General features: G+C 41.3%; 6 protein-coding genes and 1 long non-coding RNA gene across 20 annotated transcripts in view; 5 read left to right on the top strand and 2 right to left on the bottom strand.

The window, feature by feature from the left end:
• The first annotated feature begins 12,952 nt into the window (after positions 1-12,952).
• Fmo2 (flavin containing dimethylaniline monoxygenase 2) lies at positions 12,953-35,976 on the top strand. 2 transcript variants are annotated; one of them, XM_029478833.2, is made up of 9 exons: positions 12,953-13,041; positions 13,402-13,539; positions 22,533-22,721; positions 23,848-24,010; positions 25,118-25,260; positions 29,246-29,445; positions 30,692-31,047; positions 33,263-33,335; positions 34,273-35,976. In XM_029478833.2, the coding sequence occupies exons 2-9, from the start codon at positions 13,408-13,410 to the stop codon at positions 34,622-34,624; spliced, it is 1,608 nt and encodes a 535-aa protein (XP_029334693.1). In that variant the 5' UTR covers positions 12,953-13,041; positions 13,402-13,407; the 3' UTR covers positions 34,625-35,976. The 2 variants fall into 2 exon arrangements, with proteins under 2 accessions (XP_029334693.1, XP_021017080.1); XM_021161421.3 differs by lacking the exon at positions 12,953-13,041 and adding an exon at positions 13,087-13,319.
• Positions 35,977-44,085: 8,109 nt separating this feature from the next.
• Positions 44,086-77,395, top strand: Fmo1 (flavin containing dimethylaniline monoxygenase 1). Of its 2 annotated transcripts, none has more exons than XM_021157252.3 (9): positions 44,086-44,445; positions 51,430-51,567; positions 62,473-62,661; positions 63,795-63,957; positions 67,457-67,599; positions 70,982-71,181; positions 73,430-73,785; positions 74,279-74,351; positions 76,643-77,395. In XM_021157252.3, exons 2-9 carry the CDS (start codon positions 51,436-51,438, stop codon positions 76,983-76,985), a joined length of 1,599 nt encoding a protein of 532 aa, XP_021012911.1. In that variant the 5' UTR covers positions 44,086-44,445; positions 51,430-51,435; the 3' UTR covers positions 76,986-77,395. The 2 variants fall into 2 exon arrangements, with proteins under 2 accessions (XP_021012911.1, XP_029332747.1); XM_029476887.2 differs by lacking the exon at positions 44,086-44,445 and adding an exon at positions 51,003-51,192.
• On the bottom strand, positions 56,866-139,847 carry LOC147006183 (uncharacterized). The gene is made up of 3 exons (XR_015048078.1): positions 139,785-139,847; positions 139,592-139,662; positions 56,866-56,900 (listed from the first exon to the last, which is right to left on the bottom strand). It is a non-coding gene; the product is annotated as an uncharacterized LOC147006183 (long non-coding RNA).
• Positions 94,534-113,721, top strand: Fmo4 (flavin containing dimethylaniline monoxygenase 4). 2 transcript variants are annotated; one of them, XM_021160954.3, is made up of 10 exons: positions 94,534-94,772; positions 95,856-95,980; positions 98,097-98,236; positions 99,596-99,784; positions 100,687-100,849; positions 103,578-103,720; positions 105,097-105,293; positions 107,577-107,929; positions 111,784-111,853; positions 112,508-113,721. In XM_021160954.3, exons 3-10 carry the CDS (start codon positions 98,105-98,107, stop codon positions 112,941-112,943), a joined length of 1,683 nt encoding a protein of 560 aa, XP_021016613.1. In that variant the 5' UTR covers positions 94,534-94,772; positions 95,856-95,980; positions 98,097-98,104; the 3' UTR covers positions 112,944-113,721. The 2 variants fall into 2 exon arrangements, with proteins under 2 accessions (XP_021016613.1, XP_021016621.1); XM_021160962.3 differs by lacking the exon at positions 94,534-94,772 and adding an exon at positions 94,794-94,904.
• A 19,180-nt stretch (positions 139,848-159,027) lies between the features above and the next one.
• On the top strand, positions 159,028-228,658 carry Prrc2c (proline rich coiled-coil 2C). Of its 11 annotated transcripts, XM_021176165.3 has the most exons (36): positions 159,028-159,245; positions 175,281-175,446; positions 176,854-177,031; positions 178,784-178,893; positions 179,721-179,846; positions 181,487-181,707; positions 184,028-184,110; positions 184,697-184,830; positions 184,933-185,020; positions 185,991-186,135; positions 187,001-187,054; positions 189,556-190,114; positions 190,731-190,888; positions 191,298-191,553; positions 192,425-192,632; positions 193,770-196,034; positions 197,961-198,169; positions 201,454-201,608; positions 202,188-203,016; positions 204,093-204,178; positions 207,911-208,099; positions 208,211-208,462; positions 209,631-209,723; positions 212,657-212,758; positions 216,605-216,806; positions 218,346-218,549; positions 219,568-219,680; positions 219,989-220,125; positions 220,841-221,072; positions 221,291-221,413; positions 222,689-222,907; positions 223,478-223,581; positions 224,127-224,253; positions 225,069-225,305; positions 226,741-226,793; positions 227,253-228,658. In XM_021176165.3, exons 2-36 carry the CDS (start codon positions 175,335-175,337, stop codon positions 227,323-227,325), a joined length of 8,436 nt encoding a protein of 2,811 aa, XP_021031824.1. In that variant the 5' UTR covers positions 159,028-159,245; positions 175,281-175,334; the 3' UTR covers positions 227,326-228,658. The 11 variants fall into 11 exon arrangements, with proteins under 11 accessions (XP_021031824.1, XP_021031794.1, XP_029339248.1 ...); XM_021176135.3 differs by lacking the exon at positions 226,741-226,793 and having other exon boundaries at positions 176,860-177,031; XM_029483388.2 differs by lacking the exon at positions 226,741-226,793 and having other exon boundaries at positions 178,784-178,878.
• A 13,753-nt stretch (positions 228,659-242,411) lies between these two features.
• On the top strand, positions 242,412-246,103 carry Myocos (myocilin opposite strand). Its single transcript, XM_029475680.1, has 3 exons — positions 242,412-242,481; positions 243,378-243,510; positions 245,839-246,103. The coding sequence occupies exons 1-3, from the start codon at positions 242,412-242,414 to the stop codon at positions 246,101-246,103; spliced, it is 468 nt and encodes a 155-aa protein (XP_029331540.1).
• A 5,191-nt stretch (positions 246,104-251,294) lies between these two features.
• Myoc (myocilin) overlaps positions 251,295-256,005 on the bottom strand; it is a 10,115-nt gene continuing 5,404 nt past the window's right edge. The window contains exons 2-3 of the mRNA XM_021172857.2: positions 252,856-252,981; positions 251,295-252,080 (exon numbers count right to left, since the gene is read on the bottom strand). Coding sequence (XP_021028516.1) covers positions 251,296-252,080; positions 252,856-252,981 — 911 coding nt within the window. The 3' untranslated portion in view covers position 251,295. The remainder of the gene's footprint in view (positions 252,081-252,855; positions 252,982-256,005) is intronic.

Raw genomic sequence — 256,005 nt, 5'->3', positions numbered from 1 at the left:
CCAGGGCACCCCAACACACCGGAAAAGCTAGACACGGATTTAAAAGCATACCTCCTGATGATGATAGAGGACTTCAAGAAGGACGTTAATAACACACTTAAAGAAATGCAGGAGAACACTGCTAAAAAGGAAGAAGACAATAAAGAGGAAGCACAAAAATCCCTTAAAGAATTGCAGGAGAACACTGCTAAAGAGTTACAAATCCTTAAAGAAAAACATGATAACATAATCAAACAGGTAGAAGTCCTTACAGAAAAGCAGGAAAACACATCCAAACAGATGATGGAAATGAACAAAACCATACTAGACCTAAAAAGGGAAGTAGACACAATAAAGAAAACCCAAAATGAGGCAACACTGGAGATAGAAACCCTAGGAAAGAAATCTGGAACCATAGATGCAAGCATCAGCAACAGAATACAAGAGATGGAAGAGAGAATCTCAGGTGCAGAAGATTCCATAGAGAACATCGGCACAACAATCAAGGAAAATGGAAAATGCAAAAAGATCCTAACTCAAAACATCCAAGAAATACAGGACATAATGAGAAGACCAAACCTACGGATAATAGGAGTGGATGAGAATGAAGATTCTCAACTCAAAGGACCAGCAAACATCTTCAACAAAATTATAGAAGAAAACTTCCCAAATCTAAAGAAAGAGATGCCCATGAACATACAAGAAGCCTACAGAACTCCAAATAGACTGGATCAGAAAAGAAATACCTCCCGACACATAATAATCAGAGCAACAAATGCTCTAAATAAAGATAGAATACTAAAAGCAGTAAGAGAAAAAGGCCAAGTAACATATAAAGGCAAGCCTATCAGAATTACACCAGATTTTTCACCAGAGACTATGAAAGCCAGAAGATCCTGGACAGATGTTATACAGACACTAAAAGAACACAAATTCCAGCCCAGGCTACTATACCCAGCCAAACTCTCAATTAACATAGATGGAGAAACCAAAGTATTCCACGACAAAACCAAATTCACACATTATCTCTCCACGAATCCAGCCCTTCAAAGGATAATAACAGAAAAAAACCAATACAAGGACAGGAACCACGCCCTAGAAACAACAAGAAGGTAATCCCTCAACAAACCTAAAAGAAGACAGCCACAAGAACAAAATGCCAACTTTATCATCAAAAATAACAGGAAACACCAATTTCTTTTCCTTAATATCTCTTAATATCAATGGACTCAACTCCCCGATAAAAAGACATAGACTAACAAACTGGCTACACAAACAAGACCCAACATTTTGCTGCTTACAGGAAACTCATCTCAGAGAAAAGGATAGACACTACCTCAGAATGAAAGGCTGGAAAACAATTCTCCAAGCAAATGGCATGAAGAAACAAGCTGGAGTAGCCATTCTAATATCTGATAAGATTGACTTCCAACCCAAAGTCATTAAAAAAGACAGGGAGGGACACTTCATACTCATCAAAGGTAAAATCCTCCAAGAGGAACTATCAATCCTGAATATCTATGCTCCAAATACAAAGGCAGCCACATTCATTAAAGAAACTTTAGTAAATCTCAAAGCACACATTGCACCTCATACAATAATAGTGGGAGACTTCAACACACCACTTTCACCAATGGACAGATCATGGAAACAGAAACTAAACAGGGACACAGTGAAACTAAGAGAAATTATGAATCAAATGGATCTGGCAGATATCTACAGAACATTCTATCCTAAAACAAAAGGATATACCTTCTTCTCAGCACCTCATGGTACCTTCTCCAAAATTGACCACATAATTGGTCACAAAACAGGCCTCAACAGATATAAAAATATTGAAATTGTCCCATGCATCCTATCAGATCACCATGGACTAAGGCTGATCTTCAATAACAAAATAAATAATAGAAAGCCAACCTTCACGTGGAAACTGAACAACACTCTTCTCAATGATACCTTGGTCAAGGAAGGAATAAAGAAAGAAATTAAGGACTTTTTAGAGTTCAATGAAAATGAAGTCACAACATACCCAAACTTATGGGACGCAATGAAAGCATTTTTAAGAGGAAAACTCATAGCTCTGAGTGCCTCCAAAAGGAAACTAGAGAGAGCACACATTAGCAGCTTGACAACACACCTAAAAGCACTAGAACAAAAGGAAGCAAATTCACCCAAGAGGAGTAGACGGCAGGAAATAATCAAACTCAGGGGTGAAATCAACCAAGTAGAAACAAGAAAAACTATTCAAAGAATCAACCAATCAAGGAGCTGGTTCTTTGAGAAAATCAACAAGATAGATAAACCCTTAGCCAGACTCACTAGAGGGCACAGGGAAAGCATCCTAATTAACAAAATCAGAAATGAAAAAGGAGACATAACAACAGATCCTGAAGACATCCAAAACACCATCAGATCCTTCTACCAAAGGCTATACTCAACAAAACTGGAGAACCTGGATGAAATGGACAAGTTCCTAGACAGATACCAGGTACCAAAGTTGAATCAAGATCAGGTTAATGACCTAAACAGCCCTATATCCCCCAAAGAAATAGAAGCAGTCATTAATAGTCTCCCAACTAAAAAAAGCCCAGGACCAGATGGGTTTAGTGCAGAGTTCTATCAGACCTTCAAAGAAGATCTAATCCCAGTTCTTCACAAACTATTCCACAAAATAGAAACAGAAGGTACTCTACCCAACTCATTCTATGAAGCCACAATTACTCTGATACCTAAACCACAAAAAGACCCAACAAAGATAGAAAACTTCAGACCAATATCCCTTATGAATATTGATGCAAAAATCCTCAATAAAGTTCTTGCTAACCGAATCCAAGAACACATCAAAACAATCATCCATCCTGACCAAGTAGGTTTCATCCCAGGGATGCAGGGATGGTTCAATATACGGAAATCCATCAACGTAATCCAGTATATAAACAAACTCAAAGATAAAAACCACATGGTCATCTCCTTAGATGCGGAAAAAGCATTTGACAAGATCCAACACCCATTCATGATAAAAGTCTTGGAAAGATCAGGAATTCAAGGCCCATACCTAAACATGATAAAAGCAATCTACAGCAAACCAGTAGCCAACATCAAAGTAAATGGTGAGAAGCTTGAAGCAATCCCTCTAAAATCAGGGACTAGACAAGGCTGTCCACTTTCTCCATACCTATTCAACATTGTACTTGAAGTCCTAGCCAGAGCAATTCGACAACAAAAGGAGATCAAAGGGATACAAATTGGAAAAGAGGAAGTCAAAATATCACTTTTTGCAGATGATATGATAGTATATATAAGTGACCCTAAAAATTCCACCAGAGAACTCCTAAGCCTGATAAACAGCTTCGGTGAAGTAGCTGGATATAAAATTAACTCAAACAAATCAATGGCCTTTCTCTACACAAAGAATAAACAGGCTGAGAAAGAAATTAGGGAAACAACACCCTTCTCAATAGTCACAAATAATATAAAATATCTTGGCGTGACTCTAACTAAGGAAGTGAAAGATCTGTATAATAAAAACTTCAAGTCTCTGAAGAAAGAAATTATAGAAGATCTCAGAAGATGGAAAGATCTCCCATGCTCATGGATTGGCAGGATCAACATTGTAAAAATGGCTATCTTGCCAAAAGCAATCTACAGATTCAATGCAATCCCCATCAAAATTCCAAATCAATTCTTCAACGAATTAGAAAGTGCAATCTGCAAATTCATCTGGAATAACAAAAAACCTAGGATAGCAAAAACTCTTCTCAAGGATAAAAGAACCTCTGGTGGAATCACCATGCCGGACCTAAAGCTCTACTACAGAGCAATTGTGATAAAAACTGCATGGTACTGGTATAGTGACAGACAAATAGACCAATGGAATAGAATTGAAGACCCAGAAATGAACCCACACACCTATGGTCACTTGATCTTCGACAAGGGAGCTAAAAACATCCAGTGGAAGAAAGACAGCATTTTCAACAAATGGTGCTGGCACAACTGGTTGTTAACATGTAGAAGAATGCGAATCGATCCATTCCTATCTCCTTGTACTAAGGTCAAGTCTAAGTGGATCAAGGAACTTCACATAAAACCAGAGACACTGAAACTTATAGAGGAGAAAGTGGGGAAAAGCCTTGAAGATATGGGCACAGGGGAAAAATTCCTGAATAGAACAGTAATGGCTTGTGCTGTAAGATCGAGAATTGACAAGTGGGACCTCATGAAACTACAAAGCTTCTGCAAGGCTAAAGACACCATCAATAAGACAAAAAAACCACCAACAGATTGGGAAAGGATCTTCACCTATCCTAAATCAGATAAGGGACTAATATCCAATATATATAAAGAACTCAAGAAGGTGGACTCCAGAAAGTCAAATAACCCCATTAAAAAATGGGGCTCAGAACTGAACAAAGAATTCTCACCTGAGGAATACCGAATGGCAGAGAAGCACCTGAAAAAATGTTCAACATCCTTAATCATCAGGGAAATGCAAATCAAAACAACCCTGAGATTCCACCTCACACCAGTCAGAATGGCTAAGATCAAAAATTCAGGTGACAGCAGATGCTGGCGAGGATGTGGAGAAAGAGGAACACTCCTCCATTGTTGGTGGGATTGCAAGCTTGTACAACCACTCTGGAAATCAGTCTGGCGGTTCCTCAGAAAATTGGACATAGTACTACCGGAGGATCCAGCAATACCTCTCCTGGGCATATATCCAGAAGATGTCCCAACCGGTAAGAAGGACACATGCTCCACTATGTTCATAGCAGCCCTATTTATAATAGCCAGAAGCTGGAAAGAACCCAGATGTCCCTCAACAGAGGAATGGATACAGAAATTATGGTACATTTACACAATGGAGTACTACTCAGCTATTAAAAAGAATGAATTTATGAAATTCCTAGCCAAATGGATGGACCTGGAGGGCATCATCTTGAGTGAAGTAACACAATCACAAAAGAACTCACACAATATGTATTCATTGATAAGTGGATATTAGCCCAAAACTTAGGATACCCAAGATATAAGATACAATTTGCTAAACGCATGAAACTCAAGAAGAATGAAGACCAAAGTGTGGACACTGTGCACCTTCTTAGAATTGGGAACAAAACACCCAGGGAAGGAGCTACAGAGACAAAGTTTGTAGCTGTGATGAAAGGATGGTCCATTTAGAGACTGCTGTATCCAGGGATCCGTCCCATAATCAGCTTCTAAACGCTGACACCATTGCATACACTAGCAAGATCTTGCTGAAAGGACCCAAATATAGCTGTCTCTTGTGAGACGATGCCGGGGCCTAGCAAACACAGGAGTGGATGTTCACAGTCAGCTATTGGATGTATCACAGGGCTCCCAATGGAGAAGCTAGAGAAAGTACCCAAGGAGCTAAAGGGATCTGCAACCCTATTGTTGGAACAACATGATGTACTAACCGGAACCCTGGAGCTCTTGTCTCTAGCTGCATATGTATCGAAAGATGGCCTAGTCGGCCATCAATGGAAAGAGAGGCCCATTGGACTTGCAAACTTTATATGCCCCAATATAGGGGAATGCCAGGGCCAAAAGAATGGGAATGGGTGGGTAGGGAAGTGGGGGGCGCTATGGGGGACTTTTGGGATAGTATTGGAAATGTAATTGAGGAAATTATGTAATAAAAATATTTAAAAAAAAAAAAAAAAAAAAAAAAAAAAGAAAACTCCATTTAAAGTGGCTGAAAAATCATTGAAATCTTCTAGCTATGACTGGCTAGCATATATTAGACCAGCATCTCCACCAGAGAACTACAATGGCAGCTGGGGAAAACTCTACGAAGGAAAATTCCCTAAGGATGGGTCAGATATTGTCTCACTGTCTGCTTGTGACAAATGTCAGCCAGAGAGCAGCGACCAGTGAGAAGCTGGGTTATGCAGAAAATCTTCCTGAACCCCAAAAGACCACCAAGGAGCCAATTCCCATGCAATCACATTAGGGTCTCTTTAGTCAAGTTCAAGTGTGGGCTTCCCGCCAACCCTGGCACAGCAGGAAAGTGCAGCCCTGAGCCTTGTTTTAGGCAAACATTTATAAATTTCGGAGCCACTATGGCCTTTAACACTATTGGGTGGTTCTGTGAACCAAATCATAAACTTAACTTCTGCTTTCCTTCTCACTGGTGGTTGTTAGGAAGTGAAGTGTCAGGGTTGGGCTTAGAACCTGAAGGTGCAATTTTGTTGGGGAATAACCTGGAAACTGGTGCTAGACACAAGTTTTGTTGGGGGATAACCTGGAAAATGGTGTTAGACACAGGTCTTGTTGCGGGGTAACCTAGAAACTGGTGCTAAGTACCAGCCTGTTAGTTAACTTCAGTTCAATCTTAAGTCAGGTACTCTAAGATAGAGTCTGAATCCAAAAGATTTGGTCTCTTGTCTGGACTCTGGAAATTGTAAGGGGCCATGAAGAAAAGAATACCTCAAAAGAGTAAAACAAAACAAAACAAAACAAAAAGGCATCAGGCTTTTGATTGTGTCTCATAGTGGATTTCAAGCACCTTCCAAAAAAGATAACTTACTTCCTTTTCAGTAAAATAGACTAAAACTAAGATAAATGGAGTGTTTAAGATGTGAGCTGTGGGGGTAGAGGGAAGTGTTTCTTATGGTCAAAAGAAAACAAAGATTAACAGACAAATTTGCAACTAAAATTATGGAAGCCAGAAAGCAATTAAATACTATTCTCTAACTGCTGTCTTTAAAAATGTACTGCCAGTCTAAAGTTCTATATGAGCCTTCAAAAGCAACAGTAAAACAGTTCATATTTTAAAATAAAAACAAAAAAAAAAGAAACAAAAACAAAAAAACAAGTCACCAAAAGAGCCCCACAAATGAAAGAGATGCTAGGGTGAAATGTAAAATTCTATGGTGTAAATAGAAAAATATCGGTATCACTTTGCGTGAGCATTAATTGTACAAGACTAAAACATCTGGCACAATGTTAAACACAAGAATAACAAAACATATGATAACAGTGCTTAAGATGGTGTAGGGGTAGAAAGCATTGAGTGTTAGAAACACCTACTGTTGTCTTTAAAAAAAAAAAAAAACAAACATCTTGCCCTTTAAAAGGAAAAGGATGTATATATTAGTCCTTAAGAACATATTTAAATGTGTGGTAGGAAAAAAGCTAGTTATATAATAAACAAGGAATTGAAAAATGTTATTAATCCCATTTGGCATAAAAGTACAAAGTGGAACACATAATACAAATGCAATATAAATAATAAAGCAATGTGCAACATATTCATATTTCAATTAAAGAAAAATATCAAGTTGCATTTTTCAAAAAGCTTTAGCTGTGGAACTTGTTGTAAATGGATAAACCTGGAAAAAATATTGACACAGTTTTATATGGAAACTGAGTGTAGAAAAATGTGAGCATATGATGACCTATGCAAATGAGTAGGTTTTCTATGGACTTTGACTATTCTCTGTTAATTATAAGTAATCCTACTCAAAGCTACCATTCCCAATGTACCTGCTGAGAAGACCTGGGTATTAGGATAAAAATCCAGCCTAGCTCTTCCACAGACTCTCATTAAATTAATTATCTTCATTAATGCTTACCGACCACACCTATCACCACACCTGCCGCTTCTGGGTTGGAGGAAGTGTTTAAGAACCTATCTCAAAACCTTAGATGCCAGAATTCAGAGCCCTCTTGTATGAATTTCAACATTTTACCTAACTCGTCTATACTCAGGTTTTATCACTCAAAAACTACTGCTAACAATATTTAGCCTTTCTTGGGATTGTAAAAACAATCAAGAAAATTGTTGTAGGCAAAATTTAGACCATCTCTGGTACACTGAAAATACTTCATAAAGGATGGATACTCTCGAACTTCTGCCTCCTCTGGTAAAGCTACTTCCCCTCTTTGCTCCCAGAATCTGCCACCATTTCTAGACCATAACTTCTACCCGGTTTTATCAATACAACAACCACCAAAAAAAAAAATCTGCTTTTCAGAACTTTTGTCAAGATATAATCATTAGGTATTCAAGGTCTTCTTAGATATTATATCAACTACACAAACAAAGAAAAGGGAAACACACATATATTGCACTCTATCAAACATAAAATGTTGATGATTCAAAGAATCAATGAAGTGAAGAGATAACTCCACGGAATGAAAGATGGGTGAACATCATGCATTTTATAAGGGATTCATCTAGGATACAGAAGGAAGCTATTTATGTAACAAAGTTCATTTAAATATTGTCAACATTATTTTCCATAAGGAAAATGTAGGTCAAATAGCAATGAGATTTCACTTCACATCCACTAGGAAGATTATAAATGGAAAATGTGCACAATGAATGACAGGTGTTAGGAAGTCTATAAAGAAACTGGAACCCTCATGCATTGCTGACAAGGATGTGAACTGGCGAGGCTGTTCTGGAAACATCCTGCAAGTTTCTCAAGTGCCAACCATAGAGTTACAACATGTGCTAGCAAAATGGCTTTAAGAGTCAGCCCAGGCCATCTGACCACGTGGATCTGTAAAAAGGGCCTTCCAGTACACACAATAAGCAGAGCACTTTACAATCTATGGCCTCCTCTGTATCTTTAAATTTAGAGCATTGACTGGTAACAGCAAGATTTCTGATCCCAGCCCTAGCTTTAGTCACAAGCATCCCACCCACACACCTGCATCCCCATGTGACCTGTGAACACTTGGTTGGCTGATCTGCTAGAGTATGCACAGCACTAGAGAGTTCCACTCTTACAGGACACCTCTCTATATTTGTACAGCATAAGCTAGAATATTCTTCTTTAGAGCAAAGCAAACTCAGTTGCTCTGCAGCATTCGTATCTGTGGTCCTCAGTAGACTGTTTAACTAAAACTGGCTCCAGTGAGCTGGTCCATCAGTCAGTCTTCTTGACTGGGGAATTTCCTCTTGGCTAAACACAACGTTTCTTGGGAGCTCCTAATATAAAGATATGTTGTAAGACACATACTGCTCTCTTAGCTATCCTTAAACTCTCTAGTAATATGGAATACATTTCCACTTCTATAGAGGTGGGTGGCAGAGCCTATAGACATGGTCTAGTAAAAATGAATTAATGAATGGGAAAGTGTTTTTACAGTGCAGAACACTTTGTAACTATAAAACGCCATTAAAATATATCCGTCTCCTGGTAGGCAACTTGACTAAAGGCATTAGAAAGACACAACTCAAAATGTGGTCTAAGGACACATCTGGAGTCACAGGGAACCTTGTTAGAAATGATCTGGGCCCACCTCATAGCTGTTAAAAATCCACATGTGTGTTACAAGATCTCCAAGTGTTTCCTACGTGCATTAGACTTGGAGGAATGCCTTAGCCTCAAAAGTGCAAACGCTTCCACTCAGCAATTCCTACCTCAAATATCCAGAGAAAGCAATTAGCTAAGTGTGGAAGAGATGTAGAAAATGTGCACAGTGCTTTTGTAACAGCAGAAACTTGAAACAATTAAAGGTCTACTAATTGAAAATTGCCCAGAGGCTCACTGAACCACTCCGGTGTACATGTGCTCTCCCAGGGAGCTTGTCTGTACAGCTACCATTTGCCTGCCAGGACCAGCTCCGTAAAGCAAGCCTGCCAGCTGGCACGAGGGCTGAGAAGGTGCGGGTGCTTTGGCTTTGGAGAAAGGCATCAATTTAGCTTGACACAAAATGCCATTAGTGTTCCCACCTGAGAACCATACCATCTGTCCCATCCTCTCCCAAGGCTTCAGTCCATTAAAACCTGTGCTAGCCATATGTAGCAGATGTGCAACTTGGTCTTCATGTGGGTCGTGAACAGCTGGAGTGGGAGCTATCCCAAAAGCTGCTGCCACTATGTGGGATTTGTTCCTCTAGCTGTGCTGCTTTGTCTGGCCTCAGTGGGAAAGGATACCCCTAGCCTTGCGAACTTGATGGACCCAGAGGGACACCTGACCTCTCAGAGAAGAAGGGGAGGAGAAAGGGGAAAGATTGTGAGAGGGGTGACCAGGAGCGGGGCAATGAGCAGATTGTAAAGTGAATAGTATAAATACATACATACATACATACATCTGTGCTAGCATATCTAGTTGTTTCTCCTTCTGTGTATAATGGTCACATGCAGTTATTAGCAACAGGCTTCTACAGTATTAGAATCAATTCAAGGAAGATGACGAATATACAACTGAGGGACCATCTTCATTATTAGTTGTGGGTTCTTCGTAAAATCTGTGACCTTGACTGCTTTTTTCTTTGTGGCGAGAAATGTGTCCAGTTCCTTCATATCTTAGTTGCTGATTGTACCCTTTGTGAGTCTCTTTCTCATGTCACACAGTCACTCAGTTTATTCAAGAGAAGCCTGCCATCATTCAGTTTAGTACATTTTAGAGAAAATGATGACGTCCCCTAACACTTATAGAGAAGATGACATTCCCTAACAGTTAACATTATAAAGCTACCCCGTTTTTGGCATGCTACAGTTCTCTTCTCTGCTTTACTTTTCTCCACAGATCTCAACCCCAACTCCTGCTCATTTCATTTTACTAATTGGCAGTCTAGACCCCCACCCCCCAACAACCGAGGGCTACAAGTCCCTATAGTTTTGCTGTCTGTTCACTACAGTATCTGCAGCATTTGACAGTGTCTGGCACCTGGGAAACATTTGAAATCTAGTTAGTTAATTTGTGTGAAGAATCACAGAGGTCCTCAGAACAACTGGTCTTCCAGAATCAAAAAGTAGAGGCCTTACCTTCACTGTTTTGACTACATCCAAAATACACAGAGCCTTTCAGCTTTCTGAGTTAGCACTCTCTCGTGTGCACACACACACAAGGTTTACCCTGTTCTACCTGTTCCAGGTCAAGGAGGGCAGCGGAGGGAAAGATCTTAAAAGTCACAGTAGGTCCACATGCAAGCCAGCAAACAGATGAGCAGAGAAATCAATTGAGTCATGAATCTAGGCTAGGAAATGCGTCAGCACAGAGTGCTAAGACCCAGAAGTCACGAAGCCTAAGAGAACTAGAGCAGGACTAGAAGGATTCCATGATGTCAGAGACAGTCTGTTCCTCCAGGCACAGTGCTACACGAGAAAGAATGCCCACCACCCAAAACGAAGTAACTGTTAGATGAACAGCTAGCACCACTAGCCAAGGGAATCCATGCAGCCATCAGAAAAAAAAAAAAAAATTCCCTTGTATAAACTTGCTGGTAGAGTGAAAATGTTAAGTTGGAAATTACACTTGGAGTGTGATTACATTTTTGCCTTTATAAATGTGTTACATACAACTCAGTGAAAGTGAATCGAAGAGGACTCATTGAACAAAGTGTTTACCACACAAGCATAAAAACCTAAGTCCAGATCCCCTACACCTGCATAAAATCCAGTCTCAGTGGTATGCATCTGAAACCAAGCACCAGGGAACTGAGGATAGGAGAATGCCTGGGGCTCATTGTCTACAATGTCATGATGAGTTGGTGAGCTCCCAGGCTAGTGAGAGAGCCTGTCTCAAAGAATAAGGAAAATAGTAACTGAAAAACTAACCAGTACCCTCAGAGCTCCCAGGGACTAAACCACCAGTCAAAGAGTACACATGGAGTGACCCATGGCTCCTGCCCCATATGTAGCAGAGGATTGCCTATTGGACATCAATGCAAGGAGAGGCCCCTGGTCCTGAGAAGGCTCAATGCCCCAGTGTAGGGGAATGGCAGGACAGAGAAGTGGGAGTGGGTGGGTTGGTAAGCAGGAGGAGAGGAGATGGGATAGGGGATTTCCGGGGGGGGGGGGGGCGCGCAGGGAAGGGGATAACATTTGAAATGTAAGTAAAGAAAATATCTAATAAAAAATTTTAAAAAGAGATTTTTATATATATTTTCTTAATTAGGAATTTTCATTTACATTTCAAGTCCCCCATACCCTCTCCCCCCAACTCCCCTACCCACCCACTCCCACTTCTTGGCCCTGGCATTCCCCTGTACAGAGCAGAGGCATACAAAGTTTGCACGACCAATGGGCCTCTCTTTCCACTGATGGCCAACTAGACCATCTTCTGATACATATGCAGCTAGAGACATGAGCTCCGGGGGGTACTGGTTAGTTCATATTGTTGTTCCACCTATAGGGTTGCAGATCCCTTTAGCTCCTTGGGTACTTTCTCTAGCTTCTCTATTGGGGGCCCTGTGATCCATCCAATAGCTGACTGTGAGCATCCACTTCTGTGTTTGCTAGGCCCCAGCATAGTCTCACAAGAGAGAGCTATATCAGAGTCCTTTCAGCAAAATCTTGCTAGTGTATGCAATGGTGTCAGCGTTTGGAGGCTGAATATGGGATGGATCCCCGGATATGGCAGTCTCTAGGTGGTCCATCCTTTTGTCTCAGCTCCAAACTTTGTCTCTGTAACTCCTTCCATGGGTGTTTTGTTCCCAAGAGGTTTTAATGTGTCAGTGAGGTAGCTTAGTGGGTAAAGACCCTTTCAGTCAGCCTGGTTTGAGTTGATCCCAGGGACCCACAGGTAAAAGGAGAAAATCCATTCCTCCATATTGTCCTCTGACCTCCAAATGTGCACTGTAGCAATGCCCTCCAAAATAAATGAAACTGTAATCAAATGTAGAAAAAAAAAAAAAAAAAGCTCATGTTTTCTGGCCTCCACCTCCGTGCAGAAGTGGGTGCATGGGCATATATACACATATATAATAGATGGAATAAGTTGCCAAATGTCAATGGTGTTTGCTGTAGGTATCTCTGAATGGTGATGGTAGGGGTGGATTTAATTTCTTTTTATTTATCTACTCTTTTCAATTTGCTAATGCACATTTTCTACACCGATGATAAACGTAATTATTTAGGCCATCCGAAGGCTGTGTGGTCAGTGTTCCCGACCTTAAGAAGCGCATCTCTTGCTTAATTTCAATACTGATGAAGTCCTTAGAGGTTTAGCTGGCTGAGCGCACAAGCTCCTCCCACTTCTCACAGCCTCCTCCATCTCTTAAAAACTCCCATCTCTCCGCACACAACCCTCAGGGGAAACTCTTCTGCCAAGGGGACAGTGCTAAGAAGCACAAATAAAGGTAAGGATGAGGGCTGGGGACAGAAGCTGAGGAGGAAGTTCTCGGGATGCCAGAGAACACAACCAGCTTTGGCTCCCAACCCCAGGACTGCTTTGTTGAATAACTTGGCTTGCTCAACGGGATTCCTTTTTAATATTAAGCCAGGACTTTGTAAACACGTTTACAATGAAGGTCATATGACCAGACAAGTTTCTCTGAAGGGGAAGAAGGGTCCAGATTTGGTTAGTGAGGCATTTTATTCAATTAGTGCTGCGTATTAAACTACCACCCATCCTGTGGTAAGTCGGCTACCTGACCACAGGGCAGGATCCTCTTACCTTTGTCCTTGCTAAGCAATAATGCCTGATCAACTATTGACAGGAGACAATGGCAAAGAAGGTGGTGGTGATTGGAGCAGGGGTCAGTGGCCTAATCTCTCTGAAGTGCTGCGTGGACGAGGGTCTGGAGCCCACCTGCTTCGAAAGGACTGAAGATATAGGGGGACTGTGGAGATTCAAAGTAAGTGAGACCTTTCTTACCTCAGAATAGGTCACGCTGAGATTGCGAAGAAGGCTGTTGGACCTTATTGAAAGATATCTTAAGCAGCTCTGATCCAATTTTATTTTTATTTATTTATGCAGCTAACCAGGAAATGAACTCAGGCTGGCATCTCTCCCAGGTCAATGCTGTGCCAACCCGTGTGATCAATTCAGGGGTGTAGGGAAACTTCTCTTTAAAATGCAGCTAAAGCAAAACAGCCCGTGTTTTTATCATTGTCCGACAAGCCAGCTAGATAATATGCTAATATTAGAGAGCACTTTATAAAATAGAAGTAAATAGAATTATATTTATGGCATCACCTTTAATCATTGAACAAAGTGCTTCTTCAGAGAATGGACCCCTATCACTGCTGACTTTATTTTTCTCTGAAAATTAAGCCATGTTTGTGTCCTGAGCTTTTGTGGTTATATATATTCTAGCAAAACTGCTGTGAACCTCTTTGTTGTGTATTTTCTATTAAACAAAGTCATCCTATTTACTAGCTGTCATTCAAATTTTTATTAACAGATTCACAGACAACTATAAAGACTTACAGTCTGTGAATGAAACTATTCACATTCCCACCTCAGAGTGGAAGGGGGCACATGCCTAGAGCCCCACCACGAAAGAGAGTGAAGCAGGAGGATTAGAAACGTGAAAAGACAAGACATTTTCACACACATACACACATATGAACATTATGTATATATATATACATATATATACATACATATACATATATATACATATACATACATATACATATACATATACATATACATATACATATACATATACATATACATATACATATACATATACATATACATATACATATACATATACATATACATATACATATACATATATATAGTTTGGCAAATGGTACACAAGTACCAAATGAAAATGTATTGATCCGACTGTGTAAACGCAGAGTTCATGGTGGAGAAATTGACCTTTATATTATATGAATAGCTTCATAGAAAGAAATCACGTTAATAATAATCATTGATTGCTGAAATCACAACTTTTCCCAAGAAAGTCAAATAATAAGTGGTCATTCCTGTCTTAATTGATAACATTTTATCTTCTCCACTGTCAGCTCATACACATAATTTTCTTTTGCTTCTAAATAGGTTTAAATGTAACAAGTTTAGCTTTTATTTATTGTTATTGCGTATGTGTACATAGATGTATGCATGTGTGCACATGCATGATTGTGCATGTGTATGTATGTCTCCGTGCACGTGTGTGTGTGTGTGTGTGTGTGTGTGTGTGTGTGAGAGAGAGAGAGAGAGAGAGAGAGAGAGAGAGAGAGAGAGAGAGAGAGGAGCTTGGAGAGTCCAGTGCCACAGCATGAATGTAAAAATCAGAGGACAACTTTCTAGAATTGGTTCTTTTTCCTTTCCACCTTTACATGGGGTGTAAGGATTGAACTCACATCATTGGCTTTCTGCTTTGAGAGTTTTACCCAATGAGTCATTTCAATGGCCTTTAACAGACGTAATGTGTAACGCTTAATATCTAAGCAAAAAGCGTTCTGTATTTGCTACTAATTTGTTAGCCAAAGACGTAAATGTTACTTTGAATGGTCTGCCAACAATACGGTTCCAGGCAGGTGTTTCCTACCCCAGGACATTTCCATGACCCTATTCCAGTGCATCACCTTTCAGAATCAGAGGCAGTTTCTTATGTCTTTTTGGGAAAAAAAAAAAAAAAGATCAAATAGGAATTAATTAAATCCTTACTGTATAAAGTTAAATACATAATTATTCCCTAGCACCTATAACAATGTCACACGACAACCCTCTCTTAAGATCACATCCAATAGAGAAAGATAAATAATTTTCTCCTTTCAAAGATATCCTTACTTCAGAGAAAAATGCTAAGCAAAATTGTACAGGCCTTCACTGAGGCCCCACGAGCGTTGCTGACACCAGGAGACGAGACTTCCAAGAGAAAAGATCCTGGAAAGGATGCTTGGGCTTCCATGCTAACCCTGGCTCTAAGGGAAATTATTTACTGAGTCCCTCGTTGACACAGAGCCCTTTGAGGTCACATGTAGAGCTAACAACTTAGAAACAAAAGCAGGGGAAAAAATGTAAATCTCTGTCCCTTGCCTGCAGGCTTAGAGGGTACTGAATTCTCCCAGAAGGGTCTCCAGCGCCCCCTGGTGTCACCTTGGGATACAGCCAGGGTTATTAAATATTTTTAGCACTTCTTCCAGCAAAGAAGCATTTAGCCCCCATTATTTTTCTTGGTGTCTTTAGGGGTAGATCTTACTTACAGTTTTCCTCACTGACGGCTGGGTAGGAAGCTAAGTTTCGTAATAAACAGCTTGCCCAGAGGGAACATAGTTGAAAGGAAAGAGCAAAAATGAAGGTCTGTGTGATTCCTTGTGGCCACACTTACTGAACAATTCCCAGAAAGAAAAAAACAAACAAACAAAAACAAACAAAAATTATCTTCCTGCAGTCATTAATTTATTCTGCTTCTGATACCCTGTCACAGGGAAATTACTAATATATACTGTTTTCTGATGGGAATTTTTATATATAGATCTCTCTGCTAGCAGTACCTTCGTGTAATTGTCTACATGACTATTTCTTTGCATCTTAGTCTCTTTTTTGTCTACAATCAGCCTGAACTATTACCATCGATTGGCATGTGACTCTCCTGAGATCTAATATTCCAAATTGATAGATTCCTTTACACATATCTATTTCAAGATCAGAGAGATACCAAACACTGCCATAGATGTTAAACAATGAAGCAGACACACTCAATGATCTGACCTCCCCACTATGACTTACACTGAACTTCACCTGGATTCCACAACCCCACTAAAACATTTGAATGCTGCAACTTCATCATTTACAAAACAATATCTGTTTGCACAGTTATTTTCATGTAGGTTACTTAATTTTTATGTTTGCAGTAGCCTCCCACATTATTTATTCTTAAGCCCACTTTAACTATAAAGCCAAGGTACACAGCTTACCCTTTGCGGCTGGCTGGTAAGGGATAGAAGGCTTCCAGTCAGCGGCAGCACTGAGAGCAAACATAAGCAGACACACCAGCACATCACTCTTCCTCTTGCATTGGCAGAAGGAAGTATTCTACACGTTGATGAGACCCCTTGAGTTTGGAATCAAATAAAACCCTGGGGTCTTTCTCATTTGAGCAACTGACAGCCCAAGCCATTGTTTTCCTGTCCTTGTGAAATGGGTTTCTAACCCTGTTTTTTACAAATAAAAGTTCATATCTATAAATATTAAACATTATATAGTTTGCCTGGCCTTGGACAAGAAATCTTACTTGAAATTTCAATCACCTGTCATCTTTGCTACACCACCCTCATTTGGGTATATACACAAATATTAATCACCTGCATTTATCTTTGTCAAATTTATTGACTGAAATATTGATGGCAAGGCCAGGCATGGTAAGCCACATCTGTACTCCCTACACTTAGGAGGCTAAGGCACAAGGATATCCAGTTCAAGGCTACCCTGGACTATATAAAAAGGTTGAGTCCAGCCTAGGGTACATAGTGATTCCCTGTCTCAAAGGAAACAAACAGAATATTGATCATAAAAAGATAAAAACATAAAGTGGGCAGCTGGAGTATGTCCCAAATGAGGTTTCCAACTTGGTGTGACCCAAGCACAGCCTCTCTCCATCTATTGCTTGTGTCCATCGAAGTCTTCCTTCTGTTTTAGGCATACACCCATTTAACAGCCCATTCTGTTCACATAGGACATAACTAGTCAGACTCTTCGTGTCCCTTCTGGAAGAGATGACAGACAGCCTTACCCTTGTTGAACTTGCAATTCTTAAATAAGCTTATCACAGCACAATGCAATAGAGTAGGCATTGGCATCCTAATGACTATTTATAGAATCCTGTTTAACATAATCTATGTGTACCTCTCCAGGCAATCAAATGTGCAGCACTAGCAGGCCTAGTCATTAACTGTCTGAAAGATACTTTGACTCTCTGTAACAGTTTTGAAGAAGTGATGTCTGCATGCATAGACCAGAAGAAAGTTATAGCATACAGTGAGGGAGGGGATGGAAACAAAAACAAATAACATGTGGGGTTTTTTTTTTGGTTTTTTTTTTTTTGGTTTTTTTTTTTTTTTTGGTTTTTTTTTTTTTGGTTTTTTCGAGGCAGGGTTTCTCTGTGTAGCCCTGGCTGTCCTGGCACTCACTTTGTAGACCAGGCTGGCCTCGAACTCAGAAATCCGCCTGCCTCTGCCTCCCCAGTGCTGGGATTAAAGGCGTGCGCCACCACGCCCGGCACAACATGTGTTTTTAAGTTTAGGTATAAGCCTATAATCTCAGCAACCCCAAAGACTGGCTGACATAAAGTCTGCCTGGGCAACTTAGTGAGACCCTGTTTCAAAATAAAGATCTTAAAAACAGACTAGGACTATATACTAGTATATATATTCCTGGTGAAGCACATGTATGTGCTTAGAGGTATAAGTACCTGAGCTTAATCCCCAGGTCCTCAAAGAAGACAAAACCAAAAATAACAGCTTAGTGCATAAAATACAATGACATTTGTAGTATGTTATTGGAAAGTCTATCTTTTTTATCCATTATGCTACTTGGTGGTTACTCAATACAATCAAGCTCCTATTGTAAAGAGGCAGGAAGGCTAGTGATTGACACCACTCATTCTTTTAGTCTTTCAACAAACGTACTCACTGAGTGCTTGATGCATTCTAGACCTAGCAGAGAGGAAAGTCCTCCTCTCTCCATTGTCACTTTTACAGCTCCACGAGCCAGATGCACTTGAATTCAATATAGTAATAAGCTCTACAAAGACAGAAAGTATTCTTGTATTGTTTACTTCCTGTCCCCAACCCCCAGCTCCAGTCTGGCCAAGATAAGCATTTGATAAGTGCCTGTTTATTAAGTCAGTATTAATCAGCGTCCCTTCATGACTATGAAAATTGTGCCAATTTTACCAAAAAAAAAAAAAAATTACCCGAACACATAGACTTTTACTTCAGTCAACAAAATGTGTGAAGACATTGCTTTTGTCAAAAAAAAAAAAAAAAAAAACCTGCTTCTAGCAGTCAAGGCTACAGGAAAGATAATTGCTTTCTCCTCAGAACACTGGGCTGCCATTGCTGTTTGGTGGTAATCTATACAACTGAACCTTCCAAAGACCATTTCAGCCTGGCCTTAAAATCTGTGTTAGAACCCAAAAGTCACCCTCGAACCCTCCTTTAAAACTGTAGCCGACAGAGATTCTGATCAAAGTTCTATGCAATGTGTCGATTCTTAGAAAAGTCCTAATGTTTTGGCTACTATGCAACAAACACTCTCAGTTTGGATGAGTAATGTATTTCTGCCTTGGCAAGGTTCCCTCTCGTGGTCTGTTAACAATTGTGAGAGAGGCAAACATTGACTGGCCACATAATTTGGAGGCAGACATTGGGCACTTTATCTAATCTCTGTAAACCTCGAAACAACTGTTTAATGTTTGCACTATTGACCAGTCCCACTTTATGTGGAAACGTGAAGAAACTGGATTGTGTAACTGGTCTGTCTCTGCAGAGGCATAATGAGAGGCAGTGGGATCAGCCCCAATGGTGTCTTCACAGGATCCTTACTGTTTACTCCGCACTACTCAAAATTATGTCGTCTTGAGAGGTGAAGGAGGAGCAGGAGAGAAACACATTTCTTTGCTTAATGAAATATTTCCTGTTTTAAGACTGTGGTGGCTAAGAAGCCCCAAGTATTCAGCCTTGCCAAGAACATTGTGTTCCATTACCAAACAACCAGGAAAAAAAAGGGTTTATATAATTATATGAGTGTAGTATTATGCAATTTGAAGCTGATGTTTGAAAATAAAGTTCAAATCACTGTATCCCTTTGTGTAAGTCAGACAACACTTCATTCTACTATAACACATTTCTGAATTCCATACACGTACAGGTAGTTCACAATGGGATCACTATAAATGCTGCCTAGAGACCATCTATAAGCTTCATAGTCTGCCCTGGATATCTTAGTCCACGCCACCAGCAACTGGGACAGGGTTTCTAACCAAGTTAAGATTCTAGTCCAGGAAAAATAAAAGCACAGCTCATGGAGAAAGTCCTATTATAGGTGTACGAGAATAGAAAATGAACAAATAAATGAGAAAGAAGAAAGAGGACGAGAGGGTAAGGAAGGGGGATATTTATAAAGTAATCTACGTTTAGCAAGAATTCTGAATACTTCTCTTGAATAACCTACCCTGACAGTGAGTAGACATTGAAGAGAACCCTGATACTAAGGCCCTCACTGGCCCCTTATGTTGAGAACTTTTACTCAGTGAACAATGAGTGACATAAGCTTGCCCTTTTTTTTTTTTTTAACTCACCTAGATCAAGTACAACCTCTCTGGCAGAACATCTATGTGTAGTAGTGAGTTGCTGTACCAGTTCTTTTTCTATCAGCAGAGTAACTGCTCTATCCTAATAACCTTCAATGCCACAGTGAGCTCTGACAGTATCAAAGTTGAGGATTAACGGCATCCTTCAGAAAAATGGACCCTACTGTGGAACACCTCTCACATCATTGTCTCACAGGTGAGAGGCACAGACTGCTCTAGATTTTTCTCTTTAAAGAGAAACAGATGTGTCGGTGCCCTCCTCTAACACCAAAGACTGAGCTTATCTGCTTCTAGTCCGGGTTACCTCTTTCATCTCTTGCTTTATCTCTTTATGTATACAGTTTTTGAGATGGAGTCTTGCTCTCTGCCTATGGCTGGCTTAACGGTCATCCTGTAGTTCACACCTGGTGCCACACCCATCTCAGATGACCACTTTCAATGGTGCCAAAAACTAAGGAACTGGACAGCTTAGAAGGCAAGGAATAATTTTCTATTAACAAAAAAATTACAAGAAAGAAACGTACACACTTGATTTAAAATGCTGGCTGGACTGCAAGTGAGTGTTTCACTTTTCTTTTTAAACTTCTCTGCATAAGAGATGATGGTGCCATACAAGCAAGACTACGTAATCTCTCTTTCAGTTAAGGAGTTTCTACAAACCACCATCTTTATAGCCACCTTAGTGCATCGTCAAATAGCAATTACTATTTCTCTGGATTAATAGCTTAGTCTTTGGGAACACAGAAGCATCCGCTGAAGAGTTCTTGGGTACCATTATTTAAATTTTCTAATAAAAACCTCTCTGGTCATAAGTTGATTTATAAGCTCTGATCTTCAGTCTTTGCTACTTACATGAATTTACATTTATTATTAAGAATATTGTACAGAGCAGGACTTTAGAAGAAAATATTAACTCAGTCATAACATGTGCTCTACAGGACTTTTTCCAAGGCACAATTGCAAACATTGAAAATCAGGTTTAAGGATCAGTTGGTGTTTTGGTTTGTTTCCTGTTTCTGTGATAAAACACGAACACCGACTAAAACCTTCTTGGGGAGGAGAGAATTCATTTCTACCTATAGGTTACTGTCCATCATCAAGGGAAGCCAGTCAGAAGCTCAAATCAGGATCCTGGAGTCAGAAACTGATGCAGAAACCATAGAAAAATTCTGTTTACTGGCTTGCTCAACTTGCTCTCTTATGACATCATCCATAGTGGGCTGAGTCCCCATTCATCAATCAGCAATCAAGAAAAGGCCCTACAGATATGCCCAAATGCCAATTCCTCTGTGAAAGTTCTTTCTTTCCAGGTGTCTGAGTGCATGTCAAGTTGACAAAAAAAAAAAAAAAACTATGACATTTGATCATATGATCATCTTTATCGCTTGGGGGAAGACTGATTTGAATAGAGCACAAAATAAGGACCCATGGGGTCAAATCAAGATGTAAAGCCTTCCTACTACTGAAAGCAATCATTTAATTTTAATTTTTGTATCTAATGTCCCAGGATTTATTAGTCCTTAAAAGGTAGAAAGTCAATAAAGCCTCCCTAAGGTTTTGGGAAGACAGCTGGTTCACAAAGACTGGTGTTAAATAGATAGGGATGCTAAATATCCTTCAGTGTGCTAAGGGGAACAGATGCCACATGGGCCAAACACTAAGGCTCAACTTGCTCTCTTGTACAGCTCGGGCCCCCCTGCCCAGACATGACACCATCCACAGTGGGCTCCTATAGCCCACAGCCAACACTATGCAGAGCCAGGGGAACCCCAAAGAAGAAGAGGGACGATAATAGGAGCCAGAGGTGTGGAGAACACCAGGAAAACATCCCTACAGTATCAGCTAAGCAAGGCTCATAGGGGCTCACAGAGACTGAAGCAGTAAACAAGGGCTCAGTATAGGTCTGAGCTAGGTCCTCTGGTCGCACAGCTTAGTGGTCTTGTGAGACTCTCAACAATGGAAGTGGAGGTGTCTCTAACTCTTTCCCCTATGATTAGGACCCGTTTTCTCCTACTGGGTTGCCTCGTTCAGTCTTGATATGACGGTTTGTGCCCAGTATTATTATATCTTGTGAAGCGATGTTTGGTTTGGTGGATATCCCTGAGAGGCCTGGTTGATTGGTTGGTTCAACGTTGGTTGGTTGGTTGGTTGGTTGGTTGGTTGGTTGGTTGGAAGAGGAACAGAGGGGGAGGGTATGGATGGAGTGGAGGGAGAGTGAATGTATGAGAGAATAAAAGTTTAAAAAAAAAATTTTTTTGAAATGTTCCAGAAGACAATTATCTCTACCTCAAGCCCCACCAGCGCCAATAACACATCAACTGCGCAGCACTAGTTGGCAACAAACAGGTTCATGACCCAGCGTGTGTAGCTACGGGGCTGCACACGCTGCCCCTCAGCACGCTGGTGCTTTAGTCGAGATACAGCAGGGAAAGCAATTCACCGCACTGACGACTTAAGATTCCGGAAGAAGATTCTTAATACAAGACTTGTGTCGAATCATTACCACTGATTGTTTTTTTTGTTTGTTTGTTTGTTTTTTTGTTTTTTTGTTTTTTTTTTCCTTTTTGCTACGTTAGGAAAACGTGGAAGATGGCCGCGCTAGCATCTACCGCTCTGTCATTACCAACACTAGCAAAGAAATGTCCTGTTTCAGTGACTTCCCGATGCCGGAGGACTTCCCCAACTTCCTGCACAACTCTAAACTCCTGGAATATTTCAGGATCTTTGCCAAGAAATTTGATCTCCTAAAATATATTCAGTTTCAGGTACTGAACGTGGTGGGAAGTGGATTTCTCTGCCTCTACTCAGTCCATGGTCGAGTAGAAAAGGTACTCGGGCAATGAAAGAAGTTAAACTACCCCACTTTGGTGGACTTGTTAAAGCCAAAAGCACGGTATTGCACCCAAAAAGCAGTCTCATGCCTCCAGATATTTTTGATGGTACATATAAACAGGAGTGGAAAGCCATCCATTAAAATTGAAAGTTTATGGTGGTGCATGCCTTTAATCCCAGCACTTGGGAAGCAGAGACAGGCGGATTTCTTAGTTCGAGGCTAGCCTGGTCTACAAAGTGAGTTCCAGGACAGAGCCAGGGCTACACAGAGAAGCCCTGTCTCAAAAAACCAAAAAAAATAAATAAATAAATAATAAAATAATAATAATAATAATGTTAAAATTGTAATTTAACCTCTGCTACCACTGACGTCTGTCTCCAAACCTCGTATCTCTTGAAAAGATAATATGGAAGTGTGTCAAACTGTATTCTTTTCGATGCTAAGTTCTTCATAGAAATGGGTTAAACAGACTTTCTACTTTCCATTTTTGTCAGGAGCATGTGGTAACTATTTTTCCTAACTTTTTTTTCGCCATGTTATCTACACCAACAGATAGATAATCAGATCATTTTGAATTATACTTGGAATTACCATTTCCTGTACTTTCTAAAAAACGGGAACAATGGCAAAGAAGCACATGTTATCGTTAGTGTGTTGCATTGTTAAATTGGAAATTGTTCTGAATAAATACCTTAGTGGGGCTTATTTTTAATATGTTGCAAGTTCTTACCAATTTAATTTTATAATTACTGGGCTTGTGTTATATTAATTTATAACAGCTGATTTTCATGGAATCTATAATTTGTAATTAGCTTTGAAATGTCCAGTCTTACTTCCTACGGTTCCCCTCCAATTCCTGGTAGATCCGTCCTATGATAACAGTCTTCTAAGGATATCCTGTGTTTGCCTGCCAAAGAGTAAGAAGGGCCCACTCGCAAGGTTGGCCTTTAGAGACTAGCAATGAAGAAAACCAAATGGGTTACACATTACATCCCCACATCCCTCCTTGCATGGCCCTGCCAGAGTAACTAACGCTGTCTCCTCTGTGTCTGTTCAAGACAACTGTCATTAGTGTGAAAAAACGCCCGGATTTCGCATCTTCTGGGCAATGGGAAGTTTATACTCAGAGCAACGGAAAGGAGCAACGCACTGTCTTTGACGCTGTTATGGTTTGCAGCGGCCATCACATCCAGCCTCACCTGCCACTCAAGTCATTCCCAGGTGAGGCTGCAGGGCTTCTCAGCCTGGAGCAGTAGGACTTCCAGGAATCTCACGAATCTCACGTGTGTTTCTTACGGACAGGTGGGATGTGCTGCTATGAACAAGAATGAGAGTGAATGAGAATAAGGTTGGGTGGGATATAGCTGGGGAGCTGAAAAATGCCGACTGCCATCTTTGTTTCTGTTGGTTTCTCTGAATAGCTCAGCTAACTTCCACCAGCACCGTTTATGTTTTTTTCCTAGAAATGCAAAGAAGTCTCACAAAAATTCATTGTCTGTGAGAGGCCCTTTAAACCAGATGCCTACCCTGATTGCTCTGCCCTGACAAACCCATGTAAATTTGCTCCATCCTTGGAGCCTTTTCTACCGCTCAAGGGTTACTAGAAAGAAGTCCTAGAAATATACACTGAAGTAGAGCAGAGATGGAGGGAGGAACATAAACATAGGACCCTGAAGCCAGCTGTCCTGATGTCTCAGCCTCCCCTCAGAGAGAACTTCCTTCCCAGAGTCCTCCAGGAAAATACCTGACACAGTGGACCAGAACCAGGCTCCATATGAGAACTGCCCACACTAAAATCGAAGAACACTTTAATATAGCCGTATATTCCTGGAAAGTATGAAAGTAGCTAGTTGGGAAGACACACAGTTAACAGTCAAATGCTTATTGCATTGCTCAGTGAGCAACTTCTGTAGGCCTAGTTTTAGAGTCTTTTCATTTTGATTTGCTTTCTGCAAAATGATAAATACTATTCTAATTATTGCACAGTTACAATAGCACTATTTCAAAAGTTTTTAAATGTATCTACTATGTGAAACTCGAGTGTCACTAGACTGTCCAAAATAGAAGAGTTAATGAGATACCAGCATTAGGCTGTGCTCTGTACAGGGAAGCCATTTGTTTGCCACTGATGAACACACACACTACAGCCTCTCACATGGACTTTGTGTTTCTTATGGAATTTACACTTAAGAGTTTAATAATTAACTGTTGTAACTTCCATATGAGAGGAAGTCAGAAAGAGAAAGCTAACCATGCAGTTTCATTAAAATGAACTTGTTGTATTGTTTCCTTGGTAGCTCAGTCTCCCTCTTCTTCTTCCTCCTGAAGGTATCGAGAGGTTCCGAGGCCAGTATTTCCATAGCCGCGACTACAAGCACCCAGTGGGGTTTGAGGGGAAGCGCATCCTGGTGGTTGGGATAGGAAACTCAGCTGCAGATATTGCCTCTGAACTGAGTAAGACGGCCGCGCAGGTGCGATGCTTTTGCTTATCTTGTACGGTGTGGAAGGGATGGGAAGAGATGCCTGGAGCATCCAGATGTACACCAACGTCCATTACTACGTAGGTGGCTGCCAGCCGTAATAGCATAGGGAATCTGGAAGGCAAGAATAGAGAGTCTAACTCCCAGCTATGCAACTAACCAGCCATGTATCCTAGAACTTGCTGTTCCACTTCTCTGAGCTGTGGTGCCTCCATTTTTTTAATGCAAAGTTTCAACTGGATATTCCTGGTACAGAAGGCTAGTTCTGTGTGTGTGTGTGTGTGTGTGTATGTGTGTTTCTTTTCTCCATTATTTAGTTATTCACTCTACACCCCAATTGCTGTCCCCTTCCCATCTCACACAGTTCCTCCCCCTCTTCCCTTTCTCATCTAAAAGGGTGGAGTTCCCCCCTGGCCATCCCCTCACCTTGGCAATCAAGTATCCATGGGGCTAGATACATCTTCTCCCACTGAGGCCCCCAAGACAGTCCAGTTAGGGGAACAGAATCCACAGACAGGTAACAGCTTTTGGGACAGCCCCTGCTCCAGTTGTTGGGGGACCCACATGAAGACAGAGATTCACATCTGCTACATATGTGTGGGAAGGCCTAGATCCAGCCTTTGTATGCTCTTTGGATGGTGGCTAAGTCTCTGAGAGCCCCCAACAGTCCAGGCTAGTTGACCCTGACGGTCTTCCTGTAGAAGGCTAGTTTTACCCAAGACACCTAGTGAAAAAGTGGCCTGTAATTGATAGAAGGTTTTTCTCTGTGCAGCATTTGGCTGTTCTGGACCTTGCTCTATAGACCAGGCTGGCCTCAAACTCAGAGATGTGCCTGCCTCTGAGTGCTAGAATTGAAGGCATACACTTACATGCATGGCCTCATCCGTTAATATTTTTAAATACTGACTTTTAGAAATGTAGTGCAAGGACCAAAGGTGTTTGTTACACAACCATGAGGACCTGAGTTTGATCCCTAGAACCTATATTTTTTAAAAACCATGCGTGATAGCACACAGTGTTGGGGAGGTAGACACAGATAGATACCTCAGGATTGTTAGCCAGGACTCTGTCTACTTGGCAAGCTCTAATCCAATGAGATACCTTGTCTCAGAAAATAGATAGATAGATAGATAGATAGATAGATAGATAGATAGATAGATAGAGATAAACGATAGGTGAAAGATGGTAGATAGATAGGCGATAGATGATTAATAGATAAATAGATGCTAGATTGATAAATAAATAGATGGGAGAGATAGAAAGATGAGAGATAGATAAATTTTTAGATAAATGATATATCACTGTCCCCTTTAGCTTTTCAATGCCTTCAGCCCTTGCCATACAGAACAAGTAAAGAAATAATAACCAGCCAGGCAGTGGTGGCGCACGCCTTTAATCCTAGCATCTGGTAGGCAGAGGCAGGCAGATTTCTGAGTTCAAGGCCAGCCTGGTCTACAGAGTGAGTTCCAGGACAGCCAGGGCTACACAGAGAAACCCTGTCTGTAAAAAAGAAAAGAAGAGAAAAGAAAAGAAATAATAACCAAAATGTGAAGCACAGCAGAAAGGGGTGGGAACCATCAGTCCCCAGCTCCTCCATGCTAGAAACAGCTCTAAAGGTTGGGAGGAAGAGAATAGAATAGGACAGGAATAAAGGAACTGAGCTGTGTTTGCTGTTAGCCAAGTAAAGAGTCATCCAGAGGCACTCACTCCATGTACTCAGTGATTTACATGTCAGAGATTTGGCCTTTGAACAGATATCCCAGAGATTCAAATACAAAATTTTAAAACCACTTTTATGTTTGATTTTTTGATGCCATGAAGCTATTTTTGCTATATACCTGTGCCTTATAATTCATTAATCTTTTACATAGAGCCCCTCTTCAGTAGTTATTAATTATATAAATCTATAATTAAAATAGAATAGTAAGTTCTCAGGTCTTGACATCTGGGGCTGAAAGTATGCAACTGAGAGATGGCAGCCTGAATGAACCTTGACCTTCATATAGATTCCAGTCTTCACCTAGGGGTTAGACATCTCTGCATCAAAGCCAGTCACAATAGAAGGAGAATAAATAAAATAGAACATGCCATGTTGACCCTACAGAAGGAGAAACGGGAAATAATAGAAAGAGACAATGACGGAGGGTTTAAATAGAATGTCCAAGACCTAGTTCAATGTTGTCAAGTCTGCATCAGAGCAACAACAGGAACAGATTGAGGTCAAAAGCAAATGTCCGCACACAGACCAGGAGCACAGCAATGCTCTAGGAGATGATTCTCTGCAAGTGTAGGTGGGATTGAGGTCCTTTCTCAAAAAAGAAAAATTTGTAATCCCTGCTCCGAGGCCAACCTACAAAACAATGAAAGTTTGTGTGTGCTTGTACTTCACATCAATCTATAACTTCTTTTAGCCTGCACAATAAAGTCATAAGAAAGATGCTGTGCTGCCTCCATTCTGGAAAAAACAAAAAACAAAAAACCTAGGGCATAGAGCAATCCAAATAACTCATACGAGGCAAGTCAGCTAATAGGGAGTAAGGCTGAGATTCAAACCTAGGAAGCCTGGACCCAGAGTCCATGGTCTAAACCTCTTAAGAAAATTGGATGCCTTGCAAATGAGTCTTATTTATTTATTGAAGACAACCTTAACAGAACTAATAAAAATGAAACAAAAATTTGGGAAGTTAAAATGATGCATTTGGACCATAGAAGGGTAACAATAAACCAAAAATAAAAATCTTTGACAAGACTTTTAAATGTATATTTTGAAAACAAGAGAAAATTTAATGTTCAATGCAAAAATATACACAATAATGACAACTAATGAGGAAGAGGCCATGAATTTGAAAGAAAGAGGGATCAGAGAGTACACGGGAGGAACTGGAGAGAGGAAATGGAAGTGGGGAATGATATAATCTCAAAACATAAAACGATTTAAAAGAAAATGATGGGTACTTGGAGAGGAATAGAGCCACAGGCAATGGTTTTGATTTTTAAAATGCATAATGTTCTTTTTAGCTCGTGAAAGAGGCGATTGCTGTTGTTATTCCCCACCCAGAGTAGTGGGATCCAGGCATGCCTGACTACAGCCATTACGAAGTAGGCTAGGCACACGTTTGCAAGACCTGTGATTATTCTCCACAGATCTTCTTGGGTAGGCTGGGTGAGAAGAAAGAAGGAACAACAGACCACACTGTAAACACAGGAGAAGTAGACTGACCAAGAGAATTAGTGCAAGGATTTTTGTCATGCCTCCAGAACATTATCCGGGCTTTGGGCCACTCCTCTATCCACACATGTTACCAGATCACCCTCATCAGGACACAGCTGCTGAAGAGAAGAGAAAGAACTAGGAGGACCTCACTTTGAAGTTAAATACTTTTAAAATGGAACCTGGGGGCTGGTGCTGTAGCTCAGTAGATACGGTGGTTTCTTCACAAGCAGGGGACCTGGGCTTAACCCCCAGAACCAGAGAAGAAAATGGGGGAAGGAAATGACTAAAAGTTATTATTATATAAATGTATGAGACTATTAAACAATGAAAAGGAGTTAAGAGGAAGGAAAGGAGGGAAGGAGGAAAGAAAGGAGGGAGGGAGGGGAGGAGGGAGGGAGACACATAAACTAGTATTGGTGGTGCATGCTTCCTGTGCTGGGGAGGCAAATGGAAGCAGATTCCTGGACACTGGACAACCAGCCTAGCCTATTGAGAATCCTCTCAAGACAAACTAAAGAAAACCCAAGATGGATAACAATGAAAATGATACTCAAGGTTGACCTCTGACGTGCTTACACACACACACACACACACACACACACACATACATACACACACACAGGTGCACATACTCACACACATCTTCACACATACACTACACACAAATTAACACAGTAAATAGAATTCAGCCAACTGTACCACCAAACACCTTTCATAGCAACTGGTCAAATTTCACCTGCTGTTGAAATTTCTGTTCACCAGGTGTTTGTCAGCACCAGACATGGATCCTGGGTCATGAGTCGAATCTCTGAAGATGGCTACCCTTGGGACATGGTGTTCCACACTAGATTTAGCTCCATGCTCCGAAATGTCCTGCCCCGCACGGTCGTCAAGTGGATGATGGAACAACAGATGAATCGATGGTTCAACCATGAAAATTATGGTCTGGTGCCTCAGAACAAGTACTGTTATTCTGTTTTTGTGGTATACTCATCACAGCCAAGGTTGCCTGATGTGGTCTTTCTTTGCAAAGGTCCTATTTGCTATGATAGTTTAGTAAGCCAACAGTATGTATAATTGTATTGATCCTGGAGTTCTAATTCCAAATTTGTACTGTGTGTTGAAAACAAACACACAAAACACACACACACACATACACACACACATACACACACACAGAGGGAGAGAGAGAGTTAAGAAGTTGGGATAGAGGCTTAGACACCGTTCCATAACTCAGGGTTGGGGTTGATTGGAAGAGCTTTCTAACACTCAGACTGTCCAAGGCTCCTCAAGAGTTGGTGATCCTCTCAGAGCAAGGTGATGGGAAAAGACAGCTCTCCATCTAATAGGTCAACCCTTGCCACGCCCATGTACCCTGAAGGCTGTTCCCAAGGGAATATGTAGCCAGAAGGCAAATATTTACTAATATAAAAGTAAACATTGTTGATGTTTACCTTTTTAAAATAATAGCAGTCTCCTTCTACTGAGGATAGGAAGACATTGAGAGTCTTGTAATAGATGCCCCCATTAGGCTGAATGGTGGATGAATCCAGTATCTATGCCATGTATTGCCTTGTTTGGAAGAGAGAGAGAGACAGAGACAGAGACAGAGACAGAGACAGAGACAGAGACAGAGAGAGACAGAGAGACAGAGAGAGACAGAGAGAGAGATATTGAGAATAAAATAGCTTATAGACCAAGAATTCCAGAAATCCAATCAGACTTTGCTCCACCACCCACCACAAACAGGATTCCTATGGATATTGGGATCAGTAAATATCAGCAAGTTTCATTTTATCCATTGGTTTTCACACTGACCCCACAGTAGGTCTCATTGCTAATGTAGTCTATTTTCCCTTATTTACTATCAGGTAGAGATTAAATGAAGCTACAAATAATGAAAACTACATTGCATAAAAAGAGAGAGAGGCACCAGAAGGGCAGTAATTACCAGCAAATTCAAAGATTAACAGTAGGTGCTGGGATCATATCTAAGCCCCTGGAGTGACTTCCACCTCTGGGTTGATTTTTGCTTTTATCTTCTACTTGAGATTGTCAAGATTCGAATGAGTTCAATAAAACAGTTTGGGGCAGGCAAATTAGTTGAGTTGAGAGTTTTCTGGCTATTTGAAAAACCCCTGAATTTTCAACACTACCCCTAAAACTGTCAGTGACCCCTCTAAATGCATTCTTTCCTGTGTGTCTCAGATACCTTATGAAAGAACCTGTGCTAAACGACGATCTCCCCAGCCGCCTGCTGTACGGAGCCATCAAAGTAAAAACACGGGTGAAGGAGCTCACGGAGACAGCTGTGGTCTTCGAGGATGGCACGGTGGAGGAAGACGTGGATATCATTGTCTTTGCCACGGGGTATACGTTCTCTTTTTCTTTCCTGGAAGACTCACTTGTTAAAGTCGAGGATAATAGGGTTTCCCTGTACAAAGCCATGTTTCCCCCTCACCTGGAGAAGCCAACCCTTGCGTGCATAGGTCTCATCCAGCCTCTGGGCTCCATCTTCCCAACCGTAGAGCTTCAGGCGCGCTGGGCGACAAGAGTTTTCAAAGGTGAGTGAGATGCTCAACTCAGCGGAAGTTTTACATTTCTTTTTTAATTTTTCAAATTTTATTCGTGTGTGTGTGTGTGTGTGTGTGTGTGTGTGTGTGTGTGTGTGTGTGTGTCAAAGACAGGAGTAGTTGGGGAGACCAAAGGACAGCTACCCTATGAGGGAGTTGTCTCTCTGCTGCCACCTTGTGGGGCACGAAGGTAAATCTCAGTTTGCCTGCACTCTAGCATGGCTCTACCCACTGAGCCATCTCACTGGGACAAGGTTTTAAATGTTTTCAAAGGGTTGCCCGTGCAGCAGGTCACTTTCCTCGAAAGGCTAATTTTTCTCCTGTTTTGGGGGGTTCAATTCTGTTCAACAAAAGTCTCATTTGACACCTAGCCTGTGCTGAGATCTAGTGAGCCAGAAAGAAATTTAAACAAGTCATTTTAATAACATGACAAGTGCTTTACTGGCAGAATACATACTGTGGAAATGGGAGCTTGGTCCTGTCAGAACATGCATGGTCCGGGAACGCTTCCTAGTGTCTGAGTTTCACAGATCTCAAAAAGGGATTTCCTGAACAAAAGACAACAGAGACAGGATGCCTGCGGAGAACTGGGAGCCTCCCATCGCTGGAGGTGGGAGGGGAAGAAAGATGAATCTTAGAGAAGAACCAGTGGACACAAAAGCTTTGTTAAAGATTTGGGGTTCTAAAACCTATATGTATAGACACCTGTGAGGAGGTTTGGTTTGTGTGTGTGTGTGTGTGTGTGTGTGTGTGTGTGTGTGTGTGTGTGTACATAGTTTCTGTTTGTTTGTTTTGGTTTTAGTTTTGTTTCTGTTTTGCAGAAGGGGAGTGAGAAGGAATCTATTATAACCAAGGCTGTCCTCAAACTCTCTATATAGCCTAGCCTTGAGTTCCAGATCACGGGCTTCTACCTCTAAAGTGGTTCCAGGCCTGTAATCTCTTTCAGCAGTCCAGAGGCAGGAGGATGGATAAGAGTTCAAGGGCAGCCTGGGCTGCATAGCAAGCCAGCTAGAAGCCAGCTAAGGCTTCTAGAAAGACTTTCTTGAAAGTAAAGAAGAAATGGGGTAAAAAGGGAGGGACGGAGGAAAGAGAAAGAGAAGAAAAATATAAATAGGTTCTTCCCAAATCATGTGCACCTAAGAACTATGACCCTTTAGGGAGCCATCCAGATTAAGTTTGGCCTGAAAACCTGGACTCTGCATCTTAGAAAGCTCTTAAGTCAGAGACACCAGAGAGCGGATTATACTGAAAGAATAAGATTTGTCTCCTTTGCATTTAAGGTAATCCCATCAGTAGTTGGGAACACAGATTTAAAAATCAGGGACAGAACTCAAAGACCACTGGGAAAGCGCCAGCACTCACCTGTGCTAAAATACAATGCAGCCCAGACCAGAGCTGAGAGACAAAGTGGAAACAAGAACAAATGTGTTAGAGGTGTCAAGGATAAAGACAAAAGAGCATGCTTTGTGATTCAACATAGGAAAGGAGAAGAATCATGAGCCCAGTACTGGAGACTGGCTGTGGCTGAGAATAGAGGCAGGAGGGTCTCAATGGCAGCCTCAGCTTTGGATGACTAATGTCTGAGATGCTAGATGTCTGACCACATGCAAGAATATGGACATCTTTCCCATCTGAAGCCCACAGGACACTTGAGCGTGGGAGATGGGCAGAGAGAGAGAGAGAGAGAGAGAGAGAGAGAGAGAGAGAGAGAGAGAGAGAGAGAGATCACCACACTATTTTATCTAGCCAAACTGCCCTCAGCAGTAGGAGCCACTCTCCCCTCTCACCAGATTTCCTTCAACAGCCTTTTACCTAGTTTCCCTAATAGTAAGCTCACCTCCCATGAGCCCTCTTTTTTTAAATCAAGGAGCCAGATGGATCTTTCCAAAGGGCAAATCTAAGCTGTTACATCATCCAGGAAACTCTTCTACAGTGTCCTGTCACTACCAGAATAGAGCCCACCCCACCAGCACACTTCCCTTCTCCAGCCCCTTCCATTTCCAGAAATGGCTGCTCCAGGTCATAGTCTATGCCATTGGCCATGCTCAGCCATGGAGGTCTCACTCCTGCCATCCAGGACCCCTGAGGTCCTGCCTGGTGTGACAACTAAATGGCCCAAACTTAATTTTAGAAAACAACTACTACACAAGTCAATGACATGAAACCAAACTCACTATTCAAACCAAATTTTGTTTTTGTTTTCTAGGCTTGTGCAGCTTGCCTTCGGAGACGACTATGATGGCAGACATTGTGGAAAGAAATGAAAAAAGAATTGACCTGTAAGCACTTTCCTTCTAGCACATGGTCTACATGGAGGAGTAGTGTTTCACAGAACACCAGGACCTGACTGCCTGTGAGAGTCAGATAGCTGTTAAAGGTGCAGTCCTAGAGCATAGCCCAGGCCAAACCGACGAGTCAAAGGCCCTATATAGATGAGACTGGAACTTTGTAAACTGATGCTGTTTCATTTGGCTCTTAGACATCCTAGTGTAAGAACCCATTACTCAAGAAAACAAAATAGTGCCAAGTCAGAACACCTTTCCTTGGGCTCAATTCTGTTTTCTTTGATGCCCATGTGAAATTCTATATCTTTAAGGCCACCCACACTCAGGGAAGGTCATAGGGCGGTGGTGGAACTGGAAGTAACGGTAGCCTGAGGCTCTCTCAAAACGTACTTGGGTTTGTCAGTTTTGTTGAGTTGGGCCAGAGCTTGACTGTAATCAGGTGCTCTCGGAAAGCTGACTTGCCTTACAGATATAAGGTGTTATCTCATGTTCACATTCTAATTCATCCAACATACATTGAGCATCTACTAGATGTCAGTCATACTACAGGGTACTTTAGTAGCTTAACAAGGGAATATTATGCATCCCTTTGCTAGAAGACACTAACTCTCTACCATCTCATGAGCATTTGCATCAATCCTGAGCCATACATTCTTACTTGGACACTTACAGCAGCTTAATAAGTAACAAATAACGGTCACCATTTCAATATCATGACATTTCCAGAGTCTCCATAAATTTGTCTAATAATTTTGTAGGCTACTCATCAATCTGAGATACAAACCTCCTGATGAAACCTCCCAGAGATTCATTCAAAACTCACCTCTTCATTCATTCATTCTTTTATTATTTAAACCACTACTGAGTGCCTCATATTAAGACCCAACTTAGAGCATTTTATGAATGAGCTCTTTTTATTTGCTTCATTAAGGTTTGGGAAAAGCCAGAGCCAGATACTGCAGACCAACTACGTTGACTACCTGGATGAACTCGCCTTGGAGATAGGTGCAAAGCCAGATTTCGTCTCTCTCCTTTTCAAAGACCCTAAACTGGCTGTGAAACTCTACTTCGGACCCTGTAATTCCTACCAGTACCGCCTGGTTGGACCTGGGCAGTGGGAAGGAGCCAGGAACGCCATCCTCACCCAAAAGCAGAGGATCCTGAAACCCTTAAAGACCCGTACTCTCCAGTCCTCTGATAGTGCCCCGGTGTCTTTCCTGCTCAAGATCCTGGGGCTGCTCGCCATTGTTCTGGCCTTCTTTTTCCAACTTCAGGGGTTCTAGTCAGTCACATGACAGTTTTCTCCATCACTGCCTCTTTGAAAGGGAAACTGAAGAAATTCCATCCTCATTATAATTTTACTTTAGGGGAACAAGTAGGGGGACTAATTGTAGGGAGATCAGAAAACTTAGGTCTAGATATAAAACTAAATTAAGGTTACGGGATGTTCTTATCATTGTTTCCTCAAATTCATCAGTCTCCACATGGTATTCGATAATAACACCAGCACAGGTGGATAGTACTATCAGCCATGGCAGGTTTTGAGTTACCAGATTAAAAAAAAAAAATCAATAAAACTATGTAGAATGAAAAGTAGGTCATAGTTGAGCATGTTAGGACATGCCTTTAATCTTAGCACTTGGGAGGCAGATGGATCTCTGAGAGTTCAAAGAAAAAAAAGGCAAGACACTGAAGAACTGAAATTGTAGTAGACATTTCACATCTTATACACTATGATGCTCAGTGCTGTTCCTATGCATACTCTGGTCACAGTTCCCACTTATTAGGGTCTGCTCTCTTGTCTTGATGAGAGATCACTCAGAAATACTGGTGGACAAAAAATGAGAGGAGAGATCAAAAGCAACAACAATGCTCAAAAATACTTTAAAAGTTCTTCATATTGTAAGCTAAGCAAGTAGACACGGCTCCTGTATATTGCTAGAAGTTCTGATGCAAAAATGAAAATAATATTCCCTAGCTACAACATATAGATAGATACTGTTTCTCATAGACTAGACATTGTGCTGTGTGTACATTATGTATTTTATTGGATTTAATTCTCACAGCAACTGTGAGATGGGTGGAGCTATATATAATACCCATTCTCCAGATGGCACTGAGGAGGGGACATTATAGAGCATGTCCTAAACAGCTGGTCTTGAGATGAGGCTTCAATTGAAGCACAATTTGTTTAACTCTGGAACTTATGGTCATGACCTCACCATGCAATATGCTTATTAATGAATATTCCACTCTTGATGAAGTACTTCCTAATCACTTATTTTAGTCATTATAAGATCACATAACAGCTCTATTCATTAGCATAAAGTTTTCTAAGACTATTGTAGAAAATGGCACTTTCTTTGCAAATAGAATCTGTCTAGGTTCATTTACAATGTTAGGTCTGTATGTCCAATGGAATTTAAAAAGCACTTGGGCTAAGCACAGTGGTACAGACCTTTAATCCCAGCACTAAGGAGTCAAGGCAAGCGGATTACTACCAGTTTGAGGCTGGGCTGCTCTACCTAGCAAAATCTGGGCCAGCCAGGGCTACATGGTGACACCCTGTCTCAAAAGAAAAATAATTTCAAAGAGATTTAGTATTAAAAATAGCTATGCAGTGATATTTAATCATCACCATTTGGAAGAATAAGAAACGAAGTGAAGTGTATCTCCCGAGCAGATGAAACTGCTACAGTGACTGAGCCAGTGTATAGGGTTAACATGATCGGTAAGAAAGGCAAACCTCAGCAATGTCTTTGCCATCTGATAAGGGGCAGGGGGAGGTTGTCACTTATGAGAGACATTTTCTTGGAACAGAAAACTAAAGGAGACACAAGCAGTTTAGTGTCAACAAACATTGAGTAACATAGCAAACACCAGGCTACAAACACTCCTGATAGCATCTCTTTCCATGAACCGCACTGGGAAAGATAAGCTATGCCCAGAGACCAGACCAGAGCCTCTGCAGAGGGGACAAAGGCCAGGATACTGAAGGTTTAAATAAATCGCTCTTCTTTAGCCCTCCAAGCAGTGGTTCTCAGTTTTCCTAATGCTACACCCCTTTAAAACAATCCCTCATGTTGTGGTGACCCTCAACCATAAAAGTATCTCATTGCTGCTTCATAACTGTAATTTTGCTACTCTTATGAATCGTTATGCAAATATCTGATATGTGACCCCTGGGGGGGCCTTGACCCACTGGTTGAGAACCACTGCTACAAAGCTTTGAGAACACTATCTTTAAACCAGCCCCTCTCTCCGTTCTCTCCTCCCCCTTTCCAGTGTGATGGCAATCTCTTCCAATAGAAACTTCTTTCTTCTAAGCCCACTGAATTGGGCTGCAGAATTGCCCCGTTGGCAAAGCCTTATAAGCTTAAGAATCTGAATTTGAGCTTCAGGACCTATATTTTACAAGCCCAGTGTGGCTGCACACACTTCTAATCCCAGCATTGGGGAGGGAAATGAAAACAGTATCCTGGGTATCCCTGGCCAGCCTCCTCTGTTTTAATGAGTTCCAGGTCAGTCAGAGACCCTGTCTCAGAAAACAAAAGTGGACGATTCCTGAGGAACAATACCAGAGTCTCACCTCTGACCTATGTACTCATGCTTGTATATGTTTCCACGCACCCCTGCACACACACACATGCAACTGCACGCACTTGAACACACACAAACATATGCATACACATATATACATATGAAAGTTCACTGATATTATTACATTTGCATTTAAGACTCTTGACTGTACTTATAAGCAAATTCCTTTCAAAAGTTACAAATGAAAATGTATTGTGTGCATCTATGAAATTCTCAAATTTTTTTAAAAATAAAAATTACAAATGAAATGTATAAATTCTTAGTTCTTGATGATATGCTGATTACTCATGTCAGACAAGGTGGCCCAGCAGATAGAGGAACTTGCCGCCAGGCTTGGTGACCTGAGTGCAATTCACAGGAGGAGAGAACCAATTCTTACAAGATGTCCTCTGACCTCTGTATGGGCACCCGTACCTCCACACACACACAGTAGATAGATAGATAGATAGATAGATAGATAGATAGATAGATAGATAGATTAAAGCAGGTTACTGTTTTTGCCAACTATTAAAAATTCTTTTCAAATCATTATGTTAAATTACCAAGCCTGGAAAAGCATTGTATGGGTTCCAGAACCCGAGTTTTTATGCTGGTTTCATGAGGACCCAGACACACCCACTCATCTATTGCCCTGCTTTTGTGCTCCCGTGGCAGAGTGGAGTATTTGCAACAGGACCCCGTGTGTGGGCCTCAAACCCTAAGATCTTTAGTGTCTGACTCTTTGCAAAAAGCATGCCAACCTGCTTCCCATGTGCCAGGCAATGCTCACATGGTTCCTCAGACCTCAGCTTACTCTATCATTGTGACTGTCCACTGAAACAGCTTTGCCTACCATCCTGCCCCTACAGAAGAAGAGATGGAAAACACCTGTTAGATTGATGCTAAATCAGATGTTCTATTGGAAGATTGATTCTAAGACAACATTACTGTTAAATTAACAGCACTAAAAGTTTTACAAACCTCTTCATTTATTCCCACATCTTCTGATAATCATTTTTTTAACCAAAATGCCTCTGAGAAGTCATTCAGTCTCCCTTTGCCTCTGTGCATCTTAAACATGAAGCTACCCCAGACCAACTTTCTAGGTTTTTTTTTTTTTTCTCCAAACCACAATCCACAGACCACCTACTTCAGAGAACCTCACAGTTCTTACAAGTTTTTCATCATAGATATAGCAATAGCCTGCTCAGTCAGCATCTCTACTGTTTCCAAAGCTGTGCACAGGAAACTTAGGAGCCGGGGAGTTTGGAAAGAAAGACAGTCTTGTGTGTGTGCGCTCACTTGCTCGCTCACTCACGCACGCGCACGAGAGAGAGAGAGAGAGAGAGAGAGAGAGAGAGAGAGAGAGAGAGAGAGAGAGAGAGAGAGGCAGGCTATCTGATTTCAACCAGGTGTGGAAACACACACAGGTGTCCTAAGACTCAAAAGGCTGAGAGAGGGAGACATGTTTGAGGCCAGCCTGGGCAACACAGAAAGCCCTGATTCAAAATAAGGAAGGAAGAAAGAAAGAGAAAGGGAGAAAGAGACAGACACACAGACACACACACACAGACACACACACACAGAGATACACAGACAGATGTGGAAAGGGGACAGAGGGAAAGAGATGTGAGGATTGTTCCTTTCAAGGACGAGTCCCCGGTCTGGCCTCTCCTGGAGCCAAATTCCTCCTGCACTCGGGTACTTCCTGCTGCAGTCAGCAATGTTCACTCTTCTGAACAGACTGCGAGCCTGTTCCCACCCTCCTCCAAATCTCTCCCCATGAAGATCCTCCTTGCTAATCTTTCATATAACCACATGGGAGCTCCTTGGTTTCCTCTATAAAAACCAGATGTGTCACATTTGTTCTGTAGAGAAAAGCAAAGACATTGTTAGAGGGAACTACCCAGGCCATGACTATAAAAGAATTTCAAACAACCATTCCAAAACATGAAGGCTTTGAAAGCTTAACCCAGAGGAAGGGGCTTCTTTGAAGCCAGTCTTCCTCCCTGGACACCACTCCTGACCTGGAACAACTTTGGCCTGCTTCCACGAGTTGCAATGTGCTGACAACAAGCAAAACCGACTTGGCCATCCTGCCCTGTGACCTAGGAACAGATCAAAGCAGCTAAGGCAAAGCCTCTCAGCATTGGACTCCACTTGATCCAGGTCAGATGCCAAAGTGAGATGGAACATGCAAGGTGTAATTAAGGAAGATACCTGTGTCGGTGAATAAGGGGGGAGCCTGGGAAAGCTGCAAAAGTCATCATCTGCCCACAGTGCAAGCCCCAGCCTCTGTGATGGAGAGACAAGAAAGATCGGCTGTAAACAGCACACACTGATGTACAGTGGAAGTAAGAGAACTCGGGGCCACAGGGCTGTCGATGTCAGAGAGGCCCAGAGAAGCCTGCATTTCTGCCCTGCGAATCTTAACAAACCATCATAAGGACTGACCATTCTACCATGTGGGTGACAAGTGTTCTTCTGAGGCTTGTAGCATGTGACTGTACTTAGTCTCTTGACTGTAAACACTACGGATTCTGGGGCAGGATTCTGCTCGCATGTCATGAGGAGGTTTGCTGCTAAATAGCTCTATACTTTAAGCAAGTGGCCAGTAGACAGTGGATGATTGTGTAAAGGCATCAGCTCCCCGTAGGTATAGCTCTTCCTGAGCTATGAAGGTTCAGCAACCTTTGTGACCTGCATAAACTACTCAGAGCCATTGTATGTCATGAACAATTCGATTTTACTTCCTTATACTTAGTGATAGCAGCCCTGTCTCAAGATTGGCATCAAAGGAAATCAGGTAGCCCAAATCTTATGACTTGTAAGTGAGATCCTTGGCTTTCAGAGCCAGGGCGACCCACTTTCAAGCCTTCACTGTATGAAGGTACACAGGATATTGTAGCCATGATATGTTTGTATTTTCTATTAATTGCCTAGAATCCAAAAATGACATATCACATCAATTGGCATATTCCATCTCTATTCATCAAAGATGAGAATTATTCTAGCAATGCTATGAAGTGCAGGTTGTCAAAGAAAACATTTTAAATGTTTGTGTCTGACATCATAGAATAAAACTGTGTTGATGTACATAGCAATAAATATTACATTAAATTAACTGTTATAGTATCTAAATAAGAATGGGAACTGCATTGTTATGCAATAGCTTCACAAGTGCTAGAGAAAATAAAAGCAAGACTTTGAGAAAACAAGTTTGTTTGTTTTTTAAGAAGAAAGGAATCGAAATAAGAAAACCATAAAGTTGGTAGGATGGGAGAATGCTGTGTAGGGTCAGTGACACCTCACCTTTAGAGTATTCACTAAAATGATGAACATATGCAGTTAAAGAAAGGAGAGTTTTCAAAAACCAGAAAAGCTGAGCTCCAAACACAGGCTGATGGGAGCAGACAGCAGCAGCACAGTTAGAGATCAGGGAGCTGTTATTAATAAAAATACCACAGAGCAGTAAATAAATAAAGTCATGGGGGCAGCATCAAGTCAGGGACATATGTCCAGAAACAGGAGTATACCAGCTGCTATTCAGTTACATGTGTTTCAAATAAGTTCTCTGGTTGTCTAAACTTAGGCAGGTTTCTTAAAGGGGTCTATTTCTCACAGAGAGACCAACTTAAACTCATGACATCATAGAAAAGCCTACACACCCCCCACAAGCAAGAGCAATCCATTCATCCATTTGACATTCAGTAAACACTTCTATGTGTCAGGCACTATACTATATGTGGTGATACCTACACAGCCAAAGAAAACTCAGATGACAACATTTTAAGTTTAATGCATTATAAGGCAAGCTCTTGAATGCCGAGCTATACATCCAGCCTTCTTTTTTACTTAAGAAACAAACAACAGTGTATATCCAGGGTGGGGATATTGATCGTTCTTTAAGAGGACTTACTGCTCTATCAGAGGACCTGAGTTCAAATCCTAGAACACACACTGGGCAGCTCATAAATTTCTTTAACTCTAGCAGAGACACATTTAAACTGGCATTGAATAGCCTTGGGGCTCCCCCTCTATCTTCCTCCAGTGCCTTCTTTCAACAGACATGTTCTCACAGATAAAAAGAATAACATCAACGTGTAAGAGAATGTGCCTGGGAGAACTGGCTCCTATTAAAGATGTTTGCTTTCTTAATGAAACACAGCCAAGAAAAGTACTTTATGTAAAGGAATTGAGGACTGGAAATCTGCATACATTTTAACCTTTGGGGGTTGTTTTTGTTTGTTTGTTTGGTTGGTTTGGTTTGTTGTTTTTGTTGCTGGGTTTTTTGTTTTTTTGTTTTTGTTTTTGTTTTTTTGGCATGGCATGAAAGGAAAAGGGTATAATTTATAAGTAGGGCTAAAACTAACCCCATGTAGCTTTTCAGCTCTAAAATTATATGGCTTTAAGAACGAATCAAAGTGGGAGAAGAAAAGGAGATTTAAGACGATGGGACTGGAGAAATGGCTCAGCAGTCGAAAGCAAGTACTGACCTTGCAGCAGACCTGAATCCAGTTCCCAACACCCACATAAGATAACTCACAACCTCCTGTAACTCCAGCTCCAGGGACTGCATGTCCTCTTCCAGGTTCTGCAGGCACCTGCAATCACATGTGCACATTCACACATACTGATTAAAACTAAAAGTGAATTTTTAAATGGAGATGATTTTGAGATAGAATGAAAGATTCAGCAAACAGCCTTCTAGTTCTTTGCTTAGTGCTGGCTGGGCACAGAGCATTCATCACCAAATAGCAATACTTGGAACTAAAACAGAATTTTTCTTAGACACTGGGGACCTTTTGGCACTTCTTACTGGCCTATCCAAGGCAGAAGAACATCCTTCTTGAAAGTGGATGGTTGTTGGGCTGAAAATGAAGAGCTTGTTCTGTCTACTTATGATTCTGGCCCAGAAAGGACATGTTGCTTACTTTGGCTCTCAGTTATTTGAGCAGACTAACCATGTTTCCAACCAACCACTAGGGAGCCATATAGTGCAGATCTATACTATTTCCTAAAGTCCACACCCACTCCAGTGAAGTCTGAGTGGCAAGTCCAAAAGCTTAGCTGCAGTCCCGAGGCAAAAAGTTTCACAGAAACTTGTCTCCTGAAGAGTCTCTGGTGCCCCATAACCAGATTTGTCCCTGCGATAATGTGGAGGATCTTGCATGCTTTCTTCCAGTATTTTACTGGATAAGAACTAAAAATATCAGGGCTAGTTCAACAAAGTAAACTTAGAATTACAGCCGAGTCACTCCCATATGCAGGAATTTACAATGGTCTAGGAACAAGGAGGGTTATGGTTTAAGGAGGAACTAGAGTATTGTATTATTCATGAAAAGGTTAGCAAGAGTGGAAACACCCTGGTGCTGGATTATTCAATAAACCAGAATTGCACCTGGGCATATTAGCCCTTTCACCTGGATCCTATCAATAGCTGACTTTAGATAGGGCTGATAGTACCTCAGTTGTAAACTCTGCCTGGTTCCTGCCAGTCTTTATGTATGCATTTTTCTGTTTTGTGTCAGATAACTTCAATGTACGTTGGCTGATGTGTCACTTAACTTCTTTGTTTTCTTCTGTAATATAAGTCTGATGCTCACTTTGAGACATTACATTCAGATACAGCACTCTCTCTGTGCCAATGTTTGTTTATCACTTTTTGCCAACTTCTTGCTCACCTGTACTAGTATCCTGGTTCCCCATGGGTTGAAGAACCAACTGAGTCCAGTCCGAGGCACTAAAGAGAATTTATTGGCTACCAATGTGGCTCACTTGACTAACAGGCTAGAGGCCTTTTTTCATCCTGTATCCTTAACTATAGGTGACTAATATTGATCCCTAAAAGCAGCCAGAATGGAAACTACCAGTGAAGGTCAGATGCCTCATTCATTTAATAATTAATAAAAGTCTCTGGCCAAGTATGGAAATGAATATAGTAAAATGATCATGTTTATGATCACTCAGTAGCCTAATCTCCCTTATGTGCAGTTTGTCTCCACCTGGGCCAAGTGACACCTTCAGTGTTCTCCATGTACACACCAATGTAATTTGAATTTGAATACTAAACTTTGGACAATAACCTAGCCCTAACTCTTAAGATGCTTCTGACTGAAGGTCACATTCAAAGGGACATCTGAGCTAACAGTCGTCCTGAAGGCTTACCTTTTGGTCAAATTTAAGTTTTGAATCCTTCAATGACTACCATCCTCAGAGCTTCAGGAGGGTAACTTGAACTAAGAACTCACAGCTAGCAATGTTGTCGACTTGCCAAGTGCTTAATGAGTCAGCAAGATCAGAGCTGAGCTGAACAAATAAACGGAATGTTTGATGTTCTCTAGCATCCTCCAGAAGTGAAGTTACAGGCTGTGCTGAAATGGTTAAGAAAATATTTAGCCTGTCAAGAGCCTTTTACTGTCTCAGCCCACCGGTGTCTCTTGGAGTTTTCTTTTCAGGCCTGTAGGAACCCCTTCAATACTGAGGATCAATGATAAAATAATAGTTGAGCAATGCATAACACTATCAACCCCCTCACGCACCAGAGTTTCCTACGCACATGACCTTCTCACATAGACTACCTCATCTAACTCCACAATAACTATTTGAGGAAGCCATTGAATTACCTATTTTTAATTGAGGAAGCTAGAGTTGAGCAAAATCAAACATTTTTTTCAAAGATTATTTTGATAAAAAAAAAAAGCTAGTGAACACATTAGAAGCCAGGACTCGTGACTTCGAAGGCTGTGTACTTCTCACACATCTGTCTTGCATTTCCCGAGCACCTGGACAATCATCTACAGTTAAATGAGCTTTAAAATGTGTTTAATAACGTGAGTAATATATGTATTTTAAAATAGTAATTTTCTCTAAATGAGAAATGGACCAAAAGTCTTAAAATGCAAGTTTGATGTAGCATCTGTTAATATGATTGTGAATTTATGTAGCAGCTGTTAATTTTATCCTTAGCCCTGGGAAGAGTGAAATGAAAGATATCATTATGAGTACCCAATTTAATTTATAGTTTGCAAACAGAAGGATGAGTTTTAAGTACATATCACCAGGCAGTCTGTCTCTCAGCATACCACTGTTGCAAGTAATCAATTGAACATACAAACAACAGCTAACCTTGGGTTCCAATTTTTTTCGTAACATTTCTTATCTCTTAGACCAGGCTCATCCTGTGTGCAGGGAACTCCCAGACACTGGCTCACATAGACTATTTTGATTGTTTCTAGCTCTGGAATCCTAATTGTGTCAGGGCCACTGGAATGAGCAATTACAGCTACTTAGAGTCAGTAACCCCATAAAAATCTCCGATTCCTCTGGGTGAAGAAGGTGGAGCTGAGGTTTTCCTGTTTTTCTTATTGTACATCTGAGAGGAATCGTCTCAACAGAACACAGCTCCCTCCGAGAGTGACCCTGGAGGAATTTTTCAACCATCTCTTGCTCCAAAGTAAGGAACAGAACTCGAGACCTTGTCACGGGAACATAAAGTCAGATTACTAAACTTCTGTATTGACTGGTAAGTCCTCTGCTGGATGAGTTATTACGTGCTTTCCTCAGCAGCCTCTAGCACGATATGAGTTAATGGTTTGTAAGGTATATCTACCACATATCGGTATGTTACATTAACTGAAACAAAAAGCAAGCCTTTCTAAAAAGTTGACTAACTTAGGTTTGCACATCACCAATTTTCTGTTTCTGTGTTTCCTGCTCTATTCTGTGCCTATGAATCAAGTTTCTTGATTTTTGTACTATTTATAGATCTTATCTGCTAATCTTCAATCCACAAGTATCCAGATGAAGGCTTTGAGAGTCACTTCTACAGTTTAATTCCATATATTTTATGTAAGCATAGGAAATGTGGGTCTCAATGTCCAGTTGTTTTCTTAGAGTCTTTACTCTCTTAGGGAACTTGTTATAACCTTGTAAGAGGCAGCATGTGTAACGTGGTGGCTGGCTTAGGATTAGGCTTGAGAAAGTAAGTGTCTGCTGTTAAGAGGTTATGAATCTCAGAACATACTCTTGTTCCAGCCCAGGTCCCAATTGTCCATCTGAATCTACTACAAGTGCTAACACTTGAACTGACACAATTCATTTAGGGATATGCTCTTATAGGGCAGTCTATGCCTATCAGTATTCTGAGATATTGGCACTCACTAAAGAAGAATGTGGGGGTATCTGCCTGTGTGGATAAAGATGCCTTCCTAGTGAACGTGTAAGTGAGTCATACTGGTTAACCGATCCAATGCTGAGCTCAGTTAGAGGATAATCTCCTGAAAAAAAAACAAAAACAAAAACAAGAAGGTCTCCAAGTCAATTTAAAACACACTCAAAAGGTAAGCCTTGGATTAGAGGTTCCCAAACTTCCCAGGTTTAAAGTGATGATTTGCATGTCAGCAATTCCTTCACATTAACCCCAGACCAAAGTTCCTATTAAGTAGTCAAGCCCAAACAAATTTGTGCTTATGTTCTAACCATTGTAGGTGGTTGTACAGATTATAAAGAAATTGAAAGAAAAGTCATTTTTATTTCACTCATAATCACACTCAGTGTGGATTTATGGGGCGGCTGAGCGCTGTAGATTCTCAGATCTTAGGATCAGCTAAAGACAGGACCTCTTCGTGTGTTGTTCCTCATAGAACACTTTCCCACTTTTTATCATAGAAGCTGTTGAGCCCCTGCTTCATAAAACTGCATGGGGAGGACCTGGGGGGGGCGGTTATTGAATGGAACATAGCCCTTTCTCACGTTAAAACTATGACATGCTCCAGGCTCATGCCAGTATCCCAGCACTCTGAAGGTTGACTTGGGGGATTGGCAGAAGCTCAAGGCCAGCCTGGGTTACGTTGTAAGTCCAGACCAGTCTGAGATATAGTATGACACCCTGTCTAATGCTACGGAGGTGAGGTGGGAGTGGGTTGGTGGGGCGGGGGCACCCTCATAGAAGCAGAGGGGAGGAGGAGTGGATAGGGGGTTTGCAGAGGGGAAACTGGGAAGGGGGATAACATTTGAAATGTAAATAAAATAACCAATAAAAAAATACTTATATCTGAGCTACCATAAACTACGGTTCAAAACACTGAATATCACTGTGCTCTCTGACACTCTTAAATAACTCAAGGCCCCTCTGTCTTTGGAAATGAGATTCCCCCCCCTATGCCCACATAGTATCTCAATAATGGAGGGGCATGCTCAATCTGACCTTGTTTAATTATTTGTGTTTTCTGTCATTGATGTGGAGGAGACAGTACAAAATCCATAGGAAAACAGTCATTTATGACCCTGTCGTTAAACATTAGCAATTTTTGTGCAACCAAGCGTGATTTCCCAACTCATTTGGAAATCGGTGTGGTTTAATTGTTTTATTATTTTTGTTAAGTTCCTATTCCCTCTATAACACCAACCTTAGCAAGCTCGCTGTGGTTTCTTTTTTTTCCCCCATTCTTTACTTTTTTTTTAATTAGGTATTTATTTCATTTACATTTCCAATGCTATCCCAAAAGTTCCCCACATGCTCCCCCACCCACTCTCCCACCCACCCACTCCCACTTCTTGGCCCTGGTGTTCCCCTGTACTGAGGCATACAAAGTTTGCACAACCAATAGGTCTCTCATTCCACTGATGGCCAACTAGGCCATCTTCTGATACATATGCACCTAGAGACATGAGCTCCAGGGGGGTACTGGTTAGTTCATATTGTTGTTCCACCTATAGGGTTGCTCGCTGTGGTTTCTTAATGTATGACTTGATATCTTCCGTACTCTCTTAACCTTGACAATGCTTTCTTCATAATAATAATATTTTTTTCTTTTAAAACTTCCAAATAATAATTGGTCTTTTTTTGAAAGTTCTAAAAAGTAATAATACTTTAAATGCTAATTTTGCGTCAAGATGTAAAATAAAATAACTCCACAATAATTAGTAGCATTAGTAAGCTATTTCCATTTTTTTTAAAAAAAAATGTCTTGGTTACCCACCAGTGCTAGAATTACAGGCATATGACAACAGGTATATTTGACACAAATTACTTTCTCTCAGGGCCTGAGAGCTACTCTCAGTGCTGCTTGTACATTGACAGGGTGATTTATACAATACCTGAGGTCAGGTATACCTCTAGCTTCATATTAGGGAAGAGGAAATGGAGACAAAGACATAAATTATCTGCTCTACTGATAATTATTCAGCACTGAAATCCAAACCCACGTCACTAACTTGCAACACCATCAATACTGAAACAAAGCTCCCAAGGAAATGTGTTGCTCAGAAGTGTCCAAGTGAGTCTGGCTCACACTGGGTCACAGTGGCAGACTGGTGGAGGGAGGTGTTCCACATACTGCATAGTTGATAAAAGGCGGTTATGAGGCATCAGCATACGACTCAGGATATTAACCTCCAATACAAATTTGCTCTGTTATGGTTTTTTATTATTATTGAAAAGCATGCAAGATGATGGTTTCATTCTACCCAACAAGAAATCAACCCATTACCAAATATTTATTCAACACTATTATAACACAAACATCATACTAGGAACACACACACACATACATCAAAGAAAGTATCCTACTTTGGGAAAGCATGGCCTTGTGTAGGAAGAAGACCCACAGAAACGACCAACTTAATCAATAATAAAATGTAGTGTGCCCTTGGGTGCGTGCATACTGTAGCTTCCCTAGGAATAAAGAGAGAGTTGAGCTCACCATGTAGTTGGGCAGCTACATATGCCTCACAGAACCACTGCCACCCCAGAGCTATTCCCTGGCTCTGGGCCTGTTGCCTCTCCTCCTCTGACTGCTGATGTCCTAGTGACCCCTCAAAACCTAAAGCAACCTAAAACATTTCCCCTTTCCAGCTCTTACTCCAATTTAGAGATAAAATATCTTGGTGTGTAAACAAAAATAATTGAAATTCTTCCTTTTCAAGTTTGACTTTCCCACCCAACTCACTGCTCTAAACAAAGGTTCAATAGAAAGCAGCATACCAGGATTATCAACAAAGTCCCTCGGTGGGTGTTTGATGCCTGAATTAATTGGAGAATGATCTCCAAAATCTACCTCTAGGATTCTTAATGGCATCCGATGCACTCTCTGCATGAACTTTTCATCTACCCAGACTGTCTCCAAAACTTTGTGATCTAGACCTAGGTAAAGTGAGTCTCAGAGTTTGAAATATTGGTGAATGTTTATAGTGAACCTTTGCAATTGCACCACGAGTCCTGATCCTAATCCTTTTTCTCTGTGAGGGAAAAGCAGGTGTTCTCGTTACTGTATCAAACTCTCCAGGTAAGAGTCACTGTGATGTGCTCTTTTGCAATGTGAACCTGGGACACTTTAATCCCTTGTCTGAAGACTCCACTTGTTTCTCAGGCGAGCCTCTGTCTGAGCTTCTCCTCTACTTCTATTAACAATAGAATAGATACATTCTTCTTTCCTTCTGTCAGCAAGCCTGTGCCTGAAACAACACTCCAGGCCAGGAAGCTGACCAGCTGCTCTCTGCTGAATAAGCATTCTTTGGGTCACCGAGGAAGGACCAGCCCCTACTAACTAGCTTTCTCTGGGACAGCCACACTCACCCTGCTGACCTCCTCTCTAGTTTCAGTAAATCCACAGGGGAATTACCTCCCTCTCTGTCTTAATCCAGTTATTAGAAAAGGTTTCTCCCTTCCCAGACAGTAAAAGGTAGCATGCATTGCTTCTGGCTGCCCTGCTAACACTCTCCAGAGCCAGCAAGCTCACGGCTTTCAATGTCAACGTTTATATGCAATGCTCTCTTTTTTTCCCCTAGGGTCGGTTTTTGTTTTGTTTTGTTTTGTTTTGTTTTGTTTCAAAAAAAAAAAAAAACAAGAGGTTATTCTTCACCGAATGACTGGTAAGGTACCAACATTATACCCTGTGTCACAATGAGGAAACTGGGACCCAAAAGAGATGAACAATTTTTCCATGTCACCACACTGATTCCTAGTAGAACAGGGACCCAAAACAGATACTGACCAGGCACCTAAGCTCCAGCTCTGACTCTAAACATAAGGTCAAGGTACTCCTCTGGCATCCAGGAAGAGGGAAACTGTAAGTGTGCCATTCTATAGTGTTCATTGTGGTCTAACCCTTGCCTCTTCTGAAAGGAATCTTCTAGCCTTCCCTGGCAATGTCTAGCTAATTGCTATAGAAAGTGACCTATCTTACAGCACCTTTAAGACACCCGAAGAGGGGAACTTACGATTCAAGAAGACAGTTCTGTGTTATGGAATATAACTCAGTCAGGGGCTTCTACCCCACCTTTGGCTATTCAATTCCCAGATAAATTTTAAAAACCAAAGAACATACACAGGCTGGACCTAGGCCTCCCCACACATGTGTAACAGATGGGCAGCTTGGTCTTCACATGGGTCCCGAACAACTGGAGTGGGGATTATCCCAAAAGCTGTTACCTGTACACAGGTTATGTTCTCCTAGCTGGGTTGCCTTGTCTGGCCTAAGTGGGAGAGGAAGTGCTTAACCTTGCAGAGACTTGAAGTGCCAGGGAGTACCCAGGCGACCCTCACCAGCTCAGAAGAGAAGTGGATGGGGAGTGGGGGTTGGGGGTAAGGGAAGGATTGTGGAAGGGGGTGACCAGGAGGGGTCAGTGAGTGGGATGTAAAGTGAGTTAAAAACAAAATTAAATGTAAAATAAATAAACAAAATAATGTATAATAAAATGATAAATATATAATTAATATATAACATAAACAATTTATAAATGTCCATAATATATAAGTGTATTAATATATAGATGTATATAATATAGAAATATATAATACATAAATGTATTTAATATATAAACATATTTAAATATATAATAAAATACTAATAAATAATAAAAATAAAATAAAATAAAAACAATTCTGTATCCATTACATCATTTCCTCAGAGCTTCTCTAGGAAGAACACACTCTTTGTGTAGCAGAGAGTACAGCAGCCTGAGCCCCCATTTCTGAACTGCTTCTCTTGGGTTTCCAGTCCTAAAAATACAAATGAAACATACTCAACTCTGGGAACAGATCACGTGGGAAACAAGAAAATAGAAAATGTTCAGGAAGACATTGTCACTGGGTACGTCCTTGTAGTTGAGGGATAGGACGAGCTATGGCTCATGTGATATAGTGCATGCCTAGGACACATGAAGCCCAGGACCACAAAAACAGAGTATCATGGTAGATGCCTGCAATCCCAGCACTCCAGATGGTGAAGGGAGAAGGATGAGAAGTTCAAGGTCACCCTTGGCTACAGAGTGAGTTTGAAACCAACCTGGCTTTGGCTTTGTGAGACCCTGTCTCAAAAAAAAAAAAAAAAAAAAAAAAAAAAAAGAATTAAGAGAGAGAGAGTTTATGTCAGAAACATTGGCAAACAACATCTAATATTTAGTGTGTGCTGAATGTGTATGCTCTCAATCAGAAATTCAGAAAAGGAGAAACCAGCTTTGGAAAAAGCTTACATTATTGAGCATTTACTGTGCTACCAGGACCTATTCTCAGATACATGACACAGGTTAATTCATTTGATCCTCAGGAAACACTGGGAAGAAGCTACAAGATTTTCTCCATTTTCACAATGCCCTGAGAATTACATAATTCAGATCACACAGTTTTAACTGACAGAGATGGTCGTTTACCCAACTGTGCTATGTTGCTTGCACACAGGGTGTTCTTAAAAGTCCACGGTATTAATACATGGCCAGAAAACCCTCAAAGCTCTACACATGAGGACTGTGCCATGTGCTCACAAAGGTGAATCGCATCAGACTGAAGGAGGAGAAACATCTCCTCTGACCGCCCTTCAACTCTAATTCCTCCCTGGCAGCCACCTTGTCTCTTCCATCGGTGACTAGTTGTGAATTATATTCCAGTAGTGCTGTTGCGGCCTTGGCAGGATGCCAGGACAGAACCCAGGAGGCAGTGCTGTGGCACCTGTGGTGACCACAAGTGTCTTGGCTCATAGTCCTAACCCCACCCTACCAGCTGCTGTGTAGTTTTCTGGGACGTCCCAAACCAATCTGAGTGTCCTTAATGTGATTTCTTGGGGGTGGGGGGCGTGGAAGAGTGTGTGCATGTGTACGTGTGTGTGTTCCAAGGCCACCCTCTCCTGTTCTCCTGTCTGCTGCTCCAGACTGCTCCCGGGTTGGAGCCTGGAGGAGGATGGAGGCAAGCCAGTTCAGAATGCAAGACTCTGCCCACCGAAGGGTCTGGTTTCAGCCACTCTGCCAGAAGTTACAATTGCGTTAAAGACCACAAGTGAGTGAACGGAGAGAGCCAGCTCTGGCCAAGGGGTGGGGACATAACCCAGCTCAGGGGTTAACTCGATGACCTGAACGTTTTCTTTCTCACATTGACACACCACAGATAGTCTACAGAGGACGCAAACTGAGAAAATCCCTTAATCTCCCAAATTCTTTTCCTGGTTTGTTGAGTAGCCAAGGCTTGGGTGGGGCTTTTGTGAATAAAACGCTGCTCTCGGTTTTCCCTCCGCAGAGAAACATGGTGAAGCGAGTGGCAATTGTGGGAGCTGGGGTCAGCGGCCTGGCCTCCATCAAGTGCTGCCTGGAAGAGGGGCTGGAGCCCACCTGTTTCGAGAGGAGCAGTGACCTGGGCGGACTTTGGAGATTCACGGTAAGTAGGCGATTCCCATACTTTTATCTGTCTATTGGGAAGAGTCTAGAAAGACTGGAAAGGTCTGCTGAGTGGAGAGATAGTTAGGGGGACCCCAGAATTGTAAAAAGGCTTAAAGACCCTCCCAGAAAAGCAAAGAGAAACGGAGACTGAGCTCTAGGTGGGGTGCCCACTGCCTTATAACTGTCTTGGGAGAAGAAGTACACCCACCCATCCACCCCCCGCCCACACACACACACACACACACACACACACACACACACACGAGAAACCCACAAAGCGAAGAGGAAAAAAAAAAAAGCAATGCCTGGGACTGACCAGAAAAGCACAGGGTAACGATGCAGGACCAGAGCGGGGATCTGCATAGAACAGAGGCTGTAGTGAGAATTTCAGCCTCTATTCACAAAACCGAGCTGCCTCTAGTCACATAGTTTCCTGGCCCCGCTTCAGCTGGGACACCGTGACACGGGGGTTCGGTGAAGCAGCAGGAATTCTCACAACCCAAGATCCTGCTGTTTGAACAAAGGTCATCCACACCATGCACAAGCCGCAGTAGAGACTGCGAGCCTCCGGAATCTCAGTGGGGTCATGGTGTGAACTGGTCCAGGGTCTGGAAAGCCCACCCTTGGCTGGCCAGGAGCCCTGGTGGGGATCGCAGCAGTCCTGCTGCAGCTGTGCTGCGTGCCAATGAAACCGCAAAGCCAAAAGGGAAACTGTTCTTTGGGTTCCAGCACTCAGCCAGGAAAGAGGCTTTTTGGTTTTTTTGATTTTTGGTTGTTGTTCTCCCCCCGCCCTCTCTCTTCACCGTTTCAAGGAGAAAACATTTCCCACGAACTTTAGGCAAGCTGTCAGGAGCTGGGGAAAGGAGCAAGTGTCAGACAGCCAGGCCTCAGAGACCCTGGGAAACAATCCCCCTTTATAGAAGCCAGGAACTTGGAACTGAAATAAAGTAATTTTTTTTCTAAAGTAGAGAGCAAAACCTCAGAGAAGCTACTGTTGCCTGTTTAGGCAGAGTCCTCCAGTGCAGGCAGGCCTGGCTCACATAAAAATGAGTATCTTAAGGTGCTTGACTACCAGACTGTGATCTTTGATGTAGAGAAAATTTCCACGGGAGATCTTAGGAAGGAGCACGCAGGTCCTCGTGATTCAAACTGCATCTGTTCTGACAGGATGGCAGACCCCTTGCATGTGCTAAAACTCCTCTTCCACATTTCACTGCAGGCATTACTAATCAAACAGTTGGCTTTCTACAGTGAGCCTCAGTATAGGAATCCAGATGAGTGCATCTGATCCACAGACGTTAAGAACTGACACAGGAAAAGAAACAAAACAAACAAACAAAAAAGTTGCATTAAATTCCGTTATGTGCCTAAGGTAAATTTCAGTCAAAACAAAAAGTGAGTCCAAAGATCAAAAGCTGTACTTAGCTTCTCGAAACGCCAGACCAAAATGCTCACTGGAGTCACAGTCATGTAACTATTAACCCTAAAATTCATTCATGTCCAAATCCAGAGAAATCTGTCTCCATCCAGTTGTGCCCAGCTAATGTGAGCAGATCAAACAGGTACACAAAGAGCACTGTAGGAGACACAGAGATGAGAAGGCGTCCCTGCTTCTCTGGAGAGCTATTGGCAGAAGAAAGACTAATGATCTTACAAATTACAAACAGCCCTGTAGGTGAGGGCAGGGTTACAGCCACTGCTGGAAACCAGAAAGGTTATGTAGAATGGACAGCCCATGATGGGTGCTAGAAGAGTTCAATAAACAGAAGATAACATGCTCAGAAAATATAAAGGTTCTATATTGGTGCATGCAATGCATCTGAGAGGAGCGACAGACAGAAAGCAAGCAGGTGAATGCCTGCTTCAATGGCAAAGCAGGAGAGCAAAATTTAGAAAATTCTTGGTTGTTGTTCTGTTTGAACATACGCATGACAGGAAGGCCCAGAGATGACTGTGGCTGAAGACTGAAAGTCCATAGATTGATGGCAAGAAGTGATTGAATATGCAAGTCCAAGCTGAGACACCATCCTTACAAAAAAAGAAGGGAGTGCAATTGTGGGCACAAGGACATGGTTAGTCCTGGGAAGACAAAAAGATAAGGTATACTCTTCTCCAAAGACTGGAGGAAAGGGAGAGCACACAGAAGAAGACACAGAGGAGAGAGCACACAGGAGAGAGCACACAGAAGAGAGCACACAGGAGAGAGAGGACCGGAGAGGGAGCACACAGGAGAGAGCACACAGGAGGGAGAGCACACAGGAGAGAGAGCACACAGGAGAGAGAGCACACAGGAGAGAGAGCACACAGGAGAGGGAGCACACAGGAGAGAGCACACAGGAGAGAGAGCACACAGGAGAGAGAGCACACAGGAGAAGGCACACAGGAGAGAGAGCACACAGGAGAGGGAGCACACAGGAGAGAGCACACAGGAGAGGGAGCACACAGGAGAGAGCACACAGGAGGGAGCACAGGGGAGAGAGCACAGGAGAGAGAGCAAACAGGAGAGGGAGCACACAGGAGAGAGAGCACACAGGAGAGAGAGCACACAGGAGAGAGCACACAGGAGAGAGCACACAGGAGAGAGAGCACACAGGAGGGAGCACACAGGAGAGAGCACACAGGAGAGAGAGCACACAGGAGAGAGAGCACACAGGAGAGAGCACACAGGAGAGGGAGCACACAGGAGAGAGCACACAGGAGAGAGCACACAGGAGAGAGCACACAGGAGAGGGAGCACACAGGAGGGAGAGCACACAGGAGAGAGCACACAGGAGAGAGAGCACACAGGAGAGAGAGCACACAGGAGAGAGAGCACACAGGAGAGAGCACACAGGAGAGAGAGCACACAGGAGAGGGCACACAGGAGAGAGAGCACACAGGAGAGAGGGCACACAGGAGAGGGAGCACACAGGAGAGAGCACACAGGAGAGGGCACACAGGAGAGAGAGCACAAAGGAGAGAGGGCACACAGGAGAGAGCACACAGGAGAGAGAGCACACAGGAGAGGGCACACAGGAGAGAGAGCACACAGGAGAGAGCACACAGGAGAGAGCACACAGGAGAGGGAGCACACAGGAGAGAGCACACAGGAGAGAGCACACAGGAGAGAGCACACAGGAGAGGGAGCACACAGGAGGGAGAGCACACAGGAGAGAGCACACAGGAGAGAGAGCACACAGGAGAGAGAGCACACAGGAGAGAGAGCACACAGGAGAGAGCACACAGGAGAGAGAGCACACAGGAGAGGGCACACAGGAGAGAGAGCACACAGGAGAGAGGGCACACAGGAGAGGGAGCACACAGGAGAGAGCACACAGGAGAGGGCACACAGGAGAGAGAGCACAAAGGAGAGAGGGCACACAGGAGAGAGCACACAGGAGAGAGAGCACACAGGAGAGGGCACACAGGAGAGAGAGCACACAGGAGAGAGCACACAGGAGAGAGAGCACACAGGAGAGGGCACACAGGAGAGAGAGCACACAGGAGAGAGAGCACACAGGAGAGGGAGAGTACACAGGAGAGGGAGCACACAGGAGAGAGAGCACACAGGAGAGAGAGCACACAGGAGGGAGAGCACACAGGAGAGAGAGCACACAGGAGAGAGAGCACACAGGAGAGGGAGAGTACACAGGAGAGAGAGCACACAGGAGGGAGAGCACACAGGAGAGAGAGCACACAGGAGAGAGAGCACACAGGAGAGGGAGCACACAGGAGAGAGAGCACACAGGAGAGAGAGCACACAGGAGAGAGAGCACACAGGAGAGAGAGCACACAGGAGAGAGAGCACACAGGAGAGAGAGCACACAGGAGAGAGCACACAGGAGAGAGAGCACACAGGAGAGGGCACACAGGAGAGAGAGCACACAGGAGAGAGGGCACACAGGAGAGGGAGCACACAGGAGAGAGCACACAGGAGAGGGCACACAGGAGAGAGAGCACACAGGAGAGAGGGCACACAGGAGAGAGCACACAGGAGAGAGAGCACACAGGAGAGGGCACACAGGAGAGAGAGCACACAGGAGAGAGCACACAGGAGAGGGAGCACACAGGAGAGAGCACACAGGAGAGAGAGCACACAGGAGAGAGCACACAGGAGAGAGAGCACACAGGAGAGAGAGCACACAGGAGAGAGAGCACACAGGAGAGGGAACTCAAAGGAGAGAGAGCACACAGGAGAGAGCACACAGGAGAGAGAGCACACAGGAGAGAGCACACAGGAGAGGGCACACAGGAGAGAGAGCACACAGGAGAGAGCACACAGGAGAGAGAGCACACAGGAGAGAGCACACAGGAGAGAGAGCACACAGGAGAGAGAGCACACAGGAGAGAGAGCACACAGGAGAGGGAACTCAAAGGAGAGAGAGCACACAGGAGAGAGAGCACACAGGAGAGAGCACACAGGAGAGAGAGCACACAGGAGAGAGAGCACACAGGAGAGAGAGCACACAGGAGAGAGCACACAGGAGAGGGCACACAGGAGAGAGAGCACACAGGAGAGAGCACACAGGAGAGAGAGCACACAGGAGAGAGCACACAGGAGAGAGAGCACACAGGAGAGGGAGCACACAGGAGAGAGCACACAGGAGAGAGAGCACACAGGAGAGAGAGCACACAGGAGAGAGCACACAGGAGAGAGAGCACACAGGAGAGAGAGCACAGGAGAGAGAGCACACAGGAGAGAGAGCACACAGGAGAGAGAGCACACAGGAGAGAGAGCACACAGGAGAGAGAGCACACAGGAGAGAGAGCACACAGGAGAGAGTACACAGCAGAGAGAGCACACAGGAGAGGGAGCACACAGGAGGGAGCACACAGGAGAGAGCACACAGGAGAGAGAGCACACAGGAGAGAGCACACAGGAGAGAGCACACAGGAGAGAGAGCACACAGGAGAGGGAGCACACAGGAGAGGGAGCACACAGGAGAGGGAGCACACAGGAGAGGGAGCACACAGGAGGGAGCACAGTGAGCCAAACTGAAGCAAAGAGGCAAGAAGTTGAAAGAGTATTCACACCACCAGACCAGTAGCCTGGGTTCTTACTGGAAAATATAGCCGTCTCTTTAGGGTGGAAAGGGTGTGAGGTAGGAAAGAGAATTAGGGAATTAAAAAATAAAGACAGTCCTTTTAAAAGAGAACCATGTGCGAGAGGACTGGGAGGGAGCTCAGTGGGTAAAGTATTTGCTATACAATCATGAAACCCTGAGTTTAGAACCCCAGTACCCATGAGTAATGCTGGTTGTGGCGACTCAAGCTTGTATCCCCAGTGCCAGGAGGCAGAGACAGGAGAGGCTTGGTCCATTAGTGACCTCCATGTTCAGAGAGAGTCGGGGTCTAAAAAAAATAAGAAGGAGAGTAATAGACAACATAGAACTATGTACTCCACCTCTCTCTGTCTCTCTCTGTCTCTGTCTCTCTGTCTCTGTCTCTCTCTTTTTCTCTCATTCTTTGTCACACACACACACACACACACACACACATATATACACACAGGAAATGTGATAGAGCCAAGGGGGGCGGGGGGGGGGGGAACTAACAAGATTATCTAGCAGCTGTCATGTCAAAATGGTACCCAGACACCAAAACATTTCATCTCTATGACTTCATTTATAAAATGAAACCAACTTTGAAAACCAGGTTAATACTGAGTTTCCAAGGGTTTGGATTATGGAAATCTTCACCACCACCATCATCTATCAGCCTGGAGGCACCTCTGCAATACCTTGACAGTCCTTCAACTAGGCAACCTTGAAGGTGTCCTCCAGCAACAGCATGCTAGGACTCTCCCAAGATATTCATTTGCCCTCCTTCCCCAACATACACATAGACCACCACCACCACCATCATCACCACCATCAACACCACCATCATCACCAACAGCAAAGATCAGCTCAAAAATATCTTGGGATCTAAAGTAGGTAAGGTACCCCAATCAAAGCCAAAGAATTAAGGCAGCTTCTATTTTCAAATAGAAAGAGGGCATGAATATTATAGAGATTATGAGCTACTTTATTTAATTGACCACTAGCAGGACCATGACTCTAGTCTCCAAGCTAACACAGAAGACAAAGGTTTTGGTGAGAAAGTAAGGCCATCATTAACTGAGGCAAGGGAGAGGATGCAAATCACTAATAAACACACACACACACATACACACGCACACAGACACACACACACACACACACACATACACACACACACACATACATACACACGCACACACACACATACACACACACATGCACACACACACATACACACACACACACCACACTGGTAAAGCCTCCTGATTGACTGTCACTCAAGTGAACAGAGATCAAGCATATGAAACACCTTTGTCACAGTGAACCTTCTTAGCCAACCAAGAGGGTGGAAGGGCTCACCACAGTAGCACTATTGGTTAATGGACTCAGTTATAAAATGATAGTTGCGAGTTAGGGGTTGGAACTCAGTTGCTAGATAACAGAACGCATGAAGCCCTGGGTTGGATCCTCAGAACCCAGCACAGCACAGTAGTCCACTCCAGGGACTTCAACACTCAGGAAGTAGAGGTAGGAGGATGAGAAGAAAATTCAAGGTCGTCTTCAGCTACATAGCAAGTAGGAGGCCGGACTGGGCTACCTAGGACCCTGTCCCCCAAAACAATAAAATAGTTGAAGGAAAAGAATTTGAGGGTTTGCTTTGCCACTAACAGTGACTATTGCTTTTATAGAATTTGACTATACAAAGGGAACTTGGGAAGCAGTCTTTAAGTAAAATCACACCAGCATTGTCTAATGAGGATTAACAGTACTGACTAACACACATCCTGTTTCCTCCTTCATGCCCTATGACAGATTTCAGGGCTTACTCCAGCCAAAGGATAATGCCCTTCTGTAGGTATATCAAGATCTTCACATACATCCTTCCATTCAGCAAATGTTAATTGATAACCTACTATACAGTTTCCCCCCATTTTTGTTTTCAGTAAGGAGACTGGAATATAAAAAATAGATCATTCTTCAGCTGTCACTTCCTTCGACTGGGTTAACTTAACCTTTAAAAAAAACATTTTAATGCATTAGTGTATGTGCATGTGTGTGTCATGTATAAGCATGGGTGCATGCGTGCCCCTGCACATGTATGGAGGTCAGAGCATTTCTTTGTGGAATTGGTTCTCTCCTTTCACCTTTACTTGGGTTCTAGGGATCAGGCTTGGGTCGCCAAGCTTGTGTGCTGTCCTCTCTCTGGCCCCTACAGTCAAAAATCCATGGTCTTGGTGGGTTTCCTGTTATTCATGTACTCTAACAATATTTATTGAATTTCTGTTATCCATGGTGGAGTACACTAGGCAGACCCCTCTCACACATCAGAGATTCTTGACTACAAAAGATTTTCCTCAAAGGTGTCTACAGCTCTCCTCCACACACCCAAGAGTGTGTAGACACTGTCCTGTCCTTCAGGGAGAGCGCCTCTCACAAAGAAGCAGTGTGTGATACAGTGATGTCCGCCCCCTCCTACTTCCCCTCACCCCTGACTGATTTCCATAGTGTCTGCCCCAGTGTGCACTGCCACCAACAATCAGGGAGTGTTCCCCTTTCCCCACATCTATGCCTATATTTCTGTCACCTGCTTTACCTTTACGTTGAATCTTAGCCATTTTGGCTGAGATCAGATAGCATCTACAAATTTTTATTTTTATTTCCCTGATGCCTAAGGATGTTGACCATTTTGTTTTTTGTTTTGTTTTGTTTTGGTTTGGTTTGGTTTGGTTTGGTTTGGTTTGGTTTGGTTTTTCGAGACAGGGTTTCTCTGTGTAGCCCTGACTCTCCTGGAACTCACTTTGCAGACCAGGCTGGCCTCGAACTCAGAAATCCACCAGCCTCTGCCTCCCGAGTGCTGGGATTAAAGGCGTGCACCACCACGCCCCGCACTGTTGACCATTTTTTTAAATGTTCCTCCAATATTTGAATTTCCCGCTTTTGTGAATTCTCTGTTTAGTTCCATGCCCGATCCTCCTTTTTGCTTTTATTATTTTTTTGTTATTTGAAACAACTTTTATACTTAAATATATTTTGATTATATTCTTCTCCTTTCCCAGGTCCTTTCAGATTCTTTCTCCCTCCCTACCCACCCAACTTTTAAGTTCTTTCTCAGAATGAGATGAGAAAGACTTTTGACCCATAGCTCTTCTGCTGCCAGCAGCTGTCCTGAAGTGTCTCCCCGATATCATGGCTAATCATTAACGTTAACAAAAAGCTTAGCAAAGCTGTTGCAGGCACCTTTGACACTTTAACCAGGGGTATGAATACCACTGTCCCTCCATACAGATGGAAAAACTGAGACCAGGAGGATTGAAGAAAATTCCAAAGATTGCCCAATAAAAAGACCTCAAATATGGATCTAGACAGTCTGCCCCTATGCTGTGAAGACACACCACACACTTCTACTATTTCACAGTTCAAAAGTCAGGCAAACACTGAGTTGTACACAGTCCTACTAAGTGCCCCAATGGGTTGTGGTGGCAATCCCACTGTGCTGCCAAATCAAAGAGGACCAGAAACCCTAGACCCTCCATTCCTCTCTGTCCCTTTCTCCAAAGCCAATCTCCCCCTAATACCTTTCATTTGTTTTCTCACTTCATAAGAACTAAACCGTTTTCCTAAATGACCCCACCAATTCTCAGCAGGCATATACTGTGGGAGTCCACATCAAGTACCAGGGCACCGAAAAGAGGTACACAAGATTTGCTGACACTGCTTGGGACCAGGGGGTGCAGGTGGAGGTGGGGTTGTCTGGAGACAGGTCCAGAGGGTCTGGAAATTATTGGGAATGATTGGGAATCATTGAGGTAAATTCTGGGAGGAGTGGTCCAAGACCCACAAATAGCATTGAGAGATAACATGGACTCTTGCTCTTACACATGTGTTCAATACTCAAACCTTGGTGTTTATACAGGAGAAGCAATGGGTTGGAAGAAAGAGAGAAGGGAGCAGAGTCCACCTTGGATTCTGCCCTAAAGGCTAAGCTGTCTCTCTGTGGCTAACATCTGTGATCGATTATTTCACAAAAGGCTTTAGTGTTTCCTGGAAACTTCTCTTTCTGCCTTTACAAGCCTTTTCTAAGTTTTGCAAAATAAAGGACTTCTCCACCCCCACCCTTCTAGTTTTGTTTGTTCACTTGGAGTAAGAGTTCATGGAATACAGGGTAGCTTGGCTTATTTAGCTCCCTCGGGCCCTCATTACTCTCTGATGTGTAGACACACCATTATAATGCTGTAACTTTGGGGACTATTTCTATGAAAATCCTCACAAAATGTGTTATCTCTCCCCACTCTGTTAAAGAGTGTGAGTGATGTTCTCTCTGTCTCTCTGTCTCTCTCTCTCTCTGTCTCTCTGTCTCTGTGTGTGTGTGTGTGTGTGTGTGTGTGTGTGTGTGTCTCCCCTCTCTCTGTGTTTGTGTGTGTGTGCACTCAGGCATGCGTGAATTACCTTTTCTGAAACTTGTCTTTACTAGCAATAATGTAGTTGTGAAGTTAATGGAAGCCAGAGACACATGAGAGATTTTGCTTCTTACACAAATTGATCCCCAAATGTTTCCAATGTTTTTTCTGCTGACAATGCAGCTTCTCCACTCCTCAGGACTTTAGCTCTTTGTAGGACTGTTCTTATTCCTGTAGCTCACAGGGAAACTCATTGCTGTTTGGAGTAAATCAAACCAACTTTATATTTAGCACCCATGCTCACCATCAGCTTCAGGGATCTTCCTAAATGCGTGTGAATACAGACTGTTTCTAATCGTTTGGATGGCACAAAGGCATGCTAGTTAAAATGAGAGATTTTAAAGCCTTATTAGTTCAAAGTATTCTGTTTAAAAACTGCTATCCAACGTGAAACAAATAATGCTATATTTTTAAAATATAGTTCTCTCTCTCACTCACTCACTCACTCTTCCCATGTCATCCCTCACTCCCTCTCAAATTGGTATCCATTTTTATTATTGTTGCATACATAATATACATAGCTAAGTATAGAAATACAACCTGTTAAGCCCATTTAGTGTGGCTTTCCACTTTGTCTTGAGTAATCAGTTAAGGGTCTGGACCCTGGGCAGGGCTACCTCTCCCTCTCTCAGCAGCATCGATTGCTGTGGTTCTTCATCCACATGTGACACCCTGAGGTGTCCCTTCTGCATTAGCAGGTCCATTGACATTATCATTCAGGTCTTGTTTTAAGCAAAGTGAAGCTGTCAGGTGCAGGGTCACATACCAGGTTACAATCAGCGCGATATGGCCAGTAACATTGATTTTTTTAATCATATTTAATTTATTATGTATGACTGATATACATTTTGCCCATACTTAGAATCATATACTTTATGGGGACAGAGTGAGCCTACCCATATGAAAGGTTTATATTCATGTTCCCACTTATTTGTATAAAACAAAATAACTAGAAACTATATGTGTGTGTAGATAGATAGATAGATAGATAGATAGATAGATAGATAGATAGATAGTGTGTGTGTGTGTGTGTGTGTGTGTGTGTATAAGCAAGTCTTGTTTATCCAAGCCAGTGTCCAGGATTTGGCCCATTTGTTTTTATACTTTACTGTGATGCTGCATGCATGTGAGTTCATCCCAGACTTATTTGGTGCCATGTCATGACTAAAGTAGTGATTGTGGTCAAGCAGTTTACACTGGGCCCAGTGTTGATCATTTCCCAAATGTAAATCCTACTTTAAAAGTGATAAGTAGTCTATATTATATTGATTACCTAAAACTCAACCAATGTTTGAGACTTCAAAAATGTTAACATCCATTTTGTGTGTGTGGATATCTGTGTGTATCTATGTGTATCTGTGTGTGTGTGTGTGTGTGTGTGTGTGTGTGTGTGTGTACACTCATGAGTATGCACTGTTTTTACAGGAACATGTTGAAGAAGGGAGAGCCAGTCTTTACAACTCTGTGGTTTCTAACAGCAGCAAGGAGATGTCTTGCTACCCAGATTTCCCTTTTCCAGAAGACTATCCGAACTTTGTGCCAAATTCTCTATTCCTGGAATATCTCAAACTCTATGCAACCCAGTTCAACCTTCAGAGATGCATTTATTTCAATGTAAGTTATAAACATCAATTAGCAGTCAGGAAGTTTTCTTTTACTTGTCTCCTCTTTACCTCTCTCTAGCACAGCCCTGAGTTCTGTAGATGAACTATAGAACTGGTAAGAGTAATGAGGCCTTTGCACAAGACAGAATGGCTAATACAAATGTAGAAGCCCTAGAGGCATTTGGCATATTATATACCAAACAGTAAGGCCAGTCGGAAAGACCTAAGAAACCCAACTTCTCTGATTTTTTTTTCCTTAAGAAAGAGAGCAACACCTCCTGGTTAGTGGGAAATTTTTGCTTTTAAGTTTGACCTGTATAAGTTTATTTTTATAAACATCTTGAGGCTCAAGGTCAAGTGCTTAACTAACATGTCATATTTGAAGACATAGATTTGATTTATTGACACAATCAAGCAGTCAGAACTTAATGCTCATTTACATATATGTTCAATGAAAACAAAGAAATATATTATTTGAACCTTAGACTGTTCCCAAATAATTCCAGTTATAAGGTTAGCAGCCAGTCTCTAGAGGTAGGTATACTTCAACAATGCTTTATCTAAGACTTTTTATGAGCTTAGATACATATAATCACATTTTTGTTTTCAATGATATATAATCTTTGTCTCTATTTAAGTAACTATTGTTAAAGAATGTTCTCTATGAAAAACAAGGTTGCCCAACAGAAAGAATAATTTTCAGGCCTCATCAGAAGCCTGGGATATAATAATGAGATTTGGAGTATAGTGTTTACTTAACATGACACATATGAAGACCTGGATTTGATTCCCAGGACACAATCAGTAAATCAGAACTTAATTCTCATTTGCATATGTGCATTCAATAGAAACAAAAAAAAAATAGATTATTTGAACCTTGAACTACCCCCAAGGTTCTAGCACTTCCAGTGAGAATTCAAGCAAATTTCTCATACTCTTTGTTTTTTACTTTTCCAAACATAGAAGCCTTCTATCCAATGAATCTTGTTTGATTTGGTACCCTGATTAGGATTCTAGGGTTCTGTTCATTAAGTATAATTGTTCTCTCTATTCTAGATGCTTTAAAATGTCCACTAGTGTATCATCCAGCAAGCCCTGAAAAGGAACCTTGTGGCTGCTAATCCTGTCTGTGATTCTTTTCAGACCAAAGTGTGCAGTATAACAAAACGCCCGGATTTTGCTGTCTCTGGACAGTGGGAAGTGGTCACTGTCACAAAAGGGAAGCAAAACTCAGCCATCTTTGATGCTGTCATGGTCTGCACTGGTTTTCTAACTAACCCACATCTGCCCCTGGATTGCTTTCCAGGTACAGAATTTTCTACAGATTACTTTGAATTGTCTCAAGGGACCCATCCAGATACCTGGTTAGTCCCAGGATGAACTCTTGTGGATTGTCCATTAAACAGTTAAAATTGTGTCACAACAATTTTTTCTAAGCAGTACTTTTCCTAGCCAGTTTTGGGTTTTCAGGGAAATTATGAATGCAGATGAGAATAATGGATAAGCAGTTTTATGCTTCACTGAGATTTACTGTTCCTTAAGTGACAGGCAATACTTAGGCTTCTGAAATGTGGGGTGGTTACACAAGGTATTCACCTCAACAGCTGCTTCTCGTTGCTAAATTTGTGTTTAAAGAACACACAAAAAGAACAGTGTTGGAATAACAGAATGAGAGACATGATTTGTGCTTGCTTGCTTGCTTGCTTGCCTCCTTCAGAGTCGGCAAGTGAGAGCTTCCTGGCACTGGAACAACTGGGAAAAGAGTCCTAGGATGCAAGCTAAGACATTGTTAGGACTCAGTTCACTTACCTGGCTTTTGCAACCATAATTCATGTTACTCTATGCCAAATTTCAGCAGAGAAATAGAAAATTTGATGATTTGAAAGTTTATTTCACCTACAGTACGCTTTCAAAAGTTAGGACCAGGAATTTTTCTCTAGATCATTTAGACATGGCCTAAAGGGATTCTTCTATCTTACATTAAACTCATCTACTCTCACTCAGCCCAGGTCAGACTAGGGTAAGTCTAACTTGAAAACTTCCCTACAACAGAAAATCTAATTTAAACCTCTTCCCAACACAGGAAGCTTTGCTAAGCAATCCAAGCCTGGGCCACCAAGATGTCTCAGCAGAAAAATGTGCTTTCTGCAGAGCCTGATGATCTAAGTTCAATACCCAGGTCTCAGACAGAAGAAACTAGAACACAAGTTGTCCTCTGACATCTATACACATGTGATGTCACCCAAGTGTACACACACACACACACACACACACACACTAAAACAAGCAAAGACTCCAAACTTCTGCTTGAACACATTCAGTAGTGGACTCCCATCAGTCCTCTGGAGACAGAACACTTCCAGTTCTTGTCTAGAGATCAAAGCCTTGAAAAGCCAGCTAGCCACTCAAAACTCTCTAAAGGAACTCTTGGTATAAAATTGCCCCCAAGAACCCAGAAAGCTCCAAAAGATCAAAAAAAAACTCAGTACATTACAGTAAGTGCTGATAATACTGAAGTGAATACCACATGTACCTCTCATTAAAGGCACGAATGGGGTTTTATGGAGTTTAGTGGAGGACTCACAGTCTACATAAAAGACAAAATAATAGAAGTACTCAAAACTTGGAGATGCAGTCCTGGATCTGCCCCGGGAGCCACATCAGAAGTCATGCCAGGTTAAGATAGAACACACTGAAGGCATTCAAGTCGCTGTGTTTGGTTTGAACTTGATAAGCTGTCAATCTGAAAAGCACAATCTAAGCCATATGGCTCATCAGCTAATAGTCTTTGGCCTCTTCCCTCTCCTTTCTAAGCCTCTGGGAGTGGAGAGTTGCCAACAAATTGAAGAACTCAGTTTACTCTACCCAAATGTGTATGTTACACAATCAAGTGAAGAGGGCTGTCCAAAGCCTATAGCCCTTAATATCATTCTCACTGGGCACTAGCAATTTGAGAACCCTGGTTCCATGATTGTCAAAGAGGCTCTGAGCTCTAAGACTGATTCTGACTTTAAATGGGTACCTTATAACCATCTCCTCCCTGCTTTGGAATGGCCATGAACCATGACAAAAATTTAAGTTCAGTGAAGATATTCAAGTTATTTATTAGAGGTTCTGAATGCAATTCCAAAGGTAGAGTTCCCAAGAATCTTTGTAAAAATAATAATTATCACAATTGGATTGAGTATGCCATTTCCCCCCAAATAACTAGTTTTATTTCTTTAGTTACATAAATTGTGGCATTCTCCATGAGATCCAGCTGTAAGGCATTTTCTCAATTAGTGATCAAGGGTGGGAGGGCCCATTGTGGGCGGTAACATCCCTGGGCTTGTAGTCTTGGGTTCTATAAGAAAGCAAGCTGAGCAAGCCAGTAAGTAACATCCCTCCATGGCCTCTGCATCAGCTCCTGCTTCCGGACTTACTTGTGTTTGAGTCCTGACTTCCTTTAGTGATGAACAACAGTATGGAAAGTATAAGTTGAATAAACCCTTTTCTCCTCAAAAAAAAAAATAAATAAATAAAATAAAATAAATTGTGGCATTTAGTACCACAATCATATTCACCTACTGTAAATTCTTATTCTGACCTCCTGTAAGGTAAGAGAAGGTATTGATCCATAGGAGACTCACACACGTGGTCTCTCATTTTTGTCCATTTGTAACCCAAATATCCTGAGTCAGAGATATTGTAGGGTAGGTAACTTATGGATCTAGAGATAACTCTATGGTCTATTTTGAGTCTTTCCAGTTGTCCTTTCCTTGAAAGGTCTCTGAATTATATGGCATTCCTGAACTAAGAGTTAATACTTGAATTTGGTTTTTAAAAAAAAAAATCTGCACCAAATACGAAATGATCTTAGTTGTGATTAGGTTTTGACCAGGATTCCTGCTAAAGTGTGAATGATTCAGTGTGAACTACAGCGCCACCTGTTTGTAAGACAAGCACTTCCTGCAGTCACCCATACTTAAGAGCCTAGCTGCTTCTCCTCATTCTACAAAAGTCAGGGTCTCTGACTTCTGATTGTGAAATATACTTGAGAGGATTTTTCAAAATCTTTCTGTTTGCATTTGATGTCTCAATGGGATTCGGCAACAACTGCCTATCCAGTGAGCCCAGGAGATGTGACCCTGGTGTTGCACACACAACCCTTTTTCCTAGGAGCTAACTCTGACTCAGCAAACTCAGCCTGAGCTGTGGACTGTCAGCAAACACCTTCATTGTATAAGAATCTTTGTGAACAGGGGGTCCATGGCTTATTGATATCATTTCTCTATATCATCTAGCACAATGCCTGGCACGTTGCGAGGGTCCCCAGAAATTTTGTTGAATAAAATCAGCGATTCACTTCTCTGTTCTTGCTCCCATTTACCAAAAGTTCCACAGCATAAATAATCACCTCACAACCAGAACATTACCTCCCCATTGACATCCATCACCCTTGACTCCTCACACTTGTGTGCAGTATGCCTTATGTCACAGTATTTCAGCTTAGTAGTTAATCATTTAGTAAGTAAAACAAAACGGCCGTCTAATGAGATCCTTGATCCCCTTTACCCATAATTAGATTAAGTGATTAAGGAAATAATTGCTAGATAACATTTTGTAAAGTTGTGCATTTGTACTTTAGATTTTCTCAAACTAGAGCATCCTGGTATTATTAAATTACACATATATGCATATATGTGTACATATATTAACTAGATCATGTAAATAACAGCTAAATCATCACCATTATCAGCTGAAAAATATTTATGCTCCACCCACTGATTTTATAAGTTCTCTATGTGGCTTTGTTTTCTCTACAGGTATACTAACTTTTAAGGGGGAGTACTTCCACAGCCGACAGTATAAACATCCAGACATATTTAAGGACAAGCGAGTCCTTGTGGTTGGAATGGGGAATTCTGGCACAGATATTGCCGTGGAGGCCAGCCACTTAGCAAAAAAGGTACCATTCTCAATGTTGCCTAGTAAAACCTCCATCTTAACATGCATGCCTCTGCTAAACAGGGTTTGAAATTATGATAAATGTTAAAAGATTAAATATGCCCAGCAGAAAACACATTTTGGGGGGATGGGGTCTCGTAGCATCTCACTTTGTCAACCTAGCTGGCCTACTAGTCAATATGTAGATAATCCTGGCCTTAAAATTGTAAGAATCTCCTGTTTCTGCCTCCCAAGTGCTGGAGTGTTGTGGATAGCCCTGGTCTTGTATCTTGATGCTAATTCCTCTTTGGGCTATCCTCAACACTGGAGTTATGTCACCAGATCCAGCTAACAACAGATTTTTGAAGGACTTATGGGTTGATTTGAGCAAGGTCTCATAACATTCAGGCTAGCCTGGAACTTGCTGTCTTCGTGATGATGATTGTGAACTCCTAGTGCCCTTACTCCTTGAGTGCTACAATTACAGATGTGCATAATCGTGCCCAGATTCGTGTTTACTGTCACATGATCTACTATGAATTCCAGTTGTCACCTTTTCTCCAAGACTAGCTTCTCTAACATTTAATTTTGCCACGTGTCATCCAACCAGAGCTGCAGGTCACATGTTTTCTTCACTCAGTCCCATGGGTCCCTCAGGCCTGGCAACTCTTCCTTGCTAACATCTCTCATCTACCCTTCTCTTTCTTTAGTTACTATGCTCCCAGGTTCCTACCAACTAATGCTGAGCCTGCTTCCTTGTCTCCTAAAAAAAAAAACAAAAAAACAAAAACAAAAACAAAAAACTGTAGAAACAGTTAATATTTATATTACTTGCTCGTTGCCAAATACTGTACTAGATGATCCTTGATCCATTACTTCAGTCACCAAAACACACTGCTCATACCCCTCACTACAGACAGGAAACCAGGAATGACAGAAGTAAGAAGCCAAAAGCCAAGACTCAAAGTCTATGAGTTAGGAAACTCTGCCCTTCATCCCAACAGCCCCATTCACAGTCCACTCTCCCACTCTTAACAAACTATTCAACTCTAGCTGCATATGTATCAGAAGATGGCCTAGTCGGCCATCAGTGGAAAGAGAGGCCCATTGGTCGTGCAGACCTTATATGCCTCAGTACAGGGGAACGCCAGGGCCAAGAGGTAGGAGTGGGTGGGTGGGGGAGTGGGTGTGAGAGGGTGTGGGGGACTTTTGGGATAGCATTGGAAATGTAAATGAAATAAATACCTAATTTTAAAAAAGAAAAAGAAAAAAAAAGAATATTAAAGGGAAAAAAAAGCCTATTCAAACTATCAACAAACTCTTGGAAGAGCCACAGTGATAGTTTGCATTCTAATGCTATGATAAACACACAATCAAAAGCCATTTAGGGGAGGAAATGATTATTTGGCTTATGCTTCCAGGTCCATCAGTGATGGAAGTCAAGAAACAAACCATAGAGGAATGCTGCTTACTGCCTCTCTGGTTCATGCCCAGCCAGCTTTCTTACACAAGCCAGGCCCACCTGTCCATCCAAGGATAATGACATTGCCCACAATGGGCTGGGACCTCCCACATTCATCATCAGTCAGGACAGACATGGCCACAGGCCAATCCAATTTTGAGAGTTCGTTAGTTGAGGTTCCCTCTCACTGGATACCTTGGATTATATCAAGTTGATAATAAAAACTAACCTGCACACACACCTGACCTCACATGGCATCCTCAGTTTGAAACCCTAGTGGATTCCCATTGTTTGAAGGAAAATAATAAATTGAGAATGCACTAGCCCTGCATCCTAGAGCACTCCATAATCTGGGTCAAATCTGCCATTTGCATTCATACTTAAGAGCTGCTTTGGGCCTTTCCACTTCCTTATATTTAATCCCTTTTTTTTTTTTTTTTTTGGCTTTTCGAGACAGGGTTTCTCTGTGTAGCCCTGGCTGTCCCAGAACTCACTTTGTAGACCAGGCTGGCCTCGAACTCAGAAATCTGCCTGCCTCTGCCTCCCAAGTGCTGGGATTAAAGGCGTGCACCACCATGCCCGGCCCTTAATTCCTCTTTGCAGACCCACCCACAATGACCTTTCTCTTATATTGTAAAATACATGTACACTTGGTACATGGTGTCCCTTCCCTACTCAGAATGTGTCAAACGCTGTGCCAGGTCCGAAGATCCACTGTCATGGAACATGAGAACATAAGGGAATCGGATGCCAGACAAATAATTACGGAAAAAAGTATGAAGAAAGAGGATGGGGGTGTCATTTTGCAATCCCTTTCTATTACTTTAGAAAGATGAATTGATGAATGATCCATTCACTAAAACATTGGTTAATTGATTTGAAAATACATAGCAATTTGATGGCATTGTTCTGAATAAAAAGAAAGGCAGTCCTGAAATAAAACTTATAAGGGTCAGTCTTCACATGTAACATTGTTTCTTTCTCTGATTATCTAGAAATTCCTGTAATTAAAAAAAAGTTTATCTTATCATTTCTGAATTTAAAAAGAAATGTTTCCTTTGGTTTAAAGCAGAATTAGTGTCTACTATTCTAATCACAACACAGGCAGTCAATAGCTCACAAATCAGAGCCTCTTACCACCTTTCCCATGCTTTGTCCTCTGGTCTATGTGGTTACAAAGTTATGCAAAAATAACAACATTGGCTGCAGCCTTTCTGCCCCATTCTCATAGGAGAAAAAGCAATCTGTTAAGTCTGTTTGTATCAGCAAAATAACAGATTTGGTAGCCAAATGTTTTGCTTTCTGAACAGTTTTCCAGGAAATTACTTACTGTGTGGGTATCAAAACACTACTATCTTAGCTTAATCAGCTATCTGGTAAATGAGCATGGCCAAACAGCCAATGTGGCTGAGGGAAAAAGGCAGCTGGAGGGACGGAAGGAAGCAAGGGAGGGAGGGAGGGAGGGAGGGAGGAAAGAGGAGGATGGAGGGGGAGAGGGAGGAAGGAGGGAAGAGAAGGAGGGAAGGGAAGAGAAGGAGGGAGGGAGGGAAGGAGGGAAGGAGGGAGGAAGGAAGGAAATGCTGAAATTAATACTTTAACAAATTGTACTGCCAATCAAAGTAGTACCTGTATTGATATCACCTTCGTTGACAACTCCCAATTTCCACCATGCCCTGTTCTTGTTGCCTACACCTTCGGTGAGTGTATAAAATTACAACTGTCTGTTGCGATCTCACCTGAGACTTAAAGCTCCAGGTAAGTTGCTCTAGTATCCCCAGCCCAGTAAACAATGGGTATTATCTAATAATAAAGCCCACGGTGTTTTAATACTCTGTATACTCAAAACTATTAGAAGAATCAAGGTTATCATGCCAGGTGTATACTTTTCATAATAGTAGACATCATTAGTCTTAACTTCTTGAAACTCTTTGGTTGCTTCTAGGTGTTCCTCAGCACTACCGGAGGGGCATGGGTGATCAGCCGAGTCTTTGATTCAGGGTACCCATGGGACATGATATTCATGACACGATTTCAGAACATGGTCAGAAATCTTCTCCCAACTCCAATTGTGAGTTGGTTGATATCAAAAAAGATGAACAGCTGGTTCAACCACGTGAATTACGGTGTGGCTCCAGAAGACAGGTAAACCTAACCAATTTGATGAAGGGTCTTAGAAGAAGGAGTCTTAACCTTTCTGATAGCACCCGCAAACAAGACAATGGCTGTGATGAACATTGAAAAGACCTCATAAACAAGTTTACTCACTAATAGGAGATAACTAGCAAGTGCTCAGTTGACAGGTATTTCACTTTGCCAACAAATCATTAAGGTAGGTATTACTATATTCTATTAGTGCAGAAAAACTAAGACACAAAGTTACTTGGACTAATCATTTTCCCTAGCTCTTGATTTCTATCTAACCTTTAGCTAAAACCTACAACTCATCCCATTAGCAAGAAACAAATGTCAGTTTGTCATTCACTAAGTTTAAACAATTGTATTCGAATTTTCTAGAGGAACAAAACTGATGTTTTTAATTTACACATATATAAATATATGTATTATATATATACACATGTATGCACACACACAAATATATGGAGATGTGTTAGAGTAGCTTTAAGACTCTGGTCCACATAGTCTAACCATACTGTCTATTGGTGGAAAGGCCAAGAATCCAGAAGTTATCCAGTCCACACAGTTGTATGTCTCCACTAGTCTTCGGTATATGGAGGAATCCCAAAGAAGTAGGCTCTAATACCAGAGAAGGAATGAACATGCCAGACAGAACAAAGGCAAGCAGGCAAAAAGAAAGCTTCTTAATTCCTGTCTTAATATAAGCTGCCACAAGAAGGTGTGGCCTGGATTTAAGATGGGTCTTCTGACCTCAAGTGATTCAATTAACTAGAAATTCCCTCACAAGGGTCCCCAGCGACTTGAGTTTTTAGTTAATTCCAGACGTGGTCAAGTTGACAACCAAGAATAGCCATCACAACAATGCAATTCATTGCCAGGTACACTGCAAATCCTCTCTGGTCTCCTCCAAATTTTGTTCTAGACCAATGTGGATGTACCCAAGACCACAATGGTGGTCAACAATGTCAACAATGGTTAATGTGGTCAGTCCTTTTTTATCTCTAAAACTGCCACAGACATACTTTCTCGTATTCCTTTTTGTTCCTCTGAAGTGTCAGTATCTGCCTTCTTCAGGGGCACAGTCTCTCTGTGTTTGCTTTCCTCTTAACACTTTTCTCTCGTTACAATCTTCATGTCTTTATTTCCCTCTTCTACCTCTAGGTCTCTCTAGAGCTCTAGCTCTTTCCACCAAAGCCTTTTCTATAAGTTTTATCTAGCCTGGCTGGTGGCTGACAGGACTAAAGAAATACAATTCCTAATTCCTACTCTCTTTGATATAGTCAGTCTTTTTCCATTTCCAAAATTTCCACATACAACTTTTTCATATGCCCTTTCATTCTACCAAAATGTCAAGATATGTATTTTTCAAATGAACAAAAGAAAGCCCCTAAGAACCATTTGACTTTCCCAGGCTCTGTTACATATCAACAAGCTTACTGCCCCCTTCTCCCATGCTGTTTCTATTTTACTGGGCTATAATCTCTTTCTGTGAATTCACGACAATCCATACACATGTTCAACTCATACCAAAGCAACTCAGGAAAGTATTTTCTCTCTGCTGAGAAAAAGGCACACTATAAAAGGATAAGGATGATGCTGTCTGTTCCTTTGGAACACAATGATAATTATTCTCTAGGAAGGGGAACTAGTGGGTCAAACCTTCTTGCCAGATGTGGGCTTCCCAGTTTGGGCTTTATAGTCCTTCAGCAGTCTGCTGTCCCTAGAAGGACCACAGTAGCTGAAAGCTGAAAATCAAGAGAAAGAGAAGCTGCCATAGGCTCTAGTTGTGCCTCAGCTCTTTTTTGTTGTTGTTGTTTGGGGTTTTTGTTTTGTTCTTTTTTTTTTTTTGAGATGGTCAAATTACTTTAATTAGCACATTCCTGTAGATGTCACTAGACCTTAAGACACTTCTAATATTTTCCTTCTCATTCATCTGAATTTTGCTAACAATGTTCAATGTGATCAGTACCAACCAGATACTGACATAACCCAGTTAAAATCAATACTAATGATATTTTTGCCTTAGAACAATATCAATTTGAAATAAACATAGCCTATCAAGGTATATTCAAAATATTTTTTCTACTCAAATTGCTTAGTAACACTGTGCAGGAGATCTTTGATAAACACGTTTTATAACCTTTAGATAGTGCTCATTCCTTTCAAAGGCTCTAGTCCAGCCACGAGAAGCATGAAAGGGATTACTGGCGCCAATGTTGACTTGCACATCTCTCTCTGCTCCTGATTTGTTTAGGACTCAGCTGAGAGAGCCTGTGCTAAATGATGAGCTCCCAGGCCGCATCATCACTGGGAAAGTGTTTATCAAGCCCAGCATCAAGGAGGTAAAGGAAAACTCTGTCGTGTTCAACAACACACCAAAGGAGGAGCCTATTGACATCATCGTCTTTGCCACTGGATACACTTTTGCGTTCCCCTTCCTCGATGAATCCGTAGTGAAAGTTGAGGATGGCCAGGCATCATTGTACAAGTACATCTTCCCTGCGCATCTGCCAAAACCAACTCTGGCTGTGATTGGCCTCATCAAGCCCCTGGGCTCCATGCTACCCACAGGAGAGACACAAGCTCGATGGGTTGTTCAGGTCCTAAAAGGTAACTGTGTGAGAAATATCTGGGCACATGTATAAAGTGGCTGTTTGCCATGTGAATCATAATAGTGGAAGTTAAAACTGGAATCCATTCAATATGACTTATTCTGGCACAGGGACATAACATCAGAGCACAGATGATGTCAGGGATTTTAAAAACACGTGCCTCCCTATTATTTGACTGAATTGAGTAGTTCAATAAAAATTAAAGATTCAGTCAATTAAATGGTATCAGTCAGTCAAACCAGCTGTGAAGTTCTGTCACATTAAGTAGCTAGTGAGATAGGCAAATACTCATCTTGTCAGTCAGCAACATTAGCATTAATGCCAGGAACACACCACCAGTCAACTCGGGCAGCTGACACTTTTGCACCAGTACAGGTAGGTAGCTGGGTACCAGAAAGATGAAAGGCAAGCAATGAGAAAGCAGCCATACCCATCGGCCAAAGCCTAGAGCTGAACTTAGATCTCATGGTCATAATGCCATTGTTTTCTAGGTGCAACTACATTACCACCACCAAGTGTCATGATGGAGGAAGTTAATGAACGGAAGAAAAACAAGCATAGCGGGTAAGCGAATTAATGGTATCCTTTTATGAGTGATAGTGAAATTGATGAAACAGTAAAGTGAAGATGAGCTAGCTCTACACTGCAAAGAGACCTGGCTAAAAAGAGAGCCTGTGTAAGGAGAGGGGAGGCAGACAGTTAAATTGAGGCATTTTTAAGTTCCTAGAACCATCTAGAGTTTGGGTTCTAGTCCTAGTGTAAGGAACCCTCACAGAGCAGATACATTATCCCACACCTTATCCACAATCAGCAGGCAGACTGTGTGCTTGGGGGGTTGGGGGGGGGAGGGAGTGTCCATTTACTCAACAGGTCTCTGCTGGCTTTATTATTTCATCCAAGTTGTTACTCTGAAGCAAGAATCAGTCAATCTTGCTCTGTGGAAACTAGTTTTTCATTTTCAAATAGCTGTTGAAGGTACAGATCTCACAATTTTTGCTAATTAGATAAAATTTAAACCGGGGTGACTATACGTGGCTTTGTTGCTACGCAGCCATGTGCATTTCTCAATGGCTGCTTCTGTGTTACCATGGAGACGTAGAAACAGAAGCCCTGTAATGGCCCTGAAAGTCATTCCATTCCCAGTGGGCCTTCTCCGGAGCTGCTTGTGATTGTACTCTGCTTTTCATGCCCACTCAAGGGACAAAGGGAAGGGAAGGGACATGGGCAACAAAGAAGAGACTCCTGGCCATCATCCACTATGTCTCCCAAGCAGCAAAAGCACCTCTGACTTTATCTGCTTCACTGTCTGAGAAGCCGTCTTCACTTAAAAGTCTAAAGGATTCTAGGGGGCAATTTTTATTTTTTTTAAAGAGGAAAGCATTCCAAAGCAAGAGCTAGGGGAATAACTCCGTTTTTAAAGTGCTTGATTTCCACCATGAAGATCTGAGTTGAGTCCCCAGAAAGCCATCTGTGCTGGTACAGGCTTGTAACCCCAGGCCTGAGAAAGCAGACTCCTAGGGCTCACTGGCTGGCCAGCCTAATCTACTTGGCAATTACCAGGACAACGAAAGACTCTGTTTTGAAAAGAGGAGGGAGGATAAGAAACAATGCCTCAGGTTGTCCTCTTGCCTCTGCACACATGTGCACACCTGTAGATATGCACCTTCTTACACAAATGCAGCCACATATATATGAACACACAAACCGTGTAAACACACACTAACAAATTAGCCAAATTTATTGACTCATGCCTGTAATCCCAGTAATTGAGAGACTGCTTCAAGTCTGAGGATTGCTGCAAGTCTGAGGCCAGTCTGGGATACATAGTGGAACTCTGTCGAGTCTGGGATAAAGAAGAGGGCTCTTTTTTTTTTTTAATGCTCCATTTTAATAACGTCCTTGTCTTATTCATAGAGTCTCAAATTCCAAACGTTGTTCTAGCTTTGTCTAAGAGTTAAGGTCCAAAATAATAAAAGCATTATAGATGTTTCTTCTCTTAAAAGGGGGTTGGGGTATGTGTATATGTGTGTGCCTGCCCCTCCAGCCCTTCAGAGCCCACAAAAGAACATCAGATTCCCTGGGGAGTTATAGGCAGTTATGAGCTCCCATGTGGGTGCTGGGAACCAAACTTGGGTCCTCTACAAGAGCAGCAAGAACTCTTAGCTGCTGAGCCATCTCTCTAGCCCTGATGGGTTTTTTTTCCCTTCATCCTCAGAGTAGAATATGGTTGTGTCTCATCAGACTCTTATGTAATGGATTACATTAGAACATAATGGATTACATTAGAATGGATTACATTAGTAGAATGGATACATTAGAACTAGTGGATAAAGTATAATCTTCTTATCACAAAAGCCACCCAGTGATTCTTAGGACTAACAGTAGCAGTCAGTACTGGAACTCAAGCAGGAAGGTCAGGAAGCAGGAGCTGATGCAGAGGCTTGAGTTCCACTCCTGCTTTCCTTTGGTGATGAACAGCAATGTGGAGATGTAAGCTAAATAAAACCTTTCCTCCCCAACTTGCTTCTAGGTCATGATGTTTGTGCAGGAATAGAAACCCTGACTAAGACAGTGACTCATGACTATAATCTCAAAAGGAGGGAGGCTGAGCAGGAAGATTGCAGTGAGTGAGAGTCCACCCTGGGCTATAGTTTGACACCTTGTCCCAAAGAAGCAACAAAAGAAATAGAAAGAGAGCATTGTAGATGCCCGTGTACATAATGGAAAACACAGTAAGCCATTCCCAATCTGGTGTCGGTCAGGGTTTGCTTTGAACAAAGACTACATTAATGTTTTCCAGGATTATTGTCATTGTGACTGTTGTTCCTTCTCTTCCCATTCTTCCTATTGGAAAGGTTTGGCTTGTGCTACTGCAAGGCTTTGCAAACAGATTATATAACATACATAGATGACCTCCTGACCTCTATCAACGCAAAACCGGATCTGCGGGCCATGCTCCTGACTGACCCACGACTGGCTCTGAGCATCTTCTTTGGCCCATGTACCCCTTACCATTTCCGCCTGACTGGTCCAGGAAAATGGGAAGGAGCCAGAAATGCCATCTTGACCCAGTGGGACCGAACAGTGAAAGTCACCAAAACTCGAACCGTACAAGAATCCCCATCTTCCTTTGAAACTTTGCTTAAACTCTTTAGTTTTCTGGCTTTGCTCATAGCTGTCTTCTTGATTTTCCTGTAAGTGAAAGATCTAACTGGCTTTTCAGATGTATGGAGTATAACATTCCAACTCCTCTAATGCAACAACTCTGTCTTCATAATCATAAACCATATCCAAAGAATGAAACCCTACCCCACCCCTTCCCGGCTCACCTCACTGGCAGCTTGGTATTGCTGGGTCTCTTGCAGCTCCATTAGGTTTAATGCCAGAAGATAAGGTCCAGCACTTTTGTTCACTTAAAATGTTGGAAGGGTCCAGGCCCCTTCTCAGGAAGAAGCTGCCCCCAGAGAATACTCTGAGCTTCTTTCGCCCTAAAAAAGCAATTTTCCTAGATCTTAATGAAAAGCCCAACCTTGTGGAATATTGGTCTACACTAAAATAGTTCTCTGTGTATTAGTTGACTACAAATAAAATGGAAGAGACAGCATGTACCAAGTGGTCTTTTGTACTCATTTTATTTTATTTTATTTTATTTTATGGACTGGGAGAAAAGATGAAAGGATGTGGACAGCTATGAATAAAGACAGTAAGATGGGTGAGTCCCAAAGAGTTCTCAAAGGAGTGTAAGTAGGCCTCCTGCTTCAACTGTCCTTTACCATGTTGCTTTAGGAAGTAATGAGGGCTGTCTCTTCTTAAGAGTCAGTCCTATTTTTTAATAAGGTTGAAAATGGGGTATAGAGCTAAACAGAGAGTTCTCAACCAAGACATATCAAATGGCTGAGAAGCACCTAAAGAAATGTTCAACATCCTTAGTCATCAGAGAAATGCAAATCAAAACAACCCTGAGATTCCACCGCACACCAGTCAGAATGGCTAAGATAAAAAAGTCAGGTGAGACGGGACCTGAGACTGCATTAGTTAGGGAAGCAGAAACCGGCCTGAGTAGGGCCACAGGCCTCATCCGGCCAGATCAGCACCGGGGTAGCTAGAGCGCAGGGTCGGCTGACACCCGCCAGCTACCCACGACCCCCGCCACAGGATTTTGAGACTGCTGGTGAGTGGAACACAGCTTCTGCTCCAGTCCAATCACCCGGGACCTGAGACTGCTCTGGTTGGGGAGAGAGAAATCCGGCCTACATAGGGCCACAAGCCTCTTCTGGTCAGAAAAGCACCAGGGTAGCTAGGGCGCAGGGTCGGCTGACACTCGCCAGCTACCCACAACACCCGCCACAGGATCTTAAGACTTCTGGAGAGTGGAACACAGCTTCTGCTCCAATCCAATTACGCGCGGGACCAGAGACTGCATTAGTTAGGGAAGCAGAAAACCGGCCTGAGTAGGACCACAGGCCTCTTCCGGATGGACCAGCACCGGGGTACCACCAGCTAACCACGACCCCCGCCACAGGATTTTGAACTGCTGGTGAGTGGAACACAGCTTCTGCTCCAATCTTTAAACAGTGACAACGACAACAACTAACCCCAGAGATTACCAGATGGCCAAAGGTAAACGTAATAATCTTACTAACAGAAACCAAGACCACTCACCATCATCAGAACCCAGCACTCCCACTTTGCCCAGTCCAGGGCACCCCAACACACCGGAAAAGCTAGACACGGATCTAAAAGCATATCTCCTCATGATGGTAAAGGACTTCAAGAAGGACTTTAATAACACACTTAAAGAAATACAAAGGAACACTGCTAAACAGGCAGAAGACACTAAAGAGGAAGCACAAAAATCCCTTAAAGAATTGCAGGAGAACACTGCTAAAGAGTTACAAATCCTTAAAGAAAAACACGATAACATAATCAAACAGGTAGAAGTCCTTAATGAAAAACAGGAAAACACATCCAAACAGATGATGGAAATGAACAAAACCATACTAGACCTAAAAAGGGAAGTAGACACAATAAAGAAAACCCAAAATGAGGCAACACTGGAGATAGAAACCCTAGGAAAGAAATCTGGAACCATAGATACGAGCATCAGCAACAGAATACAAGAGATGGAAGAGAGAATCTCAGGTGCAGAAGATTCCATAGAGAACATCGGCACAACAATCAAGGAAAATGGAAAATGCAAAAAGATCCTAACTCAAAACATCCAAGAAATACAGGACACAATGAGAAGACCAAACCTACGGATAATAGGAGTGGATGAGAATGAAGATTTTCAACTCAAAGGACCAGCAAATATCTTCAACAAAATTATAGAAGAAAACTTCCCAAATCTAAAGAAAGAGATGCCCATGAACATACAAGAAGCCTACAGAACTCCAAATAGACTGGACCAGAAAAGAATTACCTCCCGACACATAATAATCAGAACAACAAATCCTCTAAATAAAGATAGAATACTAAAAGCAGTAAGAGAAAAAGGCCAAGTAACATATAAAGGCAAGCCTATCAGAATTACACCAGATTTTTCACCAGAGACTATGAAAGCCAGAAGATCCTGACGGATGTTATACAGACACTAAAAGAACACAAATTCCAGCCCAGGCTACTGTACCCAGCCAAACTCTCAATTAACATAGATGGAGAAACCAAAGTATTCCACAACAAAACCAAATTCACACATTATCTCTCCACGAATCCAGCCCTTCAAAGGATAATAACAGAAAAAAACCAATACAAGGACAGGAACCACGCCCTAGAAACAACAAGAAGGTAATCCCTCAACAAACCTAAAAGAAGACAGCCACAAGAACAGAATGCCAACTTTAACAACAAAAATAACAGGAAACAACAATTACTTTTCCTTAATATCTCTTAATATCAATGGACTCAACTCCCCGATAAAAAGACATAGACTAACAAACTGGCTACACAAACAAGACCCAACATTTTGCTGCTTCCAGGAAACTCATCTCAGAGAAAAAGATAGACACTACCTCAGAATGAAAGGCTGGAAAACAATTTTCCAAGCAAATGGTATGAAGAAACAAGCTGGAGTAGCCATTCTAATATCTGATAAGATTGACTTCCAACCCAAAGTCATTAAAAAAGACAGGGAGGGACACTTCATACTCATCAAAGGTAAAATCCTCCAAGAGGAACTATCAATCCTGAATATCTATGCTCCAAATACAAAGGCAGCCACATTCATTAAAGAAACTTTAGTAAATCTCAAAGCACACATTGCATCTAATACAATAATAGTGGGAGACTTCAACACACCACTTTCACCAATGGACAGATCATGGAAACAGAAACTAAACAGGGACACAGAGAAACTAAGAGAAATTATGAATCAAATGGATCTGGCAGATATCTACAGAACATTCTATCCTAAAACAAAAGGATATACCTTCTTCTCAGCACCTCATGGTACCTTCTCCAAAATTGACCACATAATTGGTCACAAAACAGGCATCAACAGATACAAAAATATTGAAATTGTCCCATGCATCCTATCAGATCACCATGGACTAAGGCTGATCTTCAATAACAAAATAAATAATAGAAAGCCAACCTTCACGTGGAAACTGAACAATACTCTTCTCAATGATACCTTGGTCAAGGAAGGAATAAAGAAAGAAATTAAGGACTTTTTAGAGTTCAATGAAAATGAAGCCACAACATACCCAAACTTATGGGACGCAATGAAAGCATTTCTAAGAGGAAAACTCATAGCTCTGAGTGCCTCCAAAAGGAAACTAGAGAGAACACACATTAGCAGCTTGACAACATACCTAAAAGAACTAGAACAAAAGGAAGGAAATTCACCCAAGAGGAATAGACGGCAGGAAATAATCAAACTCAGGGGCGAAATCAACCAAGTGGAAACAAGAAAAACTATTCAAAGAATCAACCAATCAAGGAGCTGGTTCTTTGAGAAAATCAACAAGATAGATAAACCCTTAGCCAGACTCACTAGAGGGCACAGGGAAAGCATCCTAATTAACAAAATCAGAAATGAAAAAGGAGACATAACAACAGATCCTGAAGACATCCAAAACACCATCAGATCCTTCTACCAAAGGCTATACTCAACAAAACTGGAGAACCTGGATGAAATGGAGAAGTTCCTAGACAGATACCAGGTACCAAAGTTGAATCAAGATCAGGTTAATGATCTAAACAGCCCTATATCCCCCAAAGAAATAGAAGCAGTCATTAATAGTCTCCCAACTAAAAAAAGCCCAGGACCAGATGGGTTTAGTGCAGAGTTCTATCAGACCTTCAAAGAAGATCTAATCCCAGTTCTTCACAAACTATTCCACAAAATAGAAACAGAAGGTACTCTACCCAACTCATTCTATGAAGCCACAATTACTCTGATACCTAAACCACAAAAAGACCCAACAAAGATAGAAAACTTCAGACCAATATCCCTTATGAATATTGATGAAAAATCCTCAATAAAGTTCTTGCTAACCAAATCCAAGAACACATCAAAACAATCATCCATCCTGACCAAGTAGGTTTCATCCCAGAGATGCAGGGATGGTTCAATATACGGAAATCCATCAACGTAATCCAGTATATAAACAAACTCAAAGACAAAAACCACATGGTCATCTCGTTAGATGCGGAAAAAGCATTTGACAAGATCCAACACCCATTCATGATAAAAGTCTTGGAAAGATCAGGAATTCAAGGCCCATACCTAAACATGATAAAAGCAATCTACAGCAAACCAGTAGCCAACATCAAAGTAAATGGTGAGAAGCTTGAAGCAATCCCTCTAAAATCAGGGACTAGACAAGGCTGTCCACTTTCTCCATACCTATTCAACATTGTACTTGAAGTCCTAGCCAGAGCAATTCGACAACAAAAGGAGATCAAAGGGATACAAATTGGAAAACATGAAGTCAAAATATCACTTTTTGCAGATGATATGATAGTATATATAAGTGACCCTAAAAATTCCACCAGAGAACTCCTAAGCCTGATAAACAGCTTCGGTAAGTAGCTGGATATAAAATTAACTCAAACAAATCAATGGCCTTTCTCTACACAAAGAATAAACAGGCTGAGAAAGAAATTAGGGAAACAACACCCTTCTCAATAGTCACAAATAATATTAAATATCTTGGCGTGACTCTAACTAAGGAAGTGAAAGATCTGTATAATAAAAACTTCAAGTCTCTGAAGAAAGAAATTATAGAAGATCTCAGAAGATGGAAAGATCTCCCATGCTCATGGATTGGCAGGATCAACATTGTAAAAATGGCTATCTTGCCAAAAGCAATCTACAGATTCAATGCAATCCCCATCAAAATTCCAAATCAATTCTTCAATGAATTAGAAAGTGCAATCTGCAAATTCATCTGGAATAACAAAAAACCTAGGATAGCAAAAACTCTTCTCAAGGATAAAAGAACCTCTGGTGGAATCACCATGCCGGACCTAAAGCTCTACTACAGAGCAATTGTGATAAAAACTGCATGGTACTGGTATAGTGACAGACAAATAGACCAATGGAATAGAATTGAAGACCCAGAAATGAACCCACACACCTACGATCACTTGATCTTCGACAAGGGAGCTAAAAACATCCAGTGGAAGAAAGACACCATTTTCAACAAATGGTGCTGGCACAACTGGTTGTTAACATGTAGAAGAATTCGAATCGATCCATTCCTATCTCCTTGTATTAAGGTCAAGTCTAAGTGGATCAAGGAACTTCACATAAAACCAGAGGCACTGAAACTTATAGAGGAGAAAGTGGGGAAAAGCCTTGAAGATATGGGCACAGGGGAAAAATTCCTGAATAGAACAGTAATGGCTTGTGCTGTAAGATCGAGAATTGACAAGTGGGACCTCATGAAACTACAAAGCTTCTGCAAGGCTAAAGACACCATCAATAAGACACAAAAACCACCAACAGATTGGGAAAGGATCTTCACCTATCCTAAATCAGATAAGGGACTAATATCCAATATATATAAAGAACTCAAGAAGGTGGACACCAGAAAGTCAAATAACCCCATTAAAAAATGGGGCTCAGAACTGAACAAAGAATTCTCACCTGAGGAATACCGAATGGCAGAGAAGCACCTGAAAAAATGTTCAACATCCTTAATCATCAGGGAAATGCAAATCAAAACAACCCTGAGAGTCCACCTCACACCAGTCAGAATGGCTAAGATCAAAAATTCAGGTGACAGCAGATGCTGGCGAGGATGTGGAGAAAGAGGAACACTCCTCCATTGTTGGTGGGATTGCAAGCTTGTACAACCACTCTGGAAATCAGTCTGGGGGTTCCTCAGAAAATTGGACATAGTACTACCGGAGGATCCAGCAATACCTCTCCTGGGCATATATCCAGAAGATGTCCCAACAGGTAAAAAGAACACATGCTCCACTATGTTCACAGCAGCCCTATTTATAATAGCCAGAAGCTGGAAAGAACCCAGATGTCCCTCAACAGAGGAATGGATACAGAAATTATGGTACATTTACACAATGGAGTACTACTCAGCTATTAAAAAGAATGAATTTATGAAATTCCTAGCCAAATGGATGGACCTGGAGGGCATCATCTTGAGTGAAGTAACACAATCACAAAAGAACTCACACAATATGTATTCACTGAAAAGTGGATATTAGCCCAAAACTTAGGAAACCCAAGATATAAGATACAATTTGCTAAACGAATGAAACTCAAGAAGAATGAAGACCAAAGTGTGGACACTGTGCACCTTCTTAGAATTGGGAACAAAACACCCAGGGAAGGAGTTACAGAGACAAAGTTCGTAGCTGTGATGAAAGGATGGACCATTTAGAGACTGCCGTATCCAGGGATCCATCCCATAATCAGCTTCTAAACGCTGACACCATTGCATACACTAGCAAGATTTTGCTGAAAGGACCAAATATAGCTGTCTCTTGTGAGACGATGCCGGGGCCTAGCAAACACAGGAGTGGATGTTCACAGTCAGCTATTGGATGTATCACAGGGCTCCCAATGGAGAAGCTAGAGAAAGTACCCAAGGAGCTAAAGGGATCTGCAGCCCTATTGTTGGAACAACATGATGTACTAACCAGAACCCCGGAGCTCTTGTCTCTAGCTGCATATGTATCGAAAGATGGCCTAGTCGGCCATCATTGGAAAGAGAGGCCCATTGGACTTGCAAACTTTATATGCCCCAATATAGGGGAATGCCAGGGCCAAAAGAATGGGAATGGGTGGGTAGGGAAGGGGGGGGCGCTATGGGGGACTTTTGGGATAGCATTGGAAATGTAATTGAGGAAAATATGTAATAAAAATATTAAAAATTAAAAAAAAAAAAAAAAGAATTGAAGACCCAGAAATGAACCCACACACCTACGGTCACTTGATCTTCAACAAGGGAGCTAAAAACATCCAGTGGAAGAAAGACACCATTTTCAACAAATGGTGCTGGCACAACTGGTTGTTAACATGTAGAAGAATGCGAATCGATCCATTCCTATCTCCTTGTACTAAGGTCAAGTCTAAGTGGATCAAGGAACTTCACATAAAACCAGAGGCACTGAAACTTATAGAGGAGAAAGTGGGGAAAAGCCTTGAAGATATGGGCACAGGGGAAAAATTCCTGAATAGAACAGTAATGGCTTGTGCTGTAAGATCGAGAATTGACAAGTGGGACCTCATGAAACTACAAAGCTTCTGCAAGGCTAAAGACACCATCAATAAGACACAAAAACCACCAACAGATTGGGAAAGGATCTTCACCTATCCTAAATCAGATAAGGGACTAATATCCAATATATATAAAGAACTCAAGAAGGTGGACACCAGAAAGTCAAATAACCCCATTAAAAAATGGGGCTCAGAACTGAACAAAGAATTCTCACCTGAGGAATACCGAATGGCAGAGAAGCACCTGAAAAAATGTTCAACATCCTTAATCATCAGGGAAATGCAAATCAAAACAACCCTGAGAGTCCACCTCACACCAGTCAGAATGGCTAAGATCAAAAATTCAGGTGACAGCAGATGCTGGCGAGGATGTGGAGAAAGAGGAACACTCCTCCATTGTTGGTGGGATTGCAAGCTTGTACAACCACTCTGGAAATCAGTCTGGGGGTTCCTCAGAAAATTGGACATAGTACTACCGGAGGATCCAGCAATACCTCTCCTGGGCATATATCCAGAAGATGTCCCAACAGGTAAAAAGAACACATGCTCCACTATGTTCACAGCAGCCCTATTTATAATAGCCAGAAGCTGGAAAGAACCCAGATGTCCCTCAACAGAGGAATGGATACAGAAATTATGGTACATTTACACAATGGAGTACTACTCAGCTATTAAAAAGAATGAATTTATGAAACTCCTAGCCAAATGGATGGACCTGGAGGGCATCATCTTGAGTGAGGTAACACAATCACAAAAGAACTCACACAATATGTATTCACTGATAAGTGGATATTAGCCCAAAACTTAGGATACCCAAAATATAAGATACAATTTACTAAACACATAAAACTCAAGAAGAATGAAGACCAAAGTGTGGACACTGTGCACCTTCTTAGAATTGGGAACAAAACACCCAGGGAAGGAGTTACAGAGACAAAGTTCGTAGCTGTGATGAAAGGATGGACCATTTAGAGACTGCCGTATCCAGGGATCCATCCCATAATCAGCTTCTAAACGCTGACACCATTGCATACACTAGCAAGATTTTGCTGAAAGGACCCAAATATAGCTGTCTCTTGTGAGACGATGCCGGGGCCTAGTAAACACAGGAGTGGATGTTCACAGTCAGCTATTGGATGTATCACAGGGCTCCCAATGGAGAAGCTAGAGAAAGTACCCAAGGAGCTAAAGGGATCTGCAACCCTATGGGTGGAACAACAATATGAACTAACCAGAACCCCGGAGCTCTTGTCTCTAGCTGCATATGTATCGAAAGATGGCCTAGTCGGCCATCACTGGAAAGAGAGGCCCATTGGACTTGCAAACTTTATATGCCCCAATATAGGGGAATGCCAGGTCCAAAAGAATGGGAATGGGTGGGTAGGGAAGTGGGGGACGCTATGGGGGACTTTTGGGATAGCATTGGAAATGTAACTGAGGAGAATATGTAATAAAATTATTAAAAATTAAAAAAATATATTAAAAATTAACAAAAAAAGTCAGGTGACAGCAGATGCTGGTGAGGTTGTGGAGAAAGAAGAATACTCCTCCATTGCTGGTGGGATTGCAAGCTTGTACAACCACTCTGGAAATCAGTCTGATGGTTTCTCAGAAATTTGGACCAGAGGACCCATCTATACCACTCCTGGGCATATATACCCAGAAGATGCTCCAACATGTAATAAGGACACATGCTCCACTATGTTCATAGCAGCCTCATTTATAGTAGTCAGGAGCTGGAAAGAACCCAGATGTCCTTCAACAGAGAAATGGATACAGAAAATGTGGTAATTTACATAATGGAGTACTACTCAGCTATTAAAAATGATGAATTCATGAAGTTCTTAGACAAATGGATGGAACTAGAAAATATCATCCTGAGTGAGGTAACCCAATCACAAAAGAACACACATGGTATGCAGTCACTGATAAGTGGATATTAGCCCAGAAGTTCAGAATACCCAAGAAACAATTCACAGACCACATGAAGCTCAAGAAGAAGGAAGACCACAGTGTGGATACTTCGGTCCTTTTTAGAAAGGGGATCAAAATAGCCATGGGAGGAGTTACAGAGACAAAGTTTGGGACAGAAACAGAAGGAAAGGCCTTCCAGTGACTGTTCTACCTGGGGATCCATCCCATCCACTGAGACACTATTGTGGACGCCAAGTGCTTATTGACAAGAGCCTGATGTAGCTATCTCTTGAGAGGCTCTGCCAGTGCCTGACAAATACAGAAGTGGATGCTCACAGCCATCCATTGGACGAAGCACAGGATCCCCAATGGAGAAGCTAGAGAAAGAGCTGACGGGGTGTGCATCCCCATAGGAAGAACAACAATATGAACCAACCAGTACCCCCAGAGCTCCCAAGGACTAAACCACCAACCAAAGAGTACACATGAAGGGACCCATGGCTCCAGCCATATATATGTAGCCTTGTGGGACAGCAGCGAGAGGCAAGGCCCTTGGTCTTGTGAAGGCTCAATGCCCCAGTGTAGGGGAATACCAGGACAGGGAAACGGGTGTGGGTGAGTTAGTGAGCAGGGGAAGGGGAGATGTGGTAGGAGGGTTTTGAAGGGGAAATGAGGAAAGGGGATAAAATTTGCAATGTAAATAAAGAAAACAGCTAATAAAAAAGAAAAGAAAAGAAAATCACACAATAGAGTACTATTTGACAATGAGAAGAGAAACAGGCCATACCATAATAAAAGAATGACTAATGAAAATGTACAAATAAAGAAAGTCAAAAATTGAGACCATTTATTGTATTATCTTATTAATAGAAATGTATAAGAAAAAAAAAAGTCAACCCAATTCACCAGAACTCATTATGGAAAGAACAGAGTCAAGACACCTTTAATAGAAAGAAAAGAAGAAGAGAAACCATTGAGGTTTGATCTTCTGATATGTATTGTAATGAATGATAAGTACTGGCTACCAAGGCCTGGTGGTTCTCAGGAATGAGAGAATCTGCACTTACAATGTGACCTTACTCATTGATTTTAAACTATTGGTTAAATAAAGATGCCAACAGTCAATAGTTGGGCAGGGTTTGGGGTTCCTGGGCTTGAGGTTGGAGGAGACCATGAGGAGAAGGAGGACAGAGGAGAAGGTGCCATGAGGTAGGAATCTTAAAACAATGGCCATGTGGAGTTAATAGCAACCCAGACAAAACATGGATTAAGATGAAATATTTTTCACAACAAGAAACCAAAGTAAATCATCTCAGAAGCAATAGTTTACCAAACTAGAGCCAGTTCCTCTGGAAGCCTCATAGAATGAAAGTGTGTGACCCTTGTCAAGGCATGCTTGGGCACCTGCACCTCATCAATAGGCTTAGATGTGGAGCCTTGCCTCATAAGAGAGGTTCAGAGATTGCAAGAAGAGAAAACTAAGGAACTCTGGAAGTAGGCAAGAGTGAGTGCTGGGGTTAAGCTAAATAGAGATCATCTCGTTTTAGTCTGCCTTGCTAGCTCCCAGGATGGCCCCTACTATTCCTCCTGACCTATTCCACTACTGTGAGTGTAGCAGACACTCATAGTAGAAACCTGTCCCCACTGAGAACATCCTGGATGGCTTCTGAGATGCCCTGTGGTGAAGCTGACATTTTAGCATCCAATAATCTAATGATCAGCAAAGAGGAGATGATTAGTGGCCAGTGTGAGACAGGGCCAGACAGACTCCCCAGATCACAGTGACAAAACATTGCTGTGAGGTGTTCAGTCTCTTGGGGTGATTTCATAGTTTCTGAACTTTTTATAATATACCCTCAGAGCAACCCCTGTTGGGTTAGTCTTAAAATGAGATGTCCATTTCCTGCACCAATGTCCTTGGTCCTTCCACATGCCTAACCTTAGAGGGATGCTTAGAGAAGCAAACCCAAACCTTATGATCATGGGCTCTCTCACCTACTACTAGCTATGTGATGTTGACCGAGTCGCTCACTAGCCCTAAGCCAGCATGACCTATACACTGAGTTTCAGGCCAGCTAGAGCCACATAGTAAGGCACTACCTACAAAAATCAATGAATAAATAAATAAATTCTGCTATATCTGACAAAGGTAGATGAACCTGTCGGACATTATGCTGCTAACTGAAATAAACCTGTCATAGAAAGACAAATGCTGTATGATTCTACTTCCATGAAGAAGTTATAATTTTCTAATTTCTAAAAGCAGAGGGCACAGTAGTAGGTGCTAGAAGGTGAACACAGGAGAGAACGGCTGTTATACGATGGGTATAAAGTTTCAATTATGTAAGAGGGGAAAACTGGGTAAATCTTCTGTAAATAAGACCTACAGTTACTGATCCTATACTGTTCATTGAGAAATTAAGATAATGAGTCTCATGTTGCACTTTTACCCTCTTCTGCACAAAGAGACTTGATAAACAAAGAGTGGGTGAGGAAACTGTTGGAAGCGATGGAAGTCATTGTCGTACTGTCTCCGTAGGGGTATTCAGATGTTCAGATCCAACCAACTGCCTACATTCAATATGTGCAGGTTTTTATCAGTCATGTTTCATTCAAGCTACTTTTAAAGCAGCTATATTCTGGTAAAGAACAACTGGCCCAGCGAAGGAAGCCAACTATACCGTCTGCCGCTCTCCTTAGTGTAAATATTCCATTGTACCCAACATCTTGTGATATTGGACTCAGCGGTGGAATAGATACACACACATTCTCTACATAAGCCAATTCCAACATACTGTTAAGACATTTTGGAGAAGTGTTGAAGTACACAACATACTGTTGGATGTATGTGGGCTTTCTTAAGGCAGTAACAGTGGTGTGGTAGGGGTGCCTGTTCTTAAGATACACACTGAAATTTCCTGGTGCCATCCTGGGGTTGGCAGATTGTTTTTAAGTGGTTCAGCAAATAGTTGTGTTGAGAGAGAGACAGAGAGTCCAGGGAAGAAAATGTAACCAGGTTTATAAAGTTGATCTTGAAGTCTCAAGTCGGTAAATAATAGCACTCTGAAGGGTGAGCAAAAAGGATGCAGTATGAGTTCAAGGTCAACCTGGACCTCCTGACAAGAACCTGTACTGGGGAGGGGATTTAATTATTTTAGTATTGAGAACATGGGTGCAGATACATTTGTATTTGTTAGTGAAAACTATTTATTTAATTTCTCTCAGTGTTTTTGAAAGAATCTGTTGCTCAGAAAGCATTCCATATTAAAATCTGGACTTGCCACTTCTACTGAGAAGAGAAGCCTAACTCAAAGTGACGGGGCATACTGCTTGTCCAGGCACTCTCACAGAAAGAGGATTCCAACCATTTCAAGCTAGCCTGGGCTACGCTGCAAGAACTAGCAGAGAATCGAGAGGAAGGAAGAGATGGAATGAGGGGAGGAGGAGAGAGGGGCAGTCTGAGACTAAAGTCTCAGCATACAGGGTTCCTGGTCCCAAATGGAAGCAATTTAGCTAAGCTGAGCAGACCACTGGGCTTCCCCATCAGGTCTCATCTGACTACCTTTATTCACGTTGCCTTCCAACTCCTCCAGGTGTTTGCATTTCTGACTTCCCATTCAGAAAACGGTCAATGAACCATGGTGGCAAATGTCCCTCAGCAACAACAAACCTACATGGGCTACCGTCACTGTGATGGCTTCCAAGCATTGAGAGGAAATACATACAAGCCCTGGCTCCTTGATATTAACTACTGCCACTACTTCCTAAGTTGCTCTTCCTGCCTCCAGAAGAATGTTTAGAGAAAAAACAATATACTTTTAAATGTTCTCAATTACAGATAACCAGCTCCCTCTGCTGACCCAAGCTGAGGGACACTACCACTTGAATTCCTTGTGAATCCTGAAAATCCAAATTACACTTCTGGGGATCGAAAAGACGGGAAGAATGCGATGGTCTGAACTATGTTCTCCCTGTCTGAGGGCTCTTAGAATGGACAGTTCCAGAGACTGGGTGGGGAACCAAGGTGTCTGTCACTAAGAAGCCTGTGAGTTTGGCTCCCTCTAAAGGTGACAAGGACAGTTTATCAGTGCTTTGCATGTGCCAGCCTGCCTCGGCTACCTGCTAAGTTCCAGGCTACTGAGAGACTCTGTCTTGGGAGAGCAGAGATGAGAGGTAGCTTACACTACAAAACTGGAGAACTTGGATAGGGACCATGAGTGACGAATGACACCCAAGGCTGTCCTCTGGCTTTCAAATGAACTTACTCATGTTAATACTCATGGAACACAACGTGTGCTAAGTGGAGAGGCACATACCTGTAATCCCAACCATTTAGGAAGTTGAAGCCAGAGGCCAGAATAAGTAGCACAGTAATACCATGTCTCTAAATAATTTTTAAGTGTATAGTTATGTATTGTCATGGCACAGCCCCCACCTAGTATGTCTGGGACCCTGGACATTCAGAATTACAAGAAGCAAAGCTTTTGGAGTGGTGAAGACCTGCCTATGAGAACATGACCCTCACAAAGGATCTCCTCATCTTCCTCCATAAAAGTCCCAGTGCCTGCTTCGTGAATGTGAAATGCCCAGGAGATTATACAACCCCCACAATCTTTGGTAGTGCACAAACGGCAGCTGTGGCGGTTTGAATATGAATGGCCAACATAGGCTCATATGATTGGATGCTCATTCATTGGGGAACGGCACTTCTTGGAAAGGATTGGGAGGTATGACCTTGTTAGAGAAAGTTGGTCCCTAAGTGTGAGCTTTGAGGTTTCAAAGGCCCAATAGAGACCCCGCTATCCCTCTCTCTTCCTACTGCCTGTGGACCCAGATGTAGAATTCTCAGCTACTTCACCAGCACCATGTCTGCCTGTTCATGTGTCCCCACCATGATGACAATGGACTAAATCTCTGAAACTATAAGCCAGCCCCAATTACATGTTTTATTTTATAAGAGTGGCCGCCACAGTCATGGTGTCTCTTCACTGGCTAAGACCGGAGCCTTGTGTTTTGATTGTTCTGCTGCCCTCTGCCAGTCTACAGGGGAAAAATCAAGACCTCTAAGAGACTGCTCCGTTAGGAGGAAGTGCACTGACAGCACTCTGACTCAAGATGAGCAGGACACTATTCCAACAAACAAACACATTTTGGATTAAAAAAATAAATAAATAAAAGACAAAGTATTTTTACCTAGACCCACTTATCCCACAATCCTTTAGACAGGGGCAAAGAGAGTGTGCCAGCATGCAGACCCAGGGAACACTGACTTTATAGGAGGACTTCCTCGTTATCAGTCTCAAGTCAGGCTCTCTCCATACAGCTTAAAAGCTGTTGCTTTGTCTCCAGATGTTACTGTTCTTGTAACCAAACAGGGTGGCTCCCATCGGGATGAATACAAAGCCAAAACAAGGGCAGTCAAAAAATAAAAGAATGGGGAAAGACTTTATTAGCTGTGGGAGGTAAAGAGAACATGGAAGTTATTTCAAAGCAATGTCCTCCTCCAATGAAGAAAACAAGGATTATATTCAAGGAGTCTAGGCAGATTCATGTAAGAAAGTATGTTAGTGGCCAGGCCATTCCCAGGCATGTTCCATTCAAACCGTACGCTTCTGGACATAGGAGACTGAGGCCATGCCTCAACAAGGGAAAGCGATGGATGGTAACACTTTGGGTCGTGATTAGCTTACGTCATGTAAGGGATAGTTTGGATGTGTATTCTTGCTTTTCTCAGAGAGGATTTAGTAGCAGCTGGGACCTGGAACTTGGTGAGGTAATACAGTTTGCCCCAAGGGTGTTGTTTCCCTTAGAAACTAATAGTGGGCTTTGTTTGCTTGCTTGCTTGCTTGTTTGCTTGCTTTGTTTTGTTTTTTGCCTCTGAGTCTCAGTCATCTCTGGACCCTCCCTCAGCTCAGTCTACAGGGCACAATAGTGGATAAATTCCTTTGCTCCCAGTGGATTCTACTCTACACTTTCCACATTACTGGTTTAACTAACAACCCCCTTGTGTCATTCCAAAGACAGAGCACAGCAGAAATCTGACCACTGAGACCTTCACTTAGTGGCCTAGCAATTCAAGTGTTCTTCTTGGTGACAGCCATTTGTTCCTGGTTAGAAGCCATCCGTGTCTCCTTCTCAACTCAAAGGACTCTACCCTTACCTTTGCCCACTTGCTTCCACACTCCCTGTTCAACATAACTCTGTGATGTACTGTTTTTAGAAAGAACCAAGGACAGGAGGGGACACGTGATTGAAGAAGGAACACCAAGAAAAGCCTTGCGCTCAGCCATTTGTCTAATACACAATCCTTTGATGTGAGTTTTTTTTTTCCTCTTATGCCTTTCTGCTTTTCTTTGTGCTTTAGGAGCCAGGGTCTTGCTATGTAGCTGTGTCTGGCTTGGTACTAGCCATGTAATCTAAACTGGTCTCAAATGCACTACAATTCTTTAACTTCGGACTACTGAGTACAGGCGTGCGGGTTAATGAACATAGGAATTTTTTTCTTATGCAAATCTTAGAGTGTTTTACTAGCCTTCTTAGGGTCCAAAGATGAGTCAGGATCAAAGTCCAAACCCTGCTTTGCTGCCCCTAAGGTTCAGTCTCCTCTCACCAGAGCTCACTCTAAACTAAGAAACTTGCGAATGAACTCAGCTGAAATGGAAGAGGTACAGGTTTGAAAATACACAGTGAGCAAGGTATGGAGACCCCCGACCTCACAGGAAGCTGAAGAGCAGTAGGTTTGGAACAGAAAGCCCTGAGATATCCATTACTGCCACCAGTGAAGTCTGGGAGGTCTAAGGACTTAGACCTCCTCCCTGCTCTGTTTTCTCAGCCATCCCACTTTGTTTCTGTTCCTGGTGCTTCTGAACTGATTGTGAGGCAAGTTGCAAAGCTACAGGGACAGAGTCCCTGAGCCCACCTAGTTAATGATACACCAGCAAACCTGAGCAGAAGGAGAGAGCCTTGGTGACAGGGTCACAGGACACCTCAATCCTTCAGCTCAGCACACGCCCACGGTGGCTCAAGCACCAGAAGTGCTTGCGACCGTGGGCAGACTCTGCCTCTCAGAGTGGTGCAGAATTCAGCAGTGAGGAAACTCCTGCTAGGCTCCTCTGACTGGGCCTGTGGGCACAATGCACACATGCTCTCCTAGTTCCCCAAGGCAAATAAATAACACTGTGGTAAGTGGTGCATACACACAGAAATCACACAGATAATTTTGCCTGCAACCCAGGGATAGTGGTATATGATAGTGTCTCAGCCCTGGGGAAGTTGACATAAAAGGATGGCAAATTTGAAAAGCACAAAAAGAGTCATAGAGCACATAGAAAATCCCTGTCTCAGAAAGAAGGAAGAAAAGGGCCTTTGAGAGATTAGGCTCTTTATCCTAAATGACAGCATTTAGCCAAGCTGAGCAGACCACTGGGCTTCCCCATCAGGTCTCATCTGACCACCTGTATTCATGTTGCCTTCCTGACTCCTCCAGGTGTTTGCATTTCTGACTTCTGGTTCAGAAAATGGTCAGTGGTGATGAACTTCCCTCAGCAACAACAAACCTACATGAGCCACCATCACTGTGGTGGCTTCCAAGCACTGAGAGAAAATACATACAAGCCCTGGCTTTTTGTTATTAACTACCACTACTGCTTCCTCAGTTGTTCTTCCTGTGACGAAGCATTAGAAAACACCAAGTACATATAGTAGGCTCTCTCTCTCTCTCTCTCTCTCTCTCTCTCCCTCTCTCTCCCCCACTCTCCCTCTCGCTTGCTCTTATGTTGGTATAAGAGGTGAATCATCAATCCAGTCATTAAAACCTATTATCATCCACATATGGGCAATAGTTCTTAGTCATCGAACTAAAACTGAAGCCATTATGTTGGAATGTGTAGGAGTGTGGGAGAAGTTGGCACAGAGTAGTGGATGGATATGATCATATTTGATTGGATACATATGAAAAAAATCTCCAAGAAAAAATAATATGACGGAGAATGAAATCAGGGTGTCACTAAGAAGGATGAAAGTTTGGCGCCCTCTAAAGGCGCCCAGCCTTCTGCTGCCTTTAGCTCTTGTCCATTGGAGGGTGTGGGAAAGGGGCAGGACTCCCGTTGTTTCCAATCTGAAAGCTGAATTCTAAGTCGTCACTCTGCCCTCCCCCGAGATTGTGGAATTCACATTAATACAACTCCCTGTTGTCCATAGCCTGGCAGAAGAAGCCACCGGCTTTTGTGTTAAACTGAAAGTTTGACCAAAGTCAGCAAAGTGAGCACTGTTTCCACTTCAGAACAAGGCTCTGAGACTGAAATTTCTTCCTTGTGTTCTATAAAAAAAACTCCACCTTTGACCTCTCACCTTTGGCTTCTCACCTGATCAGTGCTTGCAAGGTAAGTGCCCTGGATATTTTTTTTCCCTCCCTTCAAGAGGAAACTTCCCTAGAAACTGCTCTTGGGGAAGGTGAACAGAAAGTGTGCTTTTGCGGAAGGCATGTGATTAGCTTCTGAAGCCCGTTGACTAAGGTAAGCGCAATAGGGTTAAGGAGATAAAAAGCGGAACAAAGTTGGAGCAGACTATCCAAAGGAAAGATCCCCATGCCGGTCACACACAGGTGTCCAGCGGGTCCCACTCTGATCTTAGAATGATACAAAAACACAACTCCGTGGTGATAAGGTGGATTAATTAATTAGTACATCACCAAATGGCAATCTCCCAGAAATCCTAGCTATGTCATTTCATTTCATTTGTTGGAAGAGTTTACTGACTGATAAGGTTTGAGGTGGGGTTTGGTTGTTATACAAAGGTCCAAGTTCAGAAACTCTGATCTCCTTTCTAGCCAGAGGGCAATGCAGTATTTCTCACGTTTTAGCATTCCTTAGAATTGACAGAGGTAGCACACCGTGCATTTTCTTAGGCCTTCAAGTTTTAATTCAGAGCTGGATTTTGCTTGACTGTTTGTTGAATTGGGGGAGGGGGTTGGTTTCATTGTTGTCTGAGGGCTTTGCAGCTTTTTTCCCCCTTTCTTTTTTGTGGATTTGTTTTTATTTTATGAGTTATTTGGTCTCAGATGAAAAACTTTCAAACTTGAGAGTGGGGGGGAGGGGGGTAAAAAACACTTTAAGTGTATTTTCAGGAATTTGGGCCAAGGTGACATACCTGGCTAGAGGCAGAAACAGGAGTAGGTTCAGTTCTTTCTGTTTTCATCTTGCTTATAACCCTCTCTTACTAACATAAACCACATTTTCAAATTGCTATCACCATCAGAGGATCATGGTACTTAAAGACTAATATTGAAGTGTACAGATGTGTTTCTATTGCCAGCGTTACTAATCCTGAAACCAATGGTAGAGTCCAGTACCCCATAGTCTACTCTAGAATAGCCTCAATAGTGAATGAATTCCTTTGCTGTCGGTCTATCCCACTAACATACTTTCCACTTTATCAGTTTAACTAACTCCTGTGTCGTTTCAAAGACAGGGCATGACGGAGATCTGACAACTTCTGACCTTCACCCAGAAATTCAAGAGTTCTTCACGGTGAAGGCCATTTGTCCCTGGTTAAACGCTACCCCATATTCACAACTCAAGGGAACTCACAGGTATGTTTGCCATGTTGTCTACAAGAACTGTCTCTCTTAGGGACAGAGGGTGGAAGGATGAACAGTGAGTCTTTTGTTCTGGGTCCTTTAATGTAAGTATATTGTTTACACAGTCCATTAACACAGGTAGCTTTCATATTTTACCAGTGGTACACCTGAGAGTGTTTTGGTTGGGTGGTTGTTGTTATGTTGATGTTTTGTTGGGTATTTTGTGGTAGATCTAATAACTTCTCAATAACTGTCGTAGTCACTGTTGCTGTGAAGAGACAACATGACCAAGCTGACTCTTATGAGAAACATTTAGTTGTGGGCTTGCTAATGGTTTCAGAAGTTCATTATTCTTAATAAGTTCCATTATTATCATGATAGGAAGCATGGCAATAGACAGGCAGTAGATTGGAGCTACTTACTGATCCACAAACAGAGAGAGACTCTGGGCTTAGCATGAGCTTTTGAAACCTCAAAGCCCACCTCCAGTGACATTCTTCCTTCAATAAGGCCTTATCTTTCTAATCTTTTCAAATAGTTCCACTCCCTGGCAACTAAACAGATATGAACCTGTGGGCCCATTCTCATTCAGTAGGAAAGTTTAAAGTATCCTGCCTCTGAGATCCAGTCTCCTTATGTCCTAACTCACTCTAAACTAAGAGACCCCCAAATGAACTCAGCTGAAATGGAAGCGGTACAGATTTGGAAATACACAATGAGCCAGGTACAGAGACCCTCAACCTCACAAAGAGATGAACAGCAGTACGTTTGGAACAGGATGCCCTGAGAAGTCTCTCAAAACTGAGCAAAGGGACAAAGAGAGCCTCAATGACCGGGTCACAGGATGTCTGAAGCCCTCAGCTCAGCAGCACACACCCGTGCTGCCTCAAATGCCAGAAGTGCACCTACAGGCAGACTCCGCCTCTCGGAGCAGTGTGTTTATCTGCGGTGAGGACCCATGGCCCTCATACACACATGCCCTGCTGGTTCCCCAAGGCAAATATCACTATGATGAGTGGAGCATACATACAGTGTTGCTCTGCTGCAGCTCATATGTGACTTTACTGGACATAGCTCCATTCTCCACACTTCATATTTGAAAGCTAGAAATTACTACCTCAGGCTTTGTATTATTAATGAAATCATTATTAGTGAACTTGAACAGGTTTTCATATACTTCATGACTGAAGCTATCCTTTTCTCAGATAAATAGCCCATTCACATCAATTCGCTCAATTAGTATTTTTATTATTATTATTACTATTATTCCCTTTATTGAAAATAGATTATTTTCTCATACAAATTTCTTTTTATTATTAATTTATAAGCTTATTTTACATATTAAGCATAGTAGTATTTTGTGTTTTTCAAAATATTTTCTCTAGATTGTTCACTTTGTTTTTTAAAGGTTTGTTTGTTTTACCATTTTACATATCTGAGCATTTTGCCTGCGTATATGTATGTGAACTGTGTGTATGCTTGGTCACCAAGAAAATCAAAAGAGGCCATCAGATCCCCTGAGACTGGAATTATAGCCAGTTGTGAGGCACCGTGTGTGAGCTAGGAATTGAACCCAAGTCCTCTGGAATAGCCAGCATTCTTAGCCACTGAGCCATCTCTCTAGGAGAAGATTTAGAGAAGCAAGATGATAGTGAAAAGTCCCTTTAATACTAAGGGGTTATAGGCGTCCTGTGGAGCTAATGCACTAGCTACACTCAGTAATTAAAGCAGTCACAGTAACTAAGAGCTAGCTTTAATTGAGCACTTACTAGTACCTCGTGTACTTTTGAACCTTTCCAACACATACCAGTCACTTAGCCTTCACAGAAACTCTTCATCATCACCCCCATTTAACTGAAGAGAAAAAGCAAGTCACCTAGAAGAGTGGCACCTAGCTCAAGGTCACACAACTAACAAAAGGTAAGGCCACTACTTAAATCAAAACCATTGACTTCCAGAACCTGCAGCTTTAAATCAAGCTATGATTCAGCTCCCACCCAAAGAGTAAATAATAGGATTTAGTTAACATTAATAAACATTTAGCATTGTAACACTCCCTAGGCTGAGTCCTATGTCAAGGGTTCTCTTCCAATACTGCCATACAGAGCTTTTCTTGACCTTCACACAGAGTGCACCATGGCCAAGAAGGTGGCAGTGATTGGAGCTGGCGTGAGTGGCCTGTCCTCTATCAAGTGCTGCTTGGACGAGAACCTGGAGCCCACCTGCTTTGAGAGAAGTAGCGACTTCGGCGGACTGTGGAAGTTTGCTGTGCGTAGTTCATCTTCCTGCCTTAGCACCCATAACCCAGTCATGTGTTGCTCCTGCTCATTTGAGGTGGTATTAGCCTGCCTTGGTGGTCAAAACAGGAGTTCACTGCAGCAAGCTAAATATGTGTGTGGCACCATGATAAACGCTATGTGGGATGCGGTCTGATATGTACGGAGCCTTAGAAATAGGCAAGGCATAGTCACGGGCACGGAGAAGAGAACAGGAAAGGAGTGAAATCTGATAATGATATCAGCATAGTTTGGAGGTTTCTGGTGATCTGGGGACTTGGAAATTCTAAAGGTAGCAGAGCATCACATCCAGCAAGCTTGGTCTTGGTGAATGGAGAATGGATCACACACTAGGTAAGGATGAAGTTTGAGTTAAGCAGCAGTTAGTCAACTCCCAGACGTTCGGATGTTATGAAAAGACTCATCTGCTCAACATGTACTTAGCATGTCTTTCTGCCCGGATACGATGGTGCAGAAAACAGACAGGGACCCCACCACCCTCCATGTAGTTGAGAAAAGAACAGAAACAGTAAAGAGGTCCTTGCAGTGCAGTGTGAGAAGTTCTAAGATGCAGCTCACCAGTGCTATGGGGCCCCAGCAGTTACTTGCAACAAACCCTTGAGTCCTGGAAGGCCTGTAGGGGCACTGGACCCATTTGAGAGAGAGATGGAGACTGGTTTCAAACATCGAAGCTCATTGGTGCCTGGCATGCAGATGCCTTTGATGTTTTGGTTTGAATCATAGAGACCAAGACCAGAGAATGAGTTAAGAAATACAGGAGAAAAAAAGGTTACCAGGACATGATAAATCTTCCTTATGATTTGGGGGGGGGGAGGCTAATGAGGGGCCTGGATTTTGTTCCTAAATTTAATGTTTGATATTCTTAATGCTGGTGGAAAGAATGAAATCAGTAAAGAAGCATAGAATATAATGGGGGAAAACTATCAAGCAGTTCCCTGGAAAGAGGCAAGGTGAGAAGTGGCCAGAGTGGAGGGAGTCACTATGGCAGGTGAAGAAGGAACAGGCAGCCAGGATGAACCAGGAGCCCTGCATCTGTGGAACCATTTAAGAGTAATGGTGTGCCGTCATCAGCTTCTTTGTGATGGACAAAGAGACTGCATTGACTTGTTCCAGCTCCAATAAGGATGTCTTATCCTGGCAACATGGGCACCCAGTGCTGGGTTTTCTAGAACTCTTTAACATTACAAGTAGACTGTTAATTGCCCTGGACCCTTTCAGCTGGACACAATGAGCCACCAAGGCCACGTAAAGAACCTTCCTTTTTGCCTTGTCCCTTCTTTCCTTCTCACCGTATCTCCACCGTATCTCACCGTATCTATCTCCACTACAGGACACTTCCAAGGATGGGATGACCAGGGTTTACAGGTCACTAGTGACAAATGTCTGCAAAGAAATGTCATGTTACAGTGACTTCCCATTCCCAGAAGATTACCCCAACTTCATGAGCCATGAGAAATTTTGGGACTATCTCAGAGAATTTGCTGAGCACTTTGGCCTCCTGAGATATATTCGGTTTAAGGTAAGATAGGTTGGGTAATGGAAAGTTCGTGAACGGAGGCTGGCCTAGTCAGCAATCTTATGGAAATGAGATGATTAAGAAAGCTTCTCCTTGATTTCTCTCTTGATGTGAGTAAGATAGGTAATTCTTTCCTCACTATTCCTTACTTACAGCGTTAAAATACTGAATTTCCTGAGTCCTCCTCTAAATGTCAAAGTATCATTTAGGATGGAACTCAAGATTTTTTTTTCTTGAGAATAGAGTAAGAATAATTCTATTTATGAAACCTACTGAGAAGAAACAACTACAACTCTCAACATAGAAATTATGATAGAGGAAAGTTTGTTCTTTGGATTTCTCTCTTCGTCAGGAATTATAACTCATTTCCTTCTCATCAAGAGTACGTCCTGTACCCAAGGAGCTAAAGGGATCTGCAACTCTATAGGTAGAACAACATTATGAACTAACCAGTACCCCGGAGCTCTTGACTCTAGCTGCATATGTATCAAAAGATGGCCTAGTCGGCCATCACTGAAAAGAGAGGCCCATTGGACACGCAAACTTTATATGCCCCAGTACAGGGGAACGCCAGGGCCAAAAAAAAAAAAAAAAAAAATGGGAATGGGTGGGTAGGGAAGTGGGGGGAGGGTATGGAGGACTTTTGGGATAGCATTGGAAATGTATTGAGGAAAATACGTAATAAAAAAAATATTAAAAAAAAAAAGAGTACGTCCTGCTCCATCCTTCCAATAAGAGGATTCAGCTGTCCTAAGCCCCAGTCCACATAAAGCATCTATGAGAATACACAGGCTACTTAATTTCTCAAAGAATGAGCTAGCTGATATTTACAGACCTTACTTATCATCAGTTGGTCCATTTAAAATAGAAGACAGTTATTATACCAGTTTGTCTCTTGCCTACAGACAACTGTGCTCAGTGTAACAAAGCGCCCAGACTTCTCTGAAACTGGCCAGTGGGATGTTGTCACAGAGACAGAAGGCAAACAGGACAGGGCAGTATTTGACGCAGTTATGGTTTGCACTGGGCAATTCCTGAGCCCACATTTACCTCTGGAGTCCTTCCCTGGTGAGTCAATTCTACCTGAGACCATCACTACCCTTTTGGGATCTTCTAGAAGAGAAAAGACTTGCTCATAATTGAAAATACTTCCCTGGGCTTTTAGACAATGTTTCATTTGCTTTGAAATTACATGCGCAGAATTACTTTGAATGGTTAAAAAAAAAGTTTGGTTTTGGTGTGCGGTCTTACTATTTACGTATTAATATAAATGGTGTGGCTGAAGCCTTGCCCAACATGTCAACTTCAAGTACAGCAATCAAACAAGAAACAAGACTTAAAATATCATATCTGTCATTTTTAAAAAGCTGTTAATTTTGTTGGGGGTGAGTTATAGGTCCTTTGAAGCAGGGCTGGTCTATGATTCAAAAACTTAATGTAAGAGAATACAGAAGCTTGACTGGTGGGTTTTAAAGAAAACAAAACAGAATTTATATATTTAAACAAATACATTCACTCTTTTAAAATTGCCTATTATACCTCTCAGACCAGGGCATTTTGAAATCCCCCTTTGAAACCAACCAGTTTGGCACACTCTTTTTAATACATTCATGGCTGGCAAACCTTCATCTCTGAGGTCATAATCAGTTATTTAGAAACCTGATATCCATTCAAATTCAGGTGTGGCAAATAAAATTAGAGAAGTAAGGGATTACTAAAATGTGGTAAAACTGTTCCTATTCTGTCAGGATTTGGTGGCCCTGAAAGCAATTAGAAAGTATTGATTCTTTTATTTTTTTTATATGTGTATGTGACCATGATATTTACTGTGCACCATATACATATGTTGGGGAGGGGGGGGATGACAGGTGCCTGTGTGCAGACACACAGAGGTAAGAGGGGGATGCTGGGCATCCTGCTCTGTCATCTTCTGTGGGAAGCCACATGTGCCATTGCAGGGTGGCGCAGGCTACTGCTGGCCACCACGCATAAGTTTGGGCAAACAACCAGTGCGTACTCATGCAGTAAAGTTTTTTCACCAAAACACTGCCTGGCCCGGGCATGATAATGAGGCTCTGCAAAGTACTAAGAGAGTTAACCAATCAGATGTAAGACATGCAAATGAGATATGATAATGAGGTACTAAGAGAATAACCAATCAGATGTGAGACATGCAAATGAGGTATGTTAACGAGGTTCTGTGAGGTACTGAGAGTAACCAATCAGATGAGGAACATGCAAATGAGGTATAGTGCATAACCAATCCGGGTGTGAGACACACCTCTCCTAGGCCTATATAAGCAGCACCAGTTCTGGGCTTGGGGGTCTCTTCGCCTCTACAATCAAGCTTTCCCAATAAATGTGTGCAGAAGGATCCTGTTGCAGCGTAGTTCTTGCTGGTCGAGTCGGATGTGCGCAAGAATCTTCCACCTTATTTCTTTGAGACAGAGTCTCTCATTGACCCTTCTACTAGGCTGAAAGCCAGCAGGTCCCAGAAACATCCTGTCTCCACCTCCAACAACTCCTGGGTCCCAGGCATAAGTGAGGCACATCTAGCTTTTTACAAGGATGCTGGGATCCAAACTCAGATCTTCATGCTTGCATAGTAAACACACTTGCCCACTAAGCCATCTCTCCAGCCCTTTATATTATTGTTCTGTGAGTTTTATGTTTATTTGGGTTTTTTATTTGTTTGTTTGGTTGGTTTGGTTATTGTTTTTCGTTTTGAGCAACAGAAGAGATTATAAGAGTGTAATGGATAAAGTTATCCATTTGCAAGAGAAAAAATCAATATAAATCTTATAAAAAATCTATCACAAATAAATAGAATATCCTATTCAAAAATATGTTCAGAAATAGAGATCAAGTGAGAATTCAATCCATAATTTCTCAAGGAGTATTCTAAATGGTGTCTGGACTTGAACTTAGGGATTGAACTCAGATCATCTGGTTTGATAGCATGACCCTTAGCCCACTGTGCCATCTTCTGACCCCTCATCGATGTTTTTATATATTTCTCTTTTTGACTAAACCTATCCCCGGCTATTTTGTTGTAGCTGTTACATATGGAATTATTTTATTGATTTCTATATCAGACCTTTTCCCATCAATATACAGCAATAGTACTGTAGGTTGATTTAGTATCCTACAATTTTGCTTAATTAATTAATCTTATAGGGTTGTTTTTTTAGGGGGGAATCTATGGAGTTTTCTCTATATAAAGTCATCATATATGCAAACAATGGGAAATTAACTTCTTTTCTTTCCAAGTGAATGCTCTTATTCCTTCTTTATTGTCCTAGCTAGAATTTCCAGTAGTACAGTGGATGAAAGAAGTAAACATAGGTGCCCCTGCCCTGTCCCACATGGCAGAGGGATGCTTTCAAGGTTTTCCCACTTGCTACGACATTATCCATGAGCTTATTTGACATGAACTTTATTATATTCATGTATATTCACAGTGTGCAGACCACAATGCACACAGAGAAGTCAGACAACAATTTGCACAAGTCATTTCTCTCCTTCCACCATGTGGATTCTTGGAATTGAACCCAGGTTATCAGACTTGTCAGCAAGCACCTTTACCCACGGAGCTATCTCTCCAGCTCAGAACAGTATTTTTAACAAGGCAGGTTGTACAAGATCTGTGCTTGGGCTCACTCAATTCCAGGAAGAATTGTTCTTCCTGCTTCTATGTGCTGCAAGTGGTGATACAAGCAGCAAGTTTCTCTACCATTGCACACTGCAGAATTACAATGTAAGCATTTCAGGTCTGTTCATCCTGTTCTTCCCTCAGGAATCCATAAGTTTAAAGGACAGATCCTACATAGCCAAGAGTACAGGATTCCAGATGCCTTTCGGGGCAAGCGCATCCTGGTGATTGGTCTTGGAAACACTGGCGGGGACATCGCAGTAGAGCTCAGTCGAATAGCAGCTCAGGTATTTCTGACTATTTCTGACTCTGTCTCCATTCCCATCAGCATGGATAGTGGCTATAGAGAAGCTGCTAAAACTATAGATGCCTTCCCAATTGGCAAACTATGCTGGCAAGAGTTGGGGAACATCCCAAAGCTACTCTTGGTCTGCTTTCAGAAAACACACTTCACAGAACTTGACTATGTCTAAAAGACTACAGAAAAACTATGTGAACGCCTAATCACAGGCATTGTTCAAATGTGATCTTTAAGGGATGAGACCAGTTAGGCAACCTGCCTCACAGAAGGCAAGGCTCTCATTCATACCCTCTCTCCTTCTCCTCTCTTTCTCCCTTCCTCTCTGCCTCCTCATCTTCATCTCTCCAGCCTGCACACCTACTCTATTTTCCTCTCCCTGAAACCATTTCTTACTTTTCTCTACTAGATTATGATCTCACTACATAGCCTCAGCAGGCTTCAAACTCCCAAAATCTGGAAAGACAGGCATAATGCAACCAAACCCTAGCCATCTCTCTTTTACATTAAACCCTCTCTAATTCTGTCAAACCCCTGTGTTTAACTCAGTGGTAAGGTTGTTTGCCAAATGTCTCCAACTCTTCTACTAGAAATCAGTTTTGTTCTTTGTTTTAATATAAAAGTGATCTTTAAGTTATATAAGTATGTAAGCATGCTTGATGATTTTAGAAATTCAAAACAACTCACAAGTTAGAGATCTATTTCACGTACATCATATATAGGAAGTTATTAGATCTCAAAAGAATAGATTTATATTTAATCTGGTTACAATTGTTTTTCTAAACCTTTTAACTCTCTATTATTCATATGTTTAAAAACTACCAGACCAGAGCCTGAAGAGTTAGCTCAGTCATACAAATAAATGCTTGCCACAAAAGCATGAGGTTCAGAGTTCCATCCTCAGAGTCTATATAAAAAGCCAAAATGTATGTACTACTGGAAAAGCAGATCTCTGGGTTCACCTAACCTAATATATGAGCCCCAGGTCCAAGTGAGAGACTCTGCCTCAAAAAACCCAGGTAGATGGATCCTGAGAAATGACATCAGAGGCTGACCTCTGGCTTTTGCATGAACACACACGTTCACACATATCTGCACCCGTACATACCCCAAACACACATATAATTGCCAGACCAACATATTATAGCTACAAATATTACATTTCAATTTTCACAATTTTATAAATAATATGATGAAGACAACTAACATGTATAAATTAAATGATGTGTTTTTAGCATTATGGCAATAATAACATATGGTCACACATAAGTCTATGTTAGAAAACCAGAATATATTTTAAACACATCAAAGCAAAGTACTAGAAAGTGAAGGACATGTGTTTATCCTTTTCATTTTTCTTTGTAGGTGTTTCTCAGCACTAGAACTGGCACCTGGGTCCTAAGCCGCTCCTCACCTGGTGGCTACCCTTTCAATATGATGCAAACAAGATGGCTCAATTTTCTTGTACGAGTTCTGCCTTCACGTTTTATAAACTGGACTCTCGAGAGGAAAATGAATAAAATACTTAACCATGAGAATTATGGATTAAGCATTGCAAAAGGGTACTTGAGTTTTTTATTATTATTATTGTCTAGTACTGGAGTTTTTATTCCATGGAAAAGCTTCAGTTCATTTTCACTGTTTTTATTACTATGTATACATTTTAATTATCAGTGGAGTTCTATATGTGCATGTAGCATCTACTGTTCAAAGCCAACCTCCCTTTTTCCTTCCTTTCCCTGATAGTCATCCTTCTCCATCCTTAATCGTCACTATTCTGACCTTAGCTTCCACATACAGAAATGAATGTGCCACACTTACATTTTTTAGGTTAATGTACTTCATTTCAGGTTAACGTATTTAGGTTAATGTCTTTGAGTCTCTCCATTTTTCTGTAAATGGAAGACTCTATTCTTCTTTAGGCTGAAAATACTCTGGTGTGTGTGCATGTGTGTATGTGTGTGTGTCACACTTTTATTCATGCATTTGTTGATGGACATTGAAATTGACTCTACACCTAAGCTATTGTTAATAATAAAATGGGAATGCAGATATTTCTTTGGAATGCTGATTTTATTACTTTGGGATATATTCCCAAAAGTGAGTGACAGATTGTATGGTAGATCTAGTCTTAGTTTTTTGTTGTTCGGTTGTGTTGGGTTTTGTTGTTGCTGCTGCTGCTGCTATTGCTGCTAATGTTGCTGCTGTTGTTGTTTTTTTAGAACTTCGATGCTATATTCAATATTGGCTAAACCAGTTGTTCCTTTTTCCATACCTTCCCCCACATTTTTTAGTAAAACAATAGCCATTCTAACTGGAGTGAAATAGCATCTTGTTGTCATTTTGATTTGGGTTTCTCATGGGAAATTTTAAATCAATATCTCTCGTTCTGTATTATTCAGAACTCTACATGTTCAATAACTAAAACATTGTCTTAGCTTCTCCTCTTATAAACTTATTTTCTTAAGACATTGTCCATCAATTTCCACAGTAGTTCTTGAAACAGGCATATTTACTGCCTAGTATCCACAGTAGCAAATTCACAATGCTAGAATAAAAGAAAAGAAAAAGCTTTTGATTCCAGTTTGAAAGGAAATTTTAAATTGGCTTTGAAGCATCTTGAAACTGCTACCATCCAGAAATACAATGCTTATAGCATCTGTGTGTTGGCTCTCACTACCTGTAAAAAGAAATGCCCAGTCTGACTGTGATTAGAGACAGGAATTCCTAGTAAGAGTCCCTGATGCAATGTATCTTAATATACTATTATATAGCATTATATATTGGAAAGAAAAGGAAAAACTTTAAACTTCATGTCATGACATTAAATGTGATTTTAATATATACCTAACTCAAATACTCATTAGCAACATCTATTTTTGAAGTATAAAAAATACATCAAAGATGATGTGACCTGTCAATTTTATAGAGACCAGATTTCTGATGTGATTGTGTAATGACGAAAATAGCCATCTATGTAAATAGATGAATAGTTTTTAATTTAAATGAATAGTTACTTACTGACTTCCTCTTGACTTAATATGACTTCTGGGGACCTGGGTAATGTGGAACCCCAAATTGATCTTCAAATGGTTGGCAGTATATTCTATGCTCATACTTTAAGCATTGCTATGCTAGGGGTATGGCTCAGTGGTAAACTATTTGCCTGGTATGTGTGAGGCCCTTGGTTCAATCTCCACACTGGAAAAGAAAGAAAAAAAAAAAGGAGAAACCATAAACAGAAGCACTGTTTTAGAAATGAATTCTGATGGATAGAGTTATAAAGCAAGTGCTGGTGAGATTGTTCATAAAGGAGCCTGCTACCAAGCCTGAGAACCCAAGTCCAGTCCTCAGAACATGTGATAGAAAGAAAATAACCCCCTCCAAATTCCCCTCCTACTTCTACTCCTCTTCCTCCTCTTTCTCTCTTCTTCCTCCACCTCCTCCTTTTCCCTCTCCTCTTCCTCCTCTTCCTTCTTTTCCTCTTCCTCCTCCTCTTCTTCCTCTTCTTCCTCCTCCTTTTCCCTCTCCTCTCCCTCCTCCTCTTCCTCCTCCTCCTATCTATCTTGCTACCTATCTGTATCTCTATATCTATCTCAATGTAATTAAGGGAATTGTAAACCAAGTCAGTAAAGAGTCATTTTCTCCTTGCCGTTTACAGGGAACAAGGAGGCAGCATGTTATAAATACAGTGATTGTTTATCGGGTTCCCAACTTCAAATTAAATACTGGTCAGCTCACTTTCTTGGTTTGGCAGATAATCTAATTCAATGGACTGAAGAAAAATCACTTGCTAAGTCTCTTGTAAGTAACTATGGTGAATATTTTTTTTTCCTTTCTCCAAGGAAAAAACCAAAATTTATTGTAAATGATGAACTACCAGCCTGTATCCTTTGTGGGAAAGTCACCATGAAAACCAGCGTGAAGAATTTTACAGACTCTTCTGTCATCTTTGAAGATGGGACAACAGAAGCCAACATTGATGTAGTGATCTTCACTACAGGATATGAATTTTCTTTTCCCTTTTTTGAAGAACCTCTCAAAAGCTTTTGTACAAAGAAGATCACCCTATACAAGCGAGTCTTTCCCCCAAATTTGGAGAGAACAACTTTAGCCATTATTGGCCTGATCAGCCTTAATGGGTCGATCTTAGTGGGCACAGAGTTTCAAGCACGGTGGGCCACAAGAGTATTCAAAGGTATGTTTGCTTCATTTAAACACAAATGCCATCAATTGAATCTGAGTTGCTGCCATTTCCGTAAAGTCAGACAGACATGAGCTAAGGTAATATAAAATACTAGAAGCATACTTAATGAACAATCAATCATATATGTGTGTGGCATTATAAGAGATGTGCATATGTCATTTCCTCTGACTGAGGGCAAGCTATGCTGACTCTGTGGATGGGATAAGAATTGCTGTGAAAGTTGCCCATGTAGAGACAAGAGTCCTTTCATATAGAAAAGAAGGTTAAACTAACAACAAACCATGCTTTAAGACCTAAGCCTGTATTGCTTTGAAGCGAGGCATTACTCCTTTCCTAGACATTTGGAGAGATGCTTCAACCAGACCCACATCCTTATAATTTTCCCTGTCTCTCTATCTCACCCATAACTTCTCACACATGCCTATATAATATTTGACTCTGGGCATCACTTGATGTCAGTTATTATTTCCAGAAGCTAAAGGGTCTGGAGACAGTTTGTGGGGTCCAACCCCAGCATTGAAACTCATCAGCTTTGTAAAGACCTCTTAAGATCTCAGGTCCTCCATCTATATAAGATTTTTCTCAAGGGTTTTTGTTTTGGGGGACTTGAGGGGTTTGTTTGTTTTTGTTTGTTTTGGGGTTTTTGGGGGGCGGGATGAGACAGGGTTTCTCTGTGTAACAGCCCTGGCTGTCCTGGAACTCACTTTGTAGACCAGGCTGGCCTCAAACACTCAGAGATCTGCTTGCCTCTGCCCCATGAGTTCTGGAATCAACTGGCATTTTCCACCATGACTGGCCTTTTCTCAAGATTAATTCATTCAGATATATATATGCACATATATATATATATATATATATATATATATATATATATCATCTAGAGCATATATACCATCTAGAGCATTATATATATATATATATATATATATATCATCTAGAGCATATATATGTGTGTGTATATATATGTGTATATATATATATATATATATATATATGTAATCTAAAGCATATATGTATATATATGCTCTAGATTTATACAACCAGAAGAGGGCATCAGATATCAGATCACATTACAGATGGTTGTGAGCCACCATGTGGTTGCTGAGAATTGAATTCAGGACCTCTGGAAGAGCATCCAAGTGCTCTTAACCACTGAGTCATCCCTACAGCCCATCAAGGATTTCTTTAATGGGTACTTTCTACAAAGCAGACTGCTTGACCCACCGTGAAGCCTACTAAGTGATATGCTCTACTCTTACTGTTGGCATCCCAGCACACCAGTTAGGTCAGCAAGTGTTTTAAAGAACAGCAGCCACGTTGTTTTTAAATATAAATAGCTTTCACCTTTGGATCAAACCGGTTATACTTAATAAATAAAAACAACCACCAGTAATCTCACACTGTAATTGCAGCAGATATCAACCACACTTGAAAACCTATGACTGGGGCGGGGCTCACAGGCTAAGAGAACTTTATGTTCTTGCAGAGAACACAGGCTCAGTTCCTAACACCTATATAGTAGCTTACTACCAGTTTCAGTGCATACATGTAGGCAAAACACTCATACACAAAAAATAATACAAATTTATTTAAAGCAGACTGTTTTCTCCTAGGTTGATAAGTATTCTATTTATATGTATGTATTTGGTTATTCGCGTGGGATTATCTAATGTGTATTTTGTAGTGCTGGGGTTTGAGCACAGGGTCTTGTACACCAGGCCAACACTCTATCCCTGAGGTACATTCTCAGCCCTCTTTCTTTTCTTCTTTTTCTTTTTTTTTTTTTTTTTTTTTTTTTTTGGTTTTTCGAGACAGGGTTTCTCTGTGTAGCCTTGGCTGTCCTGGAACTCACTTTGTAGACCAGGCTGGCCTCGAACTCAGAAATCCGCCTGCCTCTGCCTCCCAAGTGCTGGGATTAAAGGCGTGCGCCACCACGCCCGGCTCTCTTCTTTTTCTTTATTCTTTCTTTCTTTCCTTTTTTTTGAGATAAGAATTTACTAAAATTTCCAAGCTGACCTTGAGCTTGTCACCCTCCTTCTTTTCTCTCCTGAGCACCTCAAATCATAGGCCTGCACCACAAGCCTGACTGCATGCATGCTATCTGAATGGAAGGAAGGAAGAAATAAGACACATGTAGAAGGTCCTTATATTGCAAGAAAAAGAATTGCAACCTTTCATTAAATTATCAAAAAAAAATGTATTTCTTTACAGCTGAATTAAAGTACTTTTAAAATATTATCCAATTACATTAAAACCACAGAAGACTCTTAAATACCTAGGGTTGTTTATGAATAATGAGCTGTAAAATGCTTATTAAAATGATACAGTTGGCAAGACACAGCTTGATTGGCTCACACAGCATAAGTAATCGTGTGGTCCATTGGAGAGCTTCCAAGATGCACTTCAGCAACCAGAATCTTGCCCATTTTTGACAAGATAACAAAACCCTGGCAGAAAACATAGCACAGAGTTGCTTAGACCTAACTCTGAGGGTAATGAATGCATCTAGAACTGCCATTTGGTACCCGGCAGAGCAAACTGACCAGAAGAGGATGGGAGACAGAGTGGATTATCAAGGTAACAAGTAGAGGCAAGTAAGAAAAGCTGGGGAAGTAGGTGAACAGGTTCACATAAAGTAGGCAAGGGTAAAGTTCCCGAAAACCAAAGGGACAGAATGAGATTTTAGAGGCTGGGGACCACTAGAGAGAAGGGTCAGAGCCATGGTGATAGGCTAAAATCTGGCTTAGAAGTAAAATGAACAGGAGCTGAGGTCAAGGTCTGAAGTTGTCCTAAGAGGTTTGTTGCTGCTCTAGAGGCTGTGGGACCTGGGAGAATGGAGCCGACCAATAAGGCAGACTGAAGTCTTATGCAATAACCAACTCTATTCAGAACTTCAGTTTATACTATGAGGGTTACAGAAGGTTGATCGAGCCAGGCGTGGTGGCACACGCCTTTAATCCCAGCACTCAGGAGGCAGAGGCAGGTGGATTTCTGAGTTCGAGGCCAGCCTGGTCTACAGAGTGAGTTCCAGGACAGCCAGGGCTATATAGTGAAATGCTGTCTCAGAAAAAAAAAAAAAATGTTGAACGAGTAAAGCTCTCATGAGCTCAAGCTGTATACAATCACAAGGATAAGCTCCACATGGCCAAAAACGTATTTTTCTCCAGAGGTATAGAAAGGATAGTTTAAACATTTAACTGAATACCAACGGCAAACAATAATGGGTAACCTGAAGTAAACTCCCTCCCATCTGATACACCTGGGAGGAGCACGAAAACCCATCCCAAGAACAGTTACACGCTTTGAAGAAACTGAGGTCCCAAGACTTGTTTTCTTGGAGTGTTCTCGAAAGTACTCAGTTTTCTCCTCTCTCTCAACTCCTTTCCTGGACTGAGTTCCGACAGAGGTGGTCCTCACAATATACACAGAACTCCTCTGAGGCTGAGACTGACCCACAGGAGACCTCGAAATAACAAAACAGAAGATGTGTCCAAAAATGGTCTCTCAGAGCATTTCCATTTAAACAAGTGCCTCTAAAACACACACATATAATATAGATTGTGTTGAAGGGGAAAGGGGGAACATAACAGTAGATGTGGAGGAACTACAGCAATTGTTAGACCAGATGTGATGTCTGGTGTGAGTGCCGAGGGGCTGAGGATTGAGCCATCTGGTACCCATCTGAGAATCTGGTGATGAAGTTCCCTGGTTAACTGGAAGTTTCCTGTGTACTGCGGTTACTAAGTTCCAAGGTTGGAGGAGAGGGAGGCCAGAAATGAGAGGATGCAGAACTTAAGAAAAAGAAAAGTTAACATCTTTACTGTTGCTTCTGATCTTCCTCACAGGACTTTGTAGCATACCTCCGTCTCAGAAACTGATGGCCGAAGCCACTAAAACGGAGCAGCTCATTAAAAGGTAAGAAGTACCCCCACCATAGGGGATTCTTACTAAATTCTACTCATCCACATGTGACTCGGAGCATCTGAGCCTGTCTTCCTGCCTTGCCTTCACATGGTCTCAGGAATTCCATTCTGAACGTAATTACTTCCCACCTCACAGGCTGGGCTTTGTCTATATTTGCCTTATGGCCTCTTCCTCCTTATTGTTGAGCCCCAAAATTAGATCTCACTCATAGATGACCTCATCCTGGCCTGTGGCTTTAAATACCATCATATGTTGATTACTCAAGAAATACTCCTGCCTCAGCCTCCCAGGTAGCCAGGATTATTCATTCCCCTGTCCACATATGAAATGCTTTCTGATTTAGTCTTTCATCAACATCTTATTTGGACAGACTAGGCTTTAGCCTCGTGTCATGCTCAAACACCAAAAGCCATGTCCTAAATGCTTCCCTCCGTACCTCCTATAACAAAGAACTTGCCCTCGCAGCTACACTTGCTAAATAAGCCCCCCTTGCTATTTCTTTCTAACTTAGAAAAGCATTCCCAAATGAAGTTTGATCCTAATACAGCAGTAACAAAGTACGGTAGGGAGTTGATCTTATAACTTGGGAGATGCAGAACAGGGGGTGGGTGGCTAATGACTATTATTCGACTTTTTTGCCGGTAGGGGTGTGATTAAAGATACCAGCCAAGACAAACTGGACTTCATTACCTACATGGACGAGCTCACTCAGTGCATAGGCGCAAAGCCCAGCATTCCACTTTTGTTCATTAAGGATCCAAGATTGGCTTGGGAAGTTTTCTTTGGACCATGTACCCCTTACCAATACCGCCTAGTGGGCCCTGGAAGATGGGATGGAGCCAGAAATGCCATCCTGACCCAGTGGGACAGGACCCTGAAACCATTAAAAACTCGAATTGTTCCTAAGTCCCCCGAGCCTACCTCCCTCTCACATTACTTAAAAACTTGGGGGGCACCTGTCCTGCTTGTCTCTCTTTTACTTATCTACAAATCTTCACATTTTCTTGAATTGGTACAAGGTAAGCTACTGAGAAGATTTCCCCCTTACCGATTACTGTGGTACATCCCCCAGAACTCATGAGTTGGTCTCCAGTTTGCCAATGGAGGAAGGTGTCTGGGACACCCTCTTTAAACAGATTGGTGCTGCTCTCAACACTGGATCACTCTCCGTAGGGCAGGTTGTCATAAAGCAAGGCTGCTTCTGATCTCATCACGTTTTTTGTGCATTTATTTGTGCCCTTTGAACTTTCTACCATGTAATGACATAGAACAAACCTCTCACCAGAAGCTGTCACTGTATCCTTGAGCCCTCCAGCCTCCAGAACCATAAACAAAATTTACCCATTTCATGCATTCTATTGTGATGATGGGAAATGGTCTGAGATGCCTCATTCCTGATTGCTAAAGATTAATATGATTGCTTGTGAGGGCTGCACTAAGCCATGAGAGTTCCCCCTCAAGTATCTTGGGCATGCCTACTCTCTTCCCATAGTGTCTTCCAAGGTCATGCCTCACTGGCATGCCCATAGGCCAACCTATCTAGGCAATTACCCACTGAGAATCTATCTCAAGATTATTTTAAGTTGTGTAAGGCTGACAATTATAAAATACCTAGCATGCGTAGAATCACATGACTTTTTGTTTGAGGGACTGTGGAGTTTTGTGGGGTTTGGTGTTTCAGGAGTATTTTGGCTTTGGTTTTGGTTTAAGATGAGGTCTCAGTATATGGCTTTGGCTGGCCTTGAACTCTTAAAGAGATCTTTTACCTCTACCTGACTGCTGTAAGGTAAAAAATGTGCCACCAAACCCAGCTGTCACTTGATGTTTTGTATCTCATAATAAATGATGGAGACTTCTCAGTTGTCATTATTTTATTCTAAACATTACTTAATAGAAAGCATAGCTAAGTAAATATTTGATTATTGGGTGAATAAGTAGTGACTTCATTGACTAACGTTTTTCATCTGACTTCATCTGTCCTTGTTCTCCTGCCAACATAATCCCTTATCCTCAATTAACTTAGCCTTGTAAAGAAACAAGGACACACTATTGAGGGTGACTGTTTAAGTAAAAGGCAATCCATGGGGCAATTAGAGGAACAATAACTGCTGGGTCACTGTGACACAAGTATGCTGCTAAGGATGACTAATCGGGAGGAACACAGACTAACCACAACTAATGAGAAGGAGACCTGGATTTTGATACCAGCTCCCTTGTGAGCTCTGGAGCCTTGGCCAAATTACTTAGCCTCTGTGACCTCATCTGGAAAATGGTGGCACTAACCACAGGCACCTTACAATGAGCACTGCCTGAGACATGCAGAGTATGTCATTCAGAGTAAACTAACTGCTGGTTGTTTCAAACATTCCATCCTCTGAATTAAAAGATTAGAAAACTACCACTATTTCCTGTTGCTATTCCTGTGGTATAACCAGGAGGTGTGGCCTTTGCTCCCCATAGTTCTCCATGGCAACCCTTTCCAGCTAGTATTGTCCGTGGATTCCCCCATCACCATTCCCTCCAACATGCAACAGCAAGAGAACATTAACCAGGGAGGAACTGATTTCAAGCTTTAGCAGCGTCCCTTCTTTAACAGCTGGTTAATGTGTCTAGGTTCTTACTGACAACTCCCCAGTACAAGGGGCACTTAATTTCTAACCTGCAAAACTAACTAAAGCTGACCACCATAGACAAAAGTCTTTGTCTATGCTATTGGTGTCTCTCACTGAGTCCTTTAGGAAGCAAGCAGACAAAGATGCATTTATTAGCTCACCATAACTTAGATATATAATATGCTGTATATTTTTCCTATATATAAATTTTCAAATAAGAAATCAAAGTGTCAGAGAAATAATTCTTCTTTGTTCACACAGAAAATAGGAGTGAACCCAGGAATCTGAACCCCTAAAGTCCAGGCTATCTTACTGGCTTCCTTGAGAGGCAATGCCTTTGCCTCCAGCCATCTCAGCTTACCTGTCACTGAAGCCCCACATGAGCACTATGTCATGGCCTCCTCCAGGGAGCCCTCCTTGCTTACTTTTCCTCCTTCTTGCTACTTCTACACTTTAAACAGATCTTTAAATATTGTGGGTACCACATGCCATGACTCCAGCACTCCAAGAAAAGACAGTAGCAGGAAATGGCTATCATAACTGAATGCATTTTAAATGATAATCAGAATTTCATAGTAAAATAAGAGGCTTCATCAACAACATTAGAAATTAAACTAAAAATTATGAAAATAAGTGTGCTTGTCTTTTATTTAACAACATAGTGATTATAATTGAGATTGCTGGACAACAAGTAGTGCCTGGTGACAATTTACATGACAGCAACTTAGAACAATCCTCAGTCTCGCACTACTTTGAAGACTAGAATATAAGATGAGTGATTTTTTTATAAAGCTTTTATTACATTTATGTATTAGGCGTGCACATGCATATGCAATGAGGCATGTGTGGGAGTCAAAGGACAACTTGTAGGAGCCTTGTGGGTCCCAGCATGTGGACCATGCTGGTTTTAGGGATCAAACATCAGGACTTGGAGGCAAGCTCTTTACCTGCTGAAACATCACTCTATCCCAAGATTAGTGATAATTTTAATAGTCAAAGTTTGATTTTTTTTTTTGCCAAGTGACTCAAACTTTAACTATCTCATATTTTTGTCAATGTCTTTTGAAATGTCTATCATGTTGGAATGTTTGCCAACTGACTCTATGCCATTTTTATTTGTTTTTTTTTTTCTATATGGAGTTTCATCCCAACTCTGTAGCAAGAAACTCACTGTAGTCTCCCTTTCCTATCTGACCCTGCCGAGCCCCCAAAATCACAGATCTTCTCCCCACAACTCATTCCATTATCCTAGCCTCTAACACCAGCAGACATTCACTAGGAACACAACAGTTAAGCAGAACAGAGAAACAGGTAAGCTGACTGAAGTCCCTCACCACTCCCTCCTCCCTTCCAAATCCAATCCCTGTCTTATCCCCAGCTCTGCAGCAGAACAACCAAGGAGCCTTCCCTGGACCCCTGCCCACATCTCCTATGGATTCCATAGCTCTTCCCTTTCTAACCTCCCTTCCCCCACCCCACCCCAAACTCACTGCTTTGTGCCAGACCCCAACCACAACAGGGATCCTCTGAGATCCAAGAAACAATCTTCAACAAGTAGGTTAAAGATGGACCCACCTCTCCCACTACTCCCAAAATCCAATCCTCCCAGTCCCATTCCCAGATCTCTAACCGGAAAACATCTGCTATCTCCCTTTTGTCTTTACCCTCATTCCCAACAGATCACGAAGACCTTCCTCCCCCAAGCTTCCTTTCCCCAACAGATGCCAACCCAGATTACTATATCCAGCAAAACTTTCAATCACCATAGAGTGAGAAAATAAGATATTCCATGATAAAATCAAAGTTAAACAATATTTATCTACAAATCTAGACTTCTTCTGGGCCTAGAAAGAAAACTGCAGCCTAAGGTGGTTAACCATATACATCAAAACACAGGAAATAAATAATTTCATAACATCAAAATTAAAAGAAGGGAAGCACACATGCACAAATACCACATACCAGTATCACCACCACCAATGACAACAACAAAATAACAGGAATCAACAATCATTGGTCATTGATATCTCTCAATAGTAATTTTCTCAGTTCCCCAACAAAAAGACACACACCCAACTTTGTAAAAGAAATATTCCTATAGTTTAAATGACACATTGACCTTCTTATGCTTATAGTGGGAGACTTCAATACTCCATTCTCACAAATGGACAGGTCATACCAAAAACCTAAACAGAAATACTGAACCTAACAAAGGTAGATCAATAGAATAGAATTGAAGACCCAGAAATGAACCCACACACCTGTGGTCACTTGATCTTTGACAAAGAAGCTAAAACCATTCAGTAGAAAAAAGACAGCATGTTCAACAAATGGTGCTGGTTCAACTGGTGGTGCGCATGTAGAAGAATGCAAAAAGGAAGAGCCTTGAATACTTGGACACGGGAAAACTTCCTGAATAAAACACCAATGGCTTATGCTTTAAGATCAACAATGGACAAATGGGAGCTCATAAAATTGTAAAGCTTCTGTAAGGCAAAGGACACTATCAATAGGACAAAACAGCAACCCACAGATTAGGAAAAGATCTTTACCAACCCCACATCCGATAAAAGGCTAATATCCAAAATATACAAAGAACTCAAGAAGTTAGACTCCAGAGAACCAAATAACACTACTAAAAAGGGGAGTACAGAGCTAAACAGAGAATTCTCAACTGAGGAATCATAAATGGCTGAGAAGCACTTAAAGAAATGTTCAACATCCTTAGTCATCAAGGAAATGTAAATCAAAATGACCCTGAAATTCCATCCACCTCACACCAATCAGAATGGCTAAGATAAAAAATTCAAGTGACAGCAGATGTTGTCAAGGATGTGGAGAAAGAAGAACACTCCTCCATTGCTGGTGGGACTTCAAGCTAGTAAAACTACTTTGGAAATCAATTTGGTGGTTTCTGAGAAATTTGGAAATAACTCTACCTGAAGACCCAGATATACCATAACTGGGCTATACCCAGCTACACTCAAAAAATGTTCTACCATATAACAAGGACACATGCTCCACTATGTTCATAGCAGCCTTATTTACAATAGCCAGAAGCTGGAAACAACCCAGATGTCCCTCAACAGAAGAATGGATACAGAAAATGTGATACATCTACACAATGGAAGTACTACTCCTCCATTAAAAACAATGACTTCACAAAATTTGCAGGCAAATGAATGAAACTAGAAAATATCATCCTGAGTGGTGTCAGGAGCCATAATGGGACAAGAAGGTAAAAGAACACACGTAGTACGTACTCACTGATAAGTGGGTATTAGCTCAAAAGCCCACAATGCCCGTGATTTAACCCACAGACCTATGGAGCTTAGGAGAAAGGAAGACCAGAGTGTGGATACTTCAGTTCAACTTTGAAGGGGGAACATGATCATCATGGGAGGTGGAGGAAGAGGGGGAACTGGGAGGGAAAGAGGAGAGAGAGGAAATAAGAGGGCAGAATCAGGGGATGGAAGAGAGGAACAGAGGGTCAGGAAATTGAATAAAAATATGTAGCTGGGAGTGGGGGAGATGAGGAAATGAGGATAGCCACTGGAGGGCCCCAGACACCAATTATATTAAAAATATAACCCTCCAAAGATAGAATTTTTTGAAAGAAAAGCTGTGGCTAAATTCTTTCAAAAAATATTCTTTGGTAAAGAAGCAAACATTAAAATGATCAGGAGTTTAAGAAAAGCCACCAGACATATTAAAAACCAAGGATTGACCATCTAGAGACTGCCATACCCAGGGATCTATCCCATAATCAGCCTCCAAATGCTGACACCATTGCATACACTAGCAAGATTTTGCTGAAAGGACCCTAATATAGCTGTCTCTTGTGAGGCTATGCCAAGGCCTAGCAAACACAGAAGTGGATGCTCACAGTCAGCTATTGGATGGATCACAGGGCCCCCAATGGAGGAGCTAGAGAAAGTACCCAAGGAGCTAAAGCGGTCTGCAACCCTATAGGTGGAACAAAAATATGAACTAACCAGTACCCCTCCCCACCCTGGAGCTCTTGTCTCTAGCTGCATATGTATCAAAGATGGCCTAGTCGGCCATCAGTGGAAAGAGAGGCCCATCAGTCTTGTAAACTTTATATGCCTCAGTACAGGGGAACGCCAGGGCCAAGAAGTGGGAGTGGGGAGGGGGGTATGGGGGGACTTTTGGGATAGCATTGGAAATGTAAATGAAGAAAATACCTAACTAAAAAAAAATTAAGTTAAAAAAAAAGGAAAAAAAGAATCTGTAGAGACCACCTCCAGCAGATAAACATGGCCCCCAGTGGAGGGATGGAGGCACCCACCCATCTCAACACTTTGAGCAAAGTGGCTAAATACAAAATTAAGTAAAAAAAAAAAAAAAAAAACAGTAGCCCTCCTTTATACAAATGACAAGTGAATTGAAAAAGAAATCGGGGAAACAACATCTTTCACAATAGTCTCAAATAATATAAAATATCTTGGAGATAACTCTAATGAAGCAAGTGAAAGGACTGTATGATAAAAACTTCAAGTCTTTGAAGAAATAACTTGAAGAAGATGTTAGAAGATGGAAAGAACTCACATGCTCATGAGCCAGCAGGATTAACAGAGTAAAAATGCTCATCCTACCAAGACCAATCTTCAGAGTCAATGCAATCCCATCAAAATCCCAACACAATTGGTTGCAGATCTTGAGAGGACAATTCTCAACATTATTTCCTGGGGTGTGGGGGGACAGAATAGCTAAAACAATCTTACACAATAAAAGAACTTCCAGAGGTGTCACCATCCCTGATCTCAAGCTACACTGTAGAGCTGTAGTAATTCAAACAGTATGGTATTGAGAGACAGAGAGAGAGAGAGAGAGAGAGGGGGAGAGGGGGAGGGAGAGGGGGAGGGGGAGGGGGGTGAGGGAGAGGGAGAGGGAGAGAGAGAGAGAGGACAGACACATTAATCCACTTTAATCAATGGATCAGATTGAGGATCCAGATTCACATACATATGAACACCTGATTTGTGATAAATATCAGAAAAGACACTGAAGAAAGACAGCATCTTCAACTGTGCTTCATTAGTGCTGATCAGGCTGGATGTCTACATGTAGAAGGGTGCAAATAGATCCATCCTTATCACCCTTCACAAAACTGAAGTTTAAGTGGATCAAAGACCTCAACATAAAACCAAATACTGAACAAGAAAGAAGAGAAAGTGAGGGATAGCCTTGAACACACTGGCACAGGAGACAACTTTCTGAACAGAACACACATAACACAGGCACTTGAAAGGGACCTCATGAAACTGAAAAGCATCTGTAAAGCAAAGGACTCCATCAGTCAAATAGCACGGCAGCCCACAAAATAAATAAATTTAAAAAAAAAAGATTTCACCACCTCCACTTCTGATAGAGGACTAATATCCAAAATATCTAAAGAATTCAAGAAACTAGTTATTAAAAACCAAACAATCTGATTCTAAATTGGGAAACAAATCTAAACAGAAGTTTCTATAGAAAAAACTCAACTAGCTGTGAAACACTTAAAGAAATGTATACCATCCTTACATTTACCACCAGGTAAATGTAAATCAAAACTACTTTAAGATTCCATCTTACATCTGTCCGAATGGCTAAGATCAATAACACAAGTTACTTATCATGATGATGAGGATGTGGGAGCAAGGGGAACACTCCTCTATTGCTGGTGAGAGTGCAAACTTGTACAGCCACTGTGGAAATCAATATGGTGGTTCCTTGGACAGTTGGGTATTGATCTACCTCAAGACCCAGCTATACCACTCTTGAGTATATACCCAAAGAATGCTCCATTCCACAACAGACACTTGTTCAACCATGTTCATTGCAGCTTTATTTATAAAGGCAAGAAACTGCAAACAACCTGGATGTCCCTCAACAAAAGAAGGGATAAAGAAAATGTGGTATATTTATGCAATAAAGTAACTCAGCTATTTAAAACATGACATCATAAGATTTTCAGGCAAATGGATGGGACTAGAAAAAGTCATCCTGAATGAGGGAACCCAGACCCAGAAAGATAAATATGCTATGTAGTCACCTATAAGTGGACATTAGCCTTTAAGTAAATGATAACCAATCTATAAATTGTATACCCAGAGAGGTCAGGTAAAGAGGAGGGGTCTAGAGGAGATACATCTATCTCCCTGGGAGGAGGAAATAGAATAGATTTTAACCAGTGGACTTGGGGCAGGTAGAGATAGGAGCAGCAGGGATTGGGCTGAAGGGGAGATGAGTTAGAGGGAGAGAGTGCAGGGCGAAGTGGCTATAAGTGGGGAGCATTTGGGAGGGAGGCTACAATGTGGAAACCCGATGCAGTGGAAACTTCCTGGGATGTATGAAAGTGATCCTAATGAGGACTCAGTAACCGGGGCGACAGAGTCTCACTCAGCCGGCATCTCTTGTAGCCAGGCAAGTCTTCCAGTGGAGGGACTAGATTGCAATCAGTTGAGTTGTTGCCCAAAAGGGTCCTATAGAAATCATCAAACAATCCAGACTGTTGCGAAGACAAAGGGTTGCCCTCAAAAAACTGACAGTGGAACCCCATTGCCGAAGACAACACCGATGTAATTCATTGAACCTGGAGAGGTCGAGCTGGTGCCTAGAGGGAGCCTTACCCCTACATTCTAGTCTCCTTGGTGCAGGAAGATACTGTATAGGCTACTAAAAGAGAAATATGATATCAACCTAGCCACAGAACATTTGACCTTCAATCTGTCCTGCCTGCAAAATATGCTAGGGCAATGTTGGAACAGAACTTTTGGGAGTAGCCAACCAAAGTCTGATTTAATTTAAGGCCCACTCCATGAGAGAAAACCCATGCCTGACATTGCTTGAGTAACAAAGAACGAGATAGACTAGATAGTCCAGAAACTTAAGGTGTCTTGGTTCAGCTTCTATTGCTGTGAAAAAAAAAAAAAAAACATTACTACTATACAAAGCTTGTTCTAAAACTCATTTAATTGGGACTGTCTTACAGTTTAGAGGTTTAGTCCATTGTCATCATGGTAGGAAGCATGACATCACACAAGCAAACGTAGTGCTGGAATAAAAGCTGAGAATTCTACATCTGGATCCACTAACAGCAGAAAGAGAAAGTGATATGGGTCTGGCTTGGGCATCCAAAGCCCAAATCCAGTGATACACTTCCTACAACAAGGCCATACCTATTCCGAAAAGGCCATGCCTACTCCAATGAGACCACACCTCCCAATAGTGCCACTGCCTCTGAGCTTATGGGGGCTATTTTCATTGAAACCATCACATATGGTAAAACTAAACACTACTACTCCAAAAAAAAGTATCAATAAAATTATTCCTAATAATATTCTGCTATTCTCATAGATCAGTGTCTTATTCAGTCATCAGGGAGGCATTCTCTGACAGCAGATGGCAAAAGATGCAGAGACCCACAGTCAAACATGACATGAGGAGAGTGTCTAAATGGAGGTTTCTATAAAATCCCTCCTCTCAGAGCTCAGGAGAATCCTGGGAAAGAGGAGGTGGATAGATTGTAAGAGTCGGGGGAGGAGGGTATAGAGAACACTGGGAGAACAAGGTCCTTGAATCAACTAAGCAAGGTACATATGAGCTCACAGAGACTGAAGTAGCAAGCAAGGACAGGTCCCACATTGGTCCACTGCAGGTCTCTGCATCTGTGATATAGCTATTGGCTTGGTATTTTAATGGAACTCCTTACTGTGAGACTGAGTGGGCCTCTGACTTCTTTGCCTTCTTAGGGATTCCTCTCCTCCTCTCCTCCACTGTGTCCAAGTTCAATATGATAGTTTTTGCTTCATCTTATTATGTTTTATTTTTGTCATGTTCAGTTGTTATCTCTTAGAAGGTTGTTCTTTCCTAATAAGAGACAAAATGGAGATGGCTCTAGAGGGGAGGGGGGTTGTGGAGGAACTGAGAGGAGGAAAGGGTCAGAAACAATGATCAGGATATATATACTGTATGCAAAAAGAATTCATTTTCAATAAAAACGGGAAAGTGTCTATGATTTAATTTTGCTAGATTCAAATTTACCAATGGCTTCACAGTTCTCCAATGTCACTATCATCAATTTTATAAACTCCTTCGGTTCTGCTGGCTGTTCTGTGACATTTTGTCACTGATTGGCATTGTCTTCATTGCCATACAATCATCAGACACAGGTGACTGGTGAGATACTGAGGACCCAGATCTGGGGCCGTATTAGTAGCTTACACAAAGTAAATGAACTCACTATATAGACAGGGATGGCCTTGAACTAAGAATTCACAGAGAGCACCGCCTTTGCCTCCCAAGTGCTCGTATTAAAAGCTTGCACCACCACACCTAGCTGCACTCAGTTCTGACCTCTCCCTTAAACTCTTAACAAAATCGGTCAAATCAGTATTTTGTAGAAATAACACATTTGCACTTTTCTGATGACTGAAAACTACACTGGGGGGTAGATTTCCTTGGTGGCAATCATCGATGAGCCAGATGTCCCAATGCTTGCTGCATTTCAGCTGAGTGACAGCTTGCTACTTATGCCTTGAGAGTCAGCCTCTGAAATGAAGACAGTTCTCCGGGGTTTACTTGGGAGCTTGGACCTGCATGCCAATTTTGTTTTCCTCTGCATATATTTCACATCACCGCTGGCACATACATAATACTTTCTGTCCAAGTTACAGAATAACTCAAATCAGTCTCCATGTGTTTGGCTGCAATGAAGCAAGGCTGCCTCTTGTTTCATTACTTTTTCACACATGTATTTGCCCTTCTACCTTTCTACCATGTAATGACAGCATTTACATGGCTTAACTCTTCATGGAACATCGTTTTCATTTGTAACTAGAAATAGTTTCTTGTAGTCAAAATTACCTTCATTATTTCTTCACATATATCTTTGCTGAGAGTGGATTTTAAAATATGAAATTAATCCAAATATGTGAGCTGTCTTCTTCTTATTCTTTAAGAAACTAAAACATCCCCCTTGTGATAGTTTGCATATGCTCAGCCCAGGGAGTGACACTGTTAGAAGGTGTGGCCTAGTTGGAGTAGGTGTGTCACTGTGGGTATGGGCTTTAAGACCCTCATCCTAGCTGCCTGGAAATCAATATTCTGCTAGCAGCCTTCAGATGAAGATGTAGAAATCTCAGCTCCTCCTGCACCATGCCTGCCTGAATAGTGCCATGTTCCCACCTTAAGAATACTGGACTGAACCTCTGAACCTGTAAGACAGCCCCAATTAACCGTTGTCCTTTATAAGACTTGCATTGGTCATGGTGTCTGTTCACAGCAATAAAACCCTAACTAAGACACCCCTAGTCATATCTCTTTATGTAATTGACTTTAACTTACACAAATCTGAGAGGGGGAGTTAAATAGGCTAAGGTTGTAGCTCTGTAACAGAATTTTTGCTTAGGTTCTGTCCTAAGCAAGACCTAAGACCCAGGGATCCAATACTGAAACACAAGAGAACCTTAAATAAAAATAATCAGTGTGAGGGAGTATCAGGGAGATGGCTCAGTGAGTAAAGTGCTTCCCTTGCAAGCATGAGGACCCGAGTCTGAGCCAGGAGTGGTGAGTGTTTGTAATGTGAACACTAGGGTGATGGAGACCGGGAGAGCCAGAGGTCTTCCTTGTAGGCCACCTCACCCACTTGGCAAGCTCCAAGCCGTTATGAGACTCTGTCTTAGAGAAGTACACAAAAGCTCAGAAACAACATTCAAGGTTGTCCTCAGACCCCTATAAACATATACACACCCATGTGTGTGCGCACACATGCACCTGTACTCACACACTAAATAATACAAAAATAATTGGTGTGCGAGGTCAATTAGATATGCACGGCCATCACCTGAGTGCAAAGAGGAGAGTGAAGTATGAGATTTGTAACTGTGCTGTCTGCCGGTGCAGAACTCTGCTGGCAGATTTTTCAATTCCAGACACTTAACCACAATGACAAGTGAAGTGTAGCCTGCAGCCCTATGCCGTCAACTTAAGCTTGGGGTGCAGCTTAGGATCCAATTTCTGGAATCCTTTAATCCTAATAACTGAGAAATACTCTCTTAAAGAAACTCAGCTCAGCTCCAGCTGACCTTTGCTGATCTAGTATTTCGGAACAGGCCTTGGAGACAGAAAAGTCAATCAGGCATGGATGCTGTATGTACGGTTCATTGGGAGAAGTTATTATCTAGTCTGAGAGTGAGCCTGATCTTGGATGTTTATAAAGGATTAGAGAAGCAATTGTGTTTCCATTTCCTAGTTGAAAATGAAGAGTCCCAAGATAATCCACAAGCCCACTACTTTATTAAAACCACTTTGTCTCCTGTCAGTGATCACAGAATTCATATAGTTCATTATAAGAGAATAGCTTAAATAAAATCATGTGATATCAAGAAGACTAGGAGCTGAACCAGACTTTGGAATATCACACTCAAGGAAATTAACATTAATCCAATGAGATAAAAAAAAAAAAAAACTCTTGCTCAATATCAAAATACATCCAAAGCTGAACCAAGAATGGTCCTTGCAGAGCTCTCTGGTGCCATTTCTGAAAAGTTATCTGCTCCAAAGGAAACCCTTCAAGTGAAGGGAAATTTTGTTTTTTTTTTAAATACTAAGCTTCAAATATTTCATTTTTACTTTAATAAAAATGAATTAATAAATAAATTCATCTTGAACACGTTTATTTTTATTTTTCTGGGACTACCCTTTTGCATACACATATGTGTTCTAACATCTCGATCTTCGAAACTGAGTTCACTGGATGTGTTCAAAGCAACTCCTGAATCTCTGTCATAATAGTAATCACATTAACTCTGCAGGAGAGACACAAAAATACACACATGTTGACACACGCATTCTCCTGGAGTCATCTTGTTTGCACCAGGCAAAGATGTCCCCTTCAGCAACCTCTAAGAATTTCACCTGGCATGTGACAAATAGTGCAAAAGAAAGATCAAATGGCCCACTGGTAGGAGCAAAAATACTAAAGAGACAAAAGCAGAGAAGAGGACCAACCAAGAGGAAAGACAAAGAGAAGCAAAGACCCCAACTTAAACAGTGGAGACCTCCTCGTCACACAGAAGAATTAAGCCACTCTCAGCAAAACTCAGAAACTCAGCAACAAAAGCAATGCCTGAGGCCAGGTGTGCTAGTGCACACCTGTGACTCTAGTGCCTCGGAGATGGGGCAATAAGACTAGAACTTCCAGGCCAACCTAGGCTACATAGTGAATATGAGAACATTCTAGATTATATGAAATTCTGTGTCAAAAAAAAATGAAAACAACCCATTGTTAACATCAAAAGAACTATGAGCTATGTTCTGAGGGGTAATGTATCACTGCACCCAAGAAACAAGAACAGAATGTTCCAAAAGAATAATAAAAAAGAAGCTTGAAGAAAATAAAAATGAGAATGAAAGAACAGTTCAGGAATCCTACAGAAAGTGAGACCAAAGATAAAATGATGAATCATGAGAAAACTAAGAACTGGGTACCATGTAGGAAGCATAGCATGGTTTTTAATTGTCTGTTTCATTTTGTCCTTGGTTTTGGCTGTGATGCGGGTCAAATCTAGAGCCTCACACACACTGGTCAACCTTTCATTAGATTCCTTTGGAAATCGGACAGCTGAATAAGAGAGCTTCCAGAACTAGATGGACAATCAGAATAAAATATCAAAGAAATAACACATCTTCCCCATCCCACCCCCCAAAACCTGAAAGCTTAGACAGCAAAGGCTCACTGAAAACCTTGCACAGTGAGTGAGAAAAGTCTCAAGCTAGGCTCCTTGGAGTTCTGTTTCAGACATGTGAAGCTTCTAAGTCCCATGACTAGTAGCAGTGAGCTGCCCAGATACAAGAGCCCAGCTCACAGACGCCAGGGTTAGAGGTGTGAACTGAGAGACATTTGCTTAGGAAAAGCATTTGAAGCCAAAGCACAGATGAAACAGCTGATGAGTTGTGCAGGTACAATGGTTCGTACCTGTCATCTCACATTTAGAAGACTGAGGCAGGAGGATGGCTTTCACAACACAGTAAGGCTGGGCCAGCCTTGGTTTTGCTTCCATATACTTCCTTCCTTCCACAATCCCAGCACAAAGACTTTGTTCAGTGCTCAGGGATACCCAGATTTAAACACACACACACTTGCATACAGAACAACATGTAGAACAGAAAACAAGAAAGGGTAAATAGGTGACAGGGAAAACCTGAATGCAGGTGATGACTACTCAAATCATAGGATAGGATATAAAGCTAATTATTTTTCCACTTTTAATTCTGCCCAGATTTTAATATTAACAAAATGCGCTATTGTGAAGAACAGCTGCAAATACCCCGCTCAGACAGGACACATGAACTCTAGCAAGCAGCTCCCCCTGCTGGCCTGGTTTTTAATGATACTCTTGAAAAGTCCTGAGACAAGGTTAGTGGACAAGCCAGAACAACCTCAGACGACTCCTCAAAGCAAAACAACTGTTCTAATCACAGACCATGCCTATCCCAAATATATGTCTACTACTAGAGACTGTGTTACTATTCATTCAATATTTAAAGGGAAAATCCACTCCGCTTTTTGAAGACCATTTGCCATGTGAAAGAGCTATATCAAGTCATGCTATATTGGCACATTGGTTGTTCCAAGATGAAATAGCCTGAGAAATTAAATTCAGAAAGACTAATTTGGCATCTTCTACTTCATGAGGCAAGACACAGATTCTTTGGGGAGAGATGCTCTCTATATACTAGGGATATTCAGCACCTACCTACAAATAGTTTGTTGCAGAAAAGTATACCCTGTTTAAAAAAAAAATTCTTAACACATCATTCCTACCAACTCTAATAGAAAGGGATTGCATGAGCGAATGCTGAAGGTAGCCATCCTACTTACTATCATCCCTAGTAATGCATCCAACTTCAGAGAGCCCATAGGTAGCTGGATATTTAAGTGTGGAGCCCTTGAGAGATACTGAATACTCATAAAGGAAGTAGGGGATAGTATACATCACTGGATAGCTACAATACATGTGTAACAGCAATATGCCTTACAATGTGGTTCTGTGTTTGGCTTATGGCATAAGTCATTAAAAGTGATTCTAGGAAGAACAGAATAGCCCTGTGTGCGTAGACAGGCATGTGATGGAAAGACTGCTGCAGTGCCCTTAGAAACCTTCCCTGAGGAGCTGGAGAGATGGCTTGAAGGTTATGAGAGCAAGCTGCTCTTGAAGAGAACTGGAGTTCAGTTCCCAACCCCCACCTGATGGCTCACACCTGCCTGAAACTCCAACTCCGGGGCATCCAACTCTCTCCTCTGGCCTTTGCTGGCTCCTGCATGTATGTGGTACACATAAACTCCTATAGGCACATAGATAAACACAAAAAGAAATGAGAAAGAGATCATCCTTGAAAGTTACTCTTCTTGGGTGAATTTTTGGACTGAGTTTGCTCCCTCCAGATAAGTGGTCTGGAGGATCTGTAACTATGTCAGTCATTTCTGCAGACACACACACAAGCATCAGGAGAGCCCTGAGAGTCCAAACTCTCTCCTCTATGCTTTCCTGAAATACCTTGAGGGTCTGAGCTCAAGATTTCAATTTGCTTAGCTACTAAGAACTAATGGAAGAAAAGGAAGAGGGCGGGGATCGGAAAGGGAGGAGAAGAGACAAGAACTTCTGTGGAGTGTTTTCATTTTTTGCATTAGCAGTAATGTGGGGAACCATTTGGAATTCTCTAGTTTGTGCCTGTGAAAAGCCCGAGTAAATAAACTAACCTGCTTATTTATTTTATATAAACCAATTCGGTAGGCAGCTGCACACTGAAGATGCATGTATGCAATAAGCTCTAGTCTCCTAGTGCTAATATTCAAGTGGAAAGATGGAAATTAAATACATCACCCTAACATAACTAATGACAGGTGTGAGATAGGCTTTGAAGGGACCATACAGTCGGGAAGCATCCGCTGAGCTAACTGAGGGAAGGGATATGCTGAGGAATATGTTTGGGGAAGTGAGCCTTTAAATAGACACAAAGGAGAGATAGCTGCTCCTCAGATGCCAGCTGGAGGAGTAAGGGTATTCCAAGCCAAGGACAGGAGGCAAGAAGTCCCTGAGCAAAAGATAGTGTGTCACATTGCTCAGGAGACAGGATAATGAAGAATGGAAGACCCAAGGTTAAAATCAAACAACAAGACTTTAGAGGCCATGGTCATTGCTTCTCACTACATCGAAGTGTAAAAAGAACATGATTTAATTCGTGTTTCTCAATTTTTAAATAGTACTTAGAGTATTTTTTTAAAAAAATCATACTTCATACTAAGGTATGCTTGATTTATGATGTAACTCACCCACTTAATGATACAGTTTGACAAATTTTATAAATTGACTTAGTTGTCATTCGTCAGTGCAGTCACCTCAAAATGTGCCTGGTGTCCTGGGCACCTTTCTTTTTCTACACCTCTCCCAGAGCAACCACTGATTTGATTTCTAACTCCATGGACAGGGCTCAGAAGTGGTTTACGTGGTTCCCAGTGTAGGAGGGTTGAAGTGTTGGAATGATTAAGAGGTTGGGCTAGTAGCTAGCAATAGGTCATGAGGTCTCAGGAATCTTACCAGAAATTGAGAAACACAAACAGGTAGGTGGATATGAGAAGAGTGTCTACACCCAGGAAGGTGACAACATAAGGGCACTCTGTCATTCCCTGCCCACACTCGGAACATCACCGCCTGTTCTAAGAAACATTCTAACAACAACGCTGATAAAGTAGAATGTAACAGTAGACAGTGACCAGGGATGGGAGGTAACAGGATATCGCTTGCTCTAAAGAACATGGGGAGGAGCCTGAAAAGTAGAAAGCCTTTGTTTAGAGCTCCTAGTGAAACTGTCCCTTCAAAAACTGAGTAACATTGTACAGACTGAGCAGGTTATATTTAGGAACATATTTGTTCATATATGCATGTGCCAACAATTAGTGAAAAACAGAAGCCATGGATAAGAAAGGAAGAAGGAAGGAGGAAGGGAGGGAGGGAGGGAGGGAGGGAGGGAGGGAGGGAGGGAAGGAAGGAAGGAAGGAAGGAAGGAAGGAAGGAAGGAAGGAAGGAAGGAAGGAAAAAGAAGGAACAAAGAAACAAAGGAAGGAAGGGAGGTATACATACATGAGAAGGAGGTAGAAAGAAAAAAGTCAATAGGAGAAATTATGTAATTATAATCAACAAAAAGAAAATTTGACTATCAAAAAGTTCCTAGGAGTTCAACCTAAAGAAGGAGCCACACAGGAAGTGATCATCCCTGCTCTCCCAGGAGCTCACAGGGTACCATGAGCCTCTCAAGACAAAACAAAATACATCCTTGGTCCTTTCTGCATTCACCTCCCCCATCTAGTTCAAGCTCTCCAGATTTGCTGATCTCCACACTCAGCTTCCACTTGAGCTAAGGCACCTTGCTTCTGCTCTTGCCTCCCTTCACCTGCCAAAAGCACACATTTCCCTGCTTAAAACATTGCATTAGCTTCCCCTCCCACATACAACAAATCTCAAACTCTAGCCATGGGACATTGGCCACAGGACTGCTCAGTCCACCTCTTCTAATACTAAAATCTGGGCCTGCTTGTCCCTTATACAAAAGGGTCACAGGGCTGGGGAGATGGATTAGTTGGTAAATCATTTGCCTTGCGAGCATGAGTACCTGAGTTCTATCCCCGGATCTGCCACCCTTTTGAAACAGACTCTCACAATGTAGCCCTGGCTGTTTGAAAACGTGTGATATAGACCAGGATAGCTTCAAACTCAGAGAGATTCACCTACCTCCGTTGCCTGCGTGCTGGGATTAATACCGTGCATGGCCATGCCCCACCCAGAACCCATAGTTGGTTTGGTTTGGTTTGGTTTGGTTTGGTTTGGTTTGGTTTGGTTTGGTTTGGTGTGTGTGTTGTTGCTTTTTAATTGCCTGAAGCAGTACAGTGCCCCTGTAATCCCAGGGCTGGAAACATAACACGGGAGAATACCTAGAGCTCATTGACCAGGTAGCCTGATGGGCAAGCTCTGGGCCAGGCTAACGACTTCTGAGGAACAATCCCCAAGGTTGACCTCTAGCCTTCACATATGCCTGCATACATATGCACATATATGCACAAATACCCAAACATACATGTGCATTTGCACATATATAAAAATTCAGAAAAATAAATGGCACACACACACACACACTGTCCATTCTCCCACATGATTGAGATCATCTCTATATTGACTTACAGTACAATATACAAGGATACAACTGAGTTGCAATAGGTGATGCACACAGTATATAACTGTTACACTATGTCTTCTAGCAATGATGACATGAAATAAGCATGTTCAATACAGGCTTCATTTCTAAAAAGTGGTTTTGGTCCATCTTAGGCTGTGGATGCCCATGGTACAGATGACCAAGTCATCTCAAGGTTCTTAAATAAATCCCTTGGAATTTCCTGAGGGGCAGTGGTAATAGGAGTATCTTTTATTATAATATTTGAGATCTGCACACAGCTACTAAAACCCTTGGAATTTTCTAAGCAATAGTAGTATCTCATTCCTCATAACAACCTGTGGTGGTTTGAATGAAAATAGCCCCCACAGACTCATAGGGCTAGGCACTATTAGGAGGTGTGACCTTGTTGGAGAGGAAATACATCATTTTGAGGTTGCTATGGTTCAAGCAAGGCCTAGTATGTCTGTCTGTCTGTCTGTCTGTCTGTCTCTCTCTCTCTCTCTCTCTCTCTCAACTTTCTCTCCAACACCATGTCTGCCTGCCTGCATCCATGCTTCCCGCCATGAGAATAATGTAGACTATTATAATCCTCTTCATTGTAAGCCAACCCCAATTAGATGTTTTCTTTATAAGACTTGCTGTGGTCACAGTGTCTTATCACAGCAACAAAACCCCTCACTAAGACTCTGGTCCATCTGATCTGAGTTTATGGGAACAGGACAGTTTCTGAGCCCTGGGTTCAAAGTGGCCTAAACAGCTAGTGGTTAGAGGATTCGGATGTTGGACTTCACTCGGCAATCTCCAGGGGTGAGAGAGGGGCCCAAAGGTCACACTGCAGGCAGAGACTTGACAAGCTTCTGCTTGCTGGACACTTGAAGGTACTAGGAAGGCTCAAAAGACATTGGCCTTCTCCCTGGTGCCTGTCCATCTGCCTATCTCACTCTTTATCTATCTTTTGTGATATACTTTATTATAAGCATTACAAAAACAATAAACAAAGTATTTCCCTGAGCTCTGTGAGCCACTCTTAGTAAATTGAACGAATAGAGGGAGGGGATCATAGGGAACCCCTACTTACAGCAATTCTCCTAGGCGAGCCCGGCCCATTGCAAGGTTTTCAGCTGGCACCTGAAGCTGAGAGGAGCTTGTGAAAGAGTTTTGCTTGGCGAGGGCCACCTGAGCTTACTCAGTCTCTGCTCCAAGATGGAAGAGGCACATTCTCAGAGGCGCCTATCCTGAGGAGCAAAGCTTGGTGACTGAAAGGCATTGTGGGAATGAGAATATAGCCAGCTTTCTCCACGTAGGCAGAGCCCACGCCAAGCCCACAGGAGCACCCCTGCCTGTTTGTGCACTTCTTTCTGCGTTCAGACTCTTCTGGTCTCTAAGTTGCCACATTTTGTTAATTTGCAATCTACCTCTGAAATCAGATAATCTTTTAGGTAGAAAGGCAAAACAGTCAGGGTGGATTATCACTAATCGCGCCTGGCCCTCGTCCAAACTTTGCAGGAAATGTTCCTGTTAGAATTGTCCTTTTTGTAAATTGTCTGAAGGTTTGTCTCTGCCCTACTTCACCTGCCTGAAGCACCTTCTGCTTTGGTTTCATAAAGAGCTGAGTAGCCAGTAGCTAGGCAGGGGAAGATAGCTTAGACAACGGAGCAGAGATAGGAACTCTGGGAAAGAAGCAGGTGCCGGGAATTCGCCAGCCAGACACAGAGGAAGAACCAGGTGACTGACTTAGAGGAAACAAGTGGGTCATGTGGCAGATGTGAACCACTATAAATGGGGTAATTAAGTTTCCCAGGCTTGGGAACAAGCATAAGCTAAGGCCTAAGTTTTCATTAATAAAAGGTCTTCACGTCATTATTCTGGACCAGTGGATCAAAACAGTGCTGTGATAATCCCCCCTAGTATTTCCACTGCTAACCAACACTGCAATAGTAAAAGCATGGTACTGTGTAGTTTTTTAAAATATGAGTGTTTGAATTTATATATTTTTCCTATCCAGTGAGGCCAGAAATTCAGTATATTGTATAGGCAGCAACCAAGATGCCATCTTTGCTTTTGCAAGAAATGACTTTTTAAAAGAAACAAAAAAGCAACATGTGATGGTCTGTATATGCTTGGCCCAGGAAGTGGAGCTATAGGAGGTGTGACCTTGTTGGAGTAGGTGTGTCACTCTGGATGCAGGCTTTAATACCCTAGTCCTAGCTGCCTGGAAGTAAGTGTTTTTCTAGCAGCCTTCAGGTGAAGATGTAGAACTCTCAGCTCCTCCTGCACCATGCTTGCCTGGATGTTGCCATGTTCCCACCTTGATGATAATGGACTGAACCACTGAACCTGTAAGCCAGCCCCAATTAAATGTCTTTTACAAGACTTGCATTGGTCATGGTGTCTGTTCACAGCAGGAAAACCCTAAGACACAACACTAAGATTGTGTCAAGTTTGAGCTACATTTAAAGTGCTAGTGGCAATGTTAGATGAAGAGAATCAGAGAAATCTTCCCAAAGCCAGGAGGAATCAGTTGCAGTTTTATAGGTGTCAAAGGAAGGGGGGGAAATTCCAAGTTAAAGACAGCCAGAGAAAACTAAAAATCAAGACTGAGATGACTGGGGTAGAGAAATACATAAAGTTAAAAAAAAAAAAAAAAGGTTGGCCTAAAAGCCAAATTCTGAATCTTCACATATCTTGTTAAGCCCTTTAGGAGCTAAGGTAATTTCATCTCCTCATATCTTTGGTAGCTCTGGTACAATACTCGGCAGACAGAAGCAGATGATTAAATATTTGTTACATGAGAAAGCAAATGTTCGAGGATATACTCACTCGTGCTTAGCTGAGTCAGGTGGCCTAAATAACTGTGAGGAACCCTGACAGATGGAGGAGGCTGCAAGTCAGAAGGAAATTTGCATATGACTTATGCATGCTGCTTGATGAGCCCATTAGATGACTCAGACACTGTTTTCTCAGTGTTCCTATACAGAGTCAGATGGTGATAAGGGCAAAATTGATTTCCTTTAAAGAAAAAAAAAAGGTAGTTATGAAAATAGAGTATGTTCACTTCAGAAAACTCTGGGCACACCTCAGTACCATTTTTCCCCTGTCTGAAAATATGACCGTAGTGATGAGGGGTTTCTACTGGCACATATACCAAGGTTCCTTCGTTAAGCTAGTCTTCTGTTGTTAGACATGCAGATACATGCCACATATTCATTTCACTTTTGTAAATATACTTTAAATGCATCCCTAAGGTATCCCATACTCAACGGTCCTAAGTACAGTCTTTCAAGTCCTATTAAAAACGTAAAGAAGAAGGCCAGAAAAGATACGCCACATTTATGTAAAATAGCTTACAAATAGAAATCTCTAGTTCTAAAACTAACACATATTCACCACATTCACAATGCATTTTCAGTCAAAATTCTAACTGAATTTTGAAGAGGTGTAAGAAACTGTTTCTAATGCATACAAAAAATAGTAAATATTTTGAGTGGCTTATTGTTGGGTTGGGGGGGGGGCACAGATATGAAGAAAGTTGAAAAAAGTCACTTCAAAGAAATAACTGAAAGCTGGCAGGACACAAACAGAACACCAGAACAAAGGGAGTCCCAATAAGGCCTCAAGCACATGGTCTTCACATATCATAGGGGGCTCTGGCCTATTGGAAGGGCAGCTATTTAGTAAGGGATGTTAGAACTGGAACACAAGACAGTTCTGCATCCTGTGTCCTACTACACCCTGCAGGCTGTGAGAAGAAAACCCTGTGGCTCAGGGACAAGTGAGAGGAGAGAGCACCATTGTGTACTTGGCAGAGACGAGGAGACAGGGAGGACAGCCTAAAAAGCACACAGTCAGTGCAGAAATGCATAGTTTAAAACATAAAAACAGAAGTTGTTTCTTTTAAAGGAGGGTATCACAAAGCCAGCCGACAAGAAACAGCTGAGAAGAATACATCCAGCCTGCCAGGCACTTTGGAAAGAGAGAAGGGAGGACCAGGAAGTCAAGGTTACCCTTGGCTACAAAGTAAGTTCTTAGGCCAGACTTGAGTTACATGAGAGCCTGGCTCAGAAGAAAAACAAAAGCCGCCAAATCTAAAATTCTACAGTTATATAGAAAGTACAGAGAAATTCTGTAAATAAATAAATAAAACAGAAAAGGCAATGAAAATACTACACTGAGAAACTCACCGAAGAATCTGATATATCATCTATGAAAACTTATTTTTAGACATGCTAGTAACTGAAAGCATACAAGCTAAAATAGCAATCAGAGAACTGGGCTGTGGTGGCACATACCTGTAAATCCCAGCATGTGGGGGCGGGGGGGGAGGGGAGGGGAATGGGGAATGGAGCAGAAAGATCAGGGATTCAGAAACATCCTTGGCTACATCATAAGTCCCAGACTAGCTTGGAAAAAATTAGCAATGAGATACCACCTCACAAACATTGGAAGCTTTCACACTACCAAGGATTGTCAAGAATTTAGAAAAAAAAAAATGGGTACTGCCAATACTGTACTTCTGAACCAGGTGTGGTGGCTCACACCTTTAATATCAGCACCCTGGAGGCAGAGGGAGGGGGATGTCTATAAGTCTGAGGCCAGCCGAGTCTACAGAGCAAGTTCCAGGACACCCAGAGCTACACAGAGAAACCCTGTCTCAAAAACAAAAGAGACAATTGTGGCTTGTCCCAGTGTGAGTGATGTTGCATTGGATATTTTGTAGATTTCGTTCACTAGTGTGTTTCCAAGCCTGAACGCCTGCTGACACACGTGCTCTTTAAAAGACTTTGTTAGAAAAGGAACCAAATGACTTCAATTCTGTGGTTTTATAAAAAGCAAATAGGAGGAGAGATGAAGTAAGACAGTAAGTAGAATACTAAGGTGATAAATTCTAAGTCCACACACTTCACATTTCAGACTCACAAATGTTATGCAGGTTGTGTCAACTGAGAATATCAACGCTGTGACTTTTCCAGACACATGACATGTTTTTTTTTTTTTTCCCCAGACAGTGTCCTATTGTGTGGCCCAGACTGACCTTAAACAATACTCCTTTCTTAGGCCTGCAAGTGCTTTTGCAAGAGTATACCACATCCCCACCTTCATTACACTCTTGCTAGCACACCGAGCATATCTCTTAATGTTCCTGTTAGGGAGATGATAACTCAGTTTAAAACCATCCCAGTTCCTTGCAGGGTGGTGGTAGTGCAGCCTGGTCTACAGAGCAAGGAAAAAACAGTCTCGCCGGGCAGTGGTGGCGCATGCCTTTAATCCCAGCACTTGGGAGGCAGAGGCAGGAGGATTTCTGAGATCGAGACCAGCCTGGTCTACAGAGTGAGTTTCAGGGCAGTCTTGGCTACACAGAGAAACCCTATCTCAAAAAAAAAAAAAAAAAAAAAAGATCTCAAGAAAGCAAACAAACAAATCAAAGATCCTTATTCCTAACAGGTTTTCCAAGTTTTTCAGGAGAAAATGCCCTACAAAATATTCTAGAGAAGCCACAAAAGTCTGTTTCTTAGAGTGTCAGCTTTCATTAATGTAAGGCTTGGTGAAAACTATCTCTTACATAAATATAATTACTCAAGAAATATATTATTCGATTAATAGTCTCATGTAGTTATAAAACAAACATTGTAAAACCATGGTATATTCAATTAATAAACTAAGAGAATAAAAAAGCATAAAAACATTACCCTAAAAATTGTTATGAATTAAAATGCAAATATCAATTTTGATTTGCATTAGTGCCCCATCAATCCTTACAATAAATGAAAAGTGACAATTGTGTTGGCTATTTAAGAATATACTTGAAAGCAATACTAGGAGTGAACATTGTTTCATTTTATATTAACTGTTTAACTGATGGCAGATTTTAACCCTTCTTTAAAAGGTTTCCCTTTTCCACATTGTAAACGTCTCATTGAGTGATTTAAATTATCTTAGCGGTAAGCACCTTTTCTCCCAGCTTTCTATAATGAAAAAAACAAAAGCCAAAAAAAACCAAGCCTGAGAGCAACAGTTTAAGAGCCCATTCTTGGTGTTTGGGTTGTGGGTCTTTAAGAGCTGATATATCTCTCCAGCCCAATACTTCTCTTTAAAATGAGTTTCTATGATGATTGCTTCAAGCTAACAAGAGTGGTCTTTCTCAAATTCCCCTTGGGATTTCCTTCCAGAAACAGAGAGAGGTGCACTCACTGGGCAGCAGTCGGCATGAGTCTGTGCTGGGTTTCCTCTTACATGTGAACTTCTATAGGGAAATACACTCACACACACACATGTACCCACACTTACATACACACATATTCACATGCACACACTCATGCATACACTCACAAACATATTCACAAATACACACACTCTTTTTTTATTTTATTTATTTTTTATTAGATATTTTCTTTATATACATTTCAAATGCTATCCCAAAAGTTCCCTATACCCTCCCTCCGCCCTCCTACCCTACCCACCCACTCCCACTTCTTGGCCCTGGCATTCCCCTGTACTGGGGCATATAAAGTTTGCAATACCAAGGGGCCTCTCTTCCCAGTGATGGCCAACTAGGCCATCTTCTGCTACATATGCAGCTAGAGACATGAGCTCTGGGGGTACTGGTTAGTTCATAATGTTGTTCCACCTATAGGGTTGCAGACCCCTTCAGCTCCTTGGGTACTTTCTCTAGCTCCTCCATTGGGGGCCCTGTGTTCCATCTTATAGATGACTGTGAGCATCCACTTCTGTGTTTGCCAGGCACTGGCATAGCCTCATACGAGACAGCTATAAACAGGGTCCCTTCAGCAAAATCTTTCTGGCATATGCAATAGTGTCTGGGTTTGGTGGCTGATTATGGGATGGATCCCTGGGTGGGGTAGTCTCTGGATGGTCCATCCTTTCGTCTTACCTCCAAACTTTGTCTCTGTAACTCCTTTCATGGGTATTTGTGCCCTGTTCTAAGGATGAATGAAGTATCCACCCATTGGTCTTCCCTATTCTTGATTTTCTTGATACACACACTCTCATACATGCACTCAGACACTCACAAAACACTCACATACACACACCTACACCCACACTCACATACACACATATTCACTTACACTCATGTACACACTCACATACACACATATTCACACATACACACATTCTCATACATACACTCAGAGACACTCACACAACATTCACATACACACACATTCACAAATACCCACAGTCACACTCTCACACACACACAAACTCATATACTCACACATACATATTCACACATACACACTCGCTCACACACAATCAGATGCTACCTTCAGTTTAGACACAAGCACCATCCTTGAACTCACACCATGCTATTTTTATACACAAACAGCCTACAGAACACACATAATAACCCCCTCCTCCCCCTCCCCCATCCTTTCCTCCTTTGTAAGGAATGAAACATTGAAAAGAATAAGCAAGTAGATAAACCAATTTAAGAAATTGCGGGTGAAGTTTGAAGTTGTTTAGGGATGCAAGATATCCAAACTATTAGACCCTCAAACTGGAAAACTGATTCTTGTGTGAGAGTCATGGCACTTGGCACTGATGCCATATTCTGTATGGATACTTGACAGTTCTGTATCCACATCAACATTCACATTCTCTCAGTGTTTAGGAAAGAAGTAATCTTTATCTTGAAAAGTAATTTAATTTCTACAGAGATGGAAATAGAAAGGAGCCTGAAGAAAAGAAGGTCCAGCGACAGGCCCAAAGTGGAGTTCAGCTCAAGGGGAGCTCACAAAAAAGGAACCTATCATGATTGCCCTCCAGAAGACCCAACAAACAGCTGAAAGAGTTAGATGCAGATATTTGCACCCAACCAATGGACATAAGCAGCTGACCTCTGTTGTTGAATTAGGGAAAGGCTGAAAGAAGCTGAGGAGAAGGGTGATCCTGAAGGAGGACCAGCAGTCTCAATTAATCAGGACTCCCGAGATCTCTCAACACTGGATCACCAAACAGACAGCAAACACCAGCTGATATGAGATCCCCAACACACATACAGTAGAGGACTTCCAAGTCTGTGTTCATTCAGAGATGATGCACCTAATCCTCAAGAGAATGGAAGCCCCAGGGAGTTTAGAGGTCAGGTGGGGTGGGGGTGGGGGGCATCTACATGGAGACAGGGGAGGAGGGAGGAGGTGTGGGATGTGGAGCAGTCAGAAGGTGGATGGGGGAGGTGGGTAATGGAAAATAGTGTAAAAAATAAATTAATTTAAGAAAAGTAATTGAATTTAAGGAAAGTTTTTTATAAATCATATTTTCATAGAGCATAATTGAAACTATTTTTCTCAGCATCTAACGGAGTCTTGTAAAGAATGTAGTCATAGTAAATACAGTCATCTCTCAGCGTCCATGGACCCTTGGGGATATCAAAATCTCTGAATGCCCAAGTCCCTAATGTAAAGTGACATAATGTTCACATATAACCTGTGCAATTCTCCCACACGTTCACAATCAACTCTAGATTTGATCATCTACTACCCAAAATAAATGTTATGGAAATCAGAGTTATGGTGTACAGTTTAAGGAATAATGGAAAGAGATGACATTCCTTCATGTTCGATACAAATGCAATCTTGCCTCCAATATTTTGACTACCTGATAGTTGAAGCCACAGTTGCAGAGCCCTCAGACACAAAGGGATAGCCCTGTGTATGTGGTGAGGTCTGCTTGGCACTTCATACACAGCCATCTCAAAATATCTTCCTACGCATTCACTTGTTTAGTATCTGCTTCCCACACAAGATGAAAGATCAGAAACCTTGGAACAATCTTGGGGTTTATTTTTTTTCCGTTTTATACTGTGTACCCAGAACATAATAAGGGTTAACAAATGCCAGCTGGGCAAGGTTGTGCGCACCTGTCATCTCAGCACTCCAGAGGCTGGAGGAAGAGTATCTGCAGAGTAACACTGTTCCGACTTGGCTCCTGCTGCAGAGAAAGACATTTGTTAAGCACCACCAACAAGCCACACAATTTTCTCTTTCTGCTTCCTCTAGAAGAGCATTACTGTTCACCACAAAGCTCCCTTCCCCAGCTCTCAGCCCCATTACCTTCTGGAGAAGAAGCTGTAGCTCCCTAATGAATTGCCTCAAAGGTAACGGCTGCAGTTTGTTTATGCCATCAAGGTTGTTCCTTGGAGGCCTCACTGTACTTCCTGGAAACACATCCAAGACCTTTGCAAGAGGTGAGTTCAGGTTAGCTGATGACTTCTGGAAATTTTACAAGTCAGTTTATGTTGAATCCTGGAGTCAATTTCGACTCTTGACACAGACTGAGTTTGCAACAGGAGCATCCGCAGATGCACAGAAGTGCTGAGCTGAGCTTGTGCTTCTCAAAAGAGAAGCCAGGCAGCAGCATCCTGAGATGCTCTGGAAAGAGAATTAGATTGTTTTGACACCCGCCTTTCATCCCCTCACTGCACAGCGATTCCCAGAAGCAGGAGCGGTTCTGACACATGGTGATTAAGGACAATGGTTCTTATTTACATCTAACCTGTCCATAAGCACCAAATTCTCCTTCTGACATTACGGAGTCCCATGCTTTAGTCTTGAACTTCTGGGTTTCTCTATGAGACCAGTGTTATTCTCACCTGACCTCACTCAGCCTCACTCAGATGCAGATGGTGAAAGTGTTTTCCAGACTTACCGTGTTATAAAAATCTGGTGAATTTCCACTTCCAACAAACTAACTCTCTCTCTCTCTCTCTCTCTCTCTCTCTCTCTCTCTCTCACACACACACACACACACACACACACACACACACACACACACACACGGCTTTTCCAGAGGACCTGAGTTCAATTCCCAGCATCTTCATCAAGTAGCTCAAAACTGCTTAAAACTCCAGCTCCAAGGGGACCCAACACCTCTGGCCTCGGCAGGGACCAACACTCACATGCACAAACGGCCACACAGATACACACACACATCCCTGTCAATGTAGTTAATAGAAGAATGGGGGCAGCCTTGCTGGAGGTGACTAAACAGGAAAGGAGGGCTGGTTTGTTTGTGTTTTGTTTTGTTTCTCATGAAAGTTTTGATTGTTTGCTGGCATGTCCCCAGTCACTGCCTGTCAATCAAGTCTGTGTCCTCCACTAGCAACATATCAGCAAAACCTGTCTCCCAGACATTGAGTTCACCATTGCATGTATTCAGACTAAGTACTGAATCTTCCTGAGCCCTCTTCATGTCTGAGCCACATCAGAAAGGTGATGCCATCTCCCCTCAGCTAATCATGGAAATGCTGTCCCAGACCGAGGAGAAGCTAAAAACTAGGAGGTGATCCTCCTGTGATGGTTCCACCATGGACTGTAAAGCTATGGTAGATATCCTCTTCTAGGCAAGACAGACGGAGATTACATTTGAGGAAAGATTCCTGCTATTGATATGCTTTTCCTGATATTGTTAAATATATATAACAATCAGTAGGTATTAGCTTACCCTTTTGAGCGGATTTCTGCAGAACAATGAAGATGTACTGTCTTGTAGTGATGCTATATAAACAAATAGATGGTTTCTTAATTCTTAATGATGATTTTATAAGAATTACTAAAATTATACTAGTGATTATTAAGCCTTTAACAATAGGACTGCTATTAAGTCCTGATATTAAAACTGCAATGAGAACTCTGTCAGTCTTCAAGTGTCACGAGTTAATTCCTTCTGAGATAGAAAGAGGCATTTCCAACTAAGAACACATTCCAAGAGGTTGTAAAGCTATTAATCAAAGATCATAGAAAGGTAACTAACAACTTACTGTAGGTGCAAGGACAGAAGATAAAATATTGACCGGGTTTATCTACACAAAACTTCAATGATAACTTAGTTATGGTCTTTAACTCTCCATGAACCTATAGAACTAGTGACAGATAATGAATGTCTAGTCTTAAGGGATACATATATAAACATTCTCTGTTATAAACTTCTTATTCAATTTATGATTTGAATTTATGTTTAAACCTTTAGTGAAATGTGATCTATGCCCCTAGAAGAGGTATAAGAAACCAGGAACAATGGCATTGCAAAGGCATCATCACCTCAGAGCAGAAATCAGAGAGCAAGATAGGAAGGAGAAGGGGAAATTCAAAGGGAACTTAGAAATTAAGAGAGCAATATGCAGAATGCAGAGAGATGCATTAATGATGATTTAAAACAGTGGTTCTCAACTTATGGGTCTTGACCCCTTTGTGGTTGTATATCAGATATTGTGTGTATCATACATTTATGTTAAAAGTCATAAAAGTAGCAAAATTACAGTTAAGAGATAACTGTTAAATAATTTTATGGTTGGGGTCACCACAACTCGAGGAACTGTACTATATAGGGTCACAGCATTAGGAAGACTGATAATTACTAATTTAAAGCTCTCCAAGAGCAACAAGATCTCTTAACCACAGAGCCATGTCCCCAGCCCCTAGAATTGCTCTTATACTTCCTACCCTCTGATTCTATGAGAAATACTGGTCTGTTGTTTAAGCTTCTGTCTTGGTTACAGTTTTATTGCTGTGAAGAGACACCATGATCAAATATTTATAAAAGAAAATATTTTATTGAGGCTAGCTTCCAGTTCAGAGGTTTAATACATTATCATGCCAGGAAACACGGCAGCATGCAGGCAGATATGGTGCTGGAGAAGGAGCTGAGAGTTCTACATGTTGATGCTCAGATAGCAGAAGGAGACTGTGTGCCGCACTGGGTGACACTTCAGTATATATGACCTCAAATCCTGCCTCCACAGTGACACGCTTCCTCAAACAAGGCCACACCTCCTACTAGTGCCACTTCCTGTGGGCCAAGCATTCAAACACATGAATCTATATGAGCCATTCCTACTCAAACCACCACACCCATCCAGACTGTGGTTTTTTGCTATGGCAGGCCAAGCTGACTAAGGCAGAAGGTTCATGAAAAGAAAAACTTCTAAAAGAAGGTCAAGGAAAAGAAAGTTGTCAAGTCACAAAGAAAAACATTTAAAATACTATATTATGGAATTTTTCTTTAATTCATGAAATGAAGGAATACAAGAAACTGGAAAGCATTCATAAGCCCACTTGGAACAATTATCAACATTCTACCATCTTATTTCATGTTTTCTTACTTAATTTTTTATTTTTATTTGTTTAGTGAAATTGAGTTTTTAGATTTATTTTATCTTTAATTATGCATTTTTGTGTGTTGAGGGAGGCATATTCACATGAATGTGGGTGTCTGGAGGAGGAATATGCACATGAATGTGTATGTCTGGGGGAGGCATATTCACATGAATGGGGGGGGCATATTCACATGAATGTGGGTGTCTGGGGAAAACAGAAGAGAACTGAATCCCCTGAGCTGGAGTCACACACAGGAAGATGTAAGCTACCTAGTGAATCATTGTTGGGAACCAAAAGAGTCTTCTACAAAAGCCAGAACTGCTCTTGACAGCTAAGCCATCATTTGGGCCAAATGGGTTATTTTTATAGCAAAATCAAGACACTTGCATTTTACCTAAAAACATTTCTATAATTACCTCTGAGAGACAAAGATATTTTTTTAAACAACACTCCCACATAAGCTTTGTCATACTTTGTAAAATTAAGGGCAAATCTTTACAATCTGTCAATGTCTAGACCTAGAGAAACATAAAATTATATATTCATTAATGAATCAAGTTTTCAAATTATAATCTTTCAGTAAAGCTAAGAATTCTAAAAAAAAAAAAAAAAGACAAAAAGAAGAGTATTTCAAAACTAAACTTTTCAACCTCCTTTTTTCTTCTGTTGTTCTGCAAATATAAATCTGGGTACTCAAAGTCCAGAGAATAAAAATAGGTTGTGAATCAAAACCATTAATCATGTCCTGTTATTTTTAGTTATTTGTCTCTTCCTGATATTTTAACTCTGCATCGGCTCAATATATTTCATCATATTTTTTTTTCTGGGGAAAAGTGTTTTTTGCATCAATCATGGAAAATTTTAACCAAAAAGAAAAGAAATTAATCTAAATCTGAAGCTGAATGAGTTGTCAGAGCCACATCCACTCTTTTGCTGGGGTGATTACTTCGTCATTGAAATTGCTATGTCAACTGTCCTAAAAGTCACTTGAGGTGGTGAATGCCTCTAATCCCAGCACTTACAAGGTGCAGGATTGAAGGTTAGAGATTCAGTGTTATCCTCTGGCACATAACAAGTTTGAGGCCAGTCTTAGTGAAATGGGATTATGCCTAAAACGAAAAAAAAAAAAAATCTGTCCCACATCAACTATGATTTAAGAATCTTCCATAGAGTTTGTATAAAATCCTGTCCAAACAAAACAAAACAAAAACAAAAACAAAAAACCCTACAACACCTAGAAATGTAAAACTCACAAAATATAAAACACCGAACAACAGATAGTGTCCCCCTCCTTGTGAAAACAAAAGACTAATGGGAAATGGAAAGAACTATTGGCCTTTGGATGAACTTAGGAAGGAAAGTATCGGTGTTTTTCTTTCCATTTGAATGTTTAGAAAGACTCCTCTATACTTAATAGGTGCACAATAATATTTGTTAACTAGGGAGGAGAGGGAAATGGTTCAGTGGATAAAGGACTTGCTGTGCAGGTGGTATGAGAACCAGAGGTCAGATCCTTAGCACCTACAAAAATGTTGGATGAGTATCATGGCCACTTTTAATCCCAGAATTCATGAAGTGGAGAAAAGGAGTTCCCCAAACAAGATGGCTTGCTGTATTGTTGAATTAGTGTAAGCTAGGTGAAGAAAGAAAAAAAAAGCCTCAAACTGGCCCCTCCTCTCACTGAATGCAGCACTCTGGAGAGCCAGCCCCATTTGCCACTGGCAGCACTTGAGAGAGTGGATAGCAGTCCTGAGCCTTGCCCAGGCAAGACAGTGGAGCTGTCCCTGATGGCAGGTGGGGTTGGGGTTAGCAATCCCCAAGGGTATGAGTGTGAGAGAATTAACCCTACAACTCATTTGCCGTGGGGTGACATAGGTGGAGAGGTGGTACCCCCAACCCTTTACCACCTCTGAGAGTCAGGAAAGCTGCCCACAGGGTCCTGAGCGCAGGAGAGCTAGTCCTGCCCCTCACTAGTGCAGCATTCACGAGAGAAAGCCCTGCCTCTCTCGTAGGCTTCCCAGTAGGGCTGGTCCTGGTTGAGGGGGCCACAGGTGAGCCAGCTCTGAAGATGAGAGCAAGGAAGAGCTGGTCCCACCACTCATCTGCCATGAGGTGGCATGGATACAAGGGTGAAGTCCTTCCTCTATCACCCTTCACCACCTGCGGCAGAAGGGAGAGCTGATAATGAGGTCGTAAGAGCAGGTAAGCTGGCCCTATCCCTCACTAACTGCAGCCCTTGGGAGAATGAGCTTTGCACCTCACCTGGGCAGCACACTGGAGCTGGCTCTGGAGGCTTGGGTGTGAGTAAGCAGGCCCTGAGGGCCTCGATGGAGCAGTGCTATATAGCCTGCCCTAGTGGTGCAGATAAGGAAGAGGTGGTGCGCTGACCAGCTCAGCTACCACCCAGACCCAGATCCAGGGTTCTAAGATGGCCCACCCCGAAATCTACATCATCTGCAAACAGTTGGGATGCATGAAGGGACCAGTCCTGCTGTTCCAAAGATGCAAGATCTCCATGACACAGAGCAACAATAGGATAACTAGGAAGAGTCCCAGTGATGGTCCAATATGGATGGTGTCACAGAAGGTCTTGAACCAGACCAATGACTCACTGCAATGAACACTTGCAAGTGAAGATGTGCGGACAGAGTGATAGACTGTGAGACACACTGTGACACACCACAGCTTCCACGATGAGATGTTTTCTAGCTTTGTTTTTCTCTATGCTCGCTCTCTCTCTCTCTCTCTCTCTCTCTCCTCCCCCCACCGCAACCCCCCCTCGTGTGTGTGTGTGTGTGTGTGTGTGTGTTTTATTTGGTGGGGAGGGAAGTTGCAAGGGCAAAGGGCAGATCTAAGGGGACAAGGAGATGAGTGGGACTGGGATGTATGAGGCGACACTTACAATCAGTAGAAAGTTTTTAAAAATCATGCCTCAACACATACGATAGAGAACAGCTGAAAAAGTTATCCAGCATTAGCCATGTGCACACAATTGCATGCACATGTGCCCCTGCACATTCACACATGTACACATTTGTAACATATACACATATTCATACAAAAAATAAATATACTTGTTGATTGGATTTAACATTGGAACTAAATTTTTCAACAGAAAAAAATAAGTTTTCAGTTATGCAAAATGCAATTAATATTTGCTATTCCACATTCTGGAACTCAGGAAGGAAGCAATTCTTATACAGTTTTTTGATCTGTATTTGTTCATTTCCTGCTGTTACAAATGTGTACGTTTGTGTTCTGAATTTCTTAGCCCACTTACTATCACTGTGACAAAATATCTGAAAGAAATGTCATAAGGAAAGAGAGGCTCACTTTGGGTCACAGTTTGAGCAAGTTCAGTTAGCAAACCACTCTTGGTTTTATGGTAAGACAGCATGCTATGACCAGAGCCACTTCAGAAAAGATGCTTACCTCTTGGTAACCAGAAAAAATGAAAAAGAACGGAAAAAAAGAAGAGGAGAAGGAGAAGGAGGAGAAAGAGCCGCACCCAAAATCTAAAGGCTTCTTTGAAGAGCATGTCCCCAATAACCTAACCCCTTTCCACTAGGTCCTGCCTCATAAAGGTTCTGTTACCTACCAATACCAACCACCACCTATTGGTAGATTTAACTAACACCTGTGCCTCTAGGAGACAGAGCCAGTTTATCACAGGATTCATGCTGCACTTATGATCTCATGAGCAAAGTCATCTTGTATCCTCCACCACAGCTGTCCTTTCAAGGAAGCCAGAGAACTGTTTACAAGGAAGTTTAAGAATTTTCTTTATAGAGAGGTATATGGTTTGTGTCAATGAGGTCTTGATTTTCTAGCCAGACAGACTATTTGGCACATCTCTCTAAACCAATTCTATTTCATCCTTTCTTGGCCAGAACCTCACTAGATCTAAGCAGGCTTTATGCCATCATGTATGCTTCCAATGGCAAACCAGCATACATACAAACACATTTTGTCAGCCCATATATTTTTCTATTGGTACAATTTTACTGCCATCGGCAGTAGTATGAATAAAAATCCCACTGGGACCTCCCTTTAGATAGCATTTTGCAGGAGGATGATGTGAACAGATATATTTATGTGTGTCATCATCAGAAGTTTTTTGATGCATTTCTCTCTATGGCGTCCCAACAAATGCAGCTTAACTACACAATGTAAGGTGGACCAATATATGTGTGTTGTTAGCAAAGAATCTTTTATCATGTGTTCTTTCATGTGTTTGCTTTAGCAGAGCATCCTTTCTCTTGTGTCTGCTTCAGCAAAATGTTCCCTCATGATTCTGCCTTAGTTTTTCACCTATGTCCACTTCAGGAAAACACTCCTTCATGGGTTTGCCCAGCAAAACATCATCCAACACAGCTGACTCTCCAAAGAACCCTTAAAGTTTCCACTTCAGTAATCCTATATAAATGTTTGATGAATGAGTACATAAACGTGTCAAAACCGGAAACTAACAACTCAATAAACACTGACCACACCCAAGATCTGACCCAGATGGAAGTTCACTCAACTCCATCTATGTAGCCTCACTCCAATGTCCCCCTGAACATTTCTCTGCTCAGAAATGGTGTGTGTGTGTGGGGGGGGGGGGGGGTTCTTGTAAAATGTTTTGCTTTATGCATTTCTTGGCTTATAAAGGAAGAAGACTACCATCATAAACCCTGGCCCCACAGAAATGCCTACTACAATTCAACATAATTCTATAAGTATTAAGTAAGAGGCTACTGGCCAAGAAGGCTACAGCACATTGAGTCCTTGGGGAGGGGGAGGGGATGGACACCAAGAACAACATGGATAACAAGAGGAGTAAATGGAAGCACGGACCTCATCAGTCAGGTGCTAACCAGAGACCTTACCCATAATCATCCGCCAACTAACCTCCTCCGCTTTAACCAATCAAGCAGTTTCTTTCTTTTACTTGTTCCAACAAACTTTATAAAGGATTTCCTGCTGTGCCTCCTCTGAGGCACGATGATCCACTGTGGTCAGGTGTTGCTTGGCTCATGAATCACTGAGCAGTCAATTAAGCTTGTTAAAAAAACGTCATGTGCCTGTTTGGGTTTGTTTTTGTTTTTTTTAACAAGTGTAAGTAAGGAAAAGCCCATTTACTCTGTGATTCATCTATCCCACTTCTTTTTGTTTGTTTGTTTGTTGTTTGTTTTTTGTTTTTTTGTTTTGGTTTTTTGGTTTGGGGGGGTTGTTTGTTTTTTCGAGACAGGGTTTCTCTGTATCGCCCTGGCTGTCCTAGAACTCACTCTGTAGACCAGGTTGGCCTTGAACTCAGAAATCCACCTGCCTCTGCCTCCCAAGTGCTGGGATTAAAGGCGTGTTCCACCACGCCCGGCTTCTATCCCACTTCTCTGTGCATATCAAAATCAAATGAAATCAAACCAAAGAGATCCTTGTGCTACCATGTATACTGAAGCACGTTCCCAACTGCTAAGACACGGAGCCAATCTTTCTGCCCATCAAGGGGCAGGTGGATAAAGAATAGGATGCACACATAATCATGAACATTTAATGTTATTCATCCATAAAGAAAGGTGAAACCCTGTCACCTGACACAAGATGATTGGAACTGATGTTAGGATGTGGAGTCAAATAGACCGGACATGAAAAGGCAAAAATTGCATGTTCTCTCTTGTGTGTGCAAGCTAAAAAATTATTGCCCCAGATGTAGGAAACTTATTACTGAAAGTTGGTAAAACATATATGCCTGAGGTGGTGTCACACTCCTATGATATGTAGGAGGTAGAGAAGGATTCTGAATTCTAGATCACTCTGAGTTACACAACAAGTCTCCTTCTTTAAAAGAAGAAGAAGAAATAATGGAAGGAGGTAAGAGATTACACTGAGTAAAAGGACCAGGTCTGGGTGTTGCACAACACAGACACATTGATTAGAGTTCAAAATAACCTGCTGTGTACTTGATGAAGAGCTACAAGAGAGCAAGGCACCACACAAGGAACTGACGGGGGGAGGGAAACACTAATTACCAGATCTGAGCAGGGAACACTCAATTGTGTTGAAATTCTACAGAGAGCCCAGTTAAAGTAAAATTAATACACGTTAATAAAATTATTATTTACAAAAATAATAATATACCACTGACAGAAACATTCGTCATCCTGAGTGTGGTGCCAGTTACACAGGTACACACACATGACAAGATCTATCAGTGGTAATCCTACTGGTCCAGAATAAGACCACTACCACAATTTAAAACCAAATTTGAAGCAAGCTTTAGTTAAATACTGGTCAGGTGGATGGACTCTAGTCAGGTCTGTACCAGGGTTCCCAGGAAAATGGCAGTTTGCAGGGCCTTAAAAAGGCAAACCCCACAATTCCATGTATTTCCCTTGAGGGACAATGAGGGTCAAGCATACATCCTGATGTATTTCCTACATATGTATTTCCTCCTGCCCACATGTGATCAAGCACATCCAATGGAGTTTGGGAAAACAAACATGTTTAGGGAAGTGAAAATAAGTGGCTTGTTATTTCATAAACAACAGCTTCCAGGATTTCAGGAAGCATCTGTCCTTGGGCAAGGAGCTTACAGGCCAGAATCATTTTTGTTTCATCATTCTCCTAGGCACAGTAATTAAAACTTAAAACATAACTTTGGCACTCACACTGGATGAAGACAGAGATTACAAGAGTCTTGCATCTATCTCAGGACCGAGGACATAGCTCATGAATATTATATACTTCTTGAGTGGATATTGAATGGGAATATGCTATATAGCATGTGCTTGTATAGTTTGAGTTTGAGGCCAGCATGGGCTACAGGAAACCACACCTAAAGAAAAATGATCTAATTATTTTCTTTTCCCTTTTCTCTTCTCTTTCTTCCTTTGACCCCACACATTCTACCATTGAGGTACATGCCAGCCCTTTAAATCACTCTGAGAGAGGATTTTGTTAAAGTTGCCCAAGCTAGCCTTAAACTTAGAATCCTCCTGTCTCCACCTTCTGGGTCTGTAGGATCACAGGTGTATATCACCAAACTGGGCTTACATAATTTTTTATTATGCATCTCAATTAATCCACAAAACTTAATAAAATTACAAGGAAAAGGCTCTTTCAAATAAAGGTAAAGATGGAAAGGCAAGCCCAGAGCCACCCTAGTTGCTTTAGGTGACAGGCCATGGTGACTTGGATCACAGTCACTGTGAGTGGAAGAGAAAAGCAAAGACCTATTAACTGCGTGTGGAGAATACTCCATATGGAGGAGAGAATGGAATCTGGGGGTTTTCCCAGATTTCTGGTAGGAACAAATTATGTAGATGGTGCTACTGCAGGTTGAGTTGCTAGGAAACAAAACTATGCACGTGGTGCTTTGGAGAACACCAGCCTAAGGAGAGAAAAAGCAGCAGACTTAGGCTGAGAAGCTGACCTGGCAGCCAATGGCAGCCCATGTGGGACTCTGGAATGTGGAACGAAGGCAGGCTGTGGGGATATCTGATGAGGTGACATGGCCAGACCTCTACAGCTCCACACCAACCAACAGGAAAATCAGCTCCGTTTAAACGATGCCATCCTTCAAACAGGGCTCAGAGCCCAGAGCCATCCTCAGCCTGCACTCCCAATAGCTAACAAAACAAAACATTTCTGCTCAGCAGAAGACCTCTCTGCAGCACACCCCACTGCTCCTGTGGCTGGCAGCTCTCTCATCCACACACAGAAAACTCCTTCCTCGGATCAATAACAATTGTATATTCTATAAACTCACAAGCATCAGCCAAGTAGTATAGGGGTTTGTTAGGAATGCCTGACCTGCAACAGAGTATTAGTTACTTCTCTCTGCTGTGACAAAAGCCGTTGGTAGGAACAACTAAAGGGAGGCTGCATTGGTTTAGGTTCAGAGTTGGGGCTTGCGGTCCCCTGGAGGCATAAATTTTCCAAAACTGATTTTAATAAGGATTGAACCTCTTCTCCAGCCCACCACCCAGGAAAGGTAGTGGAAGAGAAAAGTTATTAGGGCACAGGGGAAGTAGATCTGTTTAGAAATAGTTCTTTGGGGGAGCAAGTCCAACCTTCATTGTCAGGATATCAGCAGCTCAGTCCCATAGCAAACATCAAATACAAATCAGCAGCCGCAGTTCAGTCCTGAAGAAGCCACAAGGCTCTCCAACCAGCCCAGGGCTGAGGAAGTGGCAAGAAGCCACAGGAACCTCACAAGAAGTTCTTTGGTGAGTTTCTTCTCTCTGGCGTCACCACTTGTGGAGCTCGGCAAACACAATGTAAGGTAAACCAATATATGTGTGTCATTAGTAAAGAATATTGAGGTGGAGCAAAGCAAACCAGTGCTCAAGATCCCACTATCTGTGGGGTTTTATATATATATATATATATATATATATATATATATATATATATACACTCCTTCATCTCCCATCCTTTCACACGTCAGCTATAGCAAAACATCTTTCCACCTGTGTCTGCTTCAAGGAAATGTCAACTGACTTTCCAAAGAAACCAGGAGTTTCCTCTTCAGTCCATCATGGCAGAGAAGGACTGATGAAGATGCTCTAAATGATAAGGGAAATATAGAGCAGAGATTGATTATTCACGTGGTGGCCCAACCAGGAACCAGAGAGTACACAGGAAGGATCATGGAGCAACCTACTGTTCAGGACCTGCCATCAGTAACCTACTCAAAATTTCCAAACTGTCCTCCAAACATAGTGGGCCCCGCTGGAGACCAAGGGTTCAATTTTAGGAAGGGGACATTCCAATCTACAAAGGAATTGTATTGTATTATATTGTATTGTATTGAAATAGTTTTTTTTTCATACAATATATTCTGATTATGGTTAGCTCTCCTGTCCTGGCTAGTTGACATAAGCTAGAGGGAACCTCAATTGAGAAAATGCCTCCATAAGATCCAACTGTAAGGCATTTTCTTAATGGGGGAGGGCCCAGCCCATTGTAGGTGGATTCACCCCTGAGCTGGTAGTCTTGGGTTCTATAAGAAAGCAGGCTGAGTGGGTCATGGGAAGCAGGCCAGTAAGCAGCGCCCCTCCAAGACCACTGTATCAGCTCCTGCCTCCAGGTTCCTGCCCTGTTTGAGTCCTATCATGACTTCCTTCAGTGATGAATATAGGTATGAAAGTCTAAGCCAAATAAACCCAGTCTTCTCCCAGTTGCTTTGGTCATGGCGGTCATCAAAGCAATAGTAAGCCTAACTGAAACACCTTCCCCAACTCCTCCCAGATCCTCCTTACAGTTCCATCCACCCAAGCCCATATCCTTCCTTCCTCTCAGAAAATAAGCAAGAATCTGATAGCAGTAGTAATAAAAAAAATAAAAACATGCCGGGCAGTGGTGGTGCGCGCCTTTAATCCCAGCACTTGGGAGGCAGAGGCAGGTGGATTTCTGAGCTCGAGGCCAGCCTGGTCTACAGAGTGAGTTCCAGGACAGCCAGGGCTACACAGAGAAACCCTGTCTCAAAAAACAAAACAAACAAACAAACAAACAAAAAAGAAAAGAAAAACAAACCAGAACAGGACAAAGGGGGGGGGGCACACATACAGACACAGAGACACACATCTACGCACACAGAAATCTCATAAAACCTAAAACTGGAAACCATAATATATAAGCAGAAGACTTGTAAAGTTAAAAAAAAATGCCCATACAAAGCATGAGACAAAAACCTCCAAAAATACATTGAGTTCATTTTGTGTTAGCCATCCTCCATGGGGCATGGGGCATGGGGCCTGCTTTTAAGTGTGGCAAGTATACACAGCAAGACTCCATTGGAGATAACTAATTTTTCCTTTTTGAGCAGTTATCAATTAGTGTTAGATTCTAGGTTAGGGGTGGGTTATGGGTATGGGTTGGGTAGGTATCAGGGTTAAATGTAAAGTAATGTGTAGCATTATTTTACTAGTTGCCACATTGAGATCTCCACATTAAAAGCTTCATACAGGGACCAGTGTGACAGCTTGGTAGGTAAAGGCACTTGTCATGTGAACCTGGCAACCTGAGTGTGGTTTCCAGATCCTGCAGTGGAAAGAAAGAATCGACTCCTTCTGACTCTCCCGAGTGTGCAATGATGCATGATGTCCTAAGAGTGCCTGTATGCATGCAGTACACATGTACAACAAGTGCATACTTTCTGTAAGTTTCATATAACCATACTGACTACTGGAACAACGAGCTCCAGTTGAGTGCAATTTACCCAGGGTACTGAATACCTGCAAAGCTTTTTAGTGTTCTTTCTCCCTACTCCAGGTTTCTCCTCTTTCTTCCAGGACTATGTGCCACAGGAAGTTAACAGTGGCACTGTGCTGAGCACTGAACTAATTCCCATTCGAAGCAATTATCTCAATGGGACTCTAATCAACTCGAAGAAGTACTTCTGAAACAGCCATTTAATTAACCCCAGCAGAAATAAGAATGGAGAATACAAAGAAACTGATAAACAAGGACTAAGCTAGGCATGGGCTCCAGACTGTGGCACAGGAAAATTCCCTCTTCCACAAGAATCGCTCAAAATGCCTGGTTGCCATGGAGCAAAAAACTAAGATTTGAAACTGGGTAGCTTCACTTGTGTACTGAATGTACAATGGGTTGGACAGAAAATAAATAAAGGGTCCTTATACTTTGAAAAATGCTAGAAGCAACAGCCAGGCTTGTAATTTCAGAAATAATTGAGTACATTTGTCAGCATTATCTCAAATCTCTATTTTCCGGCCTAAAAATATTTAAAAAGCATTTTCCTGTATCTCCAATTACCACCACTTACACTCCGTTTTAACTGTTTTCTCTTCTGCATTTGCTGCCCCTGAATCACTTCTTAGAGATCTTTCCCCCTCTGATCCCAGCCTCTCGCTGTGACTCACTTCCTGGCTCAGGTGAACTCATTCAAGAATGCTTAAGGCAAAACTGGGACCCAAGTCTTCTCTGTCGTCCATCTCCCTTCCTCCTCCCTCCCCTTACTGCTCCAGCCCTGAGTAACATCCCTGATAATGTTCTCTGCTCTCTAACTGCGTTGAACCCTCTTGACTTGGCTCACCACACCACTCTAAGAACTTAGATTCTCTCAGCTTAAATGTTATGAATACGTAGAGTGGACAGTGTAAATCACAATTACTCCAAAATGCATTAGCACATGACGTGACAAAATATAACCAAAATGTATCTTTTATTCAATTATAAAAAGTTTTTTTAGCTAATTAATAATAGATTGCCAAATAAAAATATTATCTTATGCTAGATATAATGTAAATGTTTATATGTTAAATATATTGTAATATTTCACATAAAGCATATGAGTTGGCAAAAGGCAGTTTCTTTTTGCACTGTATCTTATTGAGTGTGTGAGCATGTGTGTGTGTATGTGTGTGTGTGTGTGTGTATGTGTGTGAGTGTATTTATGCACCAATGTGCCACATGTGCTCTGGGTACTCTTGGTTCACAAGATCCCTAAAAGTTCACACCAAGGTGTATGAGCTGTCTGATACGGATGCTAGAAACATAACTTGGGTTCACTGGAGGTGAAGCAAGAACCCATGAGCCATCTCTCCAGCCCCAGAGGTGGTTCCTCGAAGCAATGACAATATTGTTCTTGTCTTCGTTTACAGACTTGGAAAATCTGTAGTTATTAGTAAAGTAAGGCTACATCTTTACATAGAGCTTGATTATTATGGCTTTCATTATATCCAATCCATCACGTCTCACAGTCTTACTAAGTATGAGACATCTTGGTTTTGTTTGTTTGATGAAGCTGAGTCTTTCTATAGAGCCCAAGCTGGCCTCCAACTTTCAGCCCTCCTTCCTGTCTCATTTTCCAAGTTTCCACGTGCCGGGCTTCCAGCTCGTTGTGTTATTTATTTGTTTGCTTGTTTGTTTGAGTTGGTGTTTCACTAGATGACCTTAGCTGGGACTTGTTATGCTAAGGCTGGGTTTGAATGCACAGAGATCCACCTGGTCCTGCCTCCAGAGTGCTTGGTAAAGGGGTGCCTTACCACTCTCAGCCTTGCTGATTGTTTTATTCGTAACCTAATGTCTCATACATTTTTGGTGCCTCCAGCTTTCTGGAATCAAACAAAGATAAAGTAAACATTTTAATTAAGTAAAATTTATTTATTTTTGTTTTTTGATGTAGGGTCTCTCTATGTAGTCCTGGCTGTCCTGGAACTCGATCTGTAGGACAAGCTGGCTTCAAACTCAATAGAGAGTCCTCACCTGCCTCTGTCTATCAAGTGCCATTAAAGTTTATGCCACCACACCCAGGTAAGTAAATATTTTATTTTTAAAAATCATTAGTAAATACCACTGAACAATCATTAAAAAAAAAAAGATTATATTGTTTGGGGTGTCAATTTGTTTTCAATTAAAAACTAGTTTGCCAGATTCCATACCACCAACTGCAAATCTAATGATAGACTAAAATTATTGTTTAAAAAGCCACAAGTTTTTTTTTAATTTTCCATGAAACATTTTTGTTGTGTCAAATATATCTACAGTTGTTGAGGTGTTTGGAGCTGCACAAGCAACTTAAGGCTAAGTAAAGTTGTTTATTTATTTTTATGTGTATATACGTACTTATGTGGTATGTGTATATCTATATACATGCGTATGTGGTATGTGTATATGGATGTTCACATGCATGGACATGTGCATAAGTGTGTGGCATGGATGTAAAGGTGTGATATTGACATCAGAGTCCTCAATAGTTCTCTAATTGAACCAGAGCACACAGATATGGCTAGCCTAGTCAGCCAGCTTGGCTTTGGATCCCTGTGGATATCGTCTGAGTGTTGGGAATTACAGGTGGCTGCCATGCCTACCTGACGGTTATATGGTGTTTTATTTAGGGTTTCCACTGCTGTGAAGAGACACCATGGCCAAGGCAAGTCTTCTAAAGGCAAACATTTAATTGGGACTGGCTTATAGTTTCAGCGGTTTAATCCGTTATCATCATAGCTGGAAGCATCATAACATGCAGGCAGATACGGGGCTGGAGAAGGAGCTCAGAGCTCTGCATCTTGATTTGAAGGCAATTAGGAGACACTCTCTTCCACAGGCAGTCATGACGGGGATCTCCTCTGCACTAGATGAAGCTTGAACATAGACCCTCAAAGCCCTCCTACACAGTGACCCATTTCCCCCAACAAGCCATACGTCCTAATAGTGCCACTTCCATGGGACAAGCATATTCAAACCACCACATACGGGTTGTGGGGATCCAAATTCCAGTTCTAACCCTTGCACACCAAGTGCTTTACCCACTAAGTCATTAGGTCAGTGCAAAAAGTGTTTAAAAAGTAACAATTTTATTACATTGCATTTCTTTATTGTGTAGAGGTTCCTGACATTTGCACCCGTGGAAAGGAGATGATAACTTGTGGGAACTTGTTCTCCACCGTGAGTCCTGGGGATTGAACTCAGGCTATCAGGCTTGGTGGCATGCATCTTTACTCATTGAACCATCTCACCAGCACCAAAAGTAGTATTTGGCTTTGGGCATGAAACTAACACGTGGAGATTTTAGTTAAGAGTCTTCCTCCTCCCACCACCAAAAGAAATGAGAAATAAGGAAAATAAAACTGCCCTCTGAGAGTTAAACTTTAAGATCGCATACAGTGAGTACCAGTAGAAATAAGTAAACTTACCTTTAAAGCACACACTGACCTGACTCCACCGTGATTTGATTTTTATTGAAAGAACATTGCTAAGAGGTAGCTATGGAAACAGAGGAAGGAACACACAGGGGCACTTCAGGGCAGGTAGCCATCCAAGTGCTGTCAAGGAGAAAAGAAGCCTGAATCAAAAGCACAGCAGGATGTCCCTGCTATATTGGCAATCAATGTAGAAAACTGCAACCACTAGAAACTCAATATTTATTTCAACTTTTGAAACAAAACCATCCTCTTGTGGAACCAGATAAGTCAAGAAATGTCCTCGTATATAACTACTTGTTCTGAACCTCTGCTCACCAAGCATCTTCTGACCCCTTTGGTTTCTTATAGAAAATGCTGTATCTTAGCCAGGAGCGGTGCCCATGCCTTGCATCCCAGTATTCAGGAGGAAAAAATAGGCAGATATCTGGCTAATCCTGGGCAAGGGTCCATGCCTTTAATCTCAGCATTGGAGGAGGAGGACCGAAATGGGTGGATCAAGACCAACCTGGTCTACCTGGTCTACATAGTGAGTTCCAGAACAGCCAGAGCTACATAGTGAGACCATGGCGGGGGGGGGGAGGGGGGTCTCACCAGCTCTGCAGTTTTGAGCATGGATGTATACAAGTCACAGTTTGTGATGGCTATTTTGGGTTATCAACTTGACTACTATCTGGAATTAACTAAACCCACAAATGTGGGGGACTTGACTGTGAGGATTTGTTTGTTTGCTTGCTTAATTTGAAGTGGCAAGATCCACTTCTTTCCTTTTTTCTTTTTTGTTGCAGAGTTTCTCTGTGTAGCCCCAACTGTCCTGGAACTCACTCTGTAGACCAGGCTGGCCTTGAATTCAGAAATCTGCCTGCCTCTACCTCCCAAGCGCTGGGATTAAAGGCGTGTGCCACCACTGCCCAGTGGAAGATCGACTTCTAATCTGTATCTTTGAGCTTAGAAAACATACCTTTAATCAGAATCTTTTAAGGTGGGAAGACTCACCTCTAATCTGGGCTATGCCTTCAGCTGGAAGCCTATCCTATATATAAGGACATTGAAGAAGGTAGCTTTTGCTATTTGTCTTCTAGCTGTTTCCTCACTAACAAGAGTCCATTTCTTCACGGGAATTAAAGTCTTCTTCGGGATTCCAGTATGTATTGAAAACCAACTGAGAAATCTAGCCTTGTAGACTGAAAAACCTATTGAATTCTTGGACCTTCTGTTCATTGGCAGCCATTGTTGGATTAGCTATACCAGAGTCCGTAAGTCATTCTAACAAAATCTCTTTCTATATATACATAGAGATTCATTCTATAAATTCTGTTACTCTAGAGAACCCTAATGCACAACTCTTAGAAACTCATGAATTAATATTCTGTTTGTACATGTCAGTCTCATAACCAGGTAGATGTCAGCATATTTGATTGTTGGAGGTGTCCTGCATTGCTCAAGAAAGATACTTCAATTCCAGGATACAGAAGACTGGTTCTAATGGATTGTGGGAAAATAACCAAGGTGTTTTCTTGGTGAAAAAACAGGCCTCTCTCTGTCCTGTTCTATCAATCAGCAAACTGTGTCTCATTTTAGAAGGTCTCTGAAGGGGCTAAGGGTTATAGTTCAGTTGGATAGCATTTGCCTAACATATTGAAGGCAAGCCCCAGATTCGAGCCCCAGTAATGCAAAGCAAACAAAATCTAAAACAAATGATCACAAATGTCAGTCGGGGAAGAAGTTACTTGTGGTTACTGCGCTGTTATTTTATTCACTTTGGGTACTGCCTTGTCTCTACTGTACACTTACCTAGTAAACATCTGCATGAGTGACTTTTTTTTTTTTTTTTTTTTTTGGCTTTTCGAGACACGGTTTTTCTGTGTAGCCATGGCTGTCCTGGAACTCACTTTGTAGACCAGGCTGGCCTCGAACTCAGAAATCCACCTGCCTCTGCCTCCCAAGTGCTGGTATTAAAGGCGTGCGCCACCACCGCCCGGCCTGCATGAGTGACTCTTAACTGTTAGTTTTCTCTGTTAGGTAGTTGTTCCAAGAGGTAAACATTGCCAGAGGAGTCTGAAATAAACAGTGCCTTATTTTACACCAAAATTACAAATACCGAAGGTGGTCTCAGCAAAGCACGCCAGTCGCTATTGTCCCTAACACTTGGATTATTTTTTTCACTCCGAGGTAACTAAATTGCCACACCAAGGCCCCTTACTTTGCGCCCCCCCACCACCACCACCACCACCACCGTAAGACCATTCGGTCAAAGCGCAGGTTGTAAACGTGTATGTCCCTCCATCAGTTGTTGTCAATGCACGGAGACAAACTAAGTCTTGATTCCTCACGGAGGGCTCAAGGTTTTGGGAGTCTTCCCAGTTGAAAAAGCTTTGTCTCCGAGATCGCTCTGCTCGACGAGCTCCCTCCTTCCAGTAGGAGGTAGCGTTACCCTCCGCCGCAGTCGGGAGGCGGCGGAGGCTGTCACGTGACCCCGCAGCCTCAACCCCACCCCACCCCCGTCTTGCGGAGATTTGCCTTACGTACGCAACGTCATGACGTAGCACGTAGGGGCTGGCTAGCCGCCATCTTGCTTCTTTTTCTCGCTCGCTCTCACCCTCTCAGGAGGTAGCGAAAGTGCTTTGGCGGTTTGTACGGCGGTGGCTCGGGCTTTCGGGACCGAGCGGCCCTGTGGACGGTCTCTCGAGGCAATCTCCCCTCCCCTGCCCCTGATCCGTCCCGGGCGAGCCCCTTGGAAGCGCGCAGACTTGGTTCTCAACCCTGGCGGGTAAGGAGAGCGAGGGCGTCCGGACCGTGAAGAGGCCCGATGGAGGAGGGAGGGAAGGCACGGCCGCTGGAGCCAGGCCTGGGGGCCCACGGCGACTCTCCCTGGGCTCCCGGCGTCGTGCTGTCCGCGGAGATCCGGAGCGGGGCTCGTCGCCCATGTGCGCGGCGGGGCGGCCCTGCGGTGGCCGAGGGAGCCTCCGCCCGCGCGGGGCCTGCGCGCGCCGTTTTTCCACGGCGTGGAGGACGGTGCCCGTGGCGGCTCCGAGCGCTCTTAGTGCCTGCGGATGCTCCTGTGGTGATGGCTGGCGTTTGCAGCCAGCGGTGTGTAGTCCAAGGCGGTCGTAGAGGCTCTACCGGGACCCAGGACCAACGAACCCCACTTCCGCTGGGGACAAGCTGAACAACTTCTTGGAGAATTTGAGTAGTCTTTTCCTCCCGCTAGGCCGCTCCAGCCCCGCATTTGTGGGAATACGGCTCGGCTGCTGCCTGATTTTCAGAGAGAGCGTTTAGTATCACTGGTTGCTAGAGTAGAGACCCTAGTTAAGACCGAAGAAAAATAGCATGGGAGCCAGTGAGGACTCTTGCTTGATTTTTGCATATAAGGACCGCTCTGATCTCTTTAAAGGGATGTATATTTGTTTGAAGTGTGTTCAAGATCTTTGGGGTGGGGGGATCCAACTTGCCTAGTAATTCCTGACTCTTAAAACTACCCGGATTTCCGCATTGGCTGGTCTTCAACCTCGGTTCATAAATTCATACCCCAGCAGGATACTTAGAATTGTACAGTAGGCGGCCCTCCTGTTAGGGTTTCTCTTTGGGAATGCACCAGAAGAATCGGAAGATGCTTGCTTCATCGAGTGCTCAGTAGTCAATTCCCGCTAATAGACGTTACAGAGAGGGTGGTATGAAGCGGCCACCACGTATGACCTCTAGCATTTTTTAAAAGTAGATTTAAGCTTCCATGTTGGTTATTAAGATGCTGCTTTGGCTGGAGCCATTTTTAGGTGTGTGTCACAGATGCACTGCAGCATCTTTTCTGGCTGGCCCCAAATGCGTTGATTCTCCAAAAATTAGAAATAGATTGAGTTTGCATATAGTAAAGAAGTTTTTATATGATTTTTCTGGGATCAATTTGTCAAAATAAGTTGTTGGGTTTTGGGGGGTTGGTCTGTAGATGTGTGTGAATGAATACATAGAATGCTGGCTGATCTCTCATTACTTAACCTCTAACAGTATGCTCTCAAGACCTTTATATACATTATCCTTTTTGATCCTAGTCTTTGAGGAAGGAGCTCTTATACTTGGTTTACAGATGAGGACAAGATATTTGAGAGATCGAAGTAATTTGATCAAGGTCACAAATTTGTAGTGGTACTGTAGTCAAAGCCATACTTTCTAAACCCAGAGGGGATGCTCTGAACTATCAAAAGTGTTCATTTGGTCTTGTACATTTATAATTGTTGCTAAAATAAGGCACATTTTTAACTGGTACTTTTTCTTTAGCTTGCATTGGGTGTTTGAACATTGTTACATGTGAAGGTTAAAATGCTGCCAGATGTAAACGTGGGCTATATCTGTTTGATGTCATAGGAAGACTAGGGGAAGACAGAGATGGGCTTGAGGCCAGCCTAGGCTGCTTAGTGAGACCCCTGGTGAATGTTCAGTTTCTTTTTGTTTTTGAGAAATGATTGTGAGACCATCCCTTCATTTATAAACTAAAGATGATATCAGTACCTCTCAGGCTTGCTGTAGAATTTAAGACTGAGTGATGCTCTTGTTACTGTGGTTAGTGCATAGTAAAAGGACAGCTAAAGATGAAGGGAAAGCAGGAGAGTACTGGAAGAAGAAACTAGTGTTCAAGCAGTATAATCTGTTCTCAGAGTATCCTAAGTCTTTGGATCTGTAAGTAGTGTCTTTTTCCTCTTCCACTTCTCTTTACATTTACATACTGCGCTTTATTTCATAAGACTTTCTCCTTTGTGCTCTGTATAGTAAATAACCCTGGCATCAGTTCTAGCTCAGAATGAAGTGCAGAATTTCTTCAATGTCTGTGAATATAATACTGTTTCCTTGAGTTTGTGCACTGCCCTCAAACCACCACTTCCAGTTATTAGTTAGCTAGGTGGTAGCTTTTTATGTAATTTATGTCATTCTGATATCTTTTAAGAGTTCATCACTGATAAAATGCAAAAGAAGTCAATTACATACATGTTTAGGAAACTGAATCCTCTTGTATGGGGGGATGTTTGTTTTGAGACAAAGGCTCTGGCCTCAAACTCAAGAGATCCTCCTGTCTCAGACTCCTGGGTGCTGAGATTAAAGGTGAGTGCTACCATGCCCAGCAGAAAGCATCCTACAGTGAAAGCAGCCTGCAGTTAATATCCAAGTTCTGACCAAAACACTGACTTCAGAAAAGCAGGACTTGTTTGTTGCCTTAGAGTGGAGTGACACAGTGATTATGTGTTAATTGTTGCTAAGAACTCTGAGTTAATGTTACTTTCCCGAGTCACAGCACTTTTAGGTCAGTGATGTATCAATCAGAGCTTCTTTGTGGCTTTAAGAATTCTTTAGAGAGTCACTTGTGTTTTCCTTTTAGAGCTAACTATAAACTTGTCTTTGTACCACTTACCATTTTATTCTAGAGTTTAGCAGCAGGACAGTCATGTTTAGGAGCCTGTGTCTATTTGCTAGAAGAGCCAGTGAAATGAGGTTATTACTGAAGTTCAACAAACAACTTTTGTTTCATTGGCAGATATTGGCATATATTACCTAGGATACTAAAACTATTACTGCCAGTGTATTGGATTCATCCTTAGAGGCACTACTGGATGCTGAATATTAAAGAAAGGCCCAACTAGCATATATAGAGAGCATTGCTTGTATTTTTAAAAACTGTTATCCAGGAAGCCAGGTCATGGAAGCTATCTTTAATCCTAACACTGAGGCAGAGGCAGGCTGAACTGTATGAGTTCAAGGACAGCCAGGGCTATAGACACAAAGAAGCCCTGTCTCACAAAACTGCTATCTAGGAATTTTTCCCAGTTAGTCTTCCTTTCCTGGGCCTTTTCCATGGTTCTCTCACTTAGCTTATATGGTGGGTGTCATAGTTTGTTTACATTGAGTGGTTAGAAATACCAAAGTTTGCATCCTCAAATAAGGTTAAGTGAGCCAGTACTCTTTGTGAGGCTGATTTGCATCACATTTTTCTGGTTTTATTTGAGACTGGTTCTAACTGGCTTAGAAGTCATTGTGTAGACTAGGCTGCCCTCGAACTCACATATTGGCCTACTACCTCTGCCTCCCCAGAGCTGGAATTAATGGCTTGTGGCCCCATAGCTGGCTTAATTTTCAGAGGCATGTGGCTTTGTTTCTTATTACCAAGATAGTCTTGAAGAATGGTTAGAGTTACCAAGAGCAGGAGGCAGAACTCTCTTGAGTTCCAGGCTTCCCAGGACTGCATTAATAAGGTGTGTGTTAGTGGGAGTTGCCATAGAACCAGAGAGAGCTTTTGTGTGGCACCCATGAGGCTTAGGTTTAGTCCCTAATACTGCCCTTCACACCACAGAAAGCTTTTTTATAATTTTAGGATTAATACCTGAGGATGAAAATAAAGTCATGTGATAAACTAGAGAAAAGTTGGCATAGAAAAAATCCACTCACAGAAAAATATATCATGTCTGGTTAATTACAATAAAGGAAGACATTATGGCTAGGAGATAAAAATTGTGGGGCAGAAAAAGTGACTCAGTGGGTTAGTGTGCTTGCTGTGAAAGCAAGAGAACCTGGGTTCAAATCTTCAGCACTCATGAACATCCATTGCTACACTGGCCTGTAACCCAGAGTCGCCTGCTCCCAGTTCAGTGAGAGACTGTCTCAAAAACAAGGTAGAGAGTCTTAGAAGACTCCTGACAGTTTCTGGTCTCTGAATATAGGCACATCCACACAAATATCAATAATTGTAATTTTCTTACTGTGTGTGTGTTTGTGTGTGTTCCTAAGTTTTACGCCATAGCTCAGAGCTTGGCCTCAAACTCCTTGGCCTCAACCTCCCTGGTGCTAACATTACGGGCATTAGCAGTCATCCTTGGCTGAGGTTTTTGAGTGTTGTGTTTGAGGCAGAGGTTCATTATAATCCACATCCTCCTGCCTCAGCTTTCCAAGTACTGGGGTTACAGGTGTGTTCCAGAGTTAGGGTTAGTCAGTCTTGCACATGCTTGACAACTATTCTACCTTCAAGCTATATCCTAATTCCTATTCCTTTTTAATAATTGTTGAGGACTCTACCCAGCCCTAGGATAAGACTGTTTGGGGAGGTGGGGCACTACTGTAAACTTTAGAGGAGGATTCTTACAACACTAGAAAACTCTTGAGTTGATTGTTATGATTACCTGGCTAGTAAGTTTTGGCTTTGTCTTCAACCCATGTGTTAATACTTTATTTCCCCATTTCCACGCCCTGACCCCACCTGTGTCTCTTTGTGTATTCAAGTTGCTTCAGATTTGTCACCCTTTTAAACCTCAGGCTTCAGAGTACTGGAATTACAGGTGAATTTACTTTTAATTAAGTAAATTTGAAATTAAAATGTACTGATTATTATTTGGTGATAAGTTTTTTAACCATCTAATATGTTTTAAAATAAACATGTAAACTCTTAAATTCTAATCTGTGGACCACTTCAAATTAGCATTCTACCAGTCTGTCTTTCCATCCATTGGAAATAACTGCTATAAAAAATGAGTGGTGGATAAGATCAAGCAGCAGTTGCAGGTAATGAAGGCCAAAAGTGGTTAAAAGCCTAGAATGGAATAGATTAATGAAACAGGAAAAGACAGCGGTGCAGAAAAGGATGTCAACTAGTCCTAACAGGTACTTGACAATTGTACTAGGATGTCAACAAGAGAATTACGAGAGTGATTAAGCAAAGCTGCTACAGAAATGGGGCAGAAGGGCATAATATAACATAGTATGATTACTAAAGTTCAGTGTAAGAAACATTTCTTAAATCTGTGGTAAACAGCCTCTGACTGAGGTGACATATCCTAGGTGACCCCAAAAGACTTTAAGTCAAGTACTGGGGGTGGAAGGTTAAGAGGCAAGGTGGTGAGAAGAAGTAATGAAACCTTGAGTTTCAGGTGCTTCAATACTTGAACTCTGAACTGTAAGTATTTGAACTTAGGTTTAGTTCTTTTCAGTTTGTATCAGCTGTCAAGTTCAGGTCTGGTCTCTTGGCTTTATAAAGAGACCATTAAATGTGTTCTCTATCCTTTGAACTTAATATTCTGTGGTACCACGTGTCATCAGTCTTGCCTTTATTTATTTGCCTATTTATTTTGGGGATTTGGAGGCATGTCTCTCTGTAGCCATGGCTGTCCTGGAATTCACTGTGTTGACCAGGCTGGCCTCAGTCTCACAGAGATCAGCATGCCTCTTGTCTGCTGGGATCAAAGGTAGGGGCTACTGTGTCTAGCTTTAGGCATATTTAAAGTACAATCATGGAAGATTAGGTTAAAAACATCACTCTGGCAGACAGGCGGGTGGTGCTCTGTGAGTTTAAGGCCAGACAGGTCTTCAGAGAATTCCAGTTCAGGTATGGCATACATATTGTGAGATCCCATCTCAAACAAGTCACTAAATTTTGAGTCTGAAGAAAAGAGATAGTAAATTCAGTCTTCCTCTTTCCAGCTGGTAATTTATAAGTACAGGACTGCTGTTGTGGTTCTGTGGTCAGTGCACTACACAAAGGTACTAGGATGAAAAAGATAACAAGAATTAAGTGTAGCCCATCTTTCAGTTATGTGATCTTTTAAAGATACCAGCTTCTGGCTGATAGAACTCTAGTTATTTCCAGAAAGATACATTTTCCTATTTATTCAGAGGCTTTGTAGAGGCCTTTAGAACATCAGGAACAGGCTGGAAAGATGGATCAGTGGCTAAGAACACTTGTGCTTTTACCAAGGCACCAGGTTTGATTCTCAGCATCCACATGGTGGCTCACAACTGTCTATAACTCCAGTTCCATTTTTAATGCATATTAAAGATGTATATTAAGGCCAGGCAGAGGCTGGCCTATGAATTTGAGGACAGCCAGGGCACAGAGAAACCTTGTCTCTAAGAAACCAAAACACCCCCCACTCCAAAAATAAGATGGATATTATAACTTACTAAATACTTTTAGTATAAATGAAAAATGATGTGTTAAATACTATGTAAGAGCATTTTAAGAGTTATTATTTAGCTAAGTAGTCACGGCACATCTTTAATCTCGGCACTCAAGAGGCAGAGGTAGGCAAATTTCTGTTTGAAGCCAGCCTTGTCTTTCTTAGTGAGTTCCAGGACAATACTGAGAAACCTTGTCTGAAAAACAAAAGCAGAAAGAGTCCTTATTTAATACAGTTTTATCTTCAAACATTTTATTTGAATTCAAGTTTTGAGTTTTTTCAAAATATGGCTATTGTATGGTAGTCTAATTCAAGAGTCTGCTTTGAGAATTTAAATTTTTTAGATCAAATCAAAGAAGCGTAGTATGGGAGGTCTAGAATACCTGTTGAAAGTTAGGAAAGTGGATCATACAAATATTAGTTTAAAAGTGGGGAAAGAAAGCTGAATGCTTCTTCATGCCGGGGAGAGAGTGAGTCTCTGCTGGCCTCAGGTCATCCTGGGCTACTTAATAAGTGACTTTCTCTTAAAACAAAAGTCAAAGAGCATTTCTGGTCAGGTTGTAGAAAGACAAAACATCTTCCAAGGCAGGAGGAGTATTCTGACACTTTGAAGATGAAAAAGGAAGATGTCATGTAATATGTATGGCAAATTTGAACATGGAAAGAATGAAAGAAAGTGTAAGGGAGGAATGCACACACTCTTTAAGGTTTGAAGATCAACATTTCAATGATATTGGAAGAGTTACTAATTTAGGGGAAGGATGCTATCCTTAAAATTTCAGCCCCTACTTTAACCCTTTGGTTATGTGGAAGATGGAGAAGGAGGATGCGCATTGTAAAATAATTCTTTTTCCTCATAGCTTTCAACATTTTGGCCCTCCCTTTACTGAGGTCATCTCTCACTGATCTCATCAGTTCAATCTTGTTTGACTGGCCAGAAAGCCCCAGGGAGCCTCCTGTCTGTCTCCTCAACACTGGCATTGAGGTGCTCCACCTCACCCCCACCTCTGCATCCCAGTCCTCATATTCTCATTCATGTTTGCAAAGTCCATTTTCCCACCATGCTTTCTCTCTCCAGCTCTAGGACAGGGCTTTTTAACCTTTCCACATGTCTGTCTGTCTGTCTGTCTGTCTGTCTCTCTCTCTCTCTCTCTCTCTCTCTGTTTCTCTGTCTGTCTGTCTGTGGTCCAGGCATATGAAATATACAAATTAAGTATTTAGTGATTATGGATTTATTTTAATACAGTTCTTTTCGTATTTTACTTTTTAAAGATTAAAAACTTTACAGATGATTGGGGTTTTTTTTTTGCATAAATAAGTTTTGTTTAAGTGTTTGATTTGCCGAATGTAAAAATCTTAAACATTTTTCAAAGATTGACTGGTACAGCGCAGAGAATGACACTTTGCATGTCAGAAGTATGTTAAGGACTGTCTTAGAAATTTGTAGGAATTGTATTGTAAACTGGAATGAGCTTGACAAAGCCATCAACTTGAGAAGCAATTTTAAAATCGAGCAGTATAGCATAATACAGTCTGAAAGTAAACTAATTAGATACATCCTGAGGAATATTGTTTTCCATAATTAAACCATTACATTTCTATACTAAAACAAAAAACGCTATATATACAGTAAAACACTGAAATTCATAGCACACAGGCTTCACCAGTATTAACCAAGGTGTTACAGGCTGCATTGTGGCATGGCATAAGGGTATACCCTGTGAAGTTGTCCACACATGGTTGAGTGTTTCCAGAAATGCTTTGGATTCATTGTAGGATTGCAAATTCAGAAGCCCTTTACTGTTAACTACATTTTATGTTATGACCCACATAAGAAGCTGATTCTTTCAGCAGTGGTTTGTTTGGTTTGACTTTTGTACTAAAGATTTACTAGCTAGATTGTTTTTCTAATTATGAAGGGTTTTCTCTGTCCTGGAAACATAATTCCCTTGTTCTGTTTGAGTTGTGGTCTCATAATCCAGGTTGGGCTTCAACGCTTGATACCCCTGCTTCCATCTTATAAGTGCTAGGATTATAGGCATGTACCACCATACCCAGCAATGTTGTTTCCAGTTATGACCTGACAGTTATTTGTATTACACCTTGTTTTTTAAGAATGATAGTTTTTAATATTTTAGAGGCCATCAACATATTAGCTTTGCTATTATAGAAAAAATGTAATTTAAAACCATTTGATGTTTTCTATACAGAGAAATGAACCCTTGAGATGGTGGACAGGGCAGTTGCTCTGATCTGATCACTGCATACTATGTGTGTATATTTTATATATATCTCACATATTAGTGAGTTGCGACATCATGCCTCAAGTATATATTTGTGTTAATTAAAATGTGTAAAATTGTAGGATATCAATTACTATTGGGTGCAATGGGAGTAAGACCTTAGAAGGTGGGCAGTATAATAGCTTGCTTTTTTACTTGGCAGCCACCTGTGATTGAGAGGTTGTGATTGGAGGTAGCCATAGTCAATCTTTAAATAAGATGTATATGGTAAGGTATTTCCATATCCCAAACTGGAAGTACCATAATAACATTAAAACTTTATTCCACTACCATCATTTCTTTTCAGAGCTCTTTTTTCTAAGAAGCTGGTAGATTGTTTTTATGTGAGTTATATATATGTCACTCCTGGATATCCCCCTCCCCTCACCCCCACAGACACACAATGAAGAAAGTCAGGGGAAAAGGAAAAGGTGCCCAGCATATAGGCATAGGTAGGGAGAATTCATTTTGCTTGTTTCCTGGATTCCCCTTTGTAGAAACAAGCACAATAGCAAATGCTGTGCTTTGCCAAAGTTATTTCACAGTTCTTGGGTTATCTGGTTAATTCTGAAAATGGAGAATGGCATGATTTTATTTTATAATAACTTTCACAGTTGAGCATTTACAAAGTTTATGATCGGCCTAGGTTATAAGCTGGCCAGGGCGGAACCTGCCGTAGAACTAGCCAAACTTTGACTTTAGTATGATAAGTTCAGTAGAATAGTTAAAATCCCAGATCTGTACATTAGTTTTTATTTTATTTTATTTTGGTTTTTCAAGACAGGGTTTCTCTGTCCTGGAACTCACTCTGTAGACCAGGCTGACCTTGAACTCAGAAATCCACCTGCCTCTGCCTCCCCAAGTGTTGGGATTAAAGACATGTGCCACAATAGCACATTAGATTTTTATTAATGCAGCAATGTATAAAGAAATTCATGTTTGTGCGGAGATAGTTTTGGAGGCTCTGCCTGTGAAACCCGGTTTGGTTACCCTTCTCTTGGCCATAGGCAATCCTCCTGCCATAGCCACCTGAGTATCTAGGATTATAGACTCCTGCCACATGAGAGGAAATTGTGTTTCTAAATTGTGGCTATATAGTTATTCTTAAATACTTTAAAGGGCTGAGATCTTATCTTATGGAAGCATTAATATACTGTTGCTCTTTCAGATATGGTTATGATTTCATTTGTTGTGTCTGCTTTCCAGCTTTATCCAAGTTTTAAACAAGAGACAGAAAAGAATAAGATACAGCAGATTATCCAGGCCACGTTGGTCATCCCCTAGGACCCAGGAGATTCAGATAACTCCTGCTCAAAGCAAACTCTATAAATGGCCAAGTCCTCTAACATAATAAAGTGGCTGGTGTACATAACGTGCCTGTCTGTAGTCCCAACACTTGGGAAATAGAAACAGGATTGGAAGGTCAGAAACATCACCTACATAATGTGAAGGTGAGACCAACTTAAACTGCATTAGACCCAGTTTCAAATAAATTAGCATGATGTCACATATAACCAGTACATGGCTCTCATATATCATTAGATGACTTACCACATCTAAACAATGTAAATAGTTACACACGGTATTGATGTTTTTTTGTGGCTTTTTAAGAAAGGTGTTTATAGTTTTTTGTTTTTTTTTTTTAATATTTCCTATCAAAATATTGGTTTGTGGGTTCTGTACTTCATTCATATCATAAAGTGGTTTTCCACTTTTTTGTATTTAGGGGGTTCTAAGCCTGGCACTTGAGTAATGCTTTCAAAAACAGAAGATTGAAGAATTAAATAACTTTCTAGGTTTATATTTCGTGAATACCTTGAAACTAGGCTGGCTTGGGGTAGTGAATGTTAGGTCATAATTAAATTTGACATTTTAATTAAAATTGTAGTAATAAAATACTGTCTTCTAGACTTAATACACCAGTCATTCCCTGCCCCCAATATAAATTGTTGGCTTAAACAACAGAAATTTATTTCTCAAAGCAATGGAGACTGGAAGCCTAAGTTGCTAGCATGGTTTGTCTTTGTCTTGCTTCCCTTCTTACACATGAGCGCTTTCCATTGTTCTCCCACAACAGAGAGAAAGAGTGAGTGAGCTCTCTTGTCCCTTATAAGAATGCTGACCTGTTCATGACTTTCATGTCATCATCTGCGTTTCTAAATACCATCACCTCCGGGTTAGGGCTTCATAATTTAAGGTTACACAAATTCCTCTTATAATCTGTGGCGCTTTTTATGTTATTTCACTTGAAAATGACATTTTCTGTGTAGGTGCGCATGTTTATTTAATGGATGCTCACTCAGTGCTCATAATGATTTGGTGTTTTAGATTGCAGTACATTGTGAGGAAGAAAGCATCAGCTACTTACAGTCTCTTTAACTTTAATAACATGTTACTTCATTTTAAATGTTTATCTCCTTAATGAAAATTGTAATAACATTATCTTGGACACTTCTTTTGAGGCACACCTGAATTAATATTGATACCATTGTTTTCAAGCTTTATAAGGTTTTTTGGGCAATTTTCTTCATTTATAAATTTTAATCATTTAGACTTTTAAGTACTTCTGAGACCCAGTCTGGTAATTTTATATTTTGCATGCCAAAACCTTAGCTTTTTGAAAGGTGGGTCCCAAAATACATTGCTAAATTAGAATATAGTTCAATAATGTGAGAATTTAATACCAAAGTTTAGTGGTGTTTAAGACAAGAGATAAGAGAAATACTCTTAGAAATTGAGGGAGAAGAACGTATTTGTGGAGAACATGTCACCTTTTTTAAGTCCTTACAGGTTTAAGAGAGAAGTAAACTTTGCCAAAGGCTTCAACACCTCGGGTGCTGAGGCCGCGTGTGCTCTGCCACTCAGACTTTTCTCTGGGGGAGCAATGAAGAGGGGGAACATACACACACTTGGTGGGTGAAGCAAGGCTCTAACAACTTTGCTTTTTCTCTTACTCCTTTATATATCACCTAAGACAAAAATTCTCTACATAAGATCACCTTATAGCTACAAGTTACATATTCTCCAAAAAAAAAAAATCACCAGAAAAACGTATTCTTCAAAAACAGATTAAAATCATTACACTGAAGGAAATTACATGATGACTGACTATATATTCTTTTGAAACCCAAACCTAACTGAACATTTTCCATCTATCTTTCCACAAATTCATCTTAACCCAGAGCAATAATTCTTTTGTCATTGATTAACAATTTTAAACATGTCAGCTCTATTGTAGCTAATTTTTCTGTTAGCTGACAACAGTTTCATTTACCAAGAAACCAATTTTTTTTACATATTTTTTTGAAACCTTACATAGCTAAACTATCATCTGTTCTATCTTCCCATGGTGCACACTAAAACCTGTGACCACATCCTTAGATCACAAGATTAGCGAATTCAACCTAGAACAAATGAATGTTTTCTTTGCTTATTAACTTGTCTCAAACCTCTGTTCCTTTCTGCAAGTACCACTGTGTGCTTACAGTGCTTGAGAGGTCACTTTGCTCCCTTCTAGCCTATGCAGCCCTCACTACTCTACAGAGAAGGGCACAGTCTACTCTTGGTTCTTCGTTTCATCTTCCTGGCAAAGCAACTTAAACCATCTCCTGAATCTGTCAACCACACCAAATTCCTAAAACTATTTAAATCAAGTCAGGAATTCTGTAAAATCAGTTCATTTAAACACCATTATTTTATAGAAGTTCATCTTCATATTGATCTGCAGAAAATTTGCCCAGTAGATTGGGCTATCTTCCTGAAGTGGTCACATCTGACCACAGGCAGTGGGGGTCTCCCCGTGTCCATTCATACCATGCTAGGTACAGGATGGTTATAGCAATGATAAACAGCAGAAGGCACAGCAGAAGCAATTTGGTGATTAATCCCCCCACCAGGGGGGCTGCTTTGCCTCTCTAAGGTACACCCATCACAGTTTTGCAAAACAGTGGACTATTTCCAGGTACCTCACTTGCTCACCACTGCTCCTCCAGATGGTGTCCACCAACACTTTATTTTTCTAGAAAGTTAAAAAATGGTAGAGAATGTCCACATTTCTTTATCCAGGTGTCCTGCCTGTAACTATTTTACCTTATTTTCTTTGTCTTCTGTGTAAACATTTACTTCTGCATACATTGACACAATTTTTATGTGTTTGCTTTTTAATATCTAGGTCTAAACACTGTAGTCTCTGAAAATCATATTCTTATGTCAATAATTTTCTGAGAGTAGTTCTTGAATTTGATTTAGTAAATGAAGGGGAGGGAAGCTTGGTTCTTTGTACATAACTCAGTATTGTTGCTGACAGTGGTTCTGGGGTAGTTGCTGAAGTCACCAGTCTCCTTTGCTTTCCTCTCTCATTCCTTTCTGTTAGTGCTGTTGGAACATGCCTGAGACAATCTCCCAGTTGTAGTGGCTGGTAAGAACCAGAGGTTCTGCATTCAAATGCAGCTTGAACACTGTCTTCACATTTGCTTTTTATACCTTTGCAGTCTCAAATTTCTAAGCTCTTATCTCTGCTTAGTGCATGAGGACAATGTATTTCCTGGTCACGATTTCTTTGTGGTATATGGTAAGCACTGAGTAAGTATTTGTACGACTGTAGGGTTAAAACATTTGCTCTTGAAGCTCTGTCTAGAAACTTACATGATATTTTAGTATATCAGCAATTAGAAACTGTCTCAAAGATTGTAGTTTGAAGGAATTTGGGGTTTTTGGGTTTTGTTTTCTAATTTATATTTTGACAAACTGCTTCCCAAATTTCATTTATATCTTTTGGAAACCAGCTACTTTCTTTAAAAACATCTGTTCCCCCCCTGTATACCCCATTTATTGTCTTATAAAATTTTAGGCAAAATGTTTGTTTATTTTTGGCTAAAATCTGTTAGAAAATAATATACAGTTGTACAAAATCTAGAAAATACATATGCACCATATATAATTTCAATGGAAAATGCCATTTTTACTGGGTTTTCTCAGTCAGAACCTCTCATTTTAGACAGAATGGTTATTTTTTAATGCTAAAAGCAGGATTGGGGTGGGCGGCAGTTATTTAAAAAATGTTTTCACAATTGAGTTCTTCAGGTATTTAGGGACCTTAGTGTGAATGATTGTGTATTATTGTTAATATTATACAACTATAGAGGCCTTCTTAAAAATATTTTTATTGCCAGGCAGTGGTGGCGCATGTCTTTGATCCCAGCACTTGGGAGGCAGAGGCAGGCAGATTTCTGAGTTTGAGGCCAGCCTGGTCTACAAAGTGAGTTCCAGGACAGCCAGAGCTACACAGAGAAACCCTGTCTCGAAAAACAAACAAACAAAAAATTTTATGTGCATTGGTGCCTTGCTAGTGTGTATGTGTGTGAGGGTGTTGGATCCCCTGAAGCTGGAGTTAGAAACGGTTGTGAGGTGCCATGTGGGTGCTAGGAATTGAACCCAGGTCCTCTAGAAGAGCAGTCAATGCCCTTAACCATTGAGCCATCTCTCCAGTCCAGAAGCTTTTTTTTATTAATTATTTTTTGAAAATTTCTTATGTAAGTACTATATTTACATAATTTCCTCTCCCTCCAATTCTTCATACTTCCCTCCATTCCCTTATGAATTCATAGCCTCTTGTTCTTTAATTATTTTTTTATTAGATATTTTCTTTATATACATTTCAAATGCTATCCTGAAAGTTCCCTACCCCACCACCACCACTCCCCTACCCAACCACTCCTGCTTCTTGGCCCTGGCGTTCCCCTGTACTGGGGCATATAAAGTTTGCTAGACCAAGGGGCCTCTTCCCAGTGATGGCCACCTAGGCCATCTTCTGCTACATATGCAGCTAGAGATACAAGCTCTGGGGGTACTGATTAGTTCATACTGTTGTTCCACCTATAGGGTTGCAGACCCCTTCAGCTCCTTGGGTACTTTCTCTAGCTCCTCCATTGGGGGCCCTGTGTTCCAACCCATAGATGACTGTGAGCATCCACTTCTGTATTTGCCAGGCACTGGCATAGCCTCATATGAGACAGCTATAACAGGGTCCTTTCAGCAAAATCTTTCTGGCATATGCAATAGTGTTGTTGTTTAATTACTATTGTTAACCATATATAATTATAAATATAACTTGGCAAGTCCCTTTAGTGTTGCTCCCATGGACATGTGTTTAGCATTTGACTCCTTGGGATTGGATAACCTGTGAGGGTCTTTGTCCCTGAAGAGGACTGATTTCTCCCTCTCTTAGCAGCTGCTAATAGCCTGGAGCTCTTACCGGTATTCCTTCTCATTGGCATGCCAATTGGTGTTTTCGAGGTTTTGGACTTGTATAGATGACCACATTGTTTGATTTCCTGGATGCTGCTTCCCTGTCCTATATAACAGACATTCTTGCAGGACAGACTTGGTCCTCTGGCTATCACAATCTATCCCTTGAAGAGGTGTTTTAAAATTAGAAGTGCTACAGATAGAGAATGTAGTGCTTTCAGTCCCCATAATTGTGCTAATACAATTCTGAAATCAGAAGTCAAAGACTGAAAATAAGTTCTTGAACATACTGTTTGAAGCATTTGGGGAATTGCTACTTATATTGTACTGGTTTGTTAAGATATTAATGTCAAATGCAGCTATGTGGTCACAGTGAATTTTTAAACTAGTTTTCTTCTAGTGGCTCTTGGCATGTTAGTTGAACTGAGGTTGGGGATCCCTATGGAAGAGTTGGGGGAAGGATTGAAGGAACTGAAGGGGATGGCAGCCCCATAGAAAGACCAACAGTGTCAACTAACCTGGAACCTGAGAGAGCCATCAACCAAAGAGCACACAAAAGGCTGGTCTGATGTAGCAGAGGACTGACTGCCTTGTCTAGTCCCAGTGGGCGAGGATGTTCCTAATACTGTAGAGACTTGATGCCCCAGTGAAGGGCGATGGACTCCCAGAGGCAAAGGGGGGAGTAGTGGGGGCACATTTGGAATGTAAATGAGTAAAATAATTCATTTAAAAAACTTAAATCTTGATAATACCCTTTTTGAGTTGTTTAGGTTCTATTGGTAACTGACTTCATTTCTGAACAAGTCAGTGGTATTCTCTCAAGTGTGTGTTTCAATAAAGTTTTGACCTGATTGAGAGTGGAAAGGTATTCCCCAAGCCCTTTAGAAGCAAAACACTAGAAAGCAAGTAGGCAAAATTCAACTTTACTCTTAACTAAACCAGTTATTTATGGTGAGATTGCCCTTTTTTACTTACCTACTTTACTTTTTTATGGCTGCAAATTCTATGCTTTTAGAAATTATATATGTGTAAGGCCAGACATGGTGGTACATACCTTTATCCTGGGCAGAGGCAGGAGGATCTCTGAGATTTCAGTGTTAGCCTGATATATATATATGGAGGCCCTTCTTAAATATTCCTTTATTCAGGCTTAGGGGCTCAGCCATTAAAGGCTATGCTTACAACCAAAAATATGCCTATATTCTATTGTAAAGTTGAAAATGTGCGCAGAAGAGAAATATAGTTAGGCAGTGGGGTGCAATCTTAAGTAGTTTAGGATGATCAGTCACTGTTGGATGTAGCTAATACTAAAATTTTCTTTTTCTTTTTTTTCTTGTATGCATCACAAAGACTACTTTTAAGGGGTGTGTCAGGAGGTTTTGGACTAGATGAGTTTCCACCGAAATGTCGGAGAAGTCAGGCCAGAGCACAAAAGCCAAGGATGGGAAGAAGTATGCAACACTCAGTTTGTTTAACACTTACAAAGGAAAGTCCTTGGAAACACAGAAGACTACAGGTGAGTAGATCAGTAGCCCACGTTATGTGGTTTGTGGATTTGTTGATGTGTATAATGTGTATGATTAGAAGTTAGGGTGAACCCGTTTATTTTGGACTTTTTGTATGTATTCACATTCTTTTCAGGGAATAAGAATTAAATATTTTACCTTTGAAAATTTGTTTTTAATTTTTTAATGATACTTAGATGTTGTAGATGTGTGTGTTTGTGTGTGGATATGGGGAAATGAGTGCAGGTGCCTGCAGAGGTCAGAGCTATGATATATCCCCCTTGGAGCTAAAGTTAAATACAGATAGGTGTGACTTAGAACTTAACAGCTAGGGTTCTTAACCTCACAGAACCTTGTATATATACACTTCTATATACACTTGTGTCTATAGGAAAGAAACCATATTAAGAGACAAAGAGGGGAGTGGGTGTGTGTGTGCACATGCTACAGGGGGAAAAAAAGTCCTGCCTTTTTAACTTGGGTCCCTTGCACCAGTACATACAGTGAAAAGTAGAGCATTTGCTGCAGTATTGTGAACATTGTGGGCTTTGTTTGCTTGGGGTTAGGAGGTGATGAAACAAGAACTTGTTGCTGTGTACTTTAGTTAGGGTTTTACTGCTATGAAGAGACACCATGACCAAAAGGCAAGGCAACTCTTATAAGGACAACATTTAATTGGGGCTGGCTTACAGGTTCAGAGGTTCAGTCCATTATCAATAGGGTGGGATCATGGCAGCATACAGGCAGGCATGGTGCAGGAAAGAGCTGAGAATTCTTATATCTTATTCTGAAGGCAGATAGGAGAAGACTGGTTTCCAGGCAACTAGGACAAGGGTATTAAAGCCTGTATCCACAATGATATACTTCCTCCAACAAGGCCACACCTCTTAATGGTGCCACTCCCTGGGGCCAAGCATATACAAGTCATCACACTGTGTAACCCTAAAGGGCTTAGAACTTACTGTGGATCAGGTCAGCCTCCAACATGGAGCTATTTTCCCACTTTCACCTTCCAAGTTGTGTAGTTTGAACTTTCTTCTCTTAACATTTTAAGTTTTTTACTTAAAATAGATTGACTGAAAACATTTCAAAACTAGCATTCCCCCTTCCCATACTCCCAGTATATAGTGTTCCGTATTTAGAAGTTAAGGGTTTTTGGTGGGTGGGTTTGTTTTGTTTTTTAAGACAAATTTTGCTGGGGTCCCAAGATGGCTTAATATGTTGAGTGGATTGTTTACTTTTTACCTTCAATTAATGTTGTAGGTTATAAACTGAGTTTATAGAGCTCTACTTTAACATTGGGGACTAGTCAGAGATTCTGTTAACTCCTGTTCATCTATAATATTTGTTGAATAAAATGTATAATAGAGTGATGAACAGTAGATGTTCTAAGGAAATTGATGTTACTGATCTTTTAGTTGCAGCTCGACATGGGTTACAAAGTCTTGGAAAAGTTGGTATTTCACGGCGAATGCCCCCACCTGCTAACCTTCCAAGTCTCAAAGCAGAGAACAAAGGCAATGATCCTAATGTGAATATTGTGCCTAAAGATGGGACAGGATGGGCATCGAAACAAGAGCAACATGAAGAAGAAAAGTGAGTCAGAATCTGTTAAAAGAATAAAACACTTCTCTCATTGTAGGAAATTGCCATTGCTGTGCATTGTTCAGCCAATAGAAACACTCTATGACACTTATAATTGAGAGAGTTCTTCCTCAGATGAAAACACAAGTCAGCTTACTCTTTGATGCCTGCTAACTCCAAGAATAGAATCTTGGACTTCTCTTAACTCTATTACTTAGCAAAAACATGAAAAATGAACTTAACATTCTAAGAACAAATCTACAAGCCAATCAATATTTACTGCAAACTATTATCTGAGGATGGAACCCAGCATTCTGCTTTAATAAGTCCTTGATTAATGAAGAGTTAAAAAAATAATATAGATATTATAACTCATTTTATGGTGTTACATTTAAAGTGTGCATAGACATATTTAATGTAAATATATAATAGCTATGTATACACACTTTTAGTCGTTAGGCTCTTTGAGTCCAGTGGCATTAGCCATAAGAACAGATGACAGAGTAGCTAATAAACAGGTTTACTTACACTGCATAGCCTGTACCATACTGCCTCCTCTCCCACCCTGTTCAAACCAGGCCTTCACTTTCTAATGGGAGGAAGAAATTGAGTCAGAAAGAAATAATATAAAAAAATGAAACAAAAATAAGGAATTGGTTCTGTTGCCTAAATTCCAAGATGCCTAAGAATTCTGACTCCACCTTTGAAACTGCTTTGTGTACCATGGGTGTTCGGGCATTATTTATAAAGTGAGTGAAAAACAAGAATTAAGGCCGGGTGTGGTGGCGCATGCCTTTAATCCCAGCACTCGGGAGGCAGAGGCAGGCGGATTTCTGAGTTCGAGGCCAGCCTGGTCTACAAAGTGAGTTCCAGGACAGCCAGGGCTACACAGAGAAACCCTGTCTCGAAAAAACCAAAAAAAAAAACAAAAAAAAAAAAAAAAAAAACAAGAATTAGCACTGCCCCAATCCTTATTCATTTGGTAAATATTTTGTCCTTCTGTTTGTCAAGGTTTGGACCAGATTATTAGCTGGGCTAAATACTATGTAGTTATTGGTCAGTTGGTAGGATTTACATTGTTTGCATGGATCTTATCAAGTCTCCATGTTCCTGCTTAATTTCTATAGTATATTTGATCTCCTTTGTAGAAACTTTAGTTTGCTGGAGAATTATTTTATAGTAGAAAGGGAGCTAGGGCTGGGTGTACAAAAAAATAATACTGGCATTCTTTAGTTTTTGAATAACCTTTTCATTTTTAAGTATTGCCATATTGCAAGGATTGCATAAAACTGTAGACTGTTTTTAATCCTGTTTTATTCATGAGAATGGATTAGACAGATTGCTGTTACATGTTCGAAATGTAATGCAATGATGAATCTATCATCTGACATTTAGAGTTTGCATAACCTTTGCCCCTAATTATCCCAGTGTAAACTTAATGCATATACTTACAGTTCTGTTGATAATGTCGTTCTTTAAAACATTATTGGTAGTTACTTTCAGTATCAAGTTGTTTTGGTTTCTTTTTAAACAAAATGGAAAACAGGCAGCTGTCATCTCTGTTATTTAAAGAGAGAGATGATTGGGAGAAAACAGACATAGCTTTAAAGGTAATGATACAAAGGCAAACCACTTATAAGAGATGCCTCTGTGATTTATAAGTATTAATCCATTTGTAGCCAAACTTAGCAGACTTAATTTACATACATTTAAACATTTTTTAATGTGTAATATCTGAAATAATGGATTAATATTTTTTTAAAGAGCACCAGAAGTGTCACCAGCACAGCCCAAACCTGGGGTTGCAGCTCCCCCAGAAGTAGCACCTGCTCCCAAATCATGGGCCAGTAACAAGCAAGGTGGGCAAGGAGATGGTAAGTGGACATAAGCTGGGGGATCTGGTGAGGGTTAGTGGTTACTGAACAGCCCTGCAGGAAGGAAAGGAAGAAAGCATTGCCAGAGGATATAGTCATATCCTTGAACTCTTATTAGGCTAGTTACATTTCACTGACAGAAGTCATATGTGATCTAATCTAAGGAGAGTCTCTTGAGTTATCCTTTGCCTTTTAAAGAACATCTATGAATTAAGATATAACTCAACAGACATGGCCTGTACCCTTAACATTTCAGTGAATACAAAAACATTGTATATTGATACTGGATTCCTTTCCCTAATTAGCCCAAATGTCTTTTACAGAAATCCTCCTAGGATTTCTGGGTAGTGAAAATTAGAGAATGATCATAAAGCACAGTAGCTATAATACTTTTTAAAAATGGACACATATTTAATGTATAGTGAGTTGCTATTTAGTGGTAAATCAAAGTAGTAAATGAAATGAAAACATCTTAACCTTGTTCGGGACTTGGTGTTTAGTCAAAGTATATTTCAGTAATCCAATCTAAACTAGTTGTTAAAAGATTTTAGCAGAGAAGTTGGTCTTCAGTAGTAGGAGTCATAATGAAAGAGAAACAAACACTCCTGCAACATGTCTGAAAGGTTTCTCTCAGAGTTTTGTGTCCTCGTGGCTGTTCAATAACTTTTCAAGGGCTTAGGTACAGTTTATGCGATTTATTGATAGAAAGTCATTAGAATGTGGAATAATTAATTCATTAGAAAGAAGCAAGAACTCTATCCTGGGAGGGTTACTTGAATTATCTTCATTATAAAAGTTAACTTAATGTGTTTTTGAAAAATGTTTAGGAATCCAAGTGAATAGTCAATTTCAGCAGGAATTTCCCAGTCTTCAGGCAGCTGGAGATCAGGAAAAGAAAGAAAAGGAAGCAAATGATGAAAACTATGGACCTGGACCCAGTTTACGCCCTCCAAGTGAGAATGCTTTCTATATGTTTTGTCTTAAAGTGTCATCTAATGTGTGTTCTGTGTATTTGCCTGCTTTGTAGAGACTAGTGTTGTATTCATTTAAAACACAGAATTTTTTTTTTGTGCCAACAATAGTACTGCTGTAACTGTAGAGCTTGTTGGAAATGTATAATTACATCTGACTTAATCTGTAAGTCAAAATTTGTAAGGTATCCAGGTATCTTCTTTGTAAATAATAGGTGATCCTTTTGTCCTTATCTTTGCCCTGTTCATTCCCTATTCCCTTCCCTCTTCTTCACATGCATGTATCTGCCTCAGCCTCCCATGGTTTGGGATTATAGGCATATGCTACTGTGCCTAGCTAACCATACACATGCACACACACAAGCACCCGTGTGTGTGTGTGTGTGTGTGTGTGTGTGTGTGTGTGTATGCATATATTTGTATATATATGTATATCAAGTTTGTTTTGGTTTTAACATATTTCCCCCATTGTATAAGATCTACCCATTTTTCTTTTTCTTTTTTTATATACTTTTGTTTGTATCCCATGATTCTTTGCTTTCTGGACTCGATTTTGGATAATGAAGGGTACTTTATGTGCATTATAAAGCAGAAACTAAAAAAAGAAATAAAATTTTGAGACACATGTAAATGTTTTAGCTTCATGTTGTCATTACGAAACATTTCAATAGACTATATCTATGAGATTCCTCTAACAAAATTTTATAGGTTTATATTTGAATGTTATATTTTATAATTATATTTATATTTTAATGTTATATACATTGCATTTTACATTTTAACCTATTTCTTGTCAATATTTCTTGTCAAACTTACATGTCATAAATTTTTGTTTAACCTTCATAACATAATCAATTACTCATTAAAATTGGATCAGCTCCACCATTTCTTCAGTTAGTTAAATTTTGACCCAAAAGTTACCTATTGTCTCCTAATAAATGTGGCAGCATGAGTCAACAAACTGAACCCAACACATGACCTCCCACCATTTCTGAAGGAATCCAAAAGAGGCCTGGTTAAACGTTGTGACTAAGGGATTCTCTCGCAGCCCCCTTTGCTGTTACTGTTCATGACATACCTTCCCCAAAATACGTGATGGGGAGAGGCTAATGAAAGAGTGGACTGTTTTCTAGAAGGGGGATATTTGTCTCTTAATAGTCTGTTCAGGATTTCCTTAAAACCAGAGTGGTCTTACTTGATGAAATAAAGATGTAGACAAGATACTGTCACTGAATCTGCTCCCATGTAATTAGTAAGAGTTGACTAAAGTAAATGGATGTGGACATCCCCCATCAGCTTTTCTGCGTTGTAGAATTTCGCTTATCTTCCTTCCTTCCCTCTAGATGCTTACCTGACAGACCAAGTGAGAGTAGTGGTTTTTGAACCATTACAGAAACACTGAGAAAGCTTTATACAAGTTCTGATAACCCTCCTTTCATGGGTTGTCATGGCTGCCTGACATAGAGCCTTTCTGCTTCACAATCTTATGACTCTAGTCTGCATTACAAGACAGCAAATCCCCACTCTTACTGTACTTGGTGGCATTTTCTTAAAATATGCTAAGCTTGGTGTTGCTGTTATGTTACTAATATTTTCTCAATCCTTTTTGTTCTCCATCCCAGATGTTGCTTGCTGGAGAGATGGTGGTAAGTCTGCTGGGTCACCTTCCTCTGATCAGGATGAAAAGCAACTTGGCCAGGATGAAAGCACGGCTATAACATCAGAACAAAATGATATTCTCAAAGTGGTAGAAAAGAGAATAGCTTGTGGTCCTCCACAGGCCAAACTGAATGGACAGCAGCCTGCACTTGCTTCTCAGTATAGAGCTATGATGCCTCCATATGTGAGTACTGCTAAACATGGCAATCAGTCAAAAGAATTTTCTACTCTGGGACTCAAGAAATGGGGAAGATGTAGGTCTTTGGTCTCAATAGCATCTAATTAAAATCTGATTGTGAGAATAGTGAGGTAAACAAGTCACATGCCTCAGCACAAGTAGCTTTATCATGTTAGAGCACATATTTTTACAGCATATTAAGTCCCTGCTCTTAGGAGCCAAAAGCAGGTTGAACACTATGAGTTTGAGGGCAGCAGGACTACATAGTGTGTGAGGCCTTGTCTCAAAAGTAAACATAAGCACAAATGTTAATTGCAGTATCACAACTTTTAATTATTGTGGAAATAATTTTAGTTTACCAGTTCTTTGTGTTAATGAGTATTTTAGATTACAGATTTAAAAATTTTTTAAGATAAGTTCATTGGGTTTGCTAAATTGCCCAACTGATAGTTCATGGCCAATAACAAAGAGCCTAAAGGTTAAGAACTGTTTTAATTCTAAATACATTTTTAAATCTACATTTTGCTTTTTTGTGAGACAAGGTCTTGTGAGTAGTTCAAGTAGGTTTCAAGATTAGTCCTGTCCCGGGCTATTGAGTGCTGACCTTAGGGACATGCGTGCTCTATTATGCCTACCTCGGTTAAGTTTTACAGAAGAGTAGTGGTAAACGCCATTCTCCAATCCTGGGTACAGTATTTCATCTGTGCATATTTTTGGTTGTGTTTTAAAAGGAGAAAACATGGGGAAATACATAGTTCCACTAAGGTGGCTAAAATTTAAAAAATGAATTCTTAAATGGCAGGTCATTGTTAGGATCGAGGTAATGATTGATATTTCTTAGGGGTCTCATCACCTGTGTGTAGAGCCTCTGTGCAGTTCTTTTCTTTCACTTATTTGTGTCAAGTTGCTTGTGCTTTGTTCCTTCTCTCTGCCGTGTCTTAACTGTTCTAGAAAAGCAAAGGAAATTAAGTATTTTTTGAAGGTGGGAGGTTATAGTTCATTGTGTTTGAGGCCCTGACCTTAACTCCCCCACAGTGCTGAAGAATGATATCCTAAGAAGTATGAGGGCATGACTTTTTTTAAAAAAACTTAAAGAAAACTTTATAAACTGACCTGGTCAGTTTGGGCCTAATTTTCAAATTGTGCTTGTAGATTTTTGAGCTTCCAGGTGTGGACATTGGAAGGTGCACCAAAGCAAAGGGCAGAGAAGGCTTCAGTACCAGCTGCTTCTATAAAGCCAGTCACCCAGTCTACACCACAAGTAGATACTGAGAGGTAGAGATAGTTTCTGCAATTAATGTTATGGCAAACTCCGAATTTTAAGCCATACACCCCATAGAATTAACATGTCTGGATAATTTAAAGGGGGAGCTAAAGTAAACTAAAGACTGCATCCAGTTTTACTCCTTTCACTATCGGTGCTGTAGCCAACGCCCACGCCCACGCCCTCAGATTTCCTCAATACTTGATAGTTGACCTTGAGCTGGTGTTTAATTTGACCTAGTTTCAGCCCTGTGTGGTAGGAATGCCCCCTTTAGACATTACAGTCACACAAATGTCCTTTCTAAGTGTGATTTCCTTACCTAGAAAGATTTTTTTTGTTTGTTTGTTTTTGTAAGACCTTTTTTTAGCAGAAGCAAATTATCTCAGGCTTATGTGTCTGTAAATGAATAAACGTGTTGAGACTGTCTCCATCCAGATCATAGCTGAGTTCTTTAGTTACCAGGGTTTGCATAATCTGCCCCCATCCACTTTTAGGCTTACCTTTTTCCTTGACTGGATTTTTTTAGTACTTAATTCATGTCATCTGTATAGAAACTTGACTAAGAGTACATTTTCTATGCCATTCTTAACATCTGTCTGTTATCTGAAGTGAGTTCCTCTTTATCATTGTTTTTCTAGTTTACGAATTTGTGGTTTTTACAGTTTGTGTCATTACATAAGTTAATTATATTAATGTGACATGGAGGTTCTTCAGTGTCCTAGTTATGTTTGTGTTAGGATTTCTGGAGGTGGGGGTGTGAAAACACATGTCTTGAAGACAGACAGATCCCCTGAGTTCACAACTAGCTGTTTTAGAGCAAACTGTAGGCCAGCCAAGGCTACATAATGAGATCCCTGCCTTAAAAACAAACAAACAAACAAAAAAAGACTTCCTGGAATCACTGTTCTGTAAATGGTTTGTTAGTGAGGATGAGTGGTGGTCTATTCTAGCAGACAAAGTGAAATATTCATATTATTTGCATCAATCATTCATACCTTATTACATTTTAAGAGCTACTCAAACTGAACTTGTATACCATAAGTTACTTTTTTTTCCATCCAGATGTTTCAGCAGTACCCAAGGATGGCATATCCTCCTCTACATGGTCCCATGAGGTTCCCACCTTCATTATCAGAAGCAAACAAGTAAGACTTATAACAGGGGATATGTGCTTTAAGACTTTTTTTTTTTAACATTGAGGGTTCACTCTCAAAAGTATAATTGTTTACCTCTTGTAAGCTAAAACTAAAGTAGTAGCTAGGTGTGTGTGTGTGTGTGTGTGTGTGTGTGTGTGTGTGTGTGAGAGAGAGAGAGAGAGAGAGAGAGAGAGAGAGAGAGAGAGAGAAAGAGATCCTGTCTCAGAAATCAAAAACAAAACCCCGAAATAGTTGAGTATTTTAAAAATGTAATTGGCATAAATTTTTGAAATCATGATCCTAAAACTAGTGATAATTATTTTTTTTATTCTTACTCTCCTCTCTTACTGTGGGAATTTTAGAATGCTCTTTAAGTAATGGTTCTAATTACTTATTTTGAAATGAAAAAAATTGAACTATTTAAGCTACTAAGTATATATTAATGATTTCTTTATACTCATGTCATACCAGGGTATATTTTGCTATAGAAAAACTGATATCAAATTGAAATGAACTAAATTCCAATGTTTTAATACTCTAAACTCACTATAACTAAAACCTGTGCATTTTTTTTCTCTGCTCTCCCGTTAATTAGAAGCCTTCGAGGAAGAGGCCCTCCTCCTTCTTGGGCTTCTGAACCTGAACGCCCATCCATCCTTAGTGCATCAGAACTGAAGGAGCTCGATAAATTTGATAACCTAGATGCTGAAGCAGATGAAGGTTGGGCAGGTGAGAAATAGTTCATGAAATACTTGAAACTGGCTGGGGTTTAGTTTGACACAGTTAGTGGTGCGTTTATGAACTCCATCTACGCTTTCCTTCATTTACCAGGTGCTCAGATGGAAGTAGATTATACAGAACAGCTGAATTTCAGTGATGATGATGAGCAAGGAAGTACTAGTCCTAAAGAGAACAGCAGGTAAACTTGTGACAGTCTTGCTATTGATAGCGTGACTTTGTTGATAGAACATGAGCTGTTGGTACAAAGATGCTTCAGTCATATGTTGTTTGTTTTTTTTTACCTACAGATTTTCTTCATTTTTCTCAGATTACTTAATTGCTTCAGGTTCTTGTTTTATTTATTTATTTATTATTTGTTATTCCTTAAAAGCTCATTAGCAAACAGCATTAGAGATTTGGGAAATGGAGCTTTTTAATCTCTGTTACTTATTGAAGGGTTATCCAAGTAAGGAATATATGGGTTAATGTGTAAGAAAACATTGGGCTTTTACATGCCCAATTTGTAATTTTCTCAGACATGACATTATAGTATGCTCAGGTCATCTCTGAGATACCTATATACATACATACATACATATATACAAACATGCATACACTAATGTATCTTTTGAACCAGAGTAAATTAGAATATAGTCAATAATATTTTCTTTTTGTTTGTTTGTTTGTGTTTTTTTGTTTTTCGTGACAGGGTTTCTCTGTATAGTCCTGGCTGTCCTGGAACTCACTTTGTAGACCAGGCTGGCCTCAAACTCAGAAATCCACCTGCCTCTGCCTCCCGAGTGCTGGAATACTATTTTCAGTATCACTTTTTATATTTAGGTGACATTTTGAGAGGACAGGCAAGAAAAAAGTGTATTAGATTCATTTGCATCACAGATGAGTATCCAATTTGAGCAGCTGCTATACTGCTATTTTAGTTACACTTTGACAGTGTGAACTAACTACTCCCCAAAACACTACAGAAACATCATGTGTATTACATGATCAGTATTAACATCACTAAGTCACAAACCTGTCATTGAATGCTTTATATATTTTCTTCCCTTGAAATTAAATGGAAAACTTTTTTTTTCAGAGGAAAAGTCATTTGCTTGTTACATAATTTCTGTTTCTTTGTTCCTTTCCTCTTCTCCATTTTGGTTCTTCAGTGAGGATCAAACTGCAAAAACACCTGAAAGCACAGAAAACCGAAAAGAAGTAGATGAAGCTTCCAGCACTAAATCATCTTCTCAGATACCTGCTCAGCCTCCAGTCACAAAAAGTCCTTATGGGAAAGGGCCACCATTTAATCAGGTTTGTTGGGCCTGTGCAGGTCCTTACCATTACCAATACTTTGGACGAGTTGATCTTAGAACCAAAATTGAAGTGACTGGAGAAAGGGGTTTTATGTGGTTTGCAGGCAGGCAGTGGATGCTGGTTGTAGTTTTGAGCTGGATTCACACATAAGATCCTCCTGCCTCTCCTCTTCTGGGTGCTGAACTGTCAGGCGTGTGATATATAGTACTTGACTGAGACTGTGTATTTCTTTGCTGCTTTTATTGCCTGTTAAATGAAATTACTGATATGGCTACTAAAATTAATTATCAAGCCAAAACTGAAGATTAAATCAGGTCAAAGTAGAGGGATATTTTCTCAAACAAGGCACTTTACTTACCATCTACTGAATGTCTTATACATCGTGCTACTTGCATGGGAAAAATACACTGTAGAGAAATCTTAACATGAAGAAAATGGAGACTTACAATACCTGGTTATTCTGGGAAAGATAGCAAAAGGAGAGAAATATATGGGGAGCATATATTTTGATCTAATGAGTTCAGATGGTATAGCAATAGCTACATTACAAACTGAAAGAGGCTGTAATTATGTAGGTGGCTTTGCATTTGTACAAAACCGATGGAAGAACATACCTGTTAGTAAGCTATAGGGAGCAAACTGGCAGTCTTTGAAAGGGAAAGGAAAGTTTTCACTCTTTGTAGTAGGTTTGCTTGTTACCGTACTGATATGGCTGTATGGTTCTGTAAATTAAGACAGGCCCAATAGGTTGACTTTGAACAGGTTTGTGTTCTCGTTGAGAAAATTAGTACACTGACTGTGGTCATAAATGTGTGGGATAAATTTTTAAATTTTTTTTTTTTTAATCTCTTGGTTTTCATAGGAACGTGGCCCATCTTCACACTTGCCACCACCTCCCAAGTTGCTTGCACAACAGGTAGATTTTAAATAAGTGTTGATGTATACTATGTATTTGGCTCTGTTAAGTTCTTCTGTTGGAAGATGCTTTTATGTTTATAACTTTGGTTAACCAGTTGTACATTGTTCACTGTGGCTTTTGCATGTTTTCCTTCTAGTTCATCCTTCTTACCTAACAAGTGCACTGTGCACCTCACTAAGGAAGAAGCACAGAGCAGATATCGGGCACATTCACACTTGTAGTCTTCCTTCCTTGTTCCCTGAAGGCAGGCAGTCCTGCCGCTTACTGTCTATAGAGTGCTATACCCTGCTCTTCATTCTCTTTCATCGTCTGCTCTATTTCTTTGTTCTCCATCATAGCAAAATTCTTTTAGTAAGTTGAACTTAGCTGGATGAGTCATAAGTTTACCATCACTCCCAGGAGGGCTGTATGAACACACGTACACATCCATTGCCTCTTCTAATAAATTAGATTTCCAAATATTAATCTAACAGAGAACTTGTACTAGACTATGCCAAGGGAAAAAAAACCAATAATAATAATAATAGTATGGCACATAGCTCAGTAAAAAGGATTTTTAGCTTCACAAAGAAAATCCGTGACTGTGGTCTAGGGAGATAGCCCAGTAAGAACCTGCTATACAAACATGAGGATAAGAATATCCACACAGAGGAGAATCACACATGTTTGTGGTGTGCACAATAATGAACAACAATGACACTTTAACTTAAACAATATCGCCTGAGGTTTTCTAACCTCTGTATGCTTATATGTGATATGTAATGAACACATTCATTTATATAAAAACCATATATACACACATTCACAAAGAAAAATGAGTGGCCAGTAAGCACGTGTGCTGTCTAATAACCATGGTAATGCAAATTTAAATCACGGTAATACTCTTTCTTTGCATCCATCATTGCCCTATAGTAATAACATATAGGATAGCATGCATACTTGAACAGTATAGGAAGGCAGCTTGGCAGTTCCCTGTTAAGGAAACATAATTGAGAGGGTCACTGTCACCTGTTTATTCAAGAGGAATGAAAATATGCAGATGTGTGCCTTTATACCATAGGATACACATCTGTCATTGTTCTTGAAATGGTGTAAGCCACCACAAAATAGCCTCCATAGTACTGTAGTAAGCCAGAGAGGACAGCCCAAGAGATTCGTCTGCATCAGCAAAATTCTAGCACAGGAAAAACAGTGTTAGGGTTAAGATATGTGGAGGGCATGGGTGAGAAGAGCAGAAGTGATGGGATGCAGATGAGCTTGGTGTGTAGACCATCCTCATCGGAAGTCTTTCTATGCTTTCAGCCCATTTCTGAGCTATAGATGAAGCCATGAAAAGAGATGTGTGATTTCTAAGCCATGGTATACATTTACTTACTCACTGGTATTTGATTTCACTGTGCTGCTATTTTTCTTTTTCTTTTTTGGAATTCTAACTGGGCAATACAGGAATCTCAATCCTTCTTTATCCTGGTGACTTTTCACTTCTCTACATTGAAAATCTTGTGTTTTGTTTTGTTTCTTTATGATTTAGCACTTTGTGTACTTTTTCTCTTATTTTTGGTGTTTCTAGCGGTATTGTTAAACTCTGTCATCACTTGAAAATGTTAATAAAAATAATAATCAGTTACATGAACTGAAATCTTCATTGTGTTCTGGATACAGCGTAAATCTCTTTCCAGACAGTTTTGAAATTTCCTTCAAGGCAGTTTCTCTAGCAGCCATCTTGTCCTTTGCTTCTTACTCTGCTGCTTCCTTGTTCATCTCCTTGGTGACCCATGGGCTGTCATTTTACATATTTGGGCCTTGATTTTTCTCCCTGAGGAATTCCCCTTCTAAGGCATTCTGTCTGCAAGCTACTACTAAAGCATACACTTAAATTTCTGTTGATCTTTTAGTATAACTGAGTGAGCAATAATGCCTAACACAGTGAATGGGTATTTCTTCACTCGGTGTTTGACGCTACAATTAATTTTTCCCTTCCTAATTTAGTAGTATATTGTCTAGACTTAATATTTAAGAGTCTTTATGCACATACTGGAGGTCAAAGTTCAAGTTTGGGAAGTCAGTTCTCTACTTCTACAGTGTGGGACCTGGGATTAAACTCAGGCTGTCCAAATTGGCAGCAGATTCCTTCTACCCTCCATCAACATCTTGCTGGCCCTTTTTCTTTTCATTGTCTTGTTTATGCTTTAACAGAATCTCTTCTTTCTTTTTCCTTCTTTTTGACCCTTCCCATCTTTCCATATTTATGGCACACAATATCAGTCCCAGAAAGTGATCAGGGTGATGATGGCTCAGATGTTAGGGTTGCTTGCTGCCAAGCTTGACAACCCGAGTTCACTCTAATGAGATTCCATATAATGGAATGATAAGAGAGCTGACTCCTACAGGTTGTTCTCTGATTTTCACATGTGCATACATGCACACACATATAGACATAAAAACAAATTATTTCGAATACCAAGTTCTTATCTTCATCTGGTCTCTTACTCCTTCAGCATCCCCCACCTCCAGATCGACAAATACCTGGAAGACAAGGCCCCTTTCCCTCCAAGCCTCCAGTACCTGATAACGATGAAATATGGAAGCAAAGACGAAAACAACAGTCTGAAATATCTGCAGCAGTAGAGCGTGCTCGTAAACGCCGTGAGGAGGAAGAGCGAAGGATGGAGGAACAGAGGAAGGCAGCTTGCGCAGAGAAATTGAAACAGCTGGATGAAAAGCTCGGGATCATAGAAAAGCAGCCATCTCCAGAGGAACTTAGAGAAAGGGAGAGAGAGAAGGAGCGGGAGCGGGAGAGAGAACTTGAAAAAGAAAAAGAGAGGGAGCGGGAGCTTGAGAAAGAGCAGGAAAAGCAGAGGGAAATGGAGAGGGCAAGACAGCAAGAGAAAGAGTTAGAACAGCAGAGAGAAAAGGAGCAGGAACTACAAAGGCTGAGAGAACAGGAAAAGGAGGGCGAGCCGAAGGAACAGGAAAAAGAGGAAAAAGTTGAACCCCAAGAGCCTGTTGTAGAGCCTACGACAGAAAACCAAGAAAGTGAAAACAACTGCAAGAAAGGTACGGTGCCCCGTCATAGTTAATTATACATTCTCCTTAGTTTGTTAATGGTGGAGAGGTGAAGGCAGGGCCTTGCATATATACTTGTGATGCGTCATCCTCTAGAACAGATGGAACAAGTTTTCCTCAGGATAAAAAGAGTAAACAGGTCCTTGCCATGTAGCCCTGGCTGGCCTGAAATTGCACTATAGAACAGACTGGCCTCAAACTCAGAAATCTGACTGCCTCTACCTCCTGAGGTGCTGGGGTTAAAGGCGTGTGCAACTACACTTGATTTGCCTGCTTTTGTTAAAATATTCATACATCACTTGTGTGTCCTCCGCCCCTCTTCCCAGGTATAGATCATATCATGTAAATACTGAGTGTTAACATGAATATTTATTGAAATAAATGAGAAGTATTAGGACCTTGGGTTTTTGTTTTTATGTAAGTGAAGGGTTTGGATCTGTGATCTCCTTAGAGTCCAGGTTTATAAGAATCTATTGATAGTCTAGTGATCTGTTATTGATGGTTTTCATATTGGGTTACAAAGTGATGATTTGGAGTATTATGGAGATCCTTTTTCCTCTTTAACAGCATGTTTGATAGGATTATTTTTTACTATTTCTTTGAGCAGAAGAAGAACCAGTTTTCACTAGGCAGGACAGCAATCGAAGTGAAAAGGAGACCACACAAGTGGTACAAGAAGCAGAACCTGAATCAGGGGCTCAACCTCGACCTGGCTATTTCAAACAGTTTCAGAAATCATTGCCACCACGATTTCAGCGGCAGCAGGTAATACTAAAACCAAAAATACTTTACCTCATATATGGGATTGGAAATATATATCTTATTGTTCAGTATATGATAATATAAATCAAAATACCTAAAGCATAGGAACTTACCTTAGTTCCTTTTTTCTTTGTAGTACACTTGTTGAGAATTGGTTGTTGAGAAGTTAGTTAACTTTCTCTATCATGTCTTTTTTATCTTAAGCTTTACTCATAGACACATCTTCTACTTCCAGGAAATGATGAGATACTTATGTGAATTATAAGAAATTACTGTAACTTATTTGGTCTTTTGCCAGCTCTGTGCTGATTGTTTTTATCTTTAAATTTCCCAAACACCTTTGTTTTCAAATACGGTTACACGAATTAATTATAGAATAGAAATGTCAGTAAGTGTAATTTTGGTTTTCCAGGAGCAAATGAAACAGCAACAGTGGCAGCAGCAGCAACAGCAGCAGCAAGGCGTACTTCCACAGACTGTGCCTTCACAGCCGTCTAATGGTTCAGTCCCTCCTCCACCACACAGACCCCTTTACCAGCCAATGCAACCCCACCCTCAACATCTGGCTTCTATGGGTTTTGACCCAAGGTGGCTCATGATGCAGTCCTATATGGATCCTCGAATGATATCAGGAAGGCCTGCTATGGACATTCCACCCATTCATCCTGGTCAGTTGGGAGTGACTGTTACTACTTGCAGTTTTTAATGTTGCCTTGTCCTGTCCCTCCTTTTTGTCATAATTCCCTCAGTAGCATTAATCTAGTAAGAACTTAAAATACGACCCCTAGGTCTTTATCAGGAAGTTAAAAGCTTTTAGTGTAGACATTTGTGGCAGCTGTTTAACTAGACCAAAGTACTAGCTCTTTTTTGTTTTAGAAATTTAAATTTTTGAGATGGCAATTATTCTAGTTAAAATCTGTTACTAGTATTCTCACTCTGCCAAATATTTCAACATTTAAATTTTATCTTCATATTTATTCTTTTTTATAGTTTTCCTATTATTTATTATTATCATAATAACTTGATTCTTCATAAGTTAGCCAAAAAGTAAATAAGCCAGTCCTTTTTGGAATCCATTTAGAATTAAGCCAGATAATCTGTCATCAGAATGAGACTATGGAAGATTTAGGAATGATTAAAAAGCTATTCACAAATTATAGCTCATTCAAAGCATAGTGGCATGTGCCCATAATCCCAGGACCCAGGAGGCTCAGAATTTTAGAGCCATCTTGAAGGGTTGATTAGTTGGTTTATATATCTCACTATTTGAATGCCAGAGTTACCTATTTTAACAGCAAAGATGAATAAAATTTGCTGTAAGAAATAATTTTTCCCAAAACATAGCCTTGTTGGTATGATTCTAATCTCTGTTTTTCTGTTAGCTGTTTTTTCTATGCACATTTTTTTTCTTTTAAAATAAAGTGAACTCCTATTGTATTTCCCCTCTTGGTTTCTTAGCACTCATTTTGTATATGTTTATCATGGTTTTGTTTCTTTCACTTTACCTAGTTCTCTTGTGTGTGTGAACTCTTCTTACAGGAATGATTCCTCCTAAGCCGTTAATCAGAAGAGACCAGATGGAAGGGTCACCCAATAGCTCTGAGTCATTTGAGCATATAGCTAGATCTGCAAGAGATCATGGAATTTCACTTTCTGAACCTCGAATGATGTGGGGGTCAGATCCCTATCATGCTGAGCCTCAGCAGGCAGCTACTCCCAAGTCTGCTGAAGAAACTGGGGATGCAAGGTAATAAATTACTTACATCATTGAAAAATAAGTAGAAGATTGCATCCCTACAGATCATTCTGGGTGCCAGCAGTACCACTCATGGACAAAGGTGTTTGCCATTAAGCCAGGTGGCCGGAGTCCTCCCAAAAGTTGCCCTCTGATCTCCGCAAATGCATGATAACAAAAGCTCTTCCCACTCCTTTATCAACACACACACACACATTAACATTTTGTAAAGGATTAGATTCTGATTTAATACCAAGCCATAAATGTGCTTCATTTTATCTTTGTGCATATTTTTTCTTCTTCTTGTATTATAATTTTAAGTCAACGAGGGCAAATTACTAAAAACAGGAATTTGCCTTTTTTTATAGTCTAGCCAATGGGCTGATAAGAATCTTGTAGTGATGAGAAATGATACTTTCATTCCTTAGAGAAACTATGTAAACCATACTTTAAAGCAAAATGATACTTTATAATGGGCAGTGGTGTAAACTGTCATCTATAGCCAGATGGCTAGTGTTTCTTTTATGGGATGTATTTTAGTGATTATGTTGTATAGTTATTTGTAATTGGCAAATTGATAGACTTGCTCTAGTATGTTAGTTATACTAACTAATTGGTGCATTAGAACTTCTTATATAAACATTTTTTTAATTGTGGTTTTAGCACCCATTAACTAAGGTACAAGTCCATATTACTATCTGCAGTTACAGATACAGAGCTTCATATTGTGTGACTGAAAGTTTACCCCATCATTTATAATAGCATCTCCACGTTTCTGACTGCCCTAAGCCCTCTAGTAATCTTCACTCTATATTCTGCTTGAATGAGGTTGGTGGTTATATTTGCACCCTTGATACAATTGGTGCCTTTGCTACCAGCAAAACTCTTATCTGCGTTAGTGTTTCACAGTTATCTTTTATTTTCCTGAGTAACATCGTCATATTTTCTTCATTCACTCAATGATATAGACACTCTGTGTTCTCTTTGTTAAGATTTTTTTTAATTGGGGAATATTAATGCTCTTTATACTTAGGATTCATTATTTTATATTCGGGGGAGGTTGTAGGGGTAATGCTGCAGTGGAGGGGTATACGTACACATGGGTAAGGTTGTTTTGTTGGTAATACCTTTGAATTCTCATCATCACAGGCCTGAAACTGCAATGGATCATGAGCATATGACTGCTGCTTATCCTGTAGAACATAGTCAGTTGGAAACTCATTCAAAAACGGATGTTGCTAGAGACTCAACTGAAACCGAAGGACAAAAGTTTTTAAGCAGATCACTGGAAGATGTAAAACCTCGCCATGTTGATACAAATACTCAGTCTGCTTGTTTTGATGTAATTGATCAAAAGAGCTTACCTACTCCTACAGAAGAGCGGATCTCGGCGCTGGCACTAGAAAGTCAACCTGCCCGAAAAAGAAGTGTTTCTCATGGATCTAACCATGCTCAGAATGCAGAGGAACAAAGAAATGAGCCATCTGTTAGCATACCTAAGGTTACCAACAGATGTATGGATTCCAAAGAAACTGTAGAAAAGCCAGAGGAGAAGCCAAGAAAAGATGGCTTTCTGCGGTCTTCTGAAGGGCCTAAACCAGAAAAAGTCTATAAATCTAAATCAGAAACTCGGTGGGGTCCAAGACCAAGCTCAAACAGAAGAGAAGAAGGTAATGATAGGCCTGTGAGAAGGTCGGGTCCCATTAAAAAACCTGTACTTAGAGATATGAAAGAGGAGCGAGAACAGAGGAAGGAGAAAGAAGGTGAGAAGCTTGAGAAGGTCACTGAAAAAGTTGTTAAAGCAGAAAAGCCAGAAAAGAAAGATCTTCCTCTTCCTCTTCCACCTCCAGCACCAGCTCAGCCTCAGCCACAGCCACAGCCATTGGTTTCACCACCAGTACAGCCAGAACCAGAGAAACCACCATCAACAGAAACATCAACTTTGACTCAGAAGCCATCTCAAGATGAGAAACCTTTGGAACCTGTTTGTAGTGTCCAGGTAGAACCTATAGCTAAAACTGTAAACCAGCAAAGCGTTGCAGCACCGACAGTCAAAGAAGAAAAGCCACCTGAGAAAGTCATTAACAAAGATGTTGGAATAGAAAGACCTCGCCCAGATTCTAGACTAGCAGTTAAGAAAGAATCATCTTTACCCACTAGGACCTATTGGAAAGAAGCTAGAGATAGGGATTGGTTTCCAGACCAAGGATACAGAGGCCGAGGCAGAGGCGAGTATTACTCCAGAGGTCGAAGCTATAGAGGCTCTTATGGGGGTCGTGGCAGAGGTGGTAGAGGGCACACTCGTGAGTATCCTCAGTATAGAGATAATAAGCCAAGAACAGACCATGTGCCTTCAGGACCTCTCAGACAACGAGAAGAAAGCGAAACACGAAGTGAAAGTTCTGATTTTGAGGTTGTTCCCAAAAGAAGGCGACAGAGGGGTTCTGAGACAGACACGGACAGTGAGGTTCATGAAAGTGCGAGTGACAAAGACAGTGTAAGCAAAGGGAAACTTCCCAAAAGAGAGGAACGGCCTGAGAACAAAAAACCTGTCAAGCCTCAGTCTTCTTTTAAACCTGAAAACCACGTCCGAATAGATAATCGGCCCTTAGAGAAACCTTACATAAAAGATGAGGATAAATCTAAACCGGGTTTCCTTCCCAAAGGGGAGCCTACAAGGCGTGGCAGAGGAGGAACGTTCAGACGAGGTGGAAGGGATCCTGGAGGCCGGCCATCACGTCCTGCCACCTTAAGAAGGCCTGCTTATCGAGACAATCAGTGGAACACAAGGCAGACAGAACCTCCTAAACCTGAAGATGCAGAGCCACCAAGAAGACATGAGCAGTTTATGCCTATACCGGCAGATAAACGACCTCCAAAATTTGAGCGAAAATTTGACCCAGCTAGAGAGAGGCCCCGAAGGCAGCGTCCTACCCGACCACCAAGGCAAGATAAGCCACCTCGCTTTAGACGGCTGAGAGAGAGAGAGGCCGCTTCCAAGACAAGTGAGGTGTTGGTACCCTCAAATGGCCCAGCTAATAATGTTGTTCAAGAACCGGCTAATCCACCTGCGGACATTTCTGGAAACAAGACACCAGATTTGTCTAATCAGAACTCTTCAGATCAGGCAAATGAGGAGTGGGAAACGGCCTCTGAAAGCAGTGATTTTAATGAGAGGCGAGAGAGGGACGAGAAGAAAAATGCTGAGATGAGTTCACAAGCAGTTGTAAAGGCTGGTGAAAGTGTTTTGCCTCCAAAAAGGGAAATAGCGAAGAGAAGTTTTTCTAGTCAGAGACCTGGAGTTGATCGCCAGAATCGTCGTGGCAACAATGGCCCACCCAAATCAGGAAGGAATTTTTCAGGTCCTAGGAATGAAAGAAGAAATGGCCCACCATCAAAAGGTGGGAAGAGAGGGTGAGTACTGTAATTTAGAACTTACCTTAAATGAAGGTACACAGGATGCCAGGCTAGATAAAAAGACCCTGTATTCCTGACTGCTGTTAATCTGTTATGCTAAGACACTTCTTCTAAAAGGGTTTTCTTGGAAATTATATAGAGAGCGTTAGAAGTACTTGTACATCCAGAAATGAGCATACAGTCTCTGTATTTGGTTTGTGCTAATGACTAGCTCTCTGTCCTTAGTTTCTCCAGGTGTGTTTTAAGACTTGAATGTGTTAAAGCCACATTACTCTGGCACTCTGTGCTGTCATCTCAGAAATCCTTGGTGAATTGTCATAAATTGTATTCCCTTCTAGAGTTATAATAGTCCCAGAAAGCCAATCCCTGCATGTCTACTATGCTCTAGTGGCCAACATGAGTCCTCTGGCAATGGGTATTAATTAATTTTTAAAACTTCATGTCTGAGGGTGTAGTAGCTTCTTAGTTGGTAGAAGTGTTTACATAGCACTGCATAAACTAGGCATGGTGCTTACATGTCATCTCAGCATGTGGGAAGATAGCGGGCAGGGTAATCAGAAATTTGAGGTTTATCCTTGACTAGATGGTTCAAAGACAACCTGGGAGATAAAGTGTGTGCTAAGGTTGCTCTTTTAATACTAAAATGTTGATTATAACGTTGATACTGGTTTCAGTATTGATAGGGTCCATTCAGATCTTTGACGTTTATTATAAAAGATGGAAGCTTTATATAATATGAAGAGAAACGAGAACGTGGGATATTGTAGCACACAGCATACCATAAGCATTCATGGGTTGATGGCTTATGAGGCTAAGAGCACTGATAGCTCTTCCGGAGCATCTGGGTTTGATTCCCTGTACCCACATGAGTACAGATATAAATGCAGGCAAAACACCTGTATACATAAAAATAAATCTTAAAAGCATTGTTTAGGAATTAGCACAATATTGCAGGTAATCTCAATTTCTTAGTTGTATGAAATTAGTATTTTCAAACAAAATTCTAGAGTAATGGACCAGTTTTTTGTTTTTGTTGTTTTTTTTTGAATACATGCTCAATATAGATTTCACTTTGAATGTTCAAGAGTCAGGGTAACAATAAAAGCAACACAGTAAGTATTTAGCCCGAATAAATTATTGGAATTTCAAGTACTACTAAAAAAATCTTGACTTGATTTTTGTGTTGTGAAGATAGCAACAGCTCTATAAATTTGTAGAAACTCCAGTGAATGGTTGTAGTTACAACAGAGTTTGGCGGGGCCCATATGGAAAGAATGAATTCACTTCAGACTGTTGGGAGTCATGCCGGACACACAGTAATCCTTTATCTTGAGAAATTGTGTAGACCGATACGATACCCATTTTTATGTTATATTTTCATCTGGGAATTTCTTTAAAATAGACCTGGAATAGCTATGTTGTTATATTAAGGAACAAAAACTTAAGGATATATTTATTTGCCTTTGAAGTGAGTTTTCATGTTAAAGGTGTTTTTAATATGGTTCCATCAGGACATAAATCTGATAAAACTTTTAATGTGTATATATGCTGAACAATGTAAACATTTAGAATGCTGTTTTAAATCCTATTTTGTACGCTGCCCACTTTAGGAGCCGATCTAGTACTGACTTGATTACAGAAGTTCTTTTTGATATATCCATATTATAACTCATTTATAAAATGACAAACAGACCCAGTTACCTCCTGGGGATAATTAGAATTCTAGACTTTAATTGTTGGGGAGAACTTCAAAGAGCTGGCCTACTATATTGGAGCTTTAGTTTAATGAAGGTCAGAAGCTGCTGAGAATGACTGGGTCTTTTTCAGTGCTGTTCTTTCTTAGGTATGACTTTGCAAACTACCAGGAAACACAGCTTTGCTTTGTTGGAGTATGTCAAAATCATCTAAAATTATATTCTTTAGGCCATTTGATGAGCAGGCCTCAGGCACAGCTGGAGCTGACCCTGTTAGTGGTAACTCTGCACACCACCAAGAAGGTGTGCCTAATGGTGCAGGACAGAAGAGTTCCAAGGATGCTGCTGGGAAAAAGAGGGAAGATACCAAACCGGGTCCTAAGAAGCCAAAGGAGAAAGTAGATGCTCTGTCACAGTTTGACCTCAATAATTACGCAAGTATGTTTCAGATTCTTTTGTTTTACTTCTTGGTAAATTGAAGCAAATACTGTGAAAACATAAAGAAGGAGAAGTTGTACATTTATGTTAGACATAGACCAAAATAACTTGTCTTAGAGTAAAAGAACACTAGCCTTTTAGCATGTTACAAACATTGGGTACAATTTTTGTTAATGATACTCAGGAAGATTTCACTGTTCTCATTTGAAGGGGCTTGAAATTGATTAAGCCAGTAAAATTGCAAAACATGCTTGAGAAAGCACAGAAAAACAAACATAAAGTGAAGATTTTACGTTAGAACTAAAGCAATTCTGAACATTTCTTCTTAAAAAGAAAAAAGTAATAGTCAATACAAGCAGAGAATAACAACGGGAGGCTGGCTGTGATTGTGGGTAAATTAAGGAAGCCACAAATGAAGACATCAAATACAGATAATAAGCAATACGGAAATATTGGGTGAAGAAATTAGTACAAATTATCTCAAGTTAGATGATTTTACTTGTAATAGTATATTTGTCATTCATTCAGATGAAACCAAAGCAGAACTGAGATTTCTTAATGAGGTAGTTATAATGGAAGGTTAGGTGAGGTAGTTATCCCAATATGAGATATAGGTGTCTTTTCCTTGCTTCTAATTGTGTGTGGTTTTATTGGTATTTGTTTTTATTAAACCCTTACTTGTTTGGACTCAGATCTCAGACATTGTTTCTAGGCCAGTGGTTCTCAAAAGTGTGGTTCTCGACGATTTGTCCCAGTTGGAAATTGAAATGCAAATTCTTATCTACCAGACATGATTTTGAGAACTTTTGTAATTCAAATGGGGGGAAAAGAGAAAGAAATAACTGATCTTAATTGCATGTTTAGGAATTTTTAGCTGGATTATTTAGAAATATAAGTGATTATCCACTCTGAGATACTTGACAGTCAGTTAGTTGTCAGAACTGGGGTGAAGTACTGCTTATATCTAGTAAAATAGAGGGACGGGGATGCCACTAAAATTCTTATGTATAAAACAGCTAGTCCATAGTATGAGGTTGTAAGGATGTTACCTCTTTTCTCAGAATACCTTGTGTTTTCTTTACCCTTTTGTACCGATATGAGATGGATGAGTGATGAAGTGGAGTGGGTTAGTGAAATGACACAGGCAGCCAGCCTGCTTCTGTGCTCTCACAGAAGTTCCTGTCCCTCCTGCTCCTTCCTGGCCGCTCAGAGAGGACCCTGTCTGACACCAGAATATCACTATCCCGTTTCCATAGAGGCACACCTCACCCACCACCCCTAACCCCACCCCCAAGGAGGCATAGATGCCATCTTGAGAATAAACAAAAAGCCTCCAAGTCACTGAGGCTAGCACTCACTGATAAATGGCTAAGCCCTTCTTCCCAGGTACAGCTGGCACCTGTCCTTGGGAAAGAAGCACAAAAAACAAACATCCTTGGGAAGACTAGGGTCTCACATTTAGATCATGAAAGGGAAATAATCAGGGGTCACAGGGGACTGTGACAGTGGCTAGTCATAAAACACACCTGATAGCACCGTAAAGTCACTCCCCAGGTCAGAAGCGTTCCCCCTCCTCCTCCCAGTTGAGAGGTTACACCTTGCTGCCTGAACAAGCGATATCATGTTTGAAAACTGACTTGTTGCCTCCCGCATCACCATAAAATCCAAAGAATCTCTGACTATGCTGTATATAAGCACCAAGGATTCTAGGCTCAGGGTCGCACTCCTGTCCTGCAAGTGGGAGGGTTTACAATCTGAGTCTGACTGGTGTTAATAAAGAGACTCTTTTTGTATCTTTGTATCGGGCCCAGCAGTTCTTAGAGCTCTCCTGGGGGTCCCATGGAGACACAACATTAGTTACTACACAAGAGTTACTGGTTGTGATAGCCCTAGTTGATCTGGTAAACAGCTACCAGGCAGTTCATGGGCAGCTGTTATCAGTAAGCCGAACAAAGAAATGCTTCAGGCAGGATTACGTGTTTTCACGGGATGATTGATGTCATGGAATTTTAAATTAAACAGTATAGATTTTTACACTTTTCCACTTAATATTTTTGACCTATAACTGGAGTAGTTCAGGCCCTGTTAAGTGAAAGACTGAAGTAAATATAGGATTATGATGTTAGTCATGTGTTAGCACATACCTATAATGCTAACAGCTTTAAGGTGGAGACATGAAAATCAAGAGTTCCAGGTTGCATAGTAAGTTCTATGTCAGCCTGGCTTACAAAATGAACAGTTATCTCAAAACAACAATACATGATAGAATTGTGATGAGTTCACTTCATCAATCTCAAATAATAGGACATCCCCGAAAGCCCATTTTAGTGTTTATTTTACATTTTTCCTTGTTCTGTATATAAAATTGTAATTTAAACAATAGAATTTTAGGTTCTCTGCAAATTCCTTCAGTATTTTATATCTGTAGCCAAAAGTCATGTCTCCCGACTTTCAAGCATTATTTAACAGGTTTAGATTTGCTTCAGGCAGGATTACGTGTTTTCACGGGATGATTGATGTCATGGAATTTTAAATTAAACAGTATAGATTTTTACACTTTTCCACTTAATATTTTTGACCTATAACTGGAGTAGTTCAGGCCCTGTTAAGTGAAAGACTGTCTACACTATAGTAACTTTAGGCAAAATTGTCATGGTTTGAAAATACATGACAGTAATAATTCCCACTTCTTAGAGTGATCATGTGTGTATGAAGTAAAGTACTACTGTTCGGTGAGCATCACACATATCTGAGGCTGGGAAGACATAAAATACTTTTGGTTTGTTTTTATTTTCAAAAGAAACTGCGTTGCAGGGGGAAGCTCAGAAACCTATGTGTGTTACGCATTATAAGGGAGAAAATCATTCTACTGGAAATGGCACCACATGTGTATAATCCTAACACTAACACTTGACAGAGCTAGAGGCAGGATCTGGATGGAGTTCAAGGCCAGCCTCGGCTATACAAGTTTGAGGCTAGTATTTGCTACTTGAGACCCTGTTTCAAAACCAAAAGGGTGTATCATTCAAACATGCCATTTTAGGTTTTCTAATCTATGAAACTTTTCCAGAAAGATAAAATACTTTCTTACAGGGTAGGAAATAAGTTATACTCTCAAATACTCTGTCGGGCACGGTCTTTAATCCCAGCACTTGGGAGGCAGAGCAGGTGGATTTCTGAGTTAGAGGCCAACCTGGTCTACGGTGTGAGTTCCAGGACAGCCAGGGCGATACAGAGGGAAAAAAAGAACAACAACAAAAAAAAAATCTTTTGCACATCTGCAGGTGTTGTTATCATTGATGATCATCCTGAAGTAACTGTAATTGAAGACCCCCAGTCAAATCTGAATGATGATGGCTTTACTGAAGTTGTATCTAAAAAACAGCAAAAGCGGTTACAGGATGAGGAACGCCGAAAGAAGGAAGAGCAAGTCATACAGGTTTGAGCTCAGCATTTTATTGCTAGCTTTGTCTGTTGATGTCCAGACCTTGTTAACAAATGGTCAGGTTACTGTCTACTCACAGTCATAGATGAGTGATTATCTTCACACCTGAACTTAAGCAATTTTAAAATGAGCTACTACTATAGCTTGCTATTTTCCTTATAACAGACCATAGGTAATTCAACAATACATTTTTACTAATTTGTTCTATGGTAGAATTCAATTTGTTTTAAATTATGTTGGGAATTGAATGAACACAAGTGCCCTGATCCAGAAGTAACTTTGTCTTTCTCATTTGTTTGTTTGGTGAAGGTGTCAAATGTACTTCAAATTTTGTTAGTTATTTCATATTTTAGAGGGAAGAGTAAGCTGGTATATAAAATTATATTTTGTCCATATTCTCCGTACTATCTTGACTTCTAATACTTTGTAATCCCTAAGGGTGTCCAACTTAGAAAACTGAAGTAGCTAAGTTAGCAGTAGGAAGTTCTAAAATCACTAGGAAGTACAAATGACATGTATATACTGTTTCTTTGGGTTAAATTAGTGACAAAATAAATGATCTGTTTGTTTAAGGTATGGAGCAAAAAAAATATAGGTGAAAAAGGAAGAAGTCAGACTTCTAAGCTTCCTCCAAGGTTTGCCAAAAAACAAGCTACTGGGACTCAGCAAATCCAAGCTCCACCCTCTGCGCCAGTTCCAGTCTCTTCCTCAGCTCCAGTCCTAACAGCCCCAGCAACTGCAGTTCCTGCCTCCACCCCAGCTCCAGTTCCCATTTTGGCATCAGCCACCGCTCTAGTTCCAGTGTCAACCCCAGCTCCAGTTCTAACTTCATGCCCAGCTCCAGTTCCAACCTCAGCCTCAGCTCCTGTTCCAGCATCCACTTCATCTCCAGTCACAGCCTCTTCCTCATCCCAACCATCAGTTCCAGCTCCGACTCCTATCTTGGCCTCATCCTCAACTACAGTCTCTGTCCCTATTCTCACCTCAGCTTCAATTCCCATCCTTGCTTCAGCCCTAGCACCAGCAACTGTTTCTTCTCCAACCCCAGTAGTCTCAGCTACAACTGTGCCATCCATTTCAACACCAGCCGTCCCAGCCTCAGCTCCAACAGCCTCAGTTCCACTTGCCCCAGCCTCAGCTGCATCCACTGCCCCACCCCCAGCCTCGGCAGTGCAGACCCAGACCCACAAACCAGTCCAGAGTCCCCTTCCACCTTCAGCACCATCTTCAAAGCAGCCACCACCCTCGATTAGATTACCCTCAGCTCAGACATCTAATGGCACAGACTTCGTAGCCGCTGGGAAGTCCATACCCACTTCACAGTCCCATGGCTCTCTAACAGCTGAGCTATGGGATAACAAAGTGGCTGCTCCAGCTGTGCTGAATGACATTTCTAAAAAATGTAAGTATGCAACAGAGGCGTGTGGAATAGGAAAAGACAGAAGTACTAAAATTTGTTTTATATCTTAATTAAGAAGTCTTAGCTTCCTTTATTTTAATAGCTTAGTTTCCTTTCCTTTATTTCTCTAAAACAGTTAACAGGATACTTTTCTCCATTGAGGTTTCATATCACCCTAATTAGGATAGTTATCAGGAAACACCAACAAATGCCAATTGGGGGAGGTGGGGTGAAGAGAAAGAGACCCTTATATACAGCTGGTAAATTAGCTCAGCCAATGTGAAAGTCAGTAAGGAAGTTTCTCAACAGCAACAACAACAACAAACTAGAATTACCATAGAATCTACCTAGTCCCTTCCTGGATGTATATCTAAAGGGATTTAGATTAGCAGAGAAACTTGTACATTGATGGTAACAGTGGGGACAATGACCAAGATAAGTAATCATGATTTAGTAGAACACAGTGGGGTTTTACTCAGCCAGCAAGAATTATTTCTGTCCTCTATAGAGAAATGAATGGAAGTGGAAATCAGCATGGTAAACAAAACAAAGTAGATTCACAAGAATTTTGTGTTTCTCTTCCTGTGAGCTTTAGGTTGAGTCTGGGTAGGGTTTATGTACAGGTGAAAATAAAGGTGAATGAGGGGAACTTAGGTTAAAAGTGTGGTTTTCTCAAATGGAATCTAATTTGTATAAGGATAGGGAAGGAACCATTTAACATAACTAGAAAGAAAGGCAGCATACTGCAATAAATGTAGAGCATGTGTTTTGTGAACTAAAAAGTAATAATAGGGATGTGTAAAACACCTTTCAATTGGGCTGCCTTTTGGGGCACGGGCATTTAAGAATCTCTTAGGCAGTAGTGGCACACACCTTTAATCCAGGAGGCAGGGGCAGACAGGTCTACAGAGCAAGTTCCAGGACAGTTAGGGATGCATAAAGAAACCCTATCTTGAGAAAAAAAAGAATCTGTGATAGCAGAATTGTTTTATTGTGTGCCCACCATTGTAAAAGGGTTGAATGTACTAGACTTCAGCATCTAAATTTTAATGGTCACATTTCCTCTGGCTTCTTTTCAGTAGGTCCTATTAGTCCACCACAGCCACCTTCAGTCAGTGCGTGGAATAAGCCCTTAACATCATTTGGATCAGCAACTTCATCAGAGGTAAGAATAGACTTACTGGCATAGATGGGAAGTTAATGACATAGTTTTTAAAAATAATTTCTAAAACTTCATTGTACCTTGGGGCCACTAAAACAGATTAAATTCATGCACAGAATTTCTGCCCTATTGGGTGTGGGTTGAGTTTTGAGTACATTTCTATCAGGTACCCAGATAATGCTAATACTGCTAGTCCTCCATATTTGTAGGCTGCTAAAGGTTAAACATTTGTTTCATTCTAATGTCCAGAAAGGACCTGGTAGAGAACAATACATACAGTCACTATTTTTCAGGCTTGCCTCATATTCCTATCTAGTAGGATAATTACAGAATTTCACAGCTTTACTATTCTATCATTTCTTTTTTGTTTGTTTGTTTTTTTGTTTTTCGAGACAGGGTTTCCCTGTGTAGCCCTGGCTGTCCTGGAACTCACTTTGTAGACCAGGCTGGCCTCGAACTCAGAAATCCGCCTGCCTCTGCCTCCCGAGTGCTGGGATTAAAGGCGTGCGCCACCACGCCCGGCTTATTCTATCATTTCTTAACCATCTGCAATATTGGTCAGTGGTCATTCATCAAGTGAATGAACATTTATGAAGTAGTTCTGATGTGCCAGTTAGTCTCCTTTTTGAGTTTACAAAACTGGCACAGATAATAGAAGCAAAAGGCCTCATGGGAGAAATCAGCAGTATACTTGTTTAGTCAAGATGACAGCAAAGAATTTTCCCAAAGTATATGGAGGTAAGCTTAAAATGACCAAGATAATTTAAAGGCCAGGAGATCCTACTTGTGTGTCATTTGATTGAAGATTTGGAGAATATAAAGAAAGTAGTTTATTCAGATACCTGAGAAAAAGTCAATTCCCAGTTCAGGGAATAGTAGTTATCAAAGCCGTGAGGCAAGAGCAAGCCTGATGGGAGCTGGAGAGTTGGCTCAGCTGGTATAGGAGTTACTGAGTTCAATTCCCAGCAACCACATGGTGGCTCACAACCATCTATAATGGAATCTGATGCCCTCATATGTCTGAAGACAACTACAGTGTAGTCATGTATATAAAATAAATAAATCTAGATTTTTTTTTTTTTTTTTTTTTTTAACAAAGACAGGTCTGGTGTGTTCGAAGTAGTTCAGGGAAGTCCAGATGACTGGAGTGACCTAAGAGAACAACAGAGTGTGGGGAGGTTTTAGGGGCTTGGAAAGACATGGAGAACCATTGGAGGGTGTGATGCAAAGGAGTGGCAGGTCTGAATATATAGATTGTTTGTCTTATGGATGAGGGAGTAAGGATGACAGTAGTCAAATGATTAATGTGGGATGTCATGAGTAGGTGGGCCATTAACCCACAACTGACTTGGTGTGAACAGGAAGAAAGAAAAAGGTTTTCATTAGTTTAAAATGAGCAGATCCAAATGGATCATGACTAGGTGTGAGGATAAAAAGACCATAGAGTTACATTTAAGATGTTATTGTGCTTACTGCTTTTGCAAAGGACCCAAGTTTGGTCCCAGCACTCACAGCAGGTGGATCAAGATGCCTAAGGGGTCTGATGTCTCTGGCACCCATTGGTTCTGGTACTCTCAGGCGTACATTCCTTCCTACACATGCTAACACAACCAAAACTTAAGTGGACATGTCAATTAGTAGTTAGCTATCAGACTGTATAAATCAAAGAATGTCTGATTTGAAGATTTTACTTGCTAAGTCATCAGTATATCATGGGGTTGGATGAAATTGCCAAGGTAAGATGAATTATAAAGATGCAAAAGTGGGAAATCTAAACTAAGTATTGAGGCTTTCCAGCTCAGAGAAATGTGGGAGATGTTGGTGCCAGCTGCTAAAAGAAGTATCTGAGAGAAAAGAGAGAGGGGATGGATCGTTATATCCAGTAGTGCTGATAGAGCAAGTGGTACATCTACTGAATTGGCAGTAGAAATTAATGCTGTAGGCCCATTACTGACATGAAAACACAATAGCATAAAATATGAGGCGAATAAAGAGAGCTTCAGGGTACAGTCATTCACTACGATGTCACCAGATGATACCTTATGTGTACACCATGGCATTTGTGGCCTCCAAGTGACATTCCAACCAAAATTCCACGTTTTAGTATGCTGTAATACGTGCAGAACAAAATAATTCCCTTGTGATGTATTTCTCAGAATGTGTCTTGTTACTCAATGTAATCACAGTTACACTGTAGGTCAGGGTGAGTATTTCTCATTTTAGAAGTCTTCCTATTAATCTACCATCCCAGTATTCTCACATAGCAGGTCTGGAATAGGCTTCATCATTTATTTTGGTATTAAAGTTCTCTGGGGAACTCTTTCAAGAGTCACTGTGCTTTCTATTTGAGAGCCTTTATTTGATATGTATTGTTGATATTGGCTTTTGTTGTTGTTAATTTTGTGTATAAATACACTGTCACTGCCTTCAGACATGGCAGAAGTGGGCATTGGATCCCATTTCAGATGGTTGTGAGCCACCATGAGTTCAATTTTTTGCTAGAAATTGAACTTAGAGTAGTCAGTGCTCTTAAGCACTGAGCCATCTCTCCAGCCCCTGATATTGGTATCAGAGTGCATTTCTTGCAAAGTCAGATGATTCATGCTGATTTGAAGGAGATAGTGTAGAAATTTGGTTTTGTTTCTTGGCTGCAGAAGTTGTCCTGTAGGCATTCTAAAACCATATGTTTTGGTATTATCTTATTTAGCTGTCATAATTTGTTCATCATCCTCATGTTCTTTGCAATTTCCAGCTTTTATAAGTTTGCAAAATTGACATTTCAGACAATGGCAAGAATTCTCTAATGGCTTCCCATTTCCTTTTCTGTGAGTACACATGTGTACATGGATCACACATGTGTGCATGTAGAGATCAGTGGTCTTTCTGAGTATCTGTCTTCTTTGGAATTCACAGAAAAATCAGAAAGCTATTTATTGTAGAAGTTCACAGCACAAATGGCCACTGAGGCCAGAGCACAGCAGTTCCTGAGCATTGATGGAAGGCAGCATGGAAGAGGCTAGGTGCATGGAGCAGTTAGTGAAAAAAAAGCTGGACACAAAATCCAGATTTGCTATGGTCTAACAAGTTGCTATTTCCTTTAATTTCTGGCATTACTTTCTATTAGTATTTATTCCTTTCCAGTATGTTTTGCTCAGGAATGTCCTCCATCTAGAATTCTTCTATCTTAGCTTTTCTTACATCCCCTAAGGAACTTTTTGGTTCTTTCATTTTATCTAATAAAACCAAAGTGAGACTGCCTAGCACAAAGAATATGTTCAGAAAATTAGCCTGGACTACAAAGTGAATTCCAGAACAGCCAGGGCTATACAAAGAAACCCTGTCTTGAAAAACCAAAAAAAAAAAGAAAAAAGAAAATTAGCTTTTTAATTGGTGACTTGACTCTACCGGTATGTATATTACCTTCCCAATCACACAGTGCTTTGTTGAGTTTTTTATTTAAGTTAACTATCAGAGCAGACTTAGAAGAATCTTTGGCCATTTATAGGTTAAGTTTAATGTTGTTTTAATGATGAAATAACTGGAAACTTATCTTGGTTTTTCTTATCACAGAACTAGAGTTTGAACACTTAAGCTGAAGTCTCAGTTAATATGTAGAATTGCATTAAACATGCTTCTGTTGTGCTTTTTATTTGTTGCACTGCATACATTTTTTTTTCAGTCAAGTCTGAATTTGTTTACTGTGATATACCAAGTGTTAAAACATTATTTTATTAGGGAACAAGAAATGGTCAAGAGAGTGGTGTTGAAATTGGAATTGACACAATTCAGTTTGGTGCTCCCGCCTCAAACGGCAATGAAGATGAGGTGGTTCCTGTGCTTTCAGAGAAACCAACTGATAAAGTTCCTGAGCCTAAAGAGCAGCGTCAGAAACAGCCTCGGGCAGGGCCCATTAAAGCTCAGAAGGTAGGTACTATGCTCTAGGTAGATGTGATTCTAGAATGGACATACTGTTCTAAAATGTAATTTAGTTTTTAATAAATCTTTCATTATATTTTGTTATAACATTGACTTTAGCTTCCAGACTTGAGTCTGGTAGAAAACAAAGAACATAAACCTGGTCCCATTGGAAAGGAACGATCATTAAAAAATAGAAAAGTGAAAGATGCCCAGCAGGTTGAGCCAGAAGGACAAGAGAAACCAAGCCCTGCTGTGGTCAGAAGCACAGATCCTGGAACAGCAAAAGAAACCAAAGCAGTCTCGGAAATGTCTGCTGAAATTGGGGCGATGATCTCAGTCTCATCTGCAGAGTATGGCTCTGATGCAAAGGTAAGTACACACTGACTGCTTCTTTCATGAGCGACAGGAACACTAATCATGTGCTTCATATGCGGAGCATTTGATTATAATGGTGGTTGGGTTGTATCCAGCCCTTTTTGGTGACTTTTGTTGTTTGGTTTTGGGTTTTTGAGCCAAGATGTAGCCCCAGCTGGCTGGCTGCCTTGGACCTCTCTCTCTCTCTCTCTCTCTCTCTCTGTAGACCAGGCTGGTCTCTAACTCAGATCCACCTGCCTCTGCCTCCTGAGGGCTGGGGTTACCACCACCTGGCATACAGCAAACTTACTTTGTGATGTTCTATCATACAATGTAAATGTCTCTGCAAAAGGTTACATTTTTACATAAGTATATCTGTCTTTTGCTGAGTGGCTTAAATAGAAAACTGTAAAAGATGAGACTTGTCTCCCTTGAGTTTGTAAGCAGTCAGAGTTGTCTTTGTCTGGTAGAACTTCATTTTGCCTTCTACTAACTATAATTCAAGCTTAAGGTGAGACACACTTGGAGCACATCACTGTTTCTGAGGTTGAACACTAAAAGTATTGACTTGGTTTTGGTTGCTACACTGAAGGAAAGATACGTATCTTTTAAAATGCAGTCAGCTCCCTTATAGCTGTGAGTTCAGGATCCATGAATTCAAATCTGGATAAAAAAATATTCTCTCTCAGAAATTGGAGGTGTTTTGTTTTGGGGTTTGTTTGTCTTCATTAAACTATAACATCCAGTGGCAGAACATTTCCCTGTATTCCATGCTATTAGTTATTTAGAGAAAATACCATAAGACTTAAGCATCCACCTCTCTGCAGGCCCAGTATGTAACAAGGTGTGCCTAGAAAGGCAAGTTACGTTAAGTAACTAGAAATAGGTAGAAGATACTTGTAGTCATTAGGGGACATAACTCACAGAAATATTTACTTTTGCTGATAGCCTTCTACCTCATGCTATGAAAATAGATTTTAAACATGTGTAAAAGTCTAGCAGCAATTGAGATGTTGTCTCTTGAAGGCAGGTTCATGCTCTTGCAGCCTACTGTTAGTTGGTGGATTCAAGTTTTAGGGCATAGTGGTTTATCATCCCTCTCGTTCCAAAATAGCTTTACTTCTATTAGACTGTCAAAAAGTGGCCTATAAATTCAGCTTTGTTTTCTTTTACTCCTCCACAGGAGTCTGTAACAGACTACACCACACCTTCCTCTTCTCTGCCTAACACTGTGGCTACTAATAATGCAAAGATGGAGGATACTTTAGTTAATAATGTAAGTAATCAATCAGATTTAGCGGGTTTGAATAGGAACCTAACTCATCCATCACTGTATCTTAAGCACACTGTTGTGAACAATGTTTGACTCGCAAGAAATGAGTTGATGGTAACTTTGTATTTTGAGCAATGTATAAATATACCTACTTTTAAAATCAAAGTTTAGGCCTCCCTTCCCCCCACCCCATCCCCCCCATCCTCTTCCTGTTGACATTGTCAGCTTTCAAAGATTTGTGCTGGGACTTGATTTTTGTGAGCACTCATCCTATTAACCTAGTTTGGTAAAAAAGTTTTGGGTTCACCCTTACATATACTATAGTTAATTTTATTTGGTTGGGTAATTTTGTTCACAAATAAGACTTTATGATTCAGTGGAGCCATACTCATTTAAGTCAGTAGAATAAAAGAAACTGGGGTTTTATTTTGTTTTTTTAAAAACAAGGATTTTCAAATTGAAGTACATAGATCTGGCCTTGCCAAAATTGCTTTTGTGGAAATTGAGCTGTAATATGAACATATGTATTCCACAATTTCTTAGATTATCTAATATTAGGTGATGTGTGGCAGATAAAGCCCTAGTTTTAAGGCTTGGATGTTTTAAGTCAGCACAGTCTATCATTTTGCCTACTTCAGTGTAGATGAAAAAACTAGTATAAAAAGTAAGTTGCTCTGGCCTCATGCACAGCACATTTAAGTTTTCTTGTATAGTTCTTGCTTTTGAGAATAGGAAAAATTTTGGTTACCTGATCTCCCCTTTGAATATGAACTAATATAATAAAAAGCTATCATATTCAAATGATGATTGTTCTTTCCAAAAATACTTTTATATCCATAAAGAGTTCTTTAAAAGGAAACTTTATCGTTTTTAATATAAAAATCTTGATTTTCATTTTATATTTTTTTCCTCATGCTGTCTGTCCATCCCTCTAGCATCAAATATGTGGGATTTTAGAAAGGTGAGCTACATTAGGGGTCAGGTCATCAAATTATAGTCAAATCGAAAGACTCCTACAGAGCTCAAGGAAAGGAGTGGAAAGGAGGCAGTTGGACTTGATATTGAGAGCTGATTAGCTTGTCTGGTGTTTAGAATTTATAAGACTGCTTCATGCACCTAAGCCTGGAATAATCTACTCATACCATCACCCCCTTTATGAGGAGAGTTTCCTATACAATAGGAAACTTAGAAGAAAGGACATTTGTTGAGTTTAAATGCTGGTTCCACTGCTAGCTTAACTGTAATGTTATCTGTAAAGTATATGCTTAAATTGTGCTATCTTTTCTCATTTAAAAAGTATTTATAAAATGTCACTTTTTCATTCTCTAAACTTGTAGCATTTTGTCATTGAAAAATATATATGCAGATGAGCACTTCTCTGTGTGCTCCTAAGGCGGATTAGCATGTGGCTTTGTTCACTGACAGATATGGGGAAGAAGACATGTAGTCTCATCTATAGGCGAATATAGTCTTTATTTGCTTATTAGGAGTATATCTAAGGCACCTATAAATGAAAAAAAAAATTAGGTTAAAGAGTATTGTAAATTCAGTGTAGATGACATTAATGTTGTTTCCCTGGGCCAGGTATGGTAGTGATTCTGTGGTAACTATAAAGTCTTCCACTGAAAAAAATGTTAAGGACTTTTGAGACGTCTTTTCATTGGTCTGTTGGAGGCTTCCATTTTAAAATGCACAACTTTGGTCTTTAAAAATACACATCTGGCCGGGCAGTGGTGGCATACTCCTTTAATCCCAGCACTTGGGAGGCAAAGGCAGGTGGATTTCTGAGTTCGAGGACAGCCAGGGCTACACAGAGAAACCCTGTCTCAAAAAAAAAACAAACAAACAAACAAAACCATATCTGTTGAAACTCCATATAGGCTTCTTTAAAAAAAAAAATATGTATGTTTATGTGTATATGTATGAGCTTGAATGAGTTTACATGCACAGCTTGTATGCATGAGACAAAGAAAACGTGTTAGACAACACTTGAACTATAATGTGATGAGTCGCCAGGAACGAAGTCTTGGTCCTTTGAAAAAGCAGTGTAAGAACTCTGAACCACTGAGGCATCACTCCAGCTCCAGGAGAGGCTTTTGAAATAAATATCCTAACTTGTGTGCTAGTTACAGTTGTGCGGCATTAAAATTATTGTGTATTCTGAATGTCCCACAAAGTTAAGTACAGGTGACAGTTTTTATTACTATGGTTTAGCTGGTGTCAAGATTTACTTTTTAAAATCTTAGGTAGCATATGTTTTGACAGATCTCTATTTGATATGTAGTCCAAAGTATCTCAGAGTGACCTTCTTAGAATCTGAAAGAATGCCAGCCATTATTTTCTGAATAACTGAGTAAGTCATCAAAAGCAAACATAAGAATAAGGTTACGACATCCAGGGAATAGTGCACACCACCTCAAAGTTTCTAAAACTGTTTGCTCCCGTCATGTCGTTACAGAATAGAACAGTTTGGTGTGATGAGGTAAGGGTATATTCTATACTTTGCCTCAGAGGTTAGTCTGGTTTTTTTTAATGTAGTTATAAGAGACTGATTAGGGAAGAGGCTTGCACTGTGTGCTAAATACTCAAGATAGGAACCTGTACGTACTCCATATATGCTGAAAGTTGGATTTCTTAGAACTTTAGTGCACAGAGGATGGCTCTTGGGTCAGTCGTAGTATCACCACCCTACCACCCTGGGGAGAGTTTACTTCAAGGATAAAGACTGCTACCTTGAGTAGTATATACTTTATAATTGACAAGTTATTTTTTTCCTGATAATTTGTACATATCCAAGTGGATAGTGTTTCTCTTCAGAAGTTTAACATAATTATCACCCTCTGTAAGCATTGTAACTTAAGTAATCAGATATTCCTTTTTGGACTGATGGGGCTTTTGTACCTACTTAGATTGTGATATGTTGCCTGCCTTTTCAGGTGCCCCTGCCCAACACCCTTCCCCTCCCTAAGAGGGAGACTATACAACAAAGCTCCAGCCTAACTTCAGTTCCTCCCACTACTTTCAGCCTCACCTTTAAGGTATGTACAACATCCATCCTTAAGGCTCCTTAATTATTGCATGCAAGGAACGGAGGTTCACAATAATAGTCACTCTTTTTCTTTCTCTCTTTTTTTTTTTTCCATTTTTCTTTTTTTTTAATGACATCAAATTATACCTTAAAAATCATGTTAGTGCTGGGCAGTGGTGGCGCACGCCTTTAATCCCAGCACTGTGGAGGCAGAGGTAGGTGGATTGCTGAGTTGGAGGCCAGCCTGGTCTAAAGAGTGAGTTCCAGGACAGCCAGGACTACACAGAGAAACCCTGTCTCGAAAAGAAAAAAGAAAAAAAAGTCATGTTAGCTTTTAACACTGCTTGGCAATGAGAGGGCCTATTGTGCTTATACATTTTGTCATAAAAATAGACTTAATATCTTATGATTTGTACTCAAATACAAAGTGCTAATTATAATAATAATGTTCTTTTTTCTCATAAGTCATTTGTAAATTGAATGGATATAGGAATATTTCATGAAAAGGCTACAACATAGGCATACTTTATAAGCAAAACTGAGAGAATTTTTGGTTTGAAATACTAAAGATTGAACTTGGGACCTCACATTTGAGGCAAGCACCTTACCACCACATCCCAGTCCTTTGTTTACTTAGACACAGCCTCTTTAAGTAGCCCAGGCTGGCTTTTAACTTGATGGTCCTGCCTGCCTTAGATAGCAAGGATTACAGTCTGTCCTATATCACTAGCTGGCATTATTTGCTTTGTTTTTCTAGCATCTTATTGTTCTGGGTTTTTTTTGTTTTGTTTTGTTTTGGTTTTTTTGGGTTTTTTTTGTTTGTTTTTGTTTTTGGTTTTTTTGGTTTTTTGAGACAGGGTTTCTCTGTGTAGCCCTGGCTGTCCTGGCACTCACTTTGTACACCAGGCTGGCCTCGAACTCAGAAATCTGCCTGCCTCTGCCTCCCAAGTGCTGGGATTAAAGGCGTGCGCCACCACGCCCGGCCTGATTTTTTTTATCTATATTAATCCTTTATAGAAAAGTTACTTGAGATTATTGCAAGTCTCGGATTTACCTTGGCATTAGTAAGTTAATGGTTAAGGGGTGGGGGAGTAGAATTGGGTTTGTATGTGTATGTCTTTGTTCATAATCCTATTCAGCATGGTATTTAATGTATAAAGGCAGGCTTTCCTGATTAGATTATAGTAAACCTTTTGATGTTATTATACACTAGAGGAAGAAGCTAAGTTGTTTTAGTCATTTGTCAATGATCATTTCTAAACTCTTTCTACATAACCTCATGATTAGCTCTTTGTAAGAGATGTATTGTGCCCCAGTCCTGTTTGGCACCAATTCTTTGTTTGGCCTTGCTGCTAATTTTCTACTCAGACTATCTCAGTCTTGGCTCATTACCTTGTTTTATAATTCAGATGATTTTGATGATTATAGTGATCAAAATATCACACAAAATATCTTGTATACTTATTGTTGAGCCAGTTATTAATTCTTTAGAATATCTATTGGGTTTGCCTTTTTGATTCATTTTTAATATTCCAAAACTATTATACACAAAATTAAAATTAAATAAGCTTAACCTGTCATTTCTTTACTTTTGTGTCTACACACACACACACACACACACACCCTTTTAGTTTGGAAAAATATTTAGTTGTAGAAAAGTTCTATATGGGAATTATTGCCAGCGTATAAAATAATTATACTTAGCTAATATCCTTGAATTTCCAAAAACAAACTGTTTCCTTGCTGGTTAAGAAGTGAAATCAAGCCAATATGGTCAATTATATGGTCAATAATATGCCATATAATGTTAGTTTTAGTATACTTTTCAAACCACTTAACATACTTTTATTACGTTCCCAACAAAATGTTTTGATTTACAGCTATTATCAACAGATTTTAATGAAGATTAAAAGTGGACATTTCCTAGATAGGTAGATTATTTATTTTTATCTCAGAGGAAATCTCCTAATTAATTAAAAATGATGTCTTCAGACTTTTCTCCTCATTGTATTATATATGGAGAATCCAGACGTAAAGAAAGACTGGGTTCACATCAGCAAAGCCAGTCTTCCATCAGAAGCCAGGCAGAAACATCTGCTATTCCTTACTGGATGGAGGTGATACCACAAACGTCTGGCTGTGGGTTCCATCCTTCAGAGCAGCTAATGAAAAACTCAGCTAAAATACCAGAGTACATACCCTGAATAAGAGCTAAAAAAACAGAAGGCAGTGCAGGAGCAGAGAGAGAGGTCTCTGTGTGGGTGCTAGTCTAGACTTAGGAAGGATCTTACAAAATGGGGGATGAAGTTGGGGTTCCAGTCCCACCCTACTCTCCACAGCTTTTACTTTAAAATAAAATGCACTTGAATCGCATAGTGAATGTGAGAAATATGTTTGTTCTTAAACGTAGAAGCGTCATGCAATTTGAGTGTTTAACTGTGGTGGTCTGCATAGATGAAGTGATGAGTTGTGTGGTTTTTAAAATGTTTCTAAAAGGTTTATTGAGGTAGGCTAAAAGTTTAAAAATTACCAGGCGATGGTGGCAGTGGGCAGATCTCTGAGTTTGAGGCAAGCTTGGTCTACAGAGTGAGTTCCAGGACAGCCAAGACTATACAGAGAAACCCTGTCTTTAACACACACACACACACACACACCACTTTTAAAAACAAATTTAGAAATTGGTATTTAAAGGGTTAATAAACTTGTTTGTTAGTGGTATTAAAGATGCTACGTAGGAAACGTACTGCCTTACAAATCATCTTAAAGATTATCTTGGGTTTACCTTTCATCACAGTATTTTTTTTCTGGTAATACAAAGAACCTTTTTGCCTCCGTATGTGGTAGAATCTTGCTCTGCTCGTCAATTCAGAAATCACTAGACACATAAAATTACTCAACATTTGAACAATAGGTAGTCTAAATTGAAGTGTATTGAAGTGTGATCTAAATTGAAGAGAAAATGAGAGAGATCTACATCTGAAATTTTAATATTAAAAGGGGAAATTAAGAAATGGGTGGCATTTGTGTAAATCTCAGGGCTTCAGAGATCAGGAGTCAGTGTTCAAAGTCATCTTTCAGTGCACAATGAGTTTAAGGCCTATCTATGCTATGCCACAGTGAAACAAAGCAAATGAGAGAAAACATGTGTTGTTATATCAATTACTATTTCAGTTATAAATACATTGTTTCAAATTATCTTTTAATCAATTTAATATTGCCTTTTTGTTTTTAGCTTGTAAAACATAGTGGGTAGAAAAATTTAGTTTCATGTGTGTGTGGCAGGCATTATTGTTACCTGAAAGTTAGTGGGCACTGCTGCTCCATTTTAAAGATCTCATTCTGTCTTTTAAAACATGAAAATCCATGTGAGCCAGGGCCACAAATATATATGTCCAAGACAGTACTTGCCCGGTTACATCACCATGTGCCTTTGAGAAGTGTTGATTTAAAAAGAAGGAACAGGGGACCGTGCTGTCTAAGGCCTTTCCTGACAACAGGCAGAATATTAAGTCTCTCCCATGGAAGACCCATTCTTCTTTATTACACTGGTGGGAGGTAGGGCCATTTGGTTTTTGATAAGTGCTTTAGCTATGGTTCAATGTGTATCTCCCAAAGCTTTCAATAAGTTCCATTTAGTAAGTAAATAAATAAGTACATAAATAAATAAATAATGTGTATCTCCCAAAGCTTTCAATAAGCTGCTCTGTTTAATAAATAAATAAGAAATAACCCTTTGGGTAGAAAACTCTCATGCTGACACTATTTGGAATTTCCGTGCTGGGGTATAGAGGGTGCTGTCTATTGGTTTTTCTTGTTTTTTACTTTGTTTGCTTAATAGACATCTATTTTATTGCAGATGGAGTCTGCACGGAAGGCATGGGAGAATTCTCCAAATCTACGAGAAAAAGGGTCCCCAGTAACTTCTACAGCACCTCCCATTGTGAGCGGAGTCAGCAGCAGTGCCAGTGGACCAAGCACTGCTAATTACAGCTCCTTTTCCAGTGCATCAATGCCGCAGATCCCAGTTGCGTCAGTCACTCCTACAGCATCACTATCAGGTAGAAATGTGTCACAGTTTTCCTGTATACCTTTTTTTGTTTGATTGCCTAATGTTTCCTAGACAAGCACTGTACCACTGAACCACACTCCTAGCCTGAATGATCTGCTGCTCCCAAGCAGACAAAAATACTTTATGAAAACAACTTCTCTTACTTGCCCTTTTACTTCTGTCTCAGAATTTTAATGTGACTATTTTATTGATTGCTTAGTAGGAAAGATTTTACCAAATTCTCCCTCATTGCATAAAATCCTGTCTTCCAAATGTTTCTTTTGTTGTCAGTTTTACTATACCCAAGTAATTAAACACAGAGTTCAGAAAAAAAAAAATTCCTACCACTTTTAAATGATTTTTTTCAGTATATCTGATTTAAAGGTATTAATAGAATAAATTATATTTTCTAATGAAAAGTTAGGTGGGTAGTGTTACTACTGTTTGATGCCTGGGAAAACTTTGTCAGGCTGGAGTTAGAATGAACTGTTGTTCCTTCCTTACAGTTTGTGTTCTAAATAATGGCCAGTGTTTGCAGATGCTTGCTTACCTTGTAGGGAAGTTCATCCCGTTCCTTAGCCACGCTGCTTCTGTTAAAAAGCAGACTTTATCCCAGGCTTCTACAGTGACCCCAATGTTCCCAAAGCAGTGGATGAGAAGTATGCCCGCACAGGGTGTGCTTGCTGTGGTTTTTCCTTGGTGATTTATTTGATGTTTTTTATTTGGTTGCTTTTCCTATTCTGCCATTTGTACTGATTTGAAGAATCCACCCCACTCTACCATTGGGGTCTGTGTGGGCTGTCCTATAGCAGTTTTTCTAATATCTGTAATAGGTATATTTAGACAATCCCAAAGTGTCTGTGGCAGTATACGCCTGTGATCTCAGCACTTGGTGGATTGAAGCAGGAAGACAGCTATGAAGACACGGTCTCAAAAACGAAAAGAAAAGACCTTGGAGATGATTCCTGCATTGTAATGTCATGCCAAATAGTGCTCTAATGACACTTTTTTTTTTCTTTCTTTAAAACTTGTCTAGTCATTCCCCACTGCTCATATTTTAGACTAGCTTGAACTCCTCTACTTTAATGGGAATTGGTATTAAACAAACAGAAGCTTGGTAGGATGAGTTGAGAAGGTCATCAGTCTTTCTTTGGAATCCAGTGGCCTATTTTCAGGCCAAGCTAATTGTCTCTGGTATGTTGTTGAACAAACAGTGACAAGGATAAAAGGCTGTCCATCCTTCATACTGACATGATTTTTTTCCCCCTTCTTCCCCTTTCAAGACAAAGTCACCTATATTCCTGCAACTCTGTAGGTGAGAATAAGATTGTGCCTATACCTCCTGAGTATGGAGATTACAGTAGCATGGCTAGGATTGCAGGCATGTGCTACCTTGTCTGCATTGCACTGCTAGCTCCTGAGACACTCCAACCCCCCTCAAGTGTTTTTGTTCTGTGGTTGCTTGAAGACTTATTGTAGATAAAACCCATGGGACCCATAGAATCAGAACAGTGAACATGCTACATTTTTCTCCTTTCTTCAAATACAGGAGCTGGTACTTACACTACCTCTTCATTGAGTACAAAATCTACAACCACTTCGGACCCTCCTAATATTTGTAAAGTAAAACCCCAACAATTACAGACCAGCAGCCTACCTTCTGCAAGTCATTTTTCACAGTTGAGCTGTATGCCTTCCCTCATTGCACAGCAACAGCAGAGCCCGCAGGTTTATGTGTCTCAGTCCGCAGCAGGTAAGATTTCTAGGGGTGGTTATAGAAATTTAGAAAATGGATGCTGTATGCTCTTTTCGTCTCATGACTCTTACTGCTTAGATTGATTTATTTATTTATTTATTTATTTATTTATTTATTTATTTATTTATTTATTTTCCAGATGTACTTCTAGGTTTGAGTCCCTTCTATCCATGACAAGAATTCTGGAACTTTTAAAGTGGTGGGGGGGAGGGGGCGGGGGTGTCGGTCTGTCTGTCTTCTACATTTATGACATTAGTGTCTTATAATTTGCAACATAATTTATCCATGTTCTGCAGTTTCACTACAATCACCAAACTTCGTTACTTGAAAAATAATACATAATGAAGTTCTTGGTTAGAGAGAACATAAGCATACCAAGCAAGAATAACACTGTATGGTGACTGTTGCAGTTGTCACCCTGTACTATCAGTACCGCCTATTAATGCCTGATACCTGAAGATGCTGTATTATTAGTAATACATAAAGCACATAAATCCAAAATTCTTTTAAGAAGCTTCTAAGACTTGTACTAAAACATATATTGACTATATTATAGATAGGAATCTTAATTCCTATCTGCATCAAAATTGCTTGTTGAAAACATGTAAAAATATATTTAAAATCTATACCAAACATTTTAATCACTAAATGCTAATTGTTTTCAATATTGCCCTATTCTACTCTGTAGTTTAATATTGGAGTAGATTTGCTGGTTCAGTGGTCAGGTTTGTTTCTTGTGTGAAATATTACCAGTACGTAGCTAATTGAGAACATATGAGAGCATTTATTTTGTATGGCCAAGTAGCACCAAATTTACAATGTTTTATTTACATGCACTTTTCTACTAGAAGTTTTATATCTTTTTACATTTATGCTTTTTCAGTGACTTTTCAGAATGCTCACATTTGAAATTGGCCAGAAAAAAAAATTTTTTTAACTGCTATAAGTAATTTGGTTTACTACTTGGAAAATCCTGAAATTTAGATAATAGTGATTGTTTTTTCTGATGGTCTAGCTCAAATCCCAGCCTTCTATATGGATACAAGTCATTTATTCAATACGCAGCATGCGCGATTGGCTCCACCATCCCTGGCTCAGCAGCAGGGCTTCCAACCTGGTCTCTCGCAGGTAAACATCCTGGTCCTGTAGTTCTTCATACTTACCGCTTTTCTGTCTTGGGCTTTAGTGTTAGATTCACTTAAGTTAAAATTGACTTTAAATTACCTTGGAGAAATTTTTGATTCCCACATTACCAGAGCTTAGTATACCAATGTCCAGTAAGTCATAGGTTAAAAACAAAATTGGTTTTAAAGGGTTGCTGATCAATCTTATTTTTATGTCTGGAGTATTGTTTTTATTTTCCCAGTCTTGTGATTTGTGTATATGAAGGTTGTGCCTATATATTACATGTGCATTTTCTTTTTATTGCGTTCCAGCCGACATCGGTTCAGCAGATTCCAATCCCTATCTATGCCCCACTGCAAGGGCAGCATCAAGCCCAGCTGAGTTTGGGGGCTGGGCCTGCTGTTTCACAGGCTCAGGAATTATTCAGTTCTTCAATTCAACCATACAGGTAAATTGCCTTAAAAATTGTTTCTGTCATTTTTAATAAAACAATTGAAGGTTATGAAGTATCTAGTGCTAATTTCTTTTCCCCAAACCCTATTATATTATAAACTAAATAATTGTGTACATTATATTTTCAAGCCTGTGCCTGGTGTCTTGGTTTCTTCTGTTCTTATACTTTGTTCATATAGAATTTTCATAACCTGTGAACTATCTTAATTAGAGTGATTTTTATCTAGTCATGGTGACTCACACTTAGATTCCCAGTTCTCAGGAGGCAGAGGCAAAAGGATCATTTTAAGGTCAGGGCCGGCCTGGGTCATAAAGTGAAATCCTGCTCAGAGCAATTAAACTGGAGTTAGAAGCAGCTATGGCTTTACTTTGTTCCATACTGGTCTCAAGACTATACGTGTAACGTCACCAAAGAGAAAACTAAGTTTGACTCTCAGTTTTGTACAGAACATGTAAAATGTAAATAATTATTATAATTAAAAGGTAACATGTAAACTATTCGTTGCCAAGAGCAGGCTTTTCCCTCAAACTTTTGTATTTGGAGTTCTGTTGCAAACAGGAGTTAATCTTGAAACAAGTAGTCAAAGACCCTGTCTTCCCTGCTTAATTACTGATTTGAGAGTACTTGGTTATTTGAGACACAAGATTTTCACAATTCTAAATAAAATGAGTGTATAACATGACCTTCTCCTGCTTGATACTTTTCATAGATCGCAGCCAGCCTTTATGCAAAGCAGTCTTTCCCAGCCTTCCGTGGTCCTCTCTGGTACAGCTATCCACAACTTCCCAGCTGTCCAGCACCAGGAACTTGCCAAGGCACAATCAGGTCTTGCCTTTCAGCAGACTTCAAATACTCAGCCCATCCCTATACTGTATGAACATCAGCTGGGGCAGGCATCAGGACTAGGAAGTTCTCAGCTGATTGATACACATCTTCTTCAGGTAAGACTGTGCTTTTAAACCCAGATCCTTTGGGCCTGGATTTAACTTCCAAAGAAAAATATCTGTACAAGCTAACTATTCTGTCTCCTGAGTGCTGGGATTAAAGGTGTTCACCACCATGCCTGGCTATGATCTTTCCTCTTAAGATGATAATGTTGTTACAAATTGCCTAGGACTTCTTCTCAGTTTTTCTTCTGTTTTTTGGTAAATTTTTCTAGGCAAGAGCAAATCTTACTCAAGCTTCAAATCTTTACTCTGGACAAGTACAGCAGCCTGGTCAGACAAATTTTTATAACACTGCCCAATCCCCCAGTGCTCTCCAGCAGGTAAACTATGGCATGGTAAATTTCCTCACTTTTCTATATTATTCTTTGTATTGTTTTGTTGTTATTTTTACATTTATATAGAACCAAGATAGAGGAGGTGGTTTTCAGATGTACACCGGAATGTTGTGGGAATCCCATTAGGTCTATTGGAAGTGGACGGCGCTTCCTTGACTCCTGTAACAGCTAGCTCCTCCTCACTGCATTCTAGGTTTACTTGGTTTATTTAAGCTGCGTTTATAAGAAAGGAATCCATGCATATGGAATTTTGAAAATTATTTATTAAAGAATATAGTACATTCAGTGTAATAGGTGAAAGAAGACTCTATGGCGGTGTTTTAATCAGGGTTTCTATTCCTGCACAAACATCATGACCAAGAAGCAAGTTGGGGAGGAAAGGGTTTATTCAGCTTACACTTCCATACTGCTGTTCATCACCAAAGGAAGTCAGGACAGGAACTCAGAAAGCAGGAGCTGATGCAGAAGCCATGGAGGGATGTTCTTTACTGGCTTAATATAATGTAGCAGAGTAGCACTAAGGGCAGCATCTTAAGTGCCCTAGTATGATTGGACTTTTCAATGGGAAGTGACATTCTGACATTATGCATGGTAGAAGGCTAGAGGAGAAAAGCAAGCTATTAATCTTTTGCTTGCTGTTGTAAGGATGACAGTAATATCATCTTACTGTCAAGTAAGAGTTGTTTTGTAAAAACTGAAAAGACCTTTTACTTATAAACACTCAATTTGGTGAAACCTGTAAATAATATAGAAATATTGGTGAAAGGAACTTGAGCGATTTTAAGTGTATATTTTCTGGTATTTGATTTGTGCTCTGAGTATATTCAAAGTTAATACACAGTTTCTTAACTATAGTTAACATATACAGAACTGTAAATCTTGACCTTGTTGTGATAATGAAAGGCACCAAATCCCACATTTCTCCAGGCTAGTGTAAGACAACAGATTGTCCCACCTCTCATACAAGAACAGGTATAGTTAGGACTGATGGGCTAGGTGTGCTGCTTCATACCTTTAATCCCATCACTTGGAAGACAGAGGCACACGAATTTCTGTAAATTCAGACCAGTCAGGACTACATAGTGAGACCCTGTCTTAAAGGGGGGAAAACGGAGCTAGTTGCTTAACCTAAAAGATTTGTATATACTATATATTTGAAAGTATTTTACTTATATTTTTAATTTGATGATCTCTTGGTTGTTGGTATTTATGTAGACACACGCACACAGTAATTACAAGCAAATGGTCACATTTTCTTTTTGTTTCTTTTTCTAGGTTACAGTACCTTTACCAGCATCCCAGCTTTCCTTGACGAATTTTGGATCTACAGGACAACCTCTGATTGCTTTGCCTCAGACACTTCAGCCCCAGTTACAGCACACGACCCCACAAGCACAGGCTCAGAGCTTGAGCCGTCCTGCCCAAGTAAGCCAGCCTTTCCGAGGATTAATCCCTGCTGGAACACAGCATAGCATGATGGCGACCACAGGAAAAGTGAGTGAAGCTTGGTTAGTGCCCATGAGGTTGTATAGCTGGTGGGTGCCAGAGATAATAGATCTGTGTGTTTCTTATATCTGTGTTGAAAGGGCTGTAAGATTGCTCATTGGGTAAAGTCGCCGACTACCAAGACTCAGTTCAATGCCACGAAGCCACATAGAAGGAGAGAACTAATAATTCAAAAATTGGCCTCCGTATTGAGGGTGATTAAGTGTGCACACACCAAGTACATAAGTAAGATCTGATATAAATCAAACATCGGTTTTTACAACCTCACAGAAAACCTCAAGAGAATGAATGTGTGCTTTTATTTTTCCTACATTATTTACTACTTATACTTCTTAGTTTTGTCTAATAACAAAGAATTCAGTTTTTTATGGAAGCTTTAGAATTACATAATCTCTCAGACCTATCAGTCTGCTTGGTCCTTTGGCTATAGTAAGGTTTTTGGTTTGGGTTTTTGTTTTAACCACTTTATAGTTTAACCATCATTAAGCACAACACATTGCTGACAGAATTAGAGGGAATGTTAACTTTATTGTGCCTTTTTTTCTTCTTCTTCTTCAGATGTCTGAAATGGAACTAAAAGCCTTTGGGAGTGGCATTGATATCAAACCAGGAACACCTCCAATTGGTGGTCGAAGCACCACTCCAACATCTAGTCCATTCCGGTAAGGTGGACATTTAAATTTGCTTAGGAAATTACATAATATTTTGAAAATTTTAAAATTCAGTTGTTAAAATCCTTAAGGTGTTGCCAGTCCTATGTTAAGCAGAAGCTATTAAAACATATATTTTGCTAATTTTATCTAAGATGTTAATAACACCGTTACTTTTTTTTTCTTTTTTCTTTATTTATTTTGCTCCACATCCCACACCTCCTCCCCTCCCCACCCAGTCTTCACGTGGATGCTCTCACCCACCTCCACCACCCCCCCCCCCCCCACTTCCTGGGGCTTCCAGTCTCTTGAGGGTTAGGTGCATCATCTCTGAGTGAACAGAGACCTGGCTGTCCTCCACTGTATGTGTGTGAACACCATATTTCAAGAACATTCTCTTGATACAAGTATAGGAACTCTCTCTTACCTTTTCTATCTTTAATAGTCTTATCATGTTCAGCCACTAAATGTGATGGAAATCCAAACGTAAATGCCTTTAAAATCTAGCAGCATTATTTACCTGGCACTACTGTACTAACCATGACTTCTTTTCCAAGGGCTACATCAACAAGTCCAAACAGCCAGTCTAGCAAAATGAACAGTATTGTGTATCAGAAACAGTTCCAGTCAGCCCCCGCTACAGTGCGAATGGCACAGCCGTTTCCTGCACAGTTTGCACCCCAGGTAGGCAGACCCCAGGGGGTGAGTACAGTGCTTGTAATGATGGCTGGTTTGACTAAGGGTGTGGCTTTACAGTCACCACTTAGGTGAGCAGTGTGCACCTGGGAATGAAAACTTGTCTGGTTTTAAAAATATGATACTGAAAAATAGATGCAGTAGTAGTTTAGTTTTATAGCAGACATGAGAAATGCTCAAGATTCCCACACGGCTCTGACAGTTTCAATCCTGTTTCTTTTGTCTTTTTGGAAGCAGTTTGATTTTCAGTGCAGGGTCCCCGTGCTTAGGTTTCCAGACCCACCCTCAGGTGGGTTTGGTCCTTATGCTACCTGCACAGTTGAAGAAAGTTTGTGGGGTGTTTGAAATAATGTGTAGGCGTGAGTTTCTCTTCCCCTAGCTGAATCATACTGGAGACTGGTTAAGATTAGTAAGTCACAAACTAGGATTGGTTCCTAAGGAACACATTTGTTGAGTTACTGTAACTGTACCTTCAGATTATGTTTAGTATAGAAGTGTGCTTTTCTGCAATTGTCCCTTTCTCTCTACCCCTTAGAGTTTCCATCTGAAGTGCCATAGCATGCTTTGCCTAATTTTTCTGTTAAACTTTATAAGCATGGCCCATTTATTCTTTGTCCTTATTAATGGAATGGCACCACTGGCAGAATGGGCACAGATTTACTCTGGGATAAGCCAGCCTGATCTAGTTGGCCTTTTTTTTTTTTTTTTTTTTTTTCTTTTTTCCTTTTTTTCTCTTTCTTTTTTTTCTTTTTTTTTTTTTTTTTAACAGTTCAATGTTGTATGTTTTGTTTTTTTTCACTCAGATTCTCTCTCAGCCTAACCTGGTCCCTCCATTGGTAAGAGCCCCACATACTAACACCTTCCCAGCGCCTGTACAGAGGCCACCAATGGCACTGGCCAGTCAGATGCCTCCTCCGCTGACCACAGGCCTCATGAGCCATGCTCGTTTGCCACATGTAGCCAGGGGTCCTTGTGGATCACTGTCTGGAGTCAGAGGTAATCAGGCCCAGGCTGCGTTGAAGGCTGAACAAGATCTGAAGGTTAGTACAGTATTGATGGCCAGCAGAGCAAGAGTCTGTCTCTGAACCCTGTCGGAAATGCCCTGGCCCATAGCCGTGCATCCAGGCATTCGTTGTCTTTACCAGACTTAACCAAGCTAACTGCTTTTTGTTCATCCCAGCCCCCTGTTTGTTTGTTTTTTTTTTTCCTCCCTTCCATCCTTACATTTTCCTCCTTTTTATGACCCCTCCCTTTGCCACTATAGTCAGAAAACAGATTAACATTTTAAACTATATTCAAATGGATTGCTTGTGAAATAAGTATCTGAGGGAGATCTGAGTTTGGATGCAGTATTTTAAATATTAAAAAAAGTAATATGGATTGTTATTACCAGTCACCCTGTATTATTTCCTTTTTTTTCCCCTACCTCTCTGCCCTCCCTCCCCATCCCACTTAATACATAATCATGATTTTGTGAACTCTGGAATGGGTAAGACATATAAGCTACCTTGATTCTTATTCCTTCAGAAATCATTTGAGTAATTTTCATCTTAAACATTCCACATCCTTTTTTTGCAATCACCTGAGGTGGCCATATTCCAGAATGCAATTATAGGTGAACTCAGAAAAGCACTTTGGGATCCTTCATGGTAAAAGGCACAAATAGACATGGGTTTGCTGAGGCCACTAGGAGTCTGTGTGGGGACAGTTTTTAGTATAATTCTCACCCGTCTTCCTATACAGCCAATTTGAGTTTGTTTTTGTAACTACTTAGGGTCGACTTTAAGATTCTTAGCAGTTTTCTCACCACATAGATTAGGCTAGAACAGAGATAAGCTTTGTGTGTACGAGCAGGGAAATGTGCACAGTAAGGCTTTACTCTGAGTTAGAGACATGTTTGTGATAATAAAAGAAGTCAGTTAACTGACTAAAGTCCCTTCGTGTTTCTAAAGCTGAGTAATCCAAGTAAAGGTTACCCTCTAGGAGACCGCCTAGGACCCATTACTCAGTTTTGTTAGGCTGTGTGCCTAGGGTTTCCGTCTGTCTGTCACTACTAAACAGTGCTTGCACCAAAAGCTTCGCAGATTGTGTATTAGCCTTCCACTCCTGGCTAATTGCCACTTGATCTTTAAACATTCTTATGCTAAAAAATGACATTAGAACATAATATTAGTGGGGTGGGAGAGTATAAATTTCTTATAAATTGTTTTAGTTAGTATAGGTTTACCAGTAGAACATGAAGGAGCTCTTGTGGTTTTTGGTTTTGTTTTGTTTTTTATTATATGCAAAAGGATTAGAAAGTTAAGTTTAATTGGATATAGTATAGCACTATAATTACAGGTTAACGTAAGTATATTCTCTGGGGCACATGTCATTGAAACAGATGATTTACCAGCTCAGAATGTGGTAGGAGCTATCAGAACTTAGTGATCAAGTGAGGTTTAGTTACTAATTTCTGATGCTCTTCCCCTGCAGAAGAGAGCTGTGGGAAGAGGACTCAGCCACAAGACATTTGGTCCTAGGTGTTGGTAATGCCACAATATAAGTGCTTCCTTTTCATTCTATTGTAGACCACATGTTGATAACTAGAAGTTTTAAGTGTTACCTTACATGTATGTTTCCAGACTGTGCAAGCAGCCTCCCCGAATAAAGTTTGCTATTAGTGAGCTGTTCCCAAAAGAGATATGAATCAGCAGCAATGTGTATTTTATTGTTTATAAGAGGGTAGACGCTAGAAAGATGGTGGGGGGTGGACTTGTTTCATGTTTTTTTGTTTTGTTTTGTTTTGTTTTTTTAAATCACATAGAATATTTTCAGAACTAGGAGAAACCTATGCATTAAAAACTGAAAGATCAATGGGGCACAAACTTAGGGAAAACTGATTTTTGTGATTGGTACAAAAATTTGAACTGAGATTGATTTGACAGGCTTTGGTAATGTTAGGTAATGTTGCAGTGCTTTCAGTTTTTGTTTTCTTATTTTTAAAGGCAAAGCAGAGAGCAGAGGTTCTTCAGTCCACGCAGCGGTTCTTCTCTGAACAACAACAGAACAAACAGATAGGAGGAAAAGCCCAGAGAGTGGACAGTGATACAAGTAAACCTGAAACGCTGAGTGACCCTCCTGGTACCTGTCCGGAAAAAGTAGAAGAAAAGCCACCCCCTGCACCCACCATAACCACCAAACCTGTTAGAACTGGACCAATCAAACCTCAGGCGATCAAAACCGAAGAAACAAAATCATAAAGGCTGTGGTATATTGGGGATGGGTGGGTAGGGAAAGTGAAGTAAAATAATGCCAGCAGCCACAGAGGTAAAGTGATCTGTGACATTATCCTGTGAGGCACAAGGGGCATAGAGCATTTTACACTGACAGAGCTGCTGCACAATGAGGCTCCACAGGCTCGCACCTCCTGTGTAACATTGGCATCTTGAGTTGGTTTGTATACAAGCGCATAAACAGTCTGTAAGTGCATACAGTGTAGTCCTAAGGAGCACAAAACACCATAGGAGGAGGAGAGCGATACCACAGAGTAGCTCAGCTGGACACTGCGTGGTCCCATGAATCCATCAGCTGGGGCTCTTCTGCTCCCTTGTGTTCTTTGGATCTGTCTATGGCATTTCTAGGCTTGAAAGTAAAATGATGCTAACTGGTGCTGGATAGAGGAGCCTTATCTTTTATTACGGCAGCTTGCTATTTTTGTAACATGGTGATTTGGTTGAACACAATAAAGTACAGTAGTAACTGATCTCCCCTTTTCCTGGATGAGTGAGCAGATGATTGAATATTGATGTCAGCATCCTTGAACATATTCAGATGAGCAACATAGAGCTTCTGCTTCTATTTAAAATGATGCTGTGTTTGATTGTGGTCCGAAGCTTTGAAGCACTACTTGGCATCTCCTTCCTTGGAGGTCTCCCCATTTAAACATAACATTTGATAACGTGTTGGGAAGGTGAGGTCCAGCTTGTCTCACTCGGTCATCTTCATAGGAATCCCATGGGTATACAGTTTTGTTTTAGGGATAGTTCATTTTTTAATGACGGTTTTTAGCTGACATTCATGGAGAGAACGAATCCTTAGAACTGTGCCGCTAGTGAAAGGAAATCCTATCTAAGAGTGTTTCTTTACAGAGCAGTGTCACACCATCCTTTGGGCCCTCTGCTGGAAACGTAGAATCAAGTCTCAAATAATGCCTTTTAAATTGTCTCCTCTAGTATTATAGATGTAGGGCAGTACTGTATCATACCTCTGTGAATGTAAAATAGCTTGTACCTGCTTTATGATGCGTAGTAGTGACTGTGCTTTATCAGAGCTGGTTTTAATGATGTTGCTCAGAATGTTTTCTTTCCAGATGATGATTGAGAAGCTAATTAAAAAAAAAAAAAAACAGAAACAAAAAATGGTGCCAGGTACCACAAGAGTAACAGAACTGTGCTGTTTTCTGGGGTTTTGTTTTTTACTTTTTTTTTTTTTTTTTAATAGTGTGCTGGATGTCTCTACAATTTTGTTCAAATGACTGCAGAACCTGGAAAAGCTGTTGCTGCTATTGATGCATAACATACTGCTATTATTGGTCTTTTTATATAAATATAAATATATATACATATATATAATTTGAATTTTTTGGAAACTTTAGCTGTGCTGTCAACTTTGGAAAAACGTATCCCAGTTTACTGTGTTGAGTTGGCATTGTACAGAAATTAACAGCCATATTGGTCTAGAAATGTTGAACTTAATTTTTTTTTCCATTTGTACAGGGGTAACGCACTGTATTAAATATGTAAGGTCTTATCTACGTGGGTTTGATTACAAAAACTAATAAAGTATTCTCTAAATAATGAGTCTTGGAACTTCTAATCTATTCCAAAATCTGAAGCAAGGCTTGTTAGTGTACCAAAGGTCCTAGCCATTATCCAGAGAGTTAGGGACTGCCCTGAGTTCAAGAATCCTAAAGCTTATTACTCAGTCAGAGGTGGTGTTGAGGGTAATATTTACAGCTCCTGTTTTTGGGATGACTAAACTTTGATTGCAAGATGGAAGCAGGATGATCGGGAGTTAAAGGCCATTCTCGTCTAGGTAGCAAGTTTGAGGCCCATTCTGTACTGTGTGAGACCTTGTCTTGGAGAAAACCTAGGGAGACGCATGTGGTAGTGCACAGCTGTAATCCCAGCACTCAGGAGGCAGGGGCAGGCCATTCAATGGTCCACAAGTGAACTCCAGGACAGCCAGACCTACATACAGAAATTGGGGTCGGGGGCAGACTAGAACTGGAGAGTCAGATAAGAAAAAAATCTAAGATTACTCTTGGTTTAAACTGCCAAATAGAAAAAACGTCTTACCATTCTTGGATATAAATGGACCAGAAGTGGACCTGAAAGTGTATTTCTCAGTATTTTCATTAGCATGATCACAGTCATTAACGTTAATTACTGAGTTGGCAAAGCTCAGGGAGATTTTAATTGTTTATTCCTGTATGTGGAACATAAAGGCTTCTAGAGAATTTTAGCAGGGCTAATCACTGAATCAACAATGTGTATCACTGGGTCAATATATTGTGATTTCTAAACATTCAAGGACATTGGCTAAGCTTTCTGGGTCTGTGGTTTTTTCTGAATGTTGTGGCGTATTCTAGAGAATAATCAGGAGAAGGTGATGAAAGGGTTATGTCACATTGGCCTTCTTAGTCACTGTTGCCCAACTGTTTTGTATATTCTAACCTTAAGTTCCTAAGTTTTAGGTCATAGAAGATGAAAAGCCTGTATAGCTTACAGTGTGTGTCTCTGCATGCATGTGCATACTACTACACTGTGCTAAAATATAACACCACTGATACTTCTGCTTTGCTGCAATGGAAAATGGTAACAAAAGCCTGTCCAGTGGAAGTAAGGAAATTTGTAAATTGACCTGTGGGTCACCACAGGAGTCCACTACTACTGGAAATTATGTATTTACATTATAGTTCATAACCGTAGCAAAATTACAGCTATAAAGTAGCGACAAAGTACTTTTATGGTTGGAGGTCATCACAACTGTATTAAAGGTCGTATCATCAGGAAGGTTGAGAGCCACTGGTGTAAGTGCAACTGATGGTCCTTAACTGTCTTTCAATTCAAGCTGTTCCTGTAATTCAAGCTGTTCCTGGTCTGGGGCTTTTCGCTCAGGTAGTAGTGAAAGAGTGGTAGGATAGGACAAGGGTAGGTACAGTTTTAAAAGTTCTTTTCATGTCAGTCCTGGGCTAGAGATGAGATCTAAAAGGTTGAGTGAGCCTGTATTACATGCTTGAGAGTTAGGAGCCAGAATGGAGCGTGTTTAGGTGTGGGTTCTGATAGTTCAGTCACTGGTTGGTTGGGTTTTTCCCCCTTGTGGTGTCATTTTGCATTATGTAATCAGTTGGTAAAAAACGTAGTGGTTCAAAATAACAAGTATCCAGGTTCTTTTGGGTCAAGAACTTTTTGCTTTGGTGTGGTGCCTTTGACTTGAGGCCCTCAAGATGAATTGTACTGCAAAGTTTCAGATGTGGAGAGGTAGCACTCTCCCACATCTCCATGAATGTGAATCAGCCAGGTCTGTGAGAGAGTCAAGCACAGTAAGGCACAGGCAAGGAGCATAAATAGTGGGCAACTGGAAAAATTGAAAATGAAGAGTCACTTTCAGGGCTTAAAGCAAAGGGGAAAAGATAAAGGAGACTCAGCTACACCCAATCCTGGGCCTCTGCTGAAATAGAACTAAAGATGAGTTCCTCTCCCTAGCTCACTGGTGCCATCTTAGATGTTGCAGTCTCACAGTGTTGGAGCGTGGGCCTGCACCGTTAATCTAGACCCCATAACCTGAGTCATGTAACACACTTGGAGCTCTTGGTTCAAGCAGTCCACTGTGACTCCACAGCTACCATGGTACCTGGCTTAACATTTTGTCAAGTACATTATGTCATTCGTTCATTCATTCATACATACATACATATATACATACATAAATACATACATACTATGTAGAACAATGCCGTCCATCAGAAGTAATAACAGGTCTTTGTTGTGAGGATTGACCCCAGATTTCTCAGGGTTGCTCAAAAGATGGTCCTTTGCTCCTCTCCCATCACCATCCCTTTTCATGACAGCTGTCTCCTAGCTCTCAACCCTGTCTTGAAAAATAAAAAATAAAAAAAAAATACATGCCATCATGTTTAGATATCCATATGTCAGTTTTCCTTTCTGAGCAAGAACAGAAGCCTCGGCCTTTTTATATCAGTAGACTCCAAAGTCCCCACCTTATTCTAAATCCATCTGTCTAAGGGAATGGCCTTCCTGAAAATCACTGCAGAAGCAGCATCGTCTACCTGGGAACTGCAGCCCAACCTCTGAAATGAACCAGGAACACCAGAGTGAATGCCAGGGGTGGGCTGTGACAGGTCACTCCTAGAACAGTCTGCTTTGGACTGCTTTCTGCATATACCCTCAGAGACCCTTTAGCACAGCAACTTCCCTGGTATTTCTTACAGACACATCATGTTGGCTGAGTGCAGCTCTATAAAGGGACACCCAACTTGGGTTGTCAGGGCTCAGCTGATGGGAGCAGCTTAAGAGGAGTTGAAACACTGGCAAGAATTCTGTCCAGCAGCCATCAAGGTAGCAGGGGGCTGGAAAGAGGCAGGACTATTCCTAACAACCCCTTCTTTTCTGGCTAGTTTGAATCTAGGGGAGGAAACAATTGTTTATTCCTCCGACATGTAAACAAACCAAGGATAAATAGAAACATCTGTCCATCTCAACAAAGAAGGGACTGACTTGCTGATTTGTGTATTTGTCTTGTTCTCCTTTGCTTTCATCTTTCTTCCTATATCCTTTCCCTCTTTTCCTATCTGCTGTTCTTTTCAAGTTCCCAGTCTGTCCAATAATTACTTGAGCTATTTTCTCTCTTTAGTGTGGGTATCATTGTGTTTAAATGTCTGGCTTACTTTTTCAGTTCACATGTTAACAGTGGTCCATTCTGAATAATAATGAAACCTCAAAGGGAGATATGGGGTATGAAAATGCCAAGGATGGGATGTACATATAAAAGGCTTAATGAGGCTGGGACAATGAAGGGTCCTTTTATTTAAAAAAAGGAGGGGGGCTAGGATTGTGAAAAGAGGAGGTACCCAGAAGTACCTACCTACCCCTGGGGAACTTGTGCCTTTAAAACTTGTGCTGGAAGGGATGTCACTTCCTCTAGGGGACCTAGGTGGGAGGAAGAGGTTCAAAAGGAAAGGGAGGATGCACCAGACAGCAGTGGGGAGAGGGGGGTGAAGACAATCAGTACATTGCATAGTTGTATGAAGCAAGGGGGGTGGAAGCTTTAGTTAAAAAGATTCCATATGAAACCAAAAATGATATCCAACCCATTTGAACAAATTACAAGGAAACATTACATTTGTAAAGGGGGGAAAAAAAAGGCAAAAATCATCCCTCCAAAAGTTCAAGATCTGAATCTAAATATTGAATGAGTGAAATGTCAACTCAAGAATTCAGCCTGATTTAGGAGCTGATCTACGACTACAACAAAGGAGACAAGGAGTCAGTGGCTGTGGCCTAGAGAGGTGTGAATGAGAAATATGTCAGAAAGATTGGGGAGGGGGGGGGATTAATCGTGGAAATGGAAGGCTCAGAAAATCAAGTTTGAAAGTCAGTGGATCTCCTGACTGGGGTAGTGCACGCCTTTAATCCCAGCACTTCTGAGGCAGAGGCAAATGATCTCTAAGTCTAAGGCTGGCCTGTTCTACAAAGTTAGTTCTAGGACAGCCAGAGGTATACACAGAGAAACCCTGTCTCTAAAACAAAAACCATCAATGGATCAAGTAGGAGAAGGACACGGGTAAGGTGTCATTGTGCTAGCAATAAAGGAAAATTATCATAACTGCAACTTTCAAGACCATGACTGAGAGAGATCAAGCCTGAGTCTTTGGTATAGAAGAAAAACGTGTTCGGTGAAATAGTAGCAGAAAATCCCTCAAATCCAGGAAAAGATGAATACTAAGAGGACCAATGAGATGGCTCAACAGTTAACACTGGCTACTCTTCCAGAGATCCTGAGTTCAATTCCCAGCAACCACATGGCGGCTTACAAACATCTATAAAGGGATCTGATGCCTTCTTCTGACATGTAGATATACATGCAGATAGAGCACTCTTACATTGAAAAGTATATATAGACTAGGGGGCTGGAGAGATGTCTCAGTGTTTAAGAGACTGTCTGCTCTTCGAGAGGTCCTGAGTTCCCAGCAACCACATGGTGGCTCACAACCATCTGTAATGGGATCTTCTGGCATGCAGGCATATATGCAGATAGAGCCTCATATGTAAAATTTAAAAATAAATAAAATCTTTTAAAAATAGACTAAAGAAATAGACTCTCCTTGTCACGCAGTTAAAATTCTGTTGTAGCTCTGATAATAGAATGCTGCAAAGAGAAGCAAGAAGCTAAAAAGGAAGGCAAATTCACCAGAATTACATGAGTGGAAACCCTAAAAGTCAAGGACATGTAGAATAATTGATTTTAAGCTCTAAGAATAAATAGCTGACAAACTTATTATATTCAGCAAAGTTATCTTGGAGTCTTTAGAAAATAAGGAAATTCCAAGAGAAAGACAAATTAAAGCAGCCCTTGACACTAAAACAGCATACAGGAGAGGCACTTGCTGGAAACCTAGGCACAGAGGAGGTATTAGCACTCAGAAAGGATAGATCTCATGAGAAGAATAACCATAAGAATTAGAAAATAGAGAACAAATTGGTAAAGCCAGCATTTTAGTCAGAACTGAGAAATGAATGAACAGAACAGAACTGAGAAAATGAATAAGTAAATATATATTCATGTATATGGAATTTATTAGACTGGCTCACAGGGTGTGCTCCAGGTAGTTCAACAATGGCTGTGTCACCATGCAAAGGCTAAGAATTTCATAGGTGTTCAGCCTACAGGCAGGACATCTCAGCCGTCCCAATCTGGCATTGGAGTCCTGGAGGAGTTCTGAAGTGCTCCTGTCTTCAGTCTGTTCTGGAATCCTGAAGAAGCTGGGTTTACTACTGGCAGCACCCACATAGACGAACTTGCCAGCGAGGATGGGGGCGTGCACAGTCTGGATGGACTCCATGACTTTAACAGGAAAACATGAAGTTGGGAGGTGGGTCTGGGAGGAGATGGGGGAGTAGTAGAGATGAATAGGATTTTTTAAAAGTGTACATGTGTATGAAATTCTCAAAAAAAAATAAAAATGTATTAACCAAGAGTTGATTTTTGAAATGGTGAACACTATTAGTAAACTTTTAACTAGCTAAATAAGAGTCATCAATACAATTAAGAAATAAACATAAAAGACATCAGGATAAGAGGGGAGGAAAGGAGACTATTTAAAAGAGCTTCAGAAACCCACAGCAAGGAAGAAGGAGAAGAAAGAAAAGAGGAGGAGGAGAGGAAGCAGAGAAGGAGAAGAAAAAGATGGAAGGAGGAGGAAAAAGAAGCTGCTGCTGTTGGAAACTTCAGAGAAATATGAGAGAGATATACCAAAGAGAAGAAAGTGAACAGAACACAGCCCCAGCCAGCAGGCTCCCAGAATGCAGGAAGGGAACAGAAATCTCATTTAAAGGGTAAGCTTGTCAGCCTTGTGCAGTTCACCAGAGAGGCCATAGCTTTAAATCCTCCTCAAACACAGTTGCAGAGGGCTCTGACTGGCAGAATAGTCAACAGTGGAAAGTTCTTGCTCCAAAGATTGTGGCCAGGGGTCAGCTTGAAAGACAGCCCGTTGCTTCGAACTGAGCTATCCTAAGGACTTGAGACCAGAGAACAGTCTCAAGTAGGAAAGCCTAAATACAGTCTGCCACCACAGCTCCAGTGTGAGACAGCTCAGGAAACAGCTGGGGGTGAGGGGTGCTGGGCACTGACAAACTGGGGAAGTAGAAGTCATAGGAAGTTAATCCATTTCTGCAAGCGCAATGTCTAGGTCCCACCCTCAGTGCCTGGGATAAGACCTCATCCACTGAGAAAACTGCAGACTGATCATCCAGAGCCTGCCAGAGAACTCCGAAGCGGGATCTAGGCACATCCCTCTAGAAGGGAGGGTTAAGTCATGCTTAGTGGGTTTTGAAACTACAAAGAAAAGTGTGTCCATTCATATTTCGGTGCTATAATTACTTCTCCCTCTCCCAAGCCCCAAGGTGAAATGTTAGCTACTACTTGTGCGCTACAAAGGAGGATATCTACAGGAAGAAAGGGAGACCCAGCCCAGCCCATACGCTGCAAAGCTATGTGTGACCAGCAGAGGTCACTAGTACATAAAGAAGGGAAGCTACTAAGGGCAAAGCCTGTCGAGGCCTCTGTTGATTATGTTTACCCAATATAGGCGAACGACAGCATGAATACCAAATTCAACTGACCCTCTTCCCCGCCCCACCACCATCACCTTGAATCCAGAAAGAATCCCGATGTTTCATCTGTTATTCTTTTTGTCCCTTGAGTTTAAGATTTATTTTTATTTCATGTGCATACAAGCTTGCCTGCTTGTATGTATGTGAATATTGTGTCTGCCTGGTGCCCCAAGAGACTCCTGGAACTGGAGTTACAGATGGCTGTGTGCTGCTTTGTGGGTTCTGGGAACCAAACATTGATCCCCTGGCAAAAGCAGCAAGTGCTTTAATCACTGAACACCCCTCTCTCTGTCTCTGTCTGTCTCTCTGTCTGTCCGTCTCTTTCTCTCTCTCTCTCTCTCTCTCTCTCTCTCTCTCTCTCTCTCTCTCTCTCTCTCTCTCTCTCTCTCTCTCTCTGTATGTGTGTGTGTGTGTGTGTTTGAGGAAGGATTTCTCTGTGTAGCCCTAGCTGTCCTGAACTTGCTAAGTAGACTTGTGTGGCTTCCAACTCAAAGATCCACCTGGCTCTACCTCCTCAGAGCTGGGATTAAAAGTGTGCACCACCAACCTGGTGTGAACCGTCTCTTAAGCACCTGTTATCATCATCAACATCATCATTGCCGCTGCCACCACCACCATATTTTAAAGGCTCTTATGTTTTCTTTCTATTCATTTTTATACATTTCTCTACTCGTTAGTAGGCAAACAGTTGTTGTTTTATTGTTGGGGGAGTTTTTTGGCCTTCTGTTTTCACACTTTCCTATTATGCTTTTAGTACTATTACAGTCTTGCCCTACTCTAGGCTTTTAAAACTTTGTGGGTTTTCCCCCCTTCTTACATTCATGTAATTGGGGTTATGGACTCCTCTCATTATTGGGAATTTTACATTCTTTTTTGATGTCTTGAGTTTTTTCCTCCCCTTCAGAGCTTTCTGCTCTGTCTCTTCTCACGTGCTTGCTTCGTTTCTTTCCCCTCTCCCTGCCAGGCTCGTTTATGTCATCCATTTGTGCTTCCATGTCATGTACACTTTGACGTTGTTGCTTTTGAAGCCAGTTGATTCCTCTACTCTGCTGCTGGAGGTTTACCCCTCAAGAATAGAGCAGGCTACTCTATAAGAAAAATACGCAAAGAAGATTGGAGGGGATAACCAAACCAACAGAGGGAGGAAGGGGAGGAGGGGAGGAAGGGAGAAAGAGGGAGAGGGGGAGGGGGAGGGGGAGAGAAAGAAGAGGAGGAGGAGGAGGAAGAGGAGGAGAAAGGAAGGATAGTGGGGCTGGAGAGATGATCCAATGGTTAAGAGCACTGACTGCTCTTCCAGAGGCCCTGAGTTCAATTCCACAGAGTGACTCATAACCATCTACAGATGGTTATGATGAGATCTGATGCCCTCTTATGGTGTGTCTGAAGACAGCTACAGTGTAGTTATATATGTATGTTAGGGTATTGACATCTCCAATACACTGGGGTCTTCCACTCGAACTAGGCTTCACCAATAGCCTCTCATAGGCTCTCTTCATGGTGCCAAGCCTCAAATCCTTTGCATGTCCCCTTCAGTCCTGGGTCACCAACTACAGCTGAGGCTATACCTTCACCAGTGGCCTTCCATGACCTCTCACAGTGCCAAGCCTCAGCTGTTCTTCATGACACCTTCATGCCTTCAAAACCAGTACCACCTGGGTGATTCTTACACATTACCAAGTTCAGCTGCAGTGCACAAGGTACAACCTTGACTATCTCTGGAACACAGCTTCTTTGTGCTCCCAGAAAACACTTCCCAGAAGATTTTACCTCAGTGATGCTGGTCTCTTCATAATCACTGCTAATTTCTTAGCTCCAGCTAACCAGCATCAATTGTCCCAGTAGTTCCTTCCATTCTTAACTCTAGAGCCAGAGCCACATGGCTGAAGCGGCCGAGTTCTGCTGCTTACAGGAACTAGAACATGATCCCCTTGTACTATTACATTATCACTGGCTTTATGTTTTCCAAATCCTTCACTGCCTAAGCTTGGCTATCCTGGTTCTTGCTCTGTAGATTGACCTTGAATGCAGAGATCAGCATGCTTGTCTCCTGGGATTAAAGGTGTGTACCACCATGCCTGGTTCTAAATTCAGCTGGGTAGGATCTTGCCCCAAGGTCCCACTCCCTTAATCTGTTATTTTCTAGAACACAGGATTTTGCTCCATTTCACTTACTGGTATGCCTTTAATACTCGGACCAATATTTTATATTTTGCCTTTCTAAGCTTGTTCAAACTTCTCCTTGTGAAATTTAACCAGAGAACCGTCTCTGCTGGGCTTTTTTGAAACTTCCTTTGTCAATGCAATTAATGCAATTAATCCAAGTCTCTTCACCTTAGCCTCAGGCAGACTTTTCAGACAAGGGCAAAAAGTAGCCACATTCTTCACCAAAATACCACAAAACCAGTCTTTATGCCACATTCTGAAATTCTTCTCCTTTGAAATCTCTTGGGCCAGGTCAACACAGTTCAAATTACTCCCATAAACGAAGTCTTCCATATTCCTACTAGGATGACCCATTAAGTCCCATTCAAAGCATTCCACTGAGTTCCAAATCCAAAGTCCCAAAATCCACATTCTTTCAAATAAAAGCATGGTCAGGCCTATCACAGCAATACCCCACTCCCAGCACCAACTTCTGTATTAGTTAGGGTTTTACTGCTGTGAACAGACACCATGACCAAGGCAAGTCTTATTAAAAAAAAAAAAAAAAAAAAAAACAGCATTTAATTGGGGCTGGCTTACAGGTTCAGAGGTTCAGTCCATTATCATCAAGGTGGGAGCATGGCAGTATCCAGGCAGGCATGGCACAGGAGGAGCTGAGAGTTCTATGTCTTCATCCAAAGGCTGCTAGTGGAAGACTGACTTCCAGGCAACTAGGGTGAGGATCTTATGCTCACACCCACAGTGACACACCCATTCCAACCAGGTCACACCTATTCCAACAAGGCCACACCTCCAGATGGTGCCACTCCCTGGTCCAAGGATATACAAACCATCACTATATATATATATGTGTGTGTGTGTGTGTGTGTGTGTGTGTGTATACACATAATCTTTTAAAAAATGAATAGTAACCTTAAAGTGGATACAAACAAGCAGATGAATGAAGTCAGACATCAACCCAAGACCTGGAGAGGAAAGCCAGAAACACAGAGGAAGTCAGGAAGATGGGTGATAAAAATCAGCAATGTGCATGAAAAGTCAGAAACAGAACAGAAAAACTCAAGTGATGAAATGGAGACATTTGTTGTAAAAAAAAAAAAATGAAACAGCATTGCAAAACAAGAAATTAAAAACACAGCAAAGTAAACAAACCACCGCCAACAACAACCAAAAACATGGCAGAGCAAGTCACCAACTGAATCAGTCAAGCAGAAGACAGAATATCAGGGATGGGGGAATACTAAATTCAAACTTCAATAAAGAAAGAAAGAACACAGCAAGAACTCTGAAATATGATCCAGAGGCCAAACCTGAGAACTGTTGGGAGTAGAAGAAGCTGAAATAAAAGCTAAAGGCTGAGTGGATCTGGTCACCGAGGTTATAGCAGGAAATTCCTCAAATCCTGAGAAGAATTGGACATCAGAATCCAACACTAGAGTCATTCTGACTCTCCAGGAGACATGACCGGAGAAGAACCTGTCCATAACATACTGTCTTCAGGATACTGAAAATGCAAAACAAAGGACAGTACTAAAAGATGTAATGGAAAAATGTTAGCTTAGGTACAAAGGCAAATACAATGGAAGAATACGTTTTTCATCAGCAACTCTGAAAGCCAGGAAAGTATGACATTCTTTTTTTATTCTCTTTCTTTTTATTCCCTCTCTCCCTCACCTTCTCCTTCTCCCTCCCTCCTCTCCCCTCCCCCCAGTGTGTGTGTGTGTGTGTGTGTGTGTGTGTGTACGTACATGGAGGCCAGAGGGAAGCATCAGCTACCTCCCTTAGTTGTCCTTTACCCTAGTTGTTGCTTAGTTTGAGATTATGCAGCTTGCCCTGGCTGGTCTGTATTTACAGACAACTGCCTGCTACTGCCTCCCCGGTACTGGGATTGCAGAAGTGGACCACCATGTCTGGCTTTCACGTTAGTTTTTAAGATAAGATCTCTCTGAATCTGTCTCTCACTTGATTCTGTTACTGGTTAGCCAACAGGCCCCTTGGATCTGACTGTCTCCCCACCCAACGCCCAACACTGGCATTTCAGACACATGCTACTGTGCCCAGCTTTTAAGCGGGTGCTGGGATCCTAACTCAGGTCCTGACACTTGATGGAACTAGATGGTGAGTTCCGACAAAACCATGCCCTGCAACAGGTCTCTAGGCGTTGGAGGCCAGAAGGTTAGGAGTTCAAGGTCATCATCGTCTGGCACAACTTTATCTAATGGGAACAGTGATGGGCATCAAGCCAGGACAGCTGCTTGACAAAGATCCAGCAAAGCTAAGCGGAGTGACGTAATCGTTATCCTGCGGTCTTTCATTTTCCATCTTCTCCACGTGTTGCAGGCCAAGGGGCTTTTAATATTTGTTCAGCTTGAGATGTTGGATTGATGGACATTTTCTTAGGAATCATTTACACCTCCTCCCAGGAGAACTGTTCCTAAGCTTTCCCAGAAAAGTCCTGTGCATACTGCCACTCCCTCTCTTAGGGAGATATATCCTTATCTGGCCCTACTTGAAGGTTTTCCTTGTGCCTGAAGGTTGTAATTCAAAAGTAAAGACAACAGAGACCTCCTTACAAGGCTCTGACCCCAACATGCTCTTGGAACATCTGCCTCGTGCTCACTCAGGAACAAGACAATCAGAACAAAGCAACCTTAAAAAGGTAAACAAGAGTCGGCGGGCTAGAGGAGTTGACAGCAGATGAGATGAAAACTCTTCCTACTATACAGTGTGAGCATTAAGAGTTGATAACGCACTACTTGGGACATGACAATGTGCCCAGGCTGGCTTGGAGACTTTCTTCTGTCTAATTCCCTTGAAACCACAAGATCTGTGAATATTGGGTTATTCTTAAATGTGGGGTTCATGCGGGAAAATGATTGTAAAAGACAGTTCTGTTCTGTCAGTGTTTATCAATGACGACTAAACTTATGGTCAATAGTAAGTTAAAACCCATGTCTGCGGACAAAAAAAATGATACGACCCATGTTTTGGAACAACATAAATCTATCCCTGCCTACTGAGTTCTGTATAAACAGAGCACCCTGACTGCCAGTTAGGCAGGCTGCAAGACTCCCAGAACCCGGTGCCTGACTCCCTCCTTCCTCCCTGACTCCATATCTCCTCTGCAGGATCTGACATTGCAGGAGCTAGCCCATGGTAATCCTCATCTACATATTGAATTTGAAGTCAGCCTATCAAATCTGAGGCCAGCCCAGTCAGGTATGACCCTGTCAAATAAAAAGAAAGAAGGAGAAGTAAATACAGAAAGAAGGCTAGGAGGAAAGACGGAGAACTCAGCCCGATTGCTTTGCCCTTCTGAAATTTGCATATAGTAATTGCCTCTGACTCCTTCAGCCAAATGCAAATTAAAACAAACAAAAAAAAAAATCCATGCTTTGGAAACATTGTAGATATATGTAGGCACTTGGAAAAATCACCTGGCTAAAAGACACAGACAGAAACACAGTGCTAGTTAAGATTTGGATTCAAGGGGGTGGGAACTTAGCTCAGTGGTAGGGCACTTGCCTAGTGATCATAAGACCCTGAGTCTAAGCCTTGTCTTAAAAAAACAAAACAAAAAAAGACGAAATTTCAAGATCCTGCCTGGCTCAGCTTAAGTAGTTGTTGGGGTCCCATGCGTTTGGGAGTTCTTGAGATAAAGGGACGAAGCTGGGCTCCTGTTTTCCAACATGTATGAGATTGTATTTGGGGGACACCAGGCTGATCCATGACAGTATAGGAGTGGAAATACCTGCATCCACACGTACACGCATTCATAACATCATTCCTACATCCCTTCCTGCCTGGGCTGAGCATATCTTATATTCAAGCTTTCATTTAAGCATTTTTAAGACTGGAGGGAGAGTTAATAAAGGAGGGATTTTTTTTTTTTTTTACAACTACCCTAGGAGTAAGAAAAAATTCTCTGACAGATAGGAAAATCAAAACCCAGAGGTTAAGTTACTTGCCCAAGATCACTTGGCTCAGAAGAGGAAGCTGGGAATCCAAGTGTTGAGACTTCAGAGCCCAAAACACCTAGCACCCCAGCAGAGAGAATGTGGTAGCCTTGGTTGGCCTAGAGCTTGTTATGTAGATCAGGCTGGCCTAGACCTTACAGAGATCTGCCTCCCTCTGCTTCCTAAGTCCAGCAAAGGTAATTTTAGGCAGAGGAAGACGAACTGATTATTTTAGCTCTGGGAAGACAAATGTTCATGAACCTGTTTTTTAATGTGTACTCAAGAGCTACAGGTCAAGATGTTTGCCAGGTCAGTTCCCCATGGTCTAAGCTGGTGCCTTCCCTGATGCCCAAGTAGCATACATACAGTGTCCTCTGTGCAGGAACCCCAACTTCTCTCTGAAGCAAACCAGGGTGCATTTTGCAACTGGTAGACTCCATTGGTAGAGAACATTCATGTCAGCTGCTGCGTGCTTCAGGTGCAAATAAATTCTATCAACTCAAGTTCCGGAGAGAGAGAGAGAGAGACTCACTCTAGGAAGATAAAAGAGTAAAGGAGATGAAGATGTTGGTCATTTGTTGGCTCGTTCCTTCTCTGAGGAGATAGAGCTGTTCTGTGGGTACCAAATGCAATGGTAGCATTTCTTAGCAAAGCCACTAAGTGTGGAAGTGGCCATCCACCAGCAGATCTGAGATTCAGAGGTGAGTTCATTGTTTGTTTCCACAGGAACCAACCTGTTCAGCCAGAAGCCCAGGCTGATGAACTCAGGCTATTGAAAGTCACACGGTGACATTAGCAGTGTGGCCACTGGAGTGGGGCACTGTGTACAGACTCTCCTGTCTCTTAAGGAAAGACAAAGCAGGATGGCAGGACCTGCAGGTTGTGTGTGCAGGTTGCCTGTGCTGTAGGGAAAGCTGGTATTTCTGACATCAGATAGACATGGGTTCAGGTTCCATACATCCTGGTGAAGTCTCCCTAGTTTCTCTCCTGGTCACTTGCCCCATTTCTCTTGTGACAATTATGATACACGAGAAGTGGTGGCTATCAAATAAACTCGTGGGAAAGGCTGCCCTGTGGCACCTGGCACTGCCCCATGAGTACGCCGGTACTTCTGTTACCAGTGCCAACCCTCTGGTGTCTAAACTCCATGGGCATTGGTGTAAATGACCTAACTCTGGGCCTCGGCTTTACCTTAGCCCTTTCCCATCCTCTAGACAGCATGGGCTCTGGGAAGACAGGTCTTCAAGCTCCAAAGAACCCCGAAAGGAAATACTGTTCCCCTGGATTGGCACCAATAGTTGAGAAGCCTCGTGAGACAGGGCCACTGAGCAATCTAGGGAGACTCCATTCTCTTCTTCAAACCCGTTTCCTCTCCCTTACCAGGGCCACTTACGGCTGACCTGCTTCTTCATTTAGTGGTTGCAATAAGCACATGTGAGTTGTTTAAATGGTCCCTGAGACCGGGGCCCCTCCCTCATCCAGGTTTGAAGGAATATCTGCCTCTTGACAGATGTGGCAACGAGAGCCCTCTTCGGGGCAGAACAAGCTGGACCAAGCTGAGTGGCCTGACACCCAGAACCCATTTCCTGCTTCCCAGGTGCAGTGTATCTAAAACCCGCCATTGGACCGAGTGAAGCTATGGTTCAAAGAAACTCTATGGACAAGCTTGACTTCCAGAACATTGACCTGGTCTCTGAGATCAACAAGCGTAGGAAAGCCATGGCCACAAGGTACCCATAGGTTCTTTAGCTTGCTTGTCAGGTAGGCAGGAGAAGGGCAGCTCAGCCTCAGCTAGGTTGGCAGAAGCTGTAGGAAGCAGGGATGCTGTGAATTTACTCATCCGTTGCCTTCTTAGCTGCACCTGAGAGGCAAAGCTGACGAGTTTCTACCCGCTGTGAGGGGCAGAACTTCTTCACAGTCCCTACTGTGAAGAGGTGATGGTATTCTGTGAGTCTAGCCCTGGTGTTGATGGTGGAGTGGGTTTCAAATTGTTGTGGGCAGGGGATCATGTTTGTTTATTTATTTTACTTTAAATTGTATTGTTTTTACATCCATATGTGCGTGTGTGCACCTGCTTGTCTGTCTGTCTGTTCTTCAGTCTGTCTGTCTCTACCTATATTCTGGGGATTGAACTCGGGTCTTCAGGTCTGGGTAGTCAGCCCTATATACCACTAAGTCAGCTCGTCTTTGGTGCTGTAATAGAAGTGTTTCAGCTCTAAGACTCTTCATCTGTCAAGGAACATTCTTCTGATGGTAGCTTTGGCACATAAAATACAGAAACCTCACTTGAATTTGAGTTTTAAGTAAGTTTTTCAGTTTAAATACATCTGTGTGATATACTACAAATTGGCCATTTCTCTGAATTACATATTTAACTGGGCACCGTTTTGGTCTGTTTGGTTATTTGTTTTTGTTTTTAAGAATTGTTTATTTATTTTATGTATACGAATACACTGTAGCTGTCTTGAGACACTCCAGAAGAGGGTGTCAGATCTCATTATGGATGGTTGTGAGCCACCATGTGGTTACTGGGAATTGAACTCAGGACCTCTGGAAGAGCAGTCAGTGCTCTTAACCACTGAGCCATCTCTCCAGCCCCGGTGTTTGTTTTTTTGACACAGGGTTTTATACTATGTAGCTCTGGCTGTCCTGGAACTCACTATGTAGACCAGGCTGGCCTCAAACTCACAGAGATCCCCCTGCCTCTACCTCCTGTGTGCCCCCACACCCAGCTCTCCCTGAAGTTTCATTTACTTCATTTGGTATGCCTCTGATGTCAGCTTTGGGGATAGCATCTCTGTGGAGAATGGTGGGACTCTACTGAAATTGTCACCCAGCTAGGCACAGTGGGGCACAGTAGGCCTCACTGTGTTGAGGCACAGTCAGGTTTTTTAGGCAAGGAGCAGAAAGAGTCCTTTGTTTTTAGCAAATGATACCATGGCAGTTTCTTTAATGGGTTTAGAAGTTGTATGACCCTTAAAGGAGAGATAATCGAAAAAGAGAAAATTCTTCCAAGAGCCCTCAGGTTGAAATAATTTGGATATGGCAAAGGCAGTGCTAACTCCTTGACAGTTAGAAACCTGGACATCCTATTCTTGTGAAATCTTACAAGATAACTGACCAGAGGAGCAGACATTTTTACGTTTGAAGATGGCCTTCTGTACAGTATTGCTCTCAGTGCTCTCAGTGCTCCCAGTCTGAGAACTCACTCTCATTACCCAGCACCAGCTCCACTCGAGTCCTCTCAACAACAGGAGGGAGCTGTCTTTAGTGGGATCAGGTGCCCCAGTTCCAACCTGTAATAGCTTAATATGCCAATCCCATGCCCTTGCGTGGCTTAGCCCGGACCTGAGAGAGACAGGAAAGCCCTAGTACACCTCAGTAGAGGAAGAGAAACCCTAGCAGGTTGTAAGAGGAGAAAGTCAGGCAGAAGGGAGATGAACTTTAAATGAGCCTGAGGGAGGATGGGCCCTGAGGACTAAGGAAGCCAAGTGGAGAATTCAGTAAGAGCAGCCTGGTGGGGAAGAGAAAAGAAAGCAAAGAGATTGCTTTTATCATCAGAGACTCATCTAAGGGTGAAGAGAGTGAATTGTACCCCATTGGTTCTTGGTGACCAACAGGGACTAGTAAGTTCATTCCAAGGAGGGCAGACTCTGAATTATCTCATTTTTGCAAGTGGGTAGCTATGAAGGTATAAACAAAGGATGTCCTGTAAAATTGTAAAATATTAAGTAGTTCTGGTATTGGCATCTTGGATTGCTCTCTCTCTCTCTCTCTCTCTCTCTCTCTCTCTCTCTCTCTCTCTCTCTCCCTCCCTCTCCCTCTCTCCCTCTCTCTCCCTCCCTTCCCCCCAGCCCCACATTGCACCCACATCATGATGTTCATGAGGACATCAGAGGACAACTTTCAGGTGGTAGTTCTGTCCTACCATCATGGGGGTTCTAAGGACTGAACTCAGATAATCAGACTTAGTTGCAAGCGCCTTTACCCACTGAGCCATCCCACCAGGCCCTATCCTGCCTTTACTTGAATAACATTTAACGTGTTTTTCCTCCTAGAGATGAAACCATCACCAAGAAAAGTGGCGAGGGTGGGGAAATGCTCCCTAGCATGGGCATGGACCAAGAGTCTCCCAGCAAAGCCCACCTCATGGTGCCTCCTGCTCCCCCTCCTTCTCCAGCTGATGCTGCAGACATAAGCAAGTACAAATTGAATAGTTTAATGGGCGTGGACATAGGAGCCAACACACGAACTCATTTGGGGTGTCTGGGTGGGCTTTTGAAGATTGTCCCAGAAGTCTTGGACTTCCTTCCTGTGCTCTAGAGCCACGGTTGAATAATGCTTGCCCTGTATGTTAGTTAACTTTCCTACCGCTGACAGAAGTTCTGACAGAAGAACTTAAGGAAGGACAGGAGGGTTTATTTGGGCTTATGTTCTGAGGTGATACAGTTTAGCATGGCATGAAAGGTGTGTCAGCAGGTAGCTACCTTCACGGTGCACAAGTGTGGGACAGCTGCTTGTTCATCTCCCAGCAGACTAGACAAAACAGGCAGGGCAGGAAGCAGGGTCAGGCTAAACCTCAGGGCCTGTCTCCTAGTGACACTTCCTCCAGCTAAGTTCTATCTCCAGAAGTCCCTACAGCCTCCCCACTAATGCCACCATCTGGGGACCAAGTGGTCAGACACACGAGCCTGTGGGGACAGTTCACATCCAAACTAGTGCCCCACTGATAACACTTCAAGATAACGAGTTTTCAAGCTGAGCCTCTGAGATGACTGTGTTTGGTTTTTTCTTTGATTGGGGCTATGCTGTATAGACTGTGACTGGTTGTCAGCTGTATTTGAGTCTTTTTTAAATTGTTGGGTCTTGTTTATAATAAAATCCTAACCAGTTGAAAATCTAGGCCTTTATAGCAGTGACTCTAAAGGTCTGAGATCTGGGGCTGAATAGAAGGCTCAGTGGTTAAGAACACTTGTGGCTTTTCCAGGGAACCTGAGTCCCGTTCACAGAGACTCACAACTGACTGTAATTCTAGATGTAGAGGACTGCACACTCTATCTATCTATCTATCTATCTATCTATCTATCTATCTATCTATCTATCTATCTATCTATCCATCCATCCATCTATCTATCTATCCATCCATCTATCTATCTATCTATCTATCCATCTATCTATCCACACATAAATAATTATAAAACTAAACCTTAAAAGAAATCTGTGATCCAGAGAATGCTGAGATGTTTGAGGTTATCAAATCTTATGCCAAGCACTTCCATAGTCTTACGAACTTTTCATACTAAGCTATTTGCACTCCTAGCTTGAGCCTAACTAGGGCTGTGGAGTTTGAAAGTTATTGTCAGTATTTCAAAGTTTACTTGTAGAAGGCTGGGGTGGTTTTTAAACTCTATAATAAAACACATTACCCTTGAAGAAAGGCAACTGATTGGTGAGTAGCTGTACACTTCTTGGATGTCTCACCCAGGCCCCTCAGGAGACCCCACAGGGCCTCTAATGACTTAGAGGGCTTCTCTGATTGCTTTGAAGGCACCAGGAACATGATTGTTCTGATTCACTCAGGAAGTGTGCTTATCTGCCATCCTTTTAGTTCATTTCCATCTTCAAAGAGTTCTTTTTGCAAAAGTGTTTGGATCCTCCTACCCACAGTCTGCAAGGCTGTCCTCTTCTGTGAACTTTGGCTCCAGTGTTGGGCAGGAAAGGAGTATACACTGAAACTTGTCATTGTCATCAGAGTACTTGATAATGTGTTTTCTCACTCATCCTTGGTCAAGTGAGAAAACAGATCCTCGATGTCCCATAATATAGCCACTAGTTATATGTGTGATCATTTGACTATAAGATTATTCAAAGAAAACAAACATGTTGCACAGCCACCCACATTTCAATTGTTCAGTAGCTGCCTGTGGCTAGTAATTTGGATCTTGAAGATAGAGAATGTGAAGACTATAGAAATTTCTAGCACATACCACAGAGGGGAAGTGAAGGGTCCAGGGTCAGTTACACTGCTAGCAGAGATTAAAATCAAAGAGAGGAGAGGGTTGGAAAGACTCACTACTGTGTTGGTTTCATTTCTAATTTGGTTTCTAAGCATATTCTCGGGTCTTCTTTTGTCCAATGAATACTACTGAGAATGTGCTATGTGATTCGAGCAGTGTCCTAGTGTCACATTATTATGTAGGAGGAGTGGGTTGGTCTTTATCCCAATAGAGTTTGCATTTCAGCAGAAAAAGACTGACAACTTAAAAACATAAATTCTATCACAAACCAGGGGGATTAAACTAGAAAAGAAAATTTAAAGTAAGAAATAAAATAATAAAGGAGATTATCTGCACCTGAGGAAACAGTAGGCTGGTTGTGATTTTTTAGGGGAGTTGAATGGGCATGCCTCGTTAGAAAGGTGACATTTGAGTAAAGATTAAAGCCCAGTGATGGGGTTAAGTGTGTGGATGCTGAAGGTGGAATGAAGAGCCACGGTGAACGTTTAAAGATGAAGGCATCCGTGGCATATTTGAAGTTCAACAAGGAAGCTAGATGGGTTGGCTGGACTCAAGTGAGTCAAGACATAGTAGAAGATGAAGTGAGGGAGGCGGTAAGGGAGGAGGTGGGGAAGAGGTGAGGGAGGAGGGGAGGGAGAAGGTGAGGGAGGAGGTGGGAGAGGAGGTGGGAGAGGAGGTGGGAGAGGAGGTGGGAGAGGAGGTGGATTCCAAAGAGCTCTATTAGGACTCTGACTGTAGATGTGGAACAAGATGGAAATTAATAAGAATATTCAGAAATGGAGGACCATCTGGCTTCATTCTCTTCTTTCCCAAAGCTAGGGGATACCTGACAGAGAGAGAGAGGGAGCCTGGGCAGGGCGGAGTTGGACTGACTGGATTTCCTCACCTGTTTGTGTGCTGAGATTTCTCTCATCACCTAAAGAGATTTCTTGTGAGTCTTCTACACATTTGGATACCTGGCAGCTGATCAGATGAAAGAGTCCTTGCTTTCTGACTTCTGGGTCTTTGGATCTGAGCGAAGGTTTAGATTAAAACCCAGTTGCTATAGGCTGAATTGTATTCCTCCAAGTCCTATGTTGAAGTCTTTTGTTGTTCTTTGTTTGTTTGTTTGCTTTCTTCAAGACAGGGTTTCTGTGTAGCCCTGGCTATCCTGGAACTCACTGTAGACCAGGCTGGCCTCGAACTCAGAGATCTGCCTGCCTCTGCCCCCCAGGTGTTGGGATTAAAGGTGTGTGCCATTACTACCTGACTCAAGTCTTAATCTTAATATATAAGCTGAACAGTCCTGAATTTGAAATGCCCCAAAATCCAAAATTTTGAAGCATTTACATAATGCCTAATGTGGGGACCTCACCTATCCTTATGTGATGGGCCAATCAAAATGAAGTCACCCTGAAATATGTAAAATTATATTGCAACTATGTGAATGTGGTGTACAAAAACCTTATGCATGTACCAGAAATCAGAGGGACTGGTGCTCCTCAGGCCCCTGGGAGAAACAGCAGGAAGAGCAGCTAAAGAACAAAGGGAACCCATGCTCCTTTGCCTCAGGACCACTCCTGAGATGCCCCCGAGAGTCATGGAGGTGTAAAAGCCTTCCTTTCCTTTTCTGTCTTTCAAACGCTGCACCTGAGAGATCCAGACGCCAGACTGTGGAGGCTGGCAGATGTGGAAGCAGAAATGAAGATGTGAGTGTTAGTGACAGACACTGGGGATCTGCCTGGATGCTCCCTGTGGTGATGGCAGACCCGACACAGACGTGGGGGAGGGGGAAGCTGCAATCGGCAGACACCCATGGGGAGAAAGTCCAGGCTGAACTGGCAAGATGAGATATGCTACCACTCCACACCGCAAGAGAAGGACGCTAACCTCAGTGCCCAAAAAGCTCTGGGGTGATAGCGTGGTCTGTAAGGTGTTTGCCCTAAGGAGCCATGGGAAATTTAAGAAGCTGAGTACAGTGGGGTGTACTGGTGTTCCCAGCACTGAGGGAGAAGACAGGAGTTCAGCAAGTACCAGGTTAGTAAGAATATGTCTCAAAAAAAGAACGTAGTGACTGAAGACTGATGCCTCAGGTTCCCTCTGATTCTCACACCTGCACGGACAGACACATTCTCACCCACACCTGCACAGACAGACACATACTCACAGGCACACAGGGGATGCACATGCACAAGGAGCAGAGTTATTTTCTGGGTGGACCGCTTTAGTTTTGGTATGATGGAAAGAGTTCCCCATATGTGGTGATGGTTGGCACAAAACCATTTAATAGCGCCTATATGTACACTCAAAATGACTCAGCCCATAGAAGCTCTTGTCAACTAAGGCTGACTGCTTAGGTTCAGTCCCAGGTCCCACATCTTAGGCAGAGGAAAGTGACTCCCTTACATTGTCCTCTGACCACACACTCTATAGCACGTGTAGCCGTTTTTAAATGGTCACACTGGCTGTTTTTATTATATGTGTGTTGTCACCACTTTTACCATTTCAAGAGAAGCTCTATAAAGTTTGCTCATGTGAGAGCTATGACTTTAAAATATAGTCCCTGGGCCAGATGTGATGGTGCACACCTTTAACACCAGGGCCCTGGAGGCAGAGGCAGACAGACCTCTTGAGCCCAGCCTGTTCTATAGAGTGGGTTCCAGGACAGCCAGGGATTTTGGAGACACTGTCTCAAAAAAAAAAAAAAAAAAGTCTAGTATCTGTAACAACAGATAAACCTAAAACGAATCTAGGAACGTGGGTAGGTTGAGGGAAAGACCCCAAGATTGCTCAGAAAGAGGCAACAATACAGTTAGATGAGGTGGGAAGCTGTGGGAAGCTGTGTAGCCCACTGTTGACCTATTGTCATCATGGACAAAACAGGAAAAGACAGGCACAAGCCTCTCAGACAGACAGACAGACAGACACTCCCACACCTGCGCCCATACGCCTGTAACATCTGGCTGCCATATTATCCAACCCAGAGGCAAGGCACACTCTGGAATCCGTGTTTTTGAGCAAAAATTTCCACAGATCTCAAGGACAGCAACATCATGTAAGATAACTTTATTTCACAGGGCAAAGGGTTTACGTACCACCCAACCACACGCTGTATCTGTAGCACTAGAAGCCCGCTGGAGTAAATACACCTTCGGCAGGAGCAGTTCTAACCACAGGAGCGGTTGCTCCGCAAAACCTCCGCTGCCTCGCAAGGCTTATGATAACCATAAGCAATGGTTTCACAAAGAAACAGCCTTACTTCTAGTTTTTCCTCTGGCCTGCTACACTATGTGATTTTTAAAAGAGCCCTTTGAAAGCTGACAGAAGAGAACAGAGTATATGCGACTGTACAAGTCCAGAAGATGTGTCAGTTAGAGGGGAGCGACATTGACCCAGATAAACAAAATCTTGAGCAGGAGGAGAAACTCCCTGCATCTGGCTGCCTCTGCTGGCAGCTGCTTCACCTGGGAGCCCGGAACTTCACCTTTTCCCGCCTTTGTTGGTGGGTATAGAGGCTCCTCACATCTCCAAGAGCTTAATATCATAGGTGACCATGTTGAAGTTGTCCCAGGCAAACAGCTTCCTCTCCAGGGGGTTGTAGTCGATCATACTGCTGTACTTGTAGCGATTCGTGAATGGGATGGTCAGGGTCTTGCTGGTCCCCGTGTTAGTGTCGTAGGCGAAGTTGACGGTTGCACGGGCTGAAGAGTAGCTGCTCACCGTGTATAAGATGCCACAGATAACAAAAGCATTGGCCACAGACTGCTTACGGATGTTAGTCTCCCAGGTACGCTCAAGTTCCAGGTTCTCTGGGTTCAATTTGGAGAGGACTATGGCCCCCTTGGTTTCCTCTGTGCTGTAGATGACCCAGAGGCCGCTTTCATCCACAGCTAAGTCAATGTCTGTGTAGCCACCCCACGCGTACGGGAACTGTCCGTGGTAGCCAGCTCCAGGAATTTCCTTCTCTGCCTTCACGGTCTCTGTGTCCAGCTCATACCTGACCACAGTTCTGGACTCAGCCCCCTGGAAATAGAGGCTCCCCGCATACACCACAGCACCTGTGCTCTCCAGTGCCCGAGGGAGCACATGGACCTTGGAAGGATAGCCCTGCTCGAACTGGCTTATCTGACTGTACTCAAACACCTGGCGGATCTCTGTGCCAACTGTGTCAATCCTCCAAGTGCTTTCCTGGGTGTAGGGGTGGGTGGGCTTGGGGTCTCTCATCCACACGCCATACTTGCCAGCGATTGTTTCAGCTGTCCTCAGGGTGACTGGCTCTCCTACCCAGACTAGCACTCCACATCCTGATGAATTAAAAAAAAAAAAAAAAGATTTGCCATGTATTTAGTATCTATAAGTCTTCCAAATACAGACTGCAGACTGGACAGTAGTGGCAAAACAGAGAAAGCAGAGACAGAGTGGGTTGACCTCTGAACCCTGCTACCCACTGACCATGCGACCAGTGAGGTACTTAGCTCTGTGAGCCTTGACTTTCTCATTTGTTTTTCTTTTGTGTGCATTGGTGTTTTGCCTGCATGTATGTCTGTGTGAGGGTGTTGTATCCCCTCAACATACCCTTCCGTGTTAGCCTCTACATAGACTTCAGTGTTAGCAGGGATTGCTAATAAAACAGTCAATGTTATTTTCTGGAAACAGCAGCCATATTTCCATGGAACACTTTTTTTTTTTTGAGGCACAAATGCTCTTTTCCTTGATAGACAAAGGTCAGAAAAATACTTTTTGTAACAGACATGCTGAAATGATCTCTAGTATATACCTAGCCCTCCAAGGTTAGCTTCCTGTACATATGTCTAGAAAAGGCAGCAGACAGGTTTCAGCTTCCTTCTCCCCTACTCTGCCTCTGGGGAGTCACCTGTCTTCTCTTCTGGGTGAACAGTTGCTCTCTCCGAACTGAACACAGAGCAAGGTATACATGCACACACACACACACACACACACACACGCACATGCACACGCGCACACACACACAGGGAGACAAGGAGGGGGAGGGGGAGGGGGAGAGGGAGAGGGAGAGGGAGAGGCCAGGTAGGCTCAAAAGGGAGAAGTCTAACTTCATACCTTTGTCTCCCTCTTTGCTCCTGGGTTGGCCAGATGGATTTTCCTTCAAGATTTGGGAAGCAGGAACCTCAGTTAACTCTGACTTCAATTCCTGGAAGGCCAACGTGTCCAAATTCCACTGAGAGACTGTATTCAAAGAAAGAAAAAAATGGCACTTGGAGTAGAAAGGGCACAAGAACGGACTCTGTGGAGGGTGATGTTTGATATGTTCCCAAATACTTGATATCTGAAGATGTAACATGACTGAACCACATTGGTAGCTCATTGGAACTAGGGTGATGGTCTCACTGGGGGAGAAATTGGCATAATTAAAAAGCTTACAAATAATACATTGCACAGCCCTCTGTAAGCATAATGTGATTTACATAATTTCCACTTCAAAAGTTGATGGTTGGTAAAGTATGGCTTCAAGGAATAGAAGACAGGTAATAGCAAGTTCTTAGATGCTTGAGTTTCAAAGCTAAATCTTCACTGCAACCTAAGGGGTTTTCCTTTCCACATGTAAATATCTTGGAAGAACAGATCAATATTTGGTTTTCAACTATATTCCTATTTTCATTGGACATAATTATGTAAACTGATGAGGTAAGGCATCTTCATGGATAACTTCCCTGAAGATAGCTGAAGGATTGACACCGATGCCAAGAAGGGTGCATGTGTGTACATGTGTGTGGAAAGATGATCACCAGTGATCGTTAGCCTCGTGCTGCCTCTAAAGTTTCAGAGACTGAAGTTGGGCTTTAGTACTGTGCTGCCTGACCTAGTGACCTGTCTACCGTCACCACTAATGTGTGCTCTGCCCTGTGTTTATCCCGTCTCTCCACAGCAGCCCTGAAAGTAACTTCTATTACCCTCGTCAGCAAACGAGGAAAGCAAAGGTCAGAGGGGTGGGGAATCTACCAAGGTCTCACAGCTAGCAAGTGTGAAGGCTGGGAGTTGACCCACTGTCTTCGGAAGTCTTGGCATTTGTGACTCTTCCACTTTGGGGTTAGGGGCTCTGTCAGCTGCACACAAATGTCTTGGCTCTCACATCTGGATGCTCCTTTCTATAAGTGCTCCGTAGAAGTGAGCACTGTCGAACTATCCCAGTAGAGGGCGCTACAGTGAAATCATGTCTGCAGTTCTTCCTTGGCTTCCTGTCACATGTACTTGAGGACATTGGGAGGGCCCTAGCCTTGCATGGGGTTCCTCTGAAATGTCAGCCTTGTGGTACACATTCCATAAGGAAACTCAGAGTTGCTGCCGGAGACCCCTGTGTTCTGAATGTGACCATCCCATATGCTTCAGGATTCCTCCATGCAGTGCTATGGGTCCCCATCTGCCTTTACAGCTGAGGCCAGGACAAACAGTACCATCTGCTCTTGAATAGGCAGAGTGTCCCTTCCCTAGGAGGTCTTGAAGTCTTTTCAAGTCTGCCAGTCCTACCCATACCCCTGAAACCCCAGACTGCCATTTGGAAGTTACTTACATATGGAGTTTGTTACATTTGCTTTCTCACCATCATTAATAATTTTCTCTGTGGTTAGGTATAGAGTAAAGGACTATCAGGGAGGGACAGGAGTGAAAGTAGAATGGATAGTTATGGCTGGATGGGGGGAAGGGGTGTGGGGAGGGTCAATCTGGGAGGGGACGGGAAGTGGGGGGTTAAGGAAGGAAATACAGGGACGAGGAGCTAAAATGAACAGCCATTTGATGAGTTGTTTAGGGGACCTAATAGATCAGAAGATTCCTAAATTACACACATATACGAAGGGGATGTAAATTAAATTGCCAATTAGCAGAAGAGACAGCCCCAAGCGAACATCTCACATCACCAAATGAAGCTTCATGACTGGGAATGAGTTGTTGGCGAAAGGGGTCCCATGTGAACCCCCAAACAACTCAGGTTGTTGCAAAGGTTATAGGTGGCTCTCCACAAATGGATGACAAGGTCCTATTGCTAAGAGTATTACCTATACAACTTATTGAACAAGGAGAAGGTAAGCTGGGCCCTCACCCCTACTGGCTGGTGTTCTTGGTACCAGAAGGTACTGTGCACTCTACCAAAGAGAACCATAAACATCAAGCCAGCTATAAACCCTTTGATTTACAATGATGTCCTGCATGCAAGATCTGCTAGCCAATGATAGCCCAAAGTTTGTGGGAAGAGCCAAGTAATATTTGATTTACAACCCACTCCCTGAGGTGGAACACATACCTGACTCTACTTGATTAAACCTGACAGCCCCTAAACCCTCCCTGATAGCCCAGGGAGCCAGGGGGAAACTTAACACTACTACTCTACAGAAGGAAGCCAGCAGTAAAATGACTCCTAATGACAGCCTGCTATACTCAGGATCAGTGCCTCGCTCAGCCGTCCTCAGAGAAGCTCCCTCCTGCTGCAGACGGGAACAATAGACACCCACGGCCTGACCATGTGCAGAGCATAAGAAGCCTTGTAACATTCGACCCTTAAGGGGGTGTCCCCATCAGATCCCTCCATTCAGGGCTCAGGAACCCTGCAGAAGAGGAGGCAGAAAGAGCGCAAGAGCCAAAGGGGATGGAGGACACCAAGGAAGCAAGGATCACTAAGTCAAGAAGCCTAACTCACATACGAAGTCACACAGTTCACTCTATGCCTGAGGCCGCATACACAGGGCCTGCACAGGTCTGCACCAGATGTCATCCCAGAGCTGAGAAGTGGGCCATGTCCCATCTCTAATGCAGAATATCCAACTGAAAACCACTTACAAGTAAATCACTTTCTCCAGGGGAGTCTCACTGAGGAAACCAGTTCCTCTTAGGAAAAGGCCACATGCCAAGCAGTAGACAGCCAACTGAAAGTGAGCTCAATGGTGTCTTTAGTATTTCCTTGCCCCAAAGTATTGCAACAGGGCTTTCCCCTGTATATATTTTTCATATATTTTATGCCTTCCAGTTGGGTAGTGTTTTGGAACTCCCGAATGTGTGTTTCTGAATTTGTATCTATTTCTTGTGTCTATTTATTTATTTATTTATTTATTTATTTATTTATTTATTATATGTGTGTACATTGTACCTGTCTTCAGACACTCAAGAAGAGGGCATCAGATTTTTGTTATGGATGGTTGTGAGCCACCATGTGGTTGCTGGGATTTGAACTCAGGACCTTTGGAAGAGCAGTCGGCGCTC

The sequence above is a fragment of the Mus caroli genome, unplaced genomic scaffold (assembly GCF_978045245.1).
Source record: "Mus caroli unplaced genomic scaffold, Mus_caroli_1 scaffold_1, whole genome shotgun sequence".
Taxonomy (NCBI): Eukaryota; Metazoa; Chordata; class Mammalia; order Rodentia; family Muridae; genus Mus; species Mus caroli.
Note: the sequence above shows the minus strand (reverse complement) of the source record. Positions and strands in the feature narration are given on the sequence as shown.

Coding starts and splice junctions, on each gene's coding strand:
- Myocos (XM_029475680.1), top strand. CDS start 242,412: ATGGTAGCATTTCTTAGCAAAGCCACTAAGTGTGGAAGTGGCCATCCA. Junction 242,482..243,377: donor AGCAGATCTGAGATTCAGAG/GTGAGTTCATTG, acceptor CCTGCTTCCCAG/GTGCAGTGTATCTAAAACCC. Junction 243,511..245,838: donor AGGAAAGCCATGGCCACAAG/GTACCCATAGGT, acceptor TTTTCCTCCTAG/AGATGAAACCATCACCAAGA.
- Fmo4 (XM_021160954.3), top strand. CDS start 98,105: ATGGCCAAGAAGGTGGCAGTGATTGGAGCTGGCGTGAGTGGCCTGTCC. Junction 105,294..107,576: donor GGATTAAGCATTGCAAAAGG/GTACTTGAGTTT, acceptor CCTTTCTCCAAG/GAAAAAACCAAAATTTATTG. Junction 107,930..111,783: donor GGCCACAAGAGTATTCAAAG/GTATGTTTGCTT, acceptor TCTTCCTCACAG/GACTTTGTAGCATACCTCCG.
- Prrc2c (XM_021176125.3), top strand. CDS start 175,335: ATGTCGGAGAAGTCAGGCCAGAGCACAAAAGCCAAGGATGGGAAGAAG. Junction 175,447..176,853: donor GGAAACACAGAAGACTACAG/GTGAGTAGATCA, acceptor CTGATCTTTTAG/TTGCAGCTCGACATGGGTTA. Junction 221,414..222,688: donor AGCAGGTAAACTATGGCATG/GTAAATTTCCTC, acceptor TTCTTTTTCTAG/GTTACAGTACCTTTACCAGC.
- Fmo1 (XM_021157252.3), top strand. CDS start 51,436: ATGGTGAAGCGAGTGGCAATTGTGGGAGCTGGGGTCAGCGGCCTGGCC. Junction 67,600..70,981: donor CCAGCCACTTAGCAAAAAAG/GTACCATTCTCA, acceptor GGTTGCTTCTAG/GTGTTCCTCAGCACTACCGG. Junction 74,352..76,642: donor AAGAAAAACAAGCATAGCGG/GTAAGCGAATTA, acceptor CCTATTGGAAAG/GTTTGGCTTGTGCTACTGCA.
- Fmo2 (XM_029478833.2), top strand. CDS start 13,408: ATGGCAAAGAAGGTGGTGGTGATTGGAGCAGGGGTCAGTGGCCTAATC. Junction 25,261..29,245: donor TGAGTAAGACGGCCGCGCAG/GTGCGATGCTTT, acceptor TCTGTTCACCAG/GTGTTTGTCAGCACCAGACA. Junction 33,336..34,272: donor AATGAAAAAAGAATTGACCT/GTAAGCACTTTC, acceptor TGCTTCATTAAG/GTTTGGGAAAAGCCAGAGCC.